General features: G+C 51.8%; 15 protein-coding genes across 38 annotated transcripts in view; 10 read left to right on the forward strand and 5 right to left on the reverse strand.

Moving 5' to 3' along the window:
* The first annotated feature begins 648 nt into the window (after positions 1-648).
* On the forward strand, positions 649-33,364 carry Eeig1 (estrogen-induced osteoclastogenesis regulator 1). Of its 4 annotated transcripts, none has more exons than XM_074053126.1 (11): positions 649-997; positions 21,882-22,002; positions 22,210-22,239; positions 23,880-23,996; positions 25,892-25,938; positions 26,095-26,252; positions 28,179-28,283; positions 28,368-28,563; positions 29,003-29,124; positions 29,223-29,292; positions 30,752-33,364. In XM_074053126.1, exons 2-11 carry the CDS (start codon positions 21,940-21,942, stop codon positions 30,795-30,797), a joined length of 954 nt encoding a protein of 317 aa, XP_073909227.1. In that variant the 5' UTR covers positions 649-997; positions 21,882-21,939; the 3' UTR covers positions 30,798-33,364. The 4 variants fall into 4 exon arrangements, with proteins under 4 accessions (XP_073909227.1, XP_020019870.1, XP_020019871.1 ...); XM_020164281.2 differs by lacking the exon at positions 649-997 and adding an exon at positions 1,032-1,664; XM_020164282.2 differs by lacking the exons at positions 649-997; positions 21,882-22,002; positions 22,210-22,239 and having other exon boundaries at positions 23,926-24,039.
* A 137-nt stretch (positions 33,365-33,501) lies between these two features.
* Positions 33,502-37,808, forward strand: Dpm2 (dolichyl-phosphate mannosyltransferase subunit 2, regulatory). Its single transcript, XM_020164251.2, has 4 exons — positions 33,502-35,222; positions 35,495-35,584; positions 36,303-36,405; positions 37,115-37,808. Exons 1-4 carry the CDS (start codon positions 35,067-35,069, stop codon positions 37,171-37,173), a joined length of 408 nt encoding a protein of 135 aa, XP_020019840.2. The 5' UTR covers positions 33,502-35,066; the 3' UTR covers positions 37,174-37,808.
* A 151-nt stretch (positions 37,809-37,959) lies between these two features.
* Pip5kl1 (phosphatidylinositol-4-phosphate 5-kinase like 1) lies at positions 37,960-49,973 on the forward strand. Its single transcript, XM_074053125.1, has 11 exons — positions 37,960-40,352; positions 41,173-41,376; positions 42,496-42,549; positions 42,814-42,968; positions 43,214-43,338; positions 43,636-43,670; positions 43,758-43,813; positions 44,872-44,984; positions 45,404-45,551; positions 47,565-48,290; positions 48,580-49,973. The coding sequence occupies exons 1-10, from the start codon at positions 40,215-40,217 to the stop codon at positions 47,830-47,832; spliced, it is 1,296 nt and encodes a 431-aa protein (XP_073909226.1). The 5' UTR covers positions 37,960-40,214; the 3' UTR covers positions 47,833-48,290; positions 48,580-49,973.
* A 1,716-nt stretch (positions 49,974-51,689) lies between these two features.
* On the forward strand, positions 51,690-61,401 carry St6galnac4 (ST6 N-acetylgalactosaminide alpha-2,6-sialyltransferase 4). 3 transcript variants are annotated; one of them, XM_074053130.1, is made up of 6 exons: positions 51,690-51,864; positions 52,172-52,370; positions 53,825-54,010; positions 57,173-57,585; positions 59,372-59,479; positions 60,741-61,401. In XM_074053130.1, the coding sequence occupies exons 2-6, from the start codon at positions 52,359-52,361 to the stop codon at positions 60,928-60,930; spliced, it is 909 nt and encodes a 302-aa protein (XP_073909231.1). In that variant the 5' UTR covers positions 51,690-51,864; positions 52,172-52,358; the 3' UTR covers positions 60,931-61,401. The 3 variants fall into 3 exon arrangements, with proteins under 3 accessions (XP_073909231.1, XP_020019869.1, XP_073909232.1); XM_020164280.2 differs by having other exon boundaries at positions 52,284-52,370; XM_074053131.1 differs by lacking the exon at positions 52,172-52,370.
* Positions 61,402-61,538: 137 nt separating this feature from the next.
* On the forward strand, positions 61,539-79,827 carry St6galnac6 (ST6 N-acetylgalactosaminide alpha-2,6-sialyltransferase 6). Of its 2 annotated transcripts, XM_074053129.1 has the most exons (6): positions 61,539-62,556; positions 63,122-63,241; positions 72,896-73,075; positions 74,331-74,737; positions 77,590-77,697; positions 78,364-79,827. In XM_074053129.1, the coding sequence occupies exons 2-6, from the start codon at positions 63,188-63,190 to the stop codon at positions 78,584-78,586; spliced, it is 972 nt and encodes a 323-aa protein (XP_073909230.1). In that variant the 5' UTR covers positions 61,539-62,556; positions 63,122-63,187; the 3' UTR covers positions 78,587-79,827. The 2 variants fall into 2 exon arrangements, with proteins under 2 accessions (XP_073909230.1, XP_073909229.1); XM_074053128.1 differs by lacking the exon at positions 61,539-62,556 and having other exon boundaries at positions 62,572-63,241.
* A 4,714-nt stretch (positions 79,828-84,541) lies between these two features.
* Positions 84,542-93,863, forward strand: Ak1 (adenylate kinase 1). The gene is made up of 7 exons (XM_020164277.2): positions 84,542-84,651; positions 87,697-87,735; positions 89,212-89,247; positions 89,424-89,587; positions 90,258-90,374; positions 93,248-93,439; positions 93,632-93,863. The coding sequence occupies exons 2-7, from the start codon at positions 87,729-87,731 to the stop codon at positions 93,698-93,700; spliced, it is 585 nt and encodes a 194-aa protein (XP_020019866.1). The 5' UTR covers positions 84,542-84,651; positions 87,697-87,728; the 3' UTR covers positions 93,701-93,863.
* Positions 93,864-105,403: 11,540 nt separating this feature from the next.
* Eng (endoglin) lies at positions 105,404-136,016 on the forward strand. Of its 2 annotated transcripts, XM_020164273.2 has the most exons (16): positions 105,420-105,869; positions 113,425-113,576; positions 122,964-123,104; positions 124,978-125,143; positions 125,834-125,878; positions 126,034-126,199; positions 126,292-126,418; positions 126,812-126,986; positions 127,118-127,260; positions 131,171-131,308; positions 131,516-131,554; positions 132,074-132,190; positions 132,514-132,765; positions 133,908-133,962; positions 134,958-135,059; positions 135,196-136,016. In XM_020164273.2, exons 1-16 carry the CDS (start codon positions 105,803-105,805, stop codon positions 135,318-135,320), a joined length of 2,010 nt encoding a protein of 669 aa, XP_020019862.1. In that variant the 5' UTR covers positions 105,420-105,802; the 3' UTR covers positions 135,321-136,016. The 2 variants fall into 2 exon arrangements, with proteins under 2 accessions (XP_073909233.1, XP_020019862.1); XM_074053132.1 differs by lacking the exon at positions 113,425-113,576 and having other exon boundaries at positions 105,404-105,869.
* Positions 136,017-136,616: 600 nt separating this feature from the next.
* On the reverse strand, positions 136,617-159,366 carry Fpgs (folylpolyglutamate synthase). 5 transcript variants are annotated; one of them, XM_074053134.1, is made up of 15 exons: positions 157,160-159,366; positions 143,705-143,833; positions 143,559-143,612; positions 143,420-143,484; positions 142,396-142,510; positions 142,199-142,276; positions 142,009-142,070; positions 141,803-141,905; positions 141,440-141,517; positions 141,055-141,202; positions 140,866-140,955; positions 139,932-140,082; positions 139,687-139,762; positions 138,821-138,887; positions 136,617-137,447 (listed from the first exon to the last, which is right to left on the reverse strand). In XM_074053134.1, exons 1-15 carry the CDS (start codon positions 157,214-157,216, stop codon positions 137,038-137,040), a joined length of 1,683 nt encoding a protein of 560 aa, XP_073909235.1. In that variant the 5' UTR covers positions 157,217-159,366; the 3' UTR covers positions 136,617-137,037. The 5 variants fall into 5 exon arrangements, with proteins under 5 accessions (XP_073909235.1, XP_073909236.1, XP_020019864.1 ...); XM_074053135.1 differs by lacking the exon at positions 157,160-159,366 and adding an exon at positions 145,926-147,023; XM_020164275.2 differs by lacking the exon at positions 157,160-159,366 and adding an exon at positions 145,205-145,389.
* A 147-nt stretch (positions 159,367-159,513) lies between these two features.
* Positions 159,514-165,047, reverse strand: Cdk9 (cyclin dependent kinase 9). The gene is made up of 7 exons (XM_020164272.2): positions 164,891-165,047; positions 164,342-164,423; positions 163,485-163,575; positions 163,005-163,171; positions 162,725-162,896; positions 162,420-162,568; positions 159,514-161,265 (listed from the first exon to the last, which is right to left on the reverse strand). Exons 1-7 carry the CDS (start codon positions 164,980-164,982, stop codon positions 160,900-160,902), a joined length of 1,119 nt encoding a protein of 372 aa, XP_020019861.2. The 5' UTR covers positions 164,983-165,047; the 3' UTR covers positions 159,514-160,899.
* Positions 165,048-171,263: 6,216 nt separating this feature from the next.
* Positions 171,264-201,811, forward strand: Sh2d3c (SH2 domain containing 3C). Of its 4 annotated transcripts, none has more exons than XM_020164265.2 (12): positions 171,264-171,403; positions 173,642-174,119; positions 183,577-183,616; positions 190,555-190,683; positions 191,859-192,313; positions 193,921-194,045; positions 195,621-196,156; positions 197,561-197,676; positions 198,187-198,358; positions 199,183-199,294; positions 199,614-199,820; positions 201,213-201,811. In XM_020164265.2, exons 1-12 carry the CDS (start codon positions 171,316-171,318, stop codon positions 201,386-201,388), a joined length of 2,634 nt encoding a protein of 877 aa, XP_020019854.2. In that variant the 5' UTR covers positions 171,264-171,315; the 3' UTR covers positions 201,389-201,811. The 4 variants fall into 4 exon arrangements, with proteins under 4 accessions (XP_020019854.2, XP_020019856.1, XP_020019858.1 ...); XM_020164267.2 differs by having other exon boundaries at positions 173,642-173,901; XM_020164269.2 differs by lacking the exons at positions 171,264-171,403; positions 173,642-174,119 and adding an exon at positions 175,660-175,870.
* Positions 201,812-203,492: 1,681 nt separating this feature from the next.
* On the forward strand, positions 203,493-207,094 carry Tor2a (torsin family 2 member A). 4 transcript variants are annotated; one of them, XM_074053140.1, is made up of 6 exons: positions 203,493-203,673; positions 204,216-204,481; positions 205,094-205,269; positions 205,584-205,661; positions 205,912-206,039; positions 206,303-207,094. In XM_074053140.1, exons 1-6 carry the CDS (start codon positions 203,523-203,525, stop codon positions 206,545-206,547), a joined length of 1,044 nt encoding a protein of 347 aa, XP_073909241.1. In that variant the 5' UTR covers positions 203,493-203,522; the 3' UTR covers positions 206,548-207,094. The 4 variants fall into 4 exon arrangements, with proteins under 4 accessions (XP_073909241.1, XP_073909242.1, XP_020019852.1 ...); XM_074053141.1 differs by lacking the exon at positions 205,584-205,661 and having other exon boundaries at positions 205,912-206,043; positions 206,303-207,093; XM_020164263.2 differs by lacking the exon at positions 205,584-205,661 and having other exon boundaries at positions 205,891-206,039; positions 206,303-207,092.
* Positions 207,095-207,097: 3 nt separating this feature from the next.
* Ttc16 (tetratricopeptide repeat domain 16) lies at positions 207,098-220,564 on the reverse strand. 4 transcript variants are annotated; one of them, XM_074053136.1, is made up of 14 exons: positions 220,338-220,564; positions 219,473-219,627; positions 219,066-219,156; positions 218,716-218,859; positions 217,068-217,168; positions 216,851-216,980; positions 214,851-215,065; positions 213,987-214,231; positions 213,588-213,729; positions 211,217-211,382; positions 210,644-210,780; positions 210,342-210,519; positions 208,872-208,956; positions 207,098-207,864 (listed from the first exon to the last, which is right to left on the reverse strand). In XM_074053136.1, exons 1-14 carry the CDS (start codon positions 220,353-220,355, stop codon positions 207,098-207,100), a joined length of 2,574 nt encoding a protein of 857 aa, XP_073909237.1. In that variant the 5' UTR covers positions 220,356-220,564. The 4 variants fall into 4 exon arrangements, with proteins under 4 accessions (XP_073909237.1, XP_073909239.1, XP_073909240.1 ...); XM_074053138.1 differs by lacking the exons at positions 217,068-217,168; positions 218,716-218,859 and having other exon boundaries at positions 219,066-219,627; positions 220,376-220,561; XM_074053139.1 differs by lacking the exons at positions 217,068-217,168; positions 218,716-218,859; positions 220,338-220,564 and having other exon boundaries at positions 219,473-219,519.
* Positions 220,565-220,802: 238 nt separating this feature from the next.
* Ptrh1 (peptidyl-tRNA hydrolase 1 homolog) lies at positions 220,803-227,324 on the forward strand. 2 transcript variants are annotated; one of them, XR_012440772.1, is made up of 6 exons: positions 220,803-220,922; positions 221,256-221,475; positions 221,677-221,776; positions 221,927-221,972; positions 222,072-225,426; positions 225,795-227,324. XR_012440772.1 is itself a non-coding variant. In XM_020164247.2 (5 exons), the coding sequence occupies exons 1-5, from the start codon at positions 220,827-220,829 to the stop codon at positions 222,252-222,254; spliced, it is 645 nt and encodes a 214-aa protein (XP_020019836.1). In that variant the 5' UTR covers positions 220,803-220,826; the 3' UTR covers positions 222,255-227,324. The 2 variants fall into 2 exon arrangements, 1 of the variants encoding a protein (XP_020019836.1); XM_020164247.2 differs by having other exon boundaries at positions 222,072-227,324.
* Cfap157 (cilia and flagella associated protein 157) lies at positions 222,440-228,941 on the reverse strand. Its single transcript, XM_020164246.2, has 9 exons — positions 228,758-228,941; positions 226,138-226,409; positions 225,395-225,548; positions 224,725-224,992; positions 224,272-224,402; positions 223,907-224,057; positions 223,386-223,534; positions 222,810-222,996; positions 222,440-222,511 (listed from the first exon to the last, which is right to left on the reverse strand). The coding sequence occupies exons 1-9, from the start codon at positions 228,922-228,924 to the stop codon at positions 222,440-222,442; spliced, it is 1,551 nt and encodes a 516-aa protein (XP_020019835.1). The 5' UTR covers positions 228,925-228,941.
* Positions 228,942-241,347: 12,406 nt separating this feature from the next.
* The window catches only part of Stxbp1 (syntaxin binding protein 1), a 61,234-nt gene continuing 29,374 nt past the window's right edge, over positions 241,348-273,207 (reverse strand). The window contains exons 4-20 of one of the 3 annotated variants that reach the window (XM_074053142.1): positions 270,229-270,305; positions 269,371-269,449; positions 268,130-268,233; positions 266,105-266,253; positions 263,935-264,019; positions 262,927-263,057; positions 261,604-261,711; positions 260,275-260,335; positions 258,666-258,731; positions 257,848-257,928; positions 255,520-255,658; positions 254,772-254,881; positions 253,443-253,544; positions 251,680-251,765; positions 249,752-249,906; positions 248,147-248,273; positions 241,348-243,251 (exon numbers count right to left, since the gene is read on the reverse strand). In XM_074053142.1, the coding sequence (XP_073909243.1) occupies positions 248,164-248,273; positions 249,752-249,906; positions 251,680-251,765; positions 253,443-253,544; positions 254,772-254,881; positions 255,520-255,658; positions 257,848-257,928; positions 258,666-258,731; positions 260,275-260,335; positions 261,604-261,711; positions 262,927-263,057; positions 263,935-264,019; positions 266,105-266,253; positions 268,130-268,233; positions 269,371-269,449; positions 270,229-270,305 (1,643 nt within the window). In that variant the 3' untranslated portion in view covers positions 241,348-243,251; positions 248,147-248,163. The remainder of the gene's footprint in view (positions 243,252-248,146; positions 248,274-249,751; positions 249,907-251,679; positions 251,766-253,442; positions 253,545-254,771; positions 254,882-255,519; positions 255,659-257,847; positions 257,929-258,665; positions 258,732-260,274; positions 260,336-261,603; positions 261,712-262,926; positions 263,058-263,934; positions 264,020-266,104; positions 266,254-268,129; positions 268,234-269,370; positions 269,450-270,228; positions 270,306-273,207) is intronic. The other 2 variants (XM_074053144.1, XM_074053143.1) reach the window with 2 other exon arrangements.

A 273,207-nucleotide genomic window follows, 5' to 3' on the forward strand; every position in this document is an offset into this window, starting at 1 on the left:
CCCAGAGAAGTTAATCTAGCCAGTTAGACCAGCCATAAATGTCCAACAAACTGAAAAGCAACAAAAGGCTTAGATAACAGCCTGGAACCAGACAAGCTGGGTCACAGGCTGCGTGATGAACTGCTCCAAGTCACTTCGCGGGTCGCGACGGCTTAGCAGACCCCCCCTCAGAACCAGGACCTGCTTGGGTCTTGGGCCACCTTTCTGGGTGTCAGTTTTCTAAGAAATGGGCCTGCTTTAGTGCTCAACGAGCTAAAGTCTGGCGGGACCCTGGAAGGCCGTTCCAGCCATAGTTTTCAGATTGTTTCTCGTCATTGTTTCTTCTCTTTTTCTGCTCGCGCTCTCCTCTGGTCCCAGCCAGTCCCGGCTCCCACCCCCCAGCCCCGGACCTCCCACTGCCAGGCTGGGGCCCCTCTCCTTGCCCCTCCCCTCCCTGCCGGAGAAGGCGGGCCCGGCTGCACGGCGTACCAATCCGAACGCCCCGGGGCGCCTCTGCTTTCGCGAGTCCCACCCTACGCCTCCGTCCGCCAATGGCGCTCCGCGCACGCCCCGCCGAAATGCCCAATCGCAAGCGGGATGGGCTGCCGGCGCCCCGCCCCTGCCGTGTTTGGCCGCGGCTCCGCGGGCGGCCGCGCAGGGCCTCGGCATTCTCCGAGCGGCGCCGCTCGGCTTCGGGTTCAGGCGGCAGGGTCAGCGGTGCAAGCGGCAGCGCTGCTGCTCGCCGAGCGCTGAACAGAGGCGGAGGACGAGGCGGAAGCCACCGGCCGGGCCGGAGGGCGCCTCAGCTCCGCCAGGGCCCCGCGGTGCGGGTCCCAGGACTGAGGAAGAGTCGGACCCCTAGCTGTCCGGGGCCGACCGGGGGTGCCCGCTTCGGGGAGGCCCGCGGCCGGACGTTGCTGGCCCCTAGCGTCCCTGCCGCACCTCCGGAGAAGCTCCCGGATCCCCGGCCGCCTCTGGGGTGCCCTCCATCTCACCTGCGCAGGCCGCCTGGCACCAGGTGCGGGGGAGTGAGCGCGGCGAGGGCGCCTCCCCCAGCCGCCAGCGGGGCGGGGGCGGGGCCGGTTGCGGCTCTCGACCTCACCGGTCGGCCGGCTGCGCTCAGTCTCACCGGTCCGCCGGGCCGCGCGGCGTGAGCTCCCCCCGGGCCCGGCCACTCGGGATGCTGCCCGCCTGTGCCGCCGCTCGCGCGCCGCCTGCCACCCCTGCTCTTGCCTCCTGGGCCATGCCCAGCTGTTTACATGCCGGTGAAGCCCCCGGCCTCTCTGAGTCCTTCCGAGCTCCGGCTTCTCGAGGGTGAAGCCAGCTGGCTCGCGAACTGGACTGGACGCTCAGACCTGGGGCTCTGGACTCAGATCCCCGCCCGCTTCGCCGCCTCCTCCTCCACCATCTGGGCGGGATCCGGCTCTGGTGTTTTTGAGGAGGGGGTGTGGTGTAGAGAAAGGAATCCTGGGGATTTCTGCCCCCCCACCCCCGCCGCCTTTTTTGGCCTTCGGGGCTTCAGACTCAGGGAACTCGCTCATGGCTTTCTTGATGAAGAAAAAGAAATTCAAATTCCAAACCACTTTCACCCTGGAGGAGCTGACCGCGGTCCCCTTTGTGAACGGGGTCCTCTTCTGCAAGGTCCGGCTGCTGGATGGCGGGGATTTTGTTAGCTTGTCCTCAAGGTAGGTCCTGAGGCATCCGCGCTGGCAGGGGAGGGGGCTGATGAGCGAGATCTAGACTTGGCAAGTGTGGAAGCCCCCCTGGTGGCCGGGAGGACCCCCGGGTTTGTATATGTCTGGGGCAGGTTTGCACGGAGCAGAGTTGGGCCTGAGCAAACTGGCAGGATGTCAGGCACCTGTGTGCAGGTGACCAGCCAGATAGTTGGACGTCTTTTCTCAGCCCCGTTTTAGAGCCCTACCTGCCGTGCACAATAGGCCCATTCTGCATACTCGCATATAGAGCCCAGTGGGTCTTGCACCTTGATGGAAGGGATGTTCCAGGCTACCTTGCATCCCACCTGACCACTAGAGCTATCATATGATTTAGCGCCTAGGCCAGTCACAGGTTCTCTGGCACTCCCCCGTGGCTGGAAAGGCCCAGCCCCTCCCGGGTCTGGCTGGAGGTTGCAGGCTAGATTTTGGCCAGCCCAGCCCCCTCTGAGTGAGCATCTTCTGGCTGGAGCTGAACTGCTTTGCATTGCAAATGCCCTTGTCTGGAAGCTGCTACCCTCTCTGAAAGAAGCCCTCGAGTTTGGTTTTGTGTTTGGTTTCCCATCCTGGCAGGTCCAGCTGCCCAGCTTATGCCCTGGGACTGAGTTCCCAGGCCATATTTTGCATACTGGGCCCACCTGGGTTCACACAGTCCTGGCCTGTCCCAATGTATCCTTGGAGTCCAACAAATGGGAGTTCGAGTCCAGGCTTTCTGAGATATGATTCTTTTTTTGGAAACTGGGCTGTCTCTGAGAGTTGTCTGTGTCAGAATTACAGAGAAGTTTCAGTAGATAGAACGTGGTGCAGGGCCTGGCCCCGGGCCTACGGCATTGTGCTGCTCTTTATCTGGTCTCTGTTACACCTCTGTATTATAGATAGAGAAACTGAGGCCTAGAAAGAGGAGCTGGCTTGCCAGGGACCTTCCAGGGAGGCAGTTGCCAACTGAACTTGTCCAGTTTGGAAACTTGTTGGATGAATCTGGGGGTCAAGCTGCTCAGCCTAACCCAGATTTTGGAATCTCCTATGTGGACAGGGTGGTGTTCTTTTCTCTGCACTGGTTCCCTGTTCTACTGGGAGCTGCTTATCTGAGGAATTTGGACAAGGGCTGCCCCTTTCAGTGGGGGTGGTGGCAATTCTTGTTGCCTGGGAAGCCTGTGATCCTGCAGCCACCCCACACAGCGGCCCATGGTTTCAGAGGTCTGTGCTTAGAACTGGAGCTGGTCACTCAGTAGCTGGGTGACTTTGAGCTATCTCTCTCAAAGAGATTAGAGAGCTAACTCCTCTAATCGAAAGAGCCAGCAATTATGGGTATTGTGCTCTGTGTTTTACAAACACTGCTTATTTAACCTCTTGACTCTTGTCACGTAGTTCAGGGATAGAGGTTGGGGGGGGGTCCCATGGGATTATCCCCATTTTACAGAGGTAAAACTGAGGCCCAGAGAGTGATTTGTAGAACCTAGGGCTGAAGGCATGGCTCAAGTGGTAGAGCATCCACCTGAGTTCAAACCCCAGTACCAAAAACAACAATAAAAACCCCTGCTGTACAGTGGAACCTAGATTCAAACTTAGTGTGAACTTTTAACTTTTTTACTTTTTCGTGCCTCTGAGCCTCTTTTGTAAAATGAGGCAGTGATACTCACCCCTTGGTTGTGAGGGGAATGGATAGATATCATGTCTGGCCTACCCAAATTGCTGCTGCAGTTATGGTTACTGTGGGCAGGAGGGGCCCAGCTCCCAGTCCCTCCAAGTCATAGGGGACACCCCCATAGAATAGGGGGCCTGCATGTAAGCTGGGAAGGGGGACAGTGCCTTGAATGCAACCTAGGAATTGATAATCCAGCATAAGATCTTGCCTGGCATCCCAGGCCCTGTAGCCACCGCCACCCTACCTGTCAGTCTTTCCATTGCTCTACCTGTCTGTCCCCTCTTCCAGGAAAGTCTGGAAATTTCGAGGTCTCAGCCCACATGGTCTGGATTTCAGCTGTTTTCCCTTTTTTCCTCCTGGCAAGGGACCTCAAATTCCCTGAACCCACCTGAGCCCAAGCAGCCTTTTCAGTTTTCATCTTGCATGAAGCCTGAGGGGGCTGAGGAGGCAGGAGCTGAAATTGAGGCCCAAGGCTGGATACTTAGTAGGTGCTAGGTATCTGTGTGCTGCTGTGCACGTATGGCTAGGGAGAGCAGTGACATTGAGACCTGAAGCCACTTTTTTGTGGGCCTTTACCCAGGATATGGGGGTTCCTGGGTTCCCACTCCCTACACTCACACCCCTGTCATATTGTTCTATAGCCCAGGAACCCCACCTCAGCCAAAGTCTCCTTGTTTACAAATTGGGATAGGACTAGGGTGACTGGACCTGGCTAGATCCTGGGCCCAGATCCAGTAGCACATTCCCCCCACCCAGGGTGGGGGATTTCCTCTGAAGTGGCTCAGACCTGGTGTTGGCTGTATGGGTGGTGTCAGAGTGACACAGCCTGAGACCCCACCCCTGCAGCATCCACCCTCTTAGTGGAGTGTGTTTTCCTGGGTGTTGGGTGCCATGGCAACAGTTGGGTACACAGCTCCACCTGACCCAATTTGAGCATGTAGAGCAGGTGGCATGTCGCGTTGTTCCTCAGCCTATCTTTCTAACACCTCCATATGGAGTGGCCATCCTCACAGCTACTGTGTTCTGAGCGCCAATACTGTGTGCCAGGCACTGGATTGAGTGTTCACAGATGATATCCCTGTTAATCCTCCCTGCCATCTGGAGTGGCACTGAGGCCAGAGAGGTGAAGCCACATGCAGGAGGTCACCAAGTGGTAAATGGCAATTGGAAAACTATTTCCTTTATCATTATGGTTTAAGCCACCTTTGATTGTGCCCTTTACTGAGTGCTAGGGACTTGCTGAGCACCTCAAACGCTTGACCATTTGGAGCATGCATTTGGAGTCCCCACAACCATCCTATGAGCTGAGGGTATTAGCATTATCTCCTCTTGGAGTGAGGACACTGGGGTCAGGAGAGTTGAAGTGTTATTCAGTTAGGTCCAGCTCTAGAGCCATCTTACCTTGGTGGCAGGGGGTTAGAAGTAGCTCTAGACCCATGTGACATCCCAGAACTTTGCAACGTCTCCTGTCAGTGGATTGGGTAGTACAGAAAACTTCAGAAGTGGGTAGTCTGGAGGCACTGAGCTGGGTCATGTGAGGCCCAAGGTAAGACTCCCGGGGCCCATAAGGTGGGGCAGAAGTCCATTGCTGTGGATTTGGGGCCAGGCTAGCCCTGGGGCACCGTGGGCAATTGTCAGAGTCCTTGCCTATAGTCTTGGGAGAGATGCAGAGGTCCCATCCAAGTCTGGTGAGTCAGGAAGTAGTCAACCTGTCCAAGGAAGCCTTCAGGCAGAATCCCAAACATCCCCAGAGGGCTCTGCTCCCAGCTGGCACTGGTCCTTTAGTTTGCACATGGCTGGTGGTGCCGGGGGAGGGGAGTGTGAGGGAAACACTGACTTACCTCACAGCAAGGAGGAGAGAAAGGCAGAAAACATTTTCTCAGCCAAGGACGGGGAAGAGAAGTGTCTTGCCAGGGTCATTTCATAGGAGGCAGACTCTGGTTTGTGTCTCGCCTTTGTCACTTATACTTCAGTACTCATTTTTGCACAAAGGAGGTGAGCTGGGCCAGGAGGAGAGGAGGGACTTTGGTGGGAGCCCCTCCTGATCTGTACTTGAGTGCCAGGCTTGCTGAGAAGCAGACTGTTGAATTAGAGAGGCCCTTCCCCTGTCTTTGCTTCTTTGGCAGCTTTGAATCCTCAGTTGGCCTTCAGTAGAATTTTTATTTGGACAACCTGTTGAAGAGCCCTGGCTGCTTACTCCACAGTCATTAGAGAGTCGTTTGGGATTCTTTGATCATGGAGGAAGGCCTTGGACAAGTCAGCTCTGCAGGGTCTCTGGAGGCCCTGTGCCCAGGTCCTAGGGAGACTGGGTTGGCTTGGTCTTTCTCACATAAGCCACACATTCGGCTAGAGTCCTGTCCCCGAGTCCTTCACCTTCCCTCCTTGGAAAAGGCTATGGAATGCCACTTCAGTTTACTGTCATGGGAGGCCCACTCTGGGATATCTTGGTGCGGAGCTCTGGGAACACCCAGTTCCATCCCTAGGGCTGAGGGGAGCAGGAGTTTGGAGATATGGGGGACCCCTGAGATGGGCAGGACATGTACTTTCCTGCCTAGAGCAGGGGTCTGGAGGCTTGGAATGTCAGGGAGTGAGGAGAGGGGCTAGCAGGCACAGGATCATATTCCATCTTGACTGAGACTCTCTTGGTCCTGGACTTCTAGAGGTGAGCAGAACCCAGGCAGCCCTGTTCCCATGAGCTCCCACTTGGGTGGGGGTAGTATGTCTGATGGACATAATGGAAACTTTGGAGCTAGGTAGATCTGGGCTGGACCTTGTGGATTTCACTGGATCCTGGCAGACCAACTGGAGAAGCATTTTTGTCCAGGCATCTGTCCACTCTTTTGGCAGGTGTTGAATGAGCACCCAGTTACACTGGGAACAGTCCTTGCCCTCATGAAGTTCACTGTGTCATGATAGGGCACATGGAAGGACTTCTCCAAGGAAGGAATGCTGCATGGGAGCCTTGAAGGCTGAGGGAGATTAGAGGAGAGGAAGGTGGGGAAGAGCCCTCGGAGGAGAGGCCGCTGGTCAGAAAGCACTTGCTCTTGGAGGTCCAGGCAAGGGGTGATGGGGTTAGGGTGTGAGGAGGGCAGAGAGGCAGGAGTAAACAAAGATGGAAAGTAGCCAGACTGGACTGCTCCTGCGTTGGGAGTCCTATGAGGGGCAGAGGAACAGTATGGCCTGATTTGCCAACTAGGTTGGTTTCTTTTAGCTGCCAGATGAAAAAGATGTAAGGGAACTACCCTTGTCCAGTGCCTACTGGAGTTCGTGGGCAGGCATTGCTCATCTGGCTTGACTAGTTGGTGTCAGGCAGAGAGAAAAGTGGGGATAGACTGGAGAGGGTAGCAGGTGGAATAGGCAGGTGGGATTCCCATCCTGAAGGTGTAGCCAGGGTTTTTTTGACCCATATGGTGTTCTAGTTGTTGATCACATAAAAATCCAGACTTTCAGCTTCTTACACTTGATCTTAGCCAAAAGGCCAAGAAGCGATTTTTCAGCTTCTTTTAAATTGGAAGATCTGACAACAGTGCTGTATGGCAGTGTTTGACTCAGGGGCTTTGCAGCTGCTTCCTCATATGGGCTGTACCTTGGGCTTCTCTTGACCCCACTGCACACCCTGGATCCCTGGGTATGTTCTGTGTCCTTTGTTTACTTGGGCTAGCCTGGTCACTGGGGCGCCTAGGAAGGCTTTCCACGCGCAGACTCGGGGCAGAGAGACTTGTGGAGAGAAGTCCTGCTGGCAAGAGGAGTGGGCAAGGCCAGGCTAGTAAGACTATGGCACCAGGTCACCTGGTTCCCCTTGATGTCAGATTGTGCTTAAGTGGGGCCTGAAGCTGCTTAAACTGTGCCTGGCCTTCATGTCTGCTCCTTGGACCTGGCCTTTGCTGCCAGCTGGCCACACTGTTGGCAGGTACCATTCTGGCAACCCCTGTCATCTGCCTGCCAGCCCGTCAGCAGCCTGACCCAGGGTGATCTGGCTTCATGGAACCAAGGCTGTTCCCTGAGGCCTTTCCTTGCTTGGGTTCTGCCCCCAGGAGCTGCTTTACTGGGTGGTGGTGGGGGAGGTGGCAGAGTGGAGAAGTGGTTTTCTTAGTAACAACCACATGAATGCCTGTGGGTTCTGCCTGGGGGTTGCTGGCCTGAGGACCCAAGTAACTTTGAGCCCTGCTTATTCAATACCTGGAAGTCCTGACTTGTTTTCAGGGGGCCCTACCTAGGTGTCAGGATGGCTGCTGTTGAGTCTGCCACCAAGCCTTAGGAGTCTAGGGACTTGGGGTATGGAGTCAGGTATCAGGCAGTTATTCAGTGTCTATCCAGATCTCACCAGGGAGCCTCAGAAAGATATGAGTAGGGGAGAGACATTAAATTTGCTTAGCGAGAGACCTAAGATTATCCACCTCTCCTGGCAAGTGCTTTGGACTGAGTGCATGGACTGCCCCTATGACCTACATATGCTCTGTGACTTGTTAGCTGTCCCCAGGGCCTGCTGGCTAATTGGCTTCAATGTGCCCAGCCTCCGTGACTGGTGTTTCTGTCATCCCAGGCTGTGGTTACAAACCCTTGGTCTTTTTGCTCTGGGCCTCTCTTGGTCTTAGATATAGGCCTGGAACTACCCCTACCCTGCCCAGACACGTTGACTGGCAGCAGACAGCCCTTAGCCCCTGCAGCTAGCTTGTTTCAGGGGTTAAGCCCTGAAAGGGGACACTAAGCCTGTTAGGTTGTCTATTTTGTCCACCCCTGCTCCCCAGCCCTGCCATTCACTACCTGTGTTCTTGAGCAAGAGACTAAGACCCCAGCCTCCTCCATGACCTTCCCTTGAAACTCCCTGGAAGCAAGGCTGTTGGTTCTTGCCTCAGTGTTTTGGGGAGGATGTGGTGAGAAGAATTTGCCACACAATCCAGATCAGCATCTGGCCCATAGTGGACACTATATGCTGGTCTGTCCTCCTGTATCTGGGCTGAGTCACGGTGGTGGACCAGATAGTATCCCTCATGGCAGCTGGCACTCACCTGTGGACAGGATTGATGGGGTGCTGTTAAGAGAGGGTTCTTCTCCCTCCTGATGGGAGTCGGTAAGGAACACGCCTTAGTGTCTAAGCTCAGGGCCTGGTGTGTTCTGGATGGGACCCAAGTACTTACTTACCCCTGTTGGCTTGGACTGTCCTGTCTGGGGCACCCTCTGCACAGCCAGCTCAGGGTTGGCTTTAGCAGGCAGAAGACAGCTTCCCCTCCAAGATGGAAGCACTAGCCATCAGCCTGCTGACCAACAGGGGTAGGAGTGAGAGAGCCAGGGACCCTTGGTTACCCTTATCCTGCTCCTTGATCTGCTATTTTCTCTGCCTCTTGCTCAGGCCCCTTCCCCCGCTTCTCCACTCTGAACTCCTGCCCAGCCAAAGAGCCACCTCTTCTGGGAAGCCTTCCCTGGCCTTTTGACCTTTTCACTCCCTGTGGCCCTCATCTCAGAGTACTGCAGTCCCCATCCGTGTGTCTGGCTCTTTTCTCAGACTGTGACCCTTCATGGACAGTAACAACTTCCATTGTATCTTGGACTTGGGCCTCCTGCTGTGGATTGGCACTGCCCCGGCTGGAACTTTTCTCTTGCTTCTGCACCAGTGTGGATGCTGGTGCTGACTATGTCATGGCCACCGCCAGCTGTGAAGCCCAGCCCCTCCCCTGCCCAGTGCAAGAGGTATCAGTCTGTGTCAGGAACAGCCCTCGCCTGCTTACCAGGCAGCTGGGTGCCACTGTGGGTTCAGCAACTGCAATTGAGAGCCATCTGTAGACCTCTGAGGGGTGGGTTGGGTGGACCTCCTGTCGGGGGTAGCAGTGCTTTTAGCAAGCTGCAGGTAGAGGAGAAGGAGCTGGGGCGTGACTCAGGCTTCTGGCACTGCTGGATTGCTCTGTGACTGTGGCTGGGTCCCGGGACCCCCCCTCCCCCCCCCACCACAGCCTCACTTCCTCCATCAAGTGGGGGTGCTCACATGGGAAAAGGAGGGCTTCCTACACAGCAAACAGCCAGGCCCTGACAGCTAAAAACAGGTTAACCCTACTGAGAGAGGAGGTGTGCAGCTTAGTGTCATGAGGGCAGCAATCTGGGTCCTCTTCACACATGAAGCACCCTTGTCTCCCACCACTTCCTCTCTGTGTGGCTAGGCTCTGCAAAGGTGGGGACAGCACACCTGCGGCTTGCACCCTCTCCCCACCTTGAGTTGCTCCATGACAATTTCCAGGGCACCTTCTGTGTCTTGGAACCCTACTTGGGCCCTGGAGATGTAGTCCCTACCCCCACAGGACAATTCCTGTGGCACATGAATCCAGTCAGTGCTATAAACAAGCCCTGAGAAAGTGATGTTGGGCTGGGGGATGGGTAGGGTGGGAGTGCTGAGCAGGGAAGAGCCAGTGGTCTTGGAGGGAGCTTGGAGTAGGGAGGCTGATGGGAGAGGCTTGGGCAGTAAGCTGAGAAACCTGGAAAGGCATTGAATCAGAGTCAGATTTGTATGTTAGAACCACTGAAGGCAGTGATGGGGTGGACTGCTTGGGGCTGCAGATTGCAGAATGGCAAGTAAAAAGCTGAGAAGGACAACTTCCCAGCCCTGTCATCATGGAACAAAGCAAAACTGGAGGTATTCTCTGCAGCAGCAAGGATAAATAAGCAAGCTGCTGCTGCTACACACAAGCACCACTGAGTAAAGAAAGCCTGAGCCAAGAGTATATGATGACATTTACATAAAGTTCAAAAGCATTCTGGTTCAAGTCTGGTGAGGTTATCTTTGTTGGGGTGGAGACCCTGTCTGGATGGGGGCCCTAAGTCTATAAAGTTCTGCTTTGGCATGGGGGCGGGGGGATGGAGGAGGGGGAGCTCCATGGGTGTGCTGTCTGAAGATCTGGAGCTGTACATCTAGGTGTCAGAAACAAGCCTGGAGATGCCCCACACCTCTGGGAAGTTCTGGGTGGGTATCAAAGCCCTTTAGACAAAATAAGGCACCTTTTTGGGTTCCTGGAAGCCTGGAGGAGTTCTCCTGGGTTTTTCTGGTGAGCCAGCCTGAACCATCCCAACCTGATGAGTATCATTCTTGTTCATGAGGCAATAGCTCATCTTTGCAGCTGCCAGCAGTCTTCTCTGGCTGGGGATTTTCCTTCTGCCTCTTGCAAATTCACGCAGGGCTTCCTGGGGTGTGGGCTTAGCAGGATAGAGGTTCCTGAATTTGCCAGAATGAATCCCTGAGCCTTGCCTTCCTCATGTGTGAAATGGGATAAGTTCCTCTGTGGTGCCTGCATGCAGTGGGTGAATGCCCTTATATACCTATCATAGCCTCTGGCTCAGAGCATGTGTTCAGTGAAGGCCGGTTGATATCAATCCAGGTTAATGGTTGGAGGGGACCTGGGGTTGGGAGCAGAAAGAAAAGGTTCATATTCCTTCCTATCTCCCTTGAATTGTTTCTTTCCTCTCTTCTTGAGGTTCACCCATGAAATCAGTGTGTTTAGAGCTGGGCCACTGCTCTGGCTGTGCTCCTGCCTGGGTCTCACAAGCAGGAATAAACCATTAGACACATCCATCTTAGAGGAGTGGTAAGCACAGCAGAGCAGGGAGCATCACCACTTGGTCTGCACCAACCCTGAACATTCTCTTTGGGGATGCCCCTTTGACCGATGTGTCTCCCATGTGCCAAAAGAAGATCAACCCTGGGTTGATGGATGCTAGAATATTGACCCTGGGCTGTGGAGGCTTTTGAGGGGTTTGTGTTGGCTAAAGAGGATCACATAGTACAGTTGGACCTGACTGAGGTCCAACTTGAACCATGTCCATCTTGGATGCAGGTAAGACCAAAGCCTGGCACGTTGGGATGTATCACCAATGTCCTGCTCAGCCTGGCTCATATTAAGTATTCAGTAAATGCCTATGGAATAAGTGCATGATGGAGGCAAGTATTGGCTTAGAATTGGTCTGTGAGTCTGCAGAGAATTAGGTGTCCAGGGAGGAGATGAAGACCAGTGAGTCAGGGCCTTGTGGTCCTGCCTGACCCCAAGCCCTTCGTCCTGTGGTTGGAATCTCAGGGAGCTGCTGAGGACAGCTGGAAAAACAGGTCTGAGTCGGTACCAGTCTGTGAGGAAAAATGACTGTGGCCATTTATTTCATGATCATCTCAAAAGTCCAGGGAGCCATAGGGAAGACTTAGGGTTTCCCTTGTGGGGGCAGGGGTGCCAAGGACTCATTTAGCTGTCAGTCACTGATCACCAACTGTGTGTCAGGTGCCATCCTCAGATAGGAAGCAGCAGTGAGCACAACAGAGGCCCTGCATCCAGGAGCTTCACTCTGGGAAACAGATTTGCTGTTTTCACTGCACCTGTAAGACCCAGGCTCAGAAGAGGAAGCCTGTGTGTATAGGGAGTGACCTCAGGATGGATTTGGGTGGAGAATGGAAGTTCAGAGGACAGAGGTGATCCCATGACTTGAGCCCAGTCATTTGAGGAACCGGGCCCTGAGAATGGGGATCCCTCCCTCCTCTCTCTTTCCTCCCCTGCTGCATCAAACACCACCCAGGACTGAGTCAGCTAGGAGCTGGCCGCACATGTGTGGCCACCTGCCAGACCTCTTCCCTGGACATTCCTGTTCAATTCTAGGCCTGGGGAAATGACCAGATTCATGGTTCAGAGGAATGGGACTGAGTCAGGGGCTTTGCATGCTTTCTGGAGCTTGTGGTTCCTCTCAGCAGATATTTCTGAAGGGCTAGGCCCTGTCCCCCATCCAGTAGGTGCCCATTGTGTTTGTATCAGGCACTGTGGCAACACCATGAGATAGGGGACAGGGTAGTGACTGAGGCCGAGGGAGGTCAAGTGTCCATTGAGTGATAGAGGCTAGCCTTAGACCTGTCTTTCTGCTTCCCCATGCCTCTCGAGTAGCTTGCTGGGAGTCTGCAGCTACAGGAAGGGCAGTCCACTGAGCAGAGCTAGCCCCCAGCTCTGAGTGCATTACAATCATGGGTTCTGAGAAAGGAAGTTGCTACCACAGCCCAGCTTCACACCTGTGTGTCTTCTTGCTTTGAATTCCTGTGGCCTCTGGCCTGGTCCAGTCCTAGCATAGGGGTTCAGCTTGGAGATCTGGGTTCAGATAGCCATGATTTCCAATCACAGCCCTCTCAGCTGGCCATCTGGGAGACCTTGGGCAGGTGACTTCCCCACCCTGGTGCTCCGTTCCTAGCCTGTGACATGGGCATGATATGTTACGAATTCCAGAGGTCCAATAGGGAGAGCTCTGGCTTAGTGCCTGACCCGAAGTAAGTGCCTAGGAGGCGGAAAGCTGATCTTAAGCACTTTTGCAGAGCCTGCCTCCTGGGAGTACCTTCCCACTTCCCTCCTACTTAGATTGACCTACCTTGGTCAATCCAACACCAGCTCAACACCAGCAGACTGGTCTTTTTTTTTTTTTTTTTTTGAGACAAGGTGTTTCTGTGTAGCCCAGGCTGGCCTCTAACTCTTGTACCTCTACCTCCTGAGTGCTGGGATTACTGATGTGTGCCACCATACCCAGTTCAAAACCAGATGGTCTTGAAAGTTAGGTTCAAGCCATATCCAGTTGACCCCATACTCTGACCCAGTGATCGTCCCTCACTTGGCATAAGCCTGGTTGCAGAGCCACCTCTTCTGTGGTGTAGAGACTTATGGTAAAAGGTCAGCCCGCAAAACACAGGGCCCATGGTTCTGGCATGACAGATACTCATACTGCCACAATTTCCTGAAAATGGCCCCACTAACTTGACAGATTTCTCAGGAATCCTGCAGAATGGGGACTGGGGTTACAGACCACCCCTCACTTCCTGTGACCTGCAGCAAGTTCCTGACTCCTTGAGAGTCAGTGTCCTGATCTGTGAAGTGGAAGCAGGAAGTTAGTGCTTAAAAAGCACCTGGCACGCAGGAGGGTGCCAAGGAAACAGAGGCCACCCACAAACCCAGTTCTAGGCAGAAGTCAGAGCAGGAAAGCTACTTGCCTGTGTCTGCAAACAGGAAATCCGGCACCTGCCTGCCTTGGGTTTTTTGAAGATCAATCTCAAGATTACTTTGCAGGAGAATGTCAGGATTCAAACCCAGACATGTCTAACCCTAAAGCTGCTAACCCTAACACTTCCACAGCAAGCCTGAATGGCCTGGGCCACCTCTCACGCCTTGTCTATCTTGTAGTTTCTAAAGCTCCAGAGGGCTGACCACTGTTTGGTTCACTTACTGATGCCAGCCTGTACTCCCATGTGTCAGTCTCCAAGCCATTCTTAGGGCTTTCATTGGCAGGAGAGCAGAGAAAGCAACTTGGAGCTCTGGGAGGGCTCCTCTGAGTGCTCCAGTGTTGGGCATGAGTGGTTTGGCTTCTAGGAACTTCTTGCTGCCTCACTGTGGGAGGAGGGTCTGGCTGTGCCAGAACTGTGTCTAGCTGCTTCCCCTGCACGTGGCTCTGAACTCCTGGCAGGAGCCAGACACTTCTGGGCTGCCACGTTGGCCCTTCTGGCCTGCAGTCCCTGGATGGATGCCTTGGCTGGTCCCTGGGATGGGTCCCTCCCAAGGCAGCTGTGCTCTTCTCTTTGGGGAAGCACTGGCAGATGTTGTCGATTTAAATTGTTTCCTTATTAGAGACTCACTCTCCTGGCCTGGGCTGGCTCTCACCAGCTGGGAACCTAGATTGCATCAGTACGGGTGCTCATGCGTCCAGAACCCAAGGCCTGGGGACTCAAGCTAGAGTTGGCACAGCTGAGGATGGGTAGGCTGGGCAGCAGGGGAGGGGTCAGGTGATGGAGTTTGCTCTGGTGACTCTTGTCATAGGGGCTGAGTCAAGGGAGTAGCCTTCTAAGAAATAGCACAACTGGGGCTGGGAGGTTCCTGGAGTCCCACACAGATGCCCAGCTCCCTGCACCACAATCACCCAAAAGCTGTTTCAAGCTCCTAGCAGTGGTTCTCAACTGGAGGTGATTTGGCAAGGTCTGGAGATTCGGTTGTCACACCTGGGGTTATGCTACTGGCAGGTGGCTACTCAGCATGCCACAGTGTACAGAACAAACTCCTCACAAAATGGACCCCTGACCTCCTATGGGATTTGTAGTTCCTGCAAGGCCGCCTGGGAATTTCTGCCAGTGGCAAGCTGGTGGCTGTGTTTCTGTTCATTACAGTCTGAGAACCCCTGTTCCGACAGGCTGCACACCCCCTTTGTTCATGACATTGAGCACCTGCTCCCTGCCAGGCCAGAGTCCCATGCTGAGTATGCAGTGGTGGTGAGAAGGATGTACTGATGGGCACTTACAACTGGGAAGGTGAAATGTTGAGAGTGGCCATAGGGTAGTCACAGGGGCTGGGCTTTCCCAGTAGTCCCCAGGGCTCACTTTCCCTAGACTTATGCTTCTGTGATAAATGCTAGTTATGTGTGCATCTTTGCACCAACTCTGGAGTTGGCAGGAGGTAGGTCATGCAGCATCAATCCCTTGTTCTTAGCATGGTAGAGATCTGGGCTGCCAATGCCCTGGGTCTCTGCACTGGCTGGGTAAGTGGTGCTGCTAGGCACAGGCCAGGTGCTGGGGACATGGCAGCAAGCTGACTTTGGGGAACCATGGAGCTCAGACTCCGGTGGCTCCTGCTGGATCCCCAAATTTCTCTGAGAAGCTGAGCTCAGTAGCTCACTTCAGCCTGGCCTGCCACCCTCCGAGGCGTCTTCAGCAGCCTTTGGTTGCTAGAAACCTTGGGGACAGTATTCTCTCCTCTGAGATAGCCTTCCTTTTTAGAGGACAGCTGACACAGGGAAGGGGAAGAGGTAGCCTTAGTGGCAGGCTGCCTTGAGGAGCATGCAGCCCTCTCTAGACCGTCCCTCTTGGTACCTCAGTGTCTTTGTCTGTAGGATGGGATTGAGAGTGGTACCTTGTGCCTCAGGACCTTGGGGGAGTTCCCTTGGTCATGTGTGAAAACACAAATCCTACAGAACAGCTCAATGCACAGGCGTTGCTTTACTGTTAGGTATCAGAAGGTGAGCCCAGAGACCAGGGAGTGCACTCCAGAGCTGGCCTCACCCAGGGAGAGCACAGAGCCCAGGTCCCACTCTGCCAGCTCTGGTTCCCATCTGCATGGTGGCCCTGAGACATAGCAGGGCAGATGCTAGGAGGATGTGGCCAAAACAGACAAGGTAAAGGCAGAATTCTTTTCATCCCCTTCTGGGCTGAGTGGTGGAGAAAGTAGTCATCTTGACAGCCTATGCAGTCGGCACAAGACCCTTTTACAGAAAGTAGAGGATCACCAAGATGCTGCTTCCCCGGGCACTTGCAGCTGGAGCCCACCCTCAGCCACCTCTCAGCTTTCCTGGGAGCCACCTCTTCCTTCTGGTCTTCTCTGTGTTGTTCCCATTGCCCGAATATCCTTCCTAATTTTCACCTAACTGACCTCAGCCTTGAAGTCCCAGCTCTGACGTCAGAGCCCTCTGGCAGCTCTGTCTCCGTTCTGTTGAATGGTCTTGTGGTCCTTCTCTTCCTTTGGAGACTCCAGTGCTTGCCAGTCATTTCCTGTATAATGTCCGTCTCTCCATTTGCACCAAGGGCCCTCCAGAAGGTTCATACACGTGCCCACACCCCAAGTTGGTGCCACTGTAAGTCTCTGTGGGAAGTGTCATGGAGGCCTAGCCTAGCATGTGGGTCTAGGTCCCCACACCACCCCACATGGCTGCCTAGGACAGTCCAGAGGGCTGTCAGGTCACTGGGCTGGCCTTCCTGGGGCCAGGAGAGTCTGAGGAAGTTTGGAGGTTCTGAGGACAGCAGCTTGGTGGGATGATCTGCTCTATTTCAGGAAAGCTCAGAAATAGCTGGATTCTGCCTCTGTGGTGGCCACAGCAGCTGCAGCAGGTGGAGGACTTGCCTGCCTCATTGTGATTTGTGAGTCTAATTGTATATCTCAAACCTAAAAAATGAAACCTTTCTCTGTAATTACCTGTCCCTGGCAGCGGCAGTGGAGAGCTGAGAAGCACACCCTGAAACCCTAGGACCTCTGCTCTGCATGGGGTGTCCCCACTTGGCAGTGCCTTGGAAAGGCAAATGTGAACCCTGGCCTTCAATCAGTTCAAATCCCTTTTGCTTGTAACCAGCACTCCTAACCTCATTCCCTTTTCTCCTTTTAAATGTAAATTTTGATTATGAGAACAACCCTTGGACAAAAACAAAGAAAGTGGCCCTGGCACTCCTGGTCTACACCATAGTCAGACCTGGCTGAGCTGCCCCCTTCCTTCTGTCCCCTCATGCCACTGTGAATAAGCCACTTGTCTAGGAGCTAGGAGTCCAAGATTCTGGGCCTTCTTGGGCTGGAACAATCTCCTGTGGGCCTTGGTTTTGTCATTTTATTGATTTGGTGATCTATTTGGTGCTGGGGATTGAACCCAGGTCCTCACACATGGCTATGGTTTTCTCATTTTTAAAGTTGCTGTTCTCTGGCTGTGCTGTGCGCCACATTAGCAGGGCAGGCAGGGTGTGTGTGTGTGTTCTCCTAATACACATCTTAGTTACAGTTTATTTTCATGGCCGCTCATTTATTTTACATTTTTTACATTTTTTGTCTATCCAAGATCAGTGGCTCCCTGTGCTTCTGATCACTGGGGACATATGTTGGGTGCTGCTATGCGTGGCCGGCCCATGGTGCCCTGGCAGGCCCAGTCTCTGCCCTCCCAGCATTCCCAGTCAATTGAGGGGATGGACTGGTGTGTCTGGTGGCACTTAGTTCTCAGGATTCTTGATGCTGTGTGATGGTGGTGCAGTAGCGGCATGTGTGTGGGGGGAGGTGTTCTCACAGTGCTGGGGGTTATTTCCCAGGGCGGCTTTTCCATCTCTGACTGCATTGCAATCTCCAGCATTCCCAGAGGAGTCAGTGTCCTCTGCCTAGGCACACTTGAGCAAAACTCACAACTGAGTCTTCTGGCTCAAGAAAAAAGGAAAAGGGTTGAGAGGGCAGCAGTAGAGTGCTTACCTAGCATGCTTGAGGTCCTGGGTTCTACCCTGAGACACTCCAGGGCCAGAAGCAGCCCTTGTTTGCAACGTAGCTTCTCCAGTTCTTTCTGTGCATGTGAACATTTGCCTTTGGGCTAGAACGATCTTCTCTGGGCCTTTTTATTTTTTTTATTATTATTAAAATAAAAGTGTGTCATACTGTAAACATCCTTCTGCATCTTGCTTTTCATGGAGGTGAGATGGAGCCATCTTTCACGGGTGTGAGCAAGACCACCCTCTTTCCCTTCCCTTCCCCTCCTCTCTTTCCAGCAGTTGCCCCTTGATGCCATTGAGCAGTCCCCTGTTTACATTTCAGTTGTTCTGCCTAACAGTAAAGGCTGTGGCCACTCTCCCACATATGTGTGTATGGATGCTCATGGTTTTCAACACCTCCACATGGTCCCTCGCTAGTCTCCCTTCCCACCACTCTGCCCCTTGCTTTCTCTGTACCAGCCACACTGGTCCGCTTGCTCCTGTATGCACATATCAGGTGTATTCCTACCTCAGGACATTTGCTCTTTCTTATACCTCCGTTGCTCTTCCCCCAGGTATCTCTGGAACTCACTTTCTCATTTCCTTCAGTTCTGTGCTCTGACGTTAAGACCTTTCCTGGCCACCTTTTCCTCATGCCTACATACATCCTACCTCTTTACCCAGTTCCTTTTCTCCATAGCACTTATCACCCTTTGCCTTTTTTTGTCTGTCTCCTACCCACAGCCCCTTAAAGGCAGGAATCTGTCTGCTTTGTTTACTACTTATGTCTCTGGGCTTTGGGCAGTGCCTCCATGTAGTGGGTGCTTAACAAAAGTTTTAAGTGAATGAAGTCCCTGAGATTTCTACAAACCTGACCTGGCCAGCTCCCACCAGGGTCTCATGGCTGTCCCTTGGCACCCTCAGTCCTGCCTCTTTTTTTGACATTCCTCACTACACCTTCGGGCCTGAGCCTGTGTTCGTCTCATTGTCCTTGCCCTGTTCTGGGAACCTCATTCCTCCCTTCTGAACATGCCCAACTCCCTCTCTCCAGAGGAATCCTGCCTGTAGTCTGATATCGAGCCTGTGCCATTCTGCAGTCCTGGAGGTGGTCTCACCTTCAGGGCTGTGACATGAACCCTGGGCACAGGTGGCCTGTGGTCAAAAGAGCTCTGTGGCCTGCAGCTCTGGGCTATGCAGATGGCTGCGCAGCATTTCTGAACCTCACTTTCCTCATCTGAAAAGTGGGCCAGGAAAACAGCCACCTCTCATTGTTGAGGTGTGGGTCCTCAGGAAGTGATGCAGCTATGGTGTTTATTTCACCCTTGCTGTGACCCCCTGGGGTGGGCCAGGGCAAGGCTGCCAGCTTTTTCTTTTTCTTTTTTTTTTTTTTTGGCTGCCAGCTTTTTCCCATGGGAGTGGTAACATCTAATGGTGATTGTTTAGAGCCCTGTGGAAATAGGAGGGAGCCCTGCCGAGACTCACCTTTTCCTGCAGAAGGAGGGGGCATGCCTGTCACCTGAGCCTGGGAGGGCTCCATGTGGCTTTCTCTGGCCTGGCCTGGCAGGTAGGGATGCCTGGCCTGGCAGGTAGGGATGACTGACCACAAATAGGCCTCTGGTTTCCTGGCTGGTGCTCCCATGGCAGTCCCTCAGAGAGGAGGGAGAAAGCCCAGGACTCATAGCCTTTGTTGCCCAACACTAATCCTAATTTCTCTATATATGTTTTAACACACCCAGAGCCCTAGCTTCCTCAGGGCTCCAGCAGCTGCTCCCATTCTTGCGTGGAGTGGGGGCAGAGCCTAAGGGTCCACCTGAGAGCTGAACCTACTTCCCATCTCTCCCTCCTTTCAAGCCTGGGCCTCTGGCTGCTTGGGAAGCATCTGCCCTTCCACTCACTTCCTGTGTATCTGTTGTCAGTTTCTGCTTAAGTCACCGTCCGTGGAGGCAAGGCACTGCTGACGGAATGAGATCCACACTCCGCACCGTAGCCCTGATGTTCGGCAGGACCTGACCCCCTAGCCCCTCACTAATCTCAGCCCCTCCTCTCTTCTCCCTTGGCCTCCTTCCTGTTTTTCCATTTGCCAGGTGTGTTTCTATCGCAGGGCCTTTGCACTTGCTTTCATGCTCACATGCTTACTTCGTCCAAGCCTTGCTCAGCTATCACTTTCTTAAGGGCTTTGCTAGCCCTTGAACTAGCAGCCCCCACCTTCTTCTCTCTATTCAGCTTCCACCTTCTCTGTTCTGCATTCTCCATGTTTCTGTTTACTGACCCACCATGTATTTCTTTAAGGGAGGGGGAGCACTTGTGTTGAGATATAATTCTTATACCACATAATTCACTCATTTAAAGGGTATAAGTCAGTGTTTTATTTTCTGTTTTTCTTCAATGCTGGGGATGGAACCCATGGCCTTGTACATGCTAGGCAAACACTGTACCACTGAGCTGAACCCCTAACCTACAAAGCAGTGGTTTTTAATATCCACAGGATTGTGCACCCATTATTATAGTCATCTGCAGAGTGTTTTCACCACCCCACAAAAAAAACCCACATCCATTAGCTGTCAATCCTCATTTCCCCAACTCCCCAACCCCTGGCAACCACCAGTCTGCTTTCAGTTTCTGCCTATTTTGAACATTTCATGTGAATGAAATCCTACACTGGTGGTCCTTTGAGTCTGACTTCTTTCACTTGGAATCAGTGTGTTCAAGGTTAGCCCACATTGTAGCATTGTCAGTACTTTCTCCATCATCTGGGTCTGCCACTGCTATTACCTGTTCACCAGTTGGTGGACATTCAGGTTGCTTTCCCTTTCTGGCTGGTGCGAATAAGGCCGCTGTGCATGTTTATACACAATTGTTTGCATGAGCATGCATTTCCTTTCCGTTGGGTGTATACCTAGGAGTAGAATTGCTGGGTCATGGTAAGTCTCCATTAACTTTTTGAGGAATTGTCACACAGTTTCCAAACAGACATGGGTGTTGTTTCAGTCCATAACAGGGCACTGTTGGCCCCCAAGCCACGTGGGTTCCAGTTGCCAGGCTTTCCTAGGCTCCATGTCGGTAAAGATTGGTGATGGCTGAGGGCCCTGGCTCTAAAGTTTAACAGCCCAGGTTCCAGTTCTTTGTCAGTCACTAGGGATGTGATCTTGGGTGACTTTTACTTGGAGTCTTAGTGTCATCAGCCTCAGCAGAGAATAATATAGACCCCACAGCACAAGACTGCTGTGAGAAACAGACACACCAGTGCTCAGTAGATCCCTGGCTGTGGCCGTCTCTGACCCTCACCCTCATGCTCCAATCTGGCAGGTAACCCCTGCTCCTCGGGGCACCCAGGGTGGAGAGAGGTCACTTCCTCAGCTGTCCACTTGGCAGTCTAGTTAGGTGGGATGAGCTGAGAAGCTGTCTCACACTGCCCCCACCCTTCCGCGGCCACCCCTTCCTGAGCACGGGTTCTGCCAGGGCTGGGGGCAGGGTCTGCTGCTGTACTGCAAGCTTAGTTCACTTTGCTGCTGTTGCTGCCACCCACAAATCCTGTTGAATCCCCACAGCAGCTGGGCTAGGCTTGGATGAGCTGCACCCACCTTTCCCAGGGCTCAACGGCCTCCTGATTTAGGAGGGCTGAATTGTCAGCATAGTCAAAGCTTCTAGGGCCAAGAGGGACTCAGGCCAGAGGCCAGATCCCCAGTTAGTATCAGGGAAGCCAAGGGCCCTGAGTTGGTATCTCAGAGACCCCTGTTCCCTGTGGACTCGGGCTGTAGTTAGCAGCTGCTCCAGGCAGTAGCTGGAAAGGTTTGGCAAGATTGCCAATCTCTGGCACTTGGAGCAAGCTGCCATGACCACAGGCTTGTCAGTTCTTTGAACACTGAACAGTGCTGGGCACACGGGAAGCATCATACAATTTTGGCTGTTGTAATTGTCATTGTTGTCATTATTGCTGGTGAAGAAGTCACTCTGGAGTCTGGCAGAACCAGGCTGAGAGCCCAGCTCAGCAGTTGACAACTGGCTGGTGACTTGGGAAGTTTACCTGGCCTTTGCCTCTTATCTGTATAGTGAGGGTTAAATGAAGTGGCCAATAGGATCTTGGCTGGAGGCAGGAAATGGCACTGTAGGAACCAGGCAAGGTCAAGGTGGTGGGGGTGGTGCTGGGAGCACAGGTGGGCTCCCTGGGGAAGGGCAGCTGCCTCCAGCCTGACCTCACTCGTGATTACCTTGTGTTCCTTCTCTTTTCTTTATTGTGAGCTTTTGAGTTTTTACAACAAATATACTAGCACATTCTTGTGAAAGTACAGTAACTTTGTTTTGGTCTTGTTTCTGTTTTGGTAATACTGGCGTTTGAACCCAGGGCCTTGGAACACTGTACTACTTGAGCCACACCCCCAGCCTTTTTGCTTTAGTTATTTTTCATAGGATCTTATGCTTTAGCTGTGGGTGGGCCAAGATCCTCCTACCTTTGCCTACCATGTAGCTGGGATTACAGGTGTGAACTACCACATCCTGGTAAATACAGACACTTTGTATTATAAAGTGAAAAGTGAGAGTTTCACCCCCTTGACCTCATGCTCAACCTGTCCCATCTTTGCAGGGAGGAGGTGCAGGAGAACTGTGTGCGGTGGCAGAAGAGGTTCACCTTTGTGTGTAAGATGAGTGCCAACCCAGCCACGGGCCTGCTGGACCCCTGCATTTTCCGTGTGTCTGTGCGCAAGGTAAGGTTGGGCTCCTGGAGCAGGGCCAGGAGCTGTGAGCCTAGGGCTGGGGTGGCATGGGGTTGATGGTCTGGTGAGGATTTGCTTTGCTCCTTTTCTTGTCCTCCTCTTGAAGAGGTCAGATTTAGGGGAATCTTGGGAGACCCACCCATAAAGTGCCAGGGGTTACTTAGTGGTCTTGCTGGTTTTGTCTCCTTCTCTGTGCAGGAACTGAAAGGCGGAAAGGCTTATTCTAAGGTAAGAGATACTGTGTGAAGGAATGGTGGGATGGGATGGAGTGGGGGGTGTCGGGACAGACATGAGAGAGGTTTTCAGAAGACCTTCCAACCCCCTCTTTGTCCTACATGAGATGTATTATTTTGGGGGATTATCCTTATTGATAGTCTTTGTACTTAATATAAAGGTAGTGTTTGCTTGTTGCAATACAAATAATATAGAAGTTCATAGAGTGAAGGGCCTTATTTCTGTACCCCTTCCTCTCTCCTTCCTCCCAGGCCCTCACCATTGGGGTTGTTTAGGATCTTTCTAGACTGTGTGCAGTAATGGTGGTCCTGGGGATTGAGCCCAGGGCCTTGGGCATGCTGTACCACTGAGACACACCTCTAGCCCCTGACCTTTTAAGGAAAAAAAAAAAACATACAGAGCAGTGAGTAAAAACATGCATGTGAGTGAAATGTAAATGTAAAGAAATATAAAGTGAGCACCTTCTGTGTGTATTCCGTGCCTGCAAACAATCAGATTTTTTAAATAGGCAGATTCTACAGCTTGAGTTTTTTACTCACCCAATACATTGTGGTCAGCTTTTTGTGTCAACACTGACTTGTGTATGGTTTCTAATGACAGCGGTGTGTCCCATTGCGTGGCTGTCAGTTCTTGCTGATCTGTGCTAGAACCTCCACCACAAGGTTTATACCTATTGTCAAGGAGGAAACCAAGGCTACCAGAAGTGCCTGGACCTGGTACTGACCAGGCCTAGTTTCAGTCCTGTCTCTGTTGTTCAAGCTATGTGTCCCTGATCAGGTCACTTCCCTCCTTGAACTTAGTCCCCTCATCTATAAAATGGGGTGCCTCTGTGAGTCAGTGGCAGGGCCAGAATCCAAACTTGGTTCCCTGCTTCTGGAGCCTGTCCCCTGACACCACAGTTAGACTCTTACATGCAGCTGGTATTCAGTAATTGTCTCTGAATTGGTTTGCTTGTCCCTGAAGCCCCCAGGCTTGGCACTTCCTCGATTCAACCTCAGTTTCCCCTCTGGTCAGGCTAATGTGGCTTCCATCTGGCTTTTGCACTCTTCCCGTGGTCCTGCCCCATCCCTCCCCATCCCTCACTCCTCGCCTGGACTCAGTGTGAGAGAAGCAGTACCCGGGGCCTATCTAGACCCTGACCACCAGCCCCTCACTCAGTGCGGGGATCATGCCCACTCTGTAGAGGATCCCTTCCTAAGCCCCCACAGGGGTGTTCCATTACCCCGTCCCACCACTGAGTTCCCATGGGCCTTCCCTCCTCTTTTTGCCTGCTCTCCTGGCAGCTCCCTACAGCACAGCCTTGTTTGCCAGGGAACAATGCGTCTGTGTCACAGACAACAATGTCCTTTCATCTCAGGCGTGTTGGCCCTGATGCACGCTGGGACTCAGTACAAAGGGCGCTTTGTATGACCCAGGGATGTGAGCTCCTTGCTTTGCCACATTGGTGCCACTGATCCAGGAGACTCTGTCCTTGGGTCCTGGTTATGCAACAGTCAGCCAGGATTGTGGGGTGGGCGCCGAGACTTTGCCTGTCCTCCCCTCCCCCACCTCTGCGAAGTCAACCAGTCTGGTGCATCTGCTGTCCTGCGCCCACACTCTCTACAGTCTCCCACATATTCCTTTTCCCCTTTCAGCTGGGCTTTGCTGACTTGAACCTGGCGGAGTTTGCAGGTTCAGGCTCTACTGTGCGCTGCTGCCTGTTGGAGGGATATGACACAAAGAACACCCGCCAGGACAACTCTATCCTGAAGGTACCAAGGATTCTGCTGCCTCTTCTACCCTACCAAGGGATGGGTACGACGTGGTTCCTCATAATCCCCTGGAGGGTTGTTAAAAATACAGGTTCTCAGCTGGGCATCGGTGGCTCATGCCTGTAATCCTAGCTACTCAGGAGGCAGGGATCAGGAGAATCATGCAAAGCCAGTCCAGGCAAAGTTTGTGAGACCCTATCTCAAAAAAAAACCCTTCACAAAAAAAGGGCTGGTGGAGTGGCTCAAAGTGAAGGCCCTGAGTTCAAACCCCAGTACCACACAAAAAAAAAAAAATTACAGTTTCTCATCTGGACAGGCAGCAGCTGATGCTGGGAACATAATGGGCCCTGGACTCAGGATCTCAGTTTTCCCATCCATAGTTGGGAGTGGACCCCCAAAGTTTGTAAAGGTTTGGTGAGATGACCCTGCGCTGAGTACTTGCCCTCTCCCATCTGGTGACCGCTGATAGTAGCACCATGGCTTATGATATCTGAGGTTAGCTTCAGGTTTGTATAGGAGAGAGTCAAGACTCAGAAGTTCTGTCATTTGCCTGGGATCATAAACACTCAATCCCCCATCTTTTGACTCCACAGCCCAGCTCCTAAGCATTGCCTCATACGACCTGAGGCAGCCTGGCTTCTTGAGGAGTGTCCATGAGTGAAAGAGTGATGTCCTGAACCTGTGTGCACTATCAAAGCTCCGAGGGCCCAGGGCCAGGTCCACTATGATGGCCAAACAGGGTGGGCAGCTCCCCCCCACCCAAGCAGCTGCTTCCTTTGGCTCTTGGAAACAGAAATATCTAGGTTTCTGCTGCCAACGTTCCTTTCTTCCTCCTTTCTACATCCTTCTACCAGGCTAAGAAAACCAGCTTGTCCTAATGCCATCTCTGAGAGCCAACCTAGTAGTGGCTAGCTGTGCCTGGTGCACAAGGTGGTGACCAGAAGCCCCAGAGGCATCAGAAATATCTGAGCTGCTGAATGTGGTAACACACGCCTACAGAGTGGCTCGAGTGGTAGAGTGCCTGCCTTGCTAGCGTAAGGCCCTGAGTTCAAACCCTAGTACCACCAAAAAAAAAAAAAAAGGAGAAAGAAAAAGAGATGGACTAAGCTGATTGGTGAGAGCCAGGCCCCAACAATGGGCCTGTGTACCCTCAGCCTGAATAGTCAAGAGGGTCTGGGAACCAGGTGTCTCTGCTCGAGGCTAGCTCTCCCACATCCTGTCCACAGGGTCTTGGGCAGTTACCTCTCCTTGGAATCTTGATTCATTACTCTATAACATGGGGTTCTCACCTACTTTCCTGGCCAAGTAAAATCTACAAAAAGCCTTACCAGTGGTCACCACTGAGGTCAGTGGTGGCACTGGATGAACACCTTTCCCACCCTGTCAGCTTCCGCTTGTCATTCCATTGCAGCCTAGATTTTGGAACCCAAACTTGGCCATATTTGGACCATTGCCAAAGTCTTTGCTCAAGTGGATACTAAATTCCTAATTGGCTTCATGCTTTACCTTATTCTCTGAACTCTCACCAGTCCTAGCCTCCTGTGATGGACCTTTTGAGTGTCCCTTACCCCCACAGGGGCTCTGTGAGCCCTCTTCCCTCCCATCCCGTGAAACTCTATGCCCTTCAGCTGGGCGATGCAAGTGGGAGTGAATGTATTCCCCTCCCCAAGGAGCTCACAATCTAGTCGTAATGTGAAATCACAGGAGCTGACTTGCTGCTTGTTCCCTGTGGCAGGTGCCAACTGAGTGAACCTCATATTGCATCTCCCTGTTACTCTACTAGGCAAGCTGCAGGCTCCATTCCATCTACACAAGAAATGGGCTCATTGTGGCCAGGCAGCCATGCCTGGGCTTGGTGCAGGTGGCTGGAGCTGATTTCTCCCCTCTGTCCATAGGTTACCATTGGTATGTTCCTGCTGTCTGGAGACCCTTGCTTTAAGACGTAAGTGCCATCAGGCCCTGGGAAGAGAGGGAGCTCAGTCCTGGGCATTGCTGGTAGTGGGGAGCAAGACTCTTCCTTCCTCCAGGCTCTGTGTCTCCCCTTCTTCATCTGATCCTGAGATGGGGCACTCTAGTCATACCTATCTGTCCTCCCAAGGCCACCGTCTACTGCCAAGTCTATCACCATCCCAGGCCAGGACTCCTCTCTGCAGCTGACATGTAAGGGTGGTGGGACCAGCAGTGGCGGCGGCGGCAGCACCAACTCCCTGACAGGTTCCCGGCCTCCCAAGGCCCGACCCACCATCCTGGGCTCAGGTACTGTCCCCATCCACTTGCCCCTCACCTGCTAGTGGCCCAAGCTTTGACCATGGCAGTGTTCTGTCCAGGGGAGGGGTTTAATGAGGGTGGAGGAGGATGGGGTGGGGCTGCTCATGCTGCCAGTTGCCCTCCTGGTCTGAGTGCTTCACATGGTGTGAAAATGGCGTGGCCTCCCTGCCCTTGTGGCCCTCCAGTCTAATAGGACAGGCAGGTGTTAATGGAATTATAAGTGATAAACATGTCTACCTACAGGCATGACAAGAGCTGGGAACCCACTGGAGGCCTCCCTAAGGAGGTGGTGACTGAGCTGCAGTATGTGGTATGGGGTGTGGTTAACCTGATGGAGGAACCTACTGGGAGCTCTTGACTTCCCGCTTGCCATGTGATCTTGACTGGCCATCGTGCAGTCTCAGCATCCTCCCCTGGAAAATGAGATTGGTGACAGTAACCATGTTCTAGCTTTCTTTAGGGATGAACTAAAGGAAATGTGCAAGTCTTCTGGCACACAGAGTACTCAGTAGGCACTACTTTTGTTTTTTTTTTTTTTTTTTTTTTTTTTTTTGCAGTACTGGGGTTTGAACTTAGGACCTCATGCTTGCTAGCCAGGTACTTTTATCACTTGTCAGCCCTTTTTTGTGTTGGGTATTTTTGAGATAGGATCCTGTGAACTGTTTGCTTGGGCTGACCTTGAATTATGATCCTCCTGATGTCTGCCTCCCAAGTAGCTAGGATTACAGGTGTGCACCACCCATGCCCGGCTGGTGCTATGTTTTATTACTTTGTCATTATTGATGTTGTTATGGAAAATGGGAAGGAGCCCCCTGGTGTTCGCTGCTTCCCCCAAGATCAGGTCTGTTGCTGTGTGCAGGGCACCCAGAGGTATGAGCCTTGGCCCTGCACATCCTTTGTGGGGTGGACTCAGAGCTGGGAGGCATTAGGTCCCCAAGCTGATCATTGAGCAAGGCAGCACATGTGGCCATGATTTGTGCCACAAAGAGCCATTAGAGGGAGCACAGGCCTCACTGGGTGTCCTGTCCCCAAGGCCTGGGAGTTTGTGAGGAACCCTAGGGCCTCCAGGTCTTAGACCCAGCAAAGTGAGACCCAGAACAGAAAGCTTGACTCCTGCTTTGCCTTGGCCTGGGAACCTGGGTGCTGCATGCAAGAGTGGGGCTTCCCAGCACCATTGTTCTCTCTAGCTTTGGGAGTGGGGCCCTTGAAGAGAGAACTGTCTTGGGACCAGCACAAAATAGAAGAGGTGCCTCTCCCAGGCTGGGTGTGAGGCCCGCTTATCTCTGCAGTAATCTCCCAGCCATTTGCAAAGAGGCTTCTTACAGAGCCCTGTGGAGTTTCCTTGTGTCTCCACCTGGGTGGGGAGTGCCAGGAAAATCTGTTTTGAAGTGACCCAGGAGAGGGTTGTTGGCATATCCTTTGTCTCTGCCCTAATCCCCTCCTCCACTCCACTCTGTCACCCTGTGTGCTCACCTACCAAAGCTCATTCCAGCCTCAAGGCCTTGTGAATGCTGTTTCCTCTTTCCACATCCCTGATGCCTTCTCTGGCTCCCTCCCTCCTCTGTGTCCTGAAGGTCTCAGTATTAAGTCACCACTTCAGAGAAACCTTCCCTGGCTCGCAGACTGGGCCAGGCCTCCCCACTCCCCATGGTTGTGGGTAACTGGTGCAGTTTTTGTTGAACTTTCCTCCTCACTGGCCTGCTGCAGGTACCCTGTGCAAGTAGGTCCTTGACAGATATGTGTGGAATGTGTGACCTGAGTTCAGAGAGTGACCTGTGGCTCAGGGCAGATTGCTGCTCCTCTGGACCTCAGTCTTGCTGTCTGCTAAACGGAAACACTGTGCTTCATGGGAAACTAAGTGAGAAGATTGTTGAGGATGAGGTGGCACCTGTGTAACCCTGCTCCTTCCTCCAGGCCTGCCAGAGGAGCCTGACCAGGGCCTGTCCAGCCCCGAGGAGGTATTTCACTCTGGTCATTCCCGCAACTCCAGCTATGCCAGCCAGCAGTCTAAGATCTCTGGTGAGTGGCCTTGCCCTGAACCCATAGCCTCTCACAGCCCCAGGTCCTCCATAATGACCCACCCTGTGACCACCCACCCCTCAGGCTACAGCACAGAGCACTCACGCTCCTCCAGCCTGTCAGACTTGACGCATCGCCGCAACACTTCCACTAGCAGTAGCGCCTCTGGTGGCCTCAGCATGGCTGTGGAGGGTCCTGAGAGCAGTGAGCGGGAGCACCGGCCCCCCGAGAAGCCACCTCGGCCACCCCGGCCTCTGCATCTGTCAGACCGCTCCTTTCGGTGAGAGATCCTGCTCTGTGCTCCTCAGAGAACAGATCTGAACTTCTGCTCCTTTGCCCGTGGCACAGGCACAGTAGGGTCCCCACCTCGGGGTGTTGGATGGTGGTGGTTCAACCACTGATGGTCAAAAAGGGTGCAGCCCAGGGCCAGACATGTCACACAGGCTTAGTAAACATTGCTGTTTGAGCATGGTCTGTGGGCCAAGCAGACCTGGCTTGAGCCTCAGATCCGCCACATACATGCTGTGTGGCCTTGAACTGGTTACTTACTTCTCAGTGTCCTTGTCTTCGATCAAACCAGGTAAAGGCAGCACTTACATCTAGGGTGATCCTGAGGTTAAATGAAATGCACCATGGGAGGTGCATGGTGCTGGGAGGGGTTGTTATCATTGTTGTCTTATTACTGCCCTGACTAGTGTGACTGTTTCTCCCCAACCCAGGCGAAAAAAGGACTCAGTGGAGAGCCACCCAACCTGGGTGGATGACACGCGGATCGATGCGGATGACATTGTGGAAAAGATCATGCAGAGCCAGGACTTCACAGACGGCAGCAACACTGAGGGTGAGCTGCTCACACCGAGCAACCTGGAGGGTGATGCCACCTGCTCTCAGGGCTGCCCCACCCCTACTCAGCCTCTACCCTCCCTTGTGTCCCCACAGATAGCAACCTCCGGCTGTTCGTGAGCAAAGATGGTTCCACCACACTGAGTGGTGTTCAGCTGGCCAACAGGTAGGGAGTGAAGGGCCAGGGGAGGGTGGCCAGGAGCACAAGGCTGAGAGTGCAGACTGCAGTCTCTTCACCCGGCTTCAAACTCTGGTTGACCTTGGGACTGTCACTTTCTGAGCCTGCTCCTGGTCTGTCAGGTTGTATGGACAACTCCCTCCTTCCCTAGAAACCTGTGTGGTGAGAGTGCCGGAGTTTGGAGGTAGCTCCCAGGATCACCTGGGGAAGTACCTCAGCATACAGCAGGGACTTAATACTTTCTTCCTTCTCCCTCCTGGGTTTGGGAACCCCAAAACAGTGTTGGTAATGACTCATTCATTTCTTGAACAAATATTTACTGAGTACCAGCTACACACCGGGCACTGAGCTAGGTGCCAGGGTACACAGGTTAGTGCTTGGTGACATTTGCAAATGAGGGAGTGGTAAAGTCAAGCTTTTTTTTTTTTTTCCCTTTCATTTTTCTCTTTCTCTCTCAATTTTATTTGGGGGGGGGTAGTACTAGGGTTTGAGCTCATGGCCTTATACTTACTAGGCAAACAGTCAAATACCACTTGAGCTATTTCCCCCAGAGTCAAACTTTTGCTGGAACTCTGCAGTCTGGGATGAGTACCAGGGAGTAGGGAGTAAGAGCAAGCAAGTGACCAATTGAGAGAGTAAGCAAGAGAGGGAGTGAATGAGTGAGAACGGAGGAGCTTCCTGCACAGGGTTGTGCCTAAGGCTTTTCCTTGTGTGGCTCTGGGCTGAGTGGGAAAGTGTCCATTTACTACTGTCTGTATGCAGAGCAGAAGAAACTTGGATAGGGACCTGCCCTTTTGTGCTGTTCTGCTGACCTCTGCTGGCCTGTGCTCAAAATTACAGCCTCCATCTCAGAGAAGGCCAACCTCCTAGGTTGTCCTGGGTTGTCCAAGGAGAAAACGCAGAGGCTTCTTTGGAACTTTGTAAAAAACTCCTTCCTAGCTTTCCTCATAAAATGAGGCAACTGGAGCTCAGGATTGGGGGAGAGGAGAAGACAATCTAAGCAGCAAGAATCAAATGGCAGCATGTTATGCCCCAAATGTCTGTGATGACTTGGGTGGGTCAGGTCTCATCAGGGAGATGAGCAGATCAGGTCTCCTAACTTTCTGTTGTCTTCTTGGCAAACCTCACAATCCCTCTGATCTTTAGTTTCTTCATCTTCAAACAAGGCAAGGCACAGACCTTTCTTGCCAGGTTTCCTATAAGAATGGGGTTGGCACACCCAAGTATATAAGCTGCTGGTGTCCTGGAAGGGCTCAGGCACAGTCTGTGCCAGCTCCGTGGACCCTACAGACTTGACTTCCTGTGTCTCTGAGGGAACATAACATCTCTGAGCCTCTGTTTTAGCTTTGCAAAACAGGGCTGGTTGTGAAGTTACCCCCAGGATCCCAGGGGATGCTCAGTAACTGGAGCATGGAGTAGAGTGAGCTGACCTGTCTCTCCCATGCAGGGTTTCCTCTGGGGTTTACGAGCCAGTCGTGATTGAAAGCCATTGAGAGAGCCGGTGTCCAGGCTGAAGAAGCCCCTGCCTTTGTGGGGGTCTAGACCTGCATCATTCCAGGAGGGACTTCCCTTTGGATCCCCACCGCATCTCATCTGTGCCTCCTCCAAGTCTTCTTGCCTACACCTGCCCAAAGCATCATTCCATTGTCCTCCCGCCCACCCTGGGCCCTTGCAGCCCTGTGGCCTGGGCACCACTGTGAATATTTTCCTCAGAACCACTAGAAGGCAGAACAGGTGGGCATGTGCTGCAGGGAGCAAGACGAAGCTGTCTAAGACTGTCCCCATGGAGTCCAACCTGGTCTCAGCTGAGGATATGCAGCAGCTCCTTCACATGTGGGGGTGCTTGTGGCCAAGGGGCCTCTTCCCCCATGACCCACTCTCTCCAGGAGCTCCAGCTTCAACCAGGCTAACAAGGCCTTGCTCCATTGCCCCCTTCACCCTTGGGGGCCAGAGCACCCCTGAATTCTGCCACTTGTGACCCTCTGCTCAGTGCTTCAACTGTCCCTTACCCCTGTCCTGGGAGATCCGCTGGCGGCTTCCTCCTGGGAGCCAAGACCTCAGACCGTACCCATACTCCAGATTGAGACCCCACCTCTCCCACCGAATGTTCTCCTGCTGCCCTGGCAGCCTGCACTTTGCACATAACTTGTCCCAGCACAACCTCTCTGGCCCCACTCCCTTCCCCTTGGCCTCTTCCCTAGGACTCCTGGGTGCTGCCTGCAGTGCAGTCAGGCCCAGGGTCTGGCAGCCCGGCTGGCTTAGGGCACTGCCTCTCTTCTAGCTAGCCCCAGCTCAGGCCTAAGACCAGAGCCTAGAAAGGCCTGAGTGTCATGATGCCCCCTGTCCAGGGCTGTCCTGAGCAGCTGACTTTCCTATAGGAAGGATGGGGCCAGGCTGGGCTGGGCAAGCAAAGCCCCCTTCCTTTGCTCTCAGGTCACATGTGCAGGTCAGGAAGCCTAGGCTGGGGCCCATGCTGGAGAGGCAGGTGTTCTGGGACTGGACAGGCTAGAGCTGGCTTCCTGCCTGACAAGTCTCAGCTTTCCTCTGTATCCCCTACTTCTGGTCAAGGGAGGGGATCCCTCAAGGGGCAGCATGCTTTCCCAGTGGGAGCAGTCTGGCCCTGCACCCCACCCCATACCCCGCTAAGGCCTCCTTGCAGCACTTTTTCCGCTGGTCCTCGGAACTGGCTTGAAGGAGGGCTCTGGCTGCCAACCAGGCCCTGAACAAACTCTTGCCCCTTTGAGTTTCACCATTTTATATAAACCCAGCAGGCTGGTGTTACTTGGCCCTAGCGGTTTTTTTCCTTATCTTTACTCTCTCTTTTTTGGGTTCACGTTCCATATTTTGTCCTCCCCCAGCAAGGGGAGGTACTTGTAATTCCCTACCCCACCTGCGGGCTGGGTCCCAGCAGGGCTGGGGATGGCCTGGGGCAGGACACTGGTTCTCTCTGGGTAGGGGATAAGTGTCCTCCCCAGACATGGCGGTCCCTTGTCCAGTGCCTGTCTGCTCCAGCTGTCAAGAGTTGAGGTTCTTGGTCTTGGAAACTTACTGATACTAGGACCAGAGCATTTCTGGGGGTTTTGTTGTCATCAGCATTATTTTAACCACCCAATAATGCTTTCAGAAAATGGATGTCATAAGGTGCCTGCTGTGGCAGGACAGCATGGCTCTGACTGGAGAAGGCTGTGGTCAGCTCGGAGAGTCCCTTCCTCCCTGGCAGAAACTGGCCACTGTCTGCAGATGAGGTGACCCTTAGAAGAATAGGGGAGCACCGTCCTTCCCTTCCATGCCCATGACCTCCCCCATCTTAAGAGGAGGTCACTGTAGTCAGGGTATAATTTGGGCTTGATTGAAAGTTCTTGGGCTTTAGGCATAAAGCAGCTGGCTTTGTCAGTGTCAGGGAGACTCCCTCAAACCAGCAGCCCCAACCTCACCTAAGCCAAGGTCTGGGCTCAACAGTTAGCCCAGGAGACAAGAGCCTGCCACATCCTCTCATACCAGGCCCTGGGCCAGGGTAACTGGGCTGAGAATTTGGCCATAACCAAATGAACACTGGCTGGAGCCAGAGGCTAGGAGCCCTGGCTCTCCTTGTATGGAAGCCCTTTCTTCATTCAGCCTGTGCGGGTCCCCTCAAGCTCAGTGATTCCCCCCAGGTGCCCATAGCACTTGGATGTCAGATTCTGTATAGAGAGATAGAATATATTAGAGGTATTTTTGGAAAGGAATTGGTCTATGCAAAGCCAGTTTGGAATCTTCTCGAAAGACAGTTTAATGTTTCTACTAGGAGATATAAAGAAAATAAAGGTCTACAATATTTTTAGGTTTTTTTTTTTTTTTCCCCTGATCACCCCGCAACTGATCACACTGCACAGTCTGTCAGGATGGAGAAAGTCCCCCTTCTATCCTAACAATGTTGCCACCACTGCTCCCCATCCCGTGGGCTGTGTTTGTATCTCTGCCCCAGCTTATTGTAGAAAATAATGTAAGGGGAAATCAGCCTAGTGTCGGTGTCTTGGTTTGGGGAAAAAAATTAAATACAGCGTTTTTATTTTGTTCTTTACCGTGTTACTTTACCATGTTGACTGGGGTCAGAGACAACATCAGAAGGAAGCAGATGCGTAAGGTGACATTCCAGGGGTGAGGAGGGTGTAGGCCAAGGTTCCCCAAGCCCTTTATTCCTCCAGATTCCAGGGCCCAATCTCACATGTGACCGTTCTGATCTCGGAATCCAAGTTCTAATGAGGGCTTTGCAGGCCAGGTGGCCTCCAAGAGGCCTACCTGCAGGCAAATAACTGCCTGTTTCCTCCACTACAGATGGGCTTGTATCCAGTGAGAACCTGAGGGTACAGCCTTTCCCAGCCTCTCTAAAGCCCCTGGCAGGCCTCAAGCCCCTCACCCCTCTTGCTGACTGTTCCAAGTCACAGAGGAGCTTAGTGATAAAGGCCAAAGTAGCCAGGTACCTTAGTGGTTTTGGCCAGGCCAGAAAGAACCAGGACACCAATCCTACCCCAAAACAGCACTATCCTACCAGGTGTCAGGGCTCATTCTTTACTGAGGCTGGTTATTGGTACCCTGGGAAGGGGAACGTTGTTTGGGGGAAAGAATGGGACTGTAGGTCAAGAGGGTCTTAAAAGCTTTGGGAAGGCAGTCCCTGTAGTCAGTGATGGGCCTAGAGGACAGAGAAGATTACTGCTGCTGGAGGGAACAAGCTATACAGGCTCAGGTCTTGTTCCCACTACCCTCAAGGAGAGATAACAGGTCCAGGGCCTTCACAGAAGCCCTTGGAGGAACTCTGGAGTCCCCAGAGGCTATGCCATAGCATTCCAGGATGGAAACAATTGCTCAACTTTAAAGCCAGTTGATGGATTCAAACTGCTTTGTGCCAAGCCCCATTCTGGATGCTAGGGTACAGTGAGCTAGATTGCCAAGGAAATCAGCTAATTAAAATGTAGCCAGCATCGGGTGGCTCACGCCTATGGTTTAGTTACTTGGGAGGATGTTACAGGGAGGATCAAAGTTCAAGACCAGCCTGGGCAAATAGTTCACAAGAGCCCATCTCCAAAATAACCAGAGCAAAATGAATTGTGGCTCAAGCGGTAGAGCACCTGCTTTGCAAGCGTGAAGCCCTGAGTTCAAACCCAAGTCCCACCAAAAAAAAAAAAAGCCACAGGCATCACTACAGAGATACACTTAGGGTTTCACTACGGAGACATACTTGGGTTTGTGGGGCACAGAGCGGGAGGCTGGAGCCTCTGTCTCGGGTGAGCAGCTGTCAGCCCCATACATGCCACATGCCTTGGGAGGACAGTGTTCCAGGTGCCTGACCTGGAGGAAAAGATGCTGTGGCTCAACCTCCCTTGGTTCTCAGAGGAAAGGGAAGGGATCAGTCCCAAACCTGTAACACAGCCCTAGAGGTAGTAAGAGAAGGGAGGGAGTGGAGGCTTGCCTTTCTCTTATCCCAGGCTGTACAGTGAACTCCACCTCTTCCACCAACAGACAAATTAGGGACCTCTGCCCAGGAAGTAGGATACGGTGTCCACTTCACCACCGACTCGGATTATGCACATCTCGGATTCTCACTTTTCTGATCTGAATAATGGGTATTCTGACCCTGGACCTCCATCTCTGGCTTGGGAACTAGGGGATATTGGGATGTGTAGAGACTGGACCCGGCAGTCTGGGTCTCAGTTCGGTTCCATTCCCTAGAGAGAACGGGAAAAAAACTCGCCCCACAATACCCTAGAGAAACTATTTTTCCCGGCATGCAAAGGGAGGCAGCGCCTGCAGGTCTCGTGCTACACGGGCTAAGGGGGAAAGGGACTACAACTCCCGGCGTGCACCGCGACTCAGAGCCGGAAGAGGCAAGAACCGGAACCGGATGTGATCTTTTGCTCTGGTGGCGGAGCAAGGGGAAAATGGTGAGGTTGGGGCAAAGTGTCGTCGGGGGTGCGGGGCGTTAGGGGGTCTGGCAGGGAGTCTGCTCAGCAGCTGGGGCTCGGGATCGGGACTGCTCTCCCGCCGGTTTGTGTACGGGTGATAACGCTGAGGCTCGGCACTCCCCGCCTAGAGATTGATGGAGAGTCAGCTCCTCTGTACACCTGTTGAGGGATGGAAAGCTGAGAGCGTAAACTAGCTGCCACGCCACCTCCATTAGCGTTACTTCGACAGCTGAGCCCTCCCTTTTCTCCAGGCCACGGGGACAGACCAAGTGGTGGGACTCGGCCTCGTCGCTGTTAGCCTGATCATCTTCACCTACTACACTGCCTGGGTGATTCTCTTGGTATGTCTCCCTATCCCTCGGCTCACATTTCCCCAGTCCTGGGTCTTGAAGCCCCTCCCTCCTCATACCATTTAAGCGGCTGCTATGTGCCACGGACCGTGCCGAGTGCTTTTTCTCCTTATCTCAGAAAGATGCCGGTGGTGTCTGCATTTTCTAGATGAGGACGTTGAGGCCCAGGGAGAAGGGTCTGACCCAGGATCGCATCCTATTACACTGTGAAGCCGTTGAGGATTCTTCCTGTACCCTTTGCTAGTGCCTGTACCCCCAGTGCCTCGGGGCAGGTCCTCTACACCAAGCGAGTGCCCAATAAACAACTTTTAAATAAACAAACGGAAGAAACCGAGCGCTGGTGGCTCACACCTGTAATCCTAGCTACTCAGGAGGCAGAGATCAGGAGGATCGTGGTTCAAAGCCAGACTGGGCAAATAGTTCCGAAAGACCCTATCTCAAAAAAAGAAAAAAAAATCAAAAAAGAGCTGGTGGAGTGGCTCAAGGCTCTGAGTTCAAACTCCAGCGCCACAAAAAAAAAAAAAAAAAAAAAACACAAGAGGAAGGAAACACACTCTACCCCTCAAAATGCCATCATCTTAAAGAAAAACAAATGCCTTCCCAGTGCTGTCAATGGGGTCAGCCCCTGAGACAGAAGAGGTGGAATGTTTGGGCTTGGGGGCGGGGCGAGGCCAGCAGTGCTCACCAGAAGTCTGTCCTCCCCTGTCAGCCATTCATTGACAGCCAGCATGTCATCCACAAGTACTTCCTGCCCCGGGCCTACGCTGTCGCCATCCCTCTGGCTGTGGGTCTCCTCCTGCTCCTGTTTGTGGGTAAGTCTCCCATTCTCTCAAGGTCCCTTGCTTCTCCTGTTTAGGATGTCCCCTGACCCTGATGTGTCTGGAGGGCTGCACCCTCACCCCTGAGCAGTCTTCCACACTTTGGCATTTGTACATCTGATCAGGGCTCCTGGCTTCCAACTATCCTTTAAAGGGAACCAGTCAACTCCTTTGCTTTCCGCAGTACCTCAGGCATATCTCCCTTTTTCCTGCCCCCAGCCACATCATCACTCTGCACACACCTCCTAGTCTCCTGTCACTCAGGCTCATAGTTTCTGTACCTCTTTCTGAGGCTGTCTAGGGATGGGGACTGCATCTTCATCATTGCTGTCCTCCGCACCAGCACAGGCTGTGACCCTGAGTTGGTGCTCGGGAGAGTAGTTTGGATGAATCAGCCGTTAGTTGGCTGGATGGTGGGGAAGCTGAGTGGATGGGTGGTGAGTAGGTGGACCTCCTTCAGATTCCCATGGAATCTCAAGCACTCAATACAGCATCTTGCCTGAGGGAGGCACTCACTTGGTGATTGTTGGACAAATGTGAATGGATTATGGCTTGCTGGCTGGGGAAGGAGATGAGCAGGAAGCCTGGAGGGTAATTTGGCAGGTGCACAAGCTTGCGTGTGGTTCACTCCCCCATGCCTGGCCATGCCTTGGCCTTCCAGAAGTCCTTAGCATGGATTGTATGTGATCTTTCTGTGTGCCAGGATTGTTCATTACCTACGTGATGCTAAAGAACCAGAAGGTGACCAAGAAGGCTCAGTGAAGGCCCAGCAGGGATGAGGCTGCTGGCCTCTTCTCCACATCCCTCCAGGCCAGGACCGAGAGTTGCAGCCTGTAGTCCAGGCACGGTGGCTCCTCCAGTTTGGCTGTCCCTCAGTGCTCTCAGGAGATGGCACTGCTCAAGAGTCACTTCTGACACACCAAAGCCCCCTCCTCCTGCTCACTCTTCTAGAAGTCAGCAAGTGGGTGGGGGGGTGGGGTGGGGAGGAGACCTGGAAACTGCCCTCTCACCTCTCATCTCTCACCCCCTTCCGTCTCAGGTCCTGCCCACCTCACTGTCAGACTCTCTGTCACTTTTTCCTCTTGAGTTCTGCCCACTTGCCTCAGTTTCTCTCCCGTCACATGCTGATGTTGGATTTAGCAGGTTCTAAAGCTGCACATGACCTTCCCCTTCTCCCCGTAAGTCCTGCCCCTCCATAAAGGCAGCTTTCTGAGTCTGACATGGCTCAGACTTGATGAGGACTTCTGGACATTGTTGGAAAGCCCTGGGGAAGGACTGACAGACCCCAGGACCACAGGAACACATTAGAACAGCCACATCAGCCCCCGTGTCCCCCTGTCAGGCCTAGGCCTGTTTGGAAGAACTTAACAATAAATGTTGTCTGTGTGTTTGTCTCATTCTTTTTTTTTGTTTTGTTTTTGTCTCTGTCATTCTTGACACTAGAACGGGGCTGGAGGTGGCAGGGCTGGCCCTACATTGGGCTCAGGTCAGAGGCCCTGCTTGTGCAGTGAGGGTGCTTCTTGTGCCTCCTCTGCTGTCCCTGTGCTGCACACTGGATAAGTGGGAACTGAGACAGATGTGGTTCTAGCTGGGTAGAGCTCACAGCTGGGAAGCCAGCAGATGCCTTAGCATGTCTTCCCTGTGCTAGCTTGTCCAGGATGGACAAGTATTTTAGGGATCCTCAGGTCACCCCATAAATGTCCAAGCCCATTGTCCAATTCTAGCACCCAGCAGCCCAACTTAGCATGACTCTGAGCAGTGAGGGCTGTCACTGAGTCAAGAGTGGACCCTTTCTGTGCTTGTGTTGTGCACTGAGCCTGCATAGGCTCCAGCCTGGCCAGTGATCCCACCAGGCCCTCTCTGGGCAGCAGCTCCCATTCTCCCAGTGCCTAGAGACAACCTCCATCACCCCAACCTTGGATGCTCACTCATCCTCCAGTCAGTAAAGATGTCTCTGTCATCTCAGAGAAGAGTCCAACTGCAGACACACTGCTCCAGCCTCTCTGTCCTCCCGGCCGGGTACAACAGTCCATGGAGCATTGGGTCCTATCTGTACTGCTGTGCAGGTTCCTCCCTCCATGGCCCTTTTCACAATTTCCTCACCTTGGGCTGCACTGAACCTCTATCCCCATTGCTCTAGGAAGGCTGCACCCACTAAGACCACCAGGGATATCTGTTCTTTAAATCCAAAGGATGGTTCCCTGACCCTCTGCCCCATCTGGCTTGTGACACTTGGTGTCTGTGATGACTGGTCTCCTACTTGATGGTCTCTCTGTCATTTGTGCTCCTCTGTTGTGCCATAAGATGCTGAACCCCTGACAGCTGGATCTCGGGCCTTTTTTCCCTGTACCTTTCCCTGGTGACATGCTTTTCTAGGCTTGTCTCCAGCCCAGCTCTCTCTTTGAAGCCCTAATGGTATGCCCATTGGATGTCATAGAGGCATCTCAAATTCATCCTGTTGTGAGCTGAATTCTCCAAATCTGGCTTCCTTCATGCCCTGCCCCTCTCAACAGATGTCTTGTGTCCCTAACTTTGGCTTTCTTATCTCACTCCATCCTATATCTACACCCTAAATTCTGTCAATTCTCCCTCTTTTCTCACTTCCCCCAGCTTTCTGATGCAAAGCTGCCATCCTCTGCTCTAAATCAGGGAGAGCTTCTTCACTGCCCTTCCTCTGCCACTCTGGCCTCCTCTGTTCTCATTATGCTCAACAACCGATGGTCTTTCAAGATCACTTAGAAAAAACATTAAGCAGATCATCTTTCTCACAGTCACCTTCCCTTACAGTACTTCTATGGTTGTCCCTCCCCACCAAGGCCCACTGAGCCCTGCATGCTCAGCGACTCTCTACTCACTGCAGCCATTCTGGCTCTTCACTTCCTGGGATTTGCTGAGGCACCCCCTACTCATGTTGGCCCAATTTGTGCTGGCCACTGAGCCAGGAAGTGGGGCCCACGTGGTTCCAGCCCCAGGGCATTCCCATTCTAGGGGGATGATATAATCAATAAATGAACAAGGCAATCTGACACTGTTAAGGGTCACTGTTAAGGGTGATGGAGAGAATAAAGGTGATGTGATCAAGAGTGTGGAGAGGCATGTGTAGATGGTGTCCTATAAGGTGACAAGAAGGAACAAGACAAGTGAAAGGGGGGGGAAAAGGAAGGCAAGCAGAGGGCACAGCAGATGCAAAAGCCTGCAAGTGAGACTCTGGTGGCTATCATCTAACAGCAGGGGCCCCGGAGGCTGGCTAGGGACTTAGGGGAGGAAAAGTGGTTGGAGATGGACCTGGAGTGGGGCAGGCAGCCTGGGACCCTGGAAAGAAGTTTAAATGTTGTCTCATTGCTGTGGGAAGCCACTGGAAGCTTAAAGCATGAGAGTGACATCATCCGATTTATGCTTTTAAAAGATCAGGCTAGCAGCTGGGTCCCTCCTGCTCACTCACTGCTAAATCTCCCGGGCCTATCACTGCTCCTGGCCCAAAGTGGGTGTTCCAAATATATATTGAATGAATGGATCCCCTGACTTCCTGAGTGACCTGGAGGAAGTCACTTTCTCTGATCTTAGTTTCTTCACATGAAAGACAATCACTGGGAATTTCACGCCTGAATGGGTTGGGTGGGAGGATTTAGGTTACCCGCGTCTCACTCTAGGGGAAAATTGAAAGGGAGGTCATCTCTCCTGGGGACCCTAGCCAACGCCCGGCTGCCCCTCCCGGCCTGGACCGCGGTCGGAAGGATGCTGCAGCCGCGGGGGCGGGACCCGCAGGCGATCGCCGGCGCCCCCCAAGCGGATTGGGCACAGCCATGACTGAAGCCGCACGATTGGTCGGTCACGAAGCGGGGGCGGAGCCTGGTTCCTGCACCGGGGCGGTGGGGACGCAGCCAAAGCCCGGGAAGCTGCTGCAGGGGGCGATGGCCGGGCCAAGCCCCGGTCCCCACGAGGTATGTGCGGGCCTGAGAGGAACAGGAGAGGGGAGGGTTAGTGGGCAGGGGTCGGGCCTACTCTCTGTTAGCTGTGCGGACACGCCCCCATGCCAGCTGGGGAGGGGCCCTTGGCGAGGACCAGGACACGCCCCACATGGGGTGCCGGTATGAAAAGGGGGAGTGATCTTTCGGGTATCCCCCAAGGTCTTCCTCAGTTTCCTCATGGAAAAAAATGGAGATAATAAAAGCTCCTTCATAGGGCTGTCAGGAGCTCAAGCTCTGCCAGTTTGGGGCACATGGTGGGTGCCCACTAGTAATGGGTGAACTGGTTTGATCTCAGAACCCTGCTGACCCTCCATGCTGGCCTGGAGGAACTCAGCACCGACGAGTGGAATAGATTTCACTGAAGTGCCATCGGGACTTCCTGTGCACTGATCTCAAACTCAACAATAACATTTAATATCTGCCACAAGAGAGTTACTATAGTTCTAAGACTATAGGGCAGCAGAGCAGGCGGGCGAGCATGTGTGTTGTCTGTGTGTGCACATGTACACAGCCTGACCACATGCATCCTTCGGTAAATTGGGAACAATTTACCTAAGGTCACCTGCCGTGAGAGCTGGTCAGTCCCAGCTGGATTTGATTGCCCAACACATGCTCTACCTACAATCTGTGCTAGGTGCTTGGTGGCCCTCAACACCTGGTGAGATGGGTTCCAAATTATCCCTAGCTTAGCAGCTGGGGAAACTGAGGCAGAGAGAGATGAGGGGAAGGCTCACAAATCGTGGAATGGGGGAAAGACCACATGTTCTTTCCTTCCTGTGCCTCTTCCCACCAGATCCTGGCCCCCTCCCCAGAGGCTGGACACAGAACAGCCACCTCAAGCTCCAGTCGCCGTGGCCTCCTCTGGCGCCTACGAGACAAGCAGTTGCGCCTGGGCCTGTTTGAGATTGGCCCCGGGCATGAGCTGCATCGGTTGACCTGTATGATGCAGGCAGGGCTGTGGGCTGCCACCCAGGTCTCCATAGACAACCCACCCACGGTGAATGGCCACTCCATCTCACACACCTTATCTTGCTAATACAGCTGCACTGGGAATCAGAGAGGGACAACAAGAGGAGGAAGGCAGGGGCTCATTCAGGGATGGAGGGACATTCTGGAGTGGCTGCTGGAAAGCCCAGGATGTTGGGTGTGTGAAGAATTCCCTGACTCAATTGGTTGCTGTGTGATTCTAGTGGGTTTCTGCTTCTCTCCACTCCTCAGTGTCCTCATCTATATAATGGGTGGAGGGGATTACACTTCTTGGTTTTGAGGCCCTTCCATCCCTGCCTGGGTGTGTGGTTGAGAAGGGCCTCCACCCCCACCCAGCCAGCCCAGTCCATTCTCCCTGGAGCCCAGGATGCAGCCATGCTGGCTCAGCAGAAAGGGCTTCCAACTGTTAAGCTCAGCAGCAGGGCAGGCGGGTGAGCATGTGTGTTGTGTGTGTGTGCACATGTGCACAGCCTGATCACATCCCACAGGCCATGTCCTGGAGGTCCTGGGAGAGTCCTCTAGCCCACCACCTGACCTCGTCACCTGCTGAAAATCTCCCATGGCTCCCCAGTACTCAGCATGGTCTTGAGATTCCACTGGTTACGAGGACCAGCTGTCCAGCCTCATACACAATCCATCCCTGCTTTCTGGCACAGACACTCAGGTGCCCCTCCCCTTCCTGGTTGCCACCTGCGCAGTTTGTATTGTCCTAAGCACCTTGCTCCTCCTGTCCACTACCCTCTGGATTTCAGCTCAGAGATCTCCTCCAGCAGCTTTCCCTGGTCCTGGCCCTCTCAGACTTTGTCAGGCAGGTCATTTGGCTTCAGGACCTCCTCTTTATACTGGGATGGACTGCCACTTTACTTGGCCAGCATGTGTGTCTGAAGACACATGTCAGGATTGAACTCAGACCCTGTTGCTGAGGACCCAGGCCCTGCCTCAGGTCATTCTCATCCTCCCTCCATCCCTGGACAGGCTGGCAGTTCATCTCAGAGACACCTCAGGTCCCTTTTTGATGAAGGGATCAAATTGGGGGTGGGGGGAAGCCAGGAGTAGGACACTTGGAGACCCTGGGGCAGGCAGTGGGAGACCTTGACTTTTCCCTGAGACCCTCTACCCATCCCTGCAGGGACCGCCCACCCAGGAGGATTTCTCTGAGGTCATGACCCAAGTTCATGATGAGGTAGGAAGGATGGGGGCTGGCTGAAGTGGTAGGCGGTGAATTTGAAACCTCAATACTGCCAAAAAAAAAAAAAGTATGATAAGATAGAAAACACAAGACTCCTACATGAGAGGGGCCTGTACCGGTCCTTGCTCTCTTCTTGTCCTGTTTCCCTATCCTTGCTCCTGGGACCTTTGTAGGAAGGGTGTAGTTACCTGACGCTCCTGCACCAGGGCCAACCGCACACACCTGGACACCCTTGGGGCTGCTCTTTCTCCCCCACAGGGCTTCGAGCTGGGCACCCTGGCCGGTCCAGTCTTTGCCCGGCTGCGACGCTCCGTGGGCCTGGCAGAGGAGGACTATCAGGCTGCGCTGGGCCCTGGTGGCCCCTATCTGCAGTTCCTCAGCACCTCCAAGAGCAAGGCCAGCTTCTTCCTGTCGTGAGCTTGCTGCATGGTTGGGGCGGGGTGGGGATGGGACCTCGAGCGGGGAGGGGACCTTGTCCCTTGGGAGAGAAAGAACGGTCCAGATGGAGGTCCGATGGAGGGAGGAAAGACTTAAGCGAGGGCCTGTGGTGAAGCTTTGAGCCGAGGCGACAGAAATCATCGTGCACAGGGGAGGACAGGGGACTGGAGGGAGCTGTTTCCGCCAGCCTGGACAGTGACCTTCCGCTTCCACCCCGCAGCCACGACCAGCGGTTCTTCCTGAAGACTCAGCGGCGCCGGGAGGTGCAGGTGCTGCTCACCCACCTGCCGCGTTACGTGCAGCACCTGCAGCGGCACCCACACTCGCTGCTCGCGCGGTTGCTGGGTACCAGGGCCGGGAGCGGGTTCTACACCGCAATGTACCTGGGGTGGGCGGGGTCTGTGGGCGGGGCCGGGATCTGGGGCGGGCCCAGAGGGAGCAGGCTTGGGATTGGATAGTATGTGGGCGGGGTCATACCTGGAGGCGGGGCACCACTGGGGTTAGGTCCGTGGTTAGGGTCCTGCGGAAGAAAGGGTCTGGGGGCGGGGCCTAGAGGGGCGGGCTCTGGATCGAGATCCTGGACGCCTTGGATCCAGGGTTGTGGAATTTGGGGCGCTCACGTGGCGCCCTCTCCCCTTCCAGGAGTGCACAGTCTGCAGGTGGCCCAGGGAAAGAAGGTGGGTGAGAACGAGGCGAGGTGGCTGGGCGGAGGGGGCGGCTGGAGGTGAGAGGGTGGCTTCGCTCACCTTCCGCCCCGTCCCCAGAAGTACTTCATCATCATGCAGAGCGTCTTCTACCCCGCCGGCCGCATCTCCGAGAGGTGAGTCGGGCACAGGGCCCCGACCCCACCCCGCGTGCGCCACCTCGAGCACCCACCCTTCACCGTCTAGAGCGCGGTGCTGAGACCCAGGGAGGAGCAGGAGTGCTCCCAACATCCGTGACTCGGAGACAGTGACACCCACCAGCAGCGTCTCTTGAGAACTCGATATGTTATGAGCTCTGTTGAGCCATTCCTGTTATCTTCTTCCCCCCAGAAGAATGATGAGGGGTGGGTGTTGCCAACCCCCCAGTTTTTCCTTTTTTGGTTTTTTTTTTTTTTGTACTGGGGCTTGAACTCAGGGCCTACACCTTGAGCCACTCCACCAGCCCTTTTTTGTGAAGGGTTTTTGCAAGATACGGTCTCGGGGCACTATTTGCCAGGACTGGCTTTGAACCGCGATCCTCCTGATCTCTGCCTCCTGAGTAGTTAAGATTACAGGCGTGAGCCACCGGCGCCGGGCTTTTCCTTATTTAAAAAAAAATTTTTTTTTTGAGACAGGATCTCCCTATGTAGCCCAGGCTGGCCTCAAACACCCATTCCTCCTGCCTACACCTTCCTACCGCTGGGATTATAGACATGCACCTCCACGCCCAGCTAACCCCCCTCATTTTATACCTGGGTGTGCATCAGGATTCAAACCCAGCCTCTCTTGCTGTACGCAGCCCTGACCACCTCAGGTTCCCAGTAGTGCTTCTCCCAAGGCCATTGGCGTCCCCTGCCCTCTGGGTGGGATTTCTGTGACTGGGACACTCTCCAGGATGGCGAGGTGCTAGGAGATGGGCACAAGCAGAGCTAATGTGGACTAGCCTTCCAGAGGCCTGCGGGGGGAATCCCTGTCACTGTGTGGCACAGGCAAGTCAGAGTTCCTGAGCCTCAGGTTCCTTCATCTCATGTGGGGACACAGGCTGGGGTGTGCTGAGGTTCTGTGATGCCTTTTGTAATGACTTTGGCGCATCCATGAACAGTCACCCAAGGGGAGTTCTTGTTCCTAATGACTACCTTCCGAGGTTCTGGGCATCTCTTCTATGTAAAGGTAGACCTGTCCCCCAACCTCCCAGGTATGACATCAAGGGCTGCGAGGTGAGCCGCTGGGTGGAGCCGGCCCCGGAGTGCAATGAGCTTGTCTTGGTGCTGAAGGACCTCAACTTTCAGGGCAAGACCATTAACGTAGGTGAGCCACAGGGTGTCACTGTCCTCCTCTTTCTCTGTTCAGGGTGAAGTTGGAAAGGAGGGTCCCTGGTACAGCCCCCTGCTTGAGTCACTAGGAGCCCAGATTCTGGGGTCAAGCAGACAGGGTTCAAATTCTGGCTCCAGGGCTGGTGGAATGGCTCAAGTGGTAGGAGTGCCTGCATAGTGAGCATGAGGGCTTGAGTTCAAACCCCAGTGCTGCCAAAACAAAAAAAAAAAAAAACAAGAAACAAATTCTGGCTCCAGTCTTCTTGCAATTAGGGGATTAAGGGAAATTATAGATGAGTTTCCTTATTTGTGGAAGGCAGACAATAACGACCGCTGCCCTCCTAGGGCAGAAGCATGTGGACCACCAAAGCTGGCACATGCCAGAGCTCAGGTGGGGCTTTGATGCTCCGGCAGGGCCCCAGAGGAGCTGGCTGCTCCGCCAGATGGAACTGGACACCGCTTTCCTGCGGGAGCTCAACGTGCTGGATTACAGTCTCCTGATGGCCTTCCAGCATCTCCACCAGGACGAGAGGGGCAGCAGCCTCATCTTCCGCCTGGCCAAGTGAGTCCCCCCCAGGGGTTATGGCAAGGATGGGGGTGGCAGACAGGTAGTGAGGTGTAGAAAGGCCTTTCCTGGGGTGGGGGCCCAGCACAGACAAAGGCTGGAAAGTGCAGAATGTGTGTGTGTTGGGGTGGGGGGAGGGTAAGTACCATAGAGGAAGGGACTGGAGAAGTCTGGCCAGTACGGGCAAAGGGACACAGGTGAACCACAGTGGGGAACAGAACTGGCAAGGTCCAGTTGAACATGGGCTTCAGTGCTGATTTGTAGCACCATTTTTCAGCAGGGGATATGGAGCTACTGAAGTTTCAGATCAGGGGAAAGACTTATTTGATTACTGCCCTAGAAAGAGCCCTGCCCTCTAACCCAGTCATTCCATATCCAGGACCCTGAGGTCATTGTCATTGGTACCATCTTTGCAGCCTCGCCTGTGTAGTAGTGACTGTCACTCCTTGCATGCTCTCATTCCCATTGTAGAGATATGAATACTGAGGCTCAGAGAGGAGAAGTGAAGTTGCAGGCGAGCTCCTGAGGATTCCTGTCAGTACTTGGTCACTTGGACCACAGTTCTTCAAGACCCACCTGTATGGCTGAACAGAATGGCTTAGGGGTTAAGATGGGTCCTTTAAGAATCTGAGCCTGTTGATTTGGTGGGTTAATAGGGAAGTAAAAGATGAGGTTCTCTCATTCAGCTCCCATTCCTGCCCCATGAAGGAAGATCTTAGGATGGGTAAGGCTTGAGCAGAATTGGGGTAGAGGCCCCCCATGCAGCCCAGAGGGGGCTGGGCGCATCCTCGTGGGATGGTGGAATGTGCCATGGGGCACAGGATCTCTCAAATCTGCCTAACCAAGCTAGATCAGCTTCTACCCCAGCTGGTGCTTAGGCCACCGCCATTCAGTCAGTAAGTCCTGGTTTCTATAGAATGGTTATTGTGTTGAAATATTTTTGTGCTCCATCCCGGCTCTCACCTGGTTCTGGTCCCTCACCACAGCCCCACCTCCCACCTCGTGGTCATCCAGGTTAACCTTGCCTGGACTGGAATAAAGCCTCACAGCGCCCCTCCCCTCCCTCCAGCGCCCCTCCCCAGTTTCTGCTGGGCCTAGAGGCCTGTCAAAGATACCTGATTTGGGATGAAACATTTTGAGGCAAAACTACACAAATTACCAGCAGACTGATGTTGTTCACAAAGTTTTTCAGCTTCGAAACCCTGGGACTTCCAGAGGTGAATGACCCCACACCGAAGTTTAGGAAATACCCAAATAAGGGACTTTACCCAAAGCCACATAGCACATAAGGAAGGACCAGGGTCTGGGATGCTCTAAAAATATAATTCAGGTCATACATGTAGTTAAACTTTTTCTAGCAGCCTAGAAAAAGGAAACAGCTGGCATTAATTTTAATATTTACTGAATACATCCAAAATTTGATTGTTTCCAGGTGGGCATAGTGGTATGTGCCTGTAATCCCAGCTACTCTGGAGGTTCAAGGCCAGCTCAGGCAAAGGTATCCCCAGACTCAAAAGCAAAATACAACTGGGGACATGACTCAAGTGCTAGAACGCCTGCCTAGCAAGCCCGAGGCCCTGAGTTCAAACCCCAATACTGCCAAAGAAAAAAATTCAAAAACAAAATAAAAATGAAAGGGCTGGGGGCATAGCTCAAGTGGTAGAGCGCTTGCTTAGCACATAGGAGGCCCTGAGTTCAAACCCCAGTACCACAAAAGAAAAAAAAAGTGTTTTCGTGCAGTACTGGAATTTGAACTCAGGCTTCATGCTTGTGAGGCAGGCATTCTACTGCTTGAGCCACACCACCAGTTCAAAAGGAAAAAAAAAATCATTTAATCTAATCAACATACAAATTGGTGAGATAGTTTACTTTCTTCTCACACTGTCTTCGACATTTAGCATTCTTTTACACGCACTGCACAAACAGGACACACCCAGTGTGGGAACGGGCTGACTGCCTGGGGCTTCCAGGAGGAGGCAGCAACCTCGCCCTCCCGTTGACCCACACCAGGTCCGTGCACGGGGCCCAGAGCCCTGAGGATCCTGGAGCCCAGAACCGCCGGCTGCTGCCCGATGCCCCCAACGCCCTGCACATCCTGGACGGGCCGGAGCAACGCTACTTCCTGGGCCTCGTGGATCTCGCCACCGTCTACGGGCTTCGCAAGCGGCTGGAGCACCTGTGGAAGACGCTGCGCTACCCGGGCCGAACCTTCTCCACCGTCAGCCCGGCTCGCTACGCTCGTCGCCTCTGCCAGTGGGTGGAGGCGCACACCGAGTGACCCGCGCCTGGCCTCACTGCCCCCATCCGGAACGCCGGGTCCAGCCCCGGCCCAGGGAGCTCGCCTGCCGTTCCTCAGTTGGCCACAAGAGGGCAGCACCCCCCCCAACTAATGGTCTCAACTCAGCCCCCTTGGATGGCGGTGCTGCGCCCTGCCACGTGCCAAGGACTCCCCTGCTTGAGCTCATCCGACCCTCAAAAATGCCATTATTCTCTTTTTACAGACCATGAAATGGAGGCTCGGGGGTGCAGGGGCTGAGCGAGATCATTCGGCAATAAATGCTGGAACAGGACTCCACCATGCCTCTGGATCTTGGAGCCTGTTTTTAACCAGCAGCTCCCAGCAGCAGCAGCAGTCCTGTCCTCGAGCTCTGGGGAAGGGAAAAACTGAAGGCTCTGCTCCCTTGTCGTCCCGATGGGGAAACTGAGGCCCGGAGACTTTGAGGGGCTTATGCACAGGTAAGTGGCAAGGTTGACCCTCAAACCCAGGTCGCCCAGCTCGCCAAGGGCCCCTCCACCTCCCTCTGGGACACCTCCTCCCTTCAGTCCTCGAATGCAGGTGGGAGGAGGTCAGGCAGCGGTGGGCTTCCTGGAGCTCTGGGAGGCATTCTGAAGGGTCACCATGGATCTCCAGTGAGCTCTGTCCTCCTCTGAGAGTCACTTTTCCCATCTGTGAACGGCTCAGTGGTCAGACCAAGGGTCCTGGGCTGCACAGACCTCACTTGGAACACCCTTCTCCCTCCTCCAGAAAACCAGCCTGGCCTCCAACCCCATCCAGTCCAATCCAACCACGCCCATGTGGGCCTTTCCATCCTGAGCTGCTCCAGGCTCCAGGGCCGTGAGACCAGGATAAGGTGCTAAACCTCTCTGTGCTTCAGTGAAATGGAAAGGATGCAAGCGGACCTCATTAACTCATTAAATACTTACTGAGCACCTGCCATGTGATAGGCTCTCTGCTGGGCAGTGGAAACCTGGGGACAATGATGCCACAGTCACAGCACTCACGGTCGGTGTGGGTGATGCTCCATGGACAAGCCCAGAGTCACAGAACTGGGGGGGAAGGAGCTGCCACGCAATTATTTCATGGGTGGTGGGAGGGGGCTTAACTTCTAAACAGACTAGAAGGGTCAGCCAGGCCAAGAACACAGTGAAGGCCTTGGGGGGCGGGGAGCCTGGTGTTTGAGAGGAAGGAAACATCTCAGAGCTGTGGGGGCCCCCAAGATTGAGCCATCAGGACCTTGGAGAAGCCTCTCGGGGAGTCCAGGTAGTCCATCAGATAGCACCAGAGAAAGATGGCTGCGGGGAAAGGGGGAGGAAGGGGAGGGCTCCCTCGGCAGGGAGCACAAGCTTTTTAAACACTGACATCACGGCTTGTTGTGTGGGTGACCTTGGGTAAGCTTACTCAACCTCTCTGAGCTGGCATGAGCTTCGGCATTTCTTGCTCTTGTTTGGGAGGAAGTTCAGACACAGGGACCAGGGACACTCACGGTTGGCAGGAACTGGGGTCTGCTGCCACGTTTCCTAGGGTGTGGATCTAGGGCTGACCCAGAGCCCACAGCCTGCTGTCACACCCAGGGGTGACTCAGCCCCTTCTCTCCCTTCGGGTCTCTGACCATCAGCCTTGTCTGGGGCCTCAGGCTGGACAGATGAAAGTGACTTGTCCAGGACCTCACAGGTTCCAGGGCTCCTGGCTCTCCTAACTCAGTCCATCAGCAGACTCTGAGCTCCTAGTGTGTGCTGGGTGCCAGCAGGTGCTGGAGGGGCCCCTGGGAATGCTATTGGTCTGGCCATACCCACACTGAGCTTAGTATAATAGTGGACGTGTAGACTGTTAATGAGGAAACCGGGTAATAGGGTGATTTCAGAGGGCAACAAATACTACAAAATAAAGAAATTAGGAGCCAGGCATCAGTGACTCATGCCTGTAATCCCAGCTTCTCCAGAGGCAGAGATCAGAAGGATCACCATTCAAAACCAGCCCCAAGCAAATAGTTCAGGAGCCCCTATCTTGAAGAAAAAACCCATCACAAAAAAGGACTGACACAGTGACTCATGCGATAAGAGTGCCTGCTAGCAAGCGTGAGGCCCTGAGTTCAAACCCCAGTGCCGCCAAAAAAAAAAAAAAAAAGGAAATCAGGTAAACTGGGTGTGGTGGTACACGTCTATAATCCCAGCTCTCTGGAGACTGAGGCAGGAAAATCTCAATTTGTGGCCTGGGTGGACTATGCAGTGAGACCCTGTCTCAAAAGCAACAACAAAACAAAACATCCCGGGTTCAAAAGGAATGAGGACATAGCGTTGGATAGGTGGCTTAGCAAGAAACTTTCTGAGAAGGTGAGGTTTGAGCTGATTGACAAGAAGGAGCTGGCCACGTGACTAGAGCTGTCCAGGTACAGAATGCAGTGCAAAGGTCCTGAGGTAGGAATGAGCTCCTTGTGATTAGAGGTCAAAGGGATGGAAGGTGACTGAGAGGGAGTTAGGCATTCACATCATGCAGGGACTTGCAGGCTGGGGTGAGGACAGTGAGTATTTCCCAAAACCAAACTGAAGAGCCTCATCTGGGGCTGTGGAATTTCCTGGTCTTGGTTCCACTGAGGACTTGGAATCTCATCTGCCCTGAGAGCCTGAGCCATTTGGACATGACCCTGTCTCCATGTGGCACTAGCAAGGAAGGTGTTGCTCCTCTGGGGAAGGAACCCTCACCTTAGCCATTGTGGGTGACGAATGAATGCAGAGGAAACTTCTTACTGCTGTGCCCTTGGGGCTGGGGCTGTATGAAGAGACAGTTGAAGGATGAGGTTGTGGGGAAGCCACAAGGGCCGTGACTTTGAGAACCCACTGTATGCCTTTCATGGGAGGATCAAGGAGAGCTATGCTCAAAGGAGGCCTCCACAGGCAGGGCCACTTCGGCCACCCTCCCTGTTCCCTCGACAGGACAAGGAAAGGCCTGCGGCCTAGAACATCAGGCTCAGGGGTTCCTCTTGAACCTGGAGAGGGTAGACGTAGAAGGGTGCCAAGCTGCAGATGGACACTTTTTTTTTTAAGATCTGGGACAGGAAGTGTGTTCTCCACTTCACAATAGCCCTTCCCTTCCTCCTAAAGCCCCACACCTGCGTCTTCAGTCCTCCCTGCCCCAGCCTGACATCCCCAAAGGAGCTCATGGACGACACTCAGCAAGGTTGCCTTTGGGAGGCCCGAGTGGCGGTCAGAGCTCTGACTTTGGAGAGAAGCTGCCCGGGTTTGAATTCTGGTTCTGTCATGAGCTTCCCCTACCCCTTCTCCCCGAGGGGTGTGGTTATTCTTCCCCTTTACCGAGGAGGAATACTGAGGCGCAGGAGAGGGACACATGGACATAATAAAAATAAAATAACTATATGAAAATCAACTCATTTTTCATCGTGTGTCTGAAATTCCGATTTTACTTGGCATCTTGTATTTTGCTAAATCTAGGAGCCCTATCAGCTTGCAACCCAGGGCTGCCTGACCCGAAGCTTTTGCTTAATTTCCCTGCCCCCACCCCTCCCATTTTAGAAAAGGAGAAACTGAAGTCTGCACGGCCAGACAGTCACTGCACGGTGGCTCTGACACCCTCTAGATCTCTTTCCTCTGCGGCCCCAGGCAGGAACCCTGTAGTAATGGGGGAGGATGGAAAAAAAAAAAAGGAGAAGAGAAGCTGGAGCTTAGACCCCGCCCAGGATGCTGAGGCTCCGCCCCCAGACCACAGTCCTCCGCGCCAGCCACGCACGTCCCGCCCCGGCCGCGCAGGCCACGCCCCAGGTCGCGCCGGCCGCCCTCGTAGGCCCCGCCCCTCTCGTGCAGACTCCGCCCCCGGCACGCAAGGTTCCGCCCCTCTCCGCAGGCCCCGCCTCCGCCTCCGGCCGTGCTGGTTTGACTTGCAACCTCAAGAAGCTGAGGCCGCGGCGCCGCCTCCGCCCCGAGGCTCCGGCTTCGATCCCGGCTCGCCCGGCCCGCGGGACATGGAGCTCCGAGCAGCGGATCGTGAGCCTCCGGCACGCCCTGCCTCGTCCACCTGGTTAGCGCCCGGCCCGGGGGAGGGGGCTGTGGAATCTTGAAGAAGGGTAAAAAAATCCCATGTCCTGCGGTCCCAGGCCTCTCCATCGTCCCGCGGGTAGGGAGGAAGGATGGCTGGGGTAGAAATCGGGCTCCTGGCTCTATCAGCCTCAGAGCCGAAGGGTGACCTTGAACCGACAATGCCTCCTCTCTGCCTCTCCTTCCCACCTGCACGATGGGGCTTGGTTTGGCGGGAGGGCTCCCGAGAGTCGCTGATCACAGCTCCTTTGCATGTCCGATGTGTGAAGACTAAGGTGTTTGATTCCTAGGCGCCATTTGTCTTGACCCTGGCCTGTATCGTCCCCTGCCTCATTTCTCCCCACATCCTGGGACTCGGACTGCCTTATCCCTTCTTGGCTCTGAGTTTCTGGGTCTTGGCAGGTGCCCAGCTCACACCCCTTTCCATCCCAAGTCCTGGGGACAGCAGTCTCCTGACTGCTGAGGGCCGGCGACAGCATGAAGGCTCGGGTAAGTGGCACGGAAGGAGGAGGGTCCACTGGGGACTTGGAGCTAACTTGGGGCAGAGCAGCTTTCGGCCTTCCCACGCAGGACTGATGGTCACTTGTATGTGTGTGTGTGCTGGGGATGCAACCCAGGGCCTTGCAAATGCTAAGCACACAGCTCTGCCACCTAGCTGCACCCCAGCCCCATGGTTGCCTCTAACCCCACTGCCTCTAAGCAGAGAAGGGGGATTGGCGGGTTTGAGTCCCCACCTCTGTGTGTGTGTGTGTGTGACCCCAAGAAAGTGACATCCCCTTTTGGTTTCTGTTTCTTGCTCTTCTCCCCCATAAAATCGAGATAATAGTACTACAGGTCACCCTCGTGAGGTCCACTTGAGAGCAGAATAGCCAGTGAAAGCTCAGGCCAGCTGCTCTTTCCTTATTTGGGAGCCTTTGGTTGTGGGGGGAGAGACTTGATGTTAGGGGAGCCATCCTCCACTGATCCAGTCAAGGTCTCTGGGTCTCTGGTCCCTTGTGGGCAGGGGACCAGGTGCTATGTAGGGCCTGAGGCCTCAGGGACTGAACCCCCACCCTTGAACAGCTGGCTGTACAGAGGAGACTTATTTTTAGAAGTTGATGTGGCTTATGGGCAGAAAAGAAAGGGGGGGCCTCCGGCAGGATATGCTGGGGGCTGCAGGTGGGAGCCGCTTCCTCACCTCTAATTGTAAGAGCGTTGGCCAGCTATGAGGAGGTTCTGAAGGATAGCTTAGGGCCTAGAAAATTGGAGCCCAGAAAGACACAGACTTGTGGCCACAACTGTTCAGCACACAGTGGCAAGACCCAGGGTCCTGTCCTCTACCAGATGATACGACTTCTCCAAGTCTTGGTGGGGGCTTTCACTGAATCTGCCAGCAGGAAAAGCCCCAGGCCAGACCTGGTTAGAGGGTACAGAGGGCTTCCTGGTTCAAACAGCCTTTGGCACATGGTTCCTCCAGGCGGGAGCCTCAGGCAGCGGTCTTCCAGTTACTGAAAGCATTTCCTTGGGTCTCCTTCCACCCCCTGGACTGCTGAACCAGATCCTGGTCCTCAGCCAGGAGGAAGCACTGAGTCAGCTAGGGGTGGAGCTGGAAGTGGGTCTGTGGGGGCAGCGCTGGGCCATGGGCTGAAGGTCATGGCTATGGAGCAGGTATAGAGGCTGCATAGTGCACCCAGTCAGTCTTCCAAGTGAGAATATGGGCTCTGGAACCTAGAGATAAACTTCTATCCTGCATTTCCTTGCTGTGCAGCTAGAGCAAAACGCTCCACCCCAAACTGCTTTCCTTATCTAGATTAGGGGAAGCTGGTGTTACCTCCAGGCTTCTCCAGAGCCTGGTAGCCCCAGGAAGGCTCAGTCATTGGAGACTGGGGATTCTTGGAGCTGCTAAAGTAGCGTCTAGAGCCTGGAGGCCAGGTGCAGCCCCCCATGAGGACTGTCTCCCCCAGGGTCGCCTTCTGCTCATTGTGCTATGCTCCTTGGCCTTCTCTGCCGTCTACATCCTCCTGTGCTGCTGGGCCTGCCTGCCCCTCTGCCTGGCGACCTGCCTGGACCGCCATCTTCCTGTGGGCTCCAACCCCACTGTGCCAGGCCCCCTGCACTTCAGTGGATACAGCAGTGTGCCGGATGGAAAGGTGAGTCAGCCAGGTCATGTGGTCAGTGCTGCCAGGATGCCCCCAACTCCAGGGGCTAGTGAGAACTGGGCTTGTGCCAGGCCAGCCTAGATACTGAACTTGACCTCTCTGCTCACCAGCTATGTGAGCGCTGCCAGTCACTTTGTCTCACTGAGCCCTAAATTCTCGGAGGAAACAGTCTTTTTGTATTATGCAAATGTGGCCTGCCTGCTCCCAGCTGGATGCTGGGGATATAAAGATGGGGCAGACAGGGTGACTGCTCACCCGGGAGGCAGTGCAGCGGGAGGGATGGACACCATCCTAGCATTGTGATGGATGGCTCGTGCCTTTCGTGTACCCGCGATCTGTATAACGTGTGTACTTGGCACCTGCAGAGTGTCTGGTCTTGTGCTGACTGTTGTGAAGGACAGAGAGATGGCATAAATGAAGGTCATGTCCCATGCCACTGCTCTTCCTCTATGAGGGAGACAGGGCCACTGGGGTACAAGTTTTGACAAGGCAGGTGTGGCCTTTGCCCGTGGTGCTCACCTCTTCACACTGGCTCTGCCTGGTGAGGTTTGGGGCACGTCACACTCCTTGTCCTGTTGTTGATGGCCCCATGTGGTAGGTTTGCTATTTAGCTATTCTCTCAAAGGTGTCCTGCGTTGATGGACGTCCCCTGGTTCTCAGTATGGTGGGCTCTTGAAATATTGGTAAAGGGCGTGTGCTCAGGAACCCTGCCTTACTGGAGATGGGTTTTGGGTCTCTTCCCTGTGAACCTCAGTTGCCTTCTCATCCATAAATATGGGATGAAGAAGCCTGGCACCAGTGGCTCCAGCCTGTAATCCTAGCTATTCATGGGGCAGAAATCAGGAGGATCACCATTCAAAGTCAGCTCCAGGCAAATAGTTCACGAGACCCTATCTTGAAAAAAAAAAATCACAAAAAGGGGCTGGTGAAGTGGGTCAAGGTGTAGGCCCTGAGCTCAAACCCCAGTGCACCAAAAGAACAACTAAATTAAAAATATAAAGACTTTGTGAGAGCAAGGACAATACTGCTCAGGGCTGGTGGTGACCTAGGATCAGAACAGACCCTTGATTGTCAGGACAGCCCAAACCAAGGGCAGAATAAAGAAGTCTTGTTCTTTTATCACTGGGGCACAGAAAGTGGGCCTCCAAGTCCTTAAGTCAACATCATCAAATATAAAATATCCCTGAGTGGGATTTCATAGTGTGTTTTTTATTGACTGGAATAATGTCCCTATATCCTTTTCATGCCTCTGTAAACCCGAGTTCCCCAGGAAAGCATAGGGACCGGCATGGTGAGAGGCAGGTCCTTTTCCGGGAGCCCTGACTTCTGACTCCCTACTCAATGAGTATCTGCAGTGTATAACAGTTTGGGGCAAGGCCATTACTGTGCCAGTCACTCTCTGGGCATTTAAAAAGATCTTAGAGGCTGGGTATGATAGTTCATATCTATAAGCCCAGCACTTGGGAGACAGGCAGGAGTATTCCAACTTTTCTGTGCTAGCCTGGTTACATAGTGAGTTTGAGGCCAGCCTGCACTGCATACCAAGACTCTGTCTCAAAACAAACTTTTTTTCTCTTTTCTTTTTTTTTTTTTGAGGTACTGGAGTTTGAACTCAGGAACTTGAGCTTGCTAGGCAGGTGCTCTACCACTTGAGCCAGTCTTTTTTGCTTTGGTTTTATTTTATTTAATTAATTAATTTGTTCATTTATTTATTTATTTATTTTTGTGGTAGTAGGGTTTGAACTTAGGGCCTTCACCTAGAGTCACTCCACCAGCCCTTTCTTGTGATGGGTTTTTTCAAGATAGGGTCTTGTGAACTATTTGCCCAGACTGGTTTTGAACCGTGATCCTCCTGATCTCTGCCTCCTGAGTAGCTAGGATTACAGGCATGAGCCATCGGTGCCTGGCTTGCTTTGTTTATTTTTGAGATAGAGTCTTGAAGTATGCCCAGGCAGACCTTGACCCTGATCCTCTTTACTTTTCCCATATAACTGGGATGACTGGAATGACAGGCGTGTGTCACCATGCCCAGGCCCAGTTTTTATTGGTTGAGATGAAGTCTCCTCTCCCCCCACTCGCCTCTAGCCATGATCTTTTTTTGTGGCACTGGGGTTTGAACGCAGGGCCTCACATTTGCTAGGCAGGCACTCTTACTGCTTGAGCCATTCCGCCAGCCCTAGCCATGATCTTGATCTCAGCCTCCTAAGTAGCTAGGATTATAGGCTTGAGCCACCAAGCCCAGCTAAATCAGTTTTATTGAGAAGTCAGAGAGAGGATTATTGGCTTTCACGTGGAAAAATATCATCTGCTCCCTGAGTTTGGGCAGGAATTTTCCTGCTGCAAAGAATCCACTGTGTGTCCTCCATCTCCAGCCTCTAGGCAGCCTATTCTTGCACTTTCCTTCATCTGTGTCTGACCAGCTCATTTCCTCCAGCCATTTTCCAGTGCCTCCTCTCAAGTGAGCCAGGCAGATGTTGGCCCATTTTTACAGATGGGGGAATTGAGGCTCACAGATGCAGAGAGCCTAAGGCCACACAGCTAGGGATGGGCAGAGCCAGGATCAGGCTGAGAACCAGAGATTCCCAAAGCTGTTGTAGGCACTGAGACCCCTTCTTTTACTCATAAACCGGGTGCACTATGGGTGGGAAGGGAGGGGCCTAAGAGTTCTAAAGAACTGAGATTTGTGTTTACTTAACAAATGTTGATACGACATCCTGTCTGTTTCAGGAACTGGTCTAAGTTCTTTATAAATACCTGCTCCTGTAGCCTTAACAAGGTCCCTAGCATGCACAAACTATTAAGGACTTAGGAACAACAACAGTGACAGATACGGCTGATGAGGAAGCCACAGGATTCCTGTAGAATCTTAGTTGTCCCTTGCTATCTATCTGTGTGACCTTGGGAAAGTCACTCTGTCTGCCCATCTGCCAAATGGGTTAAGATCAGCCCTTGGAGGCGGGTGGGGTGGCTCACGTGGTAGAGCGCTTGCCTAGCAAGTGTGAGGCCCTGAATTCAAACCCCAGTGCCACCAAAAAAAAAAAAAAAATCAGTCTTTGAACGGATACAGCCATCCGTGGCCATGATGGGGAAGGGAGGAGCAGGTGGGTGGAAGCAGTGTCCAAGTCTCCCCCTTTCTCTCTCTCTCCCCTGCAGCCGCTCATCCGTGAACCATGCCACAGCTGTGCCGTGGTGTCCAGCTCCGGCCAGATGCTGGGCTCGGGTCTGGGTGCCCAGATCGACAGTGCTGAATGTGTACTACGTATGAACCAGGCGCCCACTGTGGGCTTTGAGGCGGACGTGGGCCAGCGGAGCACTCTGCGTGTCATCTCGCACACGAGCGTGCCGCTGCTGCTCCGCAACTACTCACACTACTTCCAGCAGGCCCGAGACACGCTCTACGTGGTGTGGGGCCAGGGCAGGCACATGGACCGGGTTCTGGGCGGCCGGACCTACCGCACGCTGCTGCAGCTCACCCAGATGTACCCTGGCCTGCAGGTGTACACCTTTACCGAGCGCATGATGGCCTACTGTGACCAGATCTTCCAGGATGAGACAGGCAAGAACCGGTGAGCCAGGCTGGCAGCTGGGCCTGCCCTCTCCAGGTGCCCCCTGTCTGTCCTGGGTCTGCCTCGGTGCTCAGCAGACCCTAGTGGTCCTGGCTTCTAAATGGGGGGCCGAAGGCGGTGGACCATCAAGCACCGGTTTAGAATCTAGTGGTGGCGAGGGGCATCGGGCCTTGCAAACAGGTGATGGGGCATTGACTGACTGAGGAGGTGTTAGGGGGCGCTGCCCTCTGGAGCAGATGGTCTGAGACCTGAGTCGGTCTCTGAGGTCCCTTCCGGATAACAGAAGGAATAGTTACAGTAAGAGCAGCCTCCCAGCCCTTCACGGTTTTAGTTTGTTTTTCAGATAGGGTCTTGAGCTATCTTTGCCCAGACTGGCCTCCAATCTCTACCTCCTGAGTGGCTGGATTACAGGCATGTACAACCGTGTCTGGCCCTCTCCTATTTCATCTCTTCCCTAAAAGGGCCCTCTGAACTCCCACCAGCCCCTTCTCCACACACCTGCTCCTCCCAGCTCAAGAAGTAGAACCATCAGCCTCTAGTGGTTCATCCAAAGACATGGGTTTCGCCCAGCTTCTCTCATGCCATTTGTCCCCTGCCACATACAATTGGCTCTTGAATCTCCTTCCATGCTTTTGGTGGCACCTCAGTCCCAGCCACTATCTTTTCTTGTCCTTGTAGCAGCCCCTCCCCAGGCTCTCTGCAATGCCCTTGCCCCTCCAGTCTGGGCCCCTCCTGCTCCATGACTTTCTTCCCATCAGTCCTCCACCCTCAGTCCCCCAGCAGCTTTACATTATACTGAGAACAAAGTTCAGACTCCCCTTCTCGCTCTCCTGCCCTGCCTGCCCTGAGATCTGGCTCTTTCACTCCCTGGGCCGTCATCTGTGGTCCTCTGACATCCACTCTTGTTCCCACCTGTAGGCCTTTGCACATTCCTGCTGCCTGGAACGTTCTTCTCCCAATCTTCCCATGCCATCCAGGTCTGGATGAGATGTCACCTTAGGGAAGCCCTCTCTGACCATCTTACCTGATGGATCACTTCCTGCCCTGACATTCCTTACCTCATTATTCTATTTCACCATCTTGGCAGCAGGCGTCACCCTCTGACACCTTGTTTACGTATTTGTCTTCCAGCTCCCCCTTCCCCTGAGAATGTTAGCACTAGGTATGACAGGTTCCGGGCCAGCCCAGGGCCTAGGAGGTCCTCAGTTTAAATGAATGTCAGGACCGGTTGAGGTGGGTGGCCCTCAGCGGCTTGGGTACCTAGTGCTGCTGCCTCTAAATTGCTGAGGCCTGGGGCTGCCCTCTGTGCCAGGGGAGACGCGAGATGGGAACTGACTGACAGGACTCCCTCCCTGAAGCCCCCTATGATTATCCCCATTTTATAGAGGCTCAGAGAGGTTAATGAGCACGATAGGGTTGGAATGGAAGAGCATTTGACTCAAAACATTCTTCCCATTACACATTTACCCACTGTGCTTGCTGCAGCCTACTGTCTCCCCAGGCCTGGTCCCTTAGATAGACGAGGGGAGGATGCGGCCAGAGCCTCACCCCCCATCACCAGGGTTTGGGAAGCATGACTTGGCTGGGTGGTGAACAGACCTGGGTTTGCATCCAGCTCTACCTCTGGCCCACTGCTGCCCATGGGCCGGCTCTGCCCCTTCCCCAGCCTCCTCCAGAACTTCCTCCCTAGAGGTGAAGTGAGTGGACTAAGAAGGAAGCCTGTACTGCTGCCCTGGGAGCGGAGGGTGCAGGAGGGACTGGCTGACTGTATTTCCACGTCCCCCAGGAGGCAGTCGGGCTCCTTCCTGAGCACTGGCTGGTTTACCATGATTCTGGCCCTGGAGCTGTGCGAGGAGATCGTGGTGTACGGGATGGTCAGCGACAGCTACTGCAGGTCAGACCAGCCGCAGGGTGGAGGGGACCGGGGAGGGCATGGGTCCCTCCAGAGCCTCAAGCTGGAGGGTCAAGAAGCTGTAGAGGCTTCATAGACAGGGGTGGCTTCATGCTGGGTGGCCAAGGCACAGACACTCCTCAGTGCCAGGCCTTGGGAACAAGCCATGATACCACCCCAGCCCTGCTGTGTGGCCTGGGCTACCTGATACCTCCTGGAGCCTCTGCCTCTTATAAGATCCAGAAAGGAATTGCACCTGTGGGCTGGGGGCATGGCTCAGTGGCAGAGCACTTGCCTAGCATGCATGAGGTCCCAGGCTCCATTTCCAGCACTGGGGGTAAACCCCCCGCCACGATTCTCAGAAAGTTCTTCAACAGTTAGGGAGTAATCTACACACATTGCAGGCACATATACATATTTGAGATATGTTACAGAGAAATTTTAGTTTTATTGTTTGGGCAGTGTGGCACTAGGATTTGAACTCAGGGCCTCGCATTTACTAGGCAGGCGCTCGCTCTACCACTTGAGCCACTTTGCCAGCACTTTTTTGTGATGGGTATTTTCAAGATAAGGTCTTGTGAACTATTTGCCCAGGCTGGCTTCCAACCTCCATCTTCCTGGTCTCTGCCTCTCAAGTAGCTAGAATCACAGGTGTGAGCAACTGGTGCCCAGCTTAAGAGTTTTTAGTTTTCAAAGTATTTAAACACCATAATATCAAGTTCAGAAATGGGTATGGTATTGTTTTGTAACGCTGTTACCTAACGCTATTATATTTCAATATTTTTATAACTAAGTAGTTCAGAAAAGAGCCCATTTTTCACTCTCTGTTCTCTTCGGAATCCATTTCTTGAGCATGTGGGCGAGACGGCAGGAGCTGAGTGCCCCTGGGCAGGTGGGTGTGCAGGGGTGCCAACTGTGCATGGGGAACTGAGGGCCGCCTTCACCAGTATTCCCGGACCCACAGGGCACTTCTCAGCCTTTGTCCTTGCCCTGGAAGGCGGATGTCCTCATCTCCCTGTACAGATGGGCTGTTGAGGCTCACAGGGTGCATCTGATCCAGAGTCACCCATCTTAGAAGAGGCAGAGCTGGGGCTCTGTGGAACCCTGGCTACTGGGTTCCACAGCTGTGGTGCTCCTCCCCTATCTGTCTTGGCCTTCCCCGGGGCCGGGCTTGGTCTCCCTGGGCCTACAATACCCGAGGAGGGGTGGCCGTGGGAGGTGGGCAGCTTGCCTGTCTCCTGCCAGTCCTGTTTGCACCCTGCAGGGAGAAGAGCCACCCCTCTGTGCCTTACCACTACTTTGAGAAGGGCCGGCTAGACGAGTGCCAGATGTACCTGGCACATGAGCGGGCACCCCGTAGTGCCCACCGCTTCATCACTGAGAAGGCTGTGTTCTCCCGCTGGGCCAAGAAGAGACCCATTGTGTTCGCCCACCCATCCTGGAGGGTCAAGTAGCCCCTGTGACCTGCAGCTGGCATTCCTCCGTGGGCCACCGCACTCTACCAAGAGCATTTAATTTATGACTTTTACCTCCTGCGACATGCCAGGGCAACCTAGGGTTCCTTCCTGCCCCTCCCTGGGGTTATTTGGAGCAGTCTCTAGCCTCATGGCTTGAGAGGGAGTGGAGGAGGTGCCCTTGTCTCCACTCCTGCTCCCTGAAGAATCCATATCTTCATTTTGGGGTTCATCCCAACACCAGGTCTTTCAAGTGGCCTTTGCCCTGGGCTGATGGCCCTGCACTCACCAGCATCTTGACCTTAGGCCAGTCCTGATCCTTCTACCTACCCCCACCTCCTTTGGTGCCATATTCTCAATCTGTTGCCCTGCTTCCGGCAGACTGGGGCCCAGGGTTTGCTGGACAGAGGGCCTTTGTGTCTTTAGACAGGGCCATCTTAGGAGTGTACGGGTAAACGTATGTTTTCTGGACACTGTCTAGCGTGGTCATGGGTCTGGGGCGGGGATTGAGACTTCTTTCCCTGACACAGTTCTGTAACCTGCTGACTGGAGGGCAGGCCAAGCCCTGTGGCCCTTCCCAGGCCTAAATTAGCAGGCTAGGCTTTAGCATTTCATCTGCCAGTGCCTATCTGCCCCATTGCTGGTGGTACCTCCCCAGCCCCTTCCCCACCAGGCCAGGAAAGCGGCTCCAAGTCCAGGCTTCTCTGGGACCTTTGCTCTGTGCTTTTGGGACCCCAGCCTAGGACCTGGAAGGACTGCAGGTGGGAAGGAAATTCCACCCCTTGTCTGGGTGGGAAGGAAATTCCACCCTGTGTCCCTTTCCTGGCCATGGGTCAAATTCCAAAGACTTAGCCAGTTAAATTTCTATTAACTCTGGACTTGGTCCCTTTCCAAGACAGGAAGGTGGAGGGCAGCCCTGGGTGGGTGCTGTGGTGGTGGGGGGGGTGTTGACTGGAGGTGAGTCAGCCCTGAACCAGGCCCCAGGAGGATGCCTGTCCGTTTGTGAGCATCTCTTTCCTCACCTGTGCAGTGGAAAAACAGACTCACCACCCCACTGCATATGAGGTTGCGGAGCTTCACAGAGGAAGCAGGCAATGTGGCAGAGTCCAGGTGGTTGCCAGGCAGCATGGGGTGGCTGAGCTAGGAGGCAATCAGGCCCGAGAGCTGATTAGCCCTGCCACCCCCCCTTCATTGGGAGACTAAAGGTAGAGCCTTGGGGTCTAGTACTCAGTCCCAGGGGTCAGTGTGCTTTTGTGTGACCTGTGCAGTCACCTGAGCTCAGCTTAATCTCTGTTGTCACCAACTTGAAATTCTTCATAATTTTTTTTTTCTAACAAGAAGCTTCACATTTTCACTTTGCATTGGACCCTAAAAATGTGTGATGCCCTGTGCTAAAGGCTCTGAGTGACCTGGTGCCCTCTCACTCTTGCCCTTGGCTTCTCAGGAGAGCCTGGAGACTTGGCACCTGGCCTACAGCACTGCCTCCCCATCGAGTACCAGGCAGCCCGGAAGGTTTTGAATGAGTGGGAGGGGGAGAAGAGCCCTGAGCTGGGGGAGCAGGCTGGCAGCCAAACCACATCCGCTGGCCTGGCAGTGACCAGGGTCTCTGACAGGAATTTATTAGAGGTAAGGGTGGGGTGGGGGCTGAGAGAGAGGAACCTGGAGTCAGACATAGCCTCATTCTGGCTTCACTTCCTGCTGGGGGACCCTGGGAAATTAGTGCCTTCCCTGGGCTTCAGTTTCCTCACCTATTAAGGTATTAATATAGTCCCTACCTCACAGGCTTGTATGAGTTGAGATGTTAGACTACCTCTGGGGTTTGTCAAGTTGACACTTCACACAAGGGGACCAGCATTTTAAATAGGGTTGGCCTTCAGCTGACCCTGCTCTGCCTTGGTATAGGTGGACAGCAGGCTGTCCATCCCATTAACTGCCTCCCTGCTCATGACCTCGACCTGAATGTCCAAGGCCCAGGCTTCTGTGGGTCCTGGTGGCACTCAGCCTCAGAGAGGCTGTGTCCTATTCCTCCTCTTTGCCCCTAGGAAATGCTGGCCTGGCCCTTGGACCCAGAGCACAGAGGCTTCTCTGTCTTGGCCCTGCCCTTGGGTGGGGTGTTTATACTGCCGGGCTGGCCCAGTTATCTTCCTGGCTTGGTAGCCTGCAGGATAGGTTCAGCAGCCACTTTCTCCAGGCCTCTGGAGATGCCCCCATACAGGCCTGCTGGCTGGTTCCAGGACTGCTGAAGACTCTCCTGACAATGAGACCGAGGATCCCCCTCTTTGGGCACGGCATGCCCTGTGGCTGCTGGAAGGTGAGTGGGGGGCAGGAACCATCCCACATTTCTGAGGAGTAAGGGTGCACCTCGGTCGTGTAGTCCCTCTTTGGGCCTGTTTTCCTGTCCACACCTTGGTTCTTTTGTCCCTCATCTTGCTGGGGACCAACCCACCCATCCAACCTCCACTTGAGGCTGGAGGGAGGGGCCAGGTAAGCCTCACAGTATGAGGTACCCTGGGGCTTCTTCCTTAGAGGGGCCTAGGGCCAGGCTGGGAGCTCATGCTCCAACTTCATCTACCCAGGTGAGGAAAGGGACACTAGGCCTAGGGACATCTGTGTCCAGCTCCTGTCTGGGAAGACTCAGGTCCTGGTCTTCAGGCACTTCCTGGGAGCAGCTCCTTGTCCAGGCCCTCACCTGCCAGCCACTCCCTCTGGCTTCTCCCTGGCCTTTCTTCTCCAGAGGCTGAAAGGCAAGAATCCTTAGGCCGGGTTTTCCCTGCTGAGCTCAGTGTAGTTACCCTCTGGGGAGTCTAGGGAAAACCCTGTCCTACCTCTCAGAGCCTTGGTTTTAGTTGCTTTCTTTCTTATTTTGGTAGGAGTGGGATTTGAACTCAGGACTTTGCACTTGCAAAGGCAGGCATTCTACTTCTTGGACCACACCTCCAGTCCTGGTGTTTGATTTTTTGAGACAGGGTCTCATTATGCAGCCCAGACTGGCCTGGAACTCACTGTTCTGCCTCAGTCTCCTGAATGCTGGGATTATAGGTATGCACCACCATACCTAGCTCTGAGTTTTAGTTTCTGTAAATTTGGGATTTGGGATGGTAGAAGGAGTTCTAGTGTTTTTTTCCAGAATACTATGGAAGGGAAGAATCCTCACACCACAAAGCAGCTTGCTAAAGGGGGGAGGGATGCAGCTTTGTGGTAGAACACTGCTCCTGCATCTGATATGGCCCTGGGTTCCATTCTTAGCACAGCCCCCTCAAAATAAAAAGGTTGGGAATAAAGAGATGTGGGGGGAGGGTGGTTGTCACACACAAGACCCCCACTCCGAGGGGAAGGAAGGACTGAAACATGGGCTCTTCCAGAGCATGGGGTAGGTGTGTGGGGGGGACCACCAGGACTGGTCAGAGATGCCCATCTGTGAGTGTCTTGGTGTAGGCTGGCCCAGCTCTCCCAGGCTTGTGGACTCTGCAGAACAGCTCCGTGGGTGCTAAACAGACCTAGTGGAATCCCAGCCTCGGTTTCATCTGGAAAGTGGGCTAACAGTACCATGTCATAGGTTATTTTAGGGTTCAGTGAGGTACGTTTGTAAGGTACTTAGCACAGTGTAAACATCCCACAAAGGAGCAGTCATCCTTATTATGGAAGTGGCTGTGTTTATTTTCTGGGTGCAGGCAGGGAAGCCAGGCCTCCTGGAGTAAGCCTGGGTCCAGAGGCCTGAAGGAGGAGCTCCAGGTCTGGCTTTGGTCCAGGGACACCTCATTTTCTGGTTCCAGTCCTGGGGATAGGCTGCCACCTCTGGCGTAGCCTCTAACCTTACCGTGTGGCCTAGGGCTAGGGGCTTCCCTTTTCCAAACAATTGAGCAGTCAGGTTCATCAGGCTTCTTGTCTGCTTCCCCCACCTCCACCCCCCTTCTCCATTCTGGTCCTATGGGGTGAGGCCAGGTGTCAATAGAGCCCAGGAATAGGGAAGCCAGGAGGTGGACTCAGAGGGGCAGGAAGCCCCGTTTCCCCTCCTGTGGGCCACCTCCCCCCATGACTGGTGCTTTTACAATCTGGAGGCTAGACCTTGCCTCCTTCCCCACTTGTTCTAACTAAGAACAAAGTTGTTAATTTACCAAATTGTTACAATGCAGACAACCTTGAAGTTTACACAGCTAAACTTGAAGGTGGCCTCACCCCTCCTGCTCACCTGCACTGGAATCATTGATGGGCTCTGCTGCACGCCTTTTGTGAGCGTTTATAGACATGGCAATTTGGGTTTCTGCCATTGAGGTTTTATTTTTTGCAGTACTGGAATTTGTGCTTGCTAGGCAGAGGCTCTACTGCCTGCCCCCAGCCTACAACTGTGGGATTTTTTTAAAGAAAAAGAAGGAAAAAAAAACATTGTGTGACCATTATCTTAATATTTTTTTGGAAAATATAGTTGAGCAAAAGATTTTTAAAAGAGCAGCCCCAAATCATTCCACCACTATTAATACTTTATATAATGATTAAGAACAATTTTTTTGAGATGTGGTCTACTGTGTAGTCCAGCCTGGCTTCACACTCTTGAACCTCCTGCCTCAGCCTTCCTAGTAGCTGGGATTATAGGCATGAGCCACCAAGCCTGACTTCACTAACCCTTTAATCTCGATGGGCAAGGGTATCTTATTTTCATCTTCTTTGCACCATTCTTTTTAAGCATGGCGATACACACAAACATCTGTATCGTATTTGTAAGTTTAAAAGTATGCTAATGTTACAAACCTCTTGAACTCAATCCCTACTTAAAGATCAGAGCAGTATTACAATGTGTACAGCTCTTTTTTTTTTTTATTCGTTTATTCAATGTGCATACATTGTTTGGGTCATTTCTCCCCCCGCCCCCCGTCCCTACCCTCTTCTCCCCACCCTCTCCCCCCACCTCCCCTCCACCCCTCGATTCCAGGCAGAACCTGTTCTGCCTTTATCTCTAATTTTGTTGAAGAGAAAACACACGTATTTTTGCTAGTTGAGAGAAGGACAGCTATACAGAGATTCCGAGCATTGCTTCCATGTACAAATGTGTTACAACCCATGTTGATTCATCTCTAACTGATCTTGATCTTTACGCTGGTTCCTGATCCCCTTCTCATGTTGATCTCTGTCGCTTTAAGGTTTCTGTATTGTTCCTCTGGAGTGGGGACATCAAACGCTTTCATGTTTTGGGTTTACTACCTATCCCCATGTGTACTGCTCTTAATTTCCTCCCTTAGAGTCAGTTCCTCCCTTAGAGACAGAAGTGTGTTTTCTGTTTTGTTTTGTTTTTGTTTTTTTCTGTACTGGGGATTGAACCCAGTGTCTCATGCATGCTAGGCAAACACTTTTTTTTGGCAGTGCTGAGTTTTGAACTCAGGGCCTTGTGCTTGCAAGGCAGATGCTCTACCATTTGAGCCATTCCACCAGCCCTTGTGTTGCGTACTTTCAAAGTAGGGTCTCTCAAACTATTTGCTCAGGCTGGCTTTGAACCTTGATCCTCCTGATCTCTGCCTCCCAAGTAGCTAGGATTACAGGTGCGAGCCATGGTTCTCAGCCAAAACTGTATTCTTGACTTTTGCTTTTAAAATTTTCATCCCTGCAATAGATAACAGCTCTCTCTGCCTCTGGCTGTGAGAGACTGCCTGCTTTATCCTTTAGCAATGCTGTATGGTTGGATTCATCTCACATTTGTCTTTTTCACTCCCCATGTCTCTTAACAGCTGTCTGTGTAACCATAGCTCATGCATTTCCCCTGCTGTATAATACTCCACGGTGTGAATGTTCCATACAGTAAAAAACTTCCTTTCTCCTGTTGACGAATATTTTGACTATTTCCACTTTTGTATTATTTCAAACCCTGCTGCTGTGAGCTTTGGTGTGTAATTTGCAAGGATTTCTCCAAGGTAACGAGTACCCAGGTGTGGGATGAAAATTTTACCATTTTGTTTTCCAAAGTGATTCTGTAAGATGCAGTTCTTTCAACTTGCTCTCTTCACTTAAGTACCTTTTCCAGGCAGTGCACGTGGACTGTGTGCTTCATTTAAACAGCCTCAGAGGGTGTGTGGGCAGGCCGTACTGATGTTTATGTAACAATGGCTACTTAAATTGATTTTTTTTTTTACTGTCACATAAATTGATGTATTAGAAGAAGTAACTTTTTTTTTTTTTTTTTTTTTTGGTGGTACTGGGGTTTGAACTGAGAGCCGCACACTTGTTATAGGCAGGCGTTGTACCACTTGAGCCATTGCCACCAGCCCTTTTTGGATTTATTCGAGAGAGGGTCTTGCGAACTATTTACCCAGGGCTGGCTTCCAGCTTCGATCCTCCTAATCTCTGCCTCCTGAGTAGCTAGGATTACAGGCGTGAGCCACGGGTACTGGCTATAAGAAATGACATTTTAAATTCTATTCTGGCCATTTCCCGGGGGAAGTAGTGTAGCAAGGCTGGAGCTAGTGCATGGCAGCGCCGTCAGGAATCCAACAGTGAACCAGGGTGACTTCTGAGTTCCAGGCCCTGGGCAGGGAGCTGGAGGCCCTAGATGGAGGCGCCCAGGGAGAAACTCCTCAGTTCAAGCCCAGTGCGCTCCGGGACTCAGTTTCCCATTAAGAAGAGGTAGAAGTGGGTCAGACTCACACTGTAGGGCTCCGAAAGGCTGTCGTTAGTTTCACTGTCATTACGTCTGTGCAAAAGGGTGAGTGATGCGCCCGCGGGGCTCCAGGACGCGGGTCGACCGCCCCTCACCCTTCCTCACCGGCTCCACCCTGGGGCGGAGCCACCGAGGCCCCGCCCCCTTCCAGCCGGGGCTGCGCGCGGCGGCGCTAGGACCCGGCGGGCGGGGGCTGCGGCGGGGCCTGGGCGGCCAGAGCTGCGCGGACCCCCGGCTCTCGGCTCCCGGCGCCATGTGAGGGGGATCAGGGGCCGCGGGGGGCCGGGCGCTCCCCGGCGGAGGTGAGCGGGGGCCGCGCGAGCGAGGGGGGTGCGGGGCTGCCTGCGCAGGGAGGATCGTGAACTGCTGGTGAGGGGCATTGACGCGGGGTCCCGGGAGGCTCCCCTAGACCCAATTCCCCTGGGGAACCGCGCCCCGAGATCCCGGTCCTTGCACCTAAAGGCTCGCGGGGTTCATTGGGCCTCCTGCCGCTGACTCCCGGGTAGAGCTCGGGGACCCTGCGGCAGGGCCGCCTCTCTTCCCTCCCGAGCAGGGGTTAGGGCTCCGGACCCCCGGAGTGCCGGAGTTGGGGAGAGGTCGGCGCGAAGGGGGCGCGGTGGCGGGCCCCTTCCCCGGTGATCGCGGCGTCCCCATCACCGCGCAATTGGGAGCCCCCTCCCCCTTCTCCCCGGAGCCTCCTCCCACGCACCTCGTGGGGCCGTCCCGACCCCCACGCGTCTCCCCGCGTGAGAAGCAGAGCCCCCGACAGACGGCAGGGTGTGGCCCCCACCCCGGCTCGGAGCCCGGCCCTTCCTGCGCACATCCAGCCTCGGGCCACGCTCTGGACAGCCGCCTCCCCAGCCCGCGCCAGCCGCGCCCCGCCAGGCCCGCTCCCTGGTGCCCCGCCAGGTGCCAGGCTCACTCACCGCGTCCCGTGTTCCGCTCCGGCCGCGGGGGAGCCCCTGGCAAGCTCCGCCAGTAAGCAAGGCTCCCCCACTGGCCCTGGGCGGCCTGCAAGGCACTTTCCCTCTCTGAACCTCATTTTCCTTAGCTGGCGGTGGTGCCAGGAGGAGTCAGTGAGTGCGAGATGCCTAGCATGGCTCTGGTCCCTAGGATTAGGGGAAAGTCACTGGGTTGGGGTCAGGGGAGGAGGAGTGTTTCCCTGACAACGTAATTAGGCGCGGGCGTTGAACAAGGAGCAACCCCAAGACTACCAGCTGCTGGCTGGCATTGATGGAGTCAGTGCACCCCTTGCCATGTTGGCTGGAATCCTTCCAGTAACCCCAAGAGTTACCTACTCTTTATCATTCCCATTTCGCAGATGAGGAAGCTGAGGCTCAGAGAGGTCACATGGCTTCCTCGAGGCCCCCCAGCCAGTAAGTGGTGGACCTGACATTCGCACTGGCACCTGACATGCTGTACTGATCATGGCCTTCTCAGAGCAGGACTGTGACGGGGCTGACCAGGGGGACCGTGGTCCTGGCTGAGGGCACTGCTCAGGCAAAGGTGGGAAAGTGGGGGGTGGGCTTGGGACCTGGAGTGTTCTAGGTGTCTGGAGCGCGGGGCATGCAGAGGAAAGGGTAGTAAGGCCGAGGTCCGGCTCAGTGCGGTGGCTGGGCCCGTGAGCGCCTTGCTTGGCGGAGACGGCAGGGCTAATGGGGTGACCCTAGGATTTCGGACTTATGTCGTTTGCCCTAATGGTCTGTGGGTCAAAGGACAAACTGCTGTTCTCTTCTGATGAGCCTCAGTTTCCAGATCTGTGCAGCGGGGACAGGTGGGAGCTCGGGTTCTCTCTAACTGGCTGTGAGGGGCTGGCCTTTGTTGAAACACCGAGGCTGGGGTGGGGGGGCACAGCGGGGAGGGGGCGGGGTTCTGCGGAGGGTGGGGCCAGGCCTGACCATTCAGGAGCCGGTGTGTGTGTGGAGCTCTGGCCTGAGGTTGTCCGACTATTCCTGGTGACAGTAAACAGCAGCTAGGTCAGGAGGCGGAGATAGTGACAGGGTCTGAGAGGCCCCTGGAGGAGGGCACGGAGCCGGGGAGTCCCCGAGGCCAGGCCGGGTTTTCTCCCCGTGCACACCCTCCCTTTCCATCCTCTGGCCTCTGGCTACTGGAGGTGGGCTGGAAGCAAGTACTTGGTTCTGTTTACAGGTGGGCAAATCGAAGCCTGGGGAAAGGCTAGGCCCCAGTGAGGTGGGAGGAGAGAATTGAAGAGTAAGGAGCAGAGCTGGGTTGTTCCCCTCAGGCTCAGACTGGGGCAGGAAGGAAGGCTGCCCACAGCTGTGATTGCAGCCATTACAGATAAGGAGGCTCTCTCAGACTCTGACCCCAAGGTCCCACTGGCTAATGCCTGAACCCGTTCATCCATACAGTTCCTGCTGTCTGCTTAGCTGTGGAGGACCTGTGTGGGCTGTGCCCCCAGGGAGCTTTCAGCCTTGGAAGAGAAGAAGAGCCAGGGAGGTTCCTGGTCCACCCTAGGCCTAGAGGATGAGTGGGAGTCAGGAGGGTGCAGGAAGGAGGGTGTTCTGGACAGACAGGCATGACCTGGAAGGAGTCTGGAGACCCCGGGACCCAGGGCGGGGTTTAGAGCAGGATGTGAATGGGGCTCTTGCTGTGGATGGATCAGTCCTTGCTAAGGGAAGAGAATGGACAGTGAGCGAGACAGGGCCCTGCCATCACCAGCTGTGTCGCCTCAGGCAGATTCCTTCCCTTTCTGAGCCTCAAAATGGATACAGCCCTGAGCCTTAGTGTTCTGGGTGATAGGAGAGCTCTGGTTAAAGAGGACAAGGCCTTTGACCAGCCAGACCCAGGGAGGTTGCCCAGGCCATAATCCTTTCTGGTGGCTTGCAGGTGTGACCCCACATCCCTGCCCCCCGGGCCGCCTGCAGGACGCTGACCCCTACCCCTCAGCAGACGCCGGAGAGAGATGAGTAGCAACAAAGTAAGTCCCCTTCTTTTCTTATCCCCATTCGAGCCTTCTTGCTTCTCTCTGTGAAATGGGCTCCTTTGGACCCGCCTCTGGTCCAGCCACCAGGACTGTCCAATCAACAAGGAGAGCTGATGCCTGGGAGGCCCGGGATTGAGTCCTGCTCAATTGAGTGACGCTGGGAACTCCTGTCTGTCTGTCATCCTACGCTTGACTGATCTATCTGTGGTAACTGTGGAGTGCGTGCAGGAGGTGGGGTGGGAAGGTAGAGGTGAGCAAGAGGCTGAGGAGAGGAGCAGTGTACAGCAAATGACACAATGTGAGCACCACACTGATGTCAGGATTCCCCAGCATTCATTCATTCATGCTTTTCTGAGTACCTGTGTATGCCTTGGCTCTATTACAGCCTTGGCAGAGTGTGAGGCTCGAAGGTGGGGTGGAGGTGACTGTATTAGTCTTGTCTAGGACGGAGGCCACACTGTATTTTGATTATTATCAACTATAACAGAGCATTGGAGTAACAAGGGGTTGGAATTCTAAGGAACATAGATGTCTCTGAGTTACCATGGTTTTACTTAGGACTTCTTTCTTTTTTTCTTTCTTTTATTTTTTTTTTTTTGGTGGGACTGGGGATTGAACTCAGGGCTTTGAGCTTACAAAGTACTCGTGCTATCACTTGAGCCACACCTCCAGTCCATTTTGCTCTGGTTGTTTTGGTGATGGGGATCTCTCGAACTGTCTTCCTGGGCTGGCTTCAAACCACAATCCTCCCAGTCTCTCCCTCCTAAGTTGCTAGGATTACAGGCGCGAGCCACCAGTGTCTGACTTGATTTAGGATTTTTGACTTTCTTTTTTTTTTTTATTGGCAGTACTTGTGTTTGAATTCAGGGCCTGTTACTTGCTAGGCAGGCGCTCTACCACTTGAGCCACTCCACCAGCCCTTTTTTGTGTTGGGCATTTTTGAGATAGGGTCAGGAGAACTATTTGCCTGGGCTGGCTTCGAAGTATAATCTTCCTGATCTCTGCCTCCCGAGTAGCTAAGATTACAGGCATGAACCACTGGTGCCTAGCTTGATTTTTGATCTTTTCCATGGCTGGCATATGCAGTATGCCCCTCTCTGGTGATGCTGAACAGGGCGAGCCGCAGTTCCGAGTCAGCTCTGTGATCACGAGAGGAAACCATGACTCTCTCCAGTGCAGTGTTGCTAAGCCAGGATGATCAGCTGGCTAGAGAATTTAATGCATTTTCCCACTTGTGGTATTTTCAACTTCTGACCGGTTTATCAGGAGAAAACCCAGTCATCCGTCAAGGAGCTTCAGTGCAAGAACAGCAGGTGCAAGGAGCACCTCACACCAAGGGCTGAGATCCACTGCTGTAGCCCACTGCCCCTGCCCCCCACGGCACTGCCCCAGGGAGGGGAAGCTGCTGTGCATGGCAGGAGGTGGACTTGGAAGAAGCTGTGATCACAGCAGGAGCTGAGGCACTGGTGTCAGTCATGGCTGCTGCGTACTGCTAGCCTCTGGGCACTGGGGAAGATGCCCATGCTGGAGGAGCCTCCCCTTGCAAGCCCACCAGAACCCAGGCACAAATGCCTTTCCCCCTGCAGCGGCCCTCCAGCGCCGCCTACTGGCAATGCTTAATGCAGCTGGCTGGTGAGGGAAAATATTTAAAGGGCCCAGATCCATTTTCACAGAACAAGCAAAACAAGTGAACGTGGAGCTGAGAGGCAATAGTCATTCCCTGGTATACACGGGGTTGGTTTGGATGCTCAAGCCCCTTACATAGAATGGCTTGGTATTTACATATTACCTGTGTACATCGTCCTGTATACTCTAAGTGTCTCTATATGACCTGTAGTACCTCTTACAATGTCGGTTCTATGGAAGTAGTTGTTATACTGTGTTGTTTAGGGAATAATGACAAGGAAACCCCGTATATGTTCAGTACAGACACCGCCATGGTAGACCTAACTACACTTTCAAGCCATGGTTGGCCGAACCTGTGGGTGTGGAAACTGCAGATGTGAGAGAGTCAGTAACTGGTAGAGAGTTACTGTTTGGGGGAAGACCCCACCTGTCTCTGGCTGTCCTTTCAGCTGCATGTGGAAGGAATCCTGACTCCATATCCAATTCAGTCCAGCAAACCTTCTGTGCTGCAGGCCCTGCTCTGGGACTTGGGTGCAAGGCCGACCCAGTCCCAGTCCTCAGAGCTCCTGGCCTAATTGAGGGGATGGCACTTTGAAGACAGTGTGATCAGTGCTGTGACAGAGGGAATATTCAGGTGGTGGCCTCATGAGTCTGGCATGAAGGCCAGGCGGGAGCTTGCATGGTGCTCAGCAAGGAGGTGCCTGGCCTAGCCTGCGGGTGCTTGCGCCCTCAACGACCCCCTCTCTCTCCAGGAGCAGCGATCAGCAGTGTTCGTGATCCTCTTTGCCCTCATCACCATCCTCATCCTCTACAGCTCCAACAGTGCTAATGAGGTCTTCCACTACGGCTCCCTTCGGGGCCGCACGCGTCGGCCTGTCAACCTGAAGAAGTGGAGTGTCACTGACGGTTACATCCCCATTCTTGGCAACAAGGTAGAGTGGCCACTGGTTCTGGTGTTGATCTTCCTATTTCCTTCCTCGTCTGCCTCTTCCCTCCTGAAGGAAAGGTTCAACGAACCCCATGAGTCCAGGACCTGGCTGCTGGTGATTTTAGCCCCTCTGCGGCCCTCAGTTCTCTCCACGGTCTCCTGAATCAGGATCCCTTTGTTGTCTCTGGTTTCCACACATCTCTGTGGAGTGCATCTGGGCTTGGAAGCAGGACGCCGGGGTCCTGGACAACCCAAACGCAGGGATAATCATGACAGCTCTTTATTGAGCTAGCTCTGTGATCATCAGTAATCGTTAGGCAGGTCCTATAGGGTCAGTGTTGATATTTCCCTTGAAGAGATGGGGCAGTTGAGGCTCAGAGAGGTGAAGTCACTTAAGGCTCAGAGAGGTGAAGTCACTTATCCAAGGCCACACAGTGTGGAAGGGGAGGAGCCAGAATATTTCCCCAACCCCTGCTCAATTGCAGCTGTGTAGAAAGTCCAAGCCATTGCTGGTGGTCTGTAGTGAGGATTCAGCTCTGTCACCCCTCTGGCCCTTGTTTGGCAGTCATTTCTGAGTAGCCATGAACTCCAGGTTGTATTTCTGGGGTTCACCCTGAGGTTCTCTTCACTGAATTTTCCCTAGGGCCTTTGCATATGAGTAGAGAGCCCTGACTCTGAACACTTTGGCTGGAAAGGGGCCCATAAGCGCCTGATTGAGTCTTTCTGTACCTTCAGAACTCTTTTTTTTTGTGATACTGAGGTTTGAACTCAGGGCTTCATGGTTGCTAGGCAGGCGCTCTACCACTTGAACCACTCCAGCCCCTTTTTTTGTGTTGGGTATTTGATTTGATTTATGTGCGGTACTGGGGTTTGAACTCAGGGGTTACATGCTTAGGTAGGCAGGAGCTCTACCACCTGAGTTTCTAGCCCTGTGTTGGATATTTTCAAGAGAGGGTCTCATGAACTATTTGCCCAGCTGGTCTTGAACCTCAGTCCCCCTGATCTCTGCCTCTCAAGTAGCTGGGATTATAGATGTGAGCCACTGGCACCCGGCCCAGTATCACTTCTTGAGGGAAGGAGCCAGGTGTCTTTTGCTCATTGCTCTGTCCCCAGCACTGGGCCCAACTGATTATAAATTTTTAGTGGCTGTTGAATAAGTGGGCTTTCATTTCCCAGCGTTTAAAGTGGCATAACGGTTCCTGGAAGAGTGCAGGGCCCACAGAGTGGTTGTGATGCTGTTGACTTTCCTTGTTCCCCAGACACTGCCTTCCCGTTGTCACCAGTGTGTGATTGTCACCAGCTCCAGCCATCTTCTGGGCACCAAGCTGGGCCCTGAGATCGAGCGGGCCGAGTGTACCATCCGCATGAACGACGCGCCCACCACAGGCTACTCGGCCGATGTGGGCAACAAAACCACCTTCCGCGTGGTGGCTCACTCCAGCGTGTACCGCGTGCTGCGGAGGCCCCAGGAGTTTGTCAACAGGACCCCCGAAACTGTGTTCATCTTCTGGGGTCCCCCAAGCAAGATGCAGAAGCCCCAGGGTAGCCTCGTGCATGTCATCCAACGGGCAGGCCTGGCGTTCCCCAACATGGAGGCCTACGCCGTGTCTCCCAGCCGCATGCAACAGTTTGACGACCTCTTCCGGGGTGAGACTGGAAAGGACAGGTACCAGCTTCCCGCCTGCCCCCTCCAGCAGCCTCCGTCTCAGCATGCTCCTCCCAGAGGCCCTGCTGCTCCTAAGCATGCACTGCTCTGAGGGTGTGGTCACTTCCTGTCACCCTCTGGTCAGGTTTCCTAGGAGCGATCTCTGCATGTCCAGCTGCTGACATGGGTCATCTCCAACACGCTGTGAATTCCCTCATCTACCCAGAAGGGCCTCCTCCCAGCATGCACCACGCTGAGGGAACAAGGATTCCAGCCTGCTCTTCTCAAGGCTCCCCAGATGCTCCTAGCATCTTTCTAACCTTGCTTCCCATAGTGTCACCCCAATGTAAAGCCTTGAGTCCTCCCGGCATGCCTTGCTTTAAGCAGTTACTCCCAGCATGCTCTTCTGTAATAACCTCCCTAGAAAATCTAGATCAGCACCCCTCTTTTTTTTTTTTTTTTTTTTTTTTGGTGGTAATGGGGTTTGAACTCAGGGCCTCAAGATTGGCCCTGGGTATTTTTGAGATAGGGTCTTGCAAACTATTTGCTGGACTGGCCTTGAACCACGATACTCCTGACTCTGCCTCCTGAGTAGCTAGGATTACAGGCGTGAGCCACTGATGACCTGCTCAGATAGCCACATTTAAAAAGTAAAAACAAATGAAACCAAAACAACAAAAAAAGCAGGTACATTTAACTTTACTATATTGTATTTAACCCAAGATTTGTTCAACATATAGCTCCTATACATACTTGTTAGATTTATACTTAATTATTATTAAAAAATTTTTAGAGCTATTATAAATGATACTTAAAGTTTTATTTTCAGTTCCCAGTTGTTCATTGCTTAATATATTATCAAAAAATGATTGGTTTTTGTGTGTTGACCTTGTAATTGCTAAACTCACTTATTTGTTCTAGGACTTTGGGGTTTGAACTCAGGGCTTTGTGCTTGCTAGTCAGGTAGGCAGGTGCTCTACCACTTGGGCCATGCCTTCAGGCTGGTTCTAGGACATTTTTAGAGATTCTTTAGACTGTTCTATGCAGATAATCATGTTTTATGCAAATAAGGACAGTGTTAGCACTTCCTTTCCAATCTATGCCTCTGATTTATTTTTTCTTGCCTTATTGCAATGACTAGTACTTTCAATATGATGTTAATTGTATAGGAAATAATGAAAGTGGACTTCTTCCCTTGGTGCTAGTCTTACAGAAGAAGCATTCAGTCTTTGAATGATGTTATCTTCAGGGTTTTTTGGTGGCTAAATCTTTATCAGGCTTAGGAAGTTCTCTTGATAGTTTACTGAGAAGTTTTACCATTACTGGGTTTTTTGTTTTTGTTTTTGCATTACTGGAATTTGAACTCAGGGCCTGGTACTTGCTAAGCAGGCACTGTACCTGTTGAGTTACTCCTCTAGCCCTGGGTATTTTTTATACAATATTTTTGGGGAGCAATTGATGTGATCACATAGTTTTTCTTGACTATTAATAAGTATATTATATTGACTTTTTTGAATATTAAATCAGGTTTACATTTCTAGAATAAACTTCACTTGGTTGTGGTGTATTTTTCTTTTTAAATATTGCTGGATATGATATGCTAATATTTTGTTGAAATTTTTGTGTTTATGTCTGTGAGAAATATTGGTCTGTAAGGTTTTTTTGTTTGTTTTTATTTTTTGTGACACTGGGGATTGAACATAGGTCCTTGAGCACACTAGGCAAGCACTCTATCCCTGAGCCCTGCCTTCAGCCCCTGCAGAGTTTTTTGTCATTATTCTGGTTTTGCCCAGCTTTGGTATCAGGATTACGCTGGCCTCAAAAAATGCATTAATTCCTTCTTCTATTTTCTGGACGAAATGATGTAGAATTGGTATTATTTCTCTTTAAATGTTTGCTAGTTTGCCAGCCAAATTATCTGGGTCTGATGAGTCCTTTCTCAGAAGGTTTTGGTTTGTTTTGCTTTTTCTTTTTTAGTGCTGGAGATTGAACCCAGATCTCTAAGCATGCTAAGCAAATGCTCTACCCCTAGAAGGGTCCCTAGACCCTTCTTTTTTTTTGACTAGAAATTCAATTTCTTTGATATTTATGAGATGTTCAGGTTACCTGTTTCATCTTGGATAGTTTATGAGTTTTAAGGAGCCGGCCCATTTCATCTAAGTTGTCAATATATATGTAGGTTGTTTTGGAATTTTCTTATCCTTTCCATGTCTGTCAGGGGGAATGGTAACATCCCTTTTTTTACTTCTGATATTGGTAATTTGTGTCATCTCTCTCTTTGTCAGTCTTGCTAGAGGTGTGGGCTTTTTCAAAGAATTACCTTCCACAAAATATATGTAAAATATTTTCAGTTTAACATGTAATGAGTGTAAAAAATTATAAGTGACATATTCTGCCTCTGTTTTTCACTACCAGCGTGAGTACCATACCTCTCAACCCCACGCTAAGTAGTGGCCACTGTAGTGGAAGCACAGCCCCACATTCTTGGCTGCTCTCCCACGCCTCGCTCTGCACTGTGGTCACTCCACCATGACCTTCTCTGATTAGTCTTCCCTTAGCAGTTTGCTCCTAGCTTGGGCACAACTGCTTTTAGCAGGTCATGGTCACTCCCATGCCAGCTGTGACTGGTCTCCCCGAGAGCATATTCCCAGCATGCCATTCCCACACTTCCCCTCAAAGGCGCTCGCTCCATGCCCTCATCTCCCTGCACATGCACTCCCCCAGCCCGACCAGGGGTAACTGAAATGGGGGCAGGACCCCGGTGGGTGGGTGGAAAGAGTTTCTGGGAAACTCCTTTCAAGTGGCCATTCCTCCCTGCCTGTTCCCCACCCCCGCCTGCATGTCCCTTCATTGTGACCCCTCTCTGTCCCCAGGGAAAAGTCTCATTCATGGTTGAGTACAGGCTGGTTTACCGTGGCAATTGCAGTGGAGTTGTGTGACCACGTGCACGTCTATGGCATGGTCCCCCCTGACTACTGCAGGTGAGCCCCCCTGGCCGGCACCCTCCAGGTGCCATACAAGGGACAATGTCCTTTTGTTTTGTTGTATGAAAAGCCTACTAGACGACTGCTGTATTTTACTGAGTGCTGACCATGTACCAACCATGGCTGCAACCCTAGGGGATAGGTACTGTCATTCTCATAGATGAGGAAAACTAAGGAAAGCGTTTTTATTGTTGTTGGTTTTAGCATATGTTAATTGTGCAAAGTAAGGAGTTTCATCAATGACATTTCCAAGTGAAGAGGATGTTTGGTGAGGGTCCTATGGCCTCACAAACAGGAAGGGGTGAGCTGGGCTCCAGTGCTCAGGGCTCTTACCACTGCCCTACACTGCTGCTCGCGGGGGAGGGGAAAGTTTCGGTTCATTTAGAGAAGGGGGGTGAATATGGTCAAATACATTACATATATACAGCTATGGAAAAAGTCATAGTGAAACCCGTTAGCAAGTGTACAAGATATTTTTTAAAATATTTACAACCAAAAAAAGTTTGATAGTCACAAATATAGTCCTCCTTATATCCGCTCTATAGGTAGGTATATCCTGGGATTTCCCCCACTGAGGTCTTATAGCAGGTGAGGGGCTGGAAGGGCAGGGATGCCGCTGGTGCCCACCCTGCCCTGACGCCCCATCTGCTGTGCCCCAGCCAGCGGCCCCGCCTGCAACGCATGGCCTACCACTACTACGAGCCCAAGGGGCCAGATGAGTGTGTCACCTACATCCAGAACGAGCACAGCCGCAAGGGCAACCACCACCGCTTCATCACAGAGAAGAGGGTCTTCTCATCCTGGGCGCAGCTGTACGGCATCACGTTCTCCCACCCCTCCTGGACCTAGGCCATCCTGTCTGTGGATCTCAGGAGGGGCACCATAGGAGTGGCTGTGGGCCCAGCCACTGGACCATGGCCGTCTTCTGGCCATCAAGGCTGGCTGGAGTGCCTCCTGACCAATTAGGGCCTTCGTGGGGATGTACCCTTCAGCTAATCAGGGCCTGGGGTATCTCTTGGCCAATCAGGGATTTGGATTCTATGTGGTTAATCAAGGGTGTCAGGGGTTTCTTCTTGTCCCGTCAGGGTCTGAGTACAGTCAGTCAGGGTATGGGGTCTTTCTGAGTCAATCTGAGGCTAAGGGCATTCCTTTCCCATGAGGCCTTGGTTCAGAGCTCCAGAAACAGACCCCAAATCACTCCCTACTTACCCGGGACAATGGGGTCTTGTCCCAAGGAGCTAGAAACTTGGTGTTGTCCCCTCAGTTCTCAGCATCATAGAGACTGGGGAGGCGGGAGCTGTCTGGAGGCCTGGCTTAGAGAATTTGTGGGGTCATGAAAGTTGTCGGGAAACCCAAGAGCTGGGAGCCAGTGTCCAGGTCTTGCCTTCTCCCTGAGTGAGCTTAGACAAGCCTCTCCCTCTCTCTGGGCACCCTTCTGCCCATGGCAGGTTCTAATGTGGAGTCCAAGACCCTCCTATCCCCTCCACTAACCACCATGTCCTTCCTAAGACTGGATTCCCAGTCACCACTCCTTGCTGGGAGACTCCGTTCCCTGGGGAGCTGGGGTGCCCTTCCCCACTGTCTTCTGGAAGACTTTAGGGTGTTTTCATGCAAACTCCCCAGGGTTGGGGGACTGACAGAAATAGGACAAACCTTAAGCTGTTTTCTTAGCCTGTAGCCCACCTGCCATTAGCTTGGCTCCCAAAAGGCCAGGACTCCTTTCTGCCCTCCAGCAGCTGGGGTCTCCACCTGTTGGAGGAGCCTTTGGGGCTGAGGAAGGGGGATTCCAGCTACCCAGGGGTTCCCTGCAGCCTTTGTTTGGAGAGGACAAGGGCTTGGGGGTGCATTCTCACTCCCACCTCGGTCCTGGGATGGCTGTTAGGAGCCAGGAGCTTGTCACCTGGGTTCTGTCCCTGATTTATTAAAGCCAGGGCTGGGTTGGGTGTGTTTGCCCCCTGCTCTTCTGGATCCTGCAAGGAAAGGGCTTCCAGGAGGAGGCTGTAGAGTGGGAGGGGTCAGCAGAGGAGGCAAGCCATGAGCCATTGCACATCGGGCCAGGGGGGCTGTGACAACCCCAGACCTGGTTTTGTAATGATTTGTACAGGAATAAACACACCTAATGCTCCACATTCGAGTCCTGTGTCTTGTGTCGAGCTCAGTTTTTTCTGGCTCAGATGGGGGTCCTACAGACCTTGCTGAGGGGTGGCAGTCAGCCTTTTCAGCTGGCAGGTGAATCTTGGATCCAGACCTGACGGCTTTGGGGCCTTGCTTTTCTTGGCCCCACCTCACGCTGTCTGTATGACCTTGGGCAAGTCACTTCATCTATGAGAATTCCAGTTCCCTGTGGTCAAATCAGGACCAGACACTGCTCAAGTTCTGGAGCACCCCAAGTTCTAGGAAGAATTCCTGCAAAGGTTGGGGGGAAGACACTAGCCTCCAGGAGCAGATTTTGAGAAAAGGAGGGAAAAGGCCAGGGTCTGGAGGGTGGCAGGCAGGGTGGGGCCAGAGGTCGGCTCTAGGGCCTGGAGGCCTGAGGACAGGGAAATTTCCTGCCAGGCCTATCAGGATCAGGAGTCTGGTGGGGGACACTCGTGTTGCTGCTTAGCACACCAGGCTGACTCCTGAGATTACAGCCTGTTTAGGCAGATAAGATACCACTGAGACCAAGGCCTAACAAAGGGTGACTGTGTGGGACAAGGGCAGGCAGCCTGCTCGGATCTCCCCGGGGCATCTGGGGATGGAAAGAGAAACCCTCCTAGGCTCCCTGCCATCAGGATGGTGGACCACCGGGGCTGGGCAGCAAGAATGACACCTTGCACTTGACTCTCATTCCACGTGCTCCTACTTAATGAAGGAGGGAATGTCAGCTGGGTGGAATGTAATGGACAAAAGCCAAGTGGTGCGACCCACAGCCGTGCTCAGCAGCAGTGAGGTGGCAGCAGCAGAAGGGAACAGTGAGAGGTGATCCTCAAGGCCAGATGGCAAAAGGCCAGGAATGTTGGCTGAGGGTGGCGAGCCAAGGTCCTTCTGGCCTGCAGAAGTCCCATGGGGTGGCAGCAGCGGGCTGGGCAGGAGGCTGGGAGGCTGCAAGGCCCAGGGTTGGGCCAGGCACTGTGGAGGGCAGGAACTCCTTGCCGTGTCCTGCCATGGGGTTCCTAGAGCCCTGCATGGACCTGGAGATGGGGCATGCTTCCAACTCCATGCAAAGGCTTCTGGGAATCTGGGTCGAGGCTGAAGTTTCTGGGTGGAATTTCTCCAGAGCACTGCAGCTCTTCTGTGTACCCACTGGTGGGTGTGAGGCGGAGGCCAGTAGTGGGTGTCAAGAGGGCTCAGTTACAGGGTGTGGGCCGTGGGGAAGTTCAGTTGAACATCAGGAGGTGACATTTGAGTGAAGGACGCTGAAGGAAGCCCTCAGACCTGGTCCTCCACGCTACCTTTCTTCCCCCCAGGGTGCTCATTACCCAAGTCAGCTTCCTGAAGCCCACCTCTTCACAGCCCTCATTGCTCTGAAACCTACACTCACTGGCCAGGACCAAACCCGCCTCCCTGTGTAGCATTCCAGCACCCACGTCTGTGTGTGCACTGTTTCCTGGGTGGCTCCGAGAGCCCGTGCCACATGTCTCCTCTCTGCAAGAGGGCACTGCCTCACGCTGCCTCGGGGCGGGCACCTCCCGCTGCACCTCCCACCAGCTGCAAACCCAGTGCCTGCTCCTCTGCAGTTTTCCTCTCTGGATTTCCTGTCCAGCTATTTCCTGGAGACCTACCTGGGGCAGCCCTGTCCTGCACTCCCAGACCCCATCCATGACCCAACTGTGATTCTCAGGGTAAGGCATTTCAGGATCATTTTCCCCGTTCAGGGTTTGTTTTCAAACCTTGCAATGCTTTCTGTCATCAAATATTCTTGTTTGTTTTTTGACTCAGGGTCTCCCTGTGTCGCCCAGGCTGGACTTGAACTCTCCATTGTCCTGCCTCAGCCTCTCAGGTGCTAGGATTACAAGTGTGTACCACCATGCCTAGCTTTAAAAAAAATGGGATTTTTTTGGTACTGGGATTTGAACTCAGGACCTACACCTTTAGCCACTCTACCAGCTCTTTTTTATTAAGGTTTGTTTTTTTTTTCCACTTTGGTCTCACTTAATGTTATGAAGTGAAAGTGTACAAAATTGATCAGGAGAGGGAGGGGGAACAAAGGAGAATGATGGAGGGGTGAATTCAACTACAATACATTGTAAGAACTTTGGTAAATGTCACAATGTGCCCCCAGAACAACAATAAAAATATTTTTAAAAAAGAAAATATGCGTCATTGTCATAGTTTTACTTTCATAAGATATACTGATGTTTATAACTCTCTTACTTCTTTTGTGAAGGTTTTTTTTTTTTTTTTGAGATAGGTTCTTTCAAACTATTTGCCCAGGATGGCTTCAAACTGCAATCCTCCTGATCTCTGCCTACAAGTAGGTAGGATTGCAGGTGTAAGCCCCAGCGCCTGGCTCTTTTTTTTTATTCTGTAGTTTATGGCTGGGAAATAAAAATCCCAAAACAATATCCCAGCCCTGGTGGAAAGTCTATAGGTTATATCAAATAAAATAAAACAGATGCTTTAATATTTTTCTAATTAAAAATTTGTTTTATCTTAAAAAATCATGGTTAAAAGACACATCATAGGTCAGGTGCTGATAGCCCTATCTCAAAAAACCCTTCACAAAAAATAGGGCTGGTGGAGTGGCTCAAGGTGAAGGCCCTGAGTTCAAGCCCCAGTACCACAGAAAAAAAGAAAGACTCATCATGGGCTGGCAGAGTGGCTCAAGCAGTAAGAGCACCTATCTAACAAGTGTGAGGCCCTGAGTTCAAACCCCAGTGCCGCACCCCCCCCCAGAAAAAAAGACACGTAATAAATTACCATATTAACCATTTCACACTGTTTTGCAATAGATCTTCAGAACTTTTTGGTCTTGCTGGTCTGAAACTCTGTCCCCATTAAACCCTAATTGCCTACCTAATTTCCTCCAGTCACAGCCATTCTACTTTCTGTTTCTGTGGGTATGACTGCTCTAGGTGCCTCAAATAAGTTGGAATCATACCGTACTTGCCTTTTTGTGATTGGCTGGATATACGTAGCCTAATGCCTGTAAGGTTCATCTAAATTAAAACTGTCTTAGATGTAAAGTAGAAGATAGTTCTTGTACAGTAAGCAGCCAAAGTCTCACCCCACCAGGGGGTCATATGGTCACACACACAAGGCCTCTGCGCTTTGTCACTGCTAACAGGCTCTTGTTTGATAGTAAAACAGAATAATTAAAAAAAAAATACAGATTTCATACACACACACACACACACACCTACAGTCATTTTTAGGCAGGTGGGATCACACCCAGGCAGGTGGGCTTCTTGTGTATTTCTTACTAAGTCTGGGGTCTCCTACCCCACCAGCCATGAAGAAATATCCGGCTTCCTGTCCCACACAGACCCTTTGGCAGTCACGGCCTCCCACCCACCCCACTGTGCCACTGTCCCAGTCTATCCCGGCTGACACTAGGAACCCTGTATGAATTTTGTGCCCACAAGAATTTCCTGAAATGGATTTCTAAGAGTGGCTCAAGTGGTAGAGTGCCTGCCTAGCAAGCGTGAGGCCCTGAGTTCAAACCCCACTGCACACACACACACACACACACACACACACACACCAAATAAATAAATAGAAAGGGGCAGTGGAAATTTTGGCAGGGATTCACGCACCTGCCAATGGCTTTGAGAAGGCCTTTCAAACCAGTTTCATGCAGGGCGCTGGCTCACTGCCTTCCCATAGATAGGAAACTAAAGTCCTAAGAAGTAAGGACTTGTTTGATTGATGTCACAGGTGGGAGAGCTGCAACTAGACCTGGGCTTCCTGGTGTCTGGGCTGCTGTTATTGCCAAGACACCTTCACTTGAGATGGTCTTACTCTCTTGGTAGTCTCACACTCTTGCTCAAATACCTTCCATAGCTCCCTAGTACTATAAGATGAATTCTAAATTCAGTCTCTACTCTCCCCACATCTGGAGCCACTGTTTTCAAGGTCTCATGTGGGTGGTGAGGAGTTCAGAACCTGGGCGATCCTGGGCTCCCATCCCTGCCCTGCTACATTATTGAGCACTTACTACTGTGCCAATTGTCCTGAGAAACCAACACTGGGTAGCACATGGCTTTCCACCAGGTACCTCAGGGCAGTGCCAAAGTCCTCCTCTGTGCTGAGGAGTCACAGTCTCAGCTAGAGTCTGCTACTCCACCCAGGGCTGGAGCACAGGGTGCTTGCTCATGGGAGCTGATCTCTGTCAGGATAGTCAGCACCCCATCTGGGTACCCAGAGTGCTCCCCTGACCAGAGGGGATTGGCTTTTCATAGTCTGCCCAACCACCAGATCTCTGGTGTCCTGGGAGTCGCAGAGGAGCTCAAAGGGTCCCTCTCAACAGGGGAAGGAGGAGTCCTAAAGGGTCTTGGCCCAGGACCTCTGGTCAGGGTATAAGGAAGAATGTGGGAACTGTGGCCCCAGAGCCCCAAGGTCCAGGCTCTCCCTCCCTTCCTGATCTGGCCTCTCTCTGCCACCAACACGCTACAGGATCTTGTGCAAAGAACCTCATCTCTCCAGACCTCAGTTTCCCCTGCTGTCCTGGGGGAGCTTAGCCTCGTCCCCCCAGAGTGATGTGGGCACAGTGGAGGTAGCAGAAATGGAAAACTGTGTGTGGTACAGTCCTCCGTGGTGCACAGTGGGGTGCCGGTCTTGCCCTGGCTTCCATCAAGGCTCCACTCAGTCCGTCCCGCTCCCTCTTTTCCTCCCTCCTCCCTCTCTCCCTCCCTGCTGGCTCCCAGCATGCCCTGCGCTGACAGCCTTATAAATAGTCGCCTTTGCAGGCGGCTGGTGAGGACGGGTAGGGTACGCACTGGTCCCAGCGCCCACCGCATCCTCCCCCAGGTCAGTATGCAACTGCCCAGTGGCTCTGTGGATGCCCTGGGCGGTGGGCGCCACCGCGGGGAATGGGGACGTGTCACCTGGGGGCGGGCGGGGTGTGTTTGTGCCTGGCTACCCTTGAGTTTTGCACGTCTGTGTGTTTGTATCCATGGTTATGATCTGTGTGTATTTGCATGTCTGTGTTCCCTGGGCTCTGGGTTTTGTGCCACACTGAGTGTGCCTTTGTGGATCCGTGTGTGTGTGTGTGTGTGTGTGTGTGTGTGTTGTAGTCCCTCCCAACCTTCTAGACCCCTTTGTCCTGGCTGGCACTCCTGGGGCACCAGGTCTCTGCCCTTGTCACGTCCCAGCTGGGGCCCAAAGAGGGGGAGCTGTGGCTGGGCTCCCTGCCCCAGAGGACTTGGGCATGGGGCAGCCTGTGTGCTCAGAGAGGCTATCAAGTGTTGGGGGAACCCAGAGCCCTTGGATGCTCAACCCTGCCCCAGCATCTTGCCAAGACAGGGGCTCTGTGGGAGCCCTGGGGTCTGCAGGTGGGGCCTTGCTGAAGCCCTGCTCAACTGTCCACCCAAATCTTCAGCAGCAGCAGTCAGGCCAGAGAGGGGACACGGGCTGCCCAAGGTCACACAGCTGAGTGGTAGAGTTGGGATTTGAACCCTGGCCGGTTGTTAACCACTGGGAGAACTGCTCTTGGGTGAGCAGCTGGGAGACCTAGACTTTGCCCCAGGCTCCCCTTGTGCTTAGGGTTAAGTCACTGTCCCTTGGGGCCACCTAGCAGGAGTAGCAGGGGCTGTGACCCAGGGGCCTTATGAGGCTTAGTGCTCAGCCTGTAACCCAACTCCATCCTGGACCCCTGGCCTCTGGGAGGCCTCCTCACTACCCAAGTTATTTTGGACCAAGGAAGTGGCAAGTGTCTGTAGGACTGAGAGGGGCTTAGGTTACCAGGGGGGTGAGGGGGTGGGGCGGGGCCACTCTCAGGGCTTCACTGTGACTGTCCCTGGCCCTGGACACTCCCCTTCCTCTGAGGGGTGCCTGGCATCTCTCAGGCCTCCTTCTGCACACTCAGCAGGACAAGCAGCTGTAACTCATGCCCTCTGGGTAGTGTGGTGTCAGCACAGCTGCTGAAGGTCCTACTCTGAGTCTCAGCGCCAGGTCTGGAGCAGCAGAAAATGCAGACCTGAGTTTGCCCCAGCCAGGCCCTCCTCTCCAATCCTCAGTTCCTTCTCCAGATGGAATAAGGCTCCTGGCCCTGTGGTCAGCCCAGCCCAGGCCCAGTTAGGTGGTGGTGGAGACACAGGCCCAAGGTACAGCAGAGCATCTGACGCCCCCGTGCTGTGTGTGATGCTGTGGAAAGTTTAGAGAGGACACTGCTAGTGTAGGAGTGCGGGATAGGGTCCAGGAGGGCTTCCTGAAGGAGGCAACCTGGAGTAAATGCCTAAACCCTAATCACTGGGGAAAAACTTCCAAGCATTGGTTGTTACTTTGCAAAGGCCTAGAGGGAGACATCACTGTAATGGGTAAGGGAACTCCAAGCAGTGGCAGCTGATAAAACCACTGAGGGTGCCAGGGGCCACATCACTGGGCCCCATCAGGTATGTTGAGAGGTTTAAGGTTTGTCTTGGGAGCCAAAGGGACACGCATGGAAGGGGGGAAGCAGGCAAGGGGCCTGACACTTGCTTGTCAGGGAAAACCCTGTGGCCATTGGGGTAGGAATCCCGGAGGATGTGTGGAGGCAGGGAAGTAGGCCTACTTGGAATAAAGCAGTGGTGGGGACACCAGTTGGAGAGAGGCTCCTGAGCAAGAGGTTGGGACATGGGGACAAGTGGCCACAGTGACATGGGCTGGCTGCCTGTGGGCACGGGGGGTGGGATTCCTAAGAACTAAAGACAAGAGCAAGGGGGCAGAGTGGGGCCCCACAGAGGTCAAGGGTTCAGGGAAGGGTGCTGGCCCAGGGGGAGGGCCAAGGCAAGAGTGTGCTGATGGCGTCTGGGGGCCTTGAGGCAGTGGGTAGGTGAGGAGGAGATAGGGCAGTTTTAGAAGCCTGGTCAGGAGAATACTGCAGGAGGTTGGGGGGTTGTGGAAGCTAGAGTCAGGGAATTAAGTCCTCACTGAGGTGAAAGGGGGGGGCAGAAGATGCACCTGCAAAAAGCAGGAGCCTGGGACCCAGGGCCACCTCACTTTAAAACTGAGAAGGGAGCCAGTGGCAGTGGTACACAACTGTAATCCTGACTACTCAGGAGGTGGAGATCAGGAGGGTTGTGGTTCGATGCCAACCCAGTCAAAAAGTTAGTGAGACCCCATTTCAACTAATAAAAAGCTGAGCATGGTGTCATGCACCTGCGATCCCAGCTGTGCAGGAATGTAGATAGGGGGATTTCAGTCCAGGCTGACCTGGGTATAGACCCAAGACCCTGTCCTCAAAATACCTAAAAGAAAAGGGGCTGGAGGCGTGGTTCAAGGGGTAGAGCACCTGTCTAGCAAGGGTAAGGCCTGAATTCAGCCCCAGTATCGCCAAAAAAAACAGCTGAGAGGGCTGGGGAAGTAGTTCAAATGGTAGAGTACCGCCTAGTAATCCCAAGGCCCTGAGTTCAAACCCCAGTAACAGAAAAAGAACGGGGTGGGGAGAGGGAGGAAGAAAGGGAGGAAAGAAAAGAAAAGAAACAGTTCCTCCTCTATGTGCCTTAGGGCATCCTCACTCCTCACTTGCTGTCAGTAGCCCCCTCCAGCCTCCCAACAGCAGCGTTGTCAAGGTGTCTGTGCAGACACTGGCCCCACTCCCTGTTCTAAGGAGTTGTCAGGGGGCGGGGCAGCTCCACAGCCATTGTTACATCCACCTGTGTGACCTCTACCCTTGTCTCTCCTTCAGACCAAGGTGGACTGGAGGGGTTACTTTGCCAAGGTCACCACACCTCCTGGGTGGCTTCCCTGCCCCAGCCGCCCCTCCTCTGCCCTCTGATTGCGTGTTGGGGCCTGGCACACGCCTGCCTCGCTGCTGTGGGTGTGGCTCAGAGTGGGAGGAGAAGGCTTCACCTCTGCCTGTTTCCTGTCTTGCAGAACACTGACCCAGCTCCTGGGACCTCCACGGGATGGACGGTAAGAGCTTTCCTTGCCTGGGGCTCAGCGTGCCCATCTGTGGAGGGAGTGTGCTGTCTGGGAGACAGTCTGGGAGGGTCAGAGGCAGTTCTGGGGCTGTCTGGGCCTCCAGCCTCCTCATCCAGCCTCTCATAGAATGTGCCAGCTCCAAGATTAATTTTAGAAGCCATGAGGCCTCCCCGAGGCTTCTGGGGGGCCTAGAGCTCACCTCCTACGCTGGTATTTATAAAACTGAGTCTCTGCCTCTTTCTGGAGAGGGTGGGAGCTGGGGAGGGAGACCTGCCCTTTGAGTCAAGAAGTTGTCAGAACTCATGGACCAACCTGGCAAGGATAGGCAAGTTTCTTTCTCTCACTGGGACCCCACCATCTGGGTGACAACCCAGAGGGATGGGCCTTGAGGATGAGCCTTCCTGGCTCCCGTGCACTGGGACCTAAAGGGAGATATGGGGTGGGCAGAGGGCCTGGAATGGGCCAGCCCTGGCTTCTGGCAGTGCAATCCATCTATTCCCTGGCACTGGGCCTCAGCTTGGGTGGCTCTTTAAGGATCCAGTGGGCTGGCTGCTGCCACTGCCTGAAGCCAGTGGTTACCCTTCCCCCAGCTCAGAACCTCAGCTGCCACAAGGCTGTGGTCTCTCCCAGGCCCAAGCTGTGCCCTCCCTTCTGACTACTTCTTTAAGCCCCAGCCTCCCAGCCAGGGGGGACCCCTGGGAGCTGCCAAGCCCACCTCCTGGGCTGGGGACAGAGAATAGAGAGGGCAGGCATTTCTTTACTGAGGTCACAAAGCAAGGTGGTCTGTGAGCTGGTGCTGTTTCGGAGGAGGAGGAAAGCTCTGGAAGTCCAAAAGAAAGTCTCAGGTTCTGGTTTTGGTTCAACCCTTTTGAGTAGGCCTCATCTCTGGCCTCAGCTTCCTTCTGCTTAGTGGGCTGTGAGTTCTTTTTCTGAGGTGCTGGGGATGGAACCCAGGGCCTCAGGCATGTGACACAAATCCTCTTCTACCACTGAGCTATATCCCAGCCGGGACTGTGAGTTCTACCCAGGCAGAGTTTGGAAGGTAGACTCCCCTTCCTGTCTGGGCAAGAGTTCCACTTATCCACGTCAGCCCTCCTCCCTGCTGGGGCTGGCAAGAAATGGACAGGGCAAAGCCCGGGAGGGCAAAGGGAGAGGGGACCCAGCAGAAAGGAATCATGGACTGCTGTTCATCCAGTACCCCTCCACAAAGAGGAAAACAGGATGGCCAGAAGTGTCTAGTCACCCACAGGGAGGCGCCATGGTGGTTGGCATCCCAGACCCTTAGCTGTGCTGAGTTCTTAGCATCCAGACCTCTTCTCCCTCACTCTCCCAGCTCCTGAGAGTTCACTCACCTCCCTGCTCACTCTGGAAGCCTGAGCCATGTCCCTCTCTTTGCCTGGGACACAAAGGTGTCTCTGGCTGTTTGCTAGTGGGTGACCGAGTCCTTCTCCCCTATTCTCTCTGCAGAGAAACTGAAGAAAAGCAAGATCATCTTCGTGGTGGGTGAGTCACGGGCAGATGTGTGGTGGGTGAACAGGGAGGGTCGGTTGCAAGCACTGTGGCAGCCTGAGCCTGGGTCTGCCCCTCATACCTACCCTTCCCTCAATGGGGATCCTGGCAGTTCCGGTCCCTCCTGGGGCCCTGTGTCTTGGGGTTTCTGAATGAGTGAGCACTCGTAGGTGGGCCTGGCTCAGGGAAAGGCACCCAATGTGAGAAGATCGCGCAGAAGTATGGCTACACCCACCTCTCCACGGGGGACCTCCTGCGGGCCGAGGTCAAATCTGGCTCTGCTCGAGGCAAGAAGCTGTCAGAAATCATGGAGAAGGGACAGCTAGTGCCACTGGTGAGTGGCCCTGGTGACTAGGGTGGGGGGGGTGACGTGACCTGAGAGGGTGCCAGTCAGCAATGCCTATGACACACTGGCTAGGCTGACCATGGTCCTCGCTTGTTCTGAGGCCTCCTGTGGCTCCCTATTGCCCTTAGCAGAAAGTTCCTCCCAGCAGCCCCCCAAAACCCTGAGGGACCCTGCCCTTATTCCCACTCTCAATCCCTTGCCATCTTGGCCTCAAACCAACCACACTCCATTCTGCCTGGAATGGTCTTTCTGTCTCAGTTTTCAAACCCTCCACTCCTATTTGGACTAAGACACCCCCGACACTGCCTCCCATTTTCTACTGCGCTAGCCTCCTCCTCTGCCCACACTAACTGCCATACTTGGAAACAGGCCAGCCATGTCATCGTGGGTCTCTTCCCCAAACGTTGAACTTCCCAGGGCAGATAAAGCCTCATCTGTTCAGGGTCATGACCTCTGGGCTCAGAACAGCACCAGATTGGCCAGGGGCTCCAAAAAAGAGTGAATCACCACCGAGCCAAGTTCTCCAGTCAGAGGAGACCCCTGGAGGCCAAGGCTGACCGGGACTTGTGTGCTCAAGGAGAGACAGCAGCTCAGGCGCAAAAGTCAAGAAGGGGCAGGGAAGGGAGGTTCAGGACACTCCTCTGTGCCCCACCTGCAGGAGACCGTGCTGGACATGCTCCGAGAAGCCATGCTGGCCAAAGTGGATTCTTCCAAAGGCTTCCTGATCGACGGCTACCCGAGGGAGGTGCAGCAGGGAGAAGAATTTGAGCGGCGGGTAAGGCGTGGGACTGAGTGGGATGGCCTTGGGGCTGGGCTGAAGGGCAGAAGGGAGGGGCAGAGGGAGAGAGGGGCAGGTAGGAGGGCAGGAGGGAGGCCAGGAAGGCTTGAAGACTTGCTGGATGTCTTCCTAGAGGTCTAAAAATAAGGTGTAGTCGAAGAGAAAGCCCTCGGCTGGGCTCAGGGTCCAGCCATCATTTTACCTCCTTGAAACTCAGTTTCTCTATCTAAAAATGGTGGGAGACGGGTCACAGCTGACTTGAGGAAAAGCATGAGGATGCAAGAGGCAACACCCTCAAGTGTGGGGCTTGGTACCCCACAAACACATAGGGGGCAGGGAACAACATTGGCAGGGCTGGAAGGGTAAGGCGGCAGGGGGAGGACAGCATATGTGGCTCAGGGCAACCAGGGAGATGTGGGAGAGGGAAGTTCAAAGACCATCGGTCTCCTTCAGGGGACACAGGGAGCCTAGCTGGAAAGAACAGGCATTGAGAGTGATGGCTGCAAACTTTCTAGAACGGGAGCCCATAAGGAATGCTGTTATAGGGTAGGGCACCTCACACAAGTACACAGATGTACACAGGAACACATGCATGCACACGAGTCACACAGGGCACCTACACAAGGCCACATGCAATGCATGACACACAGATTCGTAAGGTAAGGGGTGCAGTGTACACTTTTGCACATACAAGCAGGGGTTCCCACTCCTATGTACATATGTGTGTGAACACACACACACACACTTGTCCAAGGCCATGCAGGGAACATGAGGCTGCAGGTGGCTAGGAGTGAGAGATCAGGAAGGGTGGGGTGGGGTAACTGGGCCCCATCCTCAGCCCTCCCCCCACCTCTCTGGGCCTCAGCCAGATAGGACTGTATTTCTTGACCTCTGACTTGTCAGCAAGACCTCAGAAAAGTGTCTCCCCGGCTCTGGGTCTTGGTCTTTCTCTCTGTGAAAGGGGCACTGGTTGGATTTCCTTCAGATCTGAGGGCCATGGACCCTGTGGTCAGGTGACAGGCAGCCCGGAGGGACATCCCGTCCTGGCCCACATGCACCAGCTGTGGTACACCTGCAATGTTCAGGGACTCAGCTAGAAAGTGAAGTTGATGATAATCCCTGTCCCTTATGGGTGCTGAGGGTGACAGGCTCAACACAGGGACCTTGGCGAGGAGTCCAGGCCGCTGATCTTCTCAGCTCTAGACACCAGGGGGCGCCAGGGCTTCACTAAAGGAGGCAGGGTGGGCTGGAGATGTGGTCGCTCACTTGATTAAAGGCTCCAGAGCTCTCCTGGGGTGGACAGTGCCCAGCGCCCACACCTCAGACTAGATGTTCATGGTCCCAACGGAGGCCTCAGTCAGGGATGCCCTACCCAGGAGCTTAGCTGCCCTAAGACTCACCACCTCCACCAGGGTCTATAAAGAGCCTGTCATGCATGGCCCTATGGACTCAGATAAACAGAGGCTGTGAGTCTGTGTCCCAGAGGAGCTCAGCAGCTGATGGGCCAAGGACAGGTGGTGGCCTTGGGGCTGGAGCCAGGCCCAGCCTTTGTTACCTACTATCTTCTGAAAGAGAGAAGAACCTGCTAAGCTGTCCAGGGTCCTCACATGGCAGGAGAGCCCTCCAACCCTGAAGGCTGCTGCACTGAATCCTTAGCTACCCAGGAGGCAGGGATGAGTGTCCCGATGTGTTTTGCAACCAAGGAAACTGAGGCTCAGTGGGGGCATGTGTCCTGCCCACAGTCACACAGCGGGACAGTCCTGGGGAGCCTGGATGCAAAAGCTGGAGCTCAGGCCTCTACCAGTAAGCTCCTGAGGAGAAGCAGCCCCTACACAACCCTGACAAGAGGCCCGGGCAGCAGCTGCTCAGAGGCCCTTGGGGACTGACAGACCAGGCTGTCCAGGCTAGGGGAGGCTGGGACGTAAAGGCCGTGCTAATGTCCTGGCCCGACCCTGAGGTTGTGGTGACCATGGGTGGTCTGCCCCTCTTAGTCAGCCCCCTCCCTAGCTCTGAGGGAGACACAAAGTCCTTCCTAACCCACAGTGCACCAGTCCCAGACTGCCAAGCCTGGGGATCTGATGGTGACTGACAGGCAGGATTGCTGCTTTCAGGGACCCACTGGCAGGAGAGGGAAGGGCTGCTGTCTCTGGCTTCAGTGTGGAGGCTGGCCTGCACAGGTGATGCTGCAGAGAGGCAGGCACAGGTGGCCAAATGGAGGGCAGGGACTGTGGGGTCTTATTCCTTCTCATCCTTCCAAGTCATCCCCAAGATGACCCACTTACTCCAATGACAGTGACATTGCTCAGGGCTCCCTCATCAGCCTTCACCCTGTCCCTGATCCCTTGGTACTTCTCTAGGTCTCAGGACTACCTGGGAAGAGGAACTCTGAATGAATAACTGGAGGTCCTTAAGGTGGGGGTGGAGTAAGGGGGCTGGAAGAGCACATCTGGGGCCAGGGATAAGTAGATGGCATCAAGTACTCTGAAGGATTAAGAGTTCAGCTGAACATGGTATTGAGGTAAAGGGGTGGAAGTCAGGCTCAGATTTGTGAGAAAAGTCTCCTAGCAGGCAGGATTGTGCAGGTCTTGGAAGGAGATGGATGAGGGCCTAGAACAGTCCTTGTGGCCAAAGCAAGGAAAGCAGGGAGGGTGAGAAGGGCAGGGTATAGCCACACAGGGACTCTCTACATCTGGGGTTTCTCTCAAGGGCACTGGGGAGCCATGGGTGAGGTTTGAGCAGGGGAGTGCTAGGGAAGGTTGGTTTTGGAGAGGTCCCTTGGGCTCCTGGGGAAAGGATTAAAGGCCTGGGTGGGTCTTATGTAGAGAAGACCGGACAGGAACAGGTCCTTGTAACAGGCACCCTGCTTGCAGATTGGACAGCCGACACTGCTGCTGTATGTGGATGCAGGCCCTGAGACCATGACCCAGCGACTCCTGAAGCGTGGGGAGACCAGTGGCCGTGTGGACGACAACGAGGAGACCATTAAGAAGCGGCTGGACACCTACTACAAGGCCACCGAACCTGTCATCGCCTTCTACGAGAAGCGTGGCATTGTGTGCAAGGTGGGCCTCCTGCTGGCCCAGCCTCAATGCACTGTGACCTCGGGCCAGCCCTCTTCCCCAGGACTTGGTTTCCCCGCTGGTTCAATGGGAGGCCACTGTCCACCATGGCTGGTGCTGGGGACCAGGCATGACCTCTGGGGAAGTCGGCCCCCTGCCTTGGCGTCCCAGCCCTCATGACCTGTCTCCCCACAGATCAATGCTGAAGGTACGGTGGACAATGTCTTCTCTCAGGTCTGCACCCACCTGGATGCCCTGAAGTAGCCATGCAGAGCCTTCCCCCAGCTCAAGTCACCCCACCCCCGCCCTGATCCAAGGCTGTCCTGACCCAAGCCCAGGGCCTCCACCCTGCTGGGGTGTGCATAGACAGAGGAAGCCACTGTGTCCCATTTCATGGACAGCTGAGCACTAAAGAAATTTCCAAGGACATTTGTTTTTACTCCTTTTTTTCCAACTGAAGCTGATTCATTAGCTGCACCCATGCAGCCTGAAGCTCCAGCCCCTCTTCCTCCTCCTCCAGCTCTGGTGGGAGCCCCGGGCCCTTCTCACCAGGCTGTGCTGGCCCAGGCTGTGGTAGGCCTGGGGGCCCTACAGCAACAGAAAGGGTTGATCCTAAGGTTTCATGTTCAGGCAGTGCTGGGCTCCAATGCATTCCTGCTGTGTGGCCTTGGCCCCGACCCCTTGTTTCTCTGAGTGACTGGCCTGTAGCAGGGAGTGAGGCCATGGGCTATGGGGCTCCTGGGCAGAGGGTGTAGCACATGTCTTGTCCTCATGGGCAGTGGATAGGTCCCCTGAGGGGGCAAGAGCTCTAGGGTCTGCAAAGGGCATGCATCTGAGTGGGGGAGTCCAGGCCAGGGATGCCTCCCGGAGGAGGGCTAAAAGGCTCTCCCCAGTGGCTCTGCCCAGGTCCTACCTAGCCCACCCTCTGTGCAGTTTCAAATCTAAAACAGGTTCCATGCCCTGTGTTGTCCTGTTCCCCTGTTCCCTGGCACCTTAGTTTAGGACAAGAACACGTTGAATGAGGGGTGTGGGCTGTCAGTGACCATGATCACAGGAGCTGGGGACCAGAGTAGCCTGGCCAGAGTACAGGCCTGGAATGTGTTGGAGACACCAGGGTCCCCTGGGAGAGCTGGCTTCCCTCTTCTGTTATCTCTTACTCTTTGACCTTATCCCCAAGGAGGGCTCAATTTGGTGCTCACCTCTTCTCAACGCCTGTTCCAGTCTGAGTGGGTTCCCTTCAAGGTCAAGAGGGCCTTCAGCGGCCATATCTGCCTAGAAGGGTACATGCCCTTGGGGCTGGATGTGCTCGTCACACATCCCCTTCTGTTGACAGCCAGTGGGGACTGCTTTTCCATTTGGTTATTTAAACTTTCCTTTAAAATAAATGTGTTGAAGTTACAAAAGGCGAGTGTATTGAAAGAACAACAAACAGATGAACGGTAGGATGGGGAGAACACAGGCACCACCAAGTGTGTTGGGCGAAGCCTCCGGAGTGAAGCTCTCTGCCCTGCCCCTCTGTCTCCCACGTCGGCCTCCGTGAAGCAGCAAGTTCAGGAACCCCAAATCACTCTGTGACCTCCCACCCCTCAGTGTTGCAGCTGTCAAATTGGGCATGTGCAAATACATGTACACACACACACACACACACACACACACACACACACACACACCCCTCTTCTGAATCAGGCATGAATGGAGAAACACCAGAGAGAACAAAGAGCTAGAGAAATCCACCTGACAGAATCATCGAATTATTTAATTATAATTTCATTAATTCAAGTGAGTCATGTTTTTTGAAAACCTAGCCTGACCCAAATTATCAAACTCTTCATCACAGATTCACTTAAAAAAAAAAAAAAAAGGTACAAAGGGCCTGGCACCAGTGGCTGATGCCTGTAATCCTAGCTTCTTGGGAGGCTGAGATCAGGAGGATCTTCATTCCAGAAAAGTCCAGGCAATAAAGTTTGTGAGCCCCTAGATCAACGGAAAAAAGCTGGGTGTGGAGGTACACACCTATCATCCTAGTGAAGGCAAGAAGCCTAAAATAGGATCACAGTCTAGGCCTGCCTCAGCAAAAAGTGAGATCCTATCTCAAAAAATAACCAGAGCAATAAGGACTGGAGTCATGGCTCAAGGAGTACAGTACCTGCTTAGCAAGAGTGAAGCCTGAGTTCAAAATCCAGTATGACCAAAAAAAATTACTATAACTGTCCCTTGGTATCTGAGGGGTTCTGTTCCAGGGCCCCCACAGACACCAAAATTCACAGATGCTCAAGTCTCATATAAAATGGAGGAGGGTTTGCTTAAATTTACCCTCACTCTCCTGTGTACTTTGTCACCGGTTGGTTATTTTTTGGAATACAGTGTAAATACTATATAAATAGTTGTTACTGTATTGTTTAGAAACTAATGACAAGGTAAGTCTGTACATGTTCAATACAGAAACAATTGTTTTCTGGAGATGGGGTTGTCCTGCTGGCCTCAGACTCCTGGGCTCGAATGGCCTTCATGGCTTCAGTCTCTCAAGTAGCAGGAACGCTAGGGATATGTTACCGTGTCTGGCTAAGATGCAGGGGTTTTTTCTTGAACATTTTTGATCCATAGTTGGTGAATGCATGGATATGGAACCCACGGATAGAGAGGGCAGGTTATATCTATCTACCTACCTACCTTATAACATCTATCTAACATCTATCTGTCTAGATGTCACCTATCTAGACATGGATGTAGACATCCTCTGTACTGAAAATTTCAAAGCACAAAAAGATTAAAATCACCATCCCATCTGTGCCACCATAAACCTTTTTTGGGGTCAGGCATAGTGGCTCATGCTTATAATCCCAGCTATTGAGGAGGTGAAGGTAGGAGACTCAAGGTCCAAGGCTGGCCCAAGCAGTTAGCATGAAACCCTTGAAAAACAAGCTAGGGAGTGGCTCAAGTTGTAGAGCACCTGCCTAGGAAGTGTGCGGCTCTGAGTTCGAATCCCAGTACCACAAAAAAGCCTTCCTTTTGAGTGTTTCTTCATGTTATTCAGTCAGCAAACACTAAATAACCTAAAACATTAGCCAGACAGAGCTCATATGCCCCCAGCCGCTGCCATGTGACTCATATTCTGAGGGCAAACACAGCATTCCATCACAGCTACTCCACAAGACAATGAAGGGAGGCTGAGTATACCGTGCTCTGAGGAACCTAGCAGTGACCGTTCCTTGAACTGGGGCCTTGATGATACCTAAGAGTTGAGCATGGAACAGTATGGAAGGACAGAGGAACAGCTCTGTAGAACCATAGCGGTAGAGAGGGCCTGTTGGGAGTGGGGACTTGAGGAGGGGCTGGAATGTAGGTAAAGGGGGTGCAGTAGCAAGAGAGGAGCCTGGTGAGTGGTAGGAGCCAAACTTGCAGGGCCTTGAATGCTGACATAAGTGTCTGGCTCTTCTCCTAAGGGTAATAGGAGGCTCAGAGAGAGGTGGCTTTTGGCTGGAGTGGAGCTCAGTGGTACAGCACGTGCCCAGCAAGAACTGCAGGACTGGGGTTTGAACTCAGGGCCTCACGATTGCTAGGTAGGTGCTCTAACACTTGAGCCACTCCACCAGTCTTTGTTATTTTAATGAAAAATTTCAGACAAACTGAAAATTGGAGAAAAATGGTAGTGAATACACCTGCACTCATTTCTGACATTGAGCAACTGTTGACGTTTTTCCCCAGCTTCCTTCCTTGTTTTATTTTTGCCAAAACGTTTTGAAGTAAGTTACAGCTGTGGGTCTGGGGGATGGGGCTCCTTGGTAGAGCTTGGTAGCAATGGCCAGGCCCTGTGTGCCTTACCTGTCACTACAACTAAACTAAGTTACAGGTATGAAGAAATTTCGTCCCTAAAGTATGACTTCAGGATAACTCTAAAGAACAAAGAACAAGCCAAGCATTGCTGGCTCACACCTGTAACCCTAGCTACTTGGGAGGCTGAGACCAGGAGGATCTCAGTTCAAGGCCAGCCTGGGCAAATAGTTCATGAGACTCTATCTCCAAAAATAAGAGCAAAATGTACTGGAGGTGTGGTTCAAGCAGTAGAGCGCCTGCTTTGCAATTGGGAAGCTCTGAGTTCAAATCCCAGTCCCCCCCCAAAAAAAAGGAATAAGGACATTTTTCTAAATAACCTCAGCGGACATCTTGATTAACGCTGTTTTGGACAGGCAACGTTCAGACCACGTGCAGTTTTCCCATTTCCCACCAAGTGTGTCTTGCAACTGGTTTGTCGTAACCAGGATGTGATTCAGGACCACAAAGTTGTGTTCTTTGTGCAGTGCTGGGCACTTAGACTCTCAGGGGCCTCAGTAAAAGCAAGTGCTCTCTACTGAGCTACACCCCCAGCCCTGTCCCAGCTCTCCCCACGTTTTGTGACATTAGCTTGTGAAGAGGCAGTTATCCTGCAGACAGTTCCTCCTTCCAGATTCATCTCTGGCTTCTTCCTCGTGTTATGACCCTCTGAAGTTCTGGTACATTCGTGGCTAGTTGTGAGGGCTTTGTAGGTTCACATTAAGCCTGTGGAATAAGAAGCCCTGGTAGGTGAGGCTCACGGAGAGAACCAGACAGGAAGGTCCGACTTACAGGGCTTCTGGTTTATTGCACATGAATCTCCTTCAGGGAGACCCTGCTCTTCAGAGAGAGGAGCAGAGGGGACCAGAGGTGGGAACCCAGAGGGGTGGCAGGGAGGCCCTCTTTAGGGTTGATACGTGCTTCGCCCCCTGCTGGACTCTAAGAAGGTCGCTATGCTATCACCCTTTTTTTTTTTTTTTTTTTTGGTGGTAACTGAGGTTTGAACTCAGGGCTTCACACTTGCCAAGCAGGTGCTCTACCACTTGAGCCACATCTCCCGATCTCAGCCTCCCAAGTAGCTAGGATTACAGGCATGAGCCACCAGCACCCGACTCTCACATTCTTCTGATCTCTAGAGACACTCCAGGCAGCAGCTTATTCCAAGGTGCCAGAACATTCTAAACACCCAACAGGATTAATGCCTCTATTACCTTAGGGTCTCCAAGGGGGAGTGCTCCTGAGCAGGCCTGGCTGGGGTGGTGGCCTCAGATGCCCCCCTCCAGGACTGCATCCCCATGTCTTGGCCTCAGGGGCCCTGAGGGCTTGGCCGGAGGCGCTGAAGTGGGAGAGGAAGGAAGCAGGGAGCAGAGGAGGCCAAGGCTGTCGCCTCCCAGCCGCGAGAGGGGCCTCGAGTAAACAGGAAGGCCTGGCGGCTCCACGATGGGGGGGCTTTGGAGGGGCGGGGTCCAGGAACCCCACTGGACATGCGCGGCCTGCAGGCACAGGGCTCCCCTGTTGGGGAAGCACACCCAGAGATGATGTATGGCTTGCCCCAGGTCACAGAGCAGCCAGACCGTTAACTGTCTTTTCCAAGTCTACCCTCTTCCTGGGGTTCTACTGCAGGAACCCCAGGGTCTAGTGCCTGTGTAGTCTACCATAGCTCATGGAATCCTGGCCCCCTTCCTTGGAGTCCTTGGGCCTCAGTTTCCCTTCTTTCCTTCCTTCCTTCCTTCCTTCCTTCCTTCCTTCCTTCCTTCCTTCCTTCCTTCCTTCCTTCCTTCCTTCCTTCCTTCCTTCCTTCCTTCCTTCCTTCCTTCCTTCCTTTTGCAGTACAGGTGATTGAACCCAGGGCCTTCTGCTTCTGTTTCAGTGCTCTACCACTTGAGCCAGACCTTTTTGTTTTTATCGTGTTTCTGAGGCAGGGTCTCACTAACTTTGCCTGAGCTGGCCTCAAACTCAAGCTCCTCCTGCCTCTGCCTCCTGAGTATCTGAGATACAGGTGTGTGCCACCAGGCCCAACTCCCAGTGTACCTTTCTATGAATTCAGATCCCTTACAATTCAAAAGTTCTGGAGCGCTGGCTCAGGGGAGCCCTCTGCCTTCTGGGAAGCCCTCCTGGGTTCTTCAGATTTTAGGGTATGGGTTTCAGCACGAAACGTCACCCAGGATCTGGTGGCACAAGGTCCTAGACCCTTCTGTGGGGAAAGAGGGTGAGTTTGAGGGACTCTGATCTAGTACAGAGCCGAATTGAGCAGGACCCTCAGCTCTGGTATTCTTGGGGAATTCTTCCCCTCTTCAGAAACCCTTTCCCTGGGCTCAGATGCCCCCAATCCCCACACCCCAGGGACTCAGGATCATCACCTAGAAGGCCTGGAGCTATGCACAAGCATATCTTGAGTGCCGGCTCCACTCCTTTGCCCTATGGAGCATCTGTTCTAGAAGGGGAGACAGACAAAATGTGGGTCAGCTGTTCCCTGAGGGCCGATTGCTTGTGGGGAGAGGTCATTTTAAATGCAGGGGTCTGAGAGAACCTCACTCACCATGTGATGTTTGATCAGAGACTTAAAGAGGGAGCAAGCCCTGTGGTTCCTAGGGGCAGAGCAGTTCAGGGAGTGGAAATGGACATCCAAAGGCCCTGTGGTGGGTATTTGCTTGGAATGTTCAAGGAACAGCAAGGAGCTGGCATGGCTGGAGTGGAGTTAGCAAGGAAGGTTGAGAAGGTAAGATTGAAAGGGGCAGAGGAGACTCATCAGCCATTTGAGGGGCTCTGGCTTTTACTCTGAGTGAGATGATTGTCAGTGGCAGGGGCTTTGGGCAGACCAGGAATGGAATTTGACTTTTCTATTTTTTTTTCTAAGATTTCTTTTTTTTTTTTTTTTTTTTCCTTAAGGCAAGGTCTGGCCATGTAGCCCAAGCTGGACTTGAACTCTCCATCCTGTCTCAGCCTCCCCATGGCACGTACCACCGTGCCCAACTCTGATTTGTCTTGAACAGTGTAGAGAAAGGGTTGGGAAAGGGAAGGAGTGAGCAGAGCTCAGGGAGGAGATGACTGCGCTATTCCCAGATCTGAGCTGTGGGAGAAGAGAAGCAGCCTGCTCTGCAAGCCGGGAATCTGAGGGAGGACCTGCCAGAGTCTGCTTTTGGCTTGGATGAGGATTGTGAGAGAAAGAGTCAAGGTCAACACCAAGGCTTGTGCAATGTAAGGAGTCACAGTCTGTGATGGAGAGACTGAGGCACCAGACAGTAGTTTGTAGAGAGAATAGAGCCCTGGGAAGTTTGAGACATCCAGGACCTGGAGCAGGGGAAAGTTCTGATTGGAGTCATCAGTATCCTGATGATATTTAAAGGGCTGGCAGAATACTTCAAGTGGTAGACCACTTGCCCAGCAAGTCTGAGGCCCTGAGTTCAAACCCCAGTACTGCCAAGAAACAAACAAAAAACCCAGATGGTATTTAAAGCTGTTTGTCTGGATGAGGGCACCCAGAAGAGCCCTTTGCCCATGTTAGCTCTCCTGTGAATCTCCTGGGAAGCTTGAGAGAATTCGGGTTCCATCCATCCAGCAGATCTGGGGCAGAGCCAAGGGCCTGCACTTCTAACAAGCTCCTAGAAGACACTAACACTGCAGTATGGGCAGGAAGGATCTGACACAGTCTACTGTGTGACCAAGATCCACCTACAAAGAGGATTGTGGTCGGTATCATCGGTTTGTGTGTGTGTGTGTGTGTGTGTGTGTGGCACTGGGGTTTGAACTCAGGGCCTCATGCGTGCCAGGCAGGTGCTCTACCACTTGAGCTACTCTGCCAGCTTGTGGTCAGTATCGAAGCAAGATGGCTGGGGATGGGCACCATGCAAGGCCACTGTAATCACAGGGGTACACATGAGTCACAAGCACTTCTTCCATTATCTGAGTCTGAGTCCGAAGTACTATTTGTCCCTGTGCTAGGACATGACGTCAGGGTCACAGAGGTCTGAGAAAAACCAGATTTGGGGGTGGACAGGGAAGAGGCCCAAGGGCCAAAACGGGAGAATGAGGAGGAACCATCAGGAGTCAGATAATGTGATCAGGGATGTGGGAAGGAAACGAAGATGGAATGTTCTAGAAGCCAAGGAAACACCTACAGGCCCAAATTTGCATTATTCTCTGCTTCTCTCTGGCCCTGTGGCCTTGCACACCTGAGCCTTAGCTTCCTCCATTATAAAATGGTACACGACTGCTTCGGCCCATTAAGGGGGCTGGCAAGCACATAGCTGGTGGAGCATTCGCTTTCTTGTCTGGCCCTGTGAGCTCTTCCAGGTCAGCAGACTGCCCTCCCATTGTGCAGAGGAAGAAACTGAGGCCCCAGAAGTACAAAGGTCTTGTCTGAGGCCCCTTGGCCAGCACAGAGCAGAGTTGGGTACCTAGACTCCCAGCCAGTGCACTCTTCCCTCTGCCTGGGAGGGTCGGCCCCCCTCTTATCACTGGCCCCTGGCTCCAGGCCGGTGCTGGAGCCGGACAGCCGCCTGGAGGTTCCCTGGGGGCCGCCTGAAATTCCTTCAGTGGCCAGGGGCCAGGGCAGACGTGCTCCGTCCTTTCCTGGAGCTCAGGCCTTCCAGGCCCGTGAGGAGGAGGAAGGAGCAGAATGTGAGCGTCTGCCCACTGTGGGGGCCAGGCTCAGGGCCTGGCCGGTGGCCACATGTCCCCTGGCGTGTGGACGGGCGGCACCTGAAAACATCTGCATTAGGGCCCCAGCAGGAAACAGACGGCACGCTCCCAGGGGATGGTTTGAGAGTGTGACAGGGGTCTGTTTACATAGATGTGGGCAGAGTATAGGGACCCACGGGGGCTGTGCAGACCCCAAGGCTGGCAGTGGCCTGGCCACTATGACTTGGCCTGATGCGCAAAGAGAGGAGCTGATTTCTCAGCAGACGAAACTGTGTGGAGAGGGCCTGGGCCAGGGCTCTCGCAGTGGCCCTGTGGGGAGATGAGTCTTCCTGCTCCTGCCCTTTTCTCCGACCCTAGCGGATGGGTTGGGTGGGAAGATGGATGTGTCCCGAGGGATGGGGAGAGCATGTGGGGAGCTGACAGTGGACAGCTAACCCACGTCTCCCTGACTACAAGGCCATATGACCACTGAGCTTCCCAGGAACAGGAAAAGCAGTCCAGGACTGGCCTCTTCTACTAGGTCTCACTCTCTGCCTCAGTTTCCCCATGCCGCCATGACCCTTATCCCTGCCTTGTCTTCCATGGCACCTTATGCTTTCATAGACTATATCTTAAGGGCCCAAAGGCCCCCGGATCTGTGCAGGGTCACACAGTGTAGAGGCACCAAAGGTCCCATGCTTGTGGGACTTCTAGAGGAACAGAGACTCCACCTAAGCTGGGTGCAAGGGGGAAACTCGGGCCACTGTAGAAGCTGGAGGGGACCTCCTCCCCGCTATCAGGGTCCCACACCAGGTAGTCCCATTCTCTTCCTTCCCCCAGGAGGTCTTAGATCAGGGCTCCAGGTCCTCCTGTGTCTAAGGGTAGGTTTTCCCCTCCCTGGAGGTTTCTACTAGTCCTTCCTGGGTCTAACTGCTGTCTTACCTGCTTTCTAGAGATCCATCAGGTCTTATTTAAGACCTGGATGGAGATGCGGCACAGAAGTAAGAGGGAGAGAGGTGTGGAAAACACCTGTGATGGGGTTCCTGCTATTGCCCTAGAGCTGTCACCAATACCCCAATACCCCTCTGGCCAGCAGTCACCCCACCCTGTGATTTCCACAGCTCCTCACCATCTGCCCTTTTCCTGCAAACTCAGCTCAGGGGATGGAGTAGGGAAGGAGTCCAGCTTGGAACTGGGAAGCCCTGGGGTCTCCGCTAGCCAGTCTGGGGTCACTCCAACCTCGGGGAGCCGCCTCTAACATGGGGCCTAACTGAACCAGTCCAGGGTGGTTGTAAGAATGCAGGCTGATAAGGTGAACGCCTAGGGCGGGCCCTGGTACAGAGCTCTGCCCAGGGCTGGGGTAACTGTCCTCAGGCACAGACCCTGCTGGGAGCCTGAGGAAACCACAAGGCCACCCCCCATTCAGCCGCCTGGCCTTGAGGTGCCCACCTCCACCTCCACAGCTGCAGAGAAAGGCAGGGACTGCCACTCCCCAGGTGCCTGCTGGTCAGCATGGTCTCCCTTGACCTTGTGCCCAAGCTTGGCTGGGAACTGGTTGGGTGAGCAAAGCTCCCCCAGCCCCCACTCAAGGAGCTGCACCCCCTTCTGCCCCATGTCATCAGCTGTAGAGGTGAGCTACTGCCCTGCTCTGGTCACTGAGGCTGCCAAAACCTCCCTCCCTCCACGGGCACCCAGGCTCTAGCCTTCTTCTTCCCCCATTCCCCTTCCCCACGGCCTCCATTTTCATTCTGTGATCCAGAACAGGCATAGCGAGAAGGACCCCTGCTTCACTGTGGGTCCCACGGTCACACACAGAGTTCTGTCATCTCAAAGCCCAGCTCTGCTAATATTCTTCTGCACACAAGTCCTCTATGACTCCCAGGGCCTTAAGGATAAAGTCCTGGAATTTAAGGCCTTCCCAGAGCAGAGCTGGAGTCTGCCTCTCCAGGCTTCCTGTCCCCACCACACCCTTGCTTGTCCCACAGTGGTCTGACCACTTCCTGTGTCTGTGCTTTTACCCAGGCTGGTCCCCCCTGCCTGGCATGCCCTTCTGCCCAATTTCTCCTCCTCTCACTCAACTTACTCAGTCCAAAGGTGGGCCTACCTGTCACCCCTCCGGGCAGCTCAGACTTCCTTTTCTCAGCTCCCTTGGGTGTGACCCCACATGCCCTCTAGCACCATGGTGGGCACACAGGAGGCACTTACTGTTTGTAGAGTAAACATGGGGCATTCTGGGATTGGCACCCTGGCCTTGGGGAGTACTGATGGGCAGTGCCTCCTTAGGCCAGACCCAGGGTTCAGCCTATAGTGCCCCCTGGAAATCTCCCAAAAGCCAGGAGAAAACAGGGCCACTGTGCCCCATTTTACAGGCAGGTGTTGCAATTGAGGGACCCAGCCCACATCTCAACTCAGAGCAAGGGGGCCAGGTTTGCACCTAGGGCCACCTGACTCCAGAAATGCCCTGGAAGTCAGTGTCCCCTTCTCCCTTCCTTCCTTATTCTCTCTCTCTTTATCTCTCTCTCTCTCTCTCTCTCTCTCTCTGTCTCTCCCTTCCTTCCTCCCTTCCTTCCTTTCTCCCTCCCTCTCTCTCTGTGCCTCTCTCTCTCTCTCCCTTCCTTCCTTCCTTCCTTCCTTCCTTCCTTCCTTCCTTCCTTCCTTCCTTCCTTCCTTCCTCCTCCTTCTCTCTCTTTCTGCCTCTCTCTCTCTCTCCCTTCCTTCCTTCCTCCCTCCTCCTTCTCTCTCTCTCTGCCTCTCTCTCTCTCCCTTCCTTCCTTCCTTTCTCCCTCCCTCTCTCTCTCTGCCTCTCTCTCTCTCTCCCTTCCTTCCTCCCTCCCTCCTTTCCTCCCTTTCTCTCTCAGGTCCTCTAGCTATATAGCCCAGGCTAGCCTTGAACTTACCATCCTCCTACTACAGCCTCCTGAGTGCAGGGATTACAGGAGTGTACCACCACACCTGATTTCATACCCCTTTCCTTTGGGCCTATCTTTTGTCCCTGAAGGATTTTTCAACCAGTGTGTGGCCCTGGGCTCTCTCTGGCCCCGGAGACTCCTCCTAGCTGTCTTGCTGGACCAATTTGGGAGTGTTTCTTCCCCACCTTGGGCCTCAGTTTCCCTGTCTGCACACAAGGGAATAGCAGCCCAGTGTTGTGCTTATGTAAGTTGGCTCTGGTGTTGGATGGACAGAACCTGCTGGAATCCCAACTCCCCTGTTTTTTGGGACCAGTTATTGCACCGCATCAATACCTCTGTTTCCTCATCTGCAAAATGGGAACCCTGAATTTATGGGGTTATGAGGTCTCTGTAATGGCTTTATCCAGAGCCTGGTCCCTCAGTGGTTTGTTGGGGTGACAATTTTTTCATCTGTGAGTGCCAGATGCACCCTCACCAGGCAGCCTTGGAGAAGGTAGATGGGAGGGTGGGGTGCCTGGGGAGACAAGGCTGGAGCCCAGGCCCTCCCACCCCCCTGCCTCCCCCATCCCAGGGTCCCCCACCCAGTGACAAAGCCCGTGGCACTTCCTCTACCCTCCTGGCAGGCAGCCTGGCCCGGCCCCTTCTCTAAGGAAGCGCATTTCCTGCCTCCCTGGGCCGGGCTGGATGAGCTGAGCTCCTGCTGCGCCCGCAGCGTCCTCGGTCATACCCCAACCTCCATCTGTGCTCTGTCCCCAGGCCAGGACTGCCATTCCGCTGCCATCCCCAGGAGCCCAGCGCACCCTCTCCGCCACCTGTCAGCCAGCGACCCTGGCCCGTCTGAGTCCTCGTGCCCACTTCTCCTGACCCCTCAGCCGCCACCCCAGAAGGCTGGAGCAGGGACGCCGTCGCTCCGGCCGCCTGCTCCCTTCGGGTCCCCGTGCGAGCCCACGTCGGCCCAGGCGCCCACCCGCAGCCCTGCCTCTGGACACCGGATAAGGCCCAGCGCACAGAGCCCCAGGTGGACAGCATGGATCGCAGCTTGCTCCCCCTGGTCATTGTCCTGCTGCTGGCCATCTGCAGCCTTGGCCCCACAAGTAGGTGTCGAGGGACCTGGGTGGGGAAACTCAGTCCTCAGTGCCCACACTGAGGTGCCAGGTATTCTTGGTCTCCTCCTTGTTTCCTGAACTCATAGCCCGTTGAGACTTTGGGGGCCTTGGGTTGTTGGCAGGGGGTGATCACCACTTGCTTGCTGGAACTAAGGGATTTCACAAAACTTTTAGCATTCAGTCTTGGGCGAAGTGGGACAAGTTATTTACTTTAGCCCTGGCCCAGCCTCTCAGTTATGTCCAGCTCTTCCCAGGAAGCCCAGGTGCCAAGAAGGCTGTGCAGCCTTGAGAGAGTTCCCTACCTTCTCTGGGTCCTGGGCTTACCATTGGAGGGCACAGGGATTCAGTCCTTCCCTCATTATTGCTTCGTGGTGTGATCTTGGGGACCACCTTTGGGCCTCTGGGCAAAGTGGTGCTGGTAACCAATTCCCTTCCATACTGGAGGAAAGGTCAGTGGTGAGGTCCCGTTTGCTCAGCGTTTCTGTATTGTTGTTGTTTTGTTACTAGTCTTAAATTCCCCCACCTTTCCCGGGCCTTTGAGCCCTCCCAGATCCCACAATATAAGCCAAGATCGTAGCACGCTCTCCCTGCCTCGACCTCCCTCTTCTCTGCTCCCCAAGAAGAGTACAGGTCTGGGCTAGGGGTTCTGTGGGGGCTCCTCAGCCAGGGTCTTTTGCAGGGGGTCATGTCCTATGCTTCCTACAGAGGTGGGGACCCCCAACCCCACATTGTAAGTTTGTATTGTGCCTTGCCCCTCAGCCACTGGCTTGCCCTGTGGACACCCCTTCCCACTTGCATTCCAGGCACTTCTTCAAGGATGGGAGGGAGTGTAGCATCATTTGAAAGTCCCTAATCTTTGGCTCCTTCCACTCCCTAGTTGATAGCCAGAAACTGGGTCTCAGAGGTCTTAAGTGATGTAGCAGGGATTTGACTCCAGGCCTGTGGCTCCCCAGAACATTTGCTCCTAACCATGAGTGATATGGCAACCCTTGCAGTGACCCTGCAAGATGGCTCCCCTTATCTCCCCATTTCACAGAAGAGAAAATGGAAGCTCTGACCTTCTAAGTTGACACAACTGAGACGAGACAGAGTCCCCACCTGATGCCAGGACATGGCTCTGAGCCCTCATCCTCTTGGTCATTAGAAGAAGAGCCAGACAGGCCTTTAGGGTCTTCCTTTATAGGATGGAAGGCAGTGGTGTTCTCGTAAATAGTAGACAATGGAGTTGATCTGATTTGTAATGTCTGCTGATTCCTGTGGCGTAAATATTCCCTCCAGTTGATTTCAACCTATCAATTTGCTAAACTTGGAGCTGGAAAACAGAACTCAGCAGCGTGCTGTGATCTAGAATTTCCCCCACTGATACCTCAAGGCATAAATAATCGAAAATGGAATAAAATAATTAGTAAGTGATGAGTATTTATTGCCTTATTTTATATATGTATAATTTTTATATTTTCATATAATTTTTGTATATTATATATATATAATTTTTTTAAATGTTATAGCACTTCCCTAACAAATGCTGGGTTCTATCCCCAGCACTGCCTGTGTATAATTAATTTAATTCTAAGTACGTATAACTTAATTTTAATAATAATCTTATTTAACAACTGCTTCCCGAGACTCCTAGAAGTATGATCCTCCACTCTTGGGTGCAGGGAGCATGGGAGCTGGTCCAGCACCCACAACCTCGGGCTATTGCCAAGCATTAATCCTAACTCATTGACAGTCTGGGTCACCACGGCCCTTGGAGGCAGGTGGGGCCCGGGCCAGCACATAGAATCAGCTCTCTAGTGGGGTGGGGGTGACATCCCCTCAGGATGGAGGGGATGAAGATGGGCCCCAAAATGGGTCCAATCTTCTGGGACACAACTTGGCAAGTTTTTCTAAACTTGTAACTTGTGCGTAACTTTTTGCCCCCTCAACTCAACTTTCAGAAGTCAGCCCTAGAGTGACTTGCTCATAGGTCCTTGTATGGTCCCCAACAAGCGGACGCCACATGAATGCCTATCAACCGGAGGTCCCACTGAGTAAGTCAGTGCTCAGCAGCTGTCAGCTGGGTCCATGGTACTGCTGTGGACAGACAGACAGGTGTCTGGGACGCACCATTAGATGCCCAGCCGATGATTCCATTTCTGTACTAATAGAAGGGTAATACACGAGAATATTCAGTATTTACAGTACGCACAGGGAAAACCCTGGAAGGAGGTCACTCAGTGTAACCATCCTCCAGCATGCAGTTTTCTCTAGGGGATTAAGACACTTTTTTTTTTTTCAGTCATACTGGAATTTTTTAAAGGACAAGCACATGGAGATTTTGTGTGTGTGTGGGTTGGGGGGGTCCTGGGGTTTGAACTCAGGGCTTCACATTCGCAAAACAAGCATTCTACTGATCGAGCCCCCCTCCCCAGTCCATTTTGCTCTGGTTATTTTGAGATGGGGTCTGGTGAGGTATTTGCCTAGACTGACCTCGAATCAAGATCCTCCTGGTCTCAGCCTCCCAAGTAAATAGGATGATTGGGCATGAGCCACTGGAACCCAGCAGCAGGCAGAGATTTTAAAAGAGCTATTTAACATTTGTTTGCATCAGCTTGCCTTTCAAAGAAAATGAGAGAGGAGGGTTGAGGGTGTAACTCAGTGGCCAAGTGTATGCTTAGCCTCCATGAGTCCCTGAGTTAAAGAAAGAGAGAGAGAGAGAGATACAAAGACTTCAGACTCCTAACCACTGAGGGATTTTTACTCAATGGTTTACTAGGCTTTTTCCAGCTTTTTTCTGTTGTTGTTAGTACTGGAGGGGTTTGAACTCAGGGCCTCACATTTGCTAGGCAGGTACTCTACCACTTGAGCCATTCTACCAGCTCTTTTTGGTGTTGGGTGTTTTTGAGATAGGGTCTTGAGAACTAGAGAACTATTTGCCCTGGGCTGGCCTTGAACTGCGATCCTCCTGATCGCTGCCTCCTGAGTAGGTAGGATTACAGGCATGAGCCACTGGAACCCAGCTTTTTCAGGTAATTTTAACCCAGGCAGATCACATTCAGGAGTCTTATGGACCCTTTGTATCTCCCGGAAGGTTTCCATGTTGTCATGTGGATGCCATACCATTCTGTTGCACTTCTGGAATATTCTGTCCTTTCCCATGCAGTCGTTTGAATAGCAAATCCCCTATTGTGGAATATTTAGGTGTTTCCCCCCTTTTGTTGTAGTTATAAATAGCACCTCTATGCACGTTTTTGGTGCACGCACCTTTTCCTGTATTTTGGCTTATTTCATTTGGAAAAAGTCCCAGAAGCAGGGGGCTGCAGCTGGTGGCCTGTGCTGGGTGGTTGGGATTAAAGGATTCTCAAAGTGTGGGAGATCTTTTGCCCAAAGATAGGGCAGAGGTGTGACTTGGAGTCCCCGTGTTGCCAGCTGCCTGGGTGGGAATCTGAGACTTGCTGTGGTGGGGCTGGTGACGCCAGGCAGAGACCACAAATAGCCATCGCTTTGAGGCTATATTCTGAGTGGCTTCCCATTTGCCAAGGGGAAAAATGATGGTACAGGAGCCATACTGGCCAGCAGAGAGCTGGACCCTGGGGTCGGTGGGGGACATGGCCATTAAGATTCTCCCTTACCTCAGCCAGACAGATGGTGACACTAAGACCCAGAAGAAGAGAGGGACTTGCCTCAGGGTTACATGCAGGTCAGGCCTGGTCCATTTGCTCCAGGGCCTACGGGCCGATCTGTGTGTAAGCGGTGGCTTGAGTGCTGGGCCTGACCACTGTGCTCACTGCCTCTGGGTGATGGCAAGCACCTTCCTGTGGCCTGATCTTCTTAGCCCCAAGAGTTGACCCTATGTCCCAGAATAATGGAGGGACTTGACGAAAGTCATCCAGCAGGTTAGACAAAACTACTCCACAAATGTGTGCTCCTGGGGCTGAGTGATGGGGACACAGGATAGTCTGCGCTCTTCTGTCCTGGAAAAACTCTGTCTTCTGGGAGTGAAGACACACAGACAAAATAAACCGACATACCTGGAGCCAAGCATAATCCCAGCCCTCAGAAACCTGAGGCAGGAAGGTGGATTCAAGGTCAGCCTGGGCTACATTTTGAGACTCAAAACAAAACAAACAAAAAAACTCACCAAGGACATGTGTAGTTCTAGAAGGATGTCTAGGCACTAATGCACCTAAGAAAGGAGGGATCCATTCTAATAAGATTTTCACAACAGAGTTTTGAAGGATGAATAGAAGTTGGCCAGGTGGTCAATAAAGGATGACTTTTGGTCTGAGGAAGGGCATGACAAAGGTAAGGAACAGGCATTTTTAAAGACAAAGCCCACTTCTCCCAGTGACTGGGCACACATGATCGTGACAGCAGTTGCCAGTTCCTGAGAGGTCCCTGTTTATCAGGAGTCAGCTTAGCATTATGCATGGGTCATCTTAGGGACAAACTCACCAACTCCTCTGGGATGTGTTCGTATTGTAGCCACCCCATTTAACAGATCATAACACTGAGGCCTGGAAAGGCAGCTGGAAGGGGCAGAATTAGGATGGGGACCTTTGGCATCTGTGCTTTTCAACTCCACTGCAGTATGTAAACTTGACCCCGAGAACTTTGGGAAACCATGGGAAAGAGAGACACAAAGGGAACACAAAGGCCTCCCTGCCAGGGGTGGGCATGGTGGGGAACTGGCTAGGAACTGAGAAATCTGAGATCCTGAAAGGAGTCAAAGATGGTAGGGAGAGTGGCGAGGTGACTGAAGAAGACCGGCTGACTGCTTAACAGAAAAGACCTTCGTCAGAAAGCATCTGCCCTTGGGCTGGGATGTAGCTCAGTGGTAGAGCGCTTGCCTTGCGTGGGTGAGGCCCTGGGGCCGTGAGTTCACATTCACAGCTACTAACACAGTTACCACATTAGACTGACTGCATGAGACACACAGCCACGAGGTGCATGCTGGGTGCTAGAGCTGTACCATCAGGGTTCAAATCCAGGCCCTGCCTCTTAGCAACTGGGTAACCTGGGATGTACTCGTTAACCTACCTAATCTTACTTGTAAAATGGGTATAATAACTTCCCACCTCCTAGGCTGCTGGGAGGACCAAAGGCATTAACTGGTGTAAAGCTCTGGACACCGTGGACGTCTCAATCCTGTTTGTAAGTGGGGAAACTGAAGCAGTAAGAGTGCCTGCTTTGCAAATTCAAATCCCAGTCCCCTCAACACACAAAAAAAGCAAATGGGGAAACTGAAGCTCAGGCTGTCTGCAGTCCGTGGATGAGGCTCTGAGAGCTGGGCTTTTGCCTAAGGTGACCAGCCTTGAAGAGGCTGAGCTGGTATGTGACCCAGGCCTTCTAACTCCAGAACTACTCTCCTTGACCATTACCTACTATGGTCTCCAAGAGGGGTTTGCAGACTCCGTTTGGTGGCCCTGTGCTCCTGGGTGGAGAAAGGGGAGGAGAGAACAGCGGAGGGGCAGTGGCTCCAGGGTCTCTCACTCAGGAGGCCCAGTCACCCAGGCCCCCAGAGGCGCCTACTCCCACAGGTCCCAGGAGGCCCCTGCATTTCCCTTGGTGCCAGGAGATTGTTTTCAGCTGGTCTGGGCCCGCCTGGCCTCGGACTCCGGGAGACAGGCCCAGGCGTCATACTCCCTCCTGTCTCCCCATTCTCGTCTGCGGGGTGGGGGCAGCCAGGATTCGAAAAGGCCCCAAAATAAATGGACTTCTTATCTGATCTCCCAGCCTGGCCTGTTATCTGATCATTGCATAATGGCATGGAGGAGGTGGCCACAGGCGGCCCTGCAATATGGGAGGAACTGGGGTTCCTGGAAGTCTGGGGAGGGGGCAGGGAAAGTCTAAAGGGAAGGAAGGAGGTGCTGTGCTAATTGGTAGGCCAGACCCTGGGTCATGAGGGAAGAGGGGTCTGAGGCCCAGCTGGTCAGCTGAGGCATATCCTGCTTCTCCTGGCCTCAGTCTCCCCATCTGTACATGAGGGTCTTAGGTTAGTTAAATAGCCAAGGAGTCTGTGTTTAGGAACTGGGAGTGCTGGTGAGTCAGAGAGGATGAGACAGCAGGAGGGGGAACTGGCCCTTGAGTCTGTTGGGGTAAAGGAGACCCCAGAGGGTCACAGAGGACCCCCACCTGGAAGCTACTCCTTCCCCCCACTTCACTCCAGCCTTTAGACAGTCATTTCCTCCGTGAGTGCATATATGTCTATCTCACTGAGTCCTCCCAGCCTGCAAGGGTCGTGTGTGTTCTATACTTATTGTCGTTTTACAGACCAGCAAACTAAAGCCAGGAGTGATGAGATTGGTCCTCAGAGTCACACACCAGTAACCCTTGGGCATTGGGCCTGAGATTCAAACCAAGGTTGGCCTGGTACCAGGGACCTTGCTTTGAACCACAATGCCATGTTTCCCAGGCACTCCGGAGTCCCGTGGCACGCTCAGGATGGGACCAGAGTAAGGAGCTATAAGGCCCTCATCCCCTTGGTGGCCAAATGTCCCTGTCCCAATCTTCTTCCCAGGATGGCGCTAAGAGATGATGTTGCTATGGCGGGAGGCAGCTATTTTCATTGTCTCTGACCTCTGAGGGGCTGAATCCAGCAAACTGTGAAAGGTGGGAAGGAGGCGGGGTCAGGCCACAGACAGCCTGGGGCTCAGGAGGCACTCCCGGCCTCTCCTCTGAGCTGGCGTCAGCTGGACGTGAGGCCAGGCCCTCCGCACCCATCTTTGATCTCCAAGAAAACAGGAAGTGAGCGCGACAAGATGGAGACACAAACTTCCAGTCTCCCCTTCTCTGTCCTCCTTCCCTCCTCCGTAGCCCCGCTTCCTCCAGCACATTCCTTAGGACGAGGTGTAGGGGCCTCATTTCCTCTTCCTCCTTTGCTGGGTCAGGGTGAAATTCCATTCCTCTCCCTCAGGACCTGAATTTCCCGGCCGGCCGCCCAACAGCAAGCTCTGAGGCCTAATCCAGCGACCTCCTTCCAACCTGGCCATTCTCTCCACTCACCCAGTCCCCTAAGGCTAGGGAAATCTCAACCCTCTTTGGAACCATTCCTCCTGGGGCCACCTTGGAGGCACGAGAGGGGAAGTTTCGTCTCTTGGTCTAAGCTCCCATCTTCCTTTGGATTGGATGGGCCTTGGGTCTTGCAGTCTCCTATGGGCAGAGTCACCAGATGCAGTAACTAGAAATAAGGATGCCCAGTAAAATTTGAATTTCAGATAAACAATGAATAAGTTTTAAAGAGTAAGTATATCCCAAATATTGCTTGGGATATACTTACACGATAAAAACTTTCATGGGATACACTTATGCTACAAAAATGTCATTGTTTATCTGAAATTTAAATTTTAAACTGGCATTTTATTTTTTTCTCTTTCAGCCTTATACCTAGTAGCACTGTGACCTTGGACAAGAGGTTTCTCACCATCTGTAGAACGGATACAATGATATCTACCTCATAGGAGTCTTGTGCTTGCTAGGCAGGCCCTCTGCCGCTTAAGCCAGGCTCCCAGTCCCACCTTGTTCCTAGCTGACCCTCTTTCCTGCTGTGTTTCTCCGACAGGTCTTGCAGAAAATGTCCATTGTGATCTGCACCCTGTGGACCCCAAGAGGGGTGAGGTGACATATACCACCAGCCAGGTGGCTGAGGGCTGCGTGGCTCATGTTCCCAATGCTGTCCTCGAAGTCCATGTACTCTTCCTGGAATTCCCAAACGTGAGTTCTCCTGGCAGAGGTCAGATGGGGTCCAGAGGAAGCTCCAGGGCCATGAGATGAAGGGTACCTTTCTGTAGCTGTGCCTAAGGCAGCGGCTGAGGCCTCTCCAGGGCCCCTGCTAAGAGACTGACTGCCTGGGGTATCACCTGGGGACCATAAGGGTGTTATTTCTGGTGGCAGAGGCAATCTTTTATTAGAGTTCACCCAAAAACCCAGGTAAAAGGAGCTGGGGCTGGCTAGCACCCATGTGGAGGAGAGCCAGGTGGGTGAATGAGGGTGTGTAGGTGAGCTGGTGCCTGTTTCCTCCTAATCATGGATTCTCACAGCTTCTCCAAGCACATTTGCTTCACGGTAGATGGTTCCACCTTTGTGTGAGGGCTTCCTTCACTTGAGCTCCATCTTCCTCCCTAGAATGTCCTCATCAAACTCCTCTGACCCTACCAGGTCACCTCAGAGATCCAAAGCCAGCAAGGCCAGACTCAAGACTGATCTCCCAGGACAGCCGTCTGGAAGTCCACGTTCAGCTTGTTTAAGTTTTTCTCTTAATAATGACTGAGTGTCATATGTTCATTTCCTGTTGGTGTAGGGCTAGGGCTTACTATCTGCTAGGAACAAAGCATCTATGTGAATTAAGCCTGTCTGACAGGGTCTATTATTGTCCCCACTTCTCAGAGGAGGAAACTGAGACTGGCCTTAAGAGATGAAGTGCAGGCCAAAAGCCAGAGCTCTCCCCAGATCCTTTGGGTCTCCAGAGCCAGGTTGTCACTGGCTCTCCATGGCTCTCAGCATCCAGGTGGTGCTGGCCTGCCTGAGCTGGAGGCCACACCTGGGCCAAAGTGTCTTTAGCTCCTGAGAGTGATCAGCAGCAGTGGTTCAGGGTAAACTTGTGACCAACCTGCGCCTAAAACTGTTGAGTTGCTTTGCGTTTGTGCAGTGATAAGAAGGTGCCCAGACCACCAATATCGGGGGGCCCTGCTCCCCACCGCCCTGCCTGACATGAGGACTGTGGACTTTGATAATTTCCAAGTCACAGATAGCACCAAACACAGTTTAGGTGGTTTTCACAGGCATTGTAAATTATTTTCCAATTTGGTAATGATATGGAAATAAGATTGCCCTCTAGGTTCCTCTTGTTTTTCTGAGGTTCAGGTCCCTGACCCTCTTCTGGGTGACTGAGATCTCCTGACCGAGGAGGCCAGGGTCAGAGGAAGGCCTCAGCTCTATGGGAGACCGATGTGTAGACAGACGGCCAGGGTCCAGGAGGCTGGTGCTTGGGCAGGGAGCACAGGGAAGGTGCTGTTCCGGGATTAGGCCGGGCTTCTGGAGGAAGCATCCACACAAAGGGTGCCCGGGAGCTAGAAGAAGGAAGGGCATGTGTGCCGAAGTCAAGTTTGCCAGCCACAGTCAGGCTAGGCGTGTGGCAGAAGCTTGCAGTTCACCTTGGAGCAGGGATGGGTGTTGGAAAAGGACTGTCACATTAAGGAGCTTGGTTTTTTGTTTGTTTGTTTCAGTACTGGTCTCACTCAGGGCCTCATGCTTGCTCGATAGGCGCTCTACCATTTGAGCCTCTCTGCCAGCCCTGTTTTGTGTTGGTTTTTTTGAGATAGGGTCTCATGAACTATTTTTTCCCAGGCTGGCTTTGAACTGAGAGCCTCCTGATCTCTCCCTCCTGCGTAGCTAGGAGGAGCTTGGTTTTTATCTATGGGCAATGACTGTCATTGAAGAGTTTTCAGGGTTTATGACAGTCATTCATGTCATAGTCCAAGGATCCTAGAGTTCATGACAACAGAATCTCCCTGCCACCCTCTGCCTCTTCCAGAGAACTCAGTCCAAAGAGCATGTGACTTAATTCAGAGCTCTGGGGCACCAAAGGATCTGTATTTGAGGAGATGGTAGAGAAAGCTGGAGTCCAGGAGAACCAGGGTCCAGTCCTGGACCTGTCATTGGTCAGCACCTTGCTCAGTATCTAGGAGGTGTGTGGACCCATGCACACCTTTCTTGAGCTAAAGGGATCATTCAAGGATTACAGAGCAGCAGAATACGGCCCAGGGCCTGGTGTATACCAAATAACCCCTGAACGCATGAGTGCATGTTCACATGTATGAACGAATGCACTGTAGTGTCACCTTGGCACAGCAGTTAGGAATGCAGGTTTTAACTGAGCACTGTGGTACATGCCTGTAGTTCCAGCTACTCAGCAGGGTGAGGTAGGAGAATTGCTTGAGTTGAGGGCTTCAAGTGCAGCCTGGGTATTGTAGTGAAACCCTGTCTCAAAACAAAACAAAGCAAAGCAGTAACAAGGCAAGTAGGGTGGTATACTTCTGAAATCCCAGCACTTGGAAAGCTGAGGCAAGAAGCTCTCAAGCCTGGGCTACAGAGCAAGACCCTGTCTTAAAAAAAAAAAAAAGCAACAACAAAACAAAGCATTAAGGGCTGGGGATATAGCTCAGTGGTTTAGTGTTTGCCTTGCATGCATGAGGCTCTGAGTTCAGTCCCCAGTGCCAGGAAACAAACAAACAAACAAACAAACAAAAAAACAAAGCATTAGCCAGATGCTGGTGGTTGTTGGTTCACGCCTGTAATCCTAGCTACTTGGGGGGGTAGAGATCAGGAGGATTGAGGTTTGAGGTTCAAGGCCAGTCCAGGCAAACAGTTTGTGAGACCCTATCTCAAAAATACCCAACACAGAAAAGGGCTGATCGAGTGGCTCAGGTGGTAGAGCACCTGCCTAGCAAGCATGAGGCCCTGAGTTCAGACCGCAGTACTGCCCTCCCCCCCCAAAAAAAAAACAAAAAAAACAAAGCAGTAACCAACAGAGAAAGACAGAGAGAGACAGAGAGAGAGAGAGAGAGAGAGAGAGAGAGAGAGGAAAAAGGTAGTCCTGGAGCCAGACAGTCCTCCAACTGAACCCAGCTCTTATGGCTCCATCCCCTTGGGCCACAAAGCACAGCCTTGGTCTTCCCGTGGGGAGCGTAGAGGTGACGATAGCAGCTGCTTCCTCACGGGGATAGTGCAGGCGAAATATTGCGCACAGAGCCTTCCCAGAGCGAAGGCTCCATGTACGTCAGCCATCGTTGTTGTCACTATCCCTGCTTCTCCCTGGACTCCACTTATCACCTGTAAATAAAGCACATTCGTCACATCAGTTCAAAGGTGACCCATACAAGGAAGACGAGGCAGGGGTGGCAAATTCATTTTCAGAGAGGTTACTGGAGGTCCAGCCTCATGGAGCTGAATCTCCTCCTGGAAGCCCCTGTCCCCCTTATCCCAAGGATTAAGCCGATGATTCTGCCCGATGACCTCGGGGCTGTGACCACTGAGGAAACTGTGGCTTGCTTAGGAGGCACCTTCCTACCCGAAAGCCCCAACAATGAGGTTCACAGCCCAGCAGTGAACCCACCAGTTCTCACCAGGTGCTTGCTCTGTGCCCAGCCTATGGTGGGTATTGGGGGCACATCCAGAACATACAGCCAGGTCCTGCTGTTGAGTCACTCACAGCTCACAGCTCGGAAGGTGGGCATCAGTAGCTCTGGAATTGGGTGATAGAATTGGCAGTGGGGCAAGACCGAGGGACTGGAGGAGGGAGACAGGAGTTCAAGCACTGAGAGCGGGGTCAAGGGCACCAGGCCAAAAGCACTGCATGTAGAAAGGCTTAGAGCCAGAAGCATGGACTGGAAGCCCTGGTGGGGGCGGCACTGTCTCCATAGCCAACCCAGTCCCTGCTGACCTATGGCTGTCTTCGTCACTCCCTGGCACAGAGATAGCTTTCCTATCCATCCCTGGGTGGTCTCAGAACCCCCAGATTTCCTGTGGGTGGGTGGTATTTGAGTGACAGCAGCCAAGAACCCTAGCGAAGCAATGCTGGGCAGGGTGTGTGTTGGGGTGGTCTGCAGACAGTTGAGGGGACTGCTGGGCAGGGGCTTTATCTTGCTCGGTCCCCAAAGGGCAGGCCGGAGCCTGGATTCCGGGAGGGGGCCCGGGGTCACATCCTGACCCGTGGAGACAGGAAATTGGCCTGGTGTCTCAGCAATTCCCGTCAGGCCAGGCACTGATCTGCTTTCTTCCTAACGAACTCCAGCAGCCAGGCTAGGTCAGCCGCTGATTCACCCCATCCCGGGCAAGCTCGGGGGAACCCAAGACACCCCGCCCACCCCTAAGCAGACGTGCCAGAGCCAGCCAGGCTCCAGCACTGACTCACGCCTAGTCAGAGGGGCAGGCAGGGCTGCTGAGGCAGACAGAGGGAACCAGAAGGGACCCTGGGCTTCCCAGCCAGTCCTGGGAAGCTGGGAAGGGTTGTGGAAGGCAGTGTGGCCCTCAGACCTAGGCATGGGGACCTGCCCTGGGGCATTTAGTGGCCTCTCTCTGACCTTCTTCCAGTAGCATCCCTTGGTGCTAAAGCGGAACCTCACTCCTCCACTTCAGACCTTGCTCTGGCTGGCCAGGACTCCTGAATTCCTTGGCCAAATGGGGCAGAACCTCCTCCCTGGGCTACATCGGGCTCTTTCTTGTTTCTGTCTCTAGAGGGGCACTGCCTGGCAGATGTGAACTTCCCTAGACCCGAAGGATGGCAGAGTGGGCTGTTTGGGGATAGGCAGATCAGAGCCACAGGCTGGGTTGCCCACATGTGGACACCTGAGCACCCTTACTGTGCTGTCAGGAGCAGGATGAAGAAAAGGGAGGTGGCTAGGGCTAGGGGCTGCTTTTGTGTGCTTGTCCCAGGCCTGCAAATGAGTGGTGGGCTTGGAGAAGGGCCTGGATCAGAATCAGATGGGCGGGGCAAGGATTCTGTCTGTCTCTCACCATCGCCCTCGTTTCCAGCTCTGAGTCAGCCTGGATATACGTATCTGTTGAGTGGATGGATGGGTGGATAGACAGACAGATAACAGAGGAAGAAAGGGAGGGAGGAGAAGGAGAGGGAGGATGAAGTGTTTATGAATATAAACGCTTCCTTATTGGCCACCCTGAGGCCTTGGTGGCGTCATTTACTATTTGGTCATTTGAAAGTGTTAATTTTGTTCTCTGCCAAGCTCTTGAGGACAGAGTTGCGCCTTCTCCTGTCCCCTTTTGGGAGTGTAAACACCCCAGCTGTGGCCTCTCACGCAGAAAAATGAGTTGGAGGGCTTGGGGTGACTGCCAGAAGGGCTGGAGGCACCAGCAGCCCCCTCAGCGTGTAGTGGAGGCGTAGGTCTTGAAGGGATTCTACACACCCGCTCTGTGTCCGACTGGCTGGAGACCAGGACTCCCAGAAGCCAAAGGCTGACACCCCAGGGGGCAGGTTGGAACTCAGAGACCACACAATTCTAGAACGTCACTGAACCTAACTCGTCCTGGCACAGATGGGTGCTGAGACCCAGGAAAGGGAGGCGTGGCATTTCTCCGTTCCGATAACTGTGGCCAGCTTGGACACCCAGTGTCTCCGCCCCTAAACCACTGAGTTCCTCTATGTGAATGGGCAATGGGAGAATGAAAGTCAGGCTACCAAAGCCACGCGTGGTGGCACGCCTGCAATCCCAACACTGAGGAGGCTGAGGCAGGAAGGTTGCAAATTCGAGGCCCGATGGGGCTACATAGTAATACCCTGTCTCAGGGGAAAAAAAAAAGAATTTCATTCCTGGTATTCCCTCTGAGGATACCAAAATCACAGCTGCTCTTCAGCTCTTGAGTACTTACAATACCTCAAGTAATGTAAATGCCTTGTAAATAGTGACAAGAAAAAAAGCCCCTACGTGTGTGTGTGTGTGTGTGTGTGTGTGTGTGTGTATATATATATATATTTTTTTTTTTCTGGAGCCAGGCATGGTGGTGCATGCCTATAACCCTGGCACTCTGGAGGCCAAGGCAGGAGGATCTTGAGTTCAAGGTCATCCTGGCTTACATAGTAAAACCTTGCCTCAAAAACCAAAACACAACGACAGCAAAAAAACCCTTTCTTTTTCTTTCAGGCAGGGCATGGTGGGGTGCATCTGTAGTCCCAGCTACTTGGGAGGCTGAGACAGGAGAATCTCTTGAGCACAGCAGTTCAGTGCCAGCCTAGGCAACACAGTAAGACCCTGTCTCTTAAAAAAACAAAACAAAACATGCACACACACACACAAACCCACTATTTCTGTGGTTAGTTGAATCCACAGACAGAGAGCCCATAGATAATGAGGGGCTGACTACACTTAGCTGGGCAATGGACAACTGGCTTAGAGGCAGATTCACACGGCATCCTTACAAGTATGTGAAGTGGATGTATTGTTCGGCCCATTTTCCAGATCAGGAAAGATCATGAGGTGAGCAGTGACTGTGTGGGGTTGCAGGCTAATGACGGCCTACGTTTGAACTCGATCGTCTGGCTCTGACCCCTTTCCCCTGCCACCCTTCCTGTATGTACTGTCTGAGCCTGCAGAGGTGGATAGAGGGCTGCCTCTGGGCTGGTCCTGGGAGGGCCACTTCTAGAAGAATTGCTGGAAGCAGCTTTCTATAAGTGGCTACTAGTGCTCGGGACCTCCTCACCGAAATCCCCCCTTCCCACCGCCAACCTCTGCCCCAACAATGGCATTTGTGGGACACTGGCACAAAAATAGGAACACGTCTCCCGCCCACCGCTCAGGGAGGGGCCGGGGCAGACCCAGGCTGGCCAGGCTGGGAGCAAAGGGCCTGCTAGTCTGCCCGCCCTGGCTGGGCCCCAGGATGCACAGGAGCCCATGCAGGGGGCTAGGAGCTGGGCCGGGGCGGGCAGGCCCCTGGCTCTGCCTTTGGGGTAGGGAAGTGAGCACGTGTGAGTAACCCCTGGTGAGTCAGGGCTGCGGGACAGATTTGGCTGCTGTGGAAACCCCACTGGCTGGCCCTCAGCTAGGCCTGAGTGCTCAGAGACCCCAAGAGCCCTGCTTTCCAGCCCCCCGAAGTTTCCAAACTGCTCACATTTTATGTGACCCTGGCCAGTTGGGACTCAGAGTTCCCCTCCACCAGTCCCCAACTCTACAGGGAAGGAGTTGGTGACAATGGAGAGTTGGGTTTGGTGTATGAGCTGAGAGTGGTGACAAGCATAAAGATCCAGCCTCCTGACCCCCTGACCCCAGGATGACCTGGCTCTGACCTTCACTTCCCTTTCTTCACTTCCTTTATCCAAAGCCCCAACTGTTACTGGTTTCCAGCCCTGTCCTAACCCCATTTCACAGATGAGGAAACTGAGGCAGGCTAAGTGGTAGACCATTTGCCAGCATACAAAAGATGCTGGGTTCCAGGGTCGTGATTCAAGAGGTAAAGCGCTTGCCTAGCAAGCTCAAGGCTCTAGGTTGAAACCCAAATTCTACCAAAAAAAAAATGAAGAAAAGACACACTGAGTTCCTTCCCCAGCACCACAATAAACAAACAAAAACAAGATGAATGTGAAAGTGTACACACACAATTTGAAATGGATCTTATCATTCTACTATAAATTAGCTTTAAGAATAATAACCTAAAGAACACACTAAAATGAAAAAAATGTTTGTGGAACATGGAAAAATTAAGTGGTGTCATTCGCTCCTTTGTGTGTTGCTGTTTTAAACAGCACACTTGCACACACGGTAATTCCCGTGTCATTAGTGAGTAATGGAAATATTTCTGAGCAGATTTTTCCAGGGGCTGAAAAACTGTCTCAGGCGTTGTGACATCAGTTGGGGAAATGCAAGGAGATGATTAGAGGCTGAATCCAAAAACTTTCCACTGGGGCATCCATCGTGAGCAGTCTTGTCTCTTTCTACAGGGACAAGAGGCTGCATGCTTTTGTCTGAGAGTCACTGGGCTGGCGCCTGTTTCAGAAAAGTATTTCCTCTTGTCTTTTTTTTTTTTTTTTTTTTTGGTGGGACTGAGGTTTGAACTCAGGGCTTCACACTTACAGAGCAGGCACTTTACCACTTGAGCCACACCTCTGGTCCATTTTGCTCTGGCTATTTTGGAGATGGGGTCTTGAGAATTATTTGCCTGGGCTGGCCTCGAACCATGATCCTCCTGATCTCAACCTTCCAAGAAGCTATGATTATAGACATGTGTCACGAGTGCCCATCTCCTTTTGTCTTTCTTTGGTGGGAAGGTGTGGGGTGGTGCAGGGCATCTGAGGTACTGAGCTGGATCCTGCTCAGAAAGTGTTGGGGCACAGCAGGGACCATTCTTGTGACAGCGTTGCCCTGTGAGTCGCTGGGTTTTTTGCTTCTTGGAAATAAGATGGCAGAAGAGGATGGTGGTTATGAGCAGAGGCCAGCTTCCTGCTTACTTGCTGTGATCGTGGGCAAGTGACCTGGCCTCTCCGTGCCTCAGCTTCCTCATCTGTACGTGAGAATAATAATGGTACCTAAATCTAGGATGGCTTCAAGGACTAAGTGAGTTAATGTGCAGAGCACCTAGAATAATCCTGGCACATAGCAAGCCTCGTGTAAGTGTTGGGTATTATTATGGTTGTTCTTATCAAAACGTTCTAATCGCACACACTGTTCATCAAACATTTTAATGCATGCTGGAGGTGTAGCTCAATAGTCAACTGTGTGCCTAGCATTCATGAGGTCCTGAGTTTCAATCACCAGCACCAAAAGAAAAATAAATTAGCCAGCAGAGATCAGGAGGATGGCAGTTCAAAGCCATTTGTGCCAGGACAAATAGTTCAGGAGACCCCATCTTGAAAAAAAAAATCACAAAATAAGGCTGGCAGGGTGACTCAAGTGATAGAGTGCCTGCCTAGCAGCCCTGAGTTCAAACCCCAGTACTGCCAAAAACCAAAAATTACTTAATTGCATCAGGTGTATCCCAAGACATAAGTGAATCCAGTTTTGATTTTTGGGGGGGAGTCAGTGCTGGGGATTGAACCTAAGACCTTGTGTCTACTAAACAGTACTGTACCGCTGAGCTGCGCCCCCAGCCCTTAGGAGAACAACTGTGAAGCCTTCTGTGGGCTGGAAGCAAGGTGGTCTCCCAAGGACAACCAGAGAAGGATTGGGGACAATGAGGGAAGGGTCACTGCGTCCATGCACGGGGCCCTCTAAGTCACATAGAGAGATGCTCATAGGCTCGGTACACAGCAGGCGTACAATAGAAATAATAAATCTTGCCGGGTCTGATGACTCATACCTGGAATCCCAGGAAATGGGGTCCCAGAAAAAAGAAGGAAGATCTTGATTGACTTGGATGTTCAGGCTTGTTTCAATTGATCTTTCTCTTTTTGGTTGGCTGGTTTGTTTACGTTCAACACCTATTTTCTGGGTAAGTCTAGAGGGCCAGGCACTGCTCTGCACACAGGCACCCAAGGGCGATGAAGCCAAGAGGAAAAGCAGACTGGGAGCCAACAGTAACCAAGTCACCCCTGCCCATCTGGCTGGTCCCACTTGTGCAAGTCTGACTGGTGTGTGTGTCTCCCTGTCCCTTCCCCAGGAGGTGTCACAGCTGGAGCTGACGCTGCAGGCATCCAAGCAAAATGACACCCAGCCCCAAGAGGTGCTCCTGGTTCTCGTCGTGAACAAGAATGTCTTTGTGCAGCTGCAGGCCCTGGGAATCTCATTGCAGTTGGCCTGCGTGAGTGTTACCCTGACTCAGGACAAGACACTGGTCACAGGAGGCCCCTGCTGGTCACCTCTGTGGGTCATGGCCTCCTGCCCCAGTGGCCTTGCTTCTTTTCATTCCAACATGATTCACCAGGGCCCTGAGTGAATCACCAGAGGGTAACAGGATCTGGGACAAAAGAGTCCACACCAGGAGATGGTAGTCAGGTTGATATGCAACCAGGCCAATTCTGATCCTTTGTGCAGCCTCAGTTTTCCCATATGTTTAGTGGGACAATTGTACTCACTGATATTCCATCAAATAATCTTTTCATTGTCTTTGAAAAAGATACAAAGCATATAATCTGAAATAATATAGCTAAAGAGGGAAAGGACCAGGAGAGTACCTCAGGATGTGTTCACAGTGGTTAGGGCTGGGAGGGGAAATGAGGAGAGACATTTGTTTTGCTCTTTATCCTTTCCTTGAAAGTTTAAGTGTTAGACACATCTATCAGAGAGAAGGAGCCCACTGGCTTTGTCCTACCCAGGGCAGGAATGGAGGAGACAGGGTGTCCTGTCGGCCCCTATCTTTTTAACATGGAAGGTGGGCCCTAGGAGGTGACCCCAGATGGGAGCAGCTGTGGTTTACAGGCCAGAGGGAAGAGAGCCAGGATCTAGGTGGAGAGCAAACAACCAGGAGGACAGACAGAAAGAAATGCGGAGACTAAACAAGAGAGGGCCTGCTATGGGATGGAAAAACTGGACACCAAGCAGCTCAGGGAAGGATACCCACAGAGACAGATGGGAATGGGACAGACCGGGGGGCCCAGGAGGACTGGGATGCAGGCCAAAACAGAGATGTTGGGAGCAGGCAGCAGAGTGAAGAATCTAGACAGAATGAGCGGCAGGGACAGCCCAGAAACAGACAGCTGGACGAGTCTGAGAGAATGTGGAAAAACCCCTCGTGAGAGGGAGCAGGACAAGTCCAATCATGGGGGCTGAGCTGGACCCACCCCACTGGACCATCGCTTGGTGCCTAGAGGGGACATCTAGGCCTGGGGAGGGCAGGGATTTGCCATAGTTCCTTTCCCTCCTTTGCCCCCTTCCCAGGGTGGATGGGTGTGAGTCCCCAGAATCCAGAGTGACTCAGGAACCTGAAAAGCTGGCAGGACCTCCTTCCCAGGGTTAACAATGCAGGGTGGTGGGAACCTCGGTGCTGCCCGATGGGACAGAGGCAGGGCACAGGCCTCAGTGTCAGACTCTGCACCAGGCGACTGACAGGCTTCGTGCTCCTTAATCCCTGCTGTAGATCCATTATATTGATGGTCCCTCTCCCATTCCATTGTCCCAGCTGTCCCCTCCCAAGGCAGCTGGGTCATCCTTCACGTGCTTATCGATTTGCCCCTTGTTAATTTCTGCAGAGAAGGTAGTGTGTTTGGATCTTGGGAGACCATTCTGTAGTGCCTACTGTTACTGTCAGGCAGTCCTCCTTAATATCTAGCCCAGAGTCCCATTCTTCTCCCTTCCTCCCTGCCCATGTACAGGGGGCACCCACCAGATGCCAGGGTGAAGCTGGCATGTCAGGATCCCTGACATTGAGTCCAGGGCCCAGCACAAAGTCAGACAGACCCTCAGAATGTGGAGGGAGACAGACGGTAGCTGTGTCATACCATTAAATGTGAGTTAAGCTAGTACACCAAGGCCTTGGGACCGGAGGATGTGTGTCTGTACACCCCCCATGTGTGGAAGGAAGACAGGGCAGATGTGGCCGGGGTGGAGGAGATAGATGGGGGGATCTGGGCCCAACTTCAACATTCTCAGCCCTGGCCTCTTCCCAGCCAGTGGGCTGACTCCCCAAATGACTTCCTGCATGTGACAGAAGGGACTCAGCACTCTTTTGTCTTCAGAACCCCAGCCTGGTCATCTTCCAAGAGCCCTCAGCACTCAACATCACTCAGCTGCCTCCCTTTACCACCACGAGCCAGATGCTTGACTGGGCGGCTACGAAGGGCCCTATCTTTTCAGTGGCGACACTGGATGACCCCAGCAGCATCCTCCTCCGGCTGGGCCAAGGTCAGCTTCCCCAACTACTTCTCTAGGCTCAGGTCCAGCTCTGGAGGAATAGCAGCTCCTCTGGTCCATTGCTGTGGCTCTGGCTGGATGGGTCCATGGTGGGATGTGACACAAGTCAGTCCCATTTGGGGACAGTGACCACAGCTTCACCCAGCAGTGAAACGCCAGATTTTTTTAACCCAACCCCACCAGCACCTTCATATTATTCACTGTGTATCTAGGACTGGGGATGTAGCTTGAGTGGCAGAGCGCCTGCCTAACAAGCACCACTCCCTGAGTTCAAAACCCAGCACTGTCGAAAATGATGTTAAAAAAAAAAAAAAAAGCAAGGGGTGGGGGGAGGTGGACAGTGTGACAAGGTCTGTGCAAGGCACTTGGGTACTCTGTGGGCACAGACCCAGGCCCTCTCCTCCTGGCGCTGACACTGTTATGGGGGAGGTGTCAATAAACACATACACGGATGGATGCTATAATTTCAGGTTTTGGTAAAGGCTGTAAGAAGCATTAAAGTACAGTGATGTAGGCTGGAGATGTGGCTTAGTGGTGGAGCACTTGCCTAGCAAGCACAAGGCAGGTAGTTCAATCCCACCACCACCCAAGGAGGGAACAGAATGATGTGCTGGGTGGTTGCAGGGCTGCATCCCTACCATGGGCCACGGGCTTGTAATATTCTTTATATTATGTTGACAGATGAGGAAACAGAGGACCAGGGCCTTGCACAGGGTCACTCTGCAGGTAAGTAGAGCAGAGGTTTGAACCCAGGTCCTCCGATGCTCCTCTGAGGCTTGATCCAGCATGGCCCGGCCTGCCTTTGGCTGTGGGGTGGGGAGGGGTTCTGAGTTACACGCGGGGCAGCTCCGAGAGGGACTGAGGTGCACCTGTCCCCGCAGCCCCGAAGCCACCGTCCTTCTGCGTGCCGGAAGCCCGGCAGGACATGGGTCACACGCTCGAATGGCAGCCGCGGGCCCCCGCCTCAGTGCGGGGCTGCCGCTTGGAAGGCGTGGCCGGCCACAAGGAGGCGCACATCCTGAGGGTCCTGCCGGGCCCCCAGGCCAGGTAAGGGTGCCCGCTCCCCGCGCCAGGCCCCGCCCAGCCAGGCCCCGCCCCTTCCAGCCCCGCCCAAGCCCCCTGCCGTCTGCTCTCTGCAGACCCCGGACCGTGACCGTGAAGGTGGAGCTGAGCTGCACATCTGGGGATCCCGACGCGGTCCTCATCCTGCAGGGTCCGCCCTATGTGTCCTGGCTTATCGACGCCAACCACAACATGCAGATCTGGGTGAGCCTTCCGCCGCACCCCCAAACAGAAACCCCAAACTCCAAACCTCCTCCATCACACCGCCTTCCCGCAACAGCGCTCTGGCCCTGAGCTGGACAGTCCTTCTGCCTCCAGCTCTCTGTCCCAGCCTATCACCTGTCCTTCCCCTAGAGGACACCTCCTCCAGGAAGCCTTCTCTGATCATCTAGGGAGTCCTCTATTCCATCCCACAGGGTCAAGGAAGACCTCTAGAGAGATGAGCCTGAGCTGAGTTGAAAGACAAACAGGAGCCAGTAGGCGAGGGGAAGGGTGGCCCAAGGCAAGAGCAGGATAGAGACCTGGCATCACCTTGGCTGGCCTGGTGCCCCTGACTGTAGCCATAGCTCTCTGCCTTACCTCTCTCCCTGTCTTCAGACCACTGGTGAATACTCCTTCAAGATCTTTCCAGAGAAGAACATCCGCGGCTTTGTGCTGCCGGACACACTGCAAGGCCTGCTAGGAGAGGCCCGGATGCTCAACGCCAGCATCGTGGCCTCATTTGTGGAGCTCCCGCTGGCCGGTGTCGTCTCACTGCGGGCCCCCAGCTGCGGTGAGCCTTTGCCCCGACCCTCCTTTATCTTGCCCCCCACCCACCCCCCACCCTGGGTCACTTGCCACACGGTCCACCCAAGAGCTCAGTGCCTGTGTGCAGTGAGCCACAGTGACTCTGCTGCCCCGCAGGTGGTGGGCTCCAGACCTCCCCTGCACCGGCCCTGACCACGCCTCCCAAGACCAGTTGCAGCCCCAACCTGCTCTTGTCCCTGATCCAGCCAAAGTGTGCAGATGACGTCATGACTCTGGTACTCAAGAAAGATCTTCTGCAGGTAAGAGTCACCTCTGCCTCCTGCCGACATGAGTCCAAGAGTCTCAGAGCCCTAACCCATGCAGGGCGACAAGTCACATCCCTCTGCAAGCTTCCCACTTGTGAAATGCGGTTGGTGATGCACCTATTACGTGAGGACCGACAGGCACAACACGTGACCCAGTCAGATGTGGGCCATATTAAGTGTTCTGAAATAATGCCAGTATACCGGCATGGCATCACAGTCTGTAATCCCAGCTACTCAGGGGGCAGAGATAGGAGGACAAGAGTTCTAGGCCAGTCTAGATCTCTAGGTAAAGGGAGTGAAAGATCCCATCTGAAAAATAAAAGGACTGGAGCGTAGCTCAGGTGATGCAGTGCTTTCGTGAGGCCCTGAGTTTGAATCTCAGTACTGGGGTTGGGGATGCCAGAAACAATTCGTGCTTTTAAAAAACATGCAAAAACTATTACTGGAGGAATGGCTCAAGTGGTAGAGTGCCTGCTTAGCAAGCTGAGTTCAATCCCTAGTACCACAAAAAAAAAAAAAAGACAAAAATTAAATAATAAAGGCTGGGGAGCTAAAGTGATAACAATTTAATAAATAAATAAAATAACAGTATCTAATAATAAAAAATGAAAATAAAATTATAAGATAAAGGAGAATGATACATTGCAAGAACTCTTGTAAATGTCACAGTGTACCCCCAGTACAACAATTTAAAAAAAAAAAGTAAATCTTTTCTAAAAGGTTGAGAAAAAAACAAGACCGGGGGAGTAGTGTAATGCCTGAAATCCTGGTTATTTGGTGGTAAAGGTGGGAGGATCAAAGTCTGAGCCCAGCCCTGAGCATAAAACTCTAGACCCTGTCTGAAAAATAACTAAAGCAAAAAAAGACTGGCAGAGTGGCTCAAGTGGTAGAACATCTGACTAGCAACCATGAGGCCTTAAGTTCAAACTCCAGTCCTACCAAAAAAATTAAAAAGCAAAAATTAGAAAAGAGAATTTTGAGTTTTCTGAGCAGGCCAGCCTTCAACTCAGGATCCTCCTGCCTAGCCTCCCAGGTTCTGGGATTACAAGCCTGTACCACCATGCTCAGTTTAAGAATAAAATCTTAATCTCCCCACACAAAGATAATGGCTGCCAACATTGTGTGTGCTTCTTTCTGGAACATTTTCTCTGTTCACTTTTTTTTTTTTTTGGTTGGTACTGGGATTTGAACTCAGGGCCTGTTTTTTCCTGTCTTGTAGTTACTTCCCGCAGATCTAAGAACTAGTCCTGTAGTAAAGCAAAACCACACAATTACTGTATGTGTGGCTGCAGTATGGAAGCTCCATCAGGACACGAACCCAGGGCCTTGAGCTTGCTGGGCAGGTGCTCTATCTACCACTAGAGTCCAGGCCCCAGCTCTTTTTTGTCTTGGGTATTTTTTAAATAGAGTCTCCAGTTTGTTTTTTCCCCTGATGCTGGAGCTGGGATCCCAGGTGTGAGCCATCGCCTGCCCTCTGTGTGCTCCTTAAATAGGTGTGACCATAACAGATACATTTGTTACTCGCTATTTCACCTGTGTTTAGAACTTCTGACTTGTGCTCAATAGCAAGTTAATGAGCAGATGCTATCCTTTTATATTGATGTGTCATAATTAACTCTTCCCCTTGTGAGACTATCCTATAATATTATAAATACGCAGAAACTTTTGTCTAATGGATTCTTCTCTTAGGACAGATTTCCTCAGGCGTGATATCAAAGAGTCAGATCTGAAGTTTTGATAGGTTTTGCTAACTGGCTTTCCCTGGAACACAATTTGAATTTTCAGTGGTTTGAGAGCAATTTGACCATTTTCTCTCTTTCCAGATTCTAATTAAGAAGAAAAAGAAAACCAAAACAGTATTTGTCAATGTGGGAGATGAAATATGGTGTTCCATTTTTCTTTTTTAATTTAATTCTTTGATTAGTAGTGGATGTGGGCATGTTTCATAACCTGTCTTTATTGCTGAGACTTGGCTTTTTTTTTTTTTTTTTGGTGGGACTGGGCTTTGAACTCAGGGCCTCATACTTGCTAGGCAGGCACTCTATTCTACCACATAGGCCACTCCACCAGCCCTTTTATGTGAAGGGTTTTTCGAGACAGGCAGACTTTGAACTCCGATCCTCCTGATCTCTGCCTCCTGAGTAGACAGAATTACAGGTGCAAGCCACCAGTACCCAGCTTTGTAAGCTTTTTATGTAAAGAAAAAATTGGGGGCCCCATGTCCATTCTTTCTTATAGTTTGTTATAGTTCCTTACAGTTTGGCTACAGTGGTTTGTTTGTTTGCTTTGGATTTTTTTCAGTGCTGGGACTCAAACTCAGGGTCTGGCTCATGCCATGTGCTGGGCACATTACCACTGAGCTACATCCCCAGCCCCACCTATAGCAGTTTCTAACTTTTTGGACATTTGAAAAAAAATATGGACTGGGAGTGTAGGTCAGTGGTAGAGTTACTTACCTAGCAAGGGAGAGGCCCCAGGTTCAATCCCCAGCACCTCACAAATAATAAGTGAGTGAGTGAATGAATATGGGACATCCTTGACGCCCATCTTCCCCTTTGTTGATTTTTTTTCTGGGGCAGGAAAGGTGTCTGTCAGAGCTTTGCTAAATCCTATGCCCTCTTGGGAATATTTAGAGTGACACTGAATGCAGTGTTAAGTCCCCATGGCATGTTTTTGGCTTTGGAGTTTGGGACCTGGATAAAGTCCCACATGTCTGCTGCCTTCTTCCTCCTCTCCTGCCTCTGCTGGTGTGGCAGGTATCTGGGAGGTGGAGGAGGTGGTGCTCCAGAGGTGACCCCAGGCAGCTGAGGGGCAGTAACAATCAGGACAGCACCCTAGAGGAGTGAATTAGCCACACTCAAGTGGGATCTCCAGCCGCCCACTCAACTCTAAGACTCTGAGATCTGAGATCCTAAGAGGGTGACTGAGAAGTTCTAGAGTTTGAGTCATGGAAGACTGGTCAGCAAACTCTGGCCCACTGCCGGTTTTTATAAATAAAGTTTTGTTGGAAATCAGCCACAATCATCCATTTCCATAATATATGTGACTGTTTTACAATGAGACCACGTGACTCCCAACACCCCAAAACATTTATTACCTAGTCCTGTACAGGAAAAGTGCCCAGCCCAGATCTGAGACTGGATTATGCTACGAGGGTCTGCACACCCCTGGGGCCATGGGTACTAATTATGTGTGGAACTTGGATGTATGTTTTTCATTTCAACAACTCTCTATTTATTTTTATTTATTTGGTGAGACTGGGGTTTGAACTTAGGGTTTCGTGCTTATAAAGCAGGCACTCTACCACTGAAGCCATACCTCCAGTCCACTTTGCTATGATTATTTTAGAGATGGGGTCTCACCAGCCCTGGCTGGTCTTAATCCTGTCCAGTCCTACATTTATTTTAATAAATATATTAGAAGAAAAGCATTAAGTAGCAAATCAAATTCATTATGTCATAAATCAAATTCATGGGACAAAGCAAAGTACAAAAGTAAGCAATTTCAATTGCCAGTGCCAATGGCTCACACCTGTAGCCCTAGCTACTTGGAAGGCTGAGACTGGGAGGATTGAAGTTTGAGGCCAGCCAGGGCAGATAGTTCCAGAGACTGCATCTCCAAAATAACCAGAGCAAAAAAATAAATAAAATAAAAACCAGAGCAAAATGGACTGGAGGTGTGGCTCAAGTGGTAGAGTGCCTTTTTGTAAGTGGAAAGTCCTGAGTTCAAACTTGAGTCCCACCAAAAAAAAAGTATTAAGTCTTAAATGATACAGGATGATGACACCTACCAACAATGAAAAAGGAGAGCAGAGAATGGCTGGGGTTTGTGACCCCTGGCTGATGACCAGTCCTTACCTGGGGGAGCTCAGGACCTCCTGACAATGTCCCCTCCCCTGACCCAGGCTATGCAGTGCACCATCACGAGCTTGACCTTCTGGGACCCCAGCTGCCAGGCCGAGGACACTGATGACCAGTTTGTCTTACGCAGTACCTACTCCAGCTGTGGCATGGAAGCGACATCAAATGTGATCAGCAACGAGGTAAGGACGGGGCCAGAAAGGTGTGGGGATCAGTTTACTTGGTGTCCTCCTAAGTGGGTGCCCTCTTGGTCCTCCCAGCTGAGGGATGGTTGGGGGGAGCAGGGTGTGGCACTCAGCAGGAACCCAATATAAGCTTGGGTGTGTTAGGTAAGACACCCTCTGGGGTCCTTTCTGGCACTGACCAGCTCCTTGATTCTGTCCGTGCAGGTGGTCATCAATTTCCTGTCGGGCTCGTCACCACTGAGGGTAAGAGGGGTGGCTCATGCTACCCATCCAGTCCAGGATCTGCAGCCTGCTGGGGCTGGGGCCCCTTCATGGCCTGGGAGGGAGCAGGACTCAGGAAACTCAGGCCTGGATCCTGGCAAGCCGTATGTCTCCAGTGCGCCTCAGTCTCCCCTTCTATAGAGTGGGAGCAGAGCAGCTGAGGGTTAAGCTCTTAGCCTCAAGTCAGAGGGTTCTAGCACATACTGGCTGTGTGGCCTTGGGCAAATCACTTTACCTTTCTGGGCCCAAAAGTCATCATCTGTAAACTGTGGCATAAGAAAGGATCCCAACCCATAGAGGTCTATGAGCAGTCACTTCAGTGTCACATGAAAGTTCTTCATACAGACCGGCGCCAAGAGCGTCTTGATAAATTAGCTCTTTTAAAAGGTGAGGATGAGGACGAGGCAACTCTGGGCCATGACTCCTGCTGCCATATCCACCCCTCCCCTTCCTTGCTGGTACCACCCAGACTAACCAAGTCTCCCTGCTGTCCTCCTGCAGAAAAAGGTGCACTGCGTTGACACAGATGGCCTCTCCTTCCAGCTAGGCCTCTACCTCAGCCCTCACTTCCTCCAGGCCTCCAGCACCATCGAGCTGGGCCAGCAGGGCTTTGTGCAGGTACTGGGCAGCTGGTTCCCTAGGCCTCTCAACTCCGGGAATTTCCCATGAGCCTTGTTTCCATCATTGCTACACAAAAGATGATAAACTCCCAGAAGGAGGGAGGCAGCCTGGGTGCATGGGGAGGACCAGTGGAGAAGGCATTGCTTACAGAACTGATAGGAACATCACCCTCTCCTTCCTGTTAGCTCCAGCAGGCCCCTGCCTAACCTCCACCTTGAGGATTTGGGGTGGGAGCTCTTCCTTCTAGCTTATTTCAAAAGAACAGAGGTGGAGGGTCAGGAATAGCTACCCATGCCTGCTCCCCTTTCCTCCTCATGCAGGTGAGCATGTCCCCATCGGTCCCTGAGGCTGCGATCCAGCTAGTCAACTGTCACCTGGATTTGGGGCCTGAGGCAGACATAGTGGAACTTATCCAGGGTCGGATAGCCAAGAGCAGCTGTGTGAGCCTGCTGTCCCCAAGCCCTGACGGTGATCCACGCTTTAGCTTCCTCCTCCGTGTCTACATGGTGCCCACACCCACGGTTGGCACCCTCAGCTGCAACATAGCCCTGCGTCCCATGACCTGGTCCCAGGTGAGTGGAGCCTGGCCCAGGCCCAGCTTCAAGGGTGGTTTCTAGGTCTGGGGTTTGCAGGCAGGCACATGGTAGCCTAGGGGGAGTGGAGACAGCTCTCGAGGAGCAGAGTAATAGTCAGGCATGTGGCTTGACAGTCTTGCTGTCAGGGACACTCCGGCTGCTACCCTATACTATAGCTTTCTGGTGGAATTTGTGTGTGTGTGTTTCTGTGTGTGTGAGTGGTGTGCATGTGAGTGTGTGTAGTGTTTCTGTTTGTGCGTGGGTGTTTGTGTAGCTGCATATCCAATTATCCATCCATCCAATTATCCTTCTGTATTTACCCATCTGTCCATACATCCATCCACCCATCAATCCAGCCACCCAACCCATTCGTCATCTATCTACCCACTTATCCATCCACCCATTCATCCCGCATCTATCCACCCATGAATCAATCTATCCATCCATCCATCCAATATTTCTACCATCACATTCAGTTCCTTATCTTTCCCCCAGGAGTCCCACTCACCCATCCATGTGGCATGATCAACCAGTGTGATCTCAATGAATAGGAGATCTTAGGAAAGAGGGACATAAAATTCCAATCTTCTGCACTTCACTGTCCCGTGAATCTCCAGCCTCGGGCACTCAGTCCTGGACACTCACAAGGTCACCCAGCATGAAGCTGGAAAGCCTTTGGGGGTCATGCTGAGTGGGCCTTGCCCTAAGCTTAGGAGACCAGGCCTCTGGGCTGTCCTGGCTTATGGCCCCCAAGGCATCACAAGGGTAACAGATGCACTGCTCCCACAGAGCTCATGGGTGTCAGGGTCGTCCAGTAACTCCTGGAAGATTCCACAGCAGCCAAGGACTGTCTACTCAACACTGTCCTACAGCACACACCCCCAGGACTTGCCCGCAGGCTCCCAGCTAGAAAGTAATGGAGGTGGAACTCACAGCCAAGGCTCTAGGTGGAGCTGTGACAAATCAAGGCCACAGAGCCAGGGAGAATCCAAATGCTACCTGCAAGATAGGATCTCAAAAGTCCAAGGGGAGGTCACTGGATCAGGGAGTGACCCATAGGAGACAGGAGTATGCAAGGAACGAGGCTTGAGACAACCCAAATAGAGCTGTGCCACACATCACTCTCCTCCTCCCCCCAGGAAGTCTACAGGACTGCCTCCATGCGTCTGAACATTGTCAGCCCTGATCTGTCTGGTGAGTGCCCGCTGGTTCTCTTGGGTTTGTTCCAGAAGTGGGGAATGATGAACAGCTGGAGGGATGGAGCTCAGGCACATGGCAGAGGATCTTGGGGAGCAGCCCTGGGAGGAGGGGAAGAAGGGCCTCCCAGGTGCCAGTACCCAGAGTAGCACTAAGTTGCAGGACCACCCCAGAGGCAGCATTCTGGGCCTCTGGCTCACTGGCAGGGCTCTTCTCCATCCCTTTGGCTGCTGGTCTACCTTGCCAGAAGATGGGGCCTCCTGGATGGTACATGAGGCACCTTGGGCATGGTGTTGGCCTCCCCTTTCTTGAAGTCCCCAGTCTACACCCTCCAACCTTTCATTAGTTCCCCTGGGCCCAGATGCCACCAGGTGATAAGAGTATTGATGCAAGTGGGGTAGACCACGGGGACCTGCCACGCAGGTAAGGAGGGTATCCCCATCCCCAGCAGGACCAGGCAAGCAGTGTTAATAACACCACTGCACAGATGGGATGTGAGAAGCCCAAGGGGAGGCCACTGGACCCAGAGTCACACGGGACAGGAGGATGAATGAGGCTTGGGACAACCCAAGTAGAGCTAAGGAGTCCTAAAAAGTGCGGTGGCCTATTCTGACCTGACACAGGGCCCAAAGAGGGGCAGGGGCTGACTAAGGTCACACAGAAGGCAGAGCAGGCTGAGGACGCCTAGAGGCTTTGCCTACTTTATGCCAACCGTGCCCCCTGAAAATGCTTTTCTGCCAGCCTTAGGAGGCAGAAGCATGGTCCAAAAGGCCTGACTGGGCAGATGGCCACAGTTCAGTGCTGGGCACGGCTGTGACGAGCCCCTGCGCTAGATAAAGACACCGAGGTTCAGAGAAGTCAGGCTCAGGCTAAGCTGGGACTAGCATCAAAACCTGTGCTCCTGGCCAGCAGGACAGGGTAGGGGCAGGGCTGGGGACAGGGTAGAATAGCAGCGCTGGTTGACCATGGTGATCCCTCCCTTGGTCACACAGGTAAAGGCCTCGTCCTGCCCGCTGTGCTGGGTATTACCTTTGGTGCCTTCCTTATTGGGGCTCTGCTCACCGCTGCTCTCTGGTACATCTACTCGCACACACGTGAGTATCCCAGGTCCCAGCAGTAAGCGAGTGCTCAGGGCCCCTCTACCACCACCTGGGGATGCCCGGTGAAGCCTCTGAGGGAGTGGGGAGCCCTGGCTGGGACCCTGACCTCCGCCCCTGCCCGCGCCCCCAGGTTCCCCCAGCAAGCGGGAGCCCGTGGTGGCGGTGGCTGCCCCGGCCTCCTCTGAGAGCAGCAGCACCAACCACAGCATCGGAAGCACCCAGAGCACCCCCTGCTCCACCAGCAGCATGGCGTAGCACCCGACCTGGAGCCTTGGGGGCCCCCCAGCCAGCCCTTGCCCCGAAGGAGAAACTGAGCAGCCACCAGCTGGGAACCACTGGCCATGAACTCACCCCAAGAGCCCAGCGCCTCTACCTGCCCGAGGACGGAGCGTGTCCTGTGCACCCGCCCCTCCTTCCTGTCTCTCAGAGGACTGCTGCCAGCGGGGGCACCAGCCTGGAACGCCTCGGGGTTCCCTCACCCCAGTGCACAGAACCTTCAAACCCAGGGGCTATGGGACATGGCCACCCAGCACCAGAGAGAGAGAGAGGCCACAGGCCCTGAGTCCCTATCATTTTAATCCAGACACTGCATTGGAACTGTGCTGGGTGGGAGGTAAAAACTCCAAACAGACTCAGCCCAGCCCACCCAGGCTGATGGCGCCTCCTCCCTGGAACAGAAGAGGGTCCTGCCCAGAGCCCCCTGCATTCGGTCCCTGTGGCCTCCACACCTGGAATGGCACAACTTTGGTGGGGGAACAGAAGCTGAGGGCAGCACTGCCCTAGAGCCCAGAGGATGGCAAGAACAGTGGGGTGGGGGAGCCTAGCTCCTTCCTGAATGGCCACACAGAGCCCCCTCCCAGCCCCTCAGGCAGGCAGCAGGTGGGCAGTGGCCAAGCTGCTGGTCTTGGGCCCACCCCTGTATATTCACCAATAAATCAGACATGAAACCGGTGCTGGGCTGGACTGAGCAAAGGGGAGAGGCCTATAATCTGGGGGCCGGCTCAGGCATACAACAGGACTGCGTGTCCTTGCCTCCCTGGGCTGGCTTGGTGGCAAGTGACCAGGGCACGGCAAGTTTGGATTAAACCAGTCCCTCTGCCACTCACTCATTCAGTGGTCCATACCTGGGATTGAGGCTGAGTAACCAGACACCAGGATGCCCTATCCTCATTCTGGGGTGGGAACACAGGTCCCCAATAGCTCTGGGTTCCAATCCAGACCCATTTATTGGCTGTATGACAGTGGGCAGAGCCCACGGCCTCTCAAAGCCAGCCACCATCCCTTCATCTGCAAAAATGGGTACGATGCTTGATCACAGGTAATTGCAAAATCTGTGAAGCAGACATGTCACAGTTCGTCTCATGTCACAGGTACAGCACCTGCTGCTCAGAGGGAGCAAAGGACTTGTCCCATACCACGTGGTCTGGGCTTCTTCTACACAGTCTAGTTCCCATTCCAGCTGCAGCCCTCAGACCCTGTTGGTCTGATGAGAAAGCTAGAAGTTAGGACTCAATCCAAGGTTTTGCTATTTCTTTAAAAAAAAAAAAAAAAAAAAGTGCTACAAGGCTTTAATTCACTCCAGCCACCCTCTGTTTCTAGGGTGCCCCAGGCAGGGACTTTCTCCTTTCCCAGAAGACACTGAGAAGAGGAACTCTTTCATCTGGTACCCGGGGTGGACCCTGGTTCAGTCAGGCAACTCATACAGTAAGCTAGGCCTGAACCGGGAGGTAGGAAGGGCGGGAGGGGAGATGCACATGTACTACAATAGTGGGGACCCTGGGAAGCCCTCCACTGTCTCAGTGAGAGGAAGGACAGACCAAGGCACAGAGCCTCTCCCAGCCCTCTACTCTACCACGCAGAGCTCAGGACCCTGAACCAGTCTTGAAAGAATCAGGAAAGCAGAACTGAAAGGCACCTGGTATAAGTTCAGGGCAGATGTGGGAGGCTCCCACCTCTACCCCCACCACCGTGGTTACTGGGACATGGAGGGCTCAAGCAGCTTCAGGACACCGCCCACCAGATGCAGGCTGCCCGTGACCAGCACTTGGATTGCTGCAGCCTCACGGAGAACAGTGGCCCCACTGTTGGCCACGGGGTGGGCAAGGAGGCCCCTTGGGGGACTGGGTGGCTGAAAGATGGGGTCCCGGCCTTGGCTGATCCACTGTAAGGCATGGGAGATGCAGCTGAAGACAAGGGAGCTGGCACTGCAGGGATGGGGTGAGTGGGGTGCCAACAGCAAGGATGTGGGTCCACTAGGCTCCAGGTTTGGGGAACTCCAGAGATCGGAGCTATCTTGCTCCTCACCCAGGCAGTTCCAGTGCTGCTGGTGTTGGAGGCAACGGAGAAGCACCTGGTCCAATGTCACAGTGAAGTTCTGCTGGTCTGAGGGTTACGGAGACAGGCGTGTCAGTGCAGGGGACCAGGAGTGGGGACAAGACAGGGGCAGGTGCATGTATCACTGAAACAGACCCTGCTGGTGGGCCTCACAGTGGACATTATGAGAAAACAGGCTCAGTCAAGTTCAATAACTTGCCCAAGGTCATGGGAAGCAGAGCCAAGTAGTCCAGCTATAAAGCTTTTGCCAAATAAGCACTATCCCACCTACCCCATTGTCCTCATCTGCAAAACAGATGGCCAGCAGGGTCTCCAACCAGGTGGGCCTAAGTATTTCCAAGGGAAATGGTTAAAAATACAAATCCCAGAACTCTCCCCAGAGAATCTGATGTGGGACCTGAGGATCTGTAGTTTTTACACCTTTTCCAACTTTTTTAAAACACAATACATAGTAAGAAATACATTTTACATTGCAACCCAGTATTCACATCTTGCATATATGCCTGAACAGGATCTTCAAATATTATCTACCCCTACTTTATGCAATGTATGCTACTTTCTCTTCTACTCTATTTCATTTAAAGTAATCACAGGGCTGGGGATATAGTTCAGTGGTACAGTGCTTGCCTAACATGCATGAGGCCTTGTGTTTGATCCCTAGCACTGCAAAGCAATGCAAAGGAAGGAAAGGAAAGCAATGGAAAGAGAAAGGGAAAAAGGAAAGGGGAAAGGAAAGGGAAAGAAAAAAAGAAAAAGGGCTAGAAGAGTGGCTCAAGCAGTAGAGCGCCTTCCTAGCAAGCATGAGGTCTTGAGTTCAAACCCCAGTATCAAAAAAAAAAAAAAAAGAAAGAAAAAGTCAGGTCAAGACCCACTAAACTGATTCAGTAACCATCAATGGGCTGAAACCTGCATTTTGAAAATTTTCCCTAGGGCTGGAGGAGCAGCCTTCAGCTGTTAAGCCTTACAGTACCTACCAGGCAAATACAAAGACAAGTTCAAATTGAAAAAATAAACTATACGTCCCTGATAACTTTTTTTTTTTTTTTTTTGCAGTACTGGGACTTGAAATCAGGGTCAAGGCCTACACCTTAAGCCACTCCACCAGTCCTTTTTTGTGATGGGTTTTCTCACAAACTATTTATTTCCCTAGGCTGGCTTCGAACTACTGATCTCTGCCTCCTGAGTAGCTAGGATTACAGGCGTGAACCACTGGCACCTGGCATTTTCCCTGATAACTCTCATACGGTCTTGCAGCTTCATGGCACAAAGTTTGAAATGTACCAAAGGGAATCTGTACAATGAAACAAATCTGCCTCTTATCCCAGACCTGCAGTTTGGAAGCCCACACACTTCCCACAGAATAGTACACTTCACAGTCCTCTGCCCGCCAACCCCCATGAACTACACCTGTCACCTCTCACCTGCGCTGCCTGTGGATGACACCTCTGTCAGGTTGGGACAGAAGACAGCATAGTCAAACCGGCAAGGCTAGGAAGGCGAGGGGAAAGACTTGGTATCAGATTCCTGAGAGAATGTCCCCCACCCCAACTTCCTAATGGTCTCCAGAGCCAACCTCTCTGGAGGAACTGACCATCCCTGAAATCGAATGATACTGTAGAAACTCAGCCACAGCACTTCAGCTCCGCCCCCACCTGCCTCAGTGTACCCTGTCTCACCTGTGGCAGTGAAGGCGTGGCCTACAGATGGGAACAAGGGTGGTGGCACTTGTTTATGGTCACTAAGCTTGGAAGTGGACCCAAATCCAGGTTGGGGAAAGGGCTCTACACAAATGGCAGCGGTTCTGGATACAAACAACCTCGACTTCCTAGTCTGTGAAATGAGAGCTAAGCTTCTGCCCTGACAGCCTAGAGCAGCCTTAGTTTTCCCAAGCAGAAAAGGGCCACTGTGTGCTTTACGGCTGGTGACTCCTTAAACCAAACTTGAAAAGCAGGCACCCTTAGTGGCAGCCCCATTTCAAGTAGAAACTGAGACTCAGGAAAATGCCATCTCTTGTCCAGGATCATATGCCAGTGGCTAAAGGGACATGCCAGTCTAGGCCCTCCCTTCAACCCTGGGCTTGGGTGGCCACACAAGAGAATGGGGACTTCCCCAAGTACCCAGACTTTTACATTTCATCCTCAGTACCATTCAGGGGGAGAAGGAATCAGTGCCACTTATAGTACAAGACATCCAGGCCCCACAAGGAGGGGGCAAGGTTGTCGCAGAGCCAGAACCAGGGAGGGCTGCTGAGCTGCCCCATGCCCACCCCCCAAAGCTGGTTCCTCACCTGCAGTAGCTTCAGCAGGGCGGCAGGGTCTCTGTCTCCAGTGGAGTTGAAGAGCAAGACACGCACCTCGGGCCCTCTGCACCAAGGGAGAGGAGGAAGGAGGTCAAAGCAGCTCATCCCTCTCCTCCAGCCCTTTCCCAAGAACACACCCCACTCCCCACTGGTCTAGTCCCACCTTGGTCTTTATCCCAGATCCTGCCCCTCCTATGGATCTTGCCCCCAGCCCTGCCCTACACAGTGCTCACCCACTCGGCCTCTCCCTGCGCTGCAGCGCCTGGCGGTACCAGCGCACACAGGCCTGGATGCTGCTGGTGGTATGTGCGCCATCCAAGTACCAAGTGAGGGGCCCACGCAGTAACACCTGCGTCCGGCCAGGCCACTCTGTGTCTCGAAGCCCTGGCAAAGGTGGTAACAGAGTAACAGCTCAGGGATCCTACCCCACCCCAGTCTTCGACTCTGCACTCAACCTGACGGGATCCTCTGAGCGCTCTGAGGATCCTGTCAACCCAAGAGCCTCCCATTAATGTCAGTCACTAGGTGCAGAGCTTGCACTGCAGCATGGTGTGGAATCTTCCAGGCAATCCTGAGAGGGTGTTGCTACCCTGTATTAGTCCCATTTGACAGCCAGAGAGCTCTGTACTCACAGACCAAGTGAGTGCTAGAACTGCAATGTGATCAGAGATCTGTTTAACCACTCACAGCAGGCCCAGTACACAGTAGGCACACTGAAGCCATTTGCTGAAGGGGACTAACAGCATGAGCACCTACTATGAGCTGAGAATTTGGGGGGGAGAGGGCGGGGAGGCACAAGAAGCAGATGGCAGGAGCATCATCTTAAGGACCTCATGGTTTGATGATGACAGGGACAGCAGCTACCACTGGCTGGGCACTTGGTCCCATATCCTCCAGGCTCTGGGTTCAGCAGCTTAGCGAGATCATCTCAGTGAATCATTGCAAAGCCCATGGCAGTGGGTTCTACCATCACCTCATTTGGCAGATGAGGAAACTAAGGCTCAGAAAGGTTCAACTAGAACTCAGGGAGGAATACAATAAGGGAAGGTCACTACCCTTAGCACCACCTTGAACTGTCTCCATCTCCCAAACAGGAAACCAAAAGAAACATCTAAAAGGGCCCAAAAACACCTGGTGGTCCTGGCTGGGCAGGAAGTTCTGACTCACCATGCCGCATATGGGATGTGGGCTGGAACACAGGTGCCAGGGGCAGCTGCCACCGGACGCTTGGCCTGGACATCTTCAGCTCCTGGATGTCTGTGGGGTAGGTGAGGTGTGTGAGGGCCAGTGCGCTCAGAACCCTCCAAAAAGGCTCCCTGTGTGCTACCTATCTGCCTCCTCACACCACCTACTTACCCTGGTTGTTGTGGTGCTGGAGCCAGCAGTGGGCCAGCTGCAAGGCCAAGGCTGCATTGGATCTCTGGTGCTCTCCCTCCAGGCCCAGGATCAGTGGTGGCGCCCCTTCCTCCAGAGCTTCCAGTGGTGGGCACAGGTAGAGAGGACACTGTGGGGAGAAGGGCAGAGGCTGGTCAGCAAAGATGGCTAGGAGACCCTCCCATCACACCCCACACCCACCAGAGCCCACCAAGACCTGCTCCCAGAACTGAGATATGTTCTTGGTGAACAGAAGCTGGCTCAGCTCTGTCATTGCACAGATGAGCAAACAGACCCAACCGGAGAAAGCATCTACCAATCAGGACAGGACCCCCTCCCCGCCACTGCCCCCCCCAACCAAACTCACTGAGATCTGCTGGGCTCGATCCCTCAGCACGGCCAGGGGACCTTCTGGCTGGAGCACGGTGAAGGCAGGGATGCCATGCTGCAAGCAGGTCAAGGAGAGTAAGACAGGAGCTGCTGGGGCCCTCCACCCTCCTCTCTAGTCCCCACAGACAAGGATCTAGGCTGCCACTCAGCCTCCCATCCGTAATGCTTCAACTGAAGTCAGAGGGGCTCAATGTGCTGCAATCACACAGTGGAGCCAAGATAAGGACCCGAGTCTGCAGAGGCTAGGGCTCCATCCCGAGTCAGAAAACTAATGGTTCAGCCCTAGTCCTGCTTTCTTAAGTTTCCTGTGTACTTCCCTTCCCCCAGCCTTCCTGGTCACCTTAAAGATGCCCCCTTTCTGCCAGGCTATCTTCTCCATTGTGTCTCCCAGAAGACTGGTGTGATCAATGCCAAGAGAAGATACTCCACACACCACAGGCTTCCTGCAGAAGACAAAAGTGCCATGATACCCCCATCCTGAGTCTCCAGGCAGAAGGGGAGGGCTGGGCTCCTGATCACCACCTCTGTCCCTAAGAGCTACCTCACCTGATGATGTTTGTACAGTCATAAGCCCCGCCGATGCCCACTTCTACCACTGCCAGGTCGACCTGCAGAAAACCAGATGGCATGTCAGTGGAAAATGGGTGCCTGGATGCCAACTAGGAGCAGGGAGCCCCCCCTGCTGAGATTCTAGTCCCTGAGGAGTCAGATACCGGGGCCTGGGAAGGGCACGCACCTTTTCTTGGAGGAAGACATGGAAGGCCATGAGTGTAAGGAAGCGGAAGTAGGCAGGCATGGAGACACAGCTGCTGTCCTGTGCACAGGAATATGTCAGGGCCTGCAGCTCCCACAGCCTCTGCTCTGGGGAGATGGGGGCCTGGGACACACAGAACCCTGTGCTCTTCCCACCCACCAGCCCTCTGGCACAGGTACCTTGGTCTCCTCTAGTCGGTGGTAGAGGCGCCAGAAGTGCTTGGTGAAGAGCTCGGGGCTGATGGGTTGCCCATTGATGCGAATCCGCTCACGCACCTGCACCAGGTGGGGAGAGCTGCCGGGAGACCTGGGGTCATTTGTACTCCCGTCCCAAGCCCCAAGACCTTCCCTGCCCGCAATCAGACTTGTCCCTGGGAAACCCATCTGACCACGCCAGTCTGCCGAAAACTCTCCTGATGCTCCACAATACCCACAAGAGAGTCCCAGCTCCTCACCATGGCCTCGCAGGCCCTGCAAGGGCTGTGCCTCACCTCTGCTATGCCCCTGTCCCCTCTGGGCAATCTTTAGTCCCTCCGGCCACCATCGATCCCCTCTTATCACGGCTCACCCTACTAACTAACATCCCCTCCAGAAAGGAGGTAAAAGAACCCTGGCCCCAGGATGGCCTAGCATGTTCTCTAGTTCCCAACAGTCCCCAGACTTTCCCCATCACACACTCAGTTACTTTGTTAACATCTGGCCACAATGTCTATCTGTCTTCTAGACCTTAAAGACAAGGTCTTGTCTGCTGTGTTCAAGATGCATCCCCAGGCCAGTCACAAGAACTCATGGACCCAAGTCATGAGTTTTTACTCAAAAAATTATTTTGAACTCAGAACTCAAGTTCTCCCTTACAATTCTCTTGTGGGTGTCTCTATATCTGCATGCCCCCGAGAGGAGGTGCTGCCTCCACAGCAAAGCATTTCTATGTGACTTAAAAATTATATCTGGAATTAAGTTAATAAAGGGAGAAAAAGATTAAAAATAAACGGACATCTAACTATTCATGTACTATCACCTCTCTGATTTTTTTCACTATGAAAACTAAGCATTGCTATAAACTTGGGTCAAGATGATAAGTGCTAATTTAATGTTTGATGAATGAGTAAATGCTGGGCAGAGAGAGATATATATGCAGCTGACCTGCTGTGAGTGACCCTGGACCTAGTTTCACAATCCCCCATATCCCACCATGAGTCAGTACCTAAAGAATCCCGTCTTCAGGCCATAATTCCGCAAGATATGCTCAGTAAAGGCACAAGTGGAGCCCTAGAAAGAAAAAGCTTTGTGTGTACAGACCCACCCCCACACCAGCCCACCTGCCCCTGGGTCCTGCCACTCACCTTCCCCTTGGTCCCAGTGACATGGATGATGTTCAGCCGGTCCAGGTCCTCCACCTGATCAGACAGACAAGATCCCCACCTCAGTCACAGGAGTCTCAGACAGATGAGGGTGGGGGAGAGGGTGCCACGCATTCTCCCTACCTTACCTGCAGCCCACTCCGTGCAAGGTACCGTTCCATGGCTTCCAACTGTGACTGGGGGTCACTCCGTTGGCGCTTCACCTGCTCCAGGTAGCTGGCGTTGGTCTGCAGGGTGTTGAGCATCCGCACGGCATCCTGGCCACCACAGCCCCCAAGTACAGATTAGCTCAGTAAGGCTTTTAGGGACAGAGACACCCAGCACACTAGTAGCCATGCAAGGGCAACAGGCCTACGGCAGCACCAGCCCTACAAGTTGCCCCAGTCTACAAGTTAACTAATGAGAACAGAGCAATGGCATCTTTCCAGCTCTGGCAAAAATGGAAGCCTGGGGCAGTTCAGCCCCACCCAGGGAGTGCCAGGCAATGAAGGTGGCAAGGCTAACGGAACTAGCTTTGCTTCCTGAACTGGCTCCCCAGCCTTTGCCCCCTCAGCCTTTGCCCTCATTTCCTCTGTGGCTACGCTGGGCTCCTACTGGGCTCCTACTGGGCTGGGGCCAGAACCACTGAAGCCACACCCAACCCTAAAGACTCTGGGTTCCATGTTGTGACCCTAAGAAAAGCTGCTTGAAGCAACCAGATGGGGAAGTGGAGACTGTGTCCCAGGTCACCTGGCAGGTGGGTACAGCCTTAGGAGAGACCATACTAGGGGCAGGAGTGGGAACAGGTTTTTGTTCAAAATAAAGAAAAGGCCAGGCCTGGTGATGCACATCTGTAATCTCTGCAAGAGGAAGACTGAGGCAGGAGAATTACCAGTTCAGGCCAGCCTGGGCTACACAGCAAGACCATGTCTCAAATAAAACAAAACAAACAAAAATAAATGGAGAGAAATACTTAATATGAGAGGGTCTTTGAGAATTCAAATTCAATCACAGTGCTTAACCACCTTCTGAGAAATGCGTCCTTAGAGAATTTTAATTCCCTCAATCCTCAGATCCAGTGTCCCTTGCCCTCGCTGGCCCCAATTCCCTCAAACCGGTGCCACCTGCCTGGCTGGCATCAGGTTCTGGTCTCTGGCAACCGGCCCCTGGCACAGCACCTGCAGACATTTTCTGTTTTCCAGATTCTTGGGCCCTTCATTACCCTTTATTCCTGCCCCTCTCCACAACTCCACGCGCTGGGATTCCCAATCTTCTGGATTTTAGATATACTCCTTTCTTTCAAGTCTCAATTCCCGAATTCCTCCCGACTTCTTCCCCCACCCCGACCTGCCAGGTCAGATTCCGGGGACACCAGAACTCCTAAGCCCCCAGCTAAGCCCGTGGACCTCTCGGTCCTACAACCAGCACCCCCTTCCCTCTCTAACGTGAGACACTACAGACTCAGAATTCCCAGATGCGGTGGCCGGGGCCCAACTTCCTGGCCCTTGTCCCCACCCCCAGAGTCCAGGATGTTCCCGCCCCAGGACGCCCCAGCCTCAGGCGCCGGGTTCCCCCTTCAGCTGGCGGAGCCCGGATGCTGTGTCGCTCAGGCCCGGACCACGTGTCATAGCACTACGCCTAAAGGCCACCTGATACTCCATGCCGGGCTCCTGCGGCGCCGGCCACGCGCTCAACCCCCGCCGCGCCGCGACCTCGGTTGTTGCACTACGAGCAGAAACGGCTGCTAGAGACAGAGCTGCGCGCAGATGGCGCTGCGCCCACCACATAGTCTTGATGCCGCAGCAAGCGAGGCCCTTGGCGCGAGTAAACCTCCCTTGCCCCGCCCCGCCCCGCCCCTGCTCCCCGCCAATCAGCGCCGCCCAAGACTCCCGCCCCGCACCAATGAGAACTGGCGCTTTCCCTGAACCATCCTTGTGAGGGGCAGGACGTAGGGCCGACCCACGGCGTCTCCATGTTTCTTTGGGGTACGCTCCCTGGCGTCCTCTCATTTAAAGAGACACGCGCTCCTCTGGTCACCTTCCTTTTACGGACCCTGCCACACGTCCGAAAATAACGAGTGCCAGCCAGTCTGCAGCCCTCAGCTCTGCTCCGGGCCACAACCATCTCTGAGCCAAGATAGAATGACAGAGCTGGCACCTCGTGGAGGTCACTGAATTCCAACCCTAAAATTTCCAGACTCTGCAGGCAGCAGAGATGAGGCCGCTACCCTCATCTGGCAGCCAAAGCCCAGGCACCTACATCCTGGAGCCTCTAACCTAACCGACCCTGAGCTGCCTAGAGGCCTTCCTGGAAGAAGCGACATCTCCAGAGGGTGGAGAGGTTTCCGTGCTGAGAGAGGAAGAGCCGCACCTCCATCTGGTTGGGCCGAGTTGCTCCCCAGTATGCTGGATCCAGCAGGACTTCGGAGCCCCATAAGGAGTTTGAATTTGGCTGACGTTAAAATGGTTTAAGGAGGGAGGAAGGACATGATCGGACTTTCACTTTGTAAACTCCCTCGGGCTGCTGCTACGTGGAGAATGGATAACTGTGGGCAACGAACTGAAATGAAAAAGTGAAATCCTAGCCAGGGGCCGCTGGTTCACGCCTGTAATCCTAGCTACGCAGGAGGCAGACGGCTGGAGGATCGATGTAGAGCGCTTTCTCGAGCTCCTGGTTTTCCTGACCTAGCTGGGGGCGACTAGACTAGAGATGCAGAAAGGGCAGAGGATAGAAGACAGACGTGCAGGAAGTTGGGGCTCAGATGGAGACGCACAGCAGCCTTGTCGCTTCTTTTCTCTTATTCTTTAAAACCTTACTTCTAATGGCTTTCTTTTCTGTTCTTTAAAGTCTCTTCCCTTAGACTCGCTCTGTCCCGCGTTTTAATCTCTCTTAAAGTCTTGGCCCTCAGACTTGCACTGTCCCATGTTTCCTCTAATCTCTAGCATAACTCAGCAGCCCACCAATCAATCAACCCCCATCAAAAACCCCTGCGGCCTCCTTCAGCAGTCTGTTATATCCAGTGGTAAGCAAGGAGGTGGAGCAAAAGTTCTCTGGGAGGGGCGTGACATTGTAACAAGAGAAACCTGTTTTCCTACTTCTCTGAACTTAAACAATTTAGGAAAAGTGGCTGTGCTGCCTTTTGCCTCTGGCTCTCTTCTGTGGCTGGGGCCATGCCCAACTCAGCCTGTAGATCATTGAGCACAACCGTGCTTATGTCAAGTTCTCATAGGCTTCTCATAATCCACTCCCCACAGATTGAGGTTCAAAGCCAGCCCAAAAATAGTTCGAGAGACCCTATCTGGAAAAAGGCCCATCACAAAAAAGGGCTGGTGGAGTGGCTTAAGGTGTAGGCCTTGAGTTCAAACCCCAGGACTGCAAAAATAAATCCTTGGACAGCTGAGGCCCAGAAGGAGGGAGAGGGTGAGGCAAACCCGCTGTGGGAAGCCCTTGGATAAAAGTCATTCATTCAAATGACTAATGGGATTTCAGTCCCTCCCTCCCTCCTTCCTGTATTGGGGGTAAATATTTGTCAGAGATTGTTTGATTTCAAAATAAGCAAATGATGTTTTAGGAAGACTCCATCATTGGCTGGACTTCAGCTCTTTGCACACTGCTGGGGTGCTGTGTGTGAGGAGAGCACGCCTTTCCCAGAATGACCCAGGCCACTGGGTGGAGAGAACTAGCTCATGTTTTCTCTGCATTTCCCTCCAAGTATGGATTTCCATGAACTGCCTCACTTATCCTTAGCCCATTTTTTTTTCTTCTTTCCTTTTTTTTGAAACTGAGTCTTGCTATGTAGCCCAGGCTGGACTTGAACTCCTGATCCTCCTGCTTCCTTCTCCCCAGTGCTGGGATTATGGGCATGCACCACCACACCCAGCTCTCTTGGTACATTTTTCTAATGTCTGTTCATCTTCTTCTTGTCAATTATAAAAGTACTTTGTGAGCTGGAGTTGTAGCTCAGTGTGGGATGTAGCTCGGTGGTGCAGTGCTTGCCTAGCATGTGCAAGGCCCTGGGTTTGATCCCAGCACCAAAAGAAAAAAAAATTGCTGTGCTCAGTGGCTTATGCCTGTAATCCTAGCTACCTGGGAGGAGGTGATTGTGAGCATCACAATTTGAGCCCAGTTCAGGCAAAAAGTTCTTAAGACCCCTTCTCAACCAATGGCTGAAAGTGGTGGCTTTGTCATCCCAGCTAAACAGCAGAAATAGGAGGATCAAGGTCCAGGCTGGCCAGGGCATAAAGTGAGACTCTAAGTCAAAAATGACCAACACGAAAGGTGGTGAGGGTGGCTCAAGTGTAGAGGAATTCAATCTCCCAGTAGCACCAAAATAATAATAAAAGTATTTGTGACCCACTTATAGCCTATGATGATAATTCTAGCTACTCAGGAGGAAAAATGAGACCCTACTATTAGCAGTTAGCCATGAGTGATGGGGATATGCAAAGAGAACCTAAAATGCATGATTCTTCAAGGTCTGTGAAAGAAAAACATCATATTTAAACTTTCCAATTCCTTTGAGGTTTGAACTCAGGGCCTTGTGCTTGCCAAGTAGGCACTCTACCACTTGAACCACTCCACCAGCCCAAACTTTCCAGTTTTTTGGTTTTTTTTAATATCTTCTCTTGTACTTATTTCGTTATTTTTTGGTAGTACTGGGGTTTGAACTCAGGGCCTCACACTTGCTAGGCAGGCACTCTACTGCCTTCAGCCACCTCCAGCCCCTTTTTGTGTTGAGTTTTCTCAAGATAGGGTCTTGAGAACTATTTGCCTGAGGCTTAGCTAGGATTATAGGCGTGAGCCAAAAGATGACTGGCTCAATTTTTTTTTTTTCTTTTTGCGGCATTGGGGTTTGAACTCAGGGCCTCACGTTTGCTAGGCAGGTGTTCTCATCGCTGGAGCCACTCCGCCAGCCCTAACTTTCCAGTTCTTAACAGTCTCTATTAAGATCAAAATAACCCACCAAACCCACCAATGTCATGGGATGTCAAAAGACGTTTTTGAGTCTCCTACCCACCCGAAGGTGGGTAGACATCAAACGGTTCCTAGAACAATAAACAAAACAAAGACCTAGGCCTGTAAACCACACCACAGGGATCAGGTGAGCCCAGTCATCTGTACCTGTGAATTCTGTGGATCCGTAGACCTACCCTAGCCTCATGACCTGAATAGTGGCTTCTGCATGGTAGGCTGGTTCTGAGAGGGACTTGATGCTCCAAGCCCCTTCTACTTTAATAAAAACTTGTGTCACAGCAAAAACAATTGTCCCTCTCTACCTTTCCTTCATAGATGACCTGCTTTCACCCCTGAAAGTGTCATTATTCTAATAAACTTTTACTTTCACTACATTTCCTTGTCTTGCCTGAATTATTCTCTCACTGAAGAATTGGAATAGCTGTGCTGACTATCTACTAAAACGATCTCAAAAATAATCAAAGCAGCCTGGCACTGGAGGCTTGCACCTGTAATCCTAGCTACTCAGGAGGCAAAGATCAGGAGGACTGCAGTTCAAAGCCAGCCGGGCAAATAGTTTGAGAGACTCTATCTCGAAAACACCTAACACACACACACACACACAAAAGGGCTGATGGAGTGCTCAAGGCATAGACCCTGAGTTCAAACTTCAATACTGAAAAAAAAACAAAAACAAAAACCTATAATTCTATCTACTCAGGAGGCAGAGATCAGGCAGGAGGATCAAAGTTCAAGGCCAGCCCAGGCAAAATGAAAACAAGATCCTATCTCAAAAATACCCAACACATAGCTGGACACTGTGGCTCACACCTGTAATCCTAACTACTCAGGAGGTAGAGATCAGGAGGATCACGACTTTGGGGATGTAGCTCAGTGGCTGTTTGCCCATTACAGCAAAAGAAGAGGAGGAGAAGAAAGAGGAGGAGGAGGAGGAGGAAGGAGGAGGAGGAGGAGGAGGAGGAGGAGGAGGAGGAGGAGAAAGGAGAAGAAAGGAAAGCATCTGTGTGTCACAGATAACAGTGCTTGGTTCTGTGCTCTGTAGGGCAAGGATTTTTTCTAGATCTGGAGACTCCTTTGGTGTAAGGTGGGAAGCCCTGCTTGTCCACATTCCTGACTTAACTGGGTTCCTTTCTCTTTGCCTCTGACCTGCTACTGTCTTTCCCCAGAGCTGGTGGACTTACAGTGCTGGCCCTCTGACCCTTGAGCTATACGCTGCAACTCTGATTAGAAACAAATACAGACATGGAGCCAGACGCCAGTGGCTCACACCTGTAATTCCAACTACTTGGGAAGCTAAGATCGGGAGGATTGCAGTTTGAGGCCAGCCTAGGCAAATAGTTCTTGAGACCTCATCTCTAAAATAACCAGACCAAAACTGACTGGAGATGTGGCTCAAGAAGTAGAGTGACTGCTATCCAAGCCTGAAACTCTGAGTTCAAACCCCAGACCAAAAAAAGAGAAAAAAACCCCAAACAAAAAGTACCCCACCTTGTTCCTACTTTTAGCCAGGTGTGGTGACTCATGTCTGCAATCCCAGCTACTCCTGAGTTGGAGGCAGGAGGATCTGAGTTCAAGACCAGGCCAGAGGCAGGTAGCTAGACCTTGTCTCAAAAACCAAATGAAAAGTGGTAGGATTCTTGTGCACCGTGCTCAAGGCGCTGGGTAATCCTTAGTACAACAACAAAAACAAAAAAACATTTCTACTTTTTATTTTGTTTTCAGTTCTGATATTTTTTGGATGGATAATATGTCATATCATTCAAATAGTTAAAGGACAAAAAGGTACAGAGCAAAAGCCTTCCCTGGGAGCCCACATTCCAGCATCTTAATCCCCTCCCCAAGGGCAACCAATGTTTCAATTTTCTGTGAATTTCTCAAACATATTTTATGTATTTACAAGCAAATACACAAATACTACCTTTTTATGCTCACAGATAGTGACAGACAATGTATAGGTGAGTCTATATTGTACTTTTTTTTTGTAGTGCTGGGGTTTGAACTCAGGGCCTACTACACCTTGAGCCACTCCACCAGCCCTTTTCTGTGAAGAGTTGTTTTTTTTTTTGAGATAGGTTCTCTGGACCTATTTGCCCAGGCTGAGTTCTAACCATGATCCTCCTGATCTCTGCCTCCTGAGTAGCTGGGATTACAGACATGGCTACATTATACTTTTTTCCATATACCTTTTTTTGTTTATCAATTTTGTTTTTGAGAGTCTCACTAACTTTGCCTGGGCTATCCTCAAACTCTGGATTCTCCTGCTGATGCCTCCCGAGTATCTGGGATTACAGGCGCAAACCACCATGCCCAGCCACTTTTTTTCTTTTTTTTACTTTTATATACAGGTCCTCATTTTGGACTATGTCAGTATACGAGAGCTGCCCCACTGACTCATTTGTTTTTTCAAACTGTATAGTACTCCTTGGTGTGGAAATACTATTGTCTAATTTGGCTGTTCTCAATATTTTGTCTTCTAAACCCTGCTGCAGTTGGTAATGTTTTACCCTCATCATTTCTCCTGTGTTTGAGCAGAACCAAAGGATAAATTCCATGAAGTCAATCGCTGGGTCAAGGTAACTTGTACTTGACATTGTTTTGATACATTGCCACTCCTTTGCACAACTGCCTTTTATTGGAAAAGTCACCAATGTTCACAGAAGGAATTAGAAATCCAATCATTCACTCTCGAAGGGAAGCACCTCAACACTGGTGCTGCCACGAAGGCATTCTGTTCCCACTTTCCAGGAAGAAAGGAAGCAAAGCTGATGTCAAAAGAGAAAAAAAGAGGGGGCCAATGGTGCATCCACCATCCACACGGAACGGATCTGCAGGTGCGCATGGAGGAGTGGACAAGGGGCTGAGGGGCCAAAGTTAATGGGCAGCTTTATCTCTTACCTTTCCAAAGGGAAAGGATGGTGTTCACGCATTAACACATTTGGTGAGAATTTGTCTCTGCGCCAGACCCTGGGCTGGATCCCAGGGACACTGTCGGGAACAGGTTATAAGGTTCTATTAATGGAGCACTCAGTCCAGGGGCTGAGAGGGCATTAAGAAAGGAAATTCACTACAGAATACGTATTTGCAAACCCAGACCAGAGCATTGCTAGATGTGGAAGGTTGAAGTCCAGAGATAGCTTGGGGTCACACAGTGGGGGCCGTAAAAGCTCCACTTTGAGCCCCAGAGTGGTCTCTCTAAACTCAGATCTCCCTGAATTATTGCCCTCTCTCTGGCCCCATTATGCCCTCAGGATTAATAAAAGCACAAGCCCTGACCCCTGCCCACCTCATCCACACTGCAGAGCACAGTCCTGGCCAGTGCAGGACTTGGAGAATTGGCCTTGGCCTTGTCCACCTCCCTGCTTTTGCTCACAGAATTTGTCTCTGCCTGACACAGCCTCTCTAGTGATGGTTGTCTTTGCTTTTTTGAAATGAGTTTTTTTTTTTTTCTACTAAATATTAAGTGCCTATCCCTGTGTTTGGTATCTGCCATTTGATAAAAACTATGTGAATTAGGGATAATACCCATTTGAAGGTGGAGAAATTGAGGCTCAATCCAACCGAGAAGTTGAGGAGAGTCTGTATGTGGTGAAACCATGACTCAAATCTGTATTTGCTAACTAACATCCATCCTTGATCCTCACCATTACCTGCCTGGTCTCTTGGCACTCTCTGCTGTTCATGTGTTTGCTGTGTGACCCTGGGAAAGTTGCTTCATGTCTGTCATCCTGATCCTCAGTCTCCTCCATAGCAGGATGAGGACTGAAAGGAGTTCTGAGCTGGGTGCTGGTGGCTCATACCTATAATCCTAGCTACTTGGGAGGCTGAGATCTGGAGGATTGAGGTTCAAGGCCAGCCCATGCAAATAGTTCATGAGACCCCACCTCCAAAATAACCAGAGCAAAATGGGCTGGAGGTGTAGCTGAAGCACAAGAGTGCCTGCTTTGTAAGCCTGGAGCTCTGAGTTCAAATCCCAGTCCCACCAAATAAAAAGAAAGGCGCTCTGTCCAGTTCCTAGCTAGCTCCTGGGCATATCCAGAGGGGTCTTGACAAGGACAAGAGTCTTCAAAGACTACCACTCCCTAGAGAGTGGACCCAGCTGCTCCTCCCCACCTCCACCCAGGGTTCTGTGGAGACCAGGGAGGCTCGAGCTCATTGGCAGGTGTATGCAGAAGCCCCTCCCTCAGGGAAAAGGTGCATTTCTGATGGCTACTCCAGGGTTCTGACCCCCTTGGCATAGACAAGGATTCTCCTACCCCAAATATCAACACCCAGCACCTACAAGGAAATACTTTCCTGTAACTGGGGGTCAGAAACATTTCCTTGGAGCGTTCCACATTCTTGGTTGGCAGCCTCTCCTGATCCCTGCTCTGGCTCTGGATATAAAGATATTAATAGATATACGTATTTTTGAGATAGCCTGCTCTGTAGTCTGGACCCTCCCGTCTGTAGCGTCTGCCTGAGTGCTAAGATTATAGGTGTGGGCTACCACACCCAGCTAATTTGTTTTTGAGGAGGGAAATGTAACCATGGGCCTTGACCCTGCAATTCCACTTCTAGAAATAACTTATACAATTAGTTTGTGTTCAGAGATACACCTGTCTCAGGGGGCAGGGGACACAGTTGATGACACCCTCTTCCTGAAACTCTTCTCTGGGCTTCCTGCCAGCTCTTGCACTCCTTCCCCTCCACAGGGCATACCCTGCTGGTCACACCTTCTTCTCCTCCAATCTCCTTGTCGGATGGGCCTGGGCTCAGGCCTGTCTGTCACAGAGGAATCCTATGACCCAGGTTTGTGATGACATCTGACTTGCAAACGTCACTCACGGATGTCCACAGACATCTTAAACTGACTGCACCCATTCCACCTGTGCTTTTTTTTTTTTTGGTACTGGGGTTTGAACTCAGGGCCTCACACTTGCTAGGCAGGCACTCTTACCACTTGAGCCAGCTCAAGGCCAAAGCCAGGCTTCAGTCTGCATCCCCCTCACACCAAACACCACCCATCCCCAGGCTGTGCACTCTCCCTCGGCCCTCCAGAGTCTATCTCTTCCCTCCAGGCCACCTGGTCTACCTGACAGTCTCCTTGCTGCTTGTCCTCCTGACCCCTAACCATTCCCATCACCTTTTTTTGGGGGGTGGGGGGTACTGGAGTTTGAACTCAGGGCCCACACCTTGAGATACTCTACAGCCTTTTGTGTAGAGTTTTTTCGAGATAGGGTCTCGTGAACTATTTGTCTGGCTTCGAACCGTGATCCTCCTGATCCTCCGTGATCCTCAGGATCTCTGTCTCCCGAGTAGCTAGGACAAAAGGTGTGAGCCACTGGCACACAGCCCACAATTATCTTTAGTGCAAGTCAGCCCTTGTCTCCCTGCCTAAAGCCCTCCAGCAGGTCCCAGTGCATTGAGGATGGATGGCAGATTTGCACGTCTCCATCACAGACCAGCACTTTGGGCCTGCTGGCCTTCTCTCTGGTCCTCAGACATACCACACCCTTGGCCCCCTATGCTAAAGTCCATGAGGACTGAGGAGTGCTAGGATTATCCTTAATACACAGACCAGCAAACTGAGGCACAGAAAGGTTACTCAACTAGCTAGAGGTCACACAGAGTGAATGCATAAAACTCAGGTCTTTGCACTGGTCGTTCTCTCGGCCTGGAATAGTCTTCCCCCAAGTTTACAGGAACAACTCCTGGTTGTTCCAGAACATTCTTGCCACATGCATTCTGTTGGCCACTTTTAGCTTTTGATGCATGTGGTTTTATGTCCATTTCAAAATAATTTTTTTTTTTAAGGATTGAGTATTGTGAATCATGATATAAAAAATGTTCAGAGAGCCAGGCGCTGGTGGCTCACGCCTGTAATCCCAGCTACTCAGGAGGCAGAGATCAGGAGGATCACGGTTTGAAGCCAGCCCTGGCAAATAGTTTGAAGGACCCTATCTCGAAAAAATCCATCACAAAAAAGGGCTGGTGGAGTGTCTCAAGGTGAAGGCCCTGAGTTCAAACCCTAGCACTTCAAAAAAAAAAAAGAAAAAAATGTTCAGAGAACAAACCAGTGTGGTCATTATTTGTTAAAATAATTACAATTTGGCAAGAGGCATAACTCAAGTGATAGACAGCTTGTCTAGTGTGAAGCCCTGAGTTCAAACCCCAATACCACAAAAAAAAAAAAAAAACAAAAAGCAAAATAAAATAATTATAATCTAGAAAACTGCTGACACTATTCCCTAAATGCTAATTGTGATTAGCTCAGGGTGACGAGATTAGGGGATTTTGTTGCTTTTTTTTTTTTTTTTGAGACAGGTTTCACTATGTAGCTCTCAGTCTGGTCTTGAACCTGAAATTCTCTGCCTCAGTTTCCCAGTGCTGAGGAGCTGGGTGGGACACCACATCTGACTTTAGAGGTGACTTTTGTTCATTTATCTCTTATAAATTTTCTCCTTGAGAGTCACAATTGGGAAAAAGAACTAGCCGGTCCCTACAAAACGGGGTGACTGGTGTCTTGGGGCTTCTCTTCAGCATTTCTCTTGTTTGGAAAGTAGGAATACTGAGGCCCAGCGACTGGCCAGAACTGACCTGGAACCAGGTGTGGCTCATGGTGAGCCAGGCCATAGCAAAGCTGGCTTCTGTCCTGCCTCCTCCCTGGGGTACCTGAGTGTTCTGGCCAAGGCCTTCTTCTTGAACCTGGGAGCAGCTGTCTACCAATTTTCAAAAGAGGAAAGCCTGGACCTGTTTTTCCTATATGGTACCTCATGCTTGAAGCCCAGTGGTCTTTGGCACCTGCTGGGGGCGGGGCGGGGGGGGGTTAGTGAAATCTATTGAGCTCCTCCAGGCTGGTGCTAAGCATTGGGAAGGAGGGGCTGGCACTGTCACCCCCATTTTGCAAATGGGGAAACTGAGGACTGGAGGGTAGTTTCTTGCTAAGCCACCAGCAAGCAAGTGGTAGAGCAAGGACTCAGTGTAAACCCAGTTTCAATGGACTGCCATGGCTGCTGCTCCCTTAGCTCCTCTCATTAGGCTGGGACAACCCTGGCTAGGGTTTTTAATTCGCAACACGGGTTTCCCTAAATAAGAATTAATGTGTTTTCTAGACACCGGCACGGTACGGAGACCGTTACATATTTTGCCTCATTTAACCCCACACCCTCCTTTAGGCTGTCGGTTTGTTTTTTTGTTGTTGTTGTTCTTAGTCTCACTCTATAGCCCAGGCTGACCTTGAACTCATGATCTCTTGCCTTAGCCTCCTGAGTGCCGGCATTACAAACATGCACCACCACACGGTGCCAAGGTTGTGTTCTGACGTCTACTTCTCAGAGGAGACAAGGGCCTAATAGTAAAAGTGGCTTTGTCATTTACAGGGACTGTTATGCTAAGTCCCAAAACCCAGGCTCCACTCTAGGCCTTTCCTGGTCCCTGCTCCCACCCAGGTAACCTTGACCACCTGGTTGATGGGGCTCTGGCCTTGAGCTGGCTCTTACTGCAGAGGGAGCACCTCCACCTGACAAGATGCCCCATGAAATGACACCATGTGTAGCCCCTGGCACAGCTCTCTCTCTCCCTCAATGAGGGAAGCAGAACCCCAGCTCCAAAAGTGCCCCACCATGTATCCCCAGGCTTCTCTCTGGAGCTCTGGTCTCTAATAGCCAGGCCCTGGATGACCTTGCAGGGGTGGCTGCTCTCCAACCCTGGTCCTCTGGGGCCACCTTCCTCCACTGCCTGGCAGAAGGTTCTGTCTGCTTAGAGCAGCTGGGGGATCTCACCACTGCAGTTCGCAGCAGAGCTTCGGATTGTGATCCTGAGGGAGGGAGTTCCATCTGTGCTCCCCCTGCTACAGAGGAGGAAGCAGAGGCTGGGTGATGCAAAATAACCTGTCTGGCATCTGTCATGATGTGACTCCAGACCTCCTTCCTGGGACCCCTGCCACCTGTGTGGGCTCCCATTCCCAGTTCATTTGTCTCCACACGAGCCAGGCTGGAACCCAGGGTGGCTCTGCAGCCTGCATCCAGGCCCATCATCTCACTGAACCCCACCTCTAAGGGCTGCAATGAGGCTAAAGGACAAGGTGCTGGGCCAGAGTCAAGTAGGGGCCACTCAAGCTGAGTTCAGAAATCTCCAAATGCAAAGCCTGAATTCCTCTTGACTTTACATGTGGTGACTGTAAAATGCAGGTAATAACGGTCCACTCCTAAGACCTCTACCTTGAGTTTCCCTGAGCCACACTGAGTGACGGCTTTGGGGAAGCACTAAGCCAGGCTGAGGGTGAAGCTGTGCAGCCAGTGGGATCCCTTGCCTCTGGGGCAAGGCTCCTGATGGCAAGGCTTTTCCCAGGGCCTCACTGAATATAATCCTTGATCCCCTAAGGGACATAATAAAGGAACAGACTTGAACAGGGCACTGGTGGCTCACGCCTATATACTACTCAGGAGGCAGAGAGCAGGAGGATTGCAATTTAAAGCCAGCCCGGGCAAATAGTCCCTTGAGACCCTATCTCATCACATAAAAGGGCTGGCGGAGAGGCTCAAGGTGTAAGCCCCAAGTTCAAACCCTAGTACTGCAAAAATAAATGAATAAATAAAACGAACAGACTTTGTTAGGCAGACATACGTGCCTGAGGTCCCCAGCTCTCCTACCTGGAAGGAGGCAGTTCTAGTTGCAAAAGGACATCCAGTTGGGCCTTGCTGCTCCATGGTCACTTTCCCACCAGAACTTCTTAGCCACTGGTCAGGACACAGGCAGGGACCTGGCTCCTTTCATTCCTTGGTTTCCAGCTTCCCTCCTGGGTGGGGAACAAGTGACTCAGAAGTAGAGCCACCTCTTCCTAGGCTGCAGTGGGGACATGGGGCCAAGCTAGGCTAGACGAGGGAGGCTCTCAAGGCCTCTCCTACTCTGCTGGGACCAGAGACAAAAGTTCTGACCTCTCTGGTCCATAGGGAGAGTTACCTGATAGGTTCCAGCCCTCATTCTAGGATTGGCCCAGGGATGACCTTGCTCGGCCTGGCTAGCGTCCTGACTATAGAGCCAGTCAGTACCCTTGAGTTAAATAACAACTGGGCAGAGGTTAAAGGTGAACAGTAGGAGGGAGGTGAGGGGGTGGAAGGGGATGAGGAGGGAAACGGGCACATGTGGGAAACTTCCAGACCTAGGGGCTGGAATTCCTACCATGGTGTCTGGGGTTGGCTGTATCTAGCCTCTCTTCCAGCCCTCCTTATCACTGCCCACTTCCCCTTACAGTTACGACCCATTCTGCCCTTACCCTATCAGACTGTGAAGAAGGATTGGAGAAGGACATAGGTCCAGCACAGACATTGGGTACCCTTGACTTAAGAGTCCAAATCTGTTGGAAAAGGCCTGTTTCACTAGACTGAATCCCTGGCCTGAATACATATGCAAAGCTGGGAGCTAGTGGCTCACACTTGTAATCCTAGCTACTCAGGAGGCAAAGTTCAGGAGGACCGTGGTTTGAAGCCAGCCCAAGGCAAATAGTTCTCGAGACCCTATCTTGGAAAAAAAAAATACAAAACAGGGCAGGTGGAATGGCTCAAGTGGTAGAGTGCCTGCCTAGCAAATGTGAGGCCAAGTTCAAAACCCAGTACCACCACCAAAAAAATAAAAAAATAAAAAAACCCCAAGGAAAGTAGAACATGGTGGAATGGTGGTTTCTGATCCAATGCCACCCTGACCCCCTCAGCCAACCCCTCTTCCACTTTGTTTTTTCACAGAACTAACTCCATCAGACTCGTTTGGACCTACTGAAACATGAGTTCCACAAAGGGTAGGGGTAGGCTCAGATTTGTTCCCAGCTATATTAAGTTTAGAACCGTAGACACCCCACCCCCAAACAAAAGCTGAATGAATGGATGAAACCATCAAGGCTATAGAGAGAGGGCTGAAGGACATAAAGACTACCATTGTATAGTTGTTCAGAAGAAATTTCTGCAATGGAATTTACTGGGTCAGAGAATATGAACCCTGGGGCCAGTGTAGATCAGTGGGAGGGCACTTGCCCAGCATGGGTAAGGCCCTGGGTTCCATTCTCCAGCAACCCACCCCACCAAAAAACTTTTGTTTTCTATCCTTCACAGAAAACATTTTTTTCGGGGGTGGTACTGGGAGTTAGTTGAACTCAAGTGTCTCACACTTGCTACAAAAGTGCTCTACTTGAGCCACTGCCAGCTTTTTGTATTGGTTATTTTTGATAGGGTCTTCCTTTATGCTTGGGCTGGCCTAAACTTCGATACTATGAGTGCTTCCCCATGTAGTTGGGATGAGATTACACCAACCATTGGTTGAGACAGTCTTATGAATTATCTGCCTGAGCTAGTGCCACTGTGAACCACAATCCTCCTCTCATCTCTGCCTCCCAAGTATCTAGGATTACAGGCTTAAGTCACTGTGCCTGGCCACAGCAAACACTCTGAGTAACTAAGCTACCCTGTGATTTTTGTCACTTGTTAAGACATTCAAAATCTGCCAACAGCCAGTAAGACACCTCACTAGTTTTGTTTTTTGCGGTACTGGGGGTTGAACTAGGGACTACAAATCGAGCCACTCTACCAGCGCTTTTTTGTGAAGGGTTTTTTCCCCGAGATAGGGTCTTGCAAACTATTTGCCTAGCCTTGCTTCAAACAGTGATCCTCCTGATCTCTGCCTCCTGAGTAGCTAGGATTACAGACATGAGCCATCCATGTCCAGCACCTCAGTTTTAATTTCTGGGTTGTGGTGCCCCCTCCAAGTTCAAGTTCTCCCAGGACCTCAGAATATGACCTCATAGCCAGATGCTCACGCCTGTAATCCTAGCTACTCAGGAGGCAAACATCAGGAGGATCGAAGTTCAAAGCCAGCCCAGGCAAATAATCCCTTGAGAGACTATCTTGAAAATACCCATCACATAAAAGGGCTGGCGGAGAGGCTCAAGGTATAAGCCCCGAGTTCAAACCCCAGTACTGGGAAAAAAAAAAAAAAAAAAAGAATGTGGCCTCAGATGTTAAAGAGGATCTTTGCAGATATAATTGGTTAAGACGAAGTCACACTGGATCAGGGTGGGCCCTAAAGCCAATGACTGGCATCCTCTTAAGAGACAAAAAGATGCCATGTCCAGAGAGATATGTTTGCAAGTCAAGGATTTCAGCAGCCACAAGTCTGGAGGACATGAACATTGTCCCTCAGAACACACAGAAGTTACCAACTCTATCAATTGTGGACATCGGGACATCTAGACTCCAGAACTGACAGTAAACTTGTCCCTTTAACCCAGCATCTGTAGAATTTATCTCAGCAGCTCCAATAAAACACAAGGGGAACACACTGTTCCTCAAACGGTCCTCGTCCCTAGGACTGATGACCCCACCTTCACATTGCTCTCATCCCTGCTGCTCACTTGCCACCATGATCCATGTTACTGCTACCTCCCCAAGCCCCACCCGTGATCACTCCACTCTGATTACTTTCTGTCTTACTTCTTTCAAGCCCTCCACTACTCAGTGGCTTCAGTGGTCTTTGCAAGCTACAAAAAAAGCCTTCCTGTGGTCCCCTGTTCATGACCACAGCAGCCTGAGCCCACTTGGTCATCACTGCATGCATCAATGCAAGACCCTCACCAGGGGCCTGAGACCCCTTCCTCTGACACCAAACACAGGACCAAGGGGGCACTGCAGTTACTCACCCTTTGGGAGCATGGTAACAAGTGTTCTGGAAGGTACACAAGAGTTAAAAAAAAAAAAAAAGATGACTGTCTGCAATAAAGTAAGGGACTGGACTGAGCAAATCCTAACTCCTGGCTACTGGTAAGAGCAGCAGGTCTGACTGCAGAGAACACACAGTCACTTATTGGGAAAAAAAAAAAAAAAAAGTCAACTTTTAATTGTAACTGATCAAATTGCATCTAGTAATATCTCTGAACTGAACAAAGAAACACGATAAAATTATCCCACTGAAGAAACCAAGTTCTCACTGGCCCTGCTGCCCCAAGGGCTTGGCCAAGAGCAGCTCATTCCTGAGGCTGGCTCTTTTCCCCCTTGCAAATTCCTTACCCCAAGGGAAGGGCTAAGGATGGCAAGGGACCTGTCCCCTCCTCCCATCATGTTGGGAGTTCTTAGAAAGTCACTGGTCGGTGAGCCTCTCCCACCCTACTTCTGTCCTAAGGTAAACGGAGACTATCTGGGCACCGTCCAGAAACCCAGGAAGGGGCAAGGCAGCCCCGGCACCCTCCTGGCCTTTTCAGCCAATGTTCCACACCAGTACTCTTGGCTGGTTGTTTCCAGTGCCTAATGTGGAGAACAAAACTCAAATGCCCCACTGTCTCCACAATGCAAGTCACAGCAGAAGAAACAATAAAACAGCCCTAGTGAATGAAGAGTGCAGCCACTGGCCCTCAGAAGATGCGCTCAAACTCTGTCTGGTTGGTAGTGGCAGGATTTCGACTCTGGTTGGTAGACTGCTGGGTGATCTGACTGCCCTTCCGGCGTGGTGGTGCCAGGTACTCAAACATGGACGTCAGGTGGGTGGACAGCATGCCCTTGAGATCCGAGGGCATGGGGTCTGACCAGAAGAAATCGTGGTTGAGGGCATCATCGCTGTCGATGCGTTGCGTAGGGTCCAGTACCAGCAGCTTGTCGATGAGGTCCAGTGCATAGGGGTCGCGCACATAGGCCTTTAGCCTGTCCTTCACCTTCCGCTTCTGGCCCTTTACCAGGTCTAGTTTCTCAAACAGCTCGTACTTGTCCACGTTTGGCCACACCTGGGAGGGAGGCATCGAGAAAGAAGAGTTGGGGAGGGAGGTGTGCCTGTCTGCTGGTCAAGCACCCAACAGGCTGAAACAATTTCTCTACCCAGATGCTCTCTGAGGGAGAACTGGACCCTTTGAAGGTGAAAGCAGCAGTGGCCACCACTGATGTGGCCCAAGCTAAGTGCCAGGTCCTTGTACGCCTATCACCTGGAATACATGTGCCAAACCTGACAGATAAGTTTCTGTATATAAAAAAGCGACCTAGATCACATCAAAAACTGGAACCCCAGCTGGAGGCGCTATTGGGAAACAGTGGAAAATTTAGGAGGTGGGGCCTACCTAGCGGGAGGAGGAAGGCCGCTGGAAGCGTACCCTTGAGAAGGATTTTTTCTGTGGCGCCCCACTACTCAGTTAATGGCCCCAGCCCTTAAAGGGAACATCGGGATACCGGCCCAGTCTCTCCTTGGACTTCAGGACTACCATGATGTGTGTTCCTTTGCCATAATGTTTGGCCTCGCCTCAGGCCCAAGGAATCAAGACTTGAACTTCTGAACTGTGAGCTAAACAAATCTTTAAGTTGTTTTTCCTTTTTCTGCCCTTTTTTCCTTCAGTACTGGGGTTTGAACTTAGGGTCTTACACTTGCTATGCAGGTGCTCTAGCAATTGGGGGTGCTCACACCCCCAGCCCTTTTTGCTCTTACTCTGTTTTTCAGATAAGGTTGTGTGCTTTTGCCCTGGTTGTCCTCAGACCATGATCCTCCTACTTCCACCTACCAAGTAGCTGGGATTACAAAAGTGTACCACCATGCCTGGTCTGATCTTTTTGAGATAGGAATCTCTCTTGCCACCCCAATCCTACCATCTCCACCTACCAAGTGGCTGGGATTACAGGTGTACAACCACCACACTTGACCTTTAAGTTGTCTTTCTCAGGTTTTTTGTCATAGCAACAGAAAGCTAACATAACAGTGCCACAAAACCAACTACTACCGGGTTGAGATCTGAACACAGTCCATGTGGCACTGAAGAGCAGGCCTTGTTCCCTCCATCAATCTCCTCTCCAGAGGAGTTTTCCTTTGATTCCACTCTCCACTACTCCTGTGTTATGGAGACCCGCATCTCTGCAAGCCATGGGGACAAAGGGCCCACTCAGCTTAACCACATACCTCAGGGGTGATGGAGCCACAGAGCTGGCTGATGAGGGCAAGCTGGTGCTGCTCCGTGTTGCCCTGCATGATAGGGCTGCGGGTCCACATCTCCGCCATGATGCACCCAGCACCCCACAGGTCAATGGGCGGGCCGTAGTCCCGCTCCCCTGGGAAGAAGAGCGCACCAGGAGGGCACCTTGAGCTCAAGAGCCTCCTGGGGCTCAATACCCCAGGGCCGGCAGCTCAAGAAGCCCTGGCAGTAGAGGGCTGGGACCAGATAGGTACCCGGCCCCTGCCCCCCCCGCCGGCTCGGGAGTCCTCACCGAGCAACAGCTCCGGCGGCCGGTACCACAGTGTCACCACACGGTTGGTATAGCGGTTAGGCTGGCTGTTCTTGGCCAGGCTGAAGGCCCGGGCCAGCCCGAAGTCGGCCAGCTTCAGGACCCCATCCCGGGTAATAAGCACATTGGCAGCCTTCATGTCCCTGTGTAGGATCTGCAGGGGCACAGAGTGAGGGCTCAGCCAGGTTCCACAGGGTTCTTCAGTCACACCCACCCAGCAGGGGAGCCAAGGCCAGCCCACACCTTAGTCTCTCCTCCCCACCTTATTTCTGTGGATGTAGTAGAGGCCATTGAGCAACATTTGCATCACCCTCTTGATCTCAGACAGCGTGAACTTGACTAAGACGTTGCTCAGCAGCCCAGCCAGGTCATGCTCACAGAAGTCGAACACCAGATATATACTACCCTTGCAGCGGTTATATGGGGAAGCTGATGCAGAAAGGGTAGGAAGAAAAAGTCAATAATCTATACTCAACTCACTTTCCCACAACCAGCTCCCATTCCTCCAAAACACATGCTCTCTAGGGCTTGCATTTGTGCATTTGTTTACTGGCAAAATGTTTTCTGAGTGACTCCTCTGGGCAGATGCTGTGGCCAGCCCTAGGGAAGCACCAGCTCCCATCCATACTCCAGATGTTCTCCAGAGAGAACAGTATGGTAAGCTGTATGTCCAGTTTAGGTGTTCAAACAAAAGCCTTAAGTGGTAAGCCTCACTTTCTTCCACAAGATCCACACAACATACCTTTGGTTCGACAGATCTCAATCAAGTTGACCACATTCTCATGTTTTAGAAGCTGGAGGATCTTGATTTCTCTCAAGGCTGTAATGGGGAACTGAGATGGGAATAAGAGAGGAAGTGAGCAGAAGTGAGTGGTAGAGATCAACACTAGTGGAGTCTACACTAAGGGACCTAGGTGGAAGTTAAGAGCCCTCGGTCTCCACCATCAAGCTTTACCTCTATTCCTACTGGTAAGATTAAGACATTTCTTTGCAAGCTCAGGGGCAAAGAAGGTACAGAGCTTGCCTCTTAGGCGCAAGGCCTTAGGCTCAATCCTCAAAATCACACAACAAAACAATAACAAAAGAAAGGAAATTTCCTTGCTAAGTAAGTCTCTAGGGCTGGCAGAGTGGCTCAAGTGGCAGAGTGACCGCTTATCAAGTGTGAGGCCCTGAGTTCAAACCCCAGTACCGCCAAAAAAAAAAAAGGACTAGGTCTTTGGAAAGCTTAACTAAACCTAAGATGGAGTGGGAGAGGGACTGCTCCATTCTTCCTTTTCAATGTATTCCCTTGAGTTTTAATTCCCTTTGAAAAACCACGTGCATGTATTTCTTAGTCTCACAACCAAGGTACACTCCATGCAGTCAAGAGCTCCTCCGCCAGGCTCCAACCATACTTGCCCCAAAATAAAACATCAAATGCTTCAGAACGTTTGAATTATGATTTAAATGAAAGGCCAAATCCCTGAAACGTGGAAATTTCCAAACTACTAGGTATAAACTGAACCTCAACACGAAACTTTCAGATGCAGCAGGACTGAAACCTAACCCAGTGAAGAGTACCTGGCAGGCCTGCCCTCCCCGCCCCAGACCCGTACTCACCCCCTCCTTTTCGTTCTCCATCAACACTTTCTTCAGAGCCACCTTCTGGCCGGTCTCGCGGTGCTTGGCCTTAAACACCTCCCTGCAGGCGGAGAGTGAGACCCAAGAGAGCTCATCAGGCATTTCCGCAGGGCCCGCCCCTCCCCCACGAGAGGAGGGGCAGCGGGAAAGAAGGGGAGTCCGGGCGGGGCTGAGCCAGAGACCCAGACACGCGGCTACTCCACCACCCGCTACCCTGGGTGTCTCTTCGAGCCTCTGCCGCCTTGCCTCGGTGCCCTCTCCATACCCAGGCATCTCTCGGAGAGATGCTGCTCCCCTCTTGGGCGCCTCCCTGCAACCCCTCCTCACCTCCCACCCGAGGCCGCGGGATCCTCCCCGCTAGCCAGCTCCGTCAAGCCCGGGAGGGATGCGGCGCGGCCTAGCGAGACCAGAGGGCAACCCCGAGAACAGGAGGCTTCCCGACCACCTCGGGCCGGGCCCTAGGCGTCTCGACATCGGCCCTGGAAGGTGCAGGCCCAGGGTTCCCGGCCCCTCGGGGCCCAGCCTTACCCGAAGGTGCCTTGGCCGATCTTGGCAATTTTCTCATACTTGGTCACCTCATCACAAAAGGGGCATTCCACCGAGTCGTATTGCTTTGCCATGGCTGCTTCCAGCGCGCCGCCGCCGCCGCCGCCGCCGCCCCCCGCCGCAGCCGCCGCCGCTCCGGGTCCCGCCGCCGCGCTCCAGGCCCCTCCGCGGCCGCGCCACTTCCGCCTCCACGGCCACTTCCGGCCTCGCGGCGCCGATCCCACCTCTTCCGGTCGCCGCCCGCCGCCAGGCCCCCTGGGACTTGTAGTTCCCGGGAGGCCAGGGGGAGCGGGAGCTGCAGAGGCGCCGCCGCCGCCGCCGCCGCTGCCCCCACCTCCGCCACCGCCACTGTTGGTGGCGGCCCCGATTGGGGGCGCGGGAAGCCGGGGCGCTGGAGCTGGGGCTCGGGGCGGTGCGTCCCGCTGCATCGGCCCGGGCCGCGCTGCTGCCGAAGCTGCTGGCGCTCTGGCGCCCGATCCAGGGCCAGCCGCAGTGCCCTGCTCCTCCTCCTCCTCCGACGGCGCCGCCTCCGCCGGGCTGCGCGGGGTGGCGGATGGGGGGGGCGGCCCCCGAGCCGCGGCCTGGGGGGGCTCCCTGGCCGGGCCCGGGCCCGGGGCGGCCGGGTGAGGGGGCCAGACGGGCAGAGCCGACGAGAAGACGGCCGGAGAGCCCAGGAGGGGGCGCGTTATAAAGGGGGAGGTGCCCGGCCTCGCCCTCCCCTCCCCCTCCGCCCGCCCCCTCCCTTCTCCTCCCACCCTCCGCGGCCGCACCTGCCGCCGCCGCCGCCGCCGCCGCCGCCGCCCGTAGTCCGCCGGCCGCCCTCGGCGCGTCACCGCCCGCGGCCCCTCCTCCGCCTTCGGAGGTGGGGCCCGTGCTCGACACCTGACTGCGGGCGCCCTACCGCGTGCCTCAGTTTACCCCTCAATGCCGCTGTCGCAGGGCGCCCCTTCTTCCCGGGCTGGGAGTGCTCCCCCAGAGGCGAAGGCGGGAGGCACCTAGGGAGCGGCCTTCGCCCTGAGAGGAGAGAACTGCCCCCGCCGCCGCCTCCGCTGGCCCCCGCCACCCGCCGTTGACATGGCAACTTACAGCCGCCAGGGGGCGCGGCGACACTGGAGGCGGCGAGCGAGCCAGCAAGGCTTGGGCCTTCTAGTCCTTCTAGGCAGGAATGAGAGCCCTCCTTTGCAAAGCTGCGACAGGTCGGTCATTGCAAAAAATAGGTAACATTGATTGAACACCCCGCGTGCTTAGGAAGTATGAGAGTGCTGGATCCTGAATTGACGGCCCTGCAATCAGGACCACTAACCCATTTTACAGAAGAAGACATTGTGACTCAGAAGGGGGGTCATCCAACCAAGGTGACGAATGTGTGGGTCTCGAATGTGACTAGGATTCTCGTGACTATGTTCTCTTCCCCGCTTCAGGGCTAGGCTCCCCTGATCCTGCCTTTTCCTGCCTGCTGGAAGCTCTCTGGTTTGCTCCCACCTGTTACCCCACTTTGCTTGGTCTAGAAGCCTCCTCCTAGGAGGAGACAAGAATAGTTTTGTTGATCCCGGTGTCTTAAGAGGCCCTTTTTCTGGAGAAGGTCCCTGCTAGAGAGTGTCTTGAGAGTCAGGACCCTCCTTGGAGCCAGTAAGAATTTTAGGTAGTCCAGCCGTATGTCAGGGAGTGATTTGGGGCCAGCTTCATGGATACACTACTTAACTAGAAGCAGGGAGGCCAGGCATGGTGGTACTCACCTGTAATCCCAGCACATAGGCAGAGGCAGGAGAATTTTTTTTTTTTTTTTTTTTTTTGGAGGCACTTGAGTTTGAACTCAAGGTGTCATGCTTGCTAGGCAGGCACTCTACCACTTGAGCCACTCTGCCAGCTCTGTTTTGTGTTGGGTGTTTTCAAGATAGGGTGTCACAAGCTATTTGCCCAAACTGGCTTTGAACCGTGATCCTCCTGATCTCTGCCTCCCAAGTAGCTAGGATTACAGTCAAGAGCCACCAGCTCCTGGTGAGGCAGGAGAATCTCAAATTTGAGATCAGTCTAGACTACACAGCAAAACCCTGTCTTAGAAAAAAAGCTGGCAAAATTGCTCCAGTGGTAGAACACTTGTCAAACAATCATGAAGTCCTGAGTTCAAATCTCAGTACCACCAGAAAGAAAAAAAAACCAACGAGGATATTAACTAAATCACATAGGTAGGAAGAAAATGATAATTGTAGTAATTACAAATTGTCGAAGAAAAATAAATGGTCCAAGCCCTACACTTAGCTCTTTATGGGAATTATGTTAGTAACACTCAGCCATAAGAATGGGCCCTGCTGTATCACTGCCACTGTACTCATCAGGACCCAGACACTCAGAGGTGATGTCACCTGGCCATGGTCAAGCAGCTAGCCAGTGGCTACACTAGTATCTGGCACAAACCCCTAAATCTTCCCTATGTCAAGGCCCCAACTATCTAGGCTTGGGGTGGCACGAATACTGAGTCAGGGTGCAGTTCCAAAGCCTTGGTGCCAATGTGAGATGTAAGAGATGACAGTAGCATTATGGGATCTGCCATGGTTGGGTGGCTTCCACCATCAGACTTCGAGGCTAGGGCCGCCTGCCTGTCTCCCACAAGCCCCCCCTAAGTTACATCCTGTGGGCAGAGGCCTTAGCAGAGTTTCCGGTGTTGTCACCTCCACCCCAACATCCCCCAACATCCCTGACATTTGGCAGTCACTTATTTCCTCTGAGAGCTTTGGGCCCTCAGCCCTCCCTGAGGGAGGCAGGAGTAGTCCAGAGCTCTTGGGCTGTCCAGTCCAGGGCCTCAATCACTGAGGCTGGCTGACTCAAGAGGAGGCAGGAAAAAAGTACCCATTTTCACTCACCTTTTGCTGGCTTGACGGGAATGTTGCCTGCTTCTTGCAGATTGGTTAAGCTGGCAAGGCCCAGGCATATGGCTGCTCTCAGTAATTGTCGGCTGACCAGGACCAGAGAAAGCCTCTCATCTGATTTCCATTTAACAGGGAAACTTTCCTGCATTGAGCAGGAAAGGCTGCCAGTGACAGGCTTTTGGTCCTGACTTGGATCCTGTTTCCCCAGTAGGAAGAGCATGGTGCATGTGGAGGAGAGAAGACAGGGTCGTGGGGTGGTAGTTTCACTGGATGGGGACACAGGACAGAGAATGGCTGTGTGATACTGTCCAGTCATGGATGTTCTGCTCCCACTACCTGCATTACCTCTGCTGGCCCTGTGTTAACATGTATCATCTCTCTGAAATGTTGCAGGTCCCCTCTTTTGTTACTGGACCCAAATGACAGAAGAGGAAACAGGCTCAGAGCAGCAAAGTGGCCTGGTCAAGGCCACATAGCTAGGAAGCTTTGGAGATGGGGTTCAAAGCCAGGTTTCTGTTTTCAAAGTCTGTTATCCTATACTGTCCCATTGGGAAAAGTGTATATTGAGCACCTAGGGCATAGACCCCAGAGCAGGGGCCATTAGGGATGGGCAAAACCCATTCTCTCAGGAAGCTTGAGGTCTGTTTGGAACAGGTAACTAAAACCAAGTGGCTGAAACACAAATGACATTCTCAGTATGAATATCTTATTTCACTGCTAGGAGACCATGAGAGGAATGTTCTGTTTGCCTTATTTTACTGATGGGAACGAAGAGGCTCTGAGACATAATGACTTGCCCAAGGTCATGCTGAACTCAGGTTGGCCCAGGCCTGGTCCCTAATAGCTGATAGCACTTGCCGATTTCTGGAGCCTGTCTTCTACTCTATAAGTCTTTCCCCACCCTCTGTCCATTTTGAGTCAAACTGGGAAAGAGGTGCCAGGATGGGAGGCAGAAACCAGCGCAGGGTTCCTGGGGCACTTAGCTCAAGTAGCACTAGCACTGAAGGAAGCAAAAGATTGAACTGGTAGAGGTAAGCATGGCGTTCACTTAACGTCCCGCCTTGCCAGAGGGTCCCGAGGGAGGAAAGCACTTGGTTGGTGTACAGGGCTGCAGCAGGCAGGCCAGCTGGTTTGGCCTTCAGTGCAGGCTGAAGAGAGCCTGGGGGACAGCCACCCGCCAGCAGGTCTCCAGCCACACTCCCAACAGCCACTCAAGGCAGCACAAAGGGGACTCTGAGCTCAGTAGAGCTACTACACTGAGCCCCATTCATTCTCCCAGGGACGTAAGCAACTGCCCTGGCGTCTGGGCTAACGGCAGGCCCGGCCCTATGGCTGACAAGGCTTCTCTGGCACAGCAATGCAGCCTCTTTGTGGCTGGGGCTCCCAGGTCTCACTCCATGTGTCTGCCCACCAGGGTTTGCCTGTCCTGGCCCAGTGTGCCAGGGCCTATACATCTACCCTTCAGTCACAGAGCCAGGGCTTGCTGGAGCCCACAGTGTGCTGGCCAGGGACTTCTCCCAGGAAGTAGGGGTTGCTGTGACCCCATTTCACAGATAAGGAAAACAAGGCCCAGAGAGGCAAAGTCTTTTGTGTATGATCCACAACAAGTTGGATGCTGGCCTGGCCAGGAAGCCAGCACTGGCTGACGCCACAGCTTGGGCAATTAGTCCAAGTCACATTGGAACTGTTTCCTAGAGAGAAGCTGGGAACTTTCCCTCTGCCTTCCACTAGGAAGATCCCCAGCTCTTGCCAGGCTGTGGGTCCCTCTCCCTCTTCTGACAGACTACCTGAAGAGGGGAGTTTGGACACCTGGTTGTTTGTCTTATCTCTGTTTCTCTGTAGCCTCAGTTTCCTCATCTGTGAAATGGGGCAGTACCAAGATCTGCCTCAGAAGTCTGTTCTGTGAATTTATGTTCACTTTTTTTTTTTTTTGGTAGGACTGCGGTTTGCACTTGGGACTTCACACTTGCTAAGCAGACACTCTACCACTTGAGCCACTCCTCCAGTCCTGTTGTGTGAATTCAAATGGTGGTCAGTGAAGGCTTCCGACTCCATACCTGGTTCCCCAAAGTCCATGGCCCAGAGCCCTCATCCTTTCACTTCAACTTTGAGCATGGTCCACCCACACATGTGGTGAGCAGGCCCCTGCTGCCATGGCCTCATGGCTGTCTCACTTTCCTTCACAGGACCTTGAGTTCCCTTTTCCCTATCAGAAGGATCAGCCAGACCCTTCCTTCAACAAGGACCATCATCCAGCTGCCAGGGGACTGGGAGGCCCTAGGCATGGAAGTTAGCGCCTCAGGCTCTGCAGCAGGAACAACTTCTGGTTCCGGGTGACTTGACTTTGGGGGTCATTATGCAGGAGGGGCCCACCCGAACTTGAGATCTCTCTCTCTCTCACAGCCCTGGTTGTCATCCTGAAGGCCAGGATGAGAATGCCAAACCCGTGGCTAGATGTATACCAGGCTGTTGGTTTGAGCCCCAGCACTGCAGAGAGAGGGAGAGAGAAAGAATGCCCCACCTCTGCAGGTTGGCTGCATACTTTGCACTGTCCCCATTGTAGAGATGCAGTGACTGAGGTTTCAGAGATGGCAGAGACTTCTTAGCAGCACACAGCACTGGATTTGAAGCCTGTGGTCTTGTGGCCTCCCACCCCCATCATGTGCTGACACTCTCCACATGGCCTGTACACACACACACACACACACACACACACACACACACACACACGTTTGTAGGGCAGAAGGCACCAGCTGTGAGTTAAGGGAACTGGAAGGGAAAGTTGTAACCCAGTCGGTGCCACCAACCCTCTATGTGTCCCGGGGAAATCCCTCTGCCTCTGTGCCTCAGTTTCCTCATTTCTGTCCAGTGGGTGTGGCAGACCAATCATTACACGTTTCTGCTTGCTTGGATGGGAGTAACCATGCTCCAGTGCCAGGCACTGATTCTGTGCCAGGTTGTGTTCGGTGCCCTGGCCCCTTGAGGAGGGCATGACAAGCATCTCCTGCTCACAGAGAGGAAAAGGAGGTTCTGGAAGGTGAGTTCCCTAGCCTTGAGACCACGCGATAATAAAGTGACCAGCCAAGAGTTGAACTTGGGTCTGGGTAGTCAGACCCACAAGTCTGCTCCCAGCATTCTCTTCTCTGTTGCTGCCAGCCTGTCTCCTGGGTGCTGTGGCTTAGAATAAAGTGCCCTGCACGTAGACCTGGCCCTCTTGCCTTCCCAGTGATGGGACAGACCTCTGACAGCGGTTGGCATGTCCCCGCAGCCCCTGGCTCAGTGGATTCCATTCCTAGAGCTTGTGGTTTGTTCCCCCAACCTTCCAGGTCCCATGGGCTTGTGGTGTGCCCCCTGTCCCTGCTGCTGAGGCTCAAGAGGCCCTAAGGGGCTGGACTTGGGAGGCCTCAGCTCCCGCCCCCTGCGGAGAGGGTGGGAGGGTGGGGCTGTGGGAGTTTGGCTGGTTTAAAAATACACAGAGGAAGCGAGGGAGAGGGCGAGAGAAAGGGGAAGGGGTGTGTGGGCGGAAGCACTTCAACCTTGATGTCCAGAGCCACATGCCAGCTGGCCAGGGGCTTTGCACAACTCGCCAAGATGACGGAGGGTCCCAAGAAGACCAGCAAAAAGTTCAGTGAGTACAGGCTGTCCTCCAGCCCTCTGTCCATCTTAGTCTCTTTGAATCTGGTTGTTCAATGCTGTCTTGTTTCTGTTTCTTTTTCTGTCCATCTCTTGTCTCTCTCCAGAGTCGCTCTGTTGTCATCTGCCCATGCTCTGCACAGGGCTCTCTCTCTCTCTCTCTCTCTCTCTCTCTCTCTCTCTCTCTCTCTCTCTCTCTCTCCCTCTCGTCAGTTGGGTCCCCATCTCTGGGCTCCTGTGTCTGTGCCTCTCTATGCATCTCTGTTTCTCTGTCTCCCCTACAGTTCTCTGCATCTCGGGCTTTCTCTGATATTTTGACTGCATAGGAGGAGACCATCACACACCCCATTCTCCTGCCCCAGACCTCAGCTCACACTGGATTTCAGGGAGATAACTCAGGAGCTAACGGAACTAGGGGTGGGGAGAGAGGGAGAAGGTGCCATGGGTTCTGTCCCATGTTCCCACCAACAGTGAGGCTGGGAGCTGCTAAAACCAGGCTCCTAGGTGAGCCATACCCACTCCTTGCTGTCTCTTTGGATCCCTTCCTGGCCCCCACAGATTTCTCCTGTCCCAATTCCTTTGATGTGACAGCACCCATGAAGGAGGAATGGTGTGACTGCATTGCATGGATGGAGATACTGAGATCCAGCAACTCCTATGCAGTCTCATGGGCCAAGGACCAGGGCTCAATCCCAGTTCCTGATTTAGGGCCTCGGTTTCCCTCCTCACCCCCATTACTGTCTCCTTCAGACCCCCAGTGTCTAGGAGACAAATTCAGTGGGGCTGAGAAAGGAAATGGTCACAGCTCTCCTGTTGGCCACTAACACATCTCTGTCCCAAGGCAGAACTGTCTGTGGCTAAGACCAGGTGGGGGTGGGCAGGGCAGGGAAGAAAACCCTAGAGCACTGGCCCCACAGTCCAGAGGCCTGGGTCTTCATCCAGGCTCAGCCAAGTCCTCACTGTGTGACTGAGGACAAGCCCTTTCCCTCTCTGGGCCTCAATTCCCAACATTGTGAAATGGGGGCCCCCTACCTATATTCCAGCATGGGTGTGAGGACCTGAGGAGGTGGAGGGTACCATGGAAGTGGGAATTGCAAAAAGGTTGTCCTTTTTGCTCATCTGGAGGCTGTAGGGAAGTTAGATGATAGTGCTATGAGAAGGGACAATCCCACAGCTGGGGGCAGGGAGGAGTGACCTTACATGCATGATGCTCATGCACCCCTGAGGAAATGGGGAGATGGTATCACCCCAGCACTGCTGTCTAAGTCTGAATTGTGGGCTCAGCCAGACAGGAAGGAGAGAAGCACAAATGGAGGCCAGCGACCCTTGGGCTGGTGATCTCCCCCTCCTCTTTTCACCCCCACCCCAGGCACTTAGAGACCCTACACAAGCACACACACAAGTGCTTCATTGCTGCTGTGTTTAAGTCTCAGTTTCCTTATCTGGGAAGTGGGGATTACACTGTGTCGTTGAGTTCTGCTGGGAATTGGGAAGTACAGTGTTTAACAAATGCAGAGGCATTTTGTTGTCATCCTCATCACCATTATTTTTGCTAATTCTTTTTTTTTTTCTATTGACTCTTTTTTTTTAATTTATTCATATATGCATACAATGTTTGGGTCATTTCTCCCCCCTTCCCCCCACCCCCCTTTTTTTTTTTCAGTGCTGGGGTTTGAACTCAGGGCCTACACCTTGAGCCACTCCACCAGCCCTTTTTGTGTTATGTTTTGAGATAGGGTCTCGAGAACTATTTGCCTGGGCTGGCTTTGAACCTTGATCCTCCTGATCTCTGCCTCCTGAGTAGCTAGGATTACAGGTGTGAGCCACTGGCTCCTGTCTATCTTTGCTAAGTCTTATTGAGGATATTTGTATGCAGGACTAATAGGAAGCATGTTATTAAGTCCTTTGCTTCAATCTTCCTTCTGTCCTTAGAGGATAGGTACTGTAATCCTGCTCTACTGATGCGGACAAGAGGACTGAGAGACATCAAGTGACTTGCCTAGAGTCACACAGCTAGGATGTGGAAGGACAGGAATTCAAGCCCAGGGCTGTGACTCCACAGCTGCTATGTAATCCCATTTTGGGGAGTGTGTGAATGATTAGAGGGAGTGTCTGTGAAGCCCCCAGTCCTCCTTGGACCCTTACTGAGTGGAACTGCAGGAATTTACTATTATTATTGTTATTATTGGTGTCATTGTCATAAACTCCTTTTTCTCCCCTTCCTCTTTGCCAGAGTTCTTCAAGTTCAAGGGCTTTGGGAGTCTCTCCAGTCTCCCTCGGTCCTTCACACTGAGGCGGTCTTCCACTCCCATTAGTATCCGGCCCCATCTGGAGCCTGACGCCTTTGAAGCTACACAGGATGACATGGTGACGATCCCCAAGAGCCCCCCAGCCTATGCCCGCTCCAGTGACATGTACAGCCACATGGGCACCATGCCTCGTCCTGGCATCAAGAGAGTTCAGGACCAACGGGCTACCCAGAAGGCCAAGGAGGTGAGCCCTGAGCCCCACCTGGTACCTCGAGGTCTTCCAGACCCACCAGGATTGGAGGCAGCCAAGGAGGTGATAGTGGAGGCTCATGTACCCCCGGAGGACACACCAGCTGTGGGATCCAGCCTTGCAGCACTGGAGGTGGACTCTACGACAAAGTCTGAGGACCTCACAGTAGACATAAAGGAGGAGAGGGCCCCTAGGGATATGCACCCAGAAGGGTAGGTGCCGCCAGGGCCATGGGAGGGTGGGTCCGATAGGGGTGGTCTCCAGCCTCCTGTCAGTGCAGCCCCCAACACAGACATCTGGGCTAAAAAGAAAACTACACACCAACCAAGTGCTTACCACAAACCAGACACTGCATGAAACCCTTCCCTTGTAACTAATTTTCAGAAGAAAACTAGCATACTGTTACTGTTTCCTATGACAGCTGAGGAAGCCAAGATGCAGGGAGGGGAAGTCTTCTGTCCCAGTCAGGCTGCACATTTGGCAAGTAACTAGGCTAGAATTTGAACTGAGGCCATCTGCCTCAAAGCCCTTGGCAGCCTCCAGCATGAGCCTCAACTGCTAGGTGGGCTCTACACCCAGGCACTGGATCCCTCCCCTTGACTCCCTCCTTCCCCTGAGTCTCTGGACACTTCTCTATCTGCTCTAGAAAGACATTTGTCAACTTAACTTGGTTATAAGGGAAGTTGAGTTCTTGCAAAAACACAAATAGTGATGACATGACAATAGCCCCCATTTTTAAAATTTTTAATATTCTGATCAGATTGGGGTTTGAGCTCAGGGCTTTGCACTTGCACAGCAGGCACTCTACCACTTGATCCACGCCTCCAGTCCATTTGCTCTGGTTGTTTTGGAGATGAGGGTATCATGAACTGTTTCCCTGGGCTGGCCTCGAACCATGATACTCCAGATCTCAGCCTCCCAAGTAACTTGAATTATAAGCATGAACCACTATTATCTAGCTGGGGGCCTTTCTTTATGGCTTCACCCTGGGACACTAAGCAGAGCCTCTGCATGCTGAGCTGTAATTGAATCCAGAGTCTCCCCCGCCCATTCATGGGGAGTAGGACCTTGTAAAGCTGCAGAGTGAATCCAGGCCAGCCTCTGCCTCTTACAGGCTGCACTGAATTTTGGACACGTCTGTTCCCCTCTCTCAGCCTCAGCTTCTCATCTGATAAACGGGCATAGCGAGTAGGGTTGTAGGGTTGTAGTGAGAATTTAAGAATAATATACCTGAAAAATCTCGACACAATGTTTGGCAAACAGGTAAATGGGAATACTATTTTTATGATTAAGAAAACTGACGGTTTTCCATCATCACTGGCTGTCCCAGGCTGCCTCCTCCAGCCACCCTCTCATAAATTCGGCTTCATTCCTAGTGAAGGAGCAAGGATCTTATCAGGGAAGGGCGGTTGAGAGGTTGACAGGTCCTGGGACACGGTGGGCTCCTCAAGACTGTGACTTACCGGGAGTCTGGCCACTCCCACCAAGGGACGTTGATTGGTTCGTAAGAGAGGGGCGGGGCGAGGCGGAGCGGTGGGACTTGTCTAGGGGCGTGGGCTTTCCCTGGCTGTGCTCGACGAACACTAAGGGAAAGCGGGCTCAGGAGCGGGGCGGGGCGAGGCAAGGCAGAGGGGTGTGCTTGGGTGGGGGCGTTTCCTTCTCCGCCCTGGACCCTGACTGACAGGGAGGGGGCGGAGCGAGAGGGAAGACTTTGGGGAGTGTCCGAGGTGGGCGTGTCTTTCCCGCCAGAGCAATAAGCGGTAGAGCAGGGCCGGCTAGAAGACGAGGGGGCGTGGCCTACAGGCCAGTCTCCGCCCCTGGAGTCCTTCTCTAGGGCTCTGTGGCTTCTTGGCCTGAGAAAGGCGGGAGCCGCCGCACTGAGGAGGTCCCTGGGCTGCAGGCCTTGACCGCGGGGAACCATGACCGCCGTGGGCCTAAGGTGCCCTGCGCCGGGGTCCCGAGGGTGAGTGACTAAGCCTGGTTCGGGGAGGACCAGCGGCAGGTGGGCATGGTCTAAAGGGGAGATCTGTGACCTTGGGGCAGCTGACAAACCCTGGTGTGGGTTTAGCAACTGGGACTTTTCTGAGTCAGTCTTCTTTGGGTGCAACTCTGTTCCCCACGCTGCCCCACTCCCCGAGCTGAGCATCTCCTCATCTACTCTCAACAGTCCTAGGAGAGAGTATTACCCCAACTTCGTAGATGAAGAAAGAAAGGTTTGCCTGCCTGTTTAAAACAGCTAGTGGAAGTGAGAACCAGGGTTTGACTCCACGTCCTGGCCACTAACATATTCCCCTCCCGCAGGACCTCGGAGAAAGGGTCTTGAGAAACCTCGACAGTCTAGAACCCAGCCCAAGCCTTTCTGCCCTATGGGCAGATGCTGTTGGTCCTGGAGGTGCCTCTGGCATCAAGCCTGGCCTGGAGCTGATCAAGGAATGGAGAGATGGGGCTGGGGGGATGGAGGAGGCGGCAGGTTACCAGTCCAAATTTGCCCCTTCCTGGTACCCTGGGACCCAGTGTCCCACCTGCCTTTAGGGAGTTGAATATTTCTTCCAGGAGTCCCTGAATCTCAGCCTGGGTATCAGGAGAGCAGCCTTTGGTGCATTATCTCAGGTTAGCCCTGTCCCATGCTGGGCCTTTGGCTCCCTAATAGTCCACATGGGCCTGAGATGGCCTCTGAAGATCCATACAACTGTGGAGGAGGGCACGTGAGAATTGCCAGTGAGCAAGATGCGCGCCCCCCTTCCTGAAGGTCCCCAGGGGGCCATTCTAGTGACTGGTCAGGGAGCAGCTTAAGCTGGGGAGATAGTGTCCCTCCCCCACCCCTGGGAGGCAGGGTGCACCTGGAGCTAGAGGAAGGAAGGGGAAGAGGTGAGGCTGCAGGAGTTTCCTGGTGCCCTGTTCCCTGCTGAGATCATGGAAGATGAGGAAGAAGGAGGGAGGAGGGACCTTTGTCTCCACCTAGCCTGCCACCCACCGCCCAAGGACTACAGCCTTCTGCAAGGAAGTATCAGCCAGGGCCCTGGCACTCCGCCCATGTTATAGAGGAGGAGGTGAGGCTCAGAAAGGGAAGGAAGCCCCTCTCCCCCAGGAATTGTCAAACCAGTGTCCCATCAGAGATGATCACAATCCAGTCCACAACTGGCACTTGATGGGGCTTGGGAAGTGGACACCGCTATTGCTCCATTTCACCAGTTTTACAGATGACGACATTGAAGAGGTTAACACTTGTGATCACACCATCTGTTGAGTTAGCATTTCATTCATTTTAATATTTACTGAGGTGCATTTATGCCTCAGACCTGTCCCAGGTTCAGAAAGACAGCAGTGAGCACAGCAGATAAAACTGACCCTTGTGAGCCATCATTCCAGTGCAGGGGAGGGAGACAAATGGTAAACCAGATAAGAGAAAAGAGCTACCAAGAAAGTTTCAAATCCAGTGAGGGTTGGTCTGGAAAAATGTCTCAGTGAGAAAGCAATGTTTGAACAAAGCAGATGAAGGACTAAGAGCTCTTGCTCTCTGGGGAGGGGTGTGCTGGTTAAGGCAAGAGTGTGTGCATGAATGAATCCTGAGGTAAAAGCATCCTTAGGAAGTTTGAGGAACAACAGAGACCAGAGAGGCTGGACCAGAGCAAGATGGGAGAGATGGAAGAGAAATCAGAGAGGAAATAGGTTTATTTTTATTTATTTATTTATTTATTTAGATGGGACTGGGATTTGAACATAGGGGTTTCATACTTACAAAGCAAGTGTTCTAGCACTTGAGCCCACTTTCAGTTCAGGAAATGAGTTTAGATAATGCAGAGCCTGGAAGGTCCTAGCAAGGACCTCACTTTGACTCAGCAAAATGGGAGCAATGACTGGAGGAGGACCCCACTTTAACTTTAACTTTAACTTTATTTTAAGGGAACTTCTCCCCTTACAAGGATCTGAACACAGCTCTGCTTGGTGGTATCTCCCCAAGTGTCCTTTGCCTCCCTCCTGGAGATCCAGACTCCCACCCCCCAAAAGGGCTGTTTGGAAGGCAACTGAGCCTGGAAGAAGGTGGCACAAGGTGGCACACTAAAGGAGAGCTGAGGTACCCTGTGTTGCCCCTACCCCAGCCCTGGTGCCAGGCACTGAGAACAGGCCAGGACACCCCGCTCTCCCCATTTCCTTTTGGAATGTTGATTCTGATCCAAGAATTCCCAACTCTCCCCAGCGTCCCACGACCCTCGGCCCTGCAGAGTGACGTCAGCTGCTTGGCATCTGGTAGCGATTACCCACCATTGGAGGGGGTCGTGGAGGGGGTTGCAGTGGGCCCAGCCTGTGCAGCTTCTTTGGGCTCTGGGCAGCTGGTCCTTGTCTTCTGAAGGGGCCCAGCTGCTCCTGGCTCTCATTTCCTGTGGATACTTTCTCACAGTCCCCGAGACCCCCGGACGCCTTGGGCTGTGGGAACTGATCTGACTCTCCGGAAGGATGGGCTGTTCCCCCTACTGTCCCACCACCCCCAGCTGGAACCACATCCCCCAACCCTCAAGGGACCCTGTTTGCAGGCTGCTGGGCCTGTAGAGGGTGAGAGCTGTGGGGACAGGAGTTGGATACCCCAGCGGCTCAGATATCCAGTGTATGTCCTCCTTTAAGCAAGTCCCTTCCCTCTCTGAGCCTCAGTTTGCCCATTAGGAAACTGGGGACAATGATTACATCTGCTGCACAGGTCATAGTGAAGACAGTGAGACGGCAAGTAGGGTTTCCTTTTTTCCTGGGCCTGAATTAAAGAAGCTCAGGACCCAGGAGCTGCTAGGTTGTGGGGGAGGAAATTGAGGCCCCCCGGTGGGAGTTGCGCATGGTAGGCCTCCTACCTCCCAGCCAGGGCCCTTTGAGAGCCTTAATGGTCTTCTCTCTGTTTTTGTTTTTGTGGTGAGACTGGGGTTTGAACTCAGGGCTTCACACTTGGAAAGCAGGTGCTCTACCACTTGAACCACACCTCCAGTCCATTTTGCTCAGGTTATTTTGGAGATGGGGGTCTCATGAACTATTTGCCTAGGCCGCGATCCTCCCAATCTCAGCCTCCCCAGTAGTTAGGGGTATAGACATGAATCACCAGTGTCTGGCTTGTGCTCTTCTCTCTGTCTACTCTACTTCCTCTCCTCTTCCTGACCTTGGTTCTCTGCACCTGTCTTGGTGGAAATATTTTCAACCAGGAGTGCCTCCCAATTTCTAGGGGCACCTGCTCCCTGCAGGGAACAGGGACTTTGACCGCAGGCTGACCCATTCTAGTCTGAGCAGCTGTGTGCTGGGGTCGGCCTCCCAGTTTCAGTTCTACCTCCCTGCTCTGAGTCTGGGCGAGAGCTCCAGACCAACAGCCTCAGCTTTGCCCAGTCCAGCGCCCTTTCTTGAGCTAGCTGATTGAGTCCCCGCAGCCAGGAGGCCTGAGGGTGCCACACGGTGGAGGAGTGGGGACATGGCTGACTTGGTGGTGCTCATCTGAGGGGGCTGGGGCCGGGCTAAAGCCTTCCTGGCAGGGCCTCCCATGGTCCTGTGGCTGGACCAGGAAGGACCCTTTGCCCCAGACCCTTAAGCCAAAGGCATTCAGAGTAGACAGGTGCCTGCGCTGTTGGTGTCAGAGTGAAGCCCACAGTGAAGGAAACCTCTCTCTCCCAGAGGAGAAGCACAGGTCATGGGTGAGGGAACCTCAAACCCTTCATTCTCACGCCAGCCTCACGGTGCCTCTGGGGAGAGAGTTATGATGTGCCCACTTCACAGGCAGCAAGTTGAGCCTCAGAGAAAAGAATGGGTGGGGTTGGGGAAAGCTGAGAAGCTGGAGGCAGAAGCTAGGGATGCCTCCACTCCAAGCCACCAGACCAGATCCTGAGGCCCAAGGGAACAAAGTGGGGGACAGAGAAGGGCAGATAGGCCTCTGCAGCAGACAAGGCCACCCCTTGTGAAGGAGAGCTTTTCCCCACCTCTTCTTCCCCAGGATCCTTGGGGGCAGCTTGCCATTCCTTTGGCCTGGGGCTGGGGTCTCCTGAATGTGAAGTTCAGACTTAAATATGCATTGGGAAGTCAAGGATAATGGGCTGTAATTACTACTCATTAATGCAATTAATTAAGCAATGTATGCAATACATGGTATCAATGATCAGAACAAATCAGCTAATACAGGCAATTAAAGGGGTTGGTTATTTAAATAATTAATGTGGCTGATTAATGGGCCTGATTTAGATCAGTTGTCACTATTATTTATTAATTAATTTCACCACTAAATATCAGAGGGGATATTGTTTGTTTTTAGTGGAACTGGGGTTTGAACTCAGGGCTTTGTGATTGCAAAGTAGGTACTTTACTGCTTGAGTCACACCTCCAGTCCATTTTGCTCTGCTTATTTGGGAGATGGGTTCTCATGAACTATTTGCCTGAGCTGGTCTCGAAACACAGCCTCCCAAGTAGGTAGGATTATAGAAGTGAACCACCTGCACCCACCAGGAAGTGTCTTTTAAGTCCATAAAATAAGAACTTAATTACTCAAGTAGCCCGTATCATTTGTTGGAAAAGTGTTAGACTAAAAAAACTTAAGTTTTTATGAATGGGCGCTTTAATTCCTGGATTTGATCATTACAGTGTGAAGGAAAGTGTTTTAGACACTAAGTAAACTGAGAGCTGAAGACTGAGAAGGAATTAACCTGACCCTAGGGCAGAGAGGGTGGTCCATCAGGTGCAAAGGCCCTGAGGCCACAGGCAATGGAGCTCTTTGGAGGAAGTCTAAGGAGGCTGGAATGCAAGGTAGAGTGAGTGGAGAGAGGAGGCATAGCATCAGAGTCTGGGACAGTCTGAACCAAGAAGACTAGACTTGTTCCACATGGCCGCAGGGGGCTGCTATGACATTCATTCACTCAAAAAGAAATACTAGGGCTGGATATGGATCTCAGTGGTAGACTTCTTGCCTGGCAAGCACAGGCCCTTGGCTTCCATCCATAGCACCTCAAAACCAGGCACTGTTCTAGGCAGAGAAACCAATCCTGCCCCTGGGGAGCAGATGTGCCCATGAGGAGACCATGGACTCCAGATCACACACACACAGATACAGGCTGAGGCACACAATTAAGCAGGGAAGCCTGGTGGGAGGGGCATCAAGGTCACTGTAGCCAGGCGTCACTGGGAAGGGGACATTTAAGTGAAGACCTGAAGAAGGGTGGGGAGGGAACAGAAGGTGCAAAGACCTGAAGGGGTAGTGCTGCCTGGAGGCACGGGTTGAGAGGTGGTGAGGAGCTCGTCTGTGGGAGGCTGTTTGGAGAACCATGGCCATCACTCTGAGTGACACGGATGCCACACCAGTGGGTGGAACAGAGGAAAGCTGTGATCTGACCTTCATTTTCACAGGACTGCTGGGGGCAGAAGGGGTTAAGTGGCCACAGATGGAGGCTGGGAGTCCAGTGGCAATAGTCCAGCAAGATGGTGGATATAAGTGATCGTGGTCACATTGTGTCTTAGATATCTCATAGTGCTGTGCATGGCAAGGGAGGGGATGGACTTGAAGCTTCAGCATGCCCACTGGCTCTGGCCACCCACCCAGACTGGTTCCTGGGGCAGGTGCCCCATCCCCAAGGCTGTGCTCCTGCCCCAGAGCCCAAGGGGAAGTAGACAGGAAGCAAGAGGAAGCGCTGGGTTGATCCTGGTGTCCTGCCCAATCTGTTCCCAGCAGCAGAAGGATTTCCGGACCTGAATGGCCGGAAACATTGGGATGGGACACCTCACCCAGGAAGAGTGGGCAGAGGAGGAGGGTTCCCTACTCTATCTCACATCCACTGCTTCTGGACGGAGATTATCCAAAAGGCTACAGCTTAAGGGAACAATAGCTAGATGTCAGGAAAGACTTTCTAAGATAGTGAATGACAAGGGATTCTTCTAGGTGGGGTGGTCAGGAAGGTTTTCTCTGAGGAAGGACTTTAAGCAGAGCCCTGAATAAAGTGAGAGCAGGAATAAACCACATTCAAATCTGGGGGAAAAGAGCATTCTAAATAGCATTCTTAGCTGTGCAAAGGCCCTGTGGTAGGAATGAGTTGGCAAGGAGGCTAAGGCAGCTAGAGCACAATAAGGGATAGAATGATTGAAGGAGTCATGTTGGAGCCTGGTGAGGTACTCAGTCAGGCACCACAGCACACAGGACCTCATAGGTCAGGAGCATATGAGCCAGTTTGTGCCTGTTTTCTAGAATAATAGTGCTACCCCATTTACTCTCACAAAGGAAGGGGAATCTGATTTGGATGATAAATTACATTGCCATGGAGGGTAGTACAAGCTTTGTTCTTCAAGAGATGGGAGAGCTGGGGATGTGGCTCAGTGGCAGAGCACCTGCCTGGCCTGTGCAAGATCCTGGGTTTGATCTTCAGCACTGGAAAAAAAATATTTTTAGCCAGGTATGGTGGCACACAGCTGTAATTCCAGCTACTAGGGAGGCTGCGGCAGGAGGATTGCTTGAGCCCAGGAGTTCAAGAACAGCTTGGGCAATGTAGCGAGACCCCATCTCTAAAAGAAAGAAAGATGGGAACCTGGAGCTTGGGTGGTAGAGGTGTGCAAGATCTGCTTTGGTCATAACCTTGGGTGTTGTCTTGTGGCAGAGCAGATGCTGATGTGTGAGTAGAGACATAGGGAACCATCCAGAAGGTTGCCATGTGCTGCATGGGAGAGACAGGGATGACCCGGTTGAGGGAGAGGGACACAGGGAGAGAAGTGGTCAGGGTCCATTCTGAAAGGAAAGCTGCGGGTTTCCTGATGGACTGGGTGTGATAGGGGAGCCAAACAGAGGAGGCACCATGGTCCAAGGCTTCTGGCCAAGGCAGCAGGAAGGTGGAGCTGACATAAGCTGAGCCAGGGAAGATGAAGATGGTATGGGAGCAGGTGGACAGGATGGAGGACCAACAGCTTTGCTATGTGTGACAAGTCGAAGATGCCTTCAGACATCCAAGGGGAGCTTTAGAAGGCAACGGGGCCAGGTGTCCATCTGGTGTGGAATTGGTCGGCCCAGGCTGCATCAGAGGAGGGATGGCTATGTCATCCTGTAAGGCCATGTCTGGGGGAAGTGGCTCACAGTGGCCTTCATGGGGAAGAGGAAGGCTGTTTGGTCTGCATCCTGGAAAAACAGCCACCTCTAGCCTCCAGCCGCTCCAGGCACCATCCCTACCAAGCTGAAGGCAGAGGGTATCTGCTGTCCCTAGCAGAGGCTCCCACTGTGCTGGGCAATGGCAAAGGGCAGGAGGAAGGGGATGAGCCCCTACAATGTTTAGAGCTGGAGGCAGCAGCAGGATGGAGGAGGCAGGGAGGAGGAGAAGAAACTGGAGAGTGTGGTGTCCCAAACAGTGAAGAAAGTGATTAAGGAAATAGGCCCATGTTAAGCAGGTGACATTCATTACTCTGAATTCTCAAACAACTCAGTTAGACTGAGGTCATCATCATTCCTGCTTTACAGATAGGAAACCCAGGCTCAGAGAGGTTAAGAGATTTGCCCAGGGTTGCACAGCTGGGGAGTGGAGAAGCAGCCGGGCCAGCGACTCTAGCTGCAGCACCCCTCCTGCCTTCAGGATGACCCCTGTAGCCCCCCAGGACCAGGTGCTAGCCCCAGGCAGGTAGGCAGAGGACTGAAAACTAGGGAACCAAGCAGGGTTGGAGACACTCACCTCTCTTATTTCCTTCCAGGGCTACTGGAGAGCTGGAGGCTGCTGGAGACTATGTGAAGGTAGGAGGGGCTGGGCTGGGAGGTTGGTCAGAGGACACCAGAGGACTTCAGAGCCTTTAGGACCCAGACCTCAGTGTCCCCAGGAGGAAAGAGTCAGGGGTCTGGCAGTGCTGGGGATCTAGTTTCACTCTGAGCAGCTTCTTCCCTTGCCTGCCATCATTGTTTGCTGACTCCAAACTCAGAGCATCTCAGTGTTTGTTGCTATCAGGCCCCACACACCTGGACAGGGCCCCCCAGGACAGCTCCATGCACAGGCTGGATGCTCCGATCCCACCCAGTCTGTGTACATCTACTGTGGCCTGGCGCTGGGAGGGGACAGCAGGAAGAGATGACTCAGATCTTCAGCACAGTGGGCACAGGTCACATTTATCAAGAGCTTATTTATTTATTTGTTTATGGCGGTACTAGGGATTGAACCCAGGCCTTGTGCATGCGAGGCAAGCACTCTACCATGCGGGCCACACCCCAGCCCTCAAGAGCTGAATTTGTCCTGGGTACTGGGAATGTTCAAAATGCAGTTTTGAAATAATGGTGATAACAATACTACTAAATTTGCCTACTGTATGCAAACCCTGTACTGGCTGCTTGCTGGACACTGGTAGAGACGCAGTTTTCCCGTGAATGAGGTCTTTGACTTTCTCTCATTGGGGAGCAGTGAAGGCCTTCATGTGGCCATTTATGGATGGAAACTTGAGTCCCAGAGAAGCAGTGACTTACCCATAGTCACACAGCTATTATAGGGCAGAGCTGAGGTTGTACCCAAGTTTGATCCCCAGACTCAAGACAATGCCCTTGGTCTTCCATCACCCAAAGTCAGGCCGTATGCTAAGAACTGAGCACACTACAGAGGGAAGGAAGAACACTGGACCCTGAGTTCAAAAGGCTTCTGGGCCAGGCAGAGACCAGGGTAGAGTCACACAGTGGTTTGGGCTTGTATTTTATAATCCATTAGATCCAAGTTTTAGTCCCAGATCTGCCACTGAGTTTGAGTGTGTCCATCACCTCTCTGAGCCTCAGTGTTTGCTCATGTGAAATGGGATAGTACAGGGTGCCCAATGAGTACATGTTGATGGAGCAGAGGAAGCACCTGAGCGTGGAACAGGGCAGGCTGGCCTGGCTCCTGATCCCGGGGGCATTCCACCACCCTGAGATGCAGCTGCGGCACCCTGCCTAAGCAGCTATGGTGAGGTGTAATGGGAAACACCCAGATGCTACCTCCCACTATCACCAGCAGGCTCAGATAAGCCATGGAGAAGGGGAGTGGTGACTCTCAGCAGGGAGGTTGGGGAGGGGAGACCAAGGAAGGCTTTCTGGAGAAGGAAGCATCAAAGTCAGGCCATTACAATTGGCCCGCAATATTCTCTGAATGGAGAGAGAGAGAGAGAGAGAGAGAGAGAGAGAGAGAGAGAGAGAGAGAAAGAGAGATGCGGTAATGAGTTGGAGCGTGGTCCAGACAGAGCCAGTCAGAAAGGAAGCCCTGCCCAGCTCCTCTCCAGTCCCTTAGGCCACAGGGGAGAGCCAGGGGTCAGGACACACAGGGATGTGTGTTTCAGCACCCAGCTCCCTGGTGAGGTAGTGAGATCCTTGTGAGTATGGTTAGCTGTATATTTTCCTTTTAGTTTACGGAGTTAAAAATGTAGATTAAAACAATCATAAGAAGAATAAAACCTGCTCACTGGAACTGATTACGCAGTCCCCAAAGCCTGAAGTCAAAGGACTGTTTCATTTTTCAAACCTTCCATGGAGGTTGGGATGATAGTTTCCAAAACTTTATCCCTGCCCTGAAGGGCTCACTCCTAAGAGTCAGCTTCCAGAACTCCACCGTTCCCAAATCATGATGAGATTCCTTCAGTTCTAAGGCAAGGATTCCAAAATTCCAAGACCATAAAGGTCAAGGCTTCATCCTCAATGCTTCAGTCATATTTACAGAAAATAAACAACTGGGCCCCAGAGAGGTGGACTCACCTGTCAGAGAGCACACCAGCCTGTCATAGGATTTGGATGCTGGGCCTGATGCCGAACCAGCAAAGGCTCCCTTTTCACTGGAGAACCTATTATTCTAGAACAAAAAAATCCAGATTTTTGAGACATTAAGCTTGAAAACAGTAGCACGCCCTTATTGAGCATTTACTTTAGGTCTGGCACTTTGATGCCTCAGCTCAGCCGCATTCTCAAAGTTCTGTGAGGTCAGTACAAGTCTGAGCTGTTTTCCTAGTCCCGGCTCCCAGAGAATGGGCTGGGGGTGGGGGGGGGTCTAAGAGTTCGGGGAGAGGCCCGTGAACTCAGGATGGCTCCCTAACCATTAAGCCTCAAGGGCTCTGCGCACCCCCAGAGTCAGCCAAACACCCTGCAATTCTGAATCAGAGATGAGAAACGCTGGTCCCTGGGAGATTTCCTCAAGCCACAAAGGATTTGGGCAAACACATACAGGGATTTTCAAGCTTTAGATATGATTTAATTCAGTCTCAGCCGGTTTGGGGGGTCACGGGGGTACAGGGAGGGGTGCGGCGAGCGGGGGAGTCAGGAACCCCCCCATCGCTGGTCCCAGAGTCCTCACTCCATCCTTGTGCCCCCGGTGACACCCCCCTTGGCAAGTCCTGGTCTCGCGCCCCAGTTCTAGGCAGCTCTGAGCGTGCGGGACTGGAGCGCGGGGGCCCAGGGGCTGGGAGCTGGGGGCGGGCAGAGGGAGGAACAATGGCCCCCTCCCCTCCCTTCCCCTGGCCGGCTGGAGGGTGGGGTCTCCCCGCCCCGCCTCCCCGCTCCTCCCCCGACAAGGCGATGAGGTAATCGCGCCGCGGAGAGGCACGCGCAGCCGGTGCCCAGCCCGGTCGGTCCCTGCTCCCCTGCCCCGCCAGCCGCCGCCCCCTGCAAGCTCCGGGCCCCGGGCCGCCCGGACCCACCATGACCGAGCGGTGCAGCCTGTGGAGTGCCCTGTCCGCCGCCGCCTGCTGCTTCTACCGCGGCTCCTTCGTGCAGGTGCAGGTGAGGGGGCGGCTCGGCCCCTGTCAGTCTCCGGGCTGGGACCCCCAACCGCTCAGGAAAGCCAGAGCCGCAGCCCGGTGCAGCCCCGCAGGGTCCGGCCGGGCAGGGGCAAGGGGCTGAGGGAGGGGGCGGGGTCGCCCCAACCTCACCTCGGGGCGCCCAGACTCCGCGGGGTGAGGGTTCAGCGGCCACTCCCGGGACTCCTGGCTGCGGGGGATGCAGGTCCTGTCCTGCCTCCTCCGCATGAGGGAGCGGAGCCGGGACTTGGGTACCGGGAGTTGGGGTCCCCGACGTCCTGGGGGTCCTTCAGCCAGCACTTGGGTCCCTGGGGCTGACCCAGGCAACCTGACTCCCCATTGTACCGGGGACGCTGGACTGAAGGCTGAGTGAGGGGCAGAAAACTGCGGAGGATGCTGCGGGTGCCATGGCTGGGGCCAGAGCACTTGCCAGCCTCCTGCCGTCTAGGTGGGCACGGGAATGCTTGGGGCGCAGGTCTCCCAGCCCAGCTGCCCGGCAGTGCAGGAGCGCGCCACGGCGGTGAGGGGGTTAAACGGAAGGGGGTGGAGGGGAGGACCTGGACCCCGCCTCTCTGCGGAGCATCATCTGGAGGATGGCTTTGCTAGGGGTTGGGATACCGAAGGGAGCTAGAGGGGGGTTGCTGGGCACCGGCTGGTGGGAAGGGGTTGAGACCCTGACCAGGGGTCTCCACGCTCCTGCCTTTCGGGTCTCCTGGGAGATGCCAGGCGCCTCACCTCTGCGCTCCCCCAGCCTCACACACACGCTTGGAGCCCGCCTGAATGACGGCCCCGCCGGCTGCGGAGCGCAGCATCCCCGCACTGGCCAATCAGGCGTGCACAGGCCGGGAGGCGGTGAGATCATCTTTGGCCAATAGCAATGCACGGAGCGCAGGGATGCTGCATTCGCACCCTGGCTCTCCCTCCCACCCGCCTTGCTCCCGCACCAACTCTTGGGAGCTGGGGACCCCGGGGTCGAGGGTGAGGAGAAGGGCAGAGGGGCTCCAGGGCTCTCCACCCTCACGTGTACCAAAGGACCAAGTTGGTCCCTCCCCCAACTCTCTGACCATTGATTAGGGGTGGAAAAGAGGAGCCCAGCCTCCCAGCGCCCTTTTACAGATAAGGCTACCCAGACAGGGGAAGTGACTGGCTCAAGGTCACACAGTGGCAGAGTCCTTGGGGCAGGTAGATTCCTTAGCATATCTGTGTGAAACCAGAGGAAGTTCTAAGTACATACTTTGTTAAGGAGAAGGACCCCAGAAGGCTGAGTACTGGTCCCTTTTCCTGCTTTTTCCTCTCCAGGGGCTGGTGTGGTGTGAGGATGGAGGCTTCAGCTGGTGTTAACACTTCCTAGTGAAAGGGAGGGGGGCAGAGACCCTCAGGAATAGAGGACCCCTTGGAGTCATGTGGGTATCTGAAAAGAGCTCAGCCTTGGGCCTCTCTGCCTTCCTGGGTATCAATTTCTACTGTGGGCAAAGGATGTACAGAATTCCGGTCCTTATGCTCTGTCTTTCCCCTGAGCACCTGTACAACCTACCTACATCCACCATCTGTTCCAGAGCCCTTCAGGCTTCTGGAAGTCCAAATTTTTGTAAGCCCACACCAAACTGCTCCAGCGCCAACCTTGCCCACCTCAAAGAGGGTTCCAGCATCCTCCCAGGATTTCCACTGGAGTCCTTTCTGACTCCTCAGCCCTGTTTCCCCACACTCCATCAATGGCCAACCAAACACTCCTTCCCTGATTCCTCTGCCCACACCACACCCTGCCCTGTCATTGCCTGAAGATATGAGCCACTCTTCACAGCAGATGAAGTTGCCCCAACACTTAACATCCTTCCGTGGTTCTACAGTGACCTCCAGTGATCCTCAGAAGATCTGGCGCACATGCCTTACCATCTTTGAAGCTTTTCATCTATCTCACTCCCTGACCCAGACTCTTGGCTCTGTCCCCACAGCCCTGACTTTGCCACTCTTCCTGCAAGCTCTTTCCTGCCCACCTGCTTCCCCAGTACTTTTGTTTGGATTCCCCAGACCTTATCTGGCCTCAGTTGAAAGGTTACCTCTTTAGGCAAGGGACCCCTGACCTTGCCTCTACTGGTTAGGGGGGTTCTTTGAATATTCAGAAAACCTGGGGGTGAGTGTTGGTATCTGCATGAGCTCCCCCAGGGCAGATGACCTTCCTGGTTGTCTTGGATCTCAGTCCCAGCATAGGGCCCAAGCAGGGACTGGTAAATGTTGAATGAATGGAGCTGGAGAGTCTAGATATCCCTGGAGCCAGAATCTTGGTGTCAGCGAGCAGTGCAGATCAGGTACATCCAGGCAGCACGGGAGCAGAGAGGTGGAGAACGGAGATACCAACAAGGCCCTGTGGCAGAGCTGAGGAGGCAAGGCATGGCCTGCAGGATGCTCATGCTCTGGGGAGTCAAAGTTGCAGGAAGAGACTCACCTTTACTGCCCTTCCTAGTTTGTCCCCTTCTGGCCATCTCTGAGATCTGTCTGTCCTAGAGCAGCTGTCTTTGGGGACTGGAGTTGGGGGAAGGCAGAGGAAGGACAAGGATATCTGTGTGTTAGTTGCAGTGCTCTGGAGTGTTGTTTCCTTTCATCCTGATTTTGGGGTGAAGCAGGTCCTGTCATTGTACCCATTTTCCTGAGGAAGAAGTTGAGGTCCAGACAACTCACATGGCACAGCCTGCATTGGGCTAGACTCTGTGGTGGGGGTGCACCTGACAGTAGGGCTCTCTCCCTCCTGACCTTAGGACCCCTGGGATTAGATAACCTCTAACTTTAGACCATAGTAACCAGGAAACAGGAATCTCCCTTTGGGCAGGTAGAAAAGTGGTGTCCTGAGCATTATTTTCAGTGAGCAACCTTGGACTTCCCTGCCGGGCTGCTGTTTCAGTATCTGGCAAGGACTGCTTGAGGTGGCAAGGGGGGCAGGCCTTGAAATTCTAATGGGCAGTGAAGATGTCTGTGCAGGTCCTCTGTCCGTTTTGGTTGCCTCCCCCACCCTTGCACTGTATGCGATTCACTATCTAGGAATGTATCCTTGTCTATGCCTTTGCCTGGGTACCTGCCACCTTTCCTCTCAGACTCACCTGTAGAAATCCTCCCTCTCTCACTTCCAGATCAATGAAGATGAGCTGGAGGCATAGCTTAAGTAGCAGAACACCCTGCCTAACAACTGCAAGGACCTGAGTTCAAACCCCAATACTACCAACCCCCAACCCCCACCCCCCAAAAAAAGAAAAAAGTTAAGATCACAGTGGTGTCCTTGGTGCATAATGAATTTTTTTTTTTTTGGTAAGACTGGGGTTTGAACTCAAGCCTTCATACTTGCAAATCAGGCACTCTACTGCTTGAGCCATCCCTTCAGTTCATTTTGCTCTGGTTATTTTGGAGATGGGGTCTCTCCAACTACTTGCCTGGGCTGGTTTTGAACCACAATCTTCCTGATCTCAGCCTCCCAAGTAGCTAGGAGTACAGGCATGAGCCACCAATGCCTGGCAATGAATGTCTTTGTATTGCCATCTCCTCCAGGCAGGCTTCCCAGACCTGCCCAGCCTTCCAACCTCTCCCAGATTTAGCCTCCTCCCTTAGAAAAGCCACGGTTCTCTGCCGCTGTCCAGCACTGTGGTGCTGACTGCAGCCTCCTCAGATGTTGCTGGTGCCTCCTAGCCTAGGGGCTTCCATGAAGACAGAGCTTGGCTTATTTATCACTGCCTCCACTCCTGGCACACAGCACAGGGCCTGGAATACTGTGGGCATGGTTTTTAGTGGAACTAATTGAGATTTCTTTACTCTAGCTAGGATCGGACCCATGGGTAAGGATCTTTCTGGCAGGTGTCTATTGTTCTCAGTGTTCACCTGGGGTAAGGTAAAGTCACAAGGGAAGAAACCAAGGGGCTTAGAACTGGATACCAATTCTCTCTGTTTCCCACTCAGTTCTCCAAGGAAAAATACATTCTGGACTCCTCGCCAGAAAAACTGCACAAGGAGCTGGAGGAAGAACTGAAGCTTAGCAGCACAGACCTCCGCAGCCATGCCTGGTACCATGGCCGCATCCCCCGAGAGGTGAGCAGACCCTGGGCTGGGACCTTAGCCCTGGACCCTCCCACCCATGCCTCTGCCAGTCCCAGTGCAGCTCTGGTCGCCAGAGAGTCTCTGATCTGTTGCTTGGCAGGTTCGATCCCAGAGAGCAGGATGAAGTCTAGCTCTGCCATTTATTGGCTATGTGACCTTGAAAGAGTTGCTTCATGTTTCTGAATCCCAGAATCCTCATCTGTGACATGAGGATAACAATAGTATTCACTCCAAGGGTTGTTATGAAGATTAAGTGAAGTAATGCAGGTCAAGTGCTTGACGTGATGCCTGACACCAGTGAGCTCAATGAAAGTTGGCTTTGTTGTTATTGTTACTCATTTTTATTGTAACGGTCTAGCTATCAACCTCTTGTATGTTTGGTTAGTGAATATCTACCCTTGGACTACTCAGTTTTCGCCAAGTTGAGTTTCTGGGCTGAGGTAACTTTATAAACCACAGTCCTGGGCTGACCGATCACCTGTTGCTTCATTATATATCTTGGCCAGCACCAACCCTTCCAGGATCTGGGCTGGACACTGGGGATGCAGAGATGGAAAAGGTGGTGAATTTCCTGGAGGGTTGGTAGCCCTGGGTTGTGGCTGACAAGTGGTACACAGTCAGAGACCAAAGGGCAAGTGGAAGAATGGAGAGCCCACGCAGATGCAGGCAAGCCCTGGCACTGAGGAGGGAAGCCCCTGCAAGATGGGCAGGAGCTCACCAGTGTGGTTCAGGCAGAGAAAGCAGCTAGAGGGTGCAGAGGCTAAGTTGAGCCAGGGCCCTGGGTGTTTAGAGAAATGAAGACCTGGAATTTACTCTGTCTCATGGGATTTTGAGAGAAGATGGATCTGAGACCCTGGTCTCTGATCAGTGTGACCCCAGCATTTCCAGGCCCTGAGCCTCTGTGACATTCATTCCAAAGCATTGCATCCTCACATTCCTGAGTATCCATGTCCCAGACTTGGCCCCTGGCTGAGGTGGCCACTCAGAGTCTGGATCATGGTATCTCTGGTCCCAGGCTTTAGATGTCCAATGTCTCTGTTCACTGGATTCTCCATACCCTGGGTCTGGTCTCTGTGTCCCTCCAACCCTGAGTCACGGTATCCCCGAGCCTGGGTCTAGCCCTCTTCTATCCCCACCATACTCCAGCCTGTCCGTACCTCCCGCAGGTCTCAGAAACCCTGGTGCAGCGCAATGGTGACTTTCTCATCCGGGACTCACTTACCAGCCTGGGGGACTATGTGCTCACCTGCCGCTGGCGCAACCAGGCCTTGCATTTCAAGATCAACAAGGTGGTGGTGAAGGCAGGCGAGAGCTATACCCACATCCAGTACCTGTTTGAGCAGGAGAGCTTCGATCACGTGCCTGCCCTCGTGCGCTATCATGTGGGCAGTCGCAAGGCTGTGTCAGAGCAGAGCGGAGCCATCATCTACTGCCCTGTCAACCGCACCTTCCCACTGCGCTACCTTGAGGCCAGCTATGGCCTGGGCCAGGGCAGTGGCAAGGCTGCCAGTCCTGCCAGCCCCTCAGGTTCCAAAGGCAGCCACATGAAGCGGCGCAGTGTCACCATGACTGACGGGCTCACTGCTGACAAGGTCACACGCAGCGATGGCTGCCCTACCAGGTCAGCCAGGACCTCACACTAGGGCTCCTTCTGTCCATTTGTCAAACGGGGGTGGCAGTAATGAGAGTGCTGGTGAGGAAGGGAAGGCCCAGCCACTGAACAGGTGAAAGGTTACTGTCCCAGGGCCTCTATGCAGGCAGAACCAGAGGAGGTCTTGTCACTCACTGTGGAGACCTGGGACACAGGTGTGCAGGGAGGTTGTGGTGCCCCCACCCTGTCCCTCTTCCTCTGTCACCTCCATGTTTCTAGTTTGGAGGGCCCTCACTCCAGCAGCCCTCTCTGGCCAAAGGGCAGCCCTGGGTACTGTCCTGAACCAGAGGGTCCTGGCCTCCGTGCCATCCTTCCCCAACACCAGCTAGGCTAAGGCAGAGGGCTCTGCTGCATGGAAACGCACAGAGTGGGATGTCTTCAGCAACATTTTAATGAAACTTGGCTGTCTCTGGGATTAGGTAAGACCAGGCCTCAGAACCCAGCAAAAGCTGCAGCAGCTGAGGTCCCAATGTGCCTGTCCCTGTGCTGAGTGCTGTCATTGCTGATCTTATCAACTCCCACTTCCCCTGGAAGGGAGTCCTGCGCATCCCCCATTTTATAGGCTTAGAAAGGAGATGCCAATTGCTAGTGAGTGAGTGGTAGGATTCAGATTCGAACCCAGGTCTGCAGACTCCAAAGCCTGTGCCCTTTGTTCCTGTGGCTTTCTTTGATTGTTTGCAGAGAGGTCCACTGTCCTGTGCCATCAGCACTGGGACAGGCCCTCGTTCCCATCTCCCTGGGCCCAGGTTGGGTGCTGCCAACCGAGGACTTAATAGATGGCTAGCTTGAGGCAACAACCTGTTGGCCCATGGTTTGAAACAAGTGAACACAGTGGTGCCAGGACCTACAGGCCACGTGTGCCCGAGGTACAGAGCATAGAATGTGGGAGCAGCAAGACTGGCAGGCTTGGCTCCCTCAGGATCCCCACCTTCCTGCTAGCCCTTCTCCCCAGATAGTTCTCCAGTGTTCTCTGGGCAAGATACCCAGGGAAGGGAATAGTTGTGCAGGCTGTGGACTGCACAAAGGCTTCTGTCCCCAGTGGGCACAGTAAGGGGCTAAAAAACCCTACTGCCTTCTTCTTATCATACCAAGAGCACTAGTAATGGGCTGTGTCTGTCCAGAGAATGGGTGCAGTTGTCTAATTTGCACAAAGGCACCTTGTGCAGAGTTCTGACCTGTGTGTCCCTTCCCATCCTCCTAGGGGCAGGAGGCACAGAGGAGCCTGAGAAGCCTAAGCTTAGCTAGGTGTCCCCAAACCTGTTCTCTCAGGCTGGTTTCAGCTTTATGAGAAGAGGATTTGAGGTAGGGATGAAGAGAGAGAGCAGGGTAATGTGGGGGTACTGGCCTGTGCCACCTGAAGGTTGAAGATACCATATTCTTGCCTATCCTGCTGTGCCACATTGGCCCAGCCCTTCCTCCTCTGGCCTTCAGGTTGTGTACCTGTCTCTTGAGAGACTGAACTTGATAATCCCCAAGCCTTTTCTGCCTCTGAAGTTCAGGGGGCACAGGTGGGTGTCCCAGAAGTTGGCTGAGGTCTCTGACCTCTGGCTCCTGCTCATGGAAATATCTGTCCCCAGCACATCACTGCCCCATCCCCGGGACTCCATCCGCAACTGTGCCCTCAGCATGGACCAGATCCCAGACCTGCACTCGCCCCTGTCCCCCATCTCTGAGAGCCCCAGCTCCCCCGCCTACAGCACTGGTAAGGCCAGCAAAGGGGCTGGGGCAGTGGGGGGGGGTCTGTGTTTGGGGATTTCTATTACCCATGGGTCAAACATCGCATTTCTGCCACTGTTCTGGGAGCAATGCCCTACAGGAATGTCCTTCAAAACCTCGAGCTGAACTGCTGGTGTTGACACATGAGATCTACCCGTGGCTTGCTCATTCAGTAATGATTTATCGAGTTCCTACTGGGTACTAGGCACTGTGCACGAAGTGGTTCCTAGTGTGTGTGCCAGGATCAATGGAGTGTGCTAGAGGCCCAGCATGGCATGGGGCTGGGCCCCAATCCTGTCACATGCCCTCACACAACCCTCAGCCCCCGAGGATTGAGTTCCTCCTGCATTGGCCAGTACTTGGGGGACAAATCACAAGCTTAGACCAGGTTGGCTATGCGTTGCTTTAAAAAAAAATAGATTTTAAAATTTTATTTATTTATTTTAGAGTGGTTTAACGTTTATAACAAAACTGAAAATACGGAGCACCATGCTTATAAATACAAAGAATGTGTTCCCAGTTCATTTTTGGAAAACAAACAAAAGAGCCTGTTTCAGCATGTCGTATTATTCACATAGCAGGCAGAGTGCTCTGTTGGAGCATTACTGTCTATATGAGTTACCATGAATCCTTCCCTAAATACAGGGCCATCAACTCTGTCATAACATAAACTTGCCTTCCAAATAATAACTTCCAGTATAAACTTCTATTACCAGAAGTGTGTTATGGGACAATTTCTAAGTCATGTAGCATAGTTGAGAAGCTCAGAGATAAAGACTTAAAATCATAGCTCTACCACTTGCTGGCTGGGTGAAGTTGGGCAAGTCACTTAACCCCTCTGAGCCTCACTTTTCTCATTGGTAGAATGAGGTTCATACATAAATATCCTTACTTCACAGGACATTGAGAGGGTTAAATGGATGGATGTACAAGGAAGGATCTTGCACCAGTAAGAGCTCAATAAATGTCACCTCTGGTTTTCGTTTTGTTTCTGTGGTGCGAGGATTGAAGCCAGGACTTCCTAAATGCTAGCAAGCACTGTACCACTGCTCTTACTTCTGACTTTTTTTTTTTAAGCAGGGATTGAACTCAGGGCCTCACTTTTGCTAGGCAGGTGCTTGGCCACTTGAGCCACTCCTCCAGCCCTCATCTCTGGTTTTTGATGGTTTTATTGTTGACCAGTATATTCCTGGTGTGTCACCAGCTCTGAGCACACAACATATATCCAGTAAATCATTACTGTAATTCATTGAGAAATAATTGCAGTGAACTCCAGCAAGTGCTTAGCTTCCCAGGACTGCCTGCAAGTAGTTCAGTGGCTCCCCAGGCTCCAGTGGCCTCAGGGCAGGAGAGCGCCAGCTCCTGCTGTCTGGGAGATGGTGGAGTATTACTGAGGGCAGTCAGTTTGCTAGAGGTTGCTGGGTCTGGTTGCCTCCATGCAGGGAGATGGGGACATCACCTCCTTGTGAAGGATGGAGCTTGTTCTTTGGGGAACAGGGATGGGGAACCTCACTTTAGTGGGGAGCTGCAGTAACTAGCTCTCTCTCTCTCTTCTCCGCAGTAACCCGTGTCCACGCCACCCCTGCAGTCCCATCTGCCACAGCACTGCCAGCCTCCCCTGTTACCCGCCGCTCCAGTGAGCCCCAGCTATGTCCTGGAAGTGCCCCAAAGCCCCCTGGGGAGTTGGACAAGGGTCCTCATGCCAGTCCCACCCACACCCTCTGCAAGGCCTCTCCATCACCATCACTCAGTAGCTACAGCGACCCGGACTCTGGCCATTACTGCCAGCTCCAGCCTCCTGTCCGTGGCAGCCGAGAGTGGGCAGCAGTGGAGGCCTCTAACCGGCAGGCCAAGAGCTATGGGGAGAGGCTAAAAGAACTGTCAGAAAATGGGACCCCTGAGGGGGATTGGGGCAAGGCCTTCACAGTCCCTGTTGTGGAATCCACTTCTTCCTTCAACCCGGCCACCTTCCAGTCACTACTGATCCCCAAGGATAACCGGCCACTGGAGGTGGGCCTTCTGCGCAAGGTCAAGGAGCTGCTGTCAGAGGTAGACGCACGGACACTGGCTCGGCATGTCACCAAGGTTGACTGCCTGGTAGGTTTTGGGTGTGCACTGGGGTGAGGGCAGCACCTTTGTCCTCTGGCTTTGAAACAGGAGTCAGGGTGGTGAGGAGTTGGCCTCCCAATTCCCCAAGTCTAGTGAGGTGGGTAGGCCTGGATTCTAGCTTTATGAGTATCCTTCACTTGCTCTGTGAGCTGGTCATTTTGCCTCTCTGGGCCTCCATTTTCTCCTTTTAAAAAGCATAAAGCAGCTGGTGGAGGGGCTCAAGGTGTAGGCCCTGAGTTCAAACCCCAGCACCACAAAAAAAAAAAATCATAAAACGAAGCTGAATGTGGTGGTGCACGCCTGTGATTCCAGCTATTCAGGAGGCAGACATGGAGGATCACAGTCCAAGCCAGCCTGAGCAAAAGTACAAGACCCTATCTGAGAGACAAACTAAATGCAAAAGGACTAGAGGCTTGGTTCATGTGGGCAAGTGTGAGGCCCTGAGTGTCTAATCCTCAGCACTGAAAAAAAAAAGCATAAAACAATTCAGGCTGAGGCAGGAGCATGTGGAGTTGAAGACAGCCTGAACCACGTGAGGCCCTGTCTCAAAAACAAACAAACAGAAGGGCTGGAGGCATGGTTCTAGCAGTAAACCTAAATCTGGTAACCCCAGTACCAGCCCCCTTAAAAAAGTATATTAAAAAAAAACCCCAAAAGCAAGATATTCTTCCTTCCTCCAGATGTTGGTTTGTCAGTGGAACTGGGCAGTCCTGAGACTCAATGGAATCTGGCACTTGGGGGGCTTCCCCAAGATCTGAGAGCCAGCCTGACAAGAGTGGGCTAATTGGTCCAGGAATTAAAAAAGCTGGACTCACCACCCCCACGCCCCCTAGTGGATAAATAAGCAAAAGTATGCACTCTGCCCATAAATTGTCCATGCCTGAGTCTTTGCTTAGAGGTCTGAAGCTTTGAGTCCCTAAGAGCCCCTGTTCTCTCTGTGCCTCAGTTTCTCCCTCTGCAGTTTGGGAGACACTGATTACCTGGTTACACTAGTTTCATTGCTCAGGAAGTGAGAGACGAGACAAGGCAGAGTGCTCTGGGTGAGAATGGAAGAACCTGGGCTCTAGGCTCAGTGTGTGACTTTGGTTAAGTCCATTCCCTGCTTAGGCGTCAGGTTTTCCCTTTGGAATAAGGGCGTCCGGGTCCTCAACCTTAAGTGAATATTTAACATGTCAGGCACCTCTGGGCATTTTCTACTTATCCTCTGTTTCACAGATGGGGAAACTGAGGCTCACTCAGAATCACTTGCTTTTTGTGACAGGCTTACCGGTGGTTCTAGGATTCAAACCCAGCCTCCCAGCCAGGCTACCTCTTAATAAAAGCTCTCTGACTCCCAGATGGCTTGGACCAGCCCTGACAGGAAATTAATCAGGCCTCTGGGCGTCCTTGCAGGTTGCTAGGATACTGGGCGTTACCAAGGAGATGCAGACCCTAATGGGAGTCCGTTGGGGCATGGAGCTGCTCACCCTCCCCCATGGCCGGCAGCTACGACTAGACCTGCTGGAAAGGTAAGGCAAGCACTGGTCCACGGCGATAGTAGGGAAGGAACCCAAGGCCGCCTAACTCCCTTTGCTGATGCTGCTTGGCCAATTCATCTTAGTCCCGCTCCCAGGGGTTCTGGCCACGCCTCCCATCCCATTGGTCAATCGCAACCTCTTAAGTGTCCAGCCCAAAGCAATCCTGGTTTCCCAAAGACTGCATCCTTTATCTCTGGATTCTCCTTTTGCATCCCCTGTCCATCAGCCTTGGCCTGGCCCTGCCCATCATTTCTGACCTCTCTCCGTTCATTCTTAAAACAGCTCTGCTCATTGAATTCCACTGATCACAAGCCCCAGCGTTCTGGTCCCGCCCCCAATTTACTCTGACCAATCAAAAGCTCTTAAACATGTGCCTCTCGCTCTGGCCGCGCCCCCTAATCCCTTTGAGCCATTACAACCTCTCTGCCCTAAACAGGCAGCGGTGGCAAGCCCCTCCCCCCGCCATTGGCCCCGCCCCCTCTGACCCGGTGGCTCCCGCAGGTTCCACACCATGTCCATCATGCTGGCGGTGGACATTCTTGGCTGCACGGGCTCCGCGGAGGAGCGGGCGGCGCTCCTGCACAAGACCATCCAGCTGGCGGCGGAGCTGCGGGGGACTATGGGCAACATGTTCAGCTTCGCCGCGGTCATGGGCGCCCTGGACATGGCCCAGGTACTGAGGGCCCCCCTCCTTGAGCAGGGCATCCACTAGACTATCTGAAAGAGTCCTGGAGCGCGTGCCTTGGGGACAGTTCTGGACGGAAACAGGAAAAGCTTAGGCAACCTTGGTGAAAGAGTAGCCAGGAGAAACGAGTTGTCTACGACTGTTTTTCCCCTTCTCTGGACCTCAGTTTCCCCACTTGTAAGATAAATGGGGAGAATTCTGAGTTTAAAGAACTCACATCGGCTGGCAAAGAGGTCTGCCTAGCAAGCATGAAGCCCTGAGTTCAAACCCCAGTGCTGCCCCCCACAAAAAAACCCTCATAAAATGGCCATCATTTAGTGAGCACTTACTATATCCTAGGTGCTACACTAAGTCCCAGGAGTGGTCCCTCAAAACCATCTCATGAGGTAGGTGCTTTTATTGTCCCATTTACAGAGGAAACAATTGAGGCCACACTGTCCCAAGCTGAAAGATTTAGGGATTTGAACGAGGGCTGGGTGACCTGAGTGTGGGCCTTACATTTCACTGACTTTCCTAGGCGTAATAAGTAGAACCACAGGCGCCTGGGGCAGTGCTCTGGGTTCAGTTCCCAGATCTGCCACTTATATTCAGGGTAACCTTGAGCAAATCCTTCCCTTCTTTAAGTCTTGGTTCCCTCATCTGTTAAGTCAGTTGCTGTGATGGCCTTGTGGGAGATGTGAACAGAAGTCAGTACTGTCCCTGCTTCATGATTGGTGGCCAGAATAATTATTGGTCCACAGTAGGGTGGCCTGTGGCCAGCAGCCCGGGTAGACTCCTTCCCTGGCTAGTCTCTCACAGTCTGGTCTCCTCAGGTCTCCCGGTTGGAGCAGACATGGGTGATGCTGCGGCAGCGATACACGGAGGGTGCCATCCTGTACGAGAAGAAGCTCAAGCCTTTTCTCAAGAGCCTCAACGAGGGCAAAGGTACCTCCCACCTTGCTGTGTGACTTTGGACAGGTCCTAGACCTCTCTGGGCCAGCACACTCTCCCCATGTGGATGATGATGACTTGGGTTCACTTTCCAAATGGGTCAACCATGAAAGCCATGCCCAGATCCATGTTCAGCCCTAGAGGTTGTGTTTGCCTTGGGAATCTGAGAGGAAGAGTTTGTCCCAGGAATCAGGAACCCTGGGGAGGCTCTCTCTGGGATCTCAGGTAGGCCCCTGCCCCTCAGCTCAAGGACTGCAGTGGAAGCAGCACCCTCTGGGGGCTCTAAGCATTCACTATCTCTGTACCCCTGCAGAAGGCCCACCACTGAGCAACACTACCTTTCCCCACGTGCTGCCACTCATCAGTCTGCTGGAATGTGACTCGGCCCCTGCAGAAGGCCCAGAGCCCTGGGGTAGCACGGAGCATGGCGTGGAGGTGGTGCTGGCTCACCTGGAGGCTGCCCGCACAGTAGCACACCACGGGGGCCTCTACCACACCAATGCCGAGGTCAAACTGCAGGGTGAGTGGTGGTCACATCCGGAAGTCCCTCTGTCTACACTGCTCCCCTCTTCTCCAAGTGTCTGTTTGCATTTCTCATCCTTTTGTCCTGCCCTGTCTCCCTCACACCTTTCTCTCACCCCTTTCTTCACTTACTCATAATACAGTGAGTAATTGTTAGTGAAGGTGCCAGGTGGGGTGGGCAGATGCAGAAAAGAGAGCAACCAAGCTGTGTGTCTCACCTTCATTTGGCCTCAGTGTTCTTATCTGTGAATTGGGCATCTGATAGACATGTTTCCAAGCTTGTTTGCAAGCCCAGCCTGTCCAGCCTGGGCTCTGGTGTGGAGCCAGAGCTGCTCAGTCTTCAAAAAGCTCAATCTGATTGAACATAGAACTTCCTCTGGGAAAGGGGCAGGAAGTGGCTTTATATAATCTTCTACTGCTTTTGGCATTATTTAAGTCACAAAAATTCACTGGAAACAAATTAGAAATCACAGCTGAGCAAAAATAAAATTTAGTCAGGCGCTGGTGGCTCACACCTGTGATCCTAGCTACTCAGGAGGCAGAGCTCAGGAGGATTGAGGTTCAAAGCCAGCCCAGGCAAATAGTTTCACAAGACCCTATCTCAAAAATAACCTTCACAAAAATAGGGCTGGTGGAGTGGCTCAAGGTGAAGGCCCTGAGTTCAAGCCCCAGTACCACAATAAGTAAGTAAATAAATACGATTTTTAAAAATTACCCACAATTACCCAGAGGTAAATGCTGTGAATATTCTTGTATATCTTTCTCACCTTTTTCTTTTTCAGAAAGGAAAAATACATTTAGTATTTACTTACAAAATATATGTGTTTCTTACAAAAAAAACAGAACTTATAGAAAGATACAAAAAGAAAGAAAGAAAGGAAAATCTTCCAAGATATCCCAAAAATTTAACATTAGCTTAGTGCGGGCGACTCATGCCTATAATCCTAGCTACCTGGGAGGCTGAGATTGGGAGGGTCTCAAGCAAACAGTCTGTGAGGTCATCTCAAGCAAATAGTTTGCAAGACCCCATCTTTAAAATAACCAGAGCAAGATGGATTGAAGTGGTGACACAAGAAGTAGAGAGTCTGCTTTGCAAAGCTGAAAGCCCTGAGCTCAGTGGTAGGGCACTTTTGTCTAGCATGTACGAAGCCCTGGGTTCCATCCCTACCAACACACACACAAAAATTATCTTCTAGTCATTTAAATATTGTGTTTTGCAGAGTTGGAGAAAGACTAGGTGCTAATATGTGTGGTCAAGTTCATCAACAAAATTTGTGAGTCCCTGGTGGGGCTAGTGGAAGGTTCCTACAAGTGAGGCCCTAAAGACCATGGTGGCTTCAGCCTCCCCAGCTGGATGGTGATTCTCTGACCCTGTGTCCACTCCCTGCAGGGTTCCAGGCCCGGCCAGAGCTACTGGAGGTGTTCAGCACTGAGTTCCAGATGCGCCTCCTCTGGGGCAGCCAGGGCGCCAGCAGCAGCCAGGCCCGGCGCTATGAGAAGTTTGACAAGGTCCTCACTGCCCTGTCCCACAAACTGGAGCCTGCCGTCCGTTCCAGCGAGCTGTGACCCGAAGCAACCTTTCCCCTCTGCATCTGCAGGCAGCCTCAGGGGGCAGAGGGACACAGGCCTTTTCCCTAGAGCACCCCAAGGACACTGTGATCAGCCCAAGAATTTTCTGGGTTCAACTCCGGGATCTCCCTTGCACCTCCAGGGTCCTATGTGGACTCTGAGCTCCTGCCCTCCACCACACACTCAACAAGCCTCCTTTCAGGAAGGACAGGAGCCCTGTTCCTCCCTCCAGCTTCTGCTGCTCCCCTGCGTGCTGAGGTTCCCTTTTTTTTGAGCCATGGGAGGTTCCCTCATGCCTCCTCCCTCTTCTTCAGGCATCTGTGCCCACAGGCACCGAGGCCTCCATGTTACTGTAAATAAGTCTATCTGTTCTGTAAATAGGTGTACAAAAGACCTACTCTTCCTTTCATATAATAAACTTTTATGATACTTTCTTCTGTCTCAGGGGACCCAGGAGGGTAAAAGGAAGCACTGTTTTTCAGGTGAAAAGTGGAAAACTTCATTCAACAAACATCTGGGACATTCCAGACTGTGCCAGGAGCCAGGATTATAGCATGTGGGAAACCCAGTCCCTGCCTTCCAGGAGTTTATAGACCAGGGGGGAGGTAGACAGCTAGTTCCAAGCCAGTTGGAGAGGGAGTGGTCTGCCCTTCTGCCCTTCTCCTAGCCCATGACCTGCCCCTAGAAGCCGCAGAAACCAGTTCTCACACACACACACACACACACACACACACACACACACACACACACAACTAAGGAGCTGAGATGTTTAGGGTGGAAGCACTTTTAGAAATCTAGGATCCCCTCTGCATAACTGAGATCTGGAGGGAGAAAGGACTTGTCCCAGGTCCCAGTGGCAGAACAAGGAAGGCTAATACAACCTGGATGTTCTGAGCCAGAGGATTTTTCTCTCTACAATAGTGGGAAATAGTAATTTTCTTTCTTTCTTTTTTGCAGTACTGGGGTTTGAACTCAGGGCCTCATGCTTGCTAGGCAGGCACTCTACTTGAGCCACTCCACCAGCCCTTTTTTGCATTGGGTACTTTCCAGATAGGGTCTCATGAACTATTTGCTTAGGCTGACTTTGAACTGTGATCTTCCTGATTTCTGCTTTGCAAATGGCTAGGATTACAGGCGTGAGCCACCTGAGCTCGGTTACCAGTTCTTTCCAGGCTTTGAAATGTCCCAGAAGTGTGTGTGTGTGTGTGTGTGTGTGTGTGTGTTGGGGTGGGTGAGGCAGGAATCTTTGAGGCGGGCCATGAGGGCAGTGGGTGGTAGAGGTAGACAACGTGCACCGGGCAAACTGGGAACCCCAGGAGTCTGTTTATTGAATTTGAGACGTCTGCGGTCCTTTGAATCTTTTGACCATGAAAGACTGAGGACACATGACATGTGTTAGATCTTTGGCCACAGCCAGATGTGGGTTAGTCCTATTGTTTACTAGCTAGGGGAACTTGGATGAGAGATTTAACCTCTTGGGTTCCAAATTTAATAAAGTGGGGACAATAATGGAACCTATTTCCTAAGATTGGTGTTAAGCACTTAGTGTGTAGTAAGCTAGGTAAGACACAGCCATGTTTCATACATAATGGACTGTCAGAGATCATTTATTGATTATTTTCGGAGCCAAGACACTTTAGGGGCCTGTATCTCATTGAAATATCGCCATTTCTCTGTATAGCAGGTACTATTATATTCTAGGATATGTAAGTCACCTAATGCTAACTCACATAGAAGTGCGCACAAAAAGCTGTTATTAGTGAGCACTCTTTTACCATATAAAAGAAAAAAAGCTTGGAAAAGGCGCTTTTTGCAAGGTATAAGGTTCCGCACAAGTTTTTGTTATAATTGTTACGTCACCCTTTGTGGTCATAATCCTTTATTCTTTCTGAGCTACCGTGATGGTCCCTTGGTTACCGTGGTCATGGAAACGCAGCTTGTAGTCCAGAATCGGGCGGTTCGCGGGCTCCCCCTGGAGGTCACCTTTGGGTACTGTTGCTTGAGAGGCGCGGGAGGGGTGCCGGGAGTTGTAGGCGATGGGCGTGGCTGTCGCGGAGCGGTGCACGCCGAGAGTTGTAGTTCGCAGGTCGAGGCAGTGGGCGGTCCCACATCGAGCTCCGGCCTCTCCCGGATGGCGGCTGCGACGCGCGGCTGCCGGCCCTGGGGCTCGCTCCTCGGGCTCCTCGGGCTGGTCTCAGCCGCGGCCGCCGCCTGGGACTTGGCTTCGCTGCGCTGCAACTTCGGCTCCTTTTGCGAATGCGACTTTCGGCCCGACTTGCCGGGTGAGAGGCTAGGGACCCGGGAGCGGAGAGGCGGGTGGGCGGGGAGCTTGCCCGGAGCCGAAGCATCTATGGGCTTGGAGGGGAGAACCGCGGGCGTGATACGCAGACATGCGGACGGCCAGGGCCAGAAGGAGGCCCATCTGGAGGGACTGGGCTGACAGCCCGAGCTTGGGGGTACGCGTTGGGGTCCCGGGATGGAATGAGGCCTTGACAGTAGGACCCCGGGATGGGTCTGTTAGGCCTCCAGGGAGTGGACCGGCGGTCCAGGGAGAAGCCTCCATCGGGGATGGGCAGGGGCAGACCCTATTGACAGCTTGCGCTCACTTGGGGCTGGCGCAATTTAGAGAACCATCTGATGGGGGCGCTGCGGATCTGAGTCAGGCTGAGGGTGTCCCCTGCAGCCAGAGACCCCCCAAGGATCCATGCCCTGTCCACACTTGGACAAACGTCCCAAATCAGATTCCAGACGTGACTTCCTCCTTGAACCCCTGCCTTTGTGGAGATGTATCCTCAGCTCTGACACCATCGTTCTGTGGCCCTAGGTCTGGAATGTGACCTGGCTCAGCACCTAGCTGGCCAGCATCTGGCCAAGGCACTAGTGGTGAAGTCGCTGAAGGCCTTTGTGCAGGACCCAGCCCCCACCAAGCCGCTGGTCCTCTCCCTGCACGGCTGGACTGGTACTGGCAAGTCCTACGTCAGCTCCCTGCTGGCACACTACCTCTTTCAGGGTGGCCTCCGTAGCCCCCATGTGCACCACTTTTCTCCCATCATCCACTTTCCACACCCCAGTCACATTGAACGCTACAAGGTAGGCTGGACATCGTGGGGCAATAGACCCTGAGGAGTGAGTCCTGAGCCCAGAGAGAGGGGTCACTTACCCCAGCCCACAGAGCCAGTTGGAACCTTAACCCTTAAAATCCATCCTGAACAGAGCTTGTTACTCTACCTGGGCAGTAATGTATCTTATCTACCAGAGTTGTTGTGAGGGACACGGGTTTATGCAATTGCAAGTATTACCTATCGAGCACTTGTGATTTCCAGACGGACAGTTCTCATTACCGAGTCCCTGTAAAGCTCTGAGCCCTGACCAATTCAGGGCTCAGAGGAAGCTCTGAGTACTAGTTCAGTCTGATCCACTTCAGCTGTCAACACTCTTCAGGTTTAGGGAGCAGGAAGGAGCCTTCCCACCATAGAAGAAGCAGGTGTCACAAAAGGAGCCCTGAACAGAGAGGTGGGGTGCTCGGGTTTGTGTCCCTGCTGTGTGATCTTGGGCAAGACTCTGCCCCTCTCTGGGCCAGCCATCAGGTCTCATTAAGGGGTGGTGCTTACTGGGAGAACATATCTCCCTGGGAAGGGGATTAGTTTTTGGCTTGGGAAGAAGTTTGGGGTTGGGGTAGTATCTCCTGTCTGTCCCCTGTAGAAGGATCTTAAGAGCTGGGTCCAGGGGAACCTCACTGCCTGTGGCCGCTCCCTCTTCCTCTTTGATGAGATGGACAAACTGCCCCCTGGCCTTATGAAGGTCCTACAACCGTTCCTGGGCTCCTCCTGGGTTGTGTACGGGACCAACTATCGCAAAGCCATCTTCATTTTCATCAGGTGAGGCTGACCGGGCAGTAGGCACAGTGGGGAGACCCTTTTTCATAGATCTAGTTAGGTATCTTGGCCTGTGCACCAGCAGACTAGTGTCCCCCTGGGCCTAGTTGGGCTTTCTTAGTTCTTCATACTTTCACTGGTGATTGTCTTTGGAAGTGGTCACCATCCCCTTTGACATTCTCAAAGCCATTCTGGGCTTTGTCTTTTGGATCTTCACTGCTTTGTAGAAGCCCTGCCAGGTCAAGAATTGTCCCTCTTTTGTGGCCAGGACACAAACCTGGTAAAAAGGGGACTGAGTTCTACTCCTCTTGTCCCAGCTCTACAGGTCTGAGCTGTTTCCTCAGGAACTGCTTTAGTTCTCAGAGCCTCCATCTCTTCTGGACAGCTGGGCCAGTGTTAGTGCTCCCTTGTCCTCTTAGGGTCTGGGTAAGGGAAGGTCATTTAAGGATACCAAAGTGTTTTGTAAACTGTAAAGGGCATGGCACATATTCAGGCTATAGTTGTGGACACAGGAGTGGAGAGGGGAGGGGGAATGGCTTCTGTGGGTTTGTCTCCTGTGCACACTGAACTGTGCTCCCAGGTCACGTTAAGTGATAGATACTGGGGACGTGAGGGCTGTCTCAGCCTGGTCCCCCATGATTTTAGTAACACTGGTGGTGAGCAGATCAACCAGGTGGCCTTGGAAGCGTGGCGCAGCCGCAAGGACCGCGAGGAGATTGGCCTGCAGGAGCTGGAGCCAGCCATCTCCCGTGCTGTGCTGGACAACCCACACCGTGAGTTGGCTCCGGGGCCCCGTCTTGGTATGGCCTCATACCAGACCCTGGGCTGGACTCCCCAGGGTGGGCCAGGTTCCCTGGGGTGCAGAGCTTTGCCCCCTAACCCTGTAGTTCTGAGCCTGGGCTTTGGCAATCCTAGCTTTGTGAGTTGAGTCATACAAGCCCCAATCCTGTGCCACATCCCTGCTGCCCCTTGGGTCGTCAGCTTCTCCCTGTTTGAGAAGGACAGCATGTCTGTGTATCGCCTCATTCCCTCCTAGATGGCTTCTGGCGCTCAGGCATCTTAGAGGAGCACCTGCTGGATGCTGTGGTGCCCTTCCTCCCGCTCCAGAGGCACCATGTACGGCACTGCGTGCTCAACGAGCTGGCCCAGCTAGGCCTGGAGCCTCAGGAGGAGGTGGTTCAGGCTGTGCTGGACAGCACCACCTTCTTCCCTGAGGAGGAGCAGCTCTTTTCCTCCAATGGCTGCAAGACCGTGGCCTCCCGAATAGCCTTGTTCCTCTGACCCTCTCAGGGGCATCCTTGCCTCCTCTGCCTAGCCAGGCCATGCAAGAAAGGCCTGGGGCCTCCCCTGGAGGAACCTTTCCCTGAGCTTGCTGGCAAGTGGGACCTAGAACACAAAGTCAAGACAAAGAGGGGTTTTGTCCAGGCCAAGGATTGAAGGCTAGAAGGGCCCAGCCTCTTACCTGGCTAGAGGCATCTTGGCTTTTGCTGCATTCCCCAGAGAACCCCTGGTCACCCCAGAAGCTCACTGAGCCTTGACCTCCCCATGCAGCCTGAGCCTTCTCAATGTGAATTGTAACTCAGGGACCGAGGCTCATGGCTGCTCCCTCCCTCCTGGGCTGTTCCCTGAACCCTTGCCCTGGCTCCACACCTGCCACCCTAACCCACAGCCTGTGTCTCAGTATCACAGGCCAGGCTGGGACACTGCAGTTTCCACAAAGGGAGGGACTCAAGCTGCCCCCTGGGCCTTGATTTAGATGTTTTTAATTTTGTAAAAGAAGAAAGTGAATTAAATTTAGCCATGGGACCTGAGAAATGTTGGCTGAGATTTCTCATTGCTGTGGAAGGGGGCAGCTTGACCAAGGGCTAGCATGTTGGGCAAAATTCGTCCCTTCCCCATCAAGAAGGGCTTCGCTTGTCCCCTTCAGAGAGCAGCTAGTGGCTGGGGTCTGAGCAGCCTTGGTCATGTCGGGGCTTGAGCTCTGGCTCTGAGTGGTCTTGGTTCTGCTGAGACTTGGGCTCAGTCCCCAGGTGGCATCTACCTGGCTGGAGCTTGAGCTCCAGCTCGGGCCAGCCTCAGCCTTGCTGAGCTTCTGGCCCTGGGTTTTCTTGGCACTGTCGAGGTCCCAGCATGGGTCACAGGAAGTCATGTTGGAAGTTTGGCCCTGAAGAGCATTGGCCTTGCTGAGTCTCAAGCACTGGTCACAGGCAGCCTTGGCCTTTCTGCATCTCTGTCTTGGGATCTCAGTAGCCTTGTTCTTCCTAGGCCTCTGCGTTGGTCCCTGGGTGGCCTTTGTCTTGCTGGAGCTCTGGCTGTGACCCTGGGCAGCCTCAGTCCTGATGGAGTTCTGTCTCTGGCTGAGGGAAGCCTTGGTCTTGCTGGAGCTATGGTGCTGCTGCTGGGAAGCTTGGCTTTTTCTGGAAGTCTGGCTTTTTCTGGGATCCTGGCTCAGGCCTAGGTTCTCCCTGTTGTTCCTGGAGTCTTCAGACTGAGTCTGCAGATGGGAGGAGTCAGCGAACGTTTCCAGGGTGCTGGAGGTGCTTCTGTATTCCCGGAAGATAGCGGATGTCCCCGAGTCAGTGTCATCTATGGTCCTAACTGGAAAAGTGTGGTCAAGAACAGCCATCAGGCCTGTCTACCTCCCCTGGGCAATTCCAGGAAAAGGGAGTTTCCAGGCTTCCTCCAGCCTATACCTCTGGCTCTATACAGCCAAAGGGGCAGGTGTGCCAGCTCCCACCAACCCAGCATCCTCTAGAACCTGAGTCCTGAGGTGGGCCAGGCTGTGAGATGAGAGAAGGATACCTGCTTGAGCCTCACTAGCCCATCCTCAGTTTCCCCTCTGCTGGCTGCCCTACCTTCTGCTCCCACAGGGCTCAGCCCTCTAGCCCAGCAGCACCCTGTCCCCACCCCCACATGCTTGGGTAACTTCCTTCAGCTCCTGAAGCCCTCCTCGGAGCCCTCATAAGGCCAATGACGCTCATGACCGCTGGGCCCCTTTCCCCGTGCGGCTGTGTGACTGGCTGTGTGGCTGTCAGTGCAGCTGTCTGGCTGTCTGACTGCTCCCCTGCAAACCTGCTTCCTTTTAGAGTTGACTTAGGGCTCTCTTCCCAGGGCAGGGACTGAGCTGTTCATCCCTTTCACTGGTGTCAGGCACAGGCCTTGCCCCAGGGCACTTGGGGCACACAAGGCAGTTTTTGGATGGCACCAAATAGAAGGAACAGGCACTGCCATTCCTCCTGCCAAGGGCTCTGGGGAGCAGCCTCTGGCTTTTTCCTTTTGTGGTACCCAGCAGAATTGGAGGCCAAAATCCCCTGGGTGTGCACAGGGTTTGTGGGCCAAGTTTAGGGACATGCTGAGGGGGCATAGGGAAGAGGGCCCTAGAGGGGATGATGGAGGAGCAGCAGCAACCATGAAGAGCCTGGGGGTGAGACTCAATATTCCTGCTCTGTGCTGGGCACCGTCATGCCCCCCTCATGCCCCATTTGAAGTTGGGACTGCTACTCTCCACTGAGAGTCACTGCCCAAGGTCACACCATTCTGACCCCTGATCTTTGACCAGTCTGCTGCATTGGCTCACTAGGCCTGGCCAGAGAATCAGAACTTACTGCTGAAGACGGATCCCGAGGAGGGCTGATCGAGGTAGCTGTCTGACAGGGATGTCGCCTTGTGAGGGGTGAGCTCCTGTTCCACCTGTGGCAGGAAATAGGCTGGGCAGTTGCAGACTGGGAGCCCCCACCAGCCAGCAGTCACATTTCTGAAAGGCCAGCAGCTCTGAGACTCTCCCGAGCTTCCATCTCCTCACAGACAGCAGGTTAGGTTTGGGAAGGGATGTGGAGAAGCTGACTGCAGGAAGGGAGCGGCTGCACCATATGGGCACGGGGCCGTGAGAAAGGCAAGGTTCAAGGAGCTGCTGGGCCTCCATTTTCCTCTGTAAGGTGAACATCAGTTCACGTGCGGATAGGCTTCTGCAAACTGTAAAGTGCTGTGTCCTGGGGAATGGCAGTGAGGAACTGAGGAGCTTGCTTCTCCCTACTTCCCTGCTTTAGCCTGTCACCCTGGTAGCACATCTGGTGAGGGAGGGGACACCTCTGCTCTGACCATTTCACAGACAGGGAAACCAAGCACCCAAGCAACCTGCCCAGGGCCACTTCGCTAAGGAGTGAGTACAGCTGTGCTAGACCCCTCAGCCAGACCTTTGGCCACTGACCTCTACCCCCCAACACACCCGCAAATGGTGAGGAAAGTGGGGCAGACAGAGCCAAAGATCCAAGTGCACCAGGCGCCCATCATGTTGGGCCCTGGGCTCTGGGCTGCACCTGTTTCAGCTCCGCATCTCCTGAGAGGTGGAGCCCACAATGACTTCAGGCGGATGCAATAGAAGCTCCACACTTTTACACTTACTCTAATGTGAACTAGAAAAATGATGAGTTAACCTTTTTCTGTTGTGGCTGGGATCCTGGTATTACATTCACTTAGTGGCATATAGTCTCCTTTGAACACAAACTTATTTGATGTCTATCAGCAGTGGGATAGCAAAATTGTGGGACAGTCACAGACTGGAATCTTCTACATAGTGAGATGCAACACAGGTGAATCTCCACAATGCAACGTTTAGGGCAAGTACCCAGAGACGGGAGGGCACACGTATTTTGTCCGTTCATACAAAGAGAAGGTGAACTTCAGGTATGGCCTTAGGAAGCGGGCCTGTGGGCTGGGCTGGTGCAGGGTCTAGGAGGATGCACGCACAAAAGGGCTTATGGGGAGCTGGGAATGTGTTCCTTGTTGATGGTGTCATGCTGTATTCAGTTTGTAAAAATTCATCCAACTTTTCACTTGTTTATGTTACATTGAATAAAAAGGTTTTAGAAACAAGAACTAAGAAAAGTCTGGCACAAGCAGCCAGTGAACCCAACAGAATGTGCGAGGGTATGCGCAGGGCATGGGTGTGAAGTCTCTCTCTGTGATGCCTGTGTCTTCATGCACCCTCCCTAACTCACAGCAAGATGTGCCAGGCCTGGAAGCCAGCCTCAGCCTCAGATCCCAAGGAATCCAGACCCAGCAAGGGCCCCACTCACCTCTTCTTTCTCCTCTACTTCATCCTCCTTGAAGGCCTCTTTCTCTTCTGAGCCTTCTAACCTGACCTGCAGGTCCTGGGGGGTGGCCTGTGACTCTTCAGGAGTTGGCTGGTCCAGCTTCCAAGAGAGTCGCAGGGTCCGGGCCTTCTGACGCTCTAGTTCCCTCACCCTGAGCAGCCTGCCAAGCCACAGCCCAAGGCCCAGGGTGAGTCTCCTGGACAGTGCTGGCCCTAGCAGGCAGCTAGGCCAAAGGAGCCCTGGCCAGTCCCTACCCTGGCCCATGGCCCTGCTCTGGAATTTACCCCACAAGGCCTTGAGGGCAGCTGGTCTTCTCACTCTCCATCCTTTCCAGCTGCAGCCTGGCCAGCTGGGCCACCTGGGTGTTAAGCACCTCCTCCACTGACATGCCCGGGAAGAGGCTGGTCAACAGCGGGAACAGCTGCCAGGAAAGGGGATGACCAGAGTCAGGCGTGGCCAGAGCAGTGGCAGAGGACTGGTGCTGCCCTGCCCCGAGTGTCCTGTCTGCCATTCTCAGAGCTGAAGGGGAGGATTTTGTAGTTGTTTGTAAGGAAGCTTCTATCCTGGAAGGAGCCAGGAGACCATGAGAAAGGGACCATTCCAAGAGAAGCCCTCACAGTGAGGCTGATCATGGGTTCTGAAGTCAGACAGAACCTGGGCTGACCAATGAGCTGCAGGACCTAGGGCAAGAGAACCCTCTCCAAGCTTCCTTCTCCACACACTTGAGGATGTGGGCAATGGCAGTGGGGGGGGGGAGGGGGCAAGAACTCTGCCAGGTTTCAAGAAAAGGAGAGAGAGGAGTAACCGTAGATAGCCAGGGTGCTGGCCACGCCTGCCCACCCTCTGCAGGAGCCCACCTTTGGTTGGTTAGGGTTCAGCAGCAATGCAGTGGTAACATCCTGGCGGGCACCGAGAGCGTCCTGAAGGAGCTGCCGGCTCTTGGCCCGGTACAGGTAGTACTGAGCTCTCGTGGGGTTGTGCTTAATGGCTACAGAGAAGTGCTCCACCGCCTTCTGGAACTGCCTACAGGAAGTAATCGGCCACGGGCTGCCATGAGCCAGCCTCCTGGGGACAATGTGGCTCCTGAGCCCCACTGAGGAGTTGGGAGAAAACCAGGGATCTCTGCTCCCCTCCAGGCCCCTCTTCCCCTCCTGCCAGCCAAACCCTTGATAGACCCAATATTCAGATACTGGTGTTAAACCCAGTGCAAATGAATATTTTTAAGATCTTGTGAGTATGGAAGGTCTTTCTAAGACCCAGCAGCTAAAGATGAAAAAATTAATTTGACTATGATTAAATGCCAAGTTACTGAGTAGCAAAATTACCACAAAGAAAAGCAGTATATACGGTTTGGGAATGTAGCTCAGTGGTAGAATGCTTTCCTAGTATGCACAAGGCCCGCGTTTGATCCCCAGGACTGAGGGAAAAAATTATGACAAGATATGACAATTAAGTTCCCACGTACAGAAGACAAAAAGCTAAGAATTCTTAGACTACAAAGGACTCTGGTAGTAAAAAAAAAAAAAAAAAAGTGTGTGTGTGTGTGTCGTAGTGCTGGCGGTTGAACTCAGGGCCTTAAACTTGCTAGGCAGGAACTCTACCACTTAAGCTACAACCTCAGTCCCTCTCCCCAAATTTTTTAGATAATCAATTTAGCAAAATAGGCAAAAGACTTAGGCAGGCCAATAAAGGCCAATAAAGACATAAAAGGCACTGAGGTGCCAGAGCTATTTTTTTGTCTATCAGATTAGCAGAGTTGAAAAACAGTCTTAGCACCCTGTGCTGGGGAGGTTTGGGGACAGCGAGGTGCTCTTTTCCATGGGGAAGCTCACAATGGTTTGCTGTTTTTGAAAAATAATACTTTTTTCTTGGTGGGACTGGGGTTTGAACTCAGGGCTTCATGCTTGCAAAACAGGTACTCCATTGCTTGAGCCACACCTCCAGTCCACTTTGCTCTGGTTATTTTGGAGATGGGGGTTTCTCAAACTATTTTCCAGGCTGGCCTCGAACTTTGATCCTCCCCATCTCTGCCTTACAAGTATCTAAGATTACAGGCATGAGCCACCAGTACTTGGCTCTGGAAAATAATATCTATTAAAAATTTAAATGTTCACATTCCAATCCAATAATTTAACTTCCAGTAATGTAACCTGGAGCTTTACTACTAGGAATGCAGGAAAATGTGTCTTAGATGCTCACTGCAGCATAATTTTTAATAAAAACCTGAAAATAGCCCAAATATTCATCAGTAGAGGATTTTTAAAGAAATCAACTCTATCCCCATGTAATGGACTCCTATACAAATAAATAAAAAGTAGTCCTATGTGCGATTCCACAGAAAGTAAAAAGCAAGTCAAAGAACAGTTTCAGAGTTGGGGGCGTGGCGGAGGCCCTGGGTTCCATCCCAGTACCAAAAACAAACAAAAAAACCTAAAAAATTTAAAACACCGCACACAGAATCCCATTTTCATAAGATAATAATAGTTGTTAACATATCCCTAGGGATGACTCATGCATTGTAATTCCAGTTACTTGGGAGGTGGCGATTGGGAATACGGTGGTTCCAGACCAAAAAAACTTAGTAAGCTGACAGCCCCTCCACCCCCATCTCAACCAACAAACTGGGAGTGTGGTGTACGCCTGTGGTCCCAGCTAGGAGGGAGGGTGCAGATAGGAGGATGGCAGTCTAAGACCCCCAGGGAGGAAAAAAAAGTGAAAATCTACCTGAAAAATAAAAACAAAAAAGGGCTGTTGGAGTGGCTCAAGTAATAGAATGTCTGCCTAGCAAGCGTGAGGCCCTGAGTTCAAACCCAACTACTGCGCCCCCTTAAAAAAAAAAAATCTGGAGAAATATTGAGGAGTGGGAGTTAGGTTTCGTGATAACTCACATTCGAGTCATATATCACTGAGTACTTAAATTTTTTACAAAAAAAAGCATAATTACTATAATAGGAAAAAGATAAAACCGTATTTATAGCGAAGACTTGAAAAATAAAGTTGGTATCTGGGATACACAACCGGCAGAGAAGCAGCTTGTCCCAGAACCGCAGCACGGGGCTTCCGGACACCCAAGCAGTCCCACCTCCCGGCCCGCCCCAGCCCGTCCCGGCCCGTCACGCCCCGGCCCGTCACGCCCCGCCCCGGCCCGTCCCGGCCCGCCCCGGCCACTGTCGGCCGCGCGCCCCACCCCCGCCCCGCCCCGCCCACTGTCGGCCGCGCGCGGCGCACCTGTGCCGGTGCTCGCAGAAGCCCATCTTCCCCTGCAGCATTCCCATGCGCATGTTGGCGCCCTCGTCCTGCGGGCTCAGCGCCAGCGCCTGCTTGTAGTCTGCCTCTGCAAACGCCAGGTTGCCCAGCTGGAAGAAGCAATCTAGGATCCGAGGACGGGGGGGCTGACTGGATCCCCAAATCTCAGGGACCTGGAGCACCAGCCCAGCCTGCTCTGGTCTCCACCCCAGGGGCAGGGCCTGGAACTGTCGCTGATGCCCACAGGTGGCCGCAGTTTTCCGTGGCTGGGCACCTTTCCCCAGCCGCCGGATCTGAGAACTTGAGACTGTAGCCAGTTTGTGCATGACAACATTTCTCTTCCCGCCCTCCTTCCTTTCCTCCTCCCGGACTCAGGCTCACCACCCCGGTTGATGTAGAGGCCCTTCTCGCCCTGCTCTTCCCGGAGCGCCTTGTTCAGCAGCAGCACGGCCTCCTGATAGGCGCCCTGCGTGTAGCAGTGCACAGCAAAGTCGTTGTAGGCCAGCAGCAGCTGGCGCTGTGCCTGCTTCACCATGTCGTCCTGGGTATTCGTCACCATATCCAGCGCCTTCAGGAAGTCCTCCACCGCTGCGTCAAATTCCTGGAGCCGTCGGTATATGGTGCCTCTATGGGGGAGGGCCACGAGGACCAAGGCACCTCCACTGACTGGCTTGTGAGGGGCAAGCCACTGCCCAGGCTGAACCTCTGAGCATGACCAGTGACGGTGGTGGGGACGCCCACCCCATGGGCCTAGGTCTGTGGAGTGGGCTAGCCCTGGATTGCTAGCTTGGGTTGCTACAATAACCTGCTAGTCATTGGTAGTATTTTTATTTCTCAAGAACAATTTCTCTCTTTTGGAGAGCTGGTGTATGCTAGCCTCTATGTGAAGGCTTTTGGCCTTTTTGTCCATGCAGCAGGCATATTACCTCACTATTTAGATGAGAAAACCCAGGCTCATTGAGGTTAATGGCCCTAAATCCTTGAGGGACCAGATTCAACAGCCCCTCCCCCAACCCTGAACTGGGCCGACTCAGCCAGCATGAGCTTCTCAGGGGTCTGGGGGGATCTAGGATTCCTGAGATGACTGGAAGCAGTGACCCCAGTAGGAAATAAGGAAAGATTATTACAGGCTCAATGGGGAAACTGAGTCCTGGAGAGGGCCAGGGACTCTCTGAGACCACACAGCAGGTCTGTGGTAGGCAGGCCAGGACCCAGGTCCAGCACCTCCCCTTCCCTCCCCAGTACCTGAAGAGGAAGAACCTGGGGTCCAGAGGGTTGTTCTGGATGGCTGTGTTGATGCACTGCAGGGCGTGCTGCAGCTTGCCCTGCACGGCCAGAATGCCGGCGTCTTGGTGGGCATGCTGGGCCTGGTCCACCATCATCTGGAGCAGCACCCTTGCCTGCGGGTGCTTGGGATCCAACACTAAGGCGCTGCGCAGGTCATGATAGCAGTGTTTGGGCTGCAGAGGTTGGGGTGGCATTGGGGGCACCAGCTTGGTAAGACAAGCCCCTTCCTGCCCAGTGTGTGGGGGGTAAGGGAGGAGCAGACTTCTAGGTGACAAACTGGCACCACGCCATCCCTCCTTGGTGTCCTCCACATCATTGTTTCACCTTTCCTGCCTCTTGAATGGGACAGAAAGTAATGTGGGAAAATCCCATCTTCAGCCTCATCCTTCTTGACCCCTTTTCCAGAGTGACCTCAAGTAAGCCAAGTCAGTCTCAGCAGTTTGTGCCAATGTTGCCTCTTGTAGGGAGTCCTGAGAGGCTTGTTTGTGGCAGAGGGGAGTATGTGACGTCCTGACTGGGACTGCTGTGTCCTCCCTATCCTCTCCTGCACCCGTCCTCCCACTCCTGGACTTTAAAGCTGAAGACAACTTTGACCAAGAACAGATTCAGGCCTGGGTATGAGCAGAGAACAACCCCAGGCTAAACCCTCCACTGGTGTGCAGGTCAGTCAGTGAATAGTTTTAGCAACAGGGCAGACTGTGGGCAGGTGTGGGTAGAAATGGTCAGGGAGGCTAGCCAGAGCTAGGAGCAGGATTTGGAGTGGGCAGTGTTGGACTCAAGGCAGCACCACTGAGAAGGGGCTGTGAGATCTTGGGCAAGTCACCCTTGGCTCTCTCCTCATGTGCCTGCCTCTCCAGCGGTTACTGGGAACCTTAGAGATACACATGGGCAAAGTGCTCAGGACAGGCCCGTGCATGGCAAGGGCTGAGGTGGCAGGGGCAGTTAAAATCCACACAGCCACCAATAATTGTCGATAATTATACGTCTCATGCCTTTGATGGAGACTCTCCAACTGAGTCACCTGTGGGACACTGAAGTTCAGTCCCTCAGCTGAGAGAGAAGTCACCTGGGTGCCCCACCACCAGTGGTGAAATGAGGTCGACCCACCCTGTCCCTCCCCATCCTGTTTCTGTCATTCAGGAGGCCAGCCAGAGCATGACACACTGGTACACTGTTCTGGAGACTTCCTTCCCTTTCTCTTAAGGCTACGGCCCCTACTTCTGAAGCACTGTGGGACCTGCCCCCTCCTCCCACTCTCTTCCCCTCCCCTCTTGCTCCTCCACAGTGTACGGCCTCCTCCCTAGGCCTCCAACCCACACTCCCTGCAGTGCCCACTGCCCCAGGAGCACCCTTTTGGAACTCTTGCTGCCCCAGAAAGACCTGGGGACCCTAATGCCCTCTCATTCCTGCAGTTCTCTCCTCCCTGCTCAGCATCCCCCTCCAGCTTCTTCCTGTGACCCAGTCTCCCCTGCTCTAAGCCATTCCCTGCACTCTCTGTCCCTAGCCTGAGGAGTGGGGGAAGGGGAGGCGGGCACTTAGTACATGTGTCACTAGGTGAATAGGAAGAAAGAAAGGAAGCAGGAGGAAGGAGGGAAGGAAGGAGAGGAGAGTGCCTTGGGTTCCTCTGGCATGGCTCTTCGTTCACCTGACTGTGGTTAAATCATTCCATTTGCAATGTCTCCCCTAGGCTGAGAGCCCCAACCCAGGAGGACAGGGACAACATGGGTCTCTTATCTTGTGGTTTCCATGGGGCCCAGCACAGGCCTGGCACAGGGTTAGGTGATGATGGACAATTACCTACCTGGGTGGCAGGGTGTGTCAGGCCCTCTGTCTTGGGGGGACCGTGCCCACTGTAGGGACAGGACTTCTGGGCTGGTTGACAGCCTGTAACATTGGGGCACGCTGGGAGCTCCCAGGGTAGTGGGGGGGGCATACACCTCCCACCTACCCTCTCCTACCTTCTGGAAGAAGTTGTGGATCCTGGCCCGGAGGATGTAGACATCAGCAGTAGCTGTGCCTTGCTTCACCTCCTTGCTGATCAGTGAGAGGCAGTCCTGATGTTGTTTGAGGGCTAGTAGGCAGGCCATGCTGAGGGGAGAGGATAAGGGGGCTGTCTGTCTCTAGGAGTTGGCAGGAAGAGTTGTTGGGAGAAGGGAGGAGCATGCTGACATTCACCATCGGTAACGGAAGCAGGGTTTCTGGGGCTGGAGCTCAGAAGCTTGTGAGAAGATATTCAGGGCATCCAGGAAGTCACATTGCTCAAAGAGGCATTGGCCCTGGGGACACAGGGGACAGTCAATTGTGACCCTGGCCCAGCTATACCCACCACTGGGGAGAAGGGGAGAGACACAGGGACAAAGGATTTTTTTTTTTTTTTGACAGTACTGGGGTTTGAATTCAGGGCTTCATGCTTGCTGGGCAGGCTCTATACCGCTTGAGCTATTCTGCCAGCCCTTTTTGCTCTGGTTTTTGTGGAGATGTGTCTCCTTTTTGCCCAGGCTGGCAATCCTATTTGTGCTTCCTTCAGTAGTGGGAGTGACAAGCACACACCACCACACCGTTCTTTTTTCCATTTTTGAGATGAGGGGAAGGAAGGGCCTGTAAATTTTTTGCCTGAGTTGGCCTGGAACCAAGTTTGTTCCTATCTCAGCCTCCTAAGTAGCTAGGATTTCAGGTGTCAGCCACCAGTGTCTTACTAGGGACAAAGAATTTTGGATCTGAGAGAGACTTTGAGACAGAGATACAGAGACAGAAATGGAGAGAGATGCAGAACTAGGGAAAGACAAGAAACACTGAGAAATAGAGGTGCAGAAAGCAATACGAAGACATGGGAACAGAGACCTGAAATGGTAACACTGTGGAGTCCTATGCTGAGAGCCTAACTTGTCATCCTACTGGTACTAGTGAGTACTGAAGGAAAAGAGGCTCAGAGAGGTGAAGGATTTTCCTAAGTCCACACAGGAAGTGACACTGCAGGACACAGGCCCTCAGCAGACATTATTAAGCACAAAGTTTGGGTGCCTCAAATTCTTCTTCATAAGAATTGAATAATTTGGGGCTTTTTTTTTTTAAGGCATTAAACCAGATGTGGTGCTATATGCTTGTAATCTCTATACTCAGGAGGCTGAGACAGGAGGATCAGGAGTTCAAGACCAACTTGGGCTACATAGTGAGACTGTCTCAAAACAACAGGCAAACAAATCAGGATTGTGTTGGTGTTTTAGAGTTAACTGTTGTTTTAATTTTGAATTTTATTTTGAATTGCAAATGAGGTCACTCAACTTTTTTCATGCTCAGAGCCTCTCCACCTAGATCTGTGCTGTCTACTACAATAGCCACCAGCTGCACATGGCTATGAAAATGTAAATTAATTAAATAAAATTTTATTAATTTAATTATTTGGCAACGCTGGGGATGTAATGCAGGGCCTCATGCTCTAATCATGACCAAGGGTAGAGCGAGTGCGCCACCACTGAGCTACCCCAGCCAAATAAAATTTAAAATTTAATTTCTCAGTCACAACTGCCGTATTTCTAGGGCTCAACATTTCCATGTGGCTGATGGTGACCCTACTGGACAGTGAAGGGAGATTATTGAGGAAGTTCTATTGGACAAACCTGCAAATCTTTACCAAGCTTCCCCTGAAAGTAAGCCAACTGGGGAGGAAAGGGGGCAGCAGGTAGGGTCACAGACATGGGGACAAGGAGTCCCCAAGGAGACAGAGCTAGTCCCAGGAGCAAGAAAAGACCCCTTGTGGTTGTGGATGAGCCCGCAGGCCAGGATGGGAGGTGAGCCCTGGGAAGGCTCTGGATAGCCCAGACACCTGTAGGTAAAGCACAAAGGTGAGCCGCTCCAGGTACTTGGTGTTCTCTGGCTGGAAGTCGTAGGCCCTTCGCAAGTTCTGGGCAGCCGAGGAGAAGTCACAGAGCTGGAGGAAGGCTTCGGCCCGTAAGGCGTAGAAGTCTACCTGAGGGTGAGGGGACCCTAACTAGTGTCCCCTCCCTATCATCCACCCCTCTGGGTAGGGAAGATGAGTCCACCTCCCTGAGGCATGACGCTCGGTTACCAGCAGGACCTTGGTGATCCTGAGAGGAGGGGCCAGCAGGCGGGACAGTAAGAGAAGGGAAAGCATATACCAACAGCCACCCATACCTCCCCAGTTCCTCCTCTTACCTGCTGGGGGTCCAGGCAGAGGGCACGGGAGAAGAACAGCACAGCCGACTCCCAATCCTCTTGCTCCAGGCTCTTATGGCCTTGGCTACAGCTGCCGGGACAGGGCAGGGCAGGCTGGGGGCTGGCCCTGACTTTGGACCAGCCAGGGCATACAGCTGAGAGTGAGGTTAGGTGGGAGAAAGGGGAGTGGGCTATAGAGGCAGGAGGAGTAGACAGAGTGCGAGGGAGGGCAGGCTGGCATTCTTGGAGCTCGTCCAGGCCATCAGCCTTTTATCCTCCGAGGTGAGAATGCTCCATTACACAAAGGAGTTCACTGAGGCCCAGAGCAGTAAGTGGTTCAGGGTTGCCGTACATGTTAATGGCTGCGTAGGCAGGAGCCAGGACCTTGGGACAAGGTGGTTACTCACTACTCTTTGACTTTCTGAGGCACTGAAAACCCAGAGGCTTTTATTTTTTCTTCATCGAAGTCCAGGAACACCTTGCTGGTCCCAAAGATGCTCTGTAATGTCCTTTTGGGGGCTGGAATCACACATGACCTTTCGATGCTCTGTGGGTGGGCATCCTAGAACCGAGACACAGCAAGCTGGTGCAGGCCTCAGGGATGACCCACCTCTCCCTTATACCTTCTCCCCAGGTATTTTACAGGGTGGAGATGAAGTCTTGTAGGAGCACATCCAGTCTAGGGTCCTGCAGATCCCCCAGCCCCATTCCCCTTATGGATGTTCCAGCCTCTCTCCTGCAGTCAACGTCAGGGTCCTCACACCCACACCACCCTCTGCTCTCCACTTGAGCTTTCTCAGCTCCCATCTCCTACTCTGAACCCTCACAGCTGGAAGGTCTCCATTCAGACCTGCCCCACGTTGCAGGCCTTAGGGTTTCCACAGGCCCTTCTGTAATCTGAGGGACCCTCCCACCTACCAGACAACACTGAACAAGCCCCTCACCTGACTTCCTCCCCAGGCTTTCCCACCGCCATGTGGTCACCTTTCCCACCGCCATGTGGTCACCTTTCCCACCAGCCGGCCAAGCCAGAGACCATGTCCTATCAGTCCTCAAATCTTGTCCCACTTCCTCAAAAAGTCTCTTAGCTCATTCCTCTTCTCTGCTCTCCTCTTTTGTGCCAATGTCACCTTGGCCTGGATGCCAGATCCAACCACTCTTTCCTCTCTGCACAAGTTGGGAGCCTCTTTCTCAGAACAGTGACCAGGGCCTCCCTAATTTGTGCTGCTGGCCCTGCCTCCGCCTCGGCTTTAGCCTTTCCCCAGCCCACACCTCTCCGGAGTCTGTCATGAGCCCCGTTGCAGGCGGACCTCGGGCCGGTGCCAACTCTCTCGCGGTCTCCACCGGCTTGCAGCCCAGGTCTCTGGCGTTGCTAGGGACCAGCTGCTGGACGCTCACAGGCTCCGCCCCCTTGACCACGCCCCCAGGATTCAGTGCTGGTTAGAAAACTTTTATTAGCTGGGGAGACTGGGGCGAGGCAGGGACATGGAGGAGGACATAATGAAGGGTTTGCCTTCCGAGCCGAAGATTGAGCAAGGGCTCCGATAGTGCCGCGCAAACTCCACAGGAACACGGTGACATCGCGAAGCGGAATGCACGGGGGTGGCCCGACCCGGCCACCACCCTGCCACTTCCGCCCCTCAGAAGCATAGCAGCCGCGCGGCCCAGCTCGGATTGGATGCCCCTGGACAGGTGGCGATGCGATTGGTCGGGGGGTGCATGACGTTAGGGGGCGGGGTCCGGGCCGTGAATGGGGTCAGCATGCCACCGTCTGGTCTCTTGCTTGCGGGGCTGTGGCGGAGTCGGGCCATGAACCGGTTTGTTTGGGGGCCTGGGTCCCCTGGGAAGCGGTGGCTGGTGAGTGGGGTGTGGGTGGCGACGTAGGGGCTCCGTGGCTCTCTCTCCAGACTGCCATTCTCTCCCAGATAAAGTCCCCCTAATTCCTTCTCTCTAGTTTTCTTACCTACAAAATGAGTCCGATATTCCACTGGCTCCAAACTTTCAGGAGCGCCAGGCTCTCCCAATCTTCTGGAGCCTTGGGTGGGGGAGGGTTCTTAGGCTCTTTCGTGTCCCCTTCCCCAATCAGGCCCTGCTGTCAGTTTCCCCTCCTCTGCTTTGGGTCCCAGGGAACGTTGTGGGATCTGGGGATGGTGAGTTGTCTGGCTTCAGTTTTCCTGGTGTGGCCCGCAGGTGGCTGGACTGGGGAACCCCGGACTGCCCGGCACGCGACACAGCGTGGGCATGGCGGTGCTGGGGCAGCTCGCGCGGCGGCTGGGAGTGGCGGAGAGCTGGGCGCGCGACCAGCGCTGTGCCGCCGACCTCGCCCTAGCCCCGCTCGGGGATGCCCAGCTGGTCCTGCTCCGGCCGCGGCGGCTCATGAATGCCAATGGGCGGAGCGTGGCCCAGGCTGGTGAGTTGAGGGCTCTAGAGGGGGCAGGGGGCAAAGAGGGGACTCTGGCTGCGGCAAGTGCTTGTTGGGCGCCAATTGCTACATGAACTTGGGTACTTTATATGTGACGTTGGGTTCATTGAGGCTCCTCCTTATGGGAGTGGAAACAATGCCCCTATGGGTAGATGGACAGTAACCAGGACCGCGTTTCCTCATGCTAAGCGGAGCTGTTCGGGCTGACTGCCGAGGAGGTGTACCTGGTGCACGATGAGCTGGACAAGCCCCTGGGGAAGCTGGCTCTGAAGCTGGGGGGCAGTGCCAGGTGAGGCCCTGTACTGCTCAGGGTTGGGATAGGGATCTTGGCCTCCTAGCCAGGGTGGAGTAGGGCTGCTGACTGGTCTCCCCAGGACTGGGTCACTCTGAAGGCAGCCTGGGTGAGAACTCTCTGACTGCTCTTTCATATCCCTTGAAGGGGCCACAATGGAGTCCGTTCCTGCATTAGCTGTCTCAACTCCAGTGTGAGTCTGCCCTTCTGTCGTGCTCTGAGTGGGGGTGACCAGCGTGGGGTCTCCAATATGCCTCACTGAAGCCCACTGATTCTTTCTGGCTCCTCATAGGCAATGCCAAGGCTACTGGTGGGCATCGGGCGCCCAGCAAACCCTAGCGCAGTGCAGGCCCATGTCCTGGGATGCTTCTCCCCAGAGGAGCAGGAGCTGCTGCCCCCGTTGCTGGATCGGGCCACCGACCTGCTTCTGGACCACATCCGTGCTCAAAGCCAAGGGCCTTTACCAGGCCCCTGACACTAGTGGACATGGCTGCCTATCTGACCACAATGCCCACAAACCCAGCCACAGAACTGCCAAGCCCACCTGTGGTATCCACTTTTTATAAACTGTTTTCTGGACTACCCCCAGGTCCCTTGCAGAGGGAGACTGTGGACGAAACAGTCTGTTTCTGGGGTAGGAAGTTCGCTTCTCTCCATGTGCTACTTGGGATTCAGGAAAGTGCTGGGAAAACTAAACTTTTTGAGTCTTCTTAGAGAGGCAGAAGGGTGAATCTGTAAGATTAAAGATGCCAATTTGAAATATAAGGCCTCTTCAAGGGAATCCTACCCTTCCCTTGCCAATGGAGTGGGGGTAACAGAGTATGACAGGCCCCCTTCCCAAGGGATGTGTAGGCATGTGTTGGCCCAAAGTGGCCCTACTGCAACCTTTTTTCAGCCTATGTTATAGATGGGGAAGCTCAGAGAGGTCCCACCACATCCGTAAGGCCACCCAGCTGTGAGCTGGCAGAGGCACAATGTGCACCTAGGGCTGGCTGCCACCTTTCTGTCCCTGGCATCCCGGCACTCTCACCTCAGAAGTATTCTTTGCTTGGAAGTTCCCCATGCGAGTAACATATGAAAGCAGCCTGAGGTCCTGAGGGTTGGGTGGGATATGGGCCCGGCGAGGCACCAGGCCTAGATCCCCTGGCTGGTAGGTTATGATGCCAGAGAGCTGCTGCAGCACACCCTCCACTTTCGGTGGCTGGATGATGGGCCGGCTGTGGGGAGGGGTTTGGGGTCATCATCTCTGACTCACAGAAGGGGAGGCTGAGGTTCAGAGAGACCTTGAAGAGCCTGGCTTCTGGGTCAGGATCATCAGAGGACAGCCGCTAGATGGGTTCCATGGCTCCCTCTTCGTTTTTTTTGGTTTTTGTTTTGGTGGTACTAGAGGGTTGAACCCAGAGTCTCCTGCTTGCTAGGCAGATGCTCCACCACTTGAACCATGCTCCCAGTTCTTTTTGCTTTTAGTTTGTTTTTCAGATAGGGCCAGCCTTGGACTGTGATCCTCCTATCTTTGCCTCCTGAGTATCTGGGATTATAGGCATGCACCACAATGCCTGGCTTCCATGGCTGCCTCTTCTGAGGCCACATAGGACCACCGGCTCACCTCTCCTTGGACAAGCCACAGGGCCGGCTGTCCCAGTGGGATCTCTGGACAATGGAAGAGCTGAGCAGGGCCAGCAATTGTTGTAGCAGCTCCTTGTGTTGCAGCTGGAACATCACATTGAAGTCACCATCTTCTTCCTCCGCTTGCATCTGCAGTAGGGATAAGGTGGAATCAGGCCCACCACAGCCCAAGTGCCCTCCCCCAATTCCACACAGGACTCTCAAACCCCAATGTCTATTTTCTCAGTGTTCCCTGGCTGAGGCAGGGTACCCGTTTTCCAACTGGGAAGACTGAGGCCTGAAACCTTCCAGAGCCTCAGAAAAGGAATTCAGCTTCTTGGAGTCCTTGAAGGGATTTTTGAGGTCCAGATGTAGCAAAGGACAGACTAGCTAGGAGTCTCAGGGGAAAGAGAAGCCTCTGGCTCTGGCCCTCTCCCATTCTCTTTCAGGTGGCCCAGTTCTTTAACAGCAGCTTCTGACGTTGGTCCAGTCCCTTCCTGCTACCTCCCACTTCTGGCTCACCTGCAGAATGTCCTGTAGGAAGGTGGTGGCCTGGGTTAGGGCCATCTCCAGGCTGGCCCGGACCTTCTGCTCCTCCATCAGCAACTGCTGTAGTCGCTGTACCTCAACCTGCTGCTGCTCGAGCTCCTGAGCCAACTTGTTTGTCTTGCTCCTGTTCCAGGACAGGCTGAGTCAAGAGCCTGTCACCATTCCTGGGTTGTGGTTGCCATCACCTGGGCCCTGCCCTTTCTCTCCAACACATCCAAAACCAGGCCTCAGCCTGTCTGACAGAGAAAACCTTGAGGCCCCTCCAGAGATGGGAAGTTCTATCATGGGGCAAACCAAACCTGACCCTCCACTTGCTCCCCCACCCCCCACAGGTGCACCTCAGCTCCTGATTGTCCATCTGCAGCTTCAGGAAACCCTGCTCCAGGTGGCTCAGAAGGAGGCGCAGCTGCTGGGCCTCTGCAGCGCCCTGTTGCTGCTCGCAGCACTTCTCAGTCAGCATGAGGATGATCTGTGGGGCAGGCAAGTGGCCATGCCCCAGGGCCCTGTGGGACCCCAGCCTGCTCTGGCCTGCACCTCAATACACTGCTGGGGCTTGCCCCATGTGGAGAGGCTGGCACCACCTCTGGACCTCAGCTGGGCAGGAGTGGGCTCCACTTAAAGTTATATGGGCTTTAAAGCAAATGGGAAAATCCAGACCCAGGCCCAGCAACTGGAGGTCTTGCCAAGAGGCTGGGTCCTCTCACTGCATCACCCTCCCTCATTACTTGACCTCAGCCTGGGGGCCTATCCTGAGGTCAGGTCCCCCTGTGATGACAGCATGGCAGGCACACCTTCTGGTGGCCTCTGTTGTTCCTTGCCATGACCTTCTGGGTGTTCTCCAGCAGCTCCAGCTGTTGGCATAGCTGGCCCTGGTTGCCTCTGAGCTGCTTGTTTTCCTTCAGCAACTGCACACCTTGCTGGGCCACCTGGGCCAGTTTCAGGGTCACACTGCTGTTCTCCAGGATGGCCCGCTTGGTTGTTTCCCACATCTGGTTGGCAGCCACCTTGCGGAACTCGGTGGCCACAAGGTTCACGCGCTGGATGATCTCTTTTTTCAGTCTGGTCAGGGAGTGGAAGGGGTCAGGCAGGCAGGCACATTTCTCGCATCCCTTCCTCTGTGGGGGCCTCCAGAGCACCCCACTTCCAGAGCTATTAAACACCTCTGAGCCTGGGCAGGAGTCTTTTCCCCATAGACCCTCTGAGCCTTTGGGATTTGAACCAGTGCAGTGTATTTGTCCCTATTAAATAAATATAATCAAAGTCACAAGAAGTGGTCAAAGAAAGTCCCAGGGTTCTCTAATGCTAGCTTGAGGACTGTTGCTTTTTCCCACTCCATAAATCTCAGCTAGGAGTCTGCAGTCGATGACCTAATCCACTAATCCACACTCTCCCCCAATTGCAAGCTGAGAAAAGCTGAAGATGGGATGTGTGTGACCCCAGCAGGGTGCCCGACCTGCCCACCTGTCCTTGTCCAGCACCGACTTCTTCTCCAGGTTGTACACATAGTTCTTGTATTCATTCTCCTGCTTTTGCAGCTGGTCTTCCAACTGTTCGAACTTTTCCATGAGTTCCTCCTTCTGCTGCCGGAACTCCTCCAGGGCTGCCAGCTGCCCCACTGCCCACCCAATGGTGCAGGCCTGATGAGGGGCTGCCTTGGGGGTCCTTGAGGTACCCCTCAGGTCTTGACCTTCCTGCCCATGTCCTCCAGTCCCCCTGCACTGGGAGTGTGCTACAGTGGGGCTGGCCCACATTGCTCTAGGATGCTCTCCCACCTCCTCTCCAATAATCTTACAAAGCTTTGTTTAGGTTCTGCCTCCTCTAAGAAGCCTCCCTTGATACTGTCTTCTACTCCTGCCAACAGCAATGGAACTTGAACATCTCTGAACCAGGCACCCATGCTGTCATTTGAGCCTCATGACACCCCCTATCTGGGTGACCTTGGACAAGATATTCTGCCTTTTTTGAAATACTTCATCTCTGAACTGGGGGAGGGGATAATATTGACAGCCTTATAGAATTTGGTGAACAATTAAGGAAGAAAATGTGTTCAAAGCAGCACAAGTCTGCTGTTCCCAGGTGAGAAAACTGAGGATCACAGGGAATTGCTTGCCCCAGGCCACCCAGAGTCGGTGATGGAGCTGGGGTTTGGCTCTACATCCTTCATTGGCACATGCCCACAGCCTGCCCTCCAGGCCCCTCCTCACCAAGAATGATGTTCTCCGAGGTGAGCTGGTCTTTGGTCTCCTGGAATTCATGGCGCACCTGAGCTAGCTGGGCCTCGAAGGCATCCTTTTCCATCTCCTTGGCCAGCTGCAGACTCTGCAGCTGCTCGTTCAGGTCCGTGATCTCATCCACCCTCTGGTTGAGTGTGCGCTTGAGGAAGGCCACAATCTCCTTCTTGTTGTTGGCCAGTTGCTCAAACTTCTGGCGGAACAGCCTCTCCTGCACAGCCAGCTCATCCCACCTCCTCTGGTACCTGGGGCAGAGATCCAGGGTCAGTCCAGGCAAGCCAGTCCTCCAGTGTAGCCGGGCCTGCTCTCCCAGTGCTGCTCCCATAAAGAGGCACTCAAAGATCCTCATAGTCTGAATCCAGCCTCATTTCCCACTGTGCCTCCTGACTGGCGGTCTTGATCTCAGCAACCCCTTTGCTCAGCATTTTGTGTAAGCCCTAGCAGGACCCAGACTTCACTATGTTCACAGCCATGTCCCCAACATCTGTGCCTGGGACATAGGAGGCACAGGTCTTCATTTGTTGGATATTGAGTCCTTACATCCTACAAGGATATTGGTGCTATGATGACTGTACTTATTTTATAGACAAGGAAACTGAGGTTTGTTTGGTTTTTTTTTTTTTTTTTCTTTTTGGTGGTGCTGGGGTTTGAACTCAGGGCCTTGTGCTTGCTAGGCAGGCACTTTGCCATTTATGCCATACCTCCAGCCCAAAACAGGTTTGGAAGGATGAAGAAACTCCTATGTCGTAACTGGCAAAGCCAGAACTTGAATGCCAGTGAATCCAGCCTGAAAGAAGAGGCTGTTAGCACAATGTCTGCTGCTGCAGCCAGCCAGCTCTGCGTCCCTCCTGAATACATCCAATCCCAAGTCTGCTACCTTCTTTACCCTGTTCATCAAGTGAACCCCGGTGTTTCCTCTTCAGTGGACCCTTCTTGGCTCTCAGCTACCTATGTGGCTCTCTCGTTGGTGCCCTCTTGTAGGTTGGCTCTTGTCCCATTGGGGGTTGAGACCTGATAACGTGCCCTTCTCTTCCACTTGTTTGACCCTTGACTTCCTCCATTCTGTATGTCTGGTCCTGACAGAGGGCTTGGCAAATAGTAAGCACCAAACAACTGTCTGATAAACGCATTTTTCCTGACACATTATATCTGGTATCTCAGCTCCTGGGAAGTTTATGAATTTTAGGAGCAAGTGAAATTTAACTGATTCACCTGTTTCTAGTGACATAATTGAAGTTATTTGGAAAGTTGTTTTCATATTTATTTATTTATTTATTTTGCACTGGGGCTTGAACTCAGGGCCTTTACCTTGAGCCACTCTACCAGCCCTATTTTTGTGAGGGATTTTTCAAGATAAGTTCTCACAGAACTATTTGCCTGCGCTGGCCTTGGACCATGATCCTCTGGATCTCTGCCTCCTGAGCAGCTAGGATTACAGGCGTGAGCCACCAGTACCTGGCATCCTCATAATTTATTGAACCAAATATATATACATATATAATTTTTATTTTATTTATTTTTTGGTGGGACTGGGGTTTGAACTCAGGGCTTCATGCTTGCAAAGCAGGCAGCTCTATCACTTGAGTCACACCTCCAGTCCATTTTGTTCTGGTTATTTCACAGATGGAGTCTCATTAACTATTTGCCCAGGCTGGCTGCAAACCTCAATGCTCCAATCTCAGCTTCCCAAGTAGCCGGGAATATAGGTGTGCTCCACTGGAGCACGGCTTGAACCAAATCTTTTGAATGGCCACTGCACACTGGGTGCTTCATGGGTGCTGACTCGTTGGTGGAGTCATCCTGGTGCCTCCTCTTCCTACGGGTGACTTTCCCTCTCTGAGCCTCGGTATCTTTGTCAGTGTAGTGGGGATGATGTCAGGTCCTCTCTTGTGGGACTGTTGTGAGGACACAGTGAGTGACAGCACACACAGGACCCTGTGGGACACGCAGACCCTACACTAGCTGTGATCATCTGCCACTAGCGATTACCAACCATCTGTGAAGAGCTGTTGCCTTTTAAGATCACCCTGAGACATGGGGCTGGTGGGTTGTAACTGGGAGGCAGCAATTTAAAGTAAGAAAGACGATGGGTGAGTAAGCATGTCTCTAAATGAAGGGTTAGACCATTTCCTCCCCACCATCCACACCACACACAAAACTGACCCTAGGATAGAACATCGCATTGGAGGGGGAACCAATCTTCCTTGTTTCCATTTGGGGAAACTGAGGTCCAATATCAAGAAGCAACTGGGACTTGACTCAGCAGCTGGGTACGTCAGTGTGGTAGCACCACTTCCAGGTGCTAGAAGATGGGACAAGTAGCCACCTGGCTGCCAGGGGCCTGCCATTTCCAGTTCATCCCACAGATCAAACTCTACCCTTTCACTGGAGTGAGGCAGGAGGCAGTGGGGCTCACCTGAGGTGGAACTGCTAGTTGTGGAGCTGAGAAGGGGTGGGGAAACCTATTTCCCCTCAACCTCCTGTTGCTATTTATCTCTAAGGAAACAAGCTGAGGGTGGGGGTGGGGTCCGGACAGCCCACAGCCGCCCCCTGCCTAAGCCTACACAGGTCTCTGACCTGCAGCACCACCCACCGGGCCAGCCTGTCCTCCAGGTCTCTGATCTGGTTGTGGTAGAACTCTCGCATCTCTTCAGCCAATACATCCCCAGTCTTGGCGAATGTGGTGGGATCCTTCTTGCCCCCTTTCTTCTTCTTGACCTCTGGCTCTTTGCCTCCTTTGTTTGCCTTTTTGGGAGCCATGGTTGATGTCAACCACTGCTCCAAGTCTCCTTTAAAAATGCCATCTGGTTGCTAAGGAAGTTGGTCCCATACATAGCAACAACCTGAGAAAGAGACGCTGGTCTTAAAGGGCCCCCTGTCCCCTTTCTGGCTGGTGTCCAAGGCAGACAGTATCATTGAGGCCCTGGATGTCCCAGGCCAGGGCATCTCAGACCTTGGGTACACTTTTGGGTTCTGGGGAGACCTTTCCCTTCCCCAAGCAGAAGTAAGTGATGTGGGAAGTCAATTAGAGTGGTCAGGACCCTAGAAGTCACCAGCCTGCCCCTTTGGGCTAATGAGAACACAAAAGCCCAGGGACTGGAGGAGTGGCTCAAGTGGTAAAGCACCTGCCTAGCACCCCAGTATCACAAAAATAAATAAATAAATAAATAAAAATAAAAAACCTGGAGAGGACAGGACCAGAAGAAGCCAGCACTGGCCCCCAGCCCAGGGAGGGCCTCCCTGAGAGGACGTTAAATTTTTGGTGATGCAGCTTCACAGCAAAGTCACTCTCCGTTTCACCCAAAGCGGGGTAGGAAGCAGCATGGTAGGAAAAGACTGTGCGACTCCAGAGCTGTGACCCTGGGACCCCCAGTGCAGAGGCTGCCTCCATGTCCCACGCCCTTAGCGGAAGCTCCATTTGCCCAGTGCTGATGCCAGCTACGCAAAGGCCCCTTCTGTATCTCTGGCCTGGGCAGCAGCCTTGGAAGAGAGGGGGAAGCCCAAGGGGCAAGGAAGGTCCATGCAAGGGGCAAGCATAGTGGTTGTCCAGCTAGCAGATGCCCTGGCTGGCAACCATGTGCACTGAACAGGCTCTGTGCCGTCACAGCTCAGCACCCCCCATCCCCCACCATGCCTGTTTGCCTATTTGTGTCCCCACCAGCTGAGGCACTCCCTGGGGCAGGAGACATGTCATCCCTCTTGTCTGGGGCTTGATGCACAGCAAGAGATGGCAATAGCTCCACTAAACCACCAAGAGTGTGTCAGCAAATGTGGTTGGTCCGAGCAGTTAGACCTTGTGAGCACTGGGGTCCTCGGGGTGAAGGTATGGGGCGAGGAGACACATTAAGGGCTCAGAAACTCTGGGAGATGGGTGTTTACAATTGGCAATGAAGCCAAAGAGGGGTAGCTGGCTGATTAGAAGTGGGTTTAAAATTGGATGCTCTCTTTTACACTCCGTGGGACCTGAACTTTCTGAGCTGGAAACCCTGCTGTTGACTGAGCAAGACCTTGTATGGAGAGAGCATGGCATCACAGGGATATGGCCCAGGGACGCAGAGACACCTACTCCACGGACGTCTTGTTGCTGCTTCTGCAGCAGGCTCTGTGACCTCTGTGACTGATGCAGAGGACCCAGATGTGCTGGAGCTGCCAGACCACAAAATCAGCAGCCCCTCCAGCAGCTAGGTCTTTGGAGGGAAATCAGTGTGGCACACAGCCCTGTAGTCTGTGGCATTGGCCCAGCCTGGCACAGGTGGCCCAGGGCACTGCCACCTATGCGATCTGGAGGGAAGGAAACCCAGCCCTGGGGAGAAAGGGAGGCTACGCATCATTGAGCACTGCCTGAAGCCTTGCTCACCTGTACGGAGCAGGTGACATAGTGACCGAACTGGATGCTTTTTTTTTTTTGCGGTACTGGGGTTTGAAATCAAGGCCTACACCTTGAGCACTGTACCAGCCTTTTTTTTTTTTTTTTTTTTTTTTTTGTGAAGGATTTTTTCAAGATAGGATCTCATGGACTATGCCTGGGCTGGCTTTGAACCGCGATCCTCCTGATCTCTGCCTCCTGAGTAGCTGGGATTATAGGCCTGGCTTGGGATGCTTTTTGTTAATGGCAATGAAGTAGTCTCTGATCAGAAGATTTCCAATTCTTTGTGTCCCAAGTGGAAGAATCCATGGAAGGACACATGGGTGTGATGGAGTTTATTAAAAGTTAGGGAGGGGAAATGCAAAAGGGGCATAGTAGGACCAGGTGGAAGCTGGACGCACAGAAAGTGTCTCTCTCTTTCCCAGGTGCTTTTAAAACTTGCATTAACCTAGGGGAAGGGAAGAACTTGGTGATTCCCAACTACCAATAATGGATGAGTGGAGAGGGACCTGGGTGGTCCCTGGGCCAGGTGGGGGTGGTTTGAGTTGTCCCTGAAGTAGGGTTGCAATTGAAAAGAAGGCTCAGAGAAAGAGAAGAATGTTCAACCTGAAATACAATATTAAGTCGTATGTTCTGAAAGTCCCGAACTTTCTCTAATTCTAGGCTGGCAGAGTGGCTCAAGTGGTAGAGCACCTGCTTAGCAAGTGTGAGGCCCAGAGTTTAAGCTGAAAAAAAAAAAAAAAAAAAAAGAAACCAAAAAACCAAGCAAACCGAACTTTCCCTAATTCTAGCCAGCCTCAACAGGATCCCATGTATACAATATGTCCAGAGAAAGTCAGACTTTGCCAGTGTCTCATGCCTGTAATCCTAGCTACTCAGGAGGCAGAGATCAGGAGGATCGAGGTTCAAAGCCAGCCCAGGCAAATAGTTCTGTTCCTCAAGACCCTATTTCAAAAAAAAAAAAAATCACAAAAAAAGGGCTCGTGGAGTGGCTCAAGGTATAGGCCCTGATTTCAAGCCCCAATACTGAAGGGAAAAAAGGAGAAAGGCATCCTATGATAACCCCTGGGCTCTGGCTACTTGATCTTCATAGAGACTAGTGGAGTTGGGAAGTGGAATTACAATGAATTTTTCCTTTCTTCCTCTTGCGGCCACAGCTATGTCTAACTGCTGCCTAGCTGTACAATCCCGTGATTATATTAAAAAGTATTGCACCTGCCTCGTAAGTGCAAGGCTTGGAGTTCAAATCCCAGTACCGAAAAAATTGCCAAAGTATTTTTTTCTTTTATTATTCATATGTGCATACAAGGCTTGGGTCATTTCTCCCCCCTGCCCCCACCCCCTCCCTTACCACCCACTCCACCCCCTCCCTCTCCCCCCCCCTCAATACGCAGCAGAAACTATTTTGCCCTTATCTCTAATTTTGTTGTAGAGAGAGTATAAGCAATAATAGGAAGGAACAAGGGTTTTTGCTGGTTGAGATAAGGATAGCTATGCAGGAAGTTGACTCACATTAATTTCCTGTGCGTGTGTGTTACCTTCTAGGCTAATTCTTTTTTATCTCACCTTTTCTCTAGTTCCTGGTCCCCTTCGGAGTGTATACTTTAAATAGGTTAGTTGTATGTATATGAAAATATTTCAATAAAGTTGTCTCAAAAATCCAGCATTGAGGCTGCATGTGGGTTGTGTCCGAATCTCCATTCCACCCCTTGCCACTACAGGAACTTTGTTTTTTTTTGTTATGGATATGTTTTTTTTTTTAGGAACTTTGTTTTTATGGTGGTCTGGGGTTTGAACTCAGGGCCTTGCTAGGCAGGCATGAGACCATTCCACTTTGAGCCACTCCGCCAGTGATTTTTTTTTGTGTTGAGTTTTTTTTTTTTTTTTTTTTTGTGGTACTGGGGCTTGAATCAAGGCCTTCACTTTCAGCCACTCCACCAGCCCTATTTTTGTGAAGGGTTTGTCAGCATAGGGCCTCGGGGAACTATTTGCCTAGGTTGGCTTTGAAATTCGGTCCTCCTGATCTCTGCCTCCCAAGTAGCTAGGATTATAGATGTGAGTCACCGGGACCTGTCCTGTTGAGTACTTTTGAGATAGGTTCTCTTGAACTATTTGCCTGCACTGGCTTCGAACAGTGATCCTTCTGATCTCTGCCTCCTGAGTAGCTAGCATTTAGGTGTGAGCCACCGGCACAGAAACTTGGGACACACAGCTTACATTTCCGGTTTCCATTTGTAAGATTTGGTATTAACAGTGCTGATTCACAGAGTGACTATGAGGCACCTGCGAGGACAGTGCAGGTAACAGGTTCACATAGAAAGCCCAGCACCGGGCAGCTGATGAGTTCATGGCAGCTCAGAGCCATAAACAAGACAATTTTTAAAATTTATTTTGCTGTACTGGGGTTTGAACTCAGGGCCTTCACCTTGAGCCACTCCACCAGCCCTATTTTTGTGAAGGGTTTTTCGAGATTGGGTCTCTCAACTATTTGCCCGGGCTGGCTTGGAACCATGACCCTCCCGATCTCTGCCTCCTGAGTAGCTAGGATTACAGGCGTGAGCCACTGGCCCGGCTAACAAGCCAATTTTTTGAAGAATTAAACAAATCGGGCACTTTACAGAGTGGAGCCTTCAGGTTCAGTGGGTTCTGAGGTGGAGCCCAGCCCCCTTCTCAGCAGGTGGGCTCTCTGTTTCCTAGACTGGAGCCTGTCTGGCTGCAAAACTTCCGACTCCAAATTGAGAGCCTCTGTTCATTTATTTATTCTCTTTTTACTCAACTAATAGACCCATGGCCTTTTGCCCTCTTGTGTGTTGGGAAAGGTGTTAACCCAACATTCACACACTTAGAATTATAAGCTGTGAGCTGGTGCTCTGAAGCAAAGGTCTTAAGAGTTATGCCCCTAATCCTAGCTACTCGGAAGGCAGAGATCAGGAGGATAGCGGTTCGAAGCCAGCCCGGGCAAATAGTTCGCGAAAAAAACCTATCACAAGAAATAGTTCAAACCCCAGCACCGAAAAACAAACAAACAAAAACAAAACAAACAAACAAAACAACCAACCAACCAACCAACAAAACAAAATAGCCTCCACCATGGATTCTATCATGGAAGCAATAGCAGGCTACCTGGTGAGGGGATGAGGGAGCGAGCTACCTGGTGAGGGGATGAGGGAGCGAGGTGGGGAGGAAGTTCAAAGGCCCTGAGGGCGGGGAAAACCCTTCAAACTCGATGTAGGCCAGAGAGGCTGCAGCTCGGAGCGAAGGAGAAAGCGGGCGACACTGAGGCGGAGGCACAGCCGGGCCGGACTACAGGAGCCTTCTGACCCAGAGGAGCGACACAGTGCTCTCCATTTGCACGGGAAGTCAGGGGTCAAAATCAGACTCAACTCTAAAGTCTGCTAATCATAAATACTGAGAATTAAAAAGTGCCAGTTCTCTTAGGAAGATACTGATCGTTTTGTGGCGGTGACAATAGGTGACAAATCACTAGACTCGGTTGTAAACGTGGGTTATTCCGGAGTAATTATTTCAGCCACTCGGCCTTGGAAAACCAGCCAATCAGCAATTGTCTTACTCCAGTAACCCCACCTCCACTCCAGAGGTAACCAATCCCTGCAAAGCATCCTGGCCTGTGAAGCCCACCAATCCCTGAAGCCCCGACCCATCAGAGGGGCTGTCTTACAAGCCACGCCCCTGCCTGAGGACCCCGGGAACTGTGTCGCGTGGCAGCTACGCTTTAAATGCCAGCGCGAAAGCACAGCAGCCTGCGGGTACGCCAGGCTGCCTGGGTCCTTCGGCATCAGTTCCACGTCATCGAGAGGCGTGTGGGCCGGCAGGGCCGAAGACATTCTGGTGGCAGCTCCAGAAGTCCTGCCCTCTCCAGAGCCACCTTCCCTAGGGAGATGTGCAACATCTTTTGCGGGCGATTCTCCGGCGTTGTGGCTTCTGTGAGACACCAAGCAGCCTGCTTAACTCTGAGCATCCCAGGGAGACTGGATGGTGTCCTGCCGATGGCCCTCCATTTGGGGAATTGCCCATACCGGTGCCCAAACCAGTCCCTGGCCGGGGGCATGAGATGAGGAGCCCATGTTGGAGTAGGAGGCCGGCTTGAACAGCCCCGGGTTCTGCTAACAGGAAAGAAAGGCATGGGCATTGGGTAGGGGACCTGAGTGTGCCTCCTTTCGTGGCATTTGCCATCTACTCAATGAATAATGAGCGTCGGGCCCTAGTGTAACGCCTGTAATCCTAGCTACTCAGGAGGCAGAGATCAGGAGGATCGCGGTTTAAAGCCAGTCCTGGCAAATAGTTCGCGAGACCCTATCTCAAAAGGGCTGGTGGAGTGGCTCAAAGTGTAGGCCCTGAGTTCGAACCCCAGTACCACAAAAAAAAAAAAGAAAAAAGGGTAATGAGCACACACAGCCCACCAACTGCATATATTTGGAATGGATTCATCAAAAAGCTTTATTTTTTATTTTGGCGGTACTGGGTTTGAACTCAGGGCCTCAAGCCTGCAGGTGCTCTACGACTTGAGCCACACACTCAGCTCTTTTAGCTTTAGGTTTTTTTCGAATAGGGTCTTGCTTTTGTTTTTGCGGTGGGGCTAGGGTTTGCACTCGGGGCTTCACACGTGGAAAGCAGGTGCTCTACTGCTTGAGCTACACCTCCAGTCCATTTTGCTCTGGTTATTCTGAGGGTGGGGTCTCCAGAACTATTTGCCTGTCTGTCCTCAAACCGTGATCCTCCCAATCTCGGTCTCCCAAGTAGCTAGGATTACAGACATGAGCCTCCAGCACCTGGCTAAAGTCTTGTGTTTATGGCTTCTGGACTGAGATCCTCTCATTTATGTTTCCTGAATAACTGGGATCACAGGCACCACACCCAACCTTTACCAGTTGAGATGGGGTCTTCTGAACTTTTCCTGGGGTGGCCATCCTCTTGATCAACTCCTGAGTAGCTAGGATTACAGGCACAAACCACCTTGCCTGGCTTAGATTTTTTAATTAAAAACTTTAATTAAAAAAAAATAAACCTGAAACTAAATTAGAGTGTTTTTCCATCATCAATAGGGCAAGTATTGTCTGCAGCCACTCACCCAGGGCAGGGTATCCATCTGAATCACTGACTTGAATAGGAGGTAGGTCATTTTTTTTTGTTATTCTCCTCTCTTCTACCAAATTGGAGTATTCTAGCTCATGGAAATAACAGCACATGTGACAGTTTGACACTCAGGTCCTATATGGCCCTGCCAGCTATGAGCTCCTTACTGAACTATGCTCTCCTCTGCCACACATTGGATTGGTAAGTCTGTCACACACTGAGAAGCTGGAAGGTAGGATGTTTGACTTGGGAAGTGGCTGCAAATTAAAACCTTGTGTGTGTAACCCTTGTTGCATAACAAACCACCCCAAAATGAAGTGGCTTAAGATGACCATCCTTCATTTAGCTATGGGTTCATTGGGGGAGGGGACTGTTCTTCCTCTGGTGTGTTCCAGGCTGGTCTGATGTCAGCAGCGCTCTCCCCTGCATCCATAGTCAGCTGGTCCTCAGATATCTGGGGCAGGTGGCTGTTGGCTAGGGCGATGGAGGGACTGCTTCCCCTTACCATGCTGACCAGTGGTAAGGCCGACCACGGTGGCCTTGAGGCTGGTTGTGGTCACAACAGTGAAGCTGCTAGGCCTGTTAAGGGTTAGGTGTGGGGCTGGCACAAGCTCACTCTTGTCACTTTGGTCAAAGCAAGTCAGGAGACAGCCCTAAGAAAAGGAAGCAGCGAAACCCTGTAGCCACCTTTCCAACTACCCCAACTTGATCTACTCTGACAAATTTTGGCTGTACAAAGTACACAGTTTGGTGTACTTTTAGAACAGGCCTGATAAAAGGATGGTATTTTAGTTCTGGAGTTGGTAGCATCAGACCACCCAAGACCCTGGGGATAAATCACTCATATGAGCCCCTTGAAGTCACAGGTGGCATCCTCACTGGGGTGAAGAAATTGCCAGCCTGTGTCCTTTGGATTTCCGTGTGGAAATTCAAATTCTTAGTGCCTTGCACAGCTGAGAAAACCTCTCAGCCCAGGGGCTGCCACCCAACTTCCATCATAACCTGTACTTTCAGCTCTGAATGAGGATCCAGAGGCCCCGACCATGGCTATTTGGTCCCTGGGAACACATGGCCAGGCGCCTAGCATCCAAGGACGGCATCTCCCTTCCTGTGGCGAGGCCACAGGACCCTTGGTTACAAAGTGAGCACCGACCCACAGCAAAACGCTTTATGAGCATGGGACTCTTAGAAACTTTATCCTTGGTGCCTGTGTGCTTGCTTAGCGGGAGTGAGCACAGGCTTGCACCCTCTTGATCAAGAGAAATTGCCTTGTCAAGATTTTCTGTCTCTTGTGTGTCTGTTTTCAGCACCAGAGGGTTAATAATTCCAACAAAGGTAAGTATGGAGAAGTGCATGCTGCTTGGAGGATGAAAGAACACAGATGTTCCCCTGGAAGGATATTTAGTAACACCAACACAAAGGATGTGCAAGTACCATCTCCTTTTAAAGGAACTCCACTGAGGCACAAGAACTATGCAGCAATGATGGAAGCCCTCCATGCCATTAAAGCTGTCAGCTGTAACATAAATGAGGCCAAGAGGCAGACAGAGAAGTTGAAAGGCTTAGAGGAATGGCAGTCTCACCTTGAGGGTTGGGAGATGGTTGAAGAGTAGTAAAACCTCCATAGATGGACACCAGTACCTTTTTCGTAGTGGGATCAGTTCTGAGGTGATGGAAGGGAGACTGTGGATTATGGCACAGATGATTTTCATAGCAGTGGGCACAGTGTTTTTACTGCTTGGAAGACGCATAACACAGCAAAAAGTAAATGGTTTGTGTGCACAGCAAAAACACCTGAAGAAAAGCATGAATGCTTTGAAGCTATTTTAAGAGAAAGAGAATCACAAAAAGGAATCAGGGAGGAGTGATAAAGGAGAGTGGTGGAGGGGGAGAATTCAAGTATGATATATTTGATACATTGTAAGAACCTTTGTAAATGGCACAATGTACCCACACCCAGCACAACAATAAAGGATGAAAAAGAAAAAAAAAAGAAACTTTATTCTTCATTGTGGCAAAGAAGATGTAATAGGAAATGAATTTGTAATTACAAATTCATCATTTGTAAGTGTCCATTGTACAACCATCACCACTGGCCGTCAGAGCACTGTCAGACTTAGAAAGCTGAACCCTTCTCAGTAAGCAGTTAAGTCCCCATTGTCCCCTCCCCCCAGGCTCTGGAAGCCATCATTCCACTTTCTGTCCCTCTTTGAGTCTGACTTCTAGGTCCCTCACATAAGTGGAATCACAGTGTTTATGTTTTGTGATTGGCTCATTTTATTTAGTATAATGTCTTCCAAGTTCATCCATGTTGTAGCATGTGACAGGATTTCTTTTTTTTTTTGGTGGGACATACAAGTGCTCAATATATGTTAACCTTGGAATTACTGAGTTATTATCTGTGTTTTTTCTTTTTTTGCAGTACTGGGGTTCGAATTCAGGGTCTACGCCTGGAGCCAATCCACCAGCCCTTTTTAGTGATGAGTTTTTTCAATCTAGGGTCCCGTGAATTATTTGCTTGGGCTGGTTTTGAACTTTAGCCTCCTGTCGTCTGCCTCCTGAGTAGCTAGGATTACAGGTGTGAGCCACCAGCACCTGGCCCTATCTCTGCTTTTTTTAATTCAATTAAGTACTTTTTAAATTTTATTTATTTATTTTGGTGGGACTGAGTTTAGAACTCAGGGTTTTGCGCTTGCAAAGCAACCACTCTACTGCTTGAGCCATACCTTCAGTCCATTTTGCTCGGTTTATTTTGAAAATGGGTCTCACAAACTATTTGCCCACGTTAGCCTGGAACCAGGATCCTCCCTATATCATCTTCCAAGTAGCTAGGATTACAGGTTTAAGCCACAGGCACCTGGCTCACTCTTTCTTTTTTTTTTTTTTAATTGGTACTGGGGATAGAATCCAGGGACTTTCTCATGCTAAATAGCAGCTCCCCACTGAGCTACACCCTCATCCTCCCCTCCAATGCTTGTTCTAAGATTTTAAAATCTTATGTAAACGTACTATTCTGTACTCTCATACCTTGCTCTTCACTCAGCATTGTCTCTGGAAAAGTTTTTTGTGGTACTGGGATTTGAACTCAGGGCCTACACCTTGATCCACTCCTCCAGCCCTGTTTTGTGAAGAGCATTTTTGAGATAGGGTCTTGCCTGGGCTGGCTTCAAACCTCGATCCTCCTGATCTCTGCCTTCTGAGTAGCTAGGATTACAGGCGTGAGCCATGGGTGCCTGCCATGCACTTTTAGCTACCTTAGAGTAGGCCGCTGGGTGAGCACACCACTCGGTGAACACTGGGCTTTTCTCAATGGATACACGTGTGTATTCTCTCTCCCAGGCTTGGTTGGAAGTCACCATCATCCTCATCAGCAACTGTGCTTACTTCCAGTCAGGCTCAGCTTCGCTCCAACTTGGCCAGCAGAGGAGGGAAAAAGTCCCTTGTCAAGGTCAGGTGGAAAGAAGCCAAGAGTGCTTGATGCAGAGGTCTGCACACCTAGCCATTCTGCCTCGCTAGGAGCAAATGCCTGGTGTCACAACACCATGGCGTGCAGGCCCCTCATCAGCCTCCTGGGTGCCCGCCCTGGACCAGGTCTCTGAAAGGCAGTGACTGGCTGTAGCTCACGGTCCTCACATGGCTTTAGGATTGCTCAGCTGTGATTCCACGCTTTGAATAAGCATTAACTTGTTTCAGAACCTGTTCACTGAGTAGCCAGGGAGACAAAAAGAAAACCTGAACTCTACTGTTCTGGAAGCAAGTGGAGAAACAAGTTTAAACATGAAATTCCAGCTGGGCACTGGTGGCTCCCACCTGTAATCCTAGCTACTCAGGAGGCAGAGATCAGGACTGAGGTCCGAAGCCAGCCCAGGCAAATAGTTCGCGAGACCCTATCTCAAAAATACCCATCACAAAAAAGGGCTGGTGGAGTGGATCAACTGGTAGACCACCTGCCTAGCAAGTGGGAGGCCCTAAGTTCAAACCCCGGTACCACCAAAAAAAGAAATCCCTGAATGGAGAAAATAAGGACTGGAAAAGGGGCAGTGAGGAAAGACTGATTGAGAGGGCTCAGGACAAAATGGAAGGACTTGAAAAGAGAGGATATTTTATGAACTTTACCAATTTTCTTTCTTTCGAGGGAAAGAAAGAGGGTAGTAGCTGGAGGAGGAAGTAGGAAAAAAAAAAAGAACCCGCTTTCCCTCCAAGGATAAGAACAGCACTGGGGAGTTTTGGAGTGGCCTGCAGGCTCCATCTGTCCAGAAGTGGAGAGCACTGTGCTCACTTGCTCTTGGATGGCAGTGAGGGGGCATGCATAGAGAAATGACAGAAAGCCTGGGCCAAAGGATGTCAGAAACAACCAGAAACACACTAGACAGCCATTCCCATGGGCCGAGAGCGACAGATGGCCCTAGAAGGAGTGAACACTATTTACCTTGCTTCAGTGTAAACTCAGTTTAGAAAAATTTAGAATTTAAAAGGTCCATCCTTGGATCTCATTCCAAGGCACTTTGGTTACTGGGGAAAAAAGTGCTGATATAAAACAATGTCTCTCCACAGGACAGTGAACTTTGTGAATCACTGCATTTCTCAGACGCTGTTTCCTTATCGGTGAAATGAGAGGAACCCCTAGTAGATAAAGTGTCCTGAAGGCCTGCCATGGTTAGTAAATAGTTATTGTTATCACTACCTCTTTATAAGCCAAGTCTCACTGTGTGTGTGTGTACGCGTGCGCGCGCATGTGCAAATTCCAATTGGCCTTGAGTTGTTAAGAGTTTTCCATGCAATGAAGGTGTCTTGGTCCATTTTCTGGTACTATGACAAAATACCCAAGGCTGCATAATGTATGTGAAGAAAAGAGGTTTACTTAGCTGTTTTCGGAGGTCACGGGAGTGGTGTTGCTATAGCTAAGCTCTACTGAAGACCTCTTGGTAAATGGAATCATGGTGGCAGCATGTCAGAGTGATCACATAGGGAGATCAGGCATAGGCCAGATGTGCTTCTCTAACAACGGTCTCAGGAGAACTAACCAGGCCCATGAGAATTACATCAATTCCTTCTGAGGACATCATCCCCCTCCCCATGACCTAATCATTTCCCACTAGGACCAACACTGAGGACCAAGCTCCTTGGGGACACACTCCAACCACATTCAAACCACAGCAAGAGGTTTGAATGAGGATGACAGGACAGGAAGTAGAAAAGAAAGCTCATCCAAAGAAACCTCACAGGTTTCTTTGTATGACCTTGACCCTGACTTCAGGGTCTACGGCCCGAGCTAGGCCAACCTCACTGCAGACTCCCCAGGTCATGAGCAGATTTTAAGGCCCACAGGATGGGCGCCAGCTTCCACTCTGGAAAGAAGTCATTACACACACGTGTGAGCTGGAACAGAGTGGGGCAATGACCCTGAGGAAGGGGTGATCTCACTGTGTGCCCTGAATAGGCTGTGGCACCACGTGCTCAAGTAGGGGCCTCTGTAGACAGCACTGCAGTGTCTGAGCAGATAGACATCCACAGAGGGAGGAACAGGGTGACGGAAGGCCCAGGCAATGTCCTATTGCTGCTGGAGGCCCCAAACCAGCATCATGGATTGGCCCCAAATATGAGACAGTTATAAATCTAGTGCAAATAGATCCAGAAGACTCCATGTCACAATTGGGGGCAGCCAGCCTCCTCTGCGCTCCCTGAAGTAAAACCAGCCTGGGAGTCACCCTGGACACCACGGGTGGGCGCTGATTTCTTTATTTATTAGACTCAAGTGCTTTAGTACAGAACGGTACAGAGTGATACATGTTTGTGCTTCAATACTTTCAAACACTGAGATTCTGGTAATTTTAAGGTAAACAAGTTTCAAGACAGACTAGCTTTTTTTTTTTTTAAATATCCTTTTGATAAATTATTTTTATATAAATTAACAGAAAAGAAAATCCACGTGTTTGACAAACAAGTCCTGAAGCATGAGCACTGCTTGGTCAGAGAGAGGGGACAAAATAAGCAGATGGGGAGAAAAGAAACTGATGCAAGTTCCTACAGTTCTGTCCTAGGGAAATAAGACCTGTTAAGGGGAGCCAGGGGACAGGGAGCGGACCTGAAAACTAATCTGAGTGCAAAGGGAGATTTCAGAGCCAGGAGAAGGAATGCTACAGTGCATCTAGCAGAGAGGTGGGACATGTTCTCAAAGGAAGGCATACACCACACTTGCAACGACGTCACGAGACACAGTAATGTACACACAGTCTGCGGGAGGTAAGGGCGGTGGGGGCTGGCAGGGGACTTTTTTGTGACTTCCACTGTCATTATATCTCACGACAACAGCAGCAGACAAGTGGTGTGCTCACTCCCGAGACCAGGGAGTTGCTGAGTCCTGAGGGTGAGGAGACATCCTTCCAGCATTTGCTTCTTTAATTGCTTTACAGCTACGTTTTATACAGCTACATTTTTATACAGAAGAAAATGATTGTTTTCTCTTACAACCACAATGACATATGACTGCACACTACACAAAAGAAAGAATTATAAAGTATCTTAAACTGAGGATAGTCTGACAAACGATGCTTGCTGAGTGGGGACAGGGTCAGCATCTACCAGAGGGGAGAGGACAGAGGGCCCGGAACCTTCTCTACACAAAGGGCTCTCTGACCAGGAGCTACCTGTGTTCTGGCCCATGCTGCTCTACCCAGGCTAAGTCTTCTAAGGGAGAGGAGCTGTTTGGGGTGATGCCCGCAGAAGAAGGGGTTAACAGAGTCAGGCCTCATGTTCTGCAGAGACCATGAAGGTCCTGGCAGGAGTATACTTTTCACTTGGCTGGACATGGTGACATGAGCTGGAGAAGGACTCCCCTCAGGGTCACAGTACTGTGGACATGGGGTGAAGGGAGCAGGGCCAGGCTCTGGAGGAGGAGACACTGGCTGGCACCCAGCCTGGCTTTGTGTGGTCATCCCTAGTCCCTACCCACAGCTGCACTGCTGGGGCACAAGCCGCTGGGGAAAGAAAAGAGGCTGGTCCCATTTCTAGTCTAACAAAGTATCTGATTCCTGATTGTCACCTTCTGAGCTTCTGTGGATGAGAATGGCAGGGGGTGGGAATGGAGTAAAGACAGATTACTCCTCAGAGTGAAATACTTTTACGAGCGAGCATAAATACCTCTGATTCCCAACAAGAACAGCAACAACCCAAAGTGAGTTTTTAAAAACACTCAAACTTCTACCTTTCCATACTCAAGCAAGTTGCACGAGTTGCATGGGGCTATGTACAAGGTCACAGAATCATAAATAAGGGGAGTCCATTCATTCAGAGTTCAAAAACTGTGACGCAGCACATGAGCGTCTCCTTGTAGGATACATACAGAAGATACTCTTTAAAAAACACAACGCATTACTCTTGTTTCAAATGAGAAGAGGGCTTCATTAAACACGGGACCGCAGCGCGGCGAGGGCGGCCAAGGACGTGCAGGTTTGGGGAGGCAGCAGAGAAACCGAGGCGTCGCGCTTGGGAGCTGCGGAGCACTGTGGGAAGGGGGCCATGTTTTGGAGGGACGGCTTAGTTTTTTAACTGCTTATTTCTTCATCTGTTTTATTCAGTTTCTTCAGCGTGTCCAGCAGTTTCTGTGGGGTGAGAATGTGCGTGGATCCTGGGGAGGCAGAGAAGACAGTGACCATCCCTGTTCTGGCCTCTAACACTTCCCCCTTTCTCTTCTCCATTTCCAGGTCTGCACCCGTCCCACCCCCACCCTGGTCTGGGTCCAGCGGAAGCTAGAAGGGGATTGAGGATGGGGATCTGGGGCTCTGTCACAATAGACCTGGGAGATATTTAGGGGCTGTGGCTAAACAAAACTCAACTTCTGGCTCAGCAGGATCTCAGGCTGGCCAAGGAACAAGCCACAAGCCACCTCTCCAGCAGAGCCCAGCACCATCTGCCACGTGACAGGGAGGGTACATTTCTCATTCTCTCTTGAACTCAAGGTGAAGCCAGGGAAAGAAAACTCTAAATACCATGGCAAGGGGAAAAGGTTGAGAATGGAACAGGACTGGAGGGGGTAGGTGGAAAGGATGGTGCCTGGCAGGCACAGCCCTGGAGGACCCACTGGCATCCAGGAGCCAGCTGAGTGGGGCTAGCATGGTGGTGGGACCTCAGGTGTGAGAGGGAAAGGGTGGGGACCTGAGGCCTTACCTTGTAGAGACCGCGCATTGTAAGAGATTAGAAATGCTTGCAAAAGTTTAAGCTAATGGAATTAGATATACTTCTAGTGCAAAAGTAAAAAAAGAAATTAAAAAATGAAGCCCTTTTTCATAAGGAGACAGAGAGAGATATCTAACAAGTGCAGTAAGAAATGATGCGATGCATGGATACTGTGGTTTGGATATGGACTTGAGCAAACAGAACAGAAGTGACGAAGTGGTGTGTGAGCATGAGGCCTGCACGCATGCAGCAGTGGACGTCAAAGAAAGATCCTGGTGGGAAAGGAGAACTGAACAAAAGAGATCCAGACTTGAAAATGTGCCTCCCTGGAGACCCAGGAAGGGATGGGCCTTCGTGGGAGTGGGGAACAGAAATACTTGGTGCCAGGTTCCCATTCTAAGAGCAGGCAAAAGAGGCTCTGGCTGGCTTGTTGGCCATGCCTCCAATACCAGGGTCTCCGCCTCTGACCACCACTTGCTCAGCTGACCCAGGACTGCTGGAGCTGGGGGCCTTTCCAGTTAGTCTAGACCAACCGAAAACTTGGGATGCCCTCTCTGGTATGAGAGACATCTTCCAGCACTCAGTTCTCTGCAGTTCAACCCTGGCCCCCTCACTGCTCTGAGTGAGCGGCCAGTCCCTGGCTACTTCCCAGGGGTGCCCAGCCTGTGCCCTGAACACACAGGCAGCCCCTAAAGCTGACTCATTACCCTGCAGACCTGAGGCTCCTTATGCAGGTATGAGGTGGTATTCCAAAGCATGACTCTGGGAATTTCTATACTGTTCCTTTCCCCTGAAGCATGTTTGCTTTTGTGAGCTTGCTGGTCTCCTAGGAGTCCTAAGAAGGTCAAAGGCTGCTGCACATGTTACAAGGCTTGCCCAATTTCTGAGGCGTGAACCACTACCAGAATAAGGGCCTTCCAAACCTCAACCTGATGCAGCCCGTGTCTAGACCCTGAAAGAGCCTCTGGGTATGGAGTGTGGGGAGTAGCTGGGGAGGGCACCTGCCTGAGAAAACGATCCCGAATGCCCTACTCCCCAGCCACACAATGGTGTTCCAGGAAACAAGAAGGCAGACTCAATTTTGAGGACAAATCCAAACGGATTTCTCTGATCAGATGCCTACCCAAAGCACCCTCTTCTTACATGCCAATTCAGGATTTGGGGCAGGCCAAAAAGAGGTTAGGGATCCCATACCGTAGAATTTTCTAACACTATCTGATCACTGACTATCTGGTGCTCCCAGAACTTGATGAAAGAACAATAGTAGGACCAAATCTTAGACACCAGTGAGGCCTCTAAGGCCCTCAGCAACAGGTTTGTTCTGGGCCTTCACTTACCTGGTCTCTTTAAAGGGACCAGATTGGTTGCTATTAATCTAAGTCACCTGAAAGCCAATTCCTGACACCCAATAATCTGCGTGGTTTTAATAATGTCGGTAGCACTTTTCATCACCATAAACACTGCAACAGAGCTGGGCAAGCCCCTAAGCCACACTTCGCCTCCACAAGTGCTCACTGTGCCACTCTGCAGAAGAGAGCAGCAGCTGGCTCTACTGCTCTGAGGGTCCCTTCTATTCCATGCATGGGGACGACTGTGAAATGCAAGCAGTGGCCTCTAAAAACAAAGTTGATGCCTATCCAAATGACCACCTAGGTTCTCAATGCCATGGGCCAGATGTGGCAAACTCGGTAGGGCAAAATCCTTCCTTCTACACTGGCAGAATCTGTTGGACCGAGAGCTCTTAAGACTGGCTGGTTGAGTCCTCTCTGAGTCAGGCTAGAGCAGATCTGCTGACTCAGTAGACCCAGGGAGGCACTGGAGAATGTATGTGTTGATAATCTGCTGGGTCTGGGATACAGTGATCCAGTCCACCCCCTCGTCCCACACACAAGAAGAGTGAAGGTCAGAGCAGTGGCATGCCTGCTCAGGGTGGGCTGGTGGTCCACCCTGGGGCCTTCAAGGAGGGAAACTGTCCTTTACGGAGGGGATAAGCAAATGATGCTTCTCAGGAGCTGGGTTCTGAGCACAGATCCCAAAGCAAGTCCCACTGAAAATGAAGCTTACCCAACCCCAATCTAGAATAGAGCAAAATATTCAATATAAAAACACAAAGTCTTGTCACATGGTATATCCAATACACTAGGTCTGATCCAGCCTTTGCATTCTCTCATTTGCTGCTGACAACCTTTTGGATGTTCTTCATGATTAGTGCTGTTAGCCTAAGTGACCCAAAGTAAGGAGATAAAAATCTAATCAAAGGACTTTTGTTTTTGGCTCCAGGCCTCACGCTTGCTAGGAAGGCGCTCTACCACCTGAGCCATTCCACCAATCCAAAGGATTCATTTCATGGACAATATGGAGTGATTACTGGTGGGGGCTAAGATGAGGCTTGGTGATATCTGGCATTTCAGCTTTCCACATGGGCTTCCTCTGACCCAGACTTGAGGGAGCTGCCTCAGAGGCAGGAGAGAGAAGAGCTGCAGAAACAAAATGAGGCACTGTCCACCTGTGCATAATGCCTGCTGGGGACATTCTCGCTGCTGGCAGGAACACTCATTTTCTCTTAAAAGATAAGTTGCCCCCAAACTGATATTCAGGAGAAAAGTCAGTCTCTCTCTCTCTCTCCTTTTATGGAAGTCTTCATATACATCTTACAGCAAGCTCACCTACCTGCCAACTTTACACAGACCATGTGTCTCTGGTTAACAACCTATCAAGGGGCTTCTAGAGAATAATTTTTTAAAATTGCTTTTATTCCCCACCTGTTGGCCTTGCTTTCTAGAGAAAGGTAAGCCTAGGCAGGATGGGAGCCAAGGCCCAGGGTCATCACAAGCTCCACTTTCCTGGCTCACTGCTGCCCTGAAGCAGGAGGCTAGTGGAGTAGCTCCTATTCCTACTTTTAGGATGGTACAACACTTTATCTAAATAAGCAAACTTCTGATGTTATCCAGCCCAGGTTCAGATGGGCTCTTTGCCTGAGATTCACCAGTAAAAGAGTGAGAGGTATGCATGTTTGATCTGAAATTCTGAATTATAGACTGTCAGAGCTCAAAGGATCCTGAGGGTGCTGTGATCCAGCCTCCCTGTGCTCATATACTGTGGTCCAGAAAGCGGGGTGACCTAAGTCACACAGGCATAACAGGAGTGTATGTGGGATCCAGCCCTCTGGCTTTGCATCTAGGTCTCTCTCCACCCCTTACAGATGACTCACACTCTCTGACTCACTGGAACACATCTCAGCTCAGGGTAAAGGGGAATTTCCAGGGTCCATCATCAATGGTGTGTGGCCCCATAACAGACTACATAACAAAGCTGAGGAACCACCAGTGCTGCAGTGGAGGGCTTCGGCAGTGACCTGCCACTTAAATAGGGGATTCTCAACACATGTGAAGGCCAGAAAGGGAGAAGAGGGCACAAGGACAATGTCAAAAACAAAAGTTAGTCTACCAAACAGATAAGGTAACAAGCTTGGCGGGAGAGAGAAGACAGTGCTCTTTAAACTGCACTGGTGTTGAGAACAGGCTTCTTCTGAAGGGCTCTGGACTTTACCAAGAGGCTTTTTGCTGGGAGAGAGAGTGTGATTAGTCAAGTCTTGAAAGAGTCGTAAGAGAACTAAACTAAAAGCAATTTCTTAGAGGAAATGACCTCTGAATGTGGTTTTCTGCAAGGGAGCATCAGTGGAAGGCTCTTTGCACTGAAGAGTAGAGGTCACCAAGCCAGCAGGCCTTCACAGGGCTTGAGACCAGTCACCCCTTAGTACTGGTCCCTGGGAAGTGCCTGTCCTGGGAAAAGGTACCCACAAGTCTGTGTTCCACAGACCTGGAGTCTACCCTGATGCTCTCTGCCAATCCTTCCTCTGGTGACCACGGGCATCTCCCTCAATGCCTGCCCTTGCACGTGGCCTTTCCCTGAACATCTGCTGGCCTCACTCCCAAGCTCCCATGCCACATCATCACTAGGAGACTGACATTCCCCATGGTGCCCACAAGTTCATCCCTGGGCCAGCAGGCTTGGGCACCATGCTGCAGGCATCCTCAACTTCCAGCTCCCTCTCTACGCACTGCTCACACAGTACTCTCACTTTGGTTTAAACCCAGTGACCTGCAGCTGTCTGTCTGAGCAGCGTGTCACTCAAGGCATGAGTGAGCTGGCAGGTCAGAGCCCAGGGGGCGAAGGCAGCACTGGACACATTTTCAATCGGTGTTAAGAACCGCAAGCATTTTCTTATTAAAAAAAAAATCAAAGAAATAATAAACTAAAAAGAGAAAAATAAAGAAAAAGAGTGACGGAATCAAAGAAAACCCTTCAGTGTGGAAGAGTTTCTTTTCTGTAATAAGCTGCTTTTACTTTGTTTTCTTTGGCTCTCACTCCATTGTTGGAGCCTGATCCTCAAAAGATACCCTAGAGGACTCCCTGAAGTCGGGGTGTCTCAGGTCCATGAGAAATTTGGTGGGAGTAAGAATATGAGTAGAACCTGTGGGAGAACAGAGGCCAGCTGACTGCTTGAACAAAGGTACATTACAGGAGCATGCCAACTTAGGCCTACAGTTTATGCAGCCAATGAGACATGAGAAAGCAGGACGCACACGTGCACATGCACACGCGTGCGCACACACACACAGGCAGAGGCACTGACATGCACAAAGCAGGTGAGGCCACACAGCGACATCGGCTGCCTGAGCAAGGCCCCCCATGAATCCGCATGAGCAACCTTCCATCCCCAGGTTTCCACCTCCCCATGGGGAACCTTCAGGCAGGTCCAAAGGGGAAGAGGAAGGTTCATACCCAAAGCCTGGCCATGACAGCTTCTGTCCAGGAAAGCTGTGTTTGTGCTCAGAATTATCCAGCACATTCATGCAATGCATATGCAAGCAGGGAACACCCTGCCTACACCACAGGACTTATGCCACAAAAATGACCAGACCAGGGAAGCCTGCAGGAGTTATAGAGGGGCATACAATCTCCCTACTGGGTCCATGGTATTAACAAAGGAGGCTGACAGCCTCAGGACCATCTGGTGAAGTAGGCCCTGGAGAGTATAATTTCTCACTGGGTGCATAGCACACCCCTTCAAAGGGGAACCGAGATCCCTGGTCTCACACCTTGTTCATCATGAGTGTGTTCCCACTAAGGGTGAGCCTGACTAGGGCAATGTACGTGATAGCCTCCTGCCAACCAATGTCAAGGGGACCCTGTGGACAGGTGCAACTCCATTTTGTTAACGATGAGACGGGATAAAAGAGTATCTGTAGAAAGCAAGCTGTCGGCTTGCTCCTCCTTTGCCAGCCCTAGAAGCTACAAAGGTGCCTGGAGGCATGAAGCAGGAGTGTCTCTTGCTGCATTAGAACAGCTCCTACTAGGTGCCTTCTCTGTTTTGGAAATTCACAGGAAATACATGAATGGGTATGGCAGACTATAAAGTGGTTGAGAGAACCCTTAGCAGAGTCCAGCAGTCGGGCCAGTAGAGTTTAGGCACTATCTACTCACATCCATCCAACTCCAACTGCTAAGTGGAGGAGGGTAATGATTTCCCTACTACCTGTGGAGCATCTGGTGTGAGGCAGGTGCTGGGACACCCAGGCCTGGGCAAAGGCTACAAGTGGGTGTTATGCACTGTTTTGCTGGGCAAGGAAATGGGAGCTTGGAGAGTTTAAGCGACTTGCTCAAGATGACCACATTTGGCAGCAGAAGCACACTGGTTTTGAGCCTGACTCTGTTGGACTCTATGATCAGGCCCTTTCCATCTTGTGATGCTGCTTTTTAGTGAAAGACACAGTAAGGCAGATATGGGGAAAGAACCCTTTGCCCCTTAGCTTTTGCCATCCACAGTTATCTAGGACTTAGTTCTGCTGAGGTGATGGAGAACCTAAGACAGGATGCGACACCAAAGCATGGGATGGAGTCAAAATGCGACAAGGCAGCTCCTTCCTCTACAGCGCATGCCCTACTCACCTATCAGCACTTCCCACTTGCCGTTGGCTTGGGTCACCTCGTAAGCACAGCGCATCTCATTCAGGCTCACGCCCCCAAGGATGAAAATAATGAGGCGGGGGCCGCTGCGGTACTCCCCCGGGGCCTTATTCTTGTGCCAGTGCCCATAGCGAGCGCTGAGGAGACAGACAGAAATAATTTGTGTTTGTACTTACAGTTTCCACTGCTTCATCCTCAGTGGCTTGTCATACACTAGTTCCATCCACTTGTGCCCCAAAGAAAGCAGATGCTTAGTAAGTGTTGGCCAAGTTGAACTGCAGTGCAATTTTCAAGCCACTTGGCTGTGTGAAGAAGAGTCATTATGAGCACATGTGCTGTGAGCTGTCACTCTCTTAGAAACACGCAGCAACAGAGAGGCTCAGTCAGCTCTGGCATTTGATGTGTGGAGCTCAGCAACTCACTCGCATGGTGCTTGTTCAGACACCTCCTGGTGAGGCAGTCCCTAAGCTTGTCTGGAACTCTGCAGCACTGCACAGCAAGCACAGAGTCTGAGGTCTGCTTCAGGTTGGCATGTTGATCTCCTGAGCAAATATATACAATGCAGGTACAGGACACTTACTGTAGGCCAGGCCTGTATCCCCAGGGAGAGGCAGCCTTTGCCCACAAAGATGTCACAGTCTAACAGGGTGGGTGTGAAAAAGAAGCAGATAGGAGCTGTACTATGATAGAGAAGAGCTCAGTGCACAGGGAAAGGCACGGGGGCCATGGAGCCATGCCCAGGCATCACCAGGAGATGCCTCCTGAAAGCGGGTGAGTCAGGGCAGTGTGGCCCTTAGGGGCAGGACCTCCCTCTGTCGCTGGGCTTCCTCAGTAGAGACTTGGACTGAGGAGTAGGGAGAGGTAGTTTGCTTCCAGGTTAAGAAAATAGGAAAAATGAAAGGAAGGGAGTAAGTCTCCACTGGACATTGAGATGCTTTGCCCTTCCTCTCAACTTAAGCTCTAGCGCTATAGACCTTTCCAAATATGGAAGGCACCCAGGGACCGTCTAAGTCAACCAGGGCCTTTTACATTCTCTTTCCTGTGCAGTCACTAGGTACCCCACCACCCTCGACCAGCCTGGCTGTAGCACCCCTTGGGAATTTGTACTTTAAGTTTGGCAATGAACATTTCACCTCCACTGCCGTTAAACAAAGTACCAGTCCACAGGTGCCACCACAGGTTGCTGGCCCAGGCCTAAGAGAAGGCCAAAAATAAGGCAGAAAGAGGGATGAGAGAAAACAGGTGGGAAAAACATGAGAAGAGGGGCAGAGAGGCACATGTCCTAAAGAGGACCAACCTGGGAACAACAGACACTGGTGCCAACAGTCACCCTCTCTAGGGCCACTAACTCCTCTGTCCCCATCTCATGTGCTCAGCCCTAACTCTTCTCAGAAGGACTGTCCAGATCTGTTACATTTTGTTTACTCATTTGTCAGTTGGTGGACAGCTGGGTTGTTTCCACACTTGGACTATTACAAATAGAGTTGTGTGAACACTGGGGTACTTGACTTTAAACAGAGTAGTTAGGGAAGATCAGAAAGGTAATATTTGATTAAAGACCTAAAGAAGATGAAAAGGGGAGTCACACAGGTGTATCTGGCAATAGATAATTTAGGCAAAGGGAAAAGCAAATGCAAAGGTCCTGAGGCAGAAGTGGGCCTGCCTTGTTCCAAGTTGAGCAAGGAGGCTGGTATGGCTGAGGTGGAGTGAGTGAAGCAAGGACAGGGCGAGTCAGTGAGTAATGGGAGGCCGGAGGGCACAGCCGTGCAGGCCTCAGTGAGCTGAGGACCTGCACAATTGCCTTAATGGGAGGTGGGGAAGTTCATAGCTCACACCATCTCACAACAAGATCACTGTGGAACTGACATCCAACCAGATACCAACCCGCTGTTCTCCCTACATCTACTCACCTGACAGCGGTGGTACTAAAGGAGGCAGAGGATCGAGTGGAGATATATGGGTAGTGCTTGGTATCAAGTTTGTCCTCAATAGTATCCTGGAGAGAAAAAAGACGGGGATCAAACCACCATGTGTTTGAAAGGGCTGATGAGGACCACAGCAATAGAGTAGAAGGAACAAGTCAGGTAGCAAAGCCACGGCCAGGTCTACAATAACCACAGCTCCTGTGCATGCCTGCTGCTAGCAGGCGGTCTAGCACAGGCTACCTGCTCAGCTACCTGTTATGCTGACGTGAGCTTGTGGGTCTATTCTTTAAGTGTAAAAAAAAAAAAAAGCATTCATTTTCCTTGATTCCCTTCCAATTTATCCTTTTTTTAATAAGTTGATTGGATTACACGTGTTGTATTCTGTCTACTAAATATCTGTTATTTGTTGTCAGCCTGGTGGAAATGGCCTGGCAGAGTTTCTGCCGGGGGTTTGTCGAGGGGCTAATTATCTGTGGGTGGGTTCTAGCTATGCACCTCCTGCTGCCTGAAAATCCATCCACCCTCCTCTTAACAGCCACCATGGGAAGCCTCCACGTGCCTCTTTAGGGGAGTAAGGAAGAGGGGACATGAGGGGGAGAAAAAGGAGGCAGGGAACAAAGGAAGGAATGCTTTATCTGTTTCACTAAGCAAAGGCATGTCATTGGCTTCTGGATGTTTCATGTCCACCGATCCCTTGGGTTTGTGGGTTTTAAAAATAGCAATCTGACTCACTATGTGTTTAAAGCATACTTATTTTAACACACAATTCAGAAGGAACACTTGGGCTGCTAGGACCTAGCTCAGGGATCCTGGGCAGTCTTTTCATTCTTTGGACCCCAGTTTTGTTGCCTATCAAGTGTGGAATTTGAACAGATTGTCTCTGAACCCAAACCCAAAGACCTGGTGGTGCAGGACCTAGGTAGGGCTTCTTCCAGTTCCAGTGAGGGAAAAGAGCAACACCACAGGGCTGCTGTGATGCCCACCACCTCTCCTTCCTAATAGCCAACAGACACAGAGCACCTGTGGTGTGTGAGGCTCTGGGCCAGAGACACTGCAGTTAGGCAACAGGCTCATCATGTAAGATGACCCCAAAGTCCTGGCATCTGTGCTCAGGATTCAAGAGGCCTCTGCGGTGCTGGGCAGTCAGACAGGTGAGGCAGCACAGGCCACTGTGAGGCTGGCAGAAACTCTGAAGGAAACCAGGATTCAGGAAGTGGAAAGGAAGGGTAAACACATTCCAGGCAAGGGACAAGTTTGAACTGCAGAGCAGAGGTCTGGTCTGCTGGTGGTAGTGGTGGTGGGTGGAGGTTCAGGGAGGGAAGCAGAGGGAGAAGAGGTAGGGCAGGTTGTGGTCATCTTTCAAGGTCCTTCTGCACCCAGCTGAGGTGTGACGTGTGGCACGCCCATGTCCGCAGGGAGTGTGCATATATGTGTATTATGTCCTGATCTGACCTTTGGGATGCCACAATGGGCCTGGCTCCTTTGGATATAGTACCGGGGAACCTTTACAGCAAGGGACTGAATCTCAAGACAGGAGCAGCAGACAAATGGCTTTGGGGGTCTACATCTGGCAGGCTCATGGTTCTTCATGAACTCCCAGAACCGGTGCTTTTGGAGGGCTGACAGACCCTGAGTTCTAATCCTCATGGGATCACTAAAACCATGGGGTGTCACTGTTGCAGGTACCTGGGTCATCCAGTGAAGAGCCCTGGGCTCTGGCTGCCCCTCCTCACAACCCCGTCACTGACCTCCATGATGTCCTTAATAATCGGGGTCCATCGTGAGAGCTGGTAGGTCTGCTCACTGATACGCTCCTTCCGCTCCGGCTTGCTCCTGCGACGCAGTGTGGACTGAATGCAAGCACACACAAGGTCACACTTTGAGCCAGGGGCCTCGGTGACCTTTGCTGGCCTCTGGACATTCTCTCAAGGACTCCATCAGAGTAAGCATTGGCAAAGAGTAATAAGGGGGAGGTTTTCTCCAGAATAGCCCCAAATGTGACCCTTTCAGGGACCTGGTACAAATTCGGCCCTTAAAAGGACCTAAAGGTCATAAAAAGTTGTATGAGTGCCATTTAAAAAAATCCAGGTAGTGAATACAAGTGTGATAGTTGATACATTGTAAGAACATTTGTAAATGCCTGAATGTACCCTCACCCAGCACAAGAATAAAGGAAAAAAAAAAAATCCAGATTCTTGAGCTGGGAGTGGGGCTCAAGTCCTAGAGTCCTTCCTAGCAAGCACATGGCCCTGGGTTCAATCCTCAGTACATTTTAAAAAAACAAAATGCAGTACAAAAAAATAGTTTGCTGTCTATTCTATTAAAGGAGAAAGTACAACTTTGTGACTTAGCTTTTTATTTCACTTCAGCAGCATGGGCTGTACTGAGAATCACCTTCATTATTTTGATCCTTCTTGTTAACAAAGGTCTAAAAACACCAAACTCCTGCCAGTTCCATGTCCACAGTCAGTGACAATGGAACCAAGTCTCTTTAAGACCAGTTCATCTGCAGCTCTAGCTTTGCTAGTACTGCTTCATGGGCTGACTGCATGTAGATGGAGAGTACACAGTGGGGTTCCTACAAGTGGAGTTTGAGGCAGAATATACTGAAAGGTCCTGGAAGATTTTTGCCCAGCCTCTCCCAGAGCAAACTGTATGGCCCCAGGCCTCTGGATGAGTTGCCTGACTTGGTTCTCAATTAATCCCAGTGCAGAAGACTCAGAGGTGTTAAACAGCTTGCCTCGAGACATGGCATTTGTGGGAGATGATAAGTCTGAGATGTCCAAAGGTAAAGCTAGATTGACCTTTAGATACCACGGGGGAAACCGGGTGACTTGTTTTGGTTCGGTTCAGAGACACAGCTCAGTTTTAGTGATTGTGCAACTCCTGGATGTGCACGTCTACTTCCTGCTTTTGACCTCTATTCCATTTGTACCTTTACCCCTTCATCTGTCCTCTCTTGATGCTGAGGGTTGTATATGACCATATCATAAGATGCTGTCAATCAGTGAGAGCCAGAGTACATACAACATGCCAGCCCCCCCTTGCCTCTCCCCCACCACATAGCTGGCTCGTACATCTGTGACGATGGGCACGCCGAGATGAGCCATGTTGGTGATGATCTCACTGTCCTCTGGGGGAATCTGGGCATGCTGGATCAGTTTGTTCAGGTTTTCCTCAGTGATGCCTAAGGGACAAGATGGGTAAATGGTCACCATATCCAAGTCTGGCCCATCTCCACTCTCAGAAGCAGAGCTCACCACTTTCCTTCTCCTCCTTAGGGTTAACAAACATTGATCTGTCTACTACATCAACTTGACTCTAAGATGAGGGAAAAACAAATATCCCAGTTCTACTCAAGCTATTCTGTCCTGAGCGATGGCCACTATCTCTGTTTCCATTGTCCTGGCTTCTCAGCAATCCCTGCCCAATCCCACCATTCATCATAGTCAAATTGGACAAGAGTCTTATTAATTATCTTTTGCACAATGACATGGGCACAAATCAGTCCTTTAAAGGCTGAGATTACCATAGTGATGCTAGCCGGAAACATGTGGCAGGCTGATCTCCAGTAAACTGGCCCTGTAGCCAGCCAGCTCTCTCTCTCCCTCCATTCCTTGCCTCCTCTATGTCGTCCATGCTCCTAATTAACTCAGAACTCCAGGGAGATCTCAGCCTCTAGTTGCAACTGATTTGACGACATTGCATTTCCCCAAACATAAGTGGCCCCTAGGATTTTCTCTCTTCCTTTCCTTATCTTTTAAGCCACTTTTCGCTTTGTTTTCCCTCTTGGCCTCTCCCCTATTCTCCCTCCTCCCTGCTCACCATTCTTCAGAAAGATGTAGAGAAGGATGATACGGATTTTGTCATAAGTGCTGACGTTCGCATCCAGCAGGATAGGGACAATGGCCCTCATGGGGTCCTTGATCTTCTCCCCCTCCGCATCGGTGCCCATCGCCAGGTCCTGTAAAAAACACACCTTGCTGGTCCTATTTCTGGTGACAGCCTGGACAGATGGTAGCTCTTACAAAGTTCATGACCCATTAATGCCTGGCTATGAGGCATGGTTGGGGGAGGTTGTGAACAAGTTTTCTTGCAATGTGCTGTGATTAGCATTAGTGTCCTCAGTACTGCTCTGCATGAAAACCCCTGAATTTCTCTTTCCAAAATCAGCAACTCCATTGATTTGCCCCTTAGTGTGAAGGTGGGATGCACCCTGCAGGTGAATGCTAGGGTACCTGAGCCAATGAGGTACAAGACCCTGTGGAGGACATGTGCCCATGAAGGCTTTGGTGTCTAGAGGAGTTTCTGTGAGGCTGGATTCTTTTCACTTTGCTTTCCCTGGCATAGAAAGACATGCTTTTTGAGTTTTAACTACTTTGGGATTTTAACCTATGTTTTAAATCTTCCTATGATTTTTCAAAGGCTAAAGATTAAAAAATGGGGAGGGCTCCCAAACCTGCAAATCCAAACCCCAGGAGGTAGGGGAGGAAAGAAGGGCTGACAAAACAACTGGAGATGAAAAGACTGAAGTGAGCACAGCCCACTGTCCACCAGACACTGCAGGTGACACTCAGACCCAGGGAGCAGCGTGTCACTCTCAGCAAACCAAGAGTTGTCTGCTCCAGTTCTAAGAGACTCATGGCTGCCACTGCCCTTGTAGCTCCTAGGAGATTGCCTGCAGACTCCCTTTCCTCTCAAGATCCCAGGAGTCCACACAAATGATGATGTCTCTTTGCAGGCAGGGTCTAAGGAAGGTGAAGCCTCTCTCCTCGGCCCTCTCACCTCCACTCCCACCATACTTTCAGTAGACTTTTGTTTAGCAGGATTGGAATCTAGTACTGTTTTTGTTTTTTTGCAGTACTGGGGTTTGAACTCAGGGCCTTCACCTTGAGCCACTCCACCAGCTCTATATTTGTGAAGGGTTTTTCGAGATAGGGTCTCGTGGAATTATTTGCCCAGGCTGGTTCCAAGCTGCGATCCTCCTCATCTCTCCCTCCTGAATTGCTAGGATTACAGGTGTGAACCACCAGTACCCAGCAGACTCTAGTACTCTTAGAGCTCAGTGAAATGTAACTAGGTCACCATTTCTGAAAAATTTTGAGCATTTCTGAAAAATTTTAAGTTTCCAAAGATTTATCTCAAACTGCAATTTTACCGACCTAGGTATAACCTGCTTTCTGGATGGCCAAGCTCTTTGGGAGAGGACATGTGTTTGCTAAGACCACCTGAGAAATGGATAGATTTTTAGGAAGGCTGACCCTATAATATAGGTCAGGGCTTGAAACCTAAACTGAGTTTTCCACATCAGGCCAGAAGATTTAAATCTTCATTGCACATTGAAAACATGAGCTGGTATTTTTCTGTAAAAAGAGGCTTTCAGTTGAAGCTTCAGGATCTTTTAATGCTCTCTCTCTTCCCTTAGAAGCTGAAACATGGGTGCTGGGGATGTAAATCAATGTTGGATCATCTGCTCAGCATGAGTGAGGCCTTGGGTTTGGCAACACACACACACACACACACACACACACACACACACACACACACACACACACAAATTTAGTAACAAGGCCACACTTGAAGACTGGAGGGCCAGGTTTAGGGATTCCTCACAATATCTTGGAAAATGTCAGTACTGTGATCTTCCTTTTGCAGATGTGGAAAATGAAGCAGAGAACAGGTGCATAGAATACAATAATCCCAAAGGCTCAATTCCAGAACTAACTGTGATCTGCAAGTCTTTGGGAGAACTCCTGACACCTGCAGCTGCACTGCACTCCCTCCCTCAAGGTCTGGCCACAGCAGGAGGAAACATTTTTAGAACACAAAATTTAGCCAGCCCTGTCAATGTAAGTTAAGTTCAGAACTCTTCATGGTTCTTTTCTGCCATTGCAGGGAAAATAGGGCCTTTGGAAATTGCCAGACATGCAAAATCCAAGCAGCACGGCACTCCAGACCAATCTTGTCCCTGCCGTTCAAGAGTGGAGCCATACTGGCTCCAAAGCCGAGACAAGACAATGTGAGATCACAGGCTCTCCCATCTCTGTTTCCTATGATTCTGCAGGATGTTCAAGGTCAGATGTTAAAATTCAGCTGGGTGAATGGGCATGGAAAAAGAACCTGCCATACAAAAAGGGAAGGGAAAAGTCTTACCTGCTCCACTCGGCAGAGTTTATCCACAGTGCCTTGGTAATGCTTCATACAGTCCTCAGCAAGATGCAGGTGGGTTGAATACTGGAAAAAGCACAGTAGAGTTGGTGATCAAGGAATTAATCACTGATTCATGCAACATCTACTGAGTACCTACTATGTATAAAACACTGTGCTAGGTGCTAAGAAATGTCTAGCCTCACAAAGGAGATCAAACATGCATAAGCCAGTACTCCAACATCACAAGGTAGAAAATGTAACATGTCAGGAGAGAGGCTCAAGCTGCATTCTGCAAGAGTTGAAAACAGAAATCCTTTAGGAGAGAGGAATGGTGCATTAGGTTTATGTTGTGTCCACAGATTCACTGATACACCTCCCTCCAGGAGAGGGAGCTTAATTCCCTTCTCCCTGAGTATGGTTTGGATTTAGTGCCTTGCTTCAACAAACACTGGGGCAGGAAGTGATGGTGTATGACGCTCAAGATCAGGATATAGAGGGCCTGACATCCTCCTGGCCCACTCTTAGATTCCCTACTCTGGGGGAAGCCAATGGCCATGTGTGGTGACCACAGCCAAACCAAAGGAAAGGCATATGCTGTGAAGAACCGAAGCTTCTCACCAACAGCAAGGGATGAGAAAGAACAAAGAAAGAAAGATGCAGAGGAGGAAAGAAAGGGATAGGAAGAAATAAAGTGCCTATCCCAGTCTTTCTTTATTCTTCCTTTTTTTCCTAATAAAAATTGAAGAGAACTAAAAATGTGTGGATTTCAATGAGCCTGAGTACAGTAGGGTTTTGAGAAGTCTTTGTGTGGCTTTTCACACCTTGCTGAGCTCCTTCTGGTACTGGGGCATCTTCTTCAGCATCTGGGATAGGTCCCGCATGGTGGTCTGCAAGGGAAAGGGAAACACAAGTCATTGCAATGGCCCTGACTCAATGAGGCCTTACAAGGCTGGTGACACATTACAGGACAGCAACCACACTACACTTCACAAGTGCACACTCTGTGACTCTCAAAATGAATCTGTTAAACACAAGATCACGTGTGTTTAGATTCCCAAGCCTTTGGCTCAAAAAATTATCGATCTAAATGTCAAGATTGTGTTCCAGATGGGGAACTAAACCTTCAAGTTGGACAGTTAGGTTTTATTCTATGTTTATTGGACTAGAGAGTTGTAGAAAGTATGATCCTTGCCAAGAAAAAACATGTTTCTTTTCTACACACTCAGCTCAAGCAGTCTTGGCATCGAGTCTGCACTTCACCCAGCAGGCAGGCTGTAGTGTGTAGCCAGGTAGGAAATTGGTTAGAAAGGGCTGGAACTAGGTCCCAAGGCAAGATGGGTCGTCGTTTACTTTCTAATTGTGTGACCCACTTAATTGCACCTATTTACCCAACAAAAGCTGATTGGACTACTGCTACCCATCAGACACTATTAGGTACTGGAGATGCAGGTACCAAAAAAAAAAGAAATTTCTGCTTTACCAAAAAAAAAAAAAAAAAAAAAAATTTCTGTTTCAAGAAGCTTAACACTCAGCAGATGAGCCAGACAAGCAAGCCATACAATAGAGTGGATTAGAGTTTTTTGAGGGCACTCACTGGGGAGGGTGGGTGCTTGCAGCACACAGACCTCTCCAGTCAAGAGAGGCATCACAAAAGGTTTCCCTAAGGAAAGAACTAGGAAAGGCTCAAGGCAAGAGAGCTCTGACATGGCTGGAGTAAGGAGGTGGGGGCAGGGAGGATGGAAGCAGAGCAGACAGAAAGGAGCCTGATGCCCTGCATGTCTGCAGAAGGGTGAGGATGTACCTTAAGGGGAACCAGAAGATACTAAATGGTTTTAAGCAAGCAAGTAATATACCAAAACTGCACTTTGGTAAGGCGGGCAAGCCACTTCTCACAGAGTAAGAAGAGGCTGAAGTAAGAAGAGGCCCTGGTAAATCAGGTTATGAATTCCAATTACAACACAAGCTAAAAAATTTCCACTATTCTTCTAGCTTAAAATGAATCACAATACCAACAGTAAATAGTCATCTTCCAAGTAACAAAGAGCAGCTCTCTATCAACATCGAAAGAAGGGCATTTCAGATATGAATTTTATTCAATTATTTATTTATTTATTTTGCAATACTGAGTTTGAACTGAGGGCTTCACGTTTGCTAGGCAGGTACTCTACCACTTGAACCACTCCACAAGCCCAAATCTTTTTAAAAACTGTTCACTTATTTTTGGTACTGGGGATCAAACCCAGTGTCTTGTGCATGCTATGCAAGTGCTCTACCACTGAGTTGCAGTCTCAGCCCCCAGATATGAATCCTAAATGCAAAAACAAGACAAACTGACATTGAGAAGAGAAATAAGACTTCATTAACTCCCTAACTCCAGACAAAAAGCAGGGACTAATTTTCTGGGTGTTTGCACACTGAGATGGGGTTTACCTTCTCTCCAGTGTTCATTCTCTTGCTAGAAGAAAAGTCCTTCAGAGACCGTGTGACTTCCCTGGAAAATGGAAGGAGGCAGCTGAGTTTCAGAGCAGCATAGAGGGTTCTTTAAGGCTGCAGAAGTCATTCACTAGACTTCCTTTAAGACTATGTGGCAACTTTCCTGCCACTGAGGTATGCATTTAAAGTGATTTTCTAAATGAAAGGAGACACATTGTTTCTTAGTTAATAGTCTAAACTACTGGTCTCTAGCATATCAGGTGATTCAAGGAGCAAAGAGGACATTGTTAGAACATCTACTCCTGTTCATCTTCTTATCCTTTTCAATATACACAATGAGACATATTTTATATTTGAAAGCCATATAAGCATACATGTATGCTGCAAAATATACTTTTAGTGCAATAGAACATACGATTAATTCATAAAATTTAATAACTGGAAATGTGGGTCAATTTTGGGGGTGGTGGGATGAGGGTTTGAATTCAGGGCTTTGTGCTTGCAAAACAGGTGCTCTACTTCTTAAGCCATGCCTCCAGTCCATTTTGCTCTGGTTATTTTAGAGATGGGGGCAGGGGTCTCAAGAAATATTTGTCTGGGCTGGCCTTGAACTGTGATCCTCCTGATCTCAGCCTCCCAAGTAGCTAGGATTATTGGCACAAGTCACTCATGCACAGCAATATATATATATTTTAATACTAAGTGATCATTAAGGTTTGAAGACCACTTCTCTAAACACAGAGCCACCCAAGCATGTACTGTCTTCCACCCTTCTGAATTTCCTCAGGTTATCACCAACTTAGTGTAGCAGAATGTGTCTTTCTGAAAAAGCATGATTGTTATCGCAGGTTAAAGGCCTTATATAACAATGCTTAAATATTAGAAGCGTTCTGAAGAATGTTCAAAGCACAGTACAATGCAGTACACAGATAACAGCTTTTGCTCAGAAAGTGCAGAGAAACCAGAAGGAAGCCTGCACATCAGCTTTATAAAAGACAAACTTGAATTGCACACAGTGGTATCTGGATCTTTCAGTGGAATGAACTGGCTTTAAATGCTTACTAATTATAAAGTATTTTTCTGTGAGAGCTACCAATGCTTTCTAGAATCCTAAAACCCACACTAATACAGAATGGATTTTCTAACTTTGTCAAGTTGGCATAGTTCAAGCTCAGGGTACAGAAGGGATGTGTCATTTTTGGTCAGCATGTTGGTGACTTTGCCAAGGCAATGAATTCTCTCTCAAGTTGCACAAATTGCATACATCACTCACAGCCCTCAGGGAGAAGCACCTGCCCTGCAGAAGGGCAGAAGAAGGGCTCTTACTGGGACACCTCTGCGATGTGTTTGTGGCGTAGTGCAATCCACAGGTCATCATCCTCATCCAAAAGCACCTCCTTCACTCGTGCCTCTCCAATGCCGCTGGTCTCATACCTAGAGGAGATGGGACTCAGGTAGAGCTGTATCCTCACAGCATTCCCCACACCCATTTGGTATATAATGACAGCAGCTCAGTCCTCAGCTGCCAGGTGATCTAAGGAACAGCTCATAACATGACTGACTATTTGATGTGCCAGTCAGGTTGGCTGTGGCAGCATAGGCTCAGTTCTTGGGCAGGGAGAGACTCAGTGCTCTCCTCAAGAGTCAATAACTTGTAGTTTTGCTTTAACTCTTTGGGGTTAGCTCATAGAAGCTTTCCCCCAGCCACCTAGTCCCAGACATGAGGTTGGGTTATAGTGGATTTAGAGTTACTTAGAGGAGAAAGGAAAGTTCTTATTTGTCCTGTTCTGATTTGGATCCTCAAATGTGTGGTGCCTAAACAACTTCTAGAAGCCACCTGTAATAGGTCATTGCTATATTGTTACATGTGAAATCATGAATGGCTGGAAGAAGCAAGAATCATAGTAACCAGACTAGATGTGTGGCTCAAGTGGTAGCGTGCCTGCTTTGCAAGCGTGAGGCCATGAGTTCAAATTCCAGTTCCACCAAAAAAAAAAAAAAAAAGACAAGACAAAAAACAGATTACAGGAACCAAAAAAGAAAGGAGCAAAAGGGCTGAGAATCACTTCTATTTTTTGAACCTTCATTTTGAAAACACTATCTTCATGATCAATGTTACAAAATAAACAAGAACAATGCAGTGTTTCCATAAAAAATGAAAATTGATTTTTGAAGGTGGAGTTTCTGATCATAGCCATCAAGAAAAATACTTTTTATAATGAAGAAAACAATTCCACTGTACAGAAAGTTCAGTAAGAAATATAACCTATTGAAATATTTGTCATCATATCTTGTAATGTGTAATTAAGAAGTTTCAATTCTAAGTAGGATACATACAAACACACACAGGTGCACAAAGAATCAACCTGGTAACATTTCCAGGTAGGCTATGAACTACAAGTAGGTGATGTGAGCTGTGAGTTAAAGGTCTGAAGTTCCTGTCCTCCCAGGAACTTATGGGCATAAGTTTCTGTCTAGAAATCCCACATGGATGGAGAACACTTGAAAAGTGTTACAGGCTTATTTGAGAAACCGTCAACACATCTGCTTTTCCTAGGACTAAAAAAACGTCTTTTTTCCTTAAGTTGGAGGCATTCTTAGCTTGCTTACAGGCTGTGGTCACTCCAGAGTCGGTAGCATTGCACTTACTTGTAAACGTCATTTTCAATGGGCAGAAGATCATAACTCATAGCCTGAAAGGTCAATTCATGGAGCACAGGGGAGCTGGGGTCAAAGCCGCGATCCAGGATCAGGAGCTGTGAGCGTGCCTTGTCCGGGCCCTGGGGGAACAGGGAGATGCTTCAAAGACCACCTAGACAACTCTAGCCCCCCCATTAGCAGTCCCTCTTGCAAAGAGGAGGCATGAAGCACATCTTGAGTAGCCAGCCTATGAAAACAACACCAAGTAGTTTGTTTACTGCTTGACCAGAACACCAACAAATCCTACGTGACACTCCAATGTTTCCATTCTATAGTGAGGGCCTGTGAAGCGGATCTGAACTGCAGCTGGGGGCTGAAGTGAGTTTTTGTAAGAGAGCACCAAGTTCAGCGACAAATGGGGTGAGCAACTACATCGTGTGCCTGGGACTAAGGGTTTCTAGGACCCAGGACTTTGAGTGTCAACAGCTCTGTACCATCTTTCATTTTATTTTATTTTTTGGGAGTGGGAAGGGTTCTGAGGATTCAAGCCAGGACTTGCACATGCACCCACTCTACCACTGAGCTAGGTCTGCAGCCCCAGCTCTATATTTTGATGATAGTGGTGGTTGCCCAAATCCAGGTTTGTGTTAGAACTACATGGAACTTTACAGCTCTGAGCTTTGGGTTAAAAAAAAAAAAAAAGCTGCATAGAACTGTGTGTGCACTGAGTAGGGGCAAAAGCTAGTGAAATCTGAATGGGATTGTACTAATGCCAACTTTCTGTCTACAATACTGTACTACAATAGCAAAGTGTGGGTGTCCCTGGAAAAAGGGACATTCAGTGCTAAAACTGGGAAAGTTCTGATAAACAGAAACAAGTTCATCACCCTAGCTATGTTGAACATATCTGCCTTCACATATATTCTGTGAGCTACAGACTGCATTGTTCTCTGAGCCTGTCACATAAACACTAGGGCCACTTGGTAAGATAACCTCCTGATCTAAGCCCAGACTTACCTCCCCCATTGTTGGGTCATCAGCTTTATAGGCGTCGAGCTTGTCTTGGATTAGCTGAGCCAGCAAGGCATTGTCCTTGTATTCCCTGATAAAGGAGGAGTGACCGAGAGTGAACCACCTGTGCACCCAAACGATGTACTGAGTACCCCCAGGAAGGATGCAGGACAGTGCAGAAGATCAGTCAACACAGAAGCATTGTTTGTATTAGGTTTTTTGTTCGCTGTTTGTGGAACTGGAGATTGAACCCTGGGCCTTACACGTGGTAGGCAAGGAAGTGTTCTACCACTTGAGCTATGTCCCTAGTTCTGTAGTAGGATTTTTTTTAACACAATAAAAATATACTACCATGGTAGCATATGGCTGTAATCCCAACACTCAGGAGGCCAAGGCTGGAGGAATCTGAGTTTGAGACCTACCTGGGCTAAACAGAGAGTTCAAGGTCAGTCTAAGCTGGCAATAGCTTATCTCAGATCTTTTTTTTTTTTTAATCCATACATTACATTTATAACTAAAAAGGAAAAGGTAAAATACTCAGCCCACTGCCTAGAACATAAATAAGTGATTTTTTGTTCCTTCTTTTTTCTAAACTATCTAAGTAAGTAGAAGCAAAAATAGTCTTTCTAAGCAGCTTCAGATAAAATAAACAATCACATTTCAATAGAGAGCCCTGACCATTCCTTTTCCCATGACCACGACATCTGGCCAGACCTTGATCATTCTTACCTCCTTCCATTCAAATTCCCTCGGGTCTTGTGAGTGGCGTGGCTACAGTGCACCACCATGCCAACCTTTACCCCATAGCAGCAACTTGGTCAGGAAAGATAACCACGGCCCCTTTTCTTACCTTCCACCAGGCTTTTGTCAGTGAGTGTCAACAATGAGGGAAGCCAGGTGCTGGGGTAGCAATAAGGTGGTTTTTTATGGCCTGAGTTCCAGCAGACAAGGCAATGCAGTCTCCTTGGGACCATGAAGCTCTCGGTCACCTCAACTCAATTCCTCAGCAATCACTGCTCCACACCCAGCACACTAGTGCTGCATCAGAATCTGTACTTGCCTGTATCTCCTGCTCTCATCACTCCAAGCCCAGGCCCTCTGCTCCTCTTGCAGAGGCCCCAGCATTGCCTCTCCTTCCCGGCTTCTCATCTTCATGCTTGCATGACACTGTGTTTGCTCTCTGTCCCTGGACATTCCCCAGTTAAAACCACTGAGGAGCATAATCCCAAACCTAGCTTTTCAGGCCTCCAGGAACAGCTTCCTCCTGCCTCCCTGACCTACACAGGCACTGTGCCAGACTACTGATCCTCCCACACTTGCATTGTGCTTCACCAGAGCTTTAGCTTATACCGAAGGCAAGAGCCAACTGAACACACGCAATGCCCTCACTCCCTTCATCTGTCTACTGAGATCTGATCTGTTCTTCAAAACCTGGCTCAGATATCACCTCTAGCCTGAGACCCTTCCAAGCACTTGCCTTGCCTTGGCCTTGCAGGGCTGTACTGTAGGTGTGCACATCCTATGCACACGTATGTTAGTATCCATCCTTCCTATCCTCCCAGGTCTGAACTTCTGAAGGTAGAAGCTGTGTCTTTATGCAGCATGCAAGTGATAAATGAATGACTTCATAAAATCTGAAGACCGTGTCCTTTGGAGAATTATTCTCTCTGTATTGTATCCTACTCTCAAAAACCCATATATGTATGTAATGTTCTTTTCTATATGTACTATGTATATTTCACAATAAAAATAAGATTAAAGAGTAACATCATTAGAAGAATAATCTTAAATGAGAAATGCTTAAATCTTTATTTTTTTCTTTTTCTGAGACAGGGTCTGGCTATGTAGCTCAAACTGGCCTGGAATATGTTATGTAGCACAGGATGATCTCGAATTTGTGATGCTCCTGCTTCAGCTTTCCAAGTGTTGGAATTACAAATGTGAACTAACATACCCAAAAGTTTTCTTTTTGGCGATACTGGGGTTTGAACTTGGGGCTCCGCACTTTGCTAGGAAGGCACTCTACTGTTTGAGTCATGCCTCCAGCCTCATATCTAGCAAACCTTGATGCTCTTGAGACGACTGCCAAGAGAACTTTAAAACCAGAGACACTTGGGAAAGCTCTAGGCTCAGGGGACATTCAGGATCCCTTTCACAGACTGGCATGCTGTCTTACCCTCGATACCGCACAGCTGGGTACTCCTTCAGGGTGGCACATAAGGTTGCAATCTGCTCTGCCAGACGTTCCAGTATGGGGTTCTTCATCTGCGCCTTGTGGGGACTGTAGAAGCTTTGGAAAGAGTCAGCAGAGTCCAAGGAATACACCTGAGGAGGAGGAAACAACATACATGTGTATGTCCAGAATGGCGAGCTGTTGAGTTTCCTCCACCCTGGTGTGCGTCTACAGGACATGATTTCATTTATTCCAGTGCCAGGCACTACACTAAACACATGGGAACAACTAGTGACCAAAACATCTCGATCTCCAAAGAGTTTGAAATCTAGTAGAGGGAGGTAGACTTCAAACAGAGTTCAAAGTAAATTGTATGGTATTGAGAACTTGATAAATACGTGAGGAAATAACAGCAGAGAAAGAAAGCTCAGGTGAGCTGGATGTGGTGATGGTGGAGGGTGCCCTTGGACTAATATGAGCAAGGGCTTGAAGAAGGTGAGGCGTTTATCTCCAGCAAGGAGTTTCCACCTGGAAGGAGAGCGGTGCCAAGGACCTCAGCAGGTGTCTGCCTAGGGTGTCTGATGAATGATGAGGCCAAGAAAAAAAGGGGTGTAAGATCTAAAGTCAGTAAGTTTGCTTTTTAAAAAAATAGTAATTTTTTTCTTTGTGCTTGTACAAGGAAAAGAGTTTTTGCCTTTAACAAACAAGGGATGAGCTGGAAATTATGCCATGACTATGGACAAATAAAAGAGCTCTTTTAGGTTTAATAATATCCTGTTCTCAGTAAAATGTTCTAAGTATTTTTTTTCTTCTCCTTCTCTTCCTCCTCCTCCATCTTCTCTCTCTCCCACACCCACATATGTGTGTGTGTGTGTGTCCCCGTGTGTGTGTGTGTGTGTGTGTGTGTGTGTGAGAGAGAGAGAGAGAGAGAGAGACAGACAGAGAGAGAGAGAGAGAGAGAGAGAGAGAAAAGAATTCTGGAAGTTTAAAATTTCTTTTGCCTTTTTTTGGGCAGTATTGGAGTTTGAAAGGGCCTCATGCTTACTAGATAGGCATTCTACCATTTGAATCATGACTCTAGCCCTAAAATTTCTTACTGACTTACTGAGTCTACCAGCTATTAGTATTTTCTAAAGTTCTCATTTATATAAACTACTTTCATTTCCTTAAAAAATTATTTTTAAAGGGTTTATTACTTTCTTAAAATTCTGAAATATAATATGGTTGCATATGCTAAAGCTGGATTTAATTCAAGTGGTGATGGGATTGACATGAGAAACAGGAAATAGGTGTCAAGCCACGTGAGAAGGAAGATACATGTTCACACTGTATCTTTTCCATTTCTCTTCTAAGAATAGATTGCTCTCTGGTTCTAGAAGCTCATCTGAAAGACCCAATATGACACAGTCATCCTTTATGGCCAAAAAGCACAAAAAAGTCCTATTGTTTCTGATTCCCTGTTTACTAGGAGAAGACAATTTTTAAAGTCTTAAAAATATTAAGATAAATTTTGTAAATTCTTTTACAATCAGCTTCACCTTGACAGATTTAGAAACCTTATTTTTTTTCCAAGTGGAGAAGTTTGCTGCCATGGTCTTTGGTGCACGAAGTGTTAACAGCTAATGACGGAGGTGACCATCTGCTCTCTTAGCACGTGATGAGCTGGGGTGATTGCCAATAAAAACAGTCTCCTTCAAGCAGATGGGATGCTGTGATCCCTTCCCCTCTTCTCCTTCCATACTCTTTTAAAATTGGCTACTTTGGGTTATTCAAGGAGTCAGCCTGGAGAAGTGAACACTGAGCAAAGATGAAATGCATGCAAAGAGAGGCATAATGGTGAACAAAAAGAAATAGTTGGCAAGCAAGATGAGGGCATTGGACAGGTGGCTACCAAAAACCATTTCCATTAAATAAACACCCACGTACACCATTTGGCAAGTCTCTTTTTATTGCCTGCCCCCCCTTCTCAGAGTTCCTGATAGAATAACTAGGATGCAGATCTTCTGTGTATTCCCTATCCAGCCTCACCTGGGATTCATATGGGAGAAATGCAATGTTGATTTCTGTCAGCGTTTTGATGACTTTGGCTGCTCGAGATTTTACCAACTCATTAAACAGGGCATCTGGACATGCTGCAAGAATAACAAAAGACAGTCTAGTTTCCTGTTCACCTGCTGGTTCATTTAACAGCTGCACATATCCAGGGCATCCTTAATTCAAATTTTTAAAGGGCACCTAGAAAGTTCTTCACATTATAAAATATCCAGTACCTCTTGGATATAAAGGAATGCTTCACAAGGACTGAAAGACTCTTAAAACATCATAGAGAAACAAATAGCAATTGACTGAGACACTGAGAGCCAATAAAAACTCTTTTCCCATACAAAGGAAAGGAAGGAAAACAGAGTGATTAAAATTAACACAGACAAAGAAATAAGCACTACACATCTCACATGTTTATGATAAATAAAATAAGAAAGAAAAATAAAACCAGTTGGAAATGTGATGCAGGCATTTCAGGAACTTCTAAGGAACCCACTAGCACAAGAGGCTCCCTTGATCAGCAACCATAATTCTTGAAACTCTCACAGGTCAGACAAATGGCTTCAGGTGCCCAGAAATGCATATTACTGCTTTCCTATCATTAATGCTATCTTCTTGCTTCCTTTGTTACTCATATTCAAATAATCAAAAGATTATTCTTTGCTATACCCTTTCCATTTTCTCAGTGGTGACTTGTTGGGGGTTTTCCTTAGAGACAAGAACACCTGGTAAAACCTCATTGTTTTGAACTCTGTAGCTACTCATCTCTCATCTCTTTTCCACTAGGATCCATGCATAAACTACACAAAATAAGAAAACCAACTCCATGGCAATGGTGCAAGTTTTGTGTAATATAAAGACCACTGGATTAGAATCTATAGAGTTAAAAACCAAATGGAAATACACTACAGATTATAGAGACATCTGGACATCTGTACAATGAGTCACCAAGGGTAGTCTCAGAAAAATTGTTCTTAGCAGGAAGCCTATTGTCCTTAGCAGAGATGCCTGGTGAGCTATTTTTCATCAGGAAGAACTACATGATCTGGTAGGTTTGTATTTGTATGTGTGTTTATTTTTATCTCTATACAATTTACCTTTCCTGAAGAGAAAATAAAAGATCAACCATGGCAAATAACCCATTTCTTCCCTATTGACCTGACTTGGTTTGGATTCAGCTGAGCTGTGCAGAAATGCTAACCTAGCCTGGTGGGCTATGTACTTACAGTCGGTGAAGAACACATGTGCAGCCCGATATTTAGCAGTCGGTGGGTCCTTAAAATCACTGATGAGAGAGTGGACAGACTGTGGACAGGAACAAAAAAGGGCACTAAATCCCATTAGAGAAGCAAATGGAACTGGTATCTGAACCAAGTTAAATTCTAGCTGCTCAGGCTCACAACTGCACAAAATAGCAGGGGTTCTGATGTATACTTATAATGCTGATGTGCAGCTATATCAAGTTCTGAGCACGTAAAATTAGGATCGCCTTGGAGTCTGGCTCATTCTAGAATGAGTGTCAGTCACTTGTAACTTGGGTTCCCAAGGAGAAATCCACAAAACTGGTTAGAACCTTCCAGGAGATTTGTGCTGATGAAATTCTCACAGTATAGTTGTATCTGAAGAAACTCATATGTAAGGCAGTTTTCAAAATTGAAAAGAAAGTGTGACAGGAATTTTTAAATATACATTAAGACAACTATCAGCAAAAGCAAAGAAATGGACCTTGTTTGGATGCTGGTTTAAGCCAATCCCCCAAATTATAAAACAGACAAATTTGAGCACTAACTGGATATTGATGAAATAAACCTGAAAACATGAAATACCAAAGCCTGGAGGTGGATTTCCTGCCTGGGGAGGGAGCATAAGGGGGAAAACTGGAATGCTCAGGGCCTCTGGACACAGCTCTGGCTTTCTGCATAGCTGGTGTATTTCGCTTCTCGTGGCCCAAAGGCTCCCTCACCTAAACAGAGCAGTGTATTAAATGCGTGCTTAACCTAGAAATGTCATGTGTTTGTGCCACAGGGATCCCAAGCCCAGCACGTCTAACCAAAGCCGAAGCTTTTATCCATTGGGGGATTTACCTTCTCAGATGGAGTGATGAGATACACGGCCTCCAGGCTGGGGAGCGGCTCTCTGCGCTTGTTGATGTCTTCCACAACTAGACAACAAAACAGCCCACAGTGGATAAGAAACATGACTGTTGACCACTAAACTAGAATCAATCTAGACAGGTCCCCTTCAGACTGGCACAGATAGAAGTCTACAGTGAGGGGAAGGAACAGAACCACTCATCCTTTCCTTAATGTACCACTTCTCCAGGAGTGAAGTCCACATTCACTATGCCCGTGATGTTAGAAAATCTGAAATCTGGCCACTGCAGATACTTCCCACTTCCCTTTTCAGCTTAAATACATTACTTGATCTGTTCTGAAAGGAAATGGAAAAGGCTGCTTCATTCTATCAAGAATGATTCCTGTGCCTCTTCCTTCAGCTTCTTCTCATCGGTCCTAAATAACCTCAAGTCCTTAGAATTTCTATGTTGGGTTTATTTATCAATAACTGGATAGTTATCCAGTTATCATTTTCCTCTGCACATCAAGCAAAGACATTCCAAATATATCCTTTGTGTAATAAATAGTGCTCCTTTTAATGGTTCAAAGACAAAACCTCCTATCCTATTAAAGTAAGCCACAGGCTTTTGATTTGTTTAGTTCCTTCTTTGCTTATTCCCTATCAGCTACTTCACCTGAAAAGAACAGCTTTTGGGAGCATGTCACTAGTCACCTGATAAAGCTTAGAGTGTGATATCCATGCCACCCTGTCCTCTGGCATGGAGGAACATGCATGCTATTCTGCTTATGCAGATGGCTTAAGTAAATCAAGGCAGCACTTCAGAAGTATCTCTTGTAGTGGGAGAGTGCCTGCCTAGCTAAGTGTAAAGTCCTGAGTTCAAATATCTCCTGTAACATTTATAAACATCATCACTCCCAATAACATTCAAATTAATCCTGCAACCATCTACTTTACCAGGGATTGTAGAGTTTTAAATCTCATCGGCTACTAATATTTACTCAAAAAATGTTTTAGGGATTCAACTTTTTAATTTTGCTAAGTTAAGGGCATTTTTTTTTTTTTTGAGCAGTGCTGGAGTTTGAACTCAGGGCCTCACACTTTCTAGATAGGCACTCTAGTTGCAAGGGCGTTTCTAAAGTACACCTTTGGAGATAAGAGATTTGTATGTGGTGGGGGCGGGGGACTGAATCCTCATCAACCACAGTAAGTCAAGACAACATCTGACACTGATGAATCAAGTAATAATAGTATAAGCATTTATTTAGGGGAAAGAAAAAAAGAAAGAGAGAACAGGGGGGCTGCCTCCTGAACCCAAGAGGATGGCAAGGAGGGGGTGGGAAAGGGCATTGCTGCTCCTTTGTTAAAAGTTTCTTTATGCCATATGGCTTTTCTCCCCATGTGTATTTTTTCTTTCTCCTTTTTCTTTTTTTTTTTGGCAGTTCTGGGGTTTGAATTCAGGGCCTTGTGCTTCTTGGCACAATTTTTTTTTTCTGTTTTTGGTTCTTGCTATGTTGCCCAAGCTGTTCTCAAACTCCTGGGATGAAGTGATCCCCCTGCCTCAGTCTCCAGAGTGGCTTGGACTGCAGACGTGAAACACCACATGTCACCTGCAGAGGAACTAGTGTAAAAAATTCAGTCAGGAAGCTGGGCACCAGTGGCTCGTGCCTGTAATCCTAACTACTCAGGAGACAGAGGTCAGGAGGAAGTTCAAAGCCAGTCCTGGGCAAACAGTTCATGAGACCCTATCTCAAAAAACCCATCACACACATGCAAAAACAAGGCTGGTAGAGTGGCTCAAGGTATAGGCCCTGAGTTCAAACTCCAGTACTTCAAATAATAATAATAGTAATAATAATAAAATTCAGTGAGGAAAATAACTATAAGCTCAAAACAAGACAATCCTGATCTTAAAACTGACTTGGGGGCTGGAGAAGTGGCTCAAGCAGTAGAGTACCTGCCTAGCAAGAGCAAGGCCTGAGTTCAAACTCCACTTCCCCCAAAAACAAACAACAACAACAAAAATCTGACTTGGGTCACCAGATGACATAAAAATCACTCCAAACAGGGTTGGGGATGTATTTCAGCGGTAGATGACTTGCCTAAAATGTTCAAGACCCTGAGTTTGATCCCTAGCTCTGTGAAAGAAAGTTCACTCCAAAAATCATGTACTTCCACAATCAACAGGAAAATCCACAATACATTATGACTGCAATTTTACAACTTAAGGACATTTTAACACCGACTAGGAAAGAAATAACTTTAGAGTAACAGTCAGACTTTAAAATGAAATAACTGAATTCATTAAGTTTAATGAAAAACTCAACCTTCCTTATTTTTCCTCCTTTACCTGTACTATGGTAATAATTTTAACAAAAGACCAGCAATTGTCTGTGAGCCGCATATCATACAAAGATGTGTCCAGGGGAAACAAAGGTGGTACACATGTGCATCAACTTCCTTGCTTGGAATAATACCTCAAAAAGAGATTACTTTTCCTTTGAAACATTTTATTTGTTTGTCTGTTATTTGTTGTGACCCTGGGGGATCAAGCCCAGTGCCTTGGGGCATGCTACTGCTCTACCACTGAGTGACATACCCCCAACCCAAGATACTGCTTTTCAGTCAATGCTATTTCAAAGACAAAAATACATGATCCCTCCCAAAGGAGTGCCAAGTGAGAGTAGAGCTGCCACACACAGGTGAATGACAGTTATAGGACAGGAGCCAGAAGGTCTGAGTCCTAAGTCTCAGGTGTGACACTAGTTAGTGATCTTGGGCAGATGATGTAACTGTTTAAAAAACAATTTGTGAAATGGAAATATACATTCTGAACAATGAATAAAACATTAACAGAAATCACTATAATGTAAGTGTCTGCATATGCATCCTCCAGTTAAAGGAACCACTGGCACCGCAGAAGCATCCTCACCCCACATGCCCCTCCCATCCCTCTACAGAACCATGGTCCTCACTTAAATGGGGGGCAC

Source organism: Castor canadensis, chromosome 13, assembly GCF_047511655.1.
Source record: "Castor canadensis chromosome 13, mCasCan1.hap1v2, whole genome shotgun sequence".
NCBI classification, from domain to species: Eukaryota; Metazoa; Chordata; class Mammalia; order Rodentia; family Castoridae; genus Castor; species Castor canadensis.

Bases quoted from the DNA above. Each gene is read 5' to 3' on its own strand.
- Dpm2 (XM_020164251.2), top strand. From the start codon at position 35,067: ATGCAAAGGGAGGCAGCGCCTGCAGGTCTCGTGCTACACGGGCTAAGG. The intron at 35,223-35,494 runs GTGAGGTTGGGG...CCTTTTCTCCAG, and splicing joins GGCGGAGCAAGGGGAAAATG to GCCACGGGGACAGACCAAGT. The intron at 35,585-36,302 runs GTATGTCTCCCT...CTCCCCTGTCAG, and splicing joins CTGCCTGGGTGATTCTCTTG to CCATTCATTGACAGCCAGCA.
- Cfap157 (XM_020164246.2), bottom strand. From the start codon at position 228,924: ATGGCTCCCAAAAAGGCAAACAAAGGAGGCAAAGAGCCAGAGGTCAAG. The intron at 226,410-228,757 runs GTGGGTGGTGCT...TCTCTGCCCCAG, and splicing joins CTGGAGGACAGGCTGGCCCG to GTACCAGAGGAGGTGGGATG. The intron at 223,535-223,906 runs GTGAGCCAGAAG...TCCCTACTGCAG, and splicing joins TCCTACAGGACATTCTGCAG to ATGCAAGCGGAGGAAGAAGA.
- Tor2a (XM_074053140.1), top strand. From the start codon at position 203,523: ATGGCGGCTGCGACGCGCGGCTGCCGGCCCTGGGGCTCGCTCCTCGGG. The intron at 203,674-204,215 runs GTGAGAGGCTAG...CTGTGGCCCTAG, and splicing joins CTTTCGGCCCGACTTGCCGG to GTCTGGAATGTGACCTGGCT. The intron at 206,040-206,302 runs GTGAGTTGGCTC...ATTCCCTCCTAG, and splicing joins TGTGCTGGACAACCCACACC to ATGGCTTCTGGCGCTCAGGC.
- Cdk9 (XM_020164272.2), bottom strand. From the start codon at position 164,982: ATGGCAAAGCAATACGACTCGGTGGAATGCCCCTTTTGTGATGAGGTG. The intron at 164,424-164,890 runs GTAAGGCTGGGC...CTCCGCCTGCAG, and splicing joins ATCGGCCAAGGCACCTTCGG to GGAGGTGTTTAAGGCCAAGC. The intron at 163,576-164,341 runs GTGAGTACGGGT...TTCCCATCTCAG, and splicing joins TGGAGAACGAAAAGGAGGGG to TTCCCCATTACAGCCTTGAG.
- St6galnac4 (XM_074053130.1), top strand. The intron at 54,011-57,172 runs GTGAGTCAGCCA...TCTCCCCTGCAG, and splicing joins GCAGTGTGCCGGATGGAAAG to CCGCTCATCCGTGAACCATG. The intron at 59,480-60,740 runs GTCAGACCAGCC...TGCACCCTGCAG, and splicing joins GTCAGCGACAGCTACTGCAG to GGAGAAGAGCCACCCCTCTG.
- Fpgs (XM_020164275.2), bottom strand. From the start codon at position 145,342: ATGTGGTGGGCGCAGCGCCATCTGCGCGCAGCTCTGTCTCTAGCAGCC. The intron at 142,277-142,395 runs GTACCTGTGCCA...TCCTGTGCACAG, and splicing joins ACCGACTAGAGGAGACCAAG to GACAGCAGCTGTGTCTCCAT. The intron at 137,448-138,820 runs GTGAGAGGTGAC...CGTAACCCTCAG, and splicing joins GTCATCCACAGGCAGCGCAG to ACCAGCAGAACTTCACTGTG.
- St6galnac6 (XM_074053129.1), top strand. From the start codon at position 63,188: ATGAGACCGAGGATCCCCCTCTTTGGGCACGGCATGCCCTGTGGCTGC. The intron at 73,076-74,330 runs GTAGAGTGGCCA...CTTGTTCCCCAG, and splicing joins TCCCCATTCTTGGCAACAAG to ACACTGCCTTCCCGTTGTCA. The intron at 74,738-77,589 runs GTACCAGCTTCC...CTCTGTCCCCAG, and splicing joins GGTGAGACTGGAAAGGACAG to GGAAAAGTCTCATTCATGGT.
- Sh2d3c (XM_020164265.2), top strand. From the start codon at position 171,316: ATGTCCAGAGCCACATGCCAGCTGGCCAGGGGCTTTGCACAACTCGCC. The intron at 196,157-197,560 runs GTAGGTTTTGGG...GCGTCCTTGCAG, and splicing joins TCACCAAGGTTGACTGCCTG to GTTGCTAGGATACTGGGCGT. The intron at 198,359-199,182 runs GTACTGAGGGCC...TGGTCTCCTCAG, and splicing joins GCGCCCTGGACATGGCCCAG to GTCTCCCGGTTGGAGCAGAC.
- Ttc16 (XM_074053136.1), bottom strand. The intron at 218,860-219,065 runs GTAAGAGGAGGA...CCTCACCCTCAG, and splicing joins TCTGCCTGGACCCCCAGCAG to GTAGACTTCTACGCCTTACG. The intron at 210,520-210,643 runs GTAAATTCCAGA...GTGGCTTGGCAG, and splicing joins TGCCCTCAAGGCCTTGTGGG to GCTGCTCAGGGTGAGGGAAC.
- Ptrh1 (XM_020164247.2), top strand. From the start codon at position 220,827: ATGCCACCGTCTGGTCTCTTGCTTGCGGGGCTGTGGCGGAGTCGGGCC. The intron at 220,923-221,255 runs GTGAGTGGGGTG...TGTGGCCCGCAG, and splicing joins CCCCTGGGAAGCGGTGGCTG to GTGGCTGGACTGGGGAACCC. The intron at 221,973-222,071 runs GTGAGTCTGCCC...GGCTCCTCATAG, and splicing joins TTAGCTGTCTCAACTCCAGT to GCAATGCCAAGGCTACTGGT.
- Ak1 (XM_020164277.2), top strand. The intron at 89,588-90,257 runs GTGAGTGGCCCT...CCCCACCTGCAG, and splicing joins AGGGACAGCTAGTGCCACTG to GAGACCGTGCTGGACATGCT. The intron at 93,440-93,631 runs GTGGGCCTCCTG...GTCTCCCCACAG, and splicing joins AGCGTGGCATTGTGTGCAAG to ATCAATGCTGAAGGTACGGT.
- Pip5kl1 (XM_074053125.1), top strand. From the start codon at position 40,215: ATGACTGAAGCCGCACGATTGGTCGGTCACGAAGCGGGGGCGGAGCCT. The intron at 42,969-43,213 runs GTGAGCTTGCTG...TCCACCCCGCAG, and splicing joins AAGGCCAGCTTCTTCCTGTC to CCACGACCAGCGGTTCTTCC. The intron at 43,814-44,871 runs GTGAGTCGGGCA...CCAACCTCCCAG, and splicing joins GCCGGCCGCATCTCCGAGAG to GTATGACATCAAGGGCTGCG.
- Eng (XM_020164273.2), top strand. From the start codon at position 105,803: ATGGATCGCAGCTTGCTCCCCCTGGTCATTGTCCTGCTGCTGGCCATC. The intron at 127,261-131,170 runs GTAAGAGTCACC...CCCCTGACCCAG, and splicing joins TCAAGAAAGATCTTCTGCAG to GCTATGCAGTGCACCATCAC. The intron at 131,555-132,073 runs GTAAGAGGGGTG...GTCCTCCTGCAG, and splicing joins CGGGCTCGTCACCACTGAGG to AAAAAGGTGCACTGCGTTGA.
- Eeig1 (XM_020164281.2), top strand. From the start codon at position 1,519: ATGGCTTTCTTGATGAAGAAAAAGAAATTCAAATTCCAAACCACTTTC. The intron at 22,003-22,209 runs GTAAGGTTGGGC...TTCTCTGTGCAG, and splicing joins TCCGTGTGTCTGTGCGCAAG to GAACTGAAAGGCGGAAAGGC. The intron at 26,253-28,178 runs GTACTGTCCCCA...TCCTTCCTCCAG, and splicing joins ACCCACCATCCTGGGCTCAG to GCCTGCCAGAGGAGCCTGAC.